Source organism: Rissa tridactyla, chromosome 14, assembly GCF_028500815.1.
Source record: "Rissa tridactyla isolate bRisTri1 chromosome 14, bRisTri1.patW.cur.20221130, whole genome shotgun sequence".
NCBI lineage: Eukaryota > Metazoa > Chordata > Aves > Charadriiformes > Laridae > Rissa > Rissa tridactyla.
In genome coordinates, this window is record NC_071479.1 from 3,026,449 (window position 1) to 3,271,347 (window position 244,899).

At 49.4% G+C, this 244,899-nt stretch overlaps 9 protein-coding genes and 1 long non-coding RNA gene across 31 annotated transcripts; 8 read left to right on the forward strand and 2 right to left on the reverse strand.

Annotated features, from left to right (window-relative positions):
• The first annotated feature begins 7,051 nt into the window (after positions 1-7,051).
• NOTCH1 (notch receptor 1) lies at positions 7,052-51,915 on the forward strand. Of its 2 annotated transcripts, none has more exons than XM_054220767.1 (34): positions 7,052-7,278; positions 9,014-9,095; positions 26,755-27,017; positions 27,393-27,731; positions 31,177-31,299; positions 31,473-31,706; positions 31,849-32,004; positions 32,107-32,292; positions 32,738-32,851; positions 33,445-33,558; positions 34,550-34,783; positions 35,115-35,225; positions 35,988-36,180; positions 36,438-36,583; positions 36,910-37,023; positions 38,009-38,128; positions 38,482-38,634; positions 39,048-39,276; positions 39,440-39,641; positions 39,787-39,940; positions 40,196-40,380; positions 40,578-40,710; positions 41,025-41,282; positions 41,389-41,501; positions 42,029-42,600; positions 43,324-43,752; positions 44,552-44,700; positions 45,326-45,542; positions 45,888-45,978; positions 46,253-46,418; positions 47,160-47,455; positions 47,788-47,935; positions 48,048-48,145; positions 48,589-51,915. In XM_054220767.1, exons 1-34 carry the CDS (start codon positions 7,221-7,223, stop codon positions 50,056-50,058), a joined length of 7,650 nt encoding a protein of 2,549 aa, XP_054076742.1. In that variant the 5' UTR covers positions 7,052-7,220; the 3' UTR covers positions 50,059-51,915. The 2 variants fall into 2 exon arrangements, with proteins under 2 accessions (XP_054076742.1, XP_054076743.1); XM_054220768.1 differs by having other exon boundaries at positions 41,163-41,282.
• A 4,420-nt stretch (positions 51,916-56,335) lies between these two features.
• Positions 56,336-87,014, forward strand: SEC16A (SEC16 homolog A, endoplasmic reticulum export factor). Of its 5 annotated transcripts, XM_054221142.1 has the most exons (33): positions 56,342-56,613; positions 60,691-63,273; positions 64,042-64,572; positions 65,142-65,287; positions 68,299-68,384; positions 69,314-69,449; positions 70,206-70,404; positions 71,530-71,707; positions 72,480-72,622; positions 73,383-73,444; positions 73,675-73,813; positions 74,065-74,307; positions 74,635-74,732; positions 75,531-75,612; positions 75,795-75,912; positions 76,155-76,266; positions 76,550-76,655; positions 77,103-77,243; positions 77,354-77,467; positions 78,072-78,276; positions 78,484-78,732; positions 78,990-79,078; positions 80,024-80,071; positions 80,246-80,404; positions 80,644-80,721; positions 80,971-81,027; positions 81,721-81,832; positions 82,170-82,307; positions 82,815-82,915; positions 83,352-83,420; positions 84,038-84,097; positions 85,026-85,100; positions 85,343-87,014. In XM_054221142.1, the coding sequence occupies exons 2-33, from the start codon at positions 60,766-60,768 to the stop codon at positions 85,409-85,411; spliced, it is 6,651 nt and encodes a 2,216-aa protein (XP_054077117.1). In that variant the 5' UTR covers positions 56,342-56,613; positions 60,691-60,765; the 3' UTR covers positions 85,412-87,014. The 5 variants fall into 5 exon arrangements, with proteins under 5 accessions (XP_054077113.1, XP_054077116.1, XP_054077115.1 ...); XM_054221138.1 differs by having other exon boundaries at positions 56,336-56,613; positions 60,691-64,572; XM_054221141.1 differs by having other exon boundaries at positions 56,336-56,613; positions 60,691-64,572; positions 71,590-71,707.
• Positions 87,015-87,357: 343 nt separating this feature from the next.
• INPP5E (inositol polyphosphate-5-phosphatase E) lies at positions 87,358-98,174 on the forward strand. 6 transcript variants are annotated; one of them, XR_008469336.1, is made up of 12 exons: positions 87,361-87,548; positions 88,389-89,444; positions 91,228-91,351; positions 91,695-91,792; positions 92,479-92,603; positions 92,758-92,877; positions 93,256-93,363; positions 94,275-94,436; positions 94,998-95,113; positions 95,567-95,703; positions 96,769-97,267; positions 97,851-98,174. XR_008469336.1 is itself a non-coding variant. In XM_054221145.1 (11 exons), exons 2-11 carry the CDS (start codon positions 88,600-88,602, stop codon positions 96,899-96,901), a joined length of 1,968 nt encoding a protein of 655 aa, XP_054077120.1. In that variant the 5' UTR covers positions 87,361-87,548; positions 88,389-88,599; the 3' UTR covers positions 96,902-98,174. The 6 variants fall into 6 exon arrangements, 3 of the variants coding, with proteins under 3 accessions (XP_054077121.1, XP_054077118.1, XP_054077120.1); XR_008469334.1 differs by lacking the exon at positions 96,769-97,267 and having other exon boundaries at positions 87,359-87,548; positions 95,567-96,427; XR_008469335.1 differs by lacking the exon at positions 97,851-98,174 and having other exon boundaries at positions 87,359-87,548; positions 95,567-96,427; positions 96,769-96,836.
• Positions 98,175-98,388: 214 nt separating this feature from the next.
• PMPCA (peptidase, mitochondrial processing subunit alpha) lies at positions 98,389-104,432 on the reverse strand. The gene is made up of 13 exons (XM_054221147.1): positions 104,322-104,432; positions 104,012-104,214; positions 103,746-103,825; positions 103,326-103,408; positions 102,935-103,029; positions 102,675-102,775; positions 102,020-102,283; positions 101,694-101,786; positions 101,344-101,462; positions 100,763-100,853; positions 100,578-100,640; positions 100,197-100,341; positions 98,389-99,924 (listed from the first exon to the last, which is right to left on the reverse strand). Exons 1-13 carry the CDS (start codon positions 104,372-104,374, stop codon positions 99,755-99,757), a joined length of 1,560 nt encoding a protein of 519 aa, XP_054077122.1. The 5' UTR covers positions 104,375-104,432; the 3' UTR covers positions 98,389-99,754.
• Positions 104,433-104,595: 163 nt separating this feature from the next.
• ENTR1 (endosome associated trafficking regulator 1) lies at positions 104,596-108,783 on the forward strand. Its single transcript, XM_054220149.1, has 7 exons — positions 104,596-104,766; positions 104,846-105,133; positions 105,714-105,787; positions 106,557-106,668; positions 107,271-107,333; positions 108,040-108,179; positions 108,612-108,783. The coding sequence occupies exons 1-7, from the start codon at positions 104,653-104,655 to the stop codon at positions 108,703-108,705; spliced, it is 885 nt and encodes a 294-aa protein (XP_054076124.1). The 5' UTR covers positions 104,596-104,652; the 3' UTR covers positions 108,706-108,783.
• Positions 108,784-108,799: 16 nt separating this feature from the next.
• On the forward strand, positions 108,800-128,299 carry SNAPC4 (small nuclear RNA activating complex polypeptide 4). Of its 4 annotated transcripts, none has more exons than XM_054220137.1 (23): positions 108,800-108,887; positions 110,226-110,266; positions 111,319-111,477; positions 112,028-112,153; positions 113,017-113,095; positions 113,735-113,816; positions 114,699-114,803; positions 115,394-115,466; positions 115,785-115,949; positions 116,182-116,329; positions 117,336-117,442; positions 117,712-117,806; positions 118,513-118,607; positions 119,238-119,323; positions 120,037-120,447; positions 121,285-121,374; positions 121,596-121,836; positions 121,941-122,011; positions 122,371-122,469; positions 122,723-122,750; positions 123,308-125,412; positions 126,768-126,901; positions 127,783-128,299. In XM_054220137.1, the coding sequence occupies exons 2-22, from the start codon at positions 110,264-110,266 to the stop codon at positions 126,885-126,887; spliced, it is 4,488 nt and encodes a 1,495-aa protein (XP_054076112.1). In that variant the 5' UTR covers positions 108,800-108,887; positions 110,226-110,263; the 3' UTR covers positions 126,888-126,901; positions 127,783-128,299. The 4 variants fall into 4 exon arrangements, with proteins under 4 accessions (XP_054076112.1, XP_054076109.1, XP_054076110.1 ...); XM_054220134.1 differs by lacking the exon at positions 108,800-108,887 and adding an exon at positions 108,927-109,205; XM_054220135.1 differs by lacking the exon at positions 108,800-108,887 and adding an exon at positions 108,927-109,205 and having other exon boundaries at positions 126,768-126,897; positions 127,773-128,299.
• An 89-nt stretch (positions 128,300-128,388) lies between these two features.
• On the forward strand, positions 128,389-140,541 carry CARD9 (caspase recruitment domain family member 9). Of its 4 annotated transcripts, XM_054220148.1 has the most exons (15): positions 128,389-128,675; positions 130,120-130,263; positions 130,358-130,429; positions 131,828-132,047; positions 133,121-133,258; positions 133,706-134,031; positions 134,433-134,612; positions 134,801-134,950; positions 135,435-135,560; positions 135,683-135,874; positions 136,437-136,478; positions 137,085-137,130; positions 138,371-138,441; positions 139,194-139,276; positions 140,162-140,540. In XM_054220148.1, exons 4-15 carry the CDS (start codon positions 131,864-131,866, stop codon positions 140,256-140,258), a joined length of 1,635 nt encoding a protein of 544 aa, XP_054076123.1. In that variant the 5' UTR covers positions 128,389-128,675; positions 130,120-130,263; positions 130,358-130,429; positions 131,828-131,863; the 3' UTR covers positions 140,259-140,540. The 4 variants fall into 4 exon arrangements, with proteins under 4 accessions (XP_054076123.1, XP_054076121.1, XP_054076120.1 ...); XM_054220146.1 differs by lacking the exon at positions 130,358-130,429 and having other exon boundaries at positions 134,798-134,950; positions 140,162-140,541; XM_054220145.1 differs by lacking the exon at positions 130,358-130,429 and having other exon boundaries at positions 131,824-132,047; positions 134,798-134,950.
• Positions 140,542-140,598: 57 nt separating this feature from the next.
• Positions 140,599-142,350, forward strand: DNLZ (DNL-type zinc finger). Its single transcript, XM_054220150.1, has 3 exons — positions 140,599-141,024; positions 141,318-141,457; positions 142,071-142,350. Exons 1-3 carry the CDS (start codon positions 140,614-140,616, stop codon positions 142,240-142,242), a joined length of 723 nt encoding a protein of 240 aa, XP_054076125.1. The 5' UTR covers positions 140,599-140,613; the 3' UTR covers positions 142,243-142,350.
• A 3,233-nt stretch (positions 142,351-145,583) lies between these two features.
• On the forward strand, positions 145,584-149,311 carry LOC128917334 (uncharacterized). Its single transcript, XR_008469257.1, has 3 exons — positions 145,584-146,305; positions 146,570-146,646; positions 148,215-149,311. It is a non-coding gene; the product is annotated as an uncharacterized LOC128917334 (long non-coding RNA).
• Positions 149,312-149,454: 143 nt separating this feature from the next.
• On the reverse strand, positions 149,455-229,063 carry GPSM1 (G protein signaling modulator 1). Of its 6 annotated transcripts, XM_054220144.1 has the most exons (15): positions 228,938-229,063; positions 203,341-203,562; positions 202,674-202,809; positions 202,237-202,379; positions 200,581-200,704; positions 199,271-199,386; positions 198,836-198,991; positions 196,951-197,059; positions 193,826-193,952; positions 179,401-179,471; positions 175,955-176,134; positions 156,369-156,446; positions 153,701-153,860; positions 150,271-150,479; positions 149,455-149,861 (listed from the first exon to the last, which is right to left on the reverse strand). In XM_054220144.1, the coding sequence occupies exons 1-15, from the start codon at positions 228,994-228,996 to the stop codon at positions 149,673-149,675; spliced, it is 2,079 nt and encodes a 692-aa protein (XP_054076119.1). In that variant the 5' UTR covers positions 228,997-229,063; the 3' UTR covers positions 149,455-149,672. The 6 variants fall into 6 exon arrangements, with proteins under 6 accessions (XP_054076119.1, XP_054076114.1, XP_054076116.1 ...); XM_054220139.1 differs by lacking the exon at positions 156,369-156,446; XM_054220141.1 differs by lacking the exons at positions 156,369-156,446; positions 228,938-229,063 and adding an exon at positions 226,488-226,505.
• Between the last annotated feature and the right edge of the window lie 15,836 nt (positions 229,064-244,899).

Below are 244,899 nucleotides of genomic sequence, written 5' to 3' on the forward strand. Positions count from 1 at the left end.
CCGGCAGCTCCAAGGAGGCAGCCGGTGCCCCGCAGCCTCTCCCCTCCGAGAGGAAACGGCATCTTGCGGCCGATTTCTCCTGGTTCCCGTCTTCGTGTGCCTGGCTTTGATTCACGGCCGAGCCCTGTGATAATGTGGCTGCCTGGGAAGGAAGGGAGTAGAAGGAACGGGCTATTATGCTTGGCCCCTCTCCAGGAGGTGTTTTTGCTGGGAGGCACCAAGGTCAGAGCTGGGTGGGAAGCGTTCCCCGACAGCAGCCCTCGCACATGTGCCCGGACATGGCGGGGGGGACGCAGGAGCCCCCACACCACCCCGGCAGCAGGGCTGCCATCCCGGCTGCCCACAGCCCGACTCAGCTTGCGTCGGCGCAGAAGATGCGTGGTCCCCTCTGCATGTGTTGGGGTTTTTTTTTGGGGGGGGGGGGCAGGCGGGAAGAGCTGCTTTGCAGCTGCTCTGTGAAATTTAACATCTCCAAATCTTCCTGTTTCCACGCGGAAGGAAAGAGGGGGCGGTGGGTGGGAGCGCCCGTGAACAGAGACAGCAGCAAGGGCTGGGATGCAGAAAGCGCTTTTTCGCCCTCTTTTTGTAATCACTTAAGAATTTCAGCTGGCTTCAGCCTGGCACAGGAGCTCCCAAGTCCCGAATCCCATTGCTGTGAGAACAGAGCTGGCACTGAAGCACCCCTGAAACTCCCTGCCGGCACCAGTGGCTCCCCCGGACCCTGCAAACCAGCCCCCCCGGGGGCCAGCGCAGCGAGAAAGGGCATGCCCGAGTATCCGGGAGCGACGACTCCCAAAAAAAACCTGCCCAAAAATCTGCAAGGGGCGAGTGTCCATGCGGCATGACATCTTTCTTGAGCGCTTGCCCTGGGAGAGGCGAATCCCAGCGGCGCGCAGCCGGGTGAAACTGCGGGGATGCCAGCCTAACTCAGATGTGCTTGGCATCGCGCGGCGGTCCAGAAATCCAGTATCAGGTTCATGCCCGGGCTTGTGTGCAGAGTATCACGCTTGGGTTTTCACTGCTGCGAGCGATGGTTTTCAATTATTTAACGTAAATATCAGAGGAGGCCCGATCCTGGCCCCTCCACACACTCCGGTGAGCAATTTCTTTGCGGAGATGATGAAAAGTTCCATTTGCCTCAGCAGGAAAACGAAGAACGGAAGAAAAAGCAAAGAAATGGACATTCTTGAAAGAAGATGCTCGTGAAACGCAGGGTGCAAACGCGTCCCACACGTCCCCAGGGCTGGGGACAAGGCTGGGCTGGGGTCTGCGCTTTGAGAGAGCAGGGTCAGAGCCCACCTACCCCGGGCAGGGCCACCCCCCACCCCATGTTGGGTGCCCACGATGCTCCCAGAGTCATTGCCCCGACGAGGGAGGGGAGGGGACGGGGACACGCAGGTTTGCAGCCCCCGGGTGGAGGCGAGGGCACAAGCAAGCCTGGAGGGGACAAGGACACCCACCGAGGGACCAGAGGGACATGCATCCCAAGCCAGCCCATGCGGGTCGGTGCACCCACGTCCCGGCACCCGCAAGGGAGCAGCGCGGGGATGGGACAGGCTTGGGGACAGGCACATTGTCACCCGCAGCTCCATAAACCCCGTCGGCCTCTGTTTACACAACAGCAAATATTTCGGTTGGTTTATGGAGGCGGATAAGAGCAGCGCGGGGGCCGGCGAGGCCGGGGCCGGGCAGAGAGACGCCTGCCCAGCACCTGCTCTCCCTCCACAGCCCATAAAGGTGTTTTATTTTAAACGTGACACATTTTATAGAGCAATAGCGCAGCAGCACCTTTCACCCCAGTACAAACAGTGTGGGGAAATCTGCTCCTCCGGGACATCTCCTGTCGCTAATCCCGTGGGTGAGAGTTACTAAACTGACTTTACACGCCGAGAAATGATGGCCAGAAGCAACCTTGCAATTAAAACCAGTTTCAGCAGCCTGCGAGGAGGAAAACCCCGCGGGCGCCGAGCCCGGGCGCAGCAGCCGTGGCAGGGCAGGGACAGGCATGGCATCGACCTGTGCCCATGGCGGGGCTGGCTGTCCTCTGTGCCATCCCGACCCCGGACACCCTGGTGGGACCGATCCCCACAGCGCTGCGGGGAGGAAAGTCACCCTCCATGGGCACGTGCTGCCGGAGGCGCTGCCGTCACCGCCGTGCCAGAGGGATGGCGCGATCGCTGTGATTTATCCTATGGCCGCCCATTCACAACCCTCCACTCAGCTATTTAAGAAAAAAAAAAAAAAAAGAAGAAAAAAGTCAGGATTTAGACCATTCTTGCAAATCCAGCCTCATTTCTCCGGTGCCCCAGGGAATCGCAGTTTAATCCCATTATGGGGCAGCTTTGGCTGGGATAGTTTTACATCGCAGGCTCCCCGACCAGCTGTATTTTTATCTGCTCAGACTTTCCAGGATGCTCTGCCCACTTTGCTTTACGCTCAATTACTAAAAATTGCTTTTTTTGAGAGCGCGAGCAAAGGTGCGGGTGCGTGTACCCGTGCAAGGAGGGCTCAGCCCGCGAGCTGCTCCGAAAACCAGCCGGCAGAGCGATGCCAAGCCAAGCACGGTGGGGAGAGCAGGAGAAATCCAGTTTGATGTCTGCCTTATCGGTCCTATTTTTATTGCACTGAATGTATAAGAGCAAAATATTGATTGTGATGATAAAGAGATGAAAGTGTCAAGAAGGAATAGGCACACTAGTTACTCAAGCGATTGGAAGCCGCGTTGGTTGTATTTAACAGGCATTTGCCATTAAAAAAACGCCTGTTTTTATTTAAATAGCCTAGGGCAAATTTCTCACTAAACCAACTTTCCCACGCCAGCCCAGTGCTCTAACTCTGGTTTTTGGCAAATTTTTTCCTGAGCTGTCAAGGCAAAATATATATAAGAATGCTGGTCTCACTTAGGTTTTTTTCCAGCCCCTGGAGACATGAAAATAATTTACAGATGTGCATTACCTGTTTATATTTGTATTAAGTTTTGCTTAACGGACATAATTTTCTTAGCTTGCAGTAACAAAAAAATATTCCCAGAGTTTCACTCATTTAATTTTAACTTATTAAAACTTTTAAACATGTGTGGAGGTTTCATGTTTTTAAATCACTAATCACATGGACAGTTGCCAAGGTTTCTATTAAAGCCTTTTATGAACGCTATTTTTAAGAGTACCTAAAATCCCATTATTTTTAACCCCTGAAGACCACTCAAAATAAAAATTTTCTTTGGATTTATGTCATATTCACCTCCTATTGCAAAAGGATTTATGCTGAACGCTGGCTTTTCCCTTCCTCCCTTTTTTTTTACCTTTTGCTGGTGGGAGTCTCTGGGGGAGGCGTTTGGAAGAAGGAAACTCGAGGAGGTTCCCTGCGAGGATCTTGCACCAGATCCCCCCTGTACCAGGGGAGGGATGGCACCAGGTGAAAGCGGGGCATCCCACGGCAGCGCCTGGCTGGAGGAGTCATCCTCACGCTGATGCTCGTGCCCCCGTCCTGCCCATGGGAAACCACAGCGGAGCCTTTTACCTCCCTCGTGGCAAAGCCCTCCCCGGTGCAGAGCCGCCCGGCTGCCGCAGGGTGATGGCAATAAATAGATGTATTTGACCTTTCGTGTTCGGGGGGGTGAGGCAGCATGGCTGCGTGGCCGCACGCATGGGTGTGTTTGCATTTATCGGCAGCCTTGCCCCCGGCCGCCACGGGCAGACCCTCCCCACCGCCGAGGAAGGACGGGGCCAGGGCACGCACGTGGCTTCCCATGGGCTCTTTTGGCCCCGGGCTTATGGGTGTCCAGCACCCGAGAGCAGCCGGTGCCAGGGACACCCGGTTGCCCAGCAGTGCCGGGGCAGCAGGCAGGCCTGGGTGTCCCCAACCGCCCGCTCCTGCCACCGCATCCTGCCACGCCGTGCATCACCACCCCTCCGTCCCCAGTCGGTGCGGGCACAGCGGGTACCCCAATGGCCCCGTGTACCCCAGCACGGCCACGATGGTCTGGCGGGGCTGGGGGGGCTCTCTCCAGTTTCGGGGAGCAAGCCCCCGAGCACAGCTAAGCTGAACGCGTGGTGCTTTTCTGCACGTGGAGAACAAGCCCGGGCAAAGCTACAGCCGGTATTTCCAGGCAGGTAGAGCCGAGATGCTCCCTGCTCGCTGGGCGCCGACAGGGAGGGAGAAGGGGGGAAGATGGAGAGGAAGAGAGCTGAAGGCTCCGTCTCCAAGAAAGCCCGAGCAGTGGAAACCTCCAGCCGCCCTCACGGCTGCCTCGTCTGTGGCCAAGGCTGAAGGTGGTGGCAACATCGTGGTGGCACAGGGACACCACTCAGCCAGGGCAGCGGCAGGGGACGCATCCCACTGCCTAGCTGCTGCCATCTTCCTCCTGCCTGCAGGGAGGAGAAACGGGGGCAGCACCCACTTCCCTACCAAGGGCCAAAATGAGGGTGAGGAGCCATTGCAGCCTCGCGTCCTTTGGCATCTGTTATTTGCTCTTGAAACGGGCTGGTGGCCCGGCCTTGCCCCTGCTCTGCCGTGATGGAGCGAGGCAAGTGGCACCTTCCCGGGGTGATTTAAGGTTTCAGAGGGGGCTCAAGCTCCCAGTGGCACCCGAACCTGAGCGGCACCGTGCTCTGCCCAGAGCCCTGACCCCCCCAGCCGGACCAGGGCACCGCTTTAGAGCCCAAAGTGCCGAATGCAGGAGGAGCAGGGAAGGAGGGGAGAGCGCGGGAGCGAGGTACCGCTGCAGGGCTCGCTCCTTTGATCTGACGAGCAGACTCTGCCCTTCGGTTTGTTTAATTGTTTCACACTTGCTCTGGAAATAATTTACAACAGGAAGCAGTGGGATAACACTGGGCCTGGCATGGCACGGGATGAGTCCGGGGGCTGCCGAAGAGGTGCCCAGTGATGAGAGACACAGATGACAGTGTCACCTCCTTCCCATTAACCCGTTGCCTACCCCCGCTCCTCTTCCTCTTTCCCAAGCTTTCAGCCAAAGGCCGTCAGCTGGCCCCTCACGTCCCCATATTTGAGAGTTGTAAAAGAGCCATCCGATGGCCTCCAACAGCCACAGCTCTGAGGGGTCCGGGGGGAGACCCAGGAGCCTGATGGAATTTAGGTGCCCCTCATCCCCAAGGCAGTTGGTACCCCAAATTCTCTGTGCCCTGAGCTTTTGCCCCCCCAGTTTGGAGGCATGGTGGCACAGTGCTGCAGTGGCAGACCCCAGGCTGGCCTGGTGTGAAGCAGAGTTACCGGTGTGGCGATGAGCCTGGCTGAGCAGGGCTGGCCCCCACAGCCCCGCGAGGAAGCATCCATCACTCATTAGCACCCTCGCACGGGCTGTTTTGGGCGGCGGTGCTCTGTGGGTACAGCCGCTGAGCACACCTCTGCAGGCACAGCCCTGGAGTGACACCAGCAAACACCAGTTTGAGTGCTTAAGCCCATCCTCATCCTCGGTCTCAAGGCCTGGCTGGGTTTCAGGTGGGACATCCCCACACTCCCATCCCATGGGCTCTGGGGCCGGGCTGGACTGCGGCACATCGATGGCCGGGGGCTGGAGTGGGGCTCTGGGGACACAGGGATGACGGCGTGGGGACCCACAGGCAGCGCTGCACACACGGGAAGCCTGCACGCATCTGGGGGTTGTCGGGCTGCAGCCTCCCGGGTTTGGCTTCCCTCCTTCTCCTAATTTATTTGTTTATTTGTTGATGCGGCGCATGGGGCTGGCCGGGGCTCTGCCTGCAAGTTCATTAGTTCACAGCACAAAACAAACAACATCCGACCCCGGCTCCACGGCAGCTGCGTGCACCTATGGCGAAGGCGGGGAGGAAAGGGCTCGCCGTACCTGCGCGCCTGCCTGCGCGCACCCGCGTCCTGGCGCAGGGCACAGGGTGAATCCCAGCCCCGTGCCCCCAAGCGCACCCTGCGCCCAGCTGTCCTCAGACCCTCAGGGGTTGCTCAGTCCAAGCCCTGGTCCCTCCGTGCAACCGGCCACACACACCCCTGTGTGTCCCTACGGTTTTTGTGCCCAGGGCCCCCTCCAGACACGCTGTGGGTCAGGCTGGGGGCTGGGGTCCTCCTATGGTCCGTGACCAGGGGCTGCAACCCACAGGGGCTGTGTCTCCCGGGCTGTGCAGGGGCTGGGGCGGGCTGCACTGGGGGGGCTGTGCAGGGCTGAGGGTGGTTAAGAGGGCTGCACCAGAGCTGGGAGGGGGTTGTGCTGGTGCTGCACTGGGACGATGGGGGGAACTGCACTGGGATTATGCAGGGTGTGCATGGGGGGGCTGCACCAAGGCTGAAGTGGGGGGCTGAACTAGAGGTGTCCAGGGATGTCCAGGGGTTGCACTGGGACAAGGTGGGGGCTGCTTGGCCGGAGGAGGTGGGGGGGTGCATGGAGGTGTCAGGGGTTGCACTGGGGCTGTTTGGGAGGGCTGCACTGGAGCTGCACCGGGGACGGGGGGGCTGCACTTTAGAGTTGTGGGGACTGCATGGAGGGGGGCTGCATTGGGAGTGTCTGGGGGCTGCATGGGGAAGCTTCACTGGGGTGTCCAAGGCTGCACCGGGGGTGTTTGGTGGCTGCAGGGGGGGAGACTGCACTGGTGGTGTCCAGTGGCTGCATGGGGGGGTCTGCACTGGGGGTGTCCGGCGACTGCAGGGGAGGGGGCTGCACTGGGGGTGTCCGGTGGCGGCACGGTGGGGGGCTGCACTGGGGGTGTCCGGTGGCTGCGGGGGAGGGGGGGAACTCGGTGTGTCCAGTGGCTGCATGTGGGGGGGCTGCGCTGGGGGTGTCCGGTGGCTGAGGAGGGGAGGGGGGAAACTCGGGGTGTCCGGTGGCTGCATGTGGGGGGGCTGCGCTGGGGGTGCCCGTGGGGGCCGCGCGGAGCCCGCAGCCCCACTCCGTCCCCACGCAGGGACCCTCTGTGGCGGGAAGGGGGATCCCAGCGGCAGCCCCCCGGGCTGGGCAGGGAGGAGCGTCCCGTCCCGTCCCGTCCCATCCCGTGCCGCGCCGTCCCGCCCCGCACCGTCCCGCCCCCCCCCCGCCCTCCCGCCCGGCCCGGCCCGGCCCGCCGGGGCTGAGCAGCCGCGGGAGGCGCCGGCGCTGGGAGTCGCTGCGTTCGGCGCTGGGTCGCGGTGTGTCTGGGGGGGGGCTCCCGGCGGGGCAGCGCGGAGCGGCACCGGCTCGGCTGGGCTCGGCCGAGCCCCCGCGGATCTATGCGGCTGTGAGCGGCGGGAGCAGAGCGGGGATGGAGCGGCTCCTGGCGCCCGGCTTCCTGGTGCTCCTGCTGCCCGCCCTGACGCGAGGTGAGGGCCGCCGCGACGGGACCCGGGACCGGCAGGAAGTTTGCTGAGAGCGGGGCCGGGCGCGGTGTGTGCCTCGCTCCCGGCCGGGCACCGCGGGGCACCGCGGGCGCCGGAGCCGCGGAACCGTCGAGGGGAAGCGGGTGGTTTGGGATGCGGGGTCCTCGTGGGAACCGGGACTCGGTGCCGCGGGATGCCGGGGGACCGGACTCGGCTCTTGCGGCGGGGACCGGAGCTCGGGGCCGGAACCGTGGAGGGGGAGCGGAGCTCGGCACCGCGGGGGGGCCGGGGCTCGGTGCCCGCGGAGAAAGTGGCGGGGGAACGGCCCTCGGGGCCGCCGGGAACCGGAGCTCGGTCCCGGGGGGTGCTGCGGGGAGCCGCGCTCGCTGCCGTCGCGGGGAGCGGCGCTCGGTACGGGGGGCGGGCGGAGCGGGGCGCGGGGGGAGCCGGAGCTGGGGACGGGCTCGGTCCGGCGGAGGTGCGCGCAGGGCGGCCGCGCTCCTGCCTGTTGTTCTGCGAGAGCTTTTGACCGTTTTGCAAATTTTTCTCGGTTTCCTGTTTCTTGAAAGTCAGCCGGGGCCCCTCCGCGCCCCCCCCCCCCTCCCCCGCCCCTGCCCCGGGGCGGGTCTCAGCGCTTCGCCGCAAAGCGCTGGGCGACCGTCGGGGGCGGCCGGTCGGGGCCGGGGTAAAGAGCCCTAAAAGTGACCGGAGATGCGGAGCGGAACGGGGAGCTGCCCGCCCCGGGGGGGCCGGGACCCTGCGATGTCCCCGCGGCCCTGCGATGCCCACCTCTCCCGTCCTGGGGCCGGGCGAGCAGCCTCCTCCGTCGCGATAACGTCCTGGGTGGATTTTGGGAAGGGGAGGCAGAGGGGCTGCCGTCATCCTGCTCCACACCGGGCTGAGAGCCATGCCTGGGCCCTGGCTCCTCGGAGCCAAAGTTTGTAGAAAGTTGTGCCCGGCCAGAGTGGTCCCCAGCACCCCACTCCATCCCCCGTTGGGACACACGGGGCTGGGGACAGAGCCCCGAGGGCAGCAGGGGGTCCCCGGGCAGGGGGCAGAGCCCCGAGGGCAGCGGGGTATCCCCGAGGGCTCAGCAGCCGTCCAGGGGGAGAAGTTTGGTTCTGGCGGTGGCGGTGCGAAGCTGTAGTCGCTCAATGTGAAACTGCTCTGGCTGCACACGCGTGTCGCAGAACCGGTTACCGTGAAGAGCGAGCGGGGCAGAGAAGGGGAAGAGCGAGCCGTGGTGGAAATCGGAAGCGATTCTGGTACTTTCAGCGAGTTGCTGTGGTAACTGTGCAGAATTTGGCTCTGAGGGCCAGACAATGAAACCTCTACTCATAGCAAGTTGTGTCGGACGACTCATTTCGTTACTGAGTTAATGGCAACTAATGGGCCCTCGGGCAGATGGTTTTTCCCAAATGGCATTTGTCACTCAGGGGCCTGATCTGGGGTTTCTCTCTGTCAGTCCTCCCGCTGGAGGAGAAGGCAGAGCCTACCCTTAAGCCCACCCTGAGTTTATTTTTAGGTGAGCCTCTCAGCGCTGGGGCCATGCGGTCCCTGCCTGCCTCCGTCAGCCCGCGGGTGGGGGCCGCCGGGTGCTGCAGCCCCCATCTTCCCAGGCTTCCAGGGGTAGGGTGCTCTGGGGATCTCTGCGAGCCTGTCCCCGGCCCAGGTGACGCTAGGGGATGCCGCCCCCCCGCCACTCGCGCTGTGGCTAACTCTCTCCTTCTGTTTGCAGGTTTACGGTGCACACAGCTTGCTGAATCCTGCCTCAACGGGGGCAAGTGTGAAACTTTTCTCAATGGGACGGAGGTGTGCCAGTAAGTATGGAGGAGGCAGAGGATTTTCATCTCCCCCGACCAAAGTATTGACATGCATGTTGACTTTGCTTTGAAGGCCCTGGATTTAATAGGGCAAGATGCGTTTTCTTTCCTTGAGTGGCAAGAATAACCTGCTTGTGTAGGAGTCGCTGCGAGTCTGGCAGGATCGGGCTTTGTTCCTAGCTGGGTGGAAAAACATGGGCAAAGGGCCATGTTTTACTGGTGTTAACCTATGCAGACTGTCCTGCTGATGGAGCAGGAGGTAGGGCCAGCCCGCGGCGCTTGTTGGACCGTCGGGCGGGGAGGGAGGCTGTCTGTCTGTCTGTCTGTCTTCCAGCGACTCCCTCCAGGCCCCGAAGCGTTGCCTTTCAGTCCCTCGCACCCTGGCAGTTCCTGCTGCAGTGTCCAGTACACGTCTGATAAATGTTCAAGAGAGGTTTCATGGTGTGGCTCTGGCTGCTGGAGATGCCCCACTGGCGTCTGTGGGTCTGCAGGACATCACCCGGGGCAGGCAGGGGAGCAGGGCCACCTCCTCCCCGCAGCCCTGCTGGCACCGGTGCCAAGCTGCGGTCCAGCTCGGCATTCCTGGTGGGACCTGGCACCCGGGCAGGAGCTTTCTCCAAGCCGATTGTGGGGGAAACGGATGTGTAAAGCGTTGGGACTCTTTGAAGGACCCAGCGACCCACCGCAGCGATGGCCGATTCACTCCAGGCTCCCAGGGAACAATAACCAAGAGAAATGAATAAGACTCCAGCTCCCTTTTTAAAACTATTCCATAAAAGAAATGTGAATGGGCAAGGCTCTGTTTTCCGGCCAGATTTCCCCTCTGCCTGTTGAACGTGGCCTGAGCCGAGAGCAGGCGGGGAGACGTTCCCACCCACCCCAAATTTCCAAATAGGAAGTCCTCGGCGGAGGAACCTGAAGGCATTTCCAATCCCAACCTGTTGAATGGCAGTTTCCCTTGACAATGTGTGTTGCTTTTTGCAAATCCGCCTGGGTGCCGTTACTCTGCCCAGTAGCTGGGCACCTCCCGCCCCCTTCTCCAAGCTGAGCCCCCCAACTCTTTGGTGCAAATAAATCAGCAAATCAATCAGGCACATGAGCAATTTAATGGACAAAGGCTGGGTCCCTTTGTGAGCCACTAATGAATGCACGCCACTTTTTTTTGCACAGAAGCCCTTACCAACGCTTGACGCTCTAAATCTTGTTTTCTTTCATTCAAAGAGCGACAGCTGGGATTCGGTCGAAATTCGGCAGCTATTGTTAAGGGAGGCAGATTAATGCTGTGTGACTAATCATGTATGGCTTCCCAGAATGCCCAACCCTCCACCCCCTCCCCAACCTTACACCCCTCCTTTTCCTTGTGGTCATTCTTCCCTTTTTTTCTTAAGTCTCTGCAACTCCTGATTTACATTTCGTGTGCAGATGGTGATGGAATCTAATTAGATCTGATGTGTGCGAGCTCTATTTGGAGGAGAAGCCTCCAAAGTAGGCTCGGGGTGGGTTTTTTTTAAGAGAAAAAGTTAACTTTAAAGAACTTCATTGTTGCTAGCTGTGAATAACCGTCTCTCTCTTGGCGGCAGCCGCCGGGATGGCTTCGCGAGTGTGTGCGAGTTATTTTTTTGCAGGAAAGCACAGTGTGGTGTGCTCACAGTGTGTTACAGTGCTTGTCCCGTGCGGGGTGCGCTCCGTGAGCGATGGGGGCAGATATTAGAGGCACTGCCAGACTGGAGGAGGTGCAACTTTCCAAGGTATCTGATAGCAGCTCGCAAAATCCTGGTTTTTCACTTGTTTGAATATCTCTTTACGAGGAGTTTTGCTTCCAAGCTTCTTAAACAAAGCAGAGCCAAGAACACAGATACCAGACGCAGAAAAGCTTGGCACTGCCCTTTGGCGCCTGCGTGAAATGCACCATTTTGGCTGCTGGCCACATCTCCGCTCGGCCTGGCACTTAACAAAGTTTGGCCATAAAGCCCCATTGTGCTGCCCCCACAAATCCAATTAGAAAGTGGAGTGAAATAAATAGCGTACGAGGGAGACGCTACTCCAGCAGACAAGTGTCCCGGCGTTTGTGGCGGGAGAGAGTTAGTTGGGTTACGTGAAGACGGCTCTGATAACACCAAAACCGAGTTATCAGCCCTGTTACGGAAAGGGAATCGCCGGTGCGAGACGAGGAGCTTTCTCCGCCTTTATTATTTTACAGCGATAGTTTGTAAAACTCCAGGTGCCTTATCTTGCTTGTCCCTTTGCCAGGCAGTCCGGGGCATGCAGGGCTTTAATTGAATGGAGGGGACGGAGCATTTGATCGGCCGGAGGGCTCGCGACAGAAGCGGCCTAATTAAGCCGCCTTTGGAGCTGCTTTCCATCTTGGCAGGGGCGGTTGGGTCTTTCAGTGCTGGAAGAGCAGCGGCGGAGTTCGGTGCATCGTGCCCAGACTCCAGCCGAAGGCGCGGGGTGTTTCCGTCCCACGCATGACACTCGCACCGGATCCGGAGCTTTAGAAGGTCCGGGCTGCGGAGGGCTCGGAGCAGCAGGCGACGGCTGCTGCGGTGTTTGACGTGTGGTTTCACGGCGCTGGGGAGCTGCGGCTTTCCAGAAAAGGCACTCGCTTTTGACTGAAGCATTTTCCCAGGCAAAATGAGAAGGTTTTCCAAAAGGTCGTTTTGATTTCTAGGGATAGCTCCTAATTAGACGGTTGGATAACCATAGTTTTGCCTGGCATCCCTGCAAATGAGTGGGGCTGATTTTAGATCGCTGTGCCATGTGACGGTTATTCCCAGGACCTCCCTTGCTCCGCTAGTTAAAAGCAGATGGCATGAAAGAGGGCTGAGTTTCAAACCCCGCTCCACCAGCCTTTCACCATTAGAGTCAGAGGAGCTGCGCCTGGGTTGTCATACTCTTGCCCGGAGAAGCCAAAGAGACGGCAAAGGAAAAGAATAAGTTAAATTAATCACTAGGCTTGCGCTGAAAAGGGGGAAAAGTCGGTTTGCTAAAGTACTTCCTCTGTTTACGAATCAGCGCGGCGTTGTAGTTCAGCTGGGGCGATGGCTCCTGAGCTGGTGCCCATTGCCACCACCAGCTTCCACGGGCAGCGGGCCAGAAACCTTAGAAGAAACATTCAGAGGGGAGACCGTAGCGGGACGAGATGATTATTTTAGCTCAAAACTCTTTCAGGAGACAACCAGGAAGACAGAGGAGTGACCTGAGCCCTCCAGCTCTCTGCGCCCTTCGAGTTATTCAACTGCTCAGTCATTGTTATCTCATTGTAAAGGGCGGAAGTTTCCTTCTGGTTTGCTTTTTCTCATGTGCTTTAACCCAGCGTTATTTCCATGAAATAATAACAAAGAAAAAATGCAGTCTCCGTGCTGGAGAGGAAGAGGGTGGAGTGTTGAACAATCAACCAGAGGAAGCTCTTAAAGAAGTAGCCGAGCGGTGATTCAGCCATGTTGAGAACTCTTGATGGCTCTTTCGAGTCTGATCTCATTCTCGGAAAGAACAAGGTGGAAATGGGTAAGAGGGTAGATTAAAAATACAAAAGCGTCACCTGTTGCGGATTCCAGTGGAAGAGAAACTTAGCTGAGAAGCCCAGCTGGTGAGGTCACTAGGACAGCAGTGGGATTTTTTGGCTCTTTTCTAGAAGAATCTCTGTTTACATCTCTCCTCTCTGCAAGGCGTCGTGATGGTCATCCGTTGTCTCAGGTGGTCCCACTGACTCCCGCTAACTTGCCTTGGGATTTTATTGGTTGGGCTGAGGGTTTTTTTGCTTGATTTTTCTCCTGGCTTGGTACTTGCGATGGCCAGAGGGTTGCACCGCGTTTGGGCAGGGGCCAGTGCGGGTCATGCTCAGGAGGAGATATCTCAGCAGGTCCCTCAGCAGTGCCTGCGGTACGGAGATGAGCAGGAGAGGTGGGGTGATGCCTGCTGAGATGAATTTGCTCAGGGGCTCCCCAGGATGCGGAGGGGATGAGGTATTCGTGGTGGCCATCACCTGAGATGAGAGGGGCTATTCCCCGCCAGGTACTTGCAGCTGTTAAACGCGTGATCCCGCGGTGTGGTGCAGTGCACGGGGCTCTGCTCCATGGGCAGCTTCTGGAGGTGGCTTGCTTCATCACACAGGGTATGTTTTATTCCACCGAAACCTCTGACTTGCTGTCTTCCTACATGCTGGAAGCCACAATACATCCTTTTGTATCTGCACGCCCTGGTCTCACCTCCAAGGCTGTTATGGTTTATTGTATGTAGCATGAGGCAGACATGCTTGGTCCTTGCAAGGCCAAGCTATTCACCAATTAAGGGCTTGGATAACATAATCAGCAGGCAGTTAGCAAGTTTTAAAATAACATTGTTTGGAAATTAACCTGCTCTTTCCAGGCCTGGAGGTGTGCTGACCCTCGTTTTGCTCGTGTTGGTAGGTGTCCCGAATGGTAACGGCATGTGTACATGAGTGGAATGTGAAATTTATAGAGCATCGGTGTGTTTAACGAGGGAGTAGCCTCGGGGTGCAGTTACCGAGAGCTGGTAAGCTCTGGATGGAGACTTCTCCACAGTTAACGTGTTGCCAAACTCCAGGTGAAGGTTTTAGATAATGTATTGGGGCTGCGGCGTGGAAGAGCCTCTGGGATACAACTTAACGCCCCTTAGGAACGCAGATCTGCAATGGGGTCTCGGTTGAGTCCCGCCTCCGTCCCAGGGGCCAAAAAGGTGGTTGGGGTCTGTCTGCGTCACTGCAGGTGCGTGGCTTTGTGTCCAGCAGGTTCCTGCTGCTGCCGAGGATGGGGCAGCACCGCAGGACACTTGTGCTGCATGTTCACCACTGCCCAGGTCAGCCTGGGGCTGACCTCCTGCAGCCCTTCGCTTTGGGGGCCAGGGTTAGAGAGACCATCAGGCTGGAGAGGTGAAGGTTTGGGGTGATTCCAGATACTTTCCAAATGGTCTTTTCATCTCATGGCATGCCGTTGGCATAAAGCACCGAGCCCCAGTGCCTGGAAGTGGCTGTGCCAAAATTCTGCAGGTCCCTGACATCACCCCGCTGCACAGGGCCCTTGTGAGCCTGGATTTGCTGTGGGGAAGAGGCATCCCAGCTTCCGCAGTCCATCCATGCATGGAAGGGCTCCATCCTTGGGGTTGGCCTTGATGGGAATTGGCAGTGGCAGGTCAGTGTTACCACCATCCCGAGGGCTGCTGGCCATGGGCGTTGTGTTGGGCACTCACCAGCCCGGGGCTGTGCTCGCACTTGGGTCTGGGGTGAAGCTGCAGCTACTCACGCTGGCCAAAGATGTGGAATGAGCAGTAGAAATGCTGCTCTGGTGTTGAGGGGGGGGTGTTGCATTTTTGTTTCTTGGATATCTGAGCTCAGAGGCATCCAGGAGCAGAGACGTGAGAGTCAGGGCTTTGGCACCGCCGGCGTCAGTGGGGTCTGATAAGGGGCACGGAGCTGGGGCTCTGAAGGGCTGAGGAAGCCCTGCTTGGACTTCATAGCACAACTCTCTTGGCACATCAAGGCCAGGCTGGATGGGGCTTTGAGCAACCTGGTCTAGTGGGAGGTGTCCCTGCCTGTGGCAGGAGGGTTGGAGCTAGGTGATCTTTAAGGTCCCTTCCAACCCAAAGCCTTCTGTGATTCTATCGTGTGTGATGTTGGGAAGCCTTCACAACACTCCACTAGGTCTTAGTGGCACCAGATCGTGGCAGCTCACATCTGCCTGCTTGGAGAGCCCAGGGACAATTAGAGATGCCCACCTGGGGACACCCCAGTCTTTACTTTGAAATCTGAGTCTTGCTGGTAGAGCAGCTCGGCGCTGCTTCCAAGTGGCCATCTAGCCAAGGTGTGACGGTGCCCGTTCAGACTTGTGTGCCCTTGTGTGGACTCTGCCTTCCCCGGTGCAGGGCAGCGCCTGGACCCATTGCAGTGCCTCCCTCTACAGCTCTACCATGTGTCTGGTGGAGCTGTCTGGTGGATCTCGTCTCACCTCCCCGTGTTGGCGAGTGCCCCATGGCAGGGGTTTGCAGTACAGGATGGTGTCAGGGTTTCCATGTACATCAAGTGAGGTCTGCTCAGTGCCTCGGTTTCCCTCCACGTGCTGCTGCTTATCTGAACATCAAAACCTGTCTTGGTGTGAGCTGGAGCAGCACGACCTGCCAGGCGCATCCCGGCTCACGGAGGTCAATTAGGTGATGGAGGTGCCTGTCGGTAAACGCCGTGCTCGGCGTGAGAGGTGCAGGAGCAGGACCACGACTCAATCCTACACACGGGCTTTAGGGGGAAGGATCCGTCTGGGTCCTGCGGGGAGCCCTGCCCCAGGACGGAGCAGCATCCTCCCCACACGCAGTGGGGTTCATCCCTGCTCGTGGCCGGCGATGTCCCACCTCTGTCTGCGGAGGGCCGTTGGGAGCAGGTGAGCGGTGCGAGGGCTGGGTGTGCTCCCCTCGCACAGCAGTGATTAAGTCCGCTTCAAGCTTTCACCCATCACGTCCTCCCCTCCCCCCACGGCAGCCTGGAGTTAATATTGGAAAAGTCAGTTAAACAGTTAATGTTTAGGCCCTGGTTATTAGGCTCTTGCACATTTCCAGCAAAGGGAGCGGAGTTGCATTTTAATGGGAAACTTTCACGCTCAGTCAAGTTGCAAAAATTTATTTGTGCAGAAGTCATTTTCTTTTAACAAGTTTTCACCCTAATTCCCTTCCCCAAAATCTGAATTTAATGGTATTTATATGGGAAATGGATTTATTAAGTTTTAATGATGCCATAACTTTGCCCTTATTTAATAGAAGGGGCACCCTGCAGGCAAGCGGGGGTGGTGGTGGGCTGGGAGGGCTGGGTGCCGGCAGCACTGATGGGCTGGGGAACCTGGTGCTTTGGGCTTGGTCTGAAGTGAGATGGAGGTGCCAGGTGAGAGCGGCGGTGCCAGGCTTTGCTTGGACCTCCAGGGCTGGTCAGGATCAGTCCCAGGCTGTCGCAAGGGCTGCAGGGCTGAGCCTTGCCTCCTGATTCCTCGTCATCCTCCTGGCGTGATGTGACACCACTTGTGGCCACCACGACTGTCCCCAAGTGGAGCAACCAAAAGAGGGTCTTCACTTTGTCAACTGCCCTGTCCCGCGTCCCTGTAGCCGACAGCACCTGCGTCAGCGGGGCGATGGGGACCCCAAGGACCACATGTTCCCCGCTGGCATCGCTGCCTGGGGGGGGTGAGTGTTTGTGAGCGTGCAGTGATTTATTTTAAGACGGAAACAGTCTGCTGTTGATGGGCAGCCGTGGAGGAGAGCATGTCCCCAGCACTCCCGCCCCACGGGTGCATCCTTGCTCAAGGGGATCAGGAAAAGAGCCTCCCAAACGCTCTGACGGCCGCTTAACCCATGGAATAGCTCCTCTCGGGGCAGGTGGAGGAATGTGGCTGTCGACAGCGGGATGTGCAGCACCGCCGGCTCCCGCCTCGCACCCGCTGCCCGTCGAGCCCCTGGCTTCGGGGCGGGCTGGGAGACTGACCCTGCGGGGGAGCACCCGGGAGAAGGGGGGGCCTCTCCCCGGCCCCCAGCCCCTATTAAAATGTTAGACACAGACCTCCAAGTCAAAAGGCAGGGCGACAGACGGCCCTTTCACAGGGCCTGCTGCTCCCCACAAAAGGGGGGTTTCCAGGGGAGGGGGGCAGGAATGCGGGCTGCGGCCGGAGGGCAGAGCCGCCACCATTGTCCCCGCTCCCTCGGCGAGGGCGTCATGTTGACACAGGGATTTCTGCCGGCAAAAGGTGTCGGAGGCAGAGTCTTCCCTCCCTCCCTTGCCGTTTCCTTGGTTAAACTCAGCAGCAACAGAAATCCCAGGATACAGATCCCGGGAGCAGATACCCGTCTGCTCGGAGGTGCTTTACGTCCCTCGGGCCGTAGTTTCCAAGGGGGCGAGGTTTTTTGTTGTTAATAACTATTTTCGTTGCTAATAACTATTTTTGGGAGCTTTGCTTTGCTTGCAAAGAGAAACCAGCAGCTTTGTGGCTCTGAGGAGCTGGGTCCGTCGCTGTTTGGCCGTTGCCATCTTTGCCCGCTCACCGTCTCACCGAGACGTCCCCGGCGCGATTTGCTCTGCCTTTGGGGAGGGTTTGTGCCGCGGGGGCACCCGTGTGCTCTGCAAAACCCCCTCTCCTCCCGTTTATAAATATCAGGGCTAAATATAGCTTGTTTAAACTCTCGGTGGCTGTTCAGATCCTAATCTCAAGTTTAATGTTCAGGATTAGAAGAGTGGGATGGTGGGGTCACGCGTGTCCCTGGTGGGAGTTTTCCATATTTGGCTCTCGGGCAGCGCGGTGTTTAGCCAAAACTTGGTTTGAGGGGAAAAAGGGGAAAAAAAAAAAAATAGTTCATCATTGCTTAGTGAGACGGTGACACCGGCACTGCATGTGTGCCAGAGCTCCCGGGAGCACGGCAGCGGGAATTCGCCCTGCACAGGCAGCAAGAGTGGGCAGAGTGGGAGAAAATGGGCATTTACCCCAAAAAAGGGGTGGGGAAGGGAGAGCGGCCTCGGGCAGCAGCAGTGCTGGGCTGGCGGGTGGCTCGGGGAGGTGGGAATTCCTCATCTCCCCCACATTCCAACTTTTCCCTCTGCTGGCTTAAAAAAATAAAACATTTTTAAAGGGAACATGTTTCCAAATGAAAAATTGAAGCATGGAGCAGTTGCAGCGGGTGCTCTGGAATGCCGCAGCCGCTGGAAAAGAAGAGCTGAGTAACTTAATGGTGTCTAACAGGGACACCCGTCTCCCCTGTGGGCGCTTGCTTGAGGGCCTGCCCAGGGGTGTTCGCCCCTGCTCCGTGGGTGGGCGGTGGGACCATTTGCCGGCCTCAGCACAGGTTATTCCCTGGGGATCCTCCGCTGGGAGCGCATCCTTCCTGGTCACCCCATCACGAGACTCCTCCAAGAGAAGGAGCAGGGAGCGGGGCGGAGCGGGGAGAGCCGCGCAGGGCAGCCCGCTCCCACAGACAATGGGGCCGTGCGGATCCGCACCGGCAGAGGATATAAAAAACATCAACTGGGGCGGGGGGAGGGAGAAAAAAAATATTTCATAGCAGCCATTGTTGAGGGTGGGAATGAGGCAAGTTTTGTCTTGGTCTCTTCCTTCGACATCTTTCATGTTTATTGTGAATGAAGCTCCATTGAAAGGCAGCTCCTTCCCAGGTAGCCATTACCAGCCGGTGAATAGCCTGGCCACTTTGCTTAGTAATGGGATTATATTGTTTTTCATTACAATGGGAACTTTGATTCCCAAACTGTCCTGACTAATGTCTGCTTAAGAAACAAAGCCATTTTTTTTTCCCCCTCTCTGCTTCACGCTGGAGAAGGAGTTTTTCCTCACTCCTGTCCATGAGTATATCCAGCTTTGGGAATTCCTTTAGTTTCTCTCCAGATGAAAGTCTGGGTCTTAAAATCTCAATTAGATGGCTTGGGCTAGGTCAAAAATGAAGTGGAACAAAAAAAACACATCAAAGACTTCGGATTGCAGTTTGCTTTTTTTAATTAAACAAGACTGGAGATCTGCTCTTGCTTTATTAACCTGGTGTCACTCGAAGTAACCTGCTGCTTTGCCAACCACCCTCCTTGTGTGAAACTCTGTTTTTTTCCCAGGCTGGAGTCCTGGAGTGTTTAATAAAGCAGGACCTGGATGGGACTTCATAAAAAACCACGGTTTTGGTCTAGCGCTGGGTTTTGGTGCTGGAAGCGGCGTTGCGGCTGCCGGCGGTGTTTGTGGGGCCGTGCTGGCGCCGGGGGAGTGCAGCAGGGCCGGCAGGAGCTTTGGGGTGCATCGCCCGGTCGGGGTGCCCCGTGTGGGCGAGGGGGAGCTGGGCAGCTCTGCCTTGGCTCTCCTGGGAGCCGTGGCGAAGCCTTTGGTTTCCTAACGAATGCATGTGCCAGAAGCCACAGAGCGAAGCTGCAGGTGGGGCGCGGGGAGCCCGGCCGTGCCCGCTGCCGGGAGGGGGCTCGAGCGGCCCCCGCCAGCCCCTGGCTGCCAGGGCAGGAGGGAGCATCCACAGCCCCGTGTGCCCCAGGGAGCTCAGGGCAGCGTCCAAAAGTGTTCCTTGTCTCCCTGCACCCATCTTCCTTCTGCTGGCCGCAGGGGTGCCGTGTCACCCCGAGCAGGGTGACGATGCCAGAGCAGGAGATGGGAGCAGAGCGCAGGGTGCTGAGCTCTGCTTTCCCAGCAGGACCGTTTTCCAGGGCTCTCTGCCTGCCTTCCCCTGGCTCCGGAGAGTGCTCCCACACTCAGCAGGGTGTTCCTGAGGTGGGATGACGCCGCTGGGAAGCCATCCCATAGACAGTCATGTGCACCTGCGATCTCCAATGATCACAGAATCACAGACTGGTTTGGGTTGAAGGGACCTTAAAGCCCACCCAGTGCCACCCCTGCCCTGGGCAGGGACACCTCCCACCAGCCCAGGTTGCTCCGAGCCCCGTCCAACCTGGCCTTGAACCCCTCCAGGGATGGGGCAGCCACAGCTTCTCTGGGCACCCTGGGCCAGGGGCTCACCGTGCAGGAACACGGGAGGGGCTCATGGGGAGGTGGTGGAATAGGGATGAATGGAATAGATGGAATGGGAAGATGGAGCAAGAAACAGATCTCTTCCCTCAGTGACACCGAGACGTATCCCTGAGCACTGGCCCTTTCTCTGGTCGATTGGAGCTGGAGGAGATCAGGATCCGCCGGGCTGGCACCGAGGAAACGCGTTCTTAGAGGGAAGGGTGTAACTTCAGGAGAAAGTTGGGGTGTTGCTTCCCGGCTGTGCCAGGCAGGGAGACGCTGGCACAACTGGAAAAGTGACTCTTGTGCGTGGATGGCTGATGGAAAGCGAGCTTAACGCCCGGGGTCGGCAGCTGCTGGGGTTGCGCGGGGGAAGGTGTGAAAGCAGGCGGTTGTGGTTCCCGTTTGTGAGCCCGAGGGTGAGAGTTACCCCGGGAGGTGTGGGGACGATGGGGTAGGGTCGTGTCACCACTCTGCGGCTGTGAGCAGCCTGCAGTGGCTGTGGTCTGCGTGCAGGTGAGGGAGATTCTCCTGCTGGGTATTTCTCCTTCCCTCAGCTGTTGCCAGCAAACACGTGAAATCTGAGTGTCCCGCTCACGTTTGGCCACTTGCTTCGCTCTGCGGGGTCCGGACCGTGCTGGCACAGCTCAGTCGTGCAGCGTGTTTGCTGGTACACAGGGCTCTGCGGGTGTGATGGTCTGTCGGTGGGGACCCTCTGCACCACGCAAGGTCACGGTCCTGGTTTCTGAACGACCTCTGCGCTGGGGGGGCTCTGCCGGAGACTCTGGGGCACCAGGAGGGTGGCTCATCTGGGGTGGCTGCTCCGGGCCACGGGTACCACGGAGCAGAGAGCAGCATCCCGCACAGCCCAGCCTGCGCCAGGGGACGGGTGTCAGGGTGGGCGATGCTCCCCCCGGCGGGGGAGACCGTTCGCTGCTGCCGCAGAGGCAGCGGGGACCCTCCTGGCCCCATTAGGCTCAAGTACCCTCAAAATGGGGCTGGAGTAAAGAGCTGAGCCTCCCCTCCTCGGCTTTCCCACGGTGCTCGTACCTTGGGGAAAACAACCGCGGCCGTTTATGCTTCCAGCAGATGAGGGTGAGGAAGAGGTTATGAGATAGCAGCGCAGATAAGAGGCAGCCTGGACGCGGGGCTGGCGGCTGGGATGGGGCTCCTCGCCAGCCCCCCGTCCCCTCCTGCCCCCCTGACCTGCCCCTCCATGGGATGGGGACAGGGGGCAGCCCCTGCATGTCTGGTGGCAGTGCTTCAGCCGACACCTGGTTTTCATTTTGCTTGTTGGTTTAGTTTGTGAGTTTTAAGCCCAAAGTGGGTTTTAGCTCCAGCCCTGACACAGTCTCAGCCCTTGGGAGGACGCCCTGGGGCCGGGCAGGAAGGCAGTGGGTGGCGTGAGCGTGGCCGTTCTCAGCTGCGGGGCGGTGCACACTGAGCCCTCCCCATCCAGGGCATCCCCCATGCACCCAGCACCTCTGAAACACCCCCCCGGCCCCCAGGCTGTGCTTGTGCAGGGCTGACGCATCCCAAATTTGAACAAAGCCCCTGTGCTGCCATGCGGGAGCCGTGCCGGGGAGGGCTGGGCGGCGGGAGCGCCTGGGTGTCATCTGTGCCGGCTATGGCAGATGGCAGCTTAGCGCAGAAAGGAAAACATTAGTCTTGGGTCAGAGGTCGGAGAAACATCTGCCTTGGGATGCTTTCAGTGCCCGCATTGCTGCAGAGGGACAAAACCTGTTGCTGGTGGGTTGGAGGAAAAGCCTTGTGCGCTGCGAGCGGGGAGGAGCGAACAAAGGGCCGGCGGAGCCGCGCGCACCGGAGCACCCGGCGTGGTGGCCACGGGCTAGCAGGGGGCCAGGATGGGCACCCTGACTCTGCCGGTGCCGCTCGTGGGGGTGCTGGAAGCTGCAGCACCCCGGCAAGCACGTGCGTAATGCGAAGCCGGGGCAGCGGCGTGGCAGCAGGGCTCTGATATTGGCACTCTGATATTTCTGCGGCTCGTTCATGCTTTTGATTACACGATCCGCCGAGCTTTTCCTGGAGCCTTGCTGAAATCACTGCAGCGTTGGGCCCTTGTTTGCAACTCGTTAAGGATGTGCAGCAGACACAACAAATGCACGTGCCCACGCTGAGCAGATCCAGATTTGGCCTGGGCTCGGCGCTGGGAGCCAGGGTGGGAATTTGGGGCCGCTGTTCCCGTTCCCAGGCCGTCCCCCGGGACTCGCTGTCTGACCTTGGACAAGGCCTTCTCCATCACCCTTCACATCGCCCGTGAATCGTGCCAGAGATTTATGGGTTGGGAGCGCAGCGCATTATTAATTGTGCCTCCCCCCTCGCAGCAGTTTGCGCTCCGGGTGCGGGTGCTCGCTTGGGGCCGGCGTGGAGGGGGAAGACGCGTCGCAGCCCGGTGTTGTGGGAATCCAGCCCCCAGCCTCTGCCTGACCCCCCGAAACAAAAAGCCACCGGGATGGACAAGAGCCCCAAACGCTCGCGGGGGGTGTAAATCAGTGTGTTCGCACCTGCAAGGAGCACACGCAGCATCCCCGTCCCCGGGGATGGGGACCAGCTGCTGCATCCCTGTTCCCTGTCCTGCCCGGTGCTTTGGTGACAGGTCCCTTGGTTAAGTCATATAGAAAATATCCTAGAAGTGAAGAGCTGTGACTGTCCGCCCTGTCTGCTCCGTGTGCCAGCACGGTGCTGGGAGAGGGAGCATCGTGCATTGGAGCAGGGCTCGGCCGTCACCAGGGTCGGGATGCCGTCACCTTCTGTCACCGTCTAAAACGGCAGGGTGGGTCGCGCCTGGAGCGTTTGGTGCCTCTTCAGCAGGTTAGTGAGTCAACGGAAACGTTTCTCAGCTGCGTGCTCAGGGGAGGGAGAGACACCGGTATTTTTAGCCGTTCCTGCCTGGGTCGGGAATGGGGCGTGCGTCATGCATGGGACCGGGAGCATGGCCATGCTGGCCACTCCGGGCATCTCACAGGGGCTCCTCAGGACCCTGGGGAGCTTGGCCACCTTTCACCTCCTCGGAGCTGGTTTCTAATGGCTCTTCTGAGCTGTTTTGATCTTGGAGCACCCGCCCTGTCCTCTGCCAGCGCATATATCTATAATTAAAGCATAGCTTTAATGTCTCTTCTGCTAATTTCCATAAGCTGCTTGGGGTTTGGTTTGGGTAGCCCTCGCTTGGGAAATGCCAAAGGAAAAACCACAGGGTGATCTTCACCTGGCTGAGCCTGCAGCGACGTCGCATCCTCCATGTCTGCTCACCTGGGAGACCTGATGTCACCACCCACTGGTATCTTTTTTACAGAAAATAAAGCTTTGCTCCCTGGGCTGAGCTTCAGGAGTGGTTTTAAGCCTCTGGAGAAGTAGGTGGGATGTATGATGAGGTTGCAACGTGGCTGGGAGCTGAACCGGGCTCTGCTGAATCCAGCCTTTCCAGACCTAGGAGAGATGAAAAATAGCTACGTCTTGGGCTGGCCTTATTCTTCACCTGGTTTTTGATCTCTTGCTTTGCATGCGAGGCTCGTCTCCAGGCTTTCCTCCGCAGCCGGGACTCTGAAGCTGTTGCGGTCGTCAGGCTTTTAAATGCAGCTCGAGAGTCTCTGGCTGTGAGTGAGCTCTGGGAGCTGCGCAGGGAGGAAACAGCAGGGGATGATCCCATGGCTTCGTCAGCAGCCATGCTCTTCTCTGCCACGTCTCAGACTCGCAGCGTGGGCAGGAACAGCATCGTTTCTGTGCAGAAGTATCTATAGATGATGCAGGAGTGGTGTCGAAGCCGCCGGGTGCGAGGCTGCCCGTGGGCACATCCCGGGCGCTGCCGTGTGCGAGCAGAGGAGCGTCTGGTGTCCTCGTTTCGTGCTCTTGCACTTTTGTGGTAGTGATATCCCTGCCGTCAGAGACCTTTTGCTCTGAAACCTTGAAAAGAAACCGAGATGACTTAGGAACCGTGGAAAGAGGTTGAGAGGGCTCCCCGAGCTGGGAGCTGGCGCGGTGTGTGGGTACGTGGGGGCTGTCCCCGTCCCTGCTGCGGTTGTGACCCGGGAATCGCCAGGCATCCGCAGCAGGTCTGTGCTGCACAGACGCAAACTCTACGCGATGCAAACTCCTTCGTGGGTTGCAGGAGGGACTACTGGATTTTAAGGGTGCCTTTGTTGTATTGCTTTTTTTCCGAAGAGTTGCTTCACCAGTACTTCTCAGTGGCTGGAAATACCCCTCCTGCAGGGAGGAGAAATGTGACGCGTGAGCGTACCCTGGTCCCGCCTGCCCGCGAGCGCCCATCGCTCCGCTCAGCCCCTCCAGCCAGGGCAGACCCCTGCCAAGCCCTTCCCCGGCATCTGCAGCACCCTCCTCGCTGCTTGAGCTGATTGCGGCCATAAACCAGCTCTTAGAACAAACGCATAGAAAGCCACTTAAAAAAAATCTGCAAACTCCATGAAACTTGAGGGGTTTCCTGAAGCAAAAGCCTGGAAAGCACCCGGGCAGCCCAGCCTGGGCACTGCCAGCGGCCCCAAACCCCCCGGTGCCTTCAGGCATGGGCTCCCCTGTTCCCCAGGGGAGTTCCTCCAATCACTAATTAACCTCCTGGCTAATAACCGTGCCCATGCTTGGGCTGGGCTCTGCTCTGGCTTCCCATCCATGAGCTCAAACCACCGTTTGCCTTCACTGAAATTGGAAACGGTCTGAAAACTAATTGGGTGGGAGGGCTTTCGGCTCCGCGCCCCTCGCCCCGGCCTCGCTGAAGCCCCGTGATATGGGAACCCCGATCCCAGTGGATCCCCCCGGGATGCAGAGCACCCCCTCCTGGTCCCGGCTGCCCATGGCTAAAGCCCACTCTTTGGCCGTTCCCGCGCACTCGGTGTTTCCCGCGCTGCCCTTGGGGCTCTTTGTCCAGCATCGAATAATTTTTTTTTTTCTTACTCCCTTTTTTTTTTTTTTTTTCCTGCCTTTTTCTCCCATTGGAGCATCTCGTGACGCTTCCCTGTCCACCAGCCGCCGCCAGAGCCCGGAGGATTGTTTTAAGAAAAAAAGCGTGTGTGGTGCGGGGAGGCAGGGGGGGCGAAGAGCGGTGCTTTTAACAGATGACTGCACACTTGAGCGGTTTGCCGGCGGCGTGCCTTCGCCGGCCGCCCGGCCGCGCACAATGGCCCCTCTCAGCCCTCGCATTCCCCCACGCGGGGCCACGGCGCAGCCACCCAGAAGCGCCGTCGCCCCACGGCCGCGGCGCCCCGGGCTCGGAGCCGGGCATGGACCGCGGGCGCCGGCAGCTGCTCTGCCTCATTAGGATGCACACCTGCTCCCCGCCGCCCTTTGTGTGCCGAGCAGATGCCCTGATTTATTATTATACACATTTTCTTTTTCATTTGGCCTGGATAATGCCGTCTCATTAACTCAAAATGTCTCCGAATCCTGACAAATTCTCACACAATCCCCAACAATGAAATCAGAATTGGGTTAAAAAAAAAAAAAAAAAAAAAAAAGAAGTAGGGGAAGAAGAGAAGGGGGGAGCAGGGCTGAAATGTGGTGCCGGCGTGGCGTGGCAAAGCACGGTGGCTCCGGGTTGGGGCCGGCTGAGGGTGGGGGTTTGCTGCTGTGCTTCACCGGAGGAGCCCCACGTTCTCGTTTTGGGGTTCGCAGGCTGGTGGGGGTTGTGGGTGGGTGCTCTGCTCTGCGTTCCCTGCAACCCTCCCTGCTCACCCCAGGGGGGTTGTGTGCTGCAGGAGCCTTGGAGGCCATGCACAAGGCTCGGTCCCACCAGCTGAGGTGGCGACGGGTGCGAGCACATGGGGGATGCCCCAAACCCCACCCTGCCAAAGCACAACGGGGAGCACGGTCCCCCAGTGCCCGGGTGCTGTCGTCTTCCCCAGCCATCACCTCCGGCGGTGGCTGGCGTACCCCGAGCTCACGACAATGCATGCAGCCACCCCCAAATTTATTTCTGCTCCCGAGGCCTCTGATAGCCACCCGGCGTGAGCAGAGCGCAGCGTGCCCTGCTCTGCTGCAGTGGCATTGCCATCGCGGTGTGGGACAGCAGCGTGCCGGCTGCATCTCACTCCTCCCATGCCCAACTCGCGACGGCTGCTCGGCGCAGCCCAGCCAGGGTGGAAAATCCCCCTTTGGAAGCGGCATAATGTGAGCAGAGCTGGTTGGGGACAAAACGCGTGGCATCTCACGTTGCAGACGTGATACAAGAGATGCTGTGCTGGGAGGGTTTGCGCTGAAGGGCCTCATCCCCGGCATCTTTTGATGTCAGGTTCCCTCAGTCTCTCTGTGCACAGCTTTGCTCCGTCCTCCCTTTCCTGGGGGGCAGCTCCCCCCTCTGCAGGATTCTTCGCCAGCTCTGCATCCTCGACAGGATTTACCCTTGTGGCCCGTCCCCGTCGCCAGTCCCGGTCCTGCAGCAGGCAGTTGGTCCAGCCCCGTCAGCCAATGGTGACAGATGGTAGAGCTGGTGGCCGCGTCGGGTGGGCCTTTTCTCAGGGCCCCCATGCAGAGGGACGCGGCAGCCAGGGCCGCTCGTCCCTCCTTGTGCAGGGTTCGTCTTCGGGGAAGATGTCAGCAGGCTGTGAGGAGCAGGAGCGTGTCCTGCCTGCTACCAGCCAACACTGAGCCCGTGTTTGATCATGTTCGAGTGATTTCGTATGATGGAGGGAAGATAAAAACCACTCTGGTGGAGCAGGGACTGTGGTGCAAGCAGGGACAGGCAGGGGTGTAGGATTGTCCCCGTGCTGCTTGGCCCCACGGGCCACGGGGGGGTTTCCTCTCCCTCGGGATCTGTAGGTGCCCTGGGTTGGGTGCAGGTATGGGGTTGCCCCTCCTGGCTCCACCACGTCCCCCCTTGTGCCTTGGTTTCCTCTTCAGCAAGTGGGGTGGCAAAAAAAGCCCGTTGCGATGAGAAGCAGGACGTCAGCGCTGGAGGCTGCGGTTCTGCAAGTCGGTGCAGGCCCCTGGATGGGGGACGCCTTTGTTCTCGGCGCCTCTTTCATCTTCCTCTTCTCAGCCCAGCGCGGCCAGGGCAGAGCCTTGCAATTGCCAAACCCGACGTGCCGGGATGCAGTGCGGGGTCAGTCTGGAGAGGCGTTGCCGGATCCAGTCCCTGGGGTGGCCGGGTGCCCCGCAGCCATCACATCCCATCCCGCTGACGGCGTGTCTCGTCCCTCCAGGTGTAGCGGTGCCTACGTGGGCGAGCGGTGCCAGTTGCCCAACCCCTGCCTCAGCTCCCCCTGCAAGAACGCCGGCACCTGCACCCCGGTGGTGCGCGGCAGCACCGTGGACTACACCTGCGCCTGCCGCCTGGGCTTCACCGACGAGCTCTGCCTGACGCCCCGCGACAACGTCTGCCTCAGCAACCCCTGCCGCAACGGGGGCACCTGCGACCTGCTGACGCTCAGCGAGTACAAGTGCCGCTGCCCACCGGGCTGGTCAGGTGAGGCGGTGCTGTGGGGACACAGTGACACGGTGACGCGGCCAGCGGGGAGGGGGACAGCCGGTGACAGGGGTTGCTCCTGGAAAAACCCCATGGATGGAGAAGGGTGCTGCCTCTGATTTTGGCTTCCTCCAACACTGGGGGAAAGGAGGGGAGCCTGCACACCTGAGGAGGGGTTAGGGAGGGTCCGGGCTGGGTGAGCTGCAAGCCTCCTGCATGGGTGAGGGTTTTTGGGGGAGCAGAGGTGGGGGGAATTAGTTGCACCCCTTGTGAACACAGTCCCAGAGCCGGGTCTGCGCCCCAGCACAAAGCTCACTCTCACTAAGAGCCTGAGCTGTGGTTTGCATCCTCATCCTCCCTCCCTGCCCTCCCCAGGCAAAACCTGCCAGCAGGCCGACCCCTGTGCCTCCAACCCCTGCGCCAACGGCGGCCAGTGCGTCCCCTTCGAAGCCCACTACATCTGCCGGTGCACCGCCGGCTTCCACGGGGCCAACTGCAAGCAGGACGTGAACGAATGCAACATCTCACCCTCCGTCTGCAAGAACGGCGGGAGCTGCACCAACGAGGTGGGCACCTACCAGTGCTCCTGCAAGCCGGCGTACACCGGGCAGAACTGCGAGCACCTCTACGTGCCCTGCAACCCCTCGCCCTGCCAGAACGGGGGGACGTGCCGCCAGATTGGAGACACCACCTACGACTGCACCTGCCTGCCAGGTAGGGGCTGCCTCCGATGGGGGGATACGGGGACCAGGGACCCTCTTGCAGTCGCTTTGCCCCCCCTAAACAAGTAGTGCCCAGTCTTCTCTTCCCCTCAGTTATGGCTCTGAGAGGGACAAAAACGAGGGGCCGTGGGCTCACTGTGCCGCCTGCGTTTGGGAAGACGTTGGGCAGCGATGCCCGAAGAGAAGAGGTCACCCGGGGGCTTTTTATATTTGGTGATTCACCAAAATAGCTCTTCCAAAACAACTGTTGCAGCAGAGGCCCCTGTGCGGATGCTCATATTCCAGAATAAGAGTGCCTTTTTCCGCTTTAGCTTAATCCACTTCCAGAATGGAATAATTAGCCCGGAATAGCTATTTTGGAAAGTTTCCGAGTGCAAATGGAGTTGGGGAAGGGAGACCCTCTCTGTGCTCACTGCTGCTCCCTCCGGCAAGCGCCAGAGCAGCCCAGCCGATTTACAGCCTCTGGAATGAAGGGCTCTTGTGGGAGGGGGGCCGGTGGGGGCTGTCCTGGGGCTCAGCACCCTGTACAGGAGCTCAGCACCCTGCGGGGGAGCTCAGCACCCTGCGTGCCAGAGGAAAGAGAAGCGGCTGTGAATGGGCTCCCTGACCCCGGCAAGCCCTTTCGCTTCTGCCCTCGGCAGCGGTCTGCAGGGAGCGGAAGGGGCTGCGTGCAGCCCCACGTTGCCCCCGACCCCGTGACAATGAGAGAAATGAAATAGCGGAGTTTCCTGCCGGCGGGTGGCACAGCCCCGAGCCAGGCTACCGCCCGGTGCAGCCCCATGCTTAGACCAGGCTGTGTTTGCCAGGGGGCGAGTGCCATTTCTCGCCCAAGCCAGCCGCGCTGGCCGGCTGCGGCAGATGCGGAGGGGATGCATCCGCCCTCTCCCTTGGAAGGAAGCTGCGGGCAGTGTTAGGCCGCCTGAGAAGCCCCTCGTGGGCTTGCTTTTGTCTCCTCTGGTCGCCCGTAGCCCCACAGGGGCTGGGGCAGGATGAGGGGTAGGCGGCTTCTCTGCTCTGCTCCCCAGGCAGTGCTTGGCATTGCTGGGGGGAGCTCCAGCCTCCCCCAGCCATAGCTCCTGCCCCACCACCACTGGGGACATGGCATCAGGGTGGGGATGGGGTCCCCCAGCCAGCACAGACGTACCCGCATCCTGCTGGCAGCCCAGGAAGATGCATGATCCCCGTGGGGTAGCATGGGGGATCTCATCTTGATCTCTGGCACAGGCTCAGGGGTTCAGTCCCCTTCCCAAAGCTTTTGGCTGCAAAAATTCAGGAGACCCAGTGGTGAAACCCTGGCCCAGGTTGCCCAGAGAGGTGATAGGTGCTCCATCGCTGGAAACATTCAAAGTCAAGTTGGATGGGGCTCTGAGCAACCTGATCTAGTTGTCCCTGCTCCTTGCAGGGGGGTTGGACTAGATGGTCTTTAAAGGTCCCTTCCAACCCCAACTATTCTATGGTTAACCATCGAAAATATGCAGGGCCCTGCAGGATCTCCTGCGTCTCCTCCATGCCTGCTCACCCAGGCTGGAGCAAAGCTCCTGTCCTTCAGGGCAGCAAGGTGCTGAGGCTGACGGCACGAGCGGTGCCGGGGAAGGAAGCCTTTCCTTCCAGGATAAGCGGGTGCAGCCGAGAGCTCCCAGGGGCGATGCTCTGTGGGAGCAGCCCAGAGCCCTGGCCCGGCCGCGCAGTGTTGCCGCCGGGACGGGCAGGAGGAGCAGCGCTGGCCCTGCCCTGCCGTTCCGCTGACGAGGCACTTTCCCCAGAGCAGCCTGAGCATGGGGCAGGTCGGGGTGAGGTTTGGCCCTGAGGGAGCATCCCTGCTGCAGGGGGGGCGGAAAACGGCGCTTTCACACCCAGCTGCGGCTTCGTGGGCCGCTTCCAGGAGCTTTGCATGCTGCACGAGCTGGTTTGTCTCCCGTGGGGTGGCACGGCCCCCGCTCCGGGGGGGACAAGGGGAGGGTCCCTCGGCACCGCCGCCATCCAGCATGGCTCGCTGCAGAAGCTGCATCGGCTTTGGGCAGTGGCAGGAGGGACAGGGGGCTGTTTCTCATGATAAGAGGGTGATTGATACGCTGGTATGCAGCGCAGCAGACCTGAAACAATGTCCCCTTTTCATTCCCGGAGAGGCCTGGCCGTACCGGGTTTCTTCAAGTTAAACTAATCTTGGCTGTTTTATCATGCCATCGCTGTAGAATGTAACCCTGAGTTTAAAGTAATTGCAGTACTAATTACTCATTCGGATGGTTCAAAATGAGTTAATCCTGGTATCTAGGACATTGCCAGTTATTGCTGTTCAGTCTCAGCCCAGCTGCTTAAAAATGAGGCGCAAATCAATGTTATCTGCTTTGGACTCCTACCAGCAATCGTAAATAGCTGTTGCTGCTCCTCGTGTGATGGGGCTGAGGCTACGGGGGAGGGGAAAATATGGCCCTTCGGAGAGAGTAGGGGGAAAAGCCCCAGCTGGGACAGGGTCTGGGGTCCCACAGAGGCTGAGCCTGGACACCCGGTCCCTTCCCCGTGGAGGCGGAGGTGACGCAGTGAGCTGCCTGCGCCGGGGAGCAGCCTGGTCCGGACCTGCAGAACACCTTGGGGAGTTTGGGGGAGCTGCAGGTGCACGCTGGCACCGCTGGCATTGCCAACCCGACCCCGAGCGCCGGGGGGGGCTTGGAAGGCAGACACCCAACGAGGGGCTGGGTGGGGAGCTGCGCTGCCCTTACAGCAAACACAGCTCTTAACCCACGTTGCAGTTTGGGGGGGACGGGGTGGCTTGGCAGATGCCCTGCGAAGGGCTTGGTTATTTTATTTCTGCTGCAGACAGCGCAGGGAGAGGCCGGGGGCGGCATGGTTTCCATGCCTGCTGCACGCTCAGGTGGAGGCGATAAAACAAACCCGAGCGGCCAGGCTGGGATTAGCCCCGCGCCGCGCAGGGCGGTGGTTCACCCTGCCAGGGACTCGGATCCCCCTCCGGGGGAAGCGCTGCTGATGAGGCTCTTTACATGTGAAATTAAAAGCCGGTGATTCAGCACCGGGTGCCGCAAGCCTTCGTGGGAGCAGCCCCGGTTCATCCCGGCTTGCTGTGGAGCCGGATCCTCCGCTGCTCGGGGCGAGCGTCTCCGCAGCCGGGGGCTTTGGCAGACGAGCCCCGCGCCGGGGACGCCCTGTCTGCCCTGCGTGGAGGAAGCCGCCGCTGCTTGCCAGGCTCCGGTGATGGCGGCCTGGCAGGGAAACCTGCATGGCAGAACCGAGCCCCAGCAGAGGCGGGACGGGGCTGGGGATGAAACCGGGCGGCTGGCTTCAAAGCCGGGCTGGGAGCGCCTGGCGCACGCTCAGCACCCAATAACCGGCAACCTGCCATCGGCGGGGGGGTGGAGGGGGACTGAGGCAGTGGCACGGCCGGTTGGTCGGTCGGCATCACAGCAGACATCTCCTCTGCACAGGGTTCACGGGTCAGAACTGTGAGGAGAACATCAATGACTGTCCGGGCAACAACTGCAAGAATGGGGGCACCTGCGTGGACGGTGTCAACACCTACAACTGCCAATGTCCGCCTGAGTGGACAGGTAACGCCGCCACTGGCAGCGAGGGTGGCACAGGGCTGGGTGGGAGGACAGGTCCTGTCCCAAGGGATGCCGGGGACCGGGCGGGGAGAGCCGTCCTGCTTCGCAGCGATGCTTGGGGAACCTGCAGGAGCTGGGCAGCGCCAGCCTCATGCGGGTGCCCTGTCCCCTGGCAGGTCAGTACTGCACCGAGGACGTGGACGAGTGCCAGCTGATGCCCAACGCCTGCCAGAACGGGGGCACCTGCCACAACAACCATGGCGGCTACAACTGCGTCTGCGTCAATGGCTGGACGGGTGAGGACTGCAGCGAGAACATTGATGACTGTGCCATGGCCGCCTGCTTCCATGGGGCCACCTGCCACGACCGGGTGGCCTCTTTCTACTGCGAGTGCCCCCACGGCCGCACAGGTGAGGCCCTGTCCCATCTTCCCCCTGCTCACGGAGTGGGATGGCAGCTCCTGGTGTGTCCCCTGCCTCCTAGCTGAGGTCTCGGTGTGCGATGACTTGTGTGCCCATCACCCTTGACATGTGCGTGCCTTTTGCTGCCCAGGTTTGCTGTGCCACCTTGATGACGCCTGCATCAGCAACCCCTGCAACGAGGGCTCCAACTGCGACACCAACCCCGTTAACGGCAAAGCCATCTGCACGTGTCCTTCGGGGTACATGGGGCCCGCCTGCAACCAGGACGTGGACGAGTGCTCGCTGGGTGAGCGCCGGGGCTGGGCTCATACAAGCGGCCAAGGAGCAGCTTGGGAAAGCACCGGTGCAGCCGGGAGCGTGTCCTTTAAGCCATGCTTGTGTTTTGCAGGAGCCAACCCTTGTGAGCACGCAGGGAAGTGCATCAACACCCAGGGGTCCTTCCAGTGCCAGTGCCTGCAGGGCTATTCGGGCCCTCGCTGCGAGATCGATGTCAACGAGTGTCTCTCCAACCCCTGCCAGAACGATGCCACCTGCCTGGACCAGATCGGGGAGTTCCAGTGCATCTGCATGCCCGGTGGGTGGGCAGCCCTGCAGACCCCTGCCCCTGTGCTGGGTCCGGGCGGCGGGAGGGCTCCGGGTGCCCCTGAGCTTCAGCTTGGTGTTGGTTTGGGTGAGAAGCCATGGGAGGTGCCTGGGGACAGCAATGAAAAGAAAGAGCTTGGTAAAGATTGCACGTTCTCCCGCAGCAGTGGCGGGACGGGAGGCGAGAGTTGGGCACCATCATCCCTGCTCTGCACTCCTCCTCTTGCCGAGCTCGGTGGCTTGGATCAGGCCAAAGGCAGGGAGATCTGGGATGGACAACCATGGAGCAGCTTGTGCGTCAGGTCCCACCACCTGTAGCACCGCTCCTGAGCTGCCTTTGTAAAGACAGAGGGACCAAATACACCCTGGTGTAACCTGCCCGTCCTGCGCGTTGTGCCAGCCCCGTGCCGCGGCGCTGACGCTGGGTCTCTCTGCAGGTTACGAGGGGGTTTACTGCGAGATCAACACGGACGAGTGTGCCAGCAGCCCCTGCCTGCACAACGGCAACTGCCTCGACAAGATCAACGAGTTCCACTGCGAGTGCCCCACTGGTACGCGGCATCCATCCCGCTGCCATCGCGGTGGAAACAAAGCCATGGTGCATCCCGGCTCGAGCTGGGAAGGAGCAGAAAATGAGCTCCTTAAATTTCGGAGACCCCCAAAATGGGGAGAGGGCACTGAGCACCTCTTGGTGCTTTTGGTGGGGGGGTTCACCCGTAATGGTGAGGGGCTGAGCCCCATGTGGGCGATGGTCCAGCCCATGGGAGAGGGGAAGGAGGATTAAACTCCGTGGCTTTGCACTTGAAAAGGCCCCTCTTTGGGAAGGAGGGCCGGGGGCCGGGGGGGGGCTGCGCCAGCGGCTTTGAATGTGGTGTCAAAGTCACGGGGTGGAGCGGAGAATGGGGAGACGGTTAATCTGTGAAAGGAGGTTTTGAAGTTCAGAGACTTTGCTCCTCTAGAGATGTAAATAAGATGCTCTCAATGGCGGGTCGCAGCCCCACATTCAGGGCCCCCAGCAGCCATCCCCATGGAAACCCGGCGCCCCGGCCGGGACGCGGGGGGCCCGGCGGGATCTGCCCAGCGGCGGGGGGAGGCCGGCGGGTCCGGCTGCTGCACGGGGACGTGACTTCTCCCTCCGTTCCAGGCTTCAACGGGCACCTGTGCCAGTTCGACATCGACGAGTGCGCCAGCACCCCCTGCAAGAACGGCGCCAAGTGCGTGGACGGCCCCAACACCTACAGCTGCGAGTGCACCGAAGGTGAGGGGTCCGGGGGGCTCGGGGGAACAAGCCACCTTTCTGCCCCATGGTGTGCTGCAAAACCACATCGCTGAATTATTAACACGTGCCCACCTCCCCAAACACCTGCCGTGGGACATCCCCGAACCCCCTGGCAGTGGGGTCGCTCCCTGCTGCCATGACTCCCGTGGGACAGGACTGTCCCTTTTCCCACACGATGGAGCGAGCGGAGCCCTGCTGCCCGCCAGCCCCGCAGCCGGGTGTAACGTGCCCAGCGCTCGTTAGGTGTGGCCCCGCAGCAGCCGTCCCGCCGTGCTCCCCGCCTCGGCGGCGGGCGGCAGCGAGGGGGAAGGCAGGAAGGAAGGAATAAAGCTGCCTCTATGGGGACGCAAGGTGCAGGGCTGCGGGGGCTCGCCGACCGAAACCCAAGGAGCGGTTGCACAAAATGATGACTTGAGCCCTGGTGGCAAACAGTGGCTCTTTTGTGGAGCAGCTCCCGCCAGAAATCTTCCAGCTGAATGGCCTCTAATTAGTGTCTTGCTAATGCCAAGCCCCGATGAAAAGCTGCTATGTGGGCTTGGCGGGGTCTAGTCAAAGCTGTACTTTGTCCTCAGCTCTCCACCCCCAGCCCGGCGGGGAGGGAGCCGGCCAGGAGAATAGGATCTGTCGGGGGGGTTATTATTCGGGGGTGCCTGTGGCCGACCCCCCCGTGCGCTCCGGGACGAGCCGCAGGCGAGCGCGGGGCCCCGCTCCTGAGCCGAGGCGGCTTTAATGCAGGTCATTGTGCACCCCGGGACAAAGCCCGCGAGCCGGGGTCTGACCAGCCCCGCCGCCAGGGTACTCCCCTGCCTGCACCCTACTCCCGGGGGTCCCGAGGCTCATCACAGGGAGGGTGGGCAGGCCAAGCCATCCCGATGTACTGCCCCACGCCTGGCCAGGGCGAGAAGGAGTGTCCCCCCACCCTGACCCCGCATCCCACATCCTGACCCCGTGTCCCTCCCGCGGGTGGCAGGTTTCTCGGGCGCTCACTGCGAGATCGACATCGATGAGTGCAACCCTGACCCGTGCCACTATGGGACCTGCAAGGACAGCATCGCCGCCTTCACCTGCCTCTGCCAGCCCGGCTACACAGGCCACCGCTGCGACATCAACATCAACGAGTGCCAGAGCCAGCCCTGCAAAAACGGGGGGACCTGCCAGGACAGGAACAACGCCTACAACTGCCTCTGCCTCAAAGGGACCACAGGTGAGCGGGAGGGACCCCCCGGGGGCTCCACGCGGGTCGGCCGTGCTGCACGGCACCTCGGTCCCATCCCCATCCCCGGGCGGGTTGGCCCTGGGCCACCGCCAGCAGCCGCCCTGGTGGCGGGGCCAGCCTGGGGCGTCCTCGGTGAGGGCGAGTTCTCCCGGTTTGGTGCCCGGCTCTCGCAGGAACCGCGCCCCAGCCGGGGGCCGGGGAGCTGCTGGTGGCAGAGGTGCTTTGTTGTGGAGTGGCGGCGGCGGTCGGTGCCGGCGGGCTTCGTTTTGCCTCGTCAGCGGGGCCACGGACCCCCTAATGGCACCGCTCTCCTCCCCAGGGCCCAACTGCGAGATCAACCTGGACGACTGCGCCAGCAGCCCCTGCGACTACGGCAAGTGCATCGACAAGATCAACGGCTACGAGTGCACCTGCGAGCCGGGGTACACAGGTGAGAGCAGTGCGTGGTGGCCATCACGGCACCCTGGGACCTGATCTGGATGCAGCCTTTCGACAGGAACCCCTGTCCCTGCAGCAGTTCAAGGATGCCCGCAGCTGGTGGTGCTCCACACAGCTGGGGCAAGGGTGCAGCCAGGAGGGGAGATGCTGCCATCCCACTTGCCGGAGGTTTTGCACCCTCCAGCGCTCCTGTTTGTTCAGGAGGGTGACCCTGGCTTAGGCCGAAATCAAAGGGGTGTCTGGTGCCGCGAATTTGACTCCCGCTGCGCCCACTCCCATGGGTATCGGGTTGCCGCCTTGTCCGACTGGTTTGTTTGATCGCTGCTGGAAATGGCGGAGGGCTTTGATGGCAGCAGCCCCCGCCTCTCCCCGCTCCCGCAGCCCCTTGTCCTTCTGCCCGCCGGGAGCCGCAATAAAGCCTGGCTTTGTCAGCCGCGGCAGGTAGGGTTACAGGCTGAAACCGACTCCCTTCGTTAGTCCCTCCTGGACCAAACGAGCCCAGGGCATGGCCTCTTCCCAGTCACATTTAATTAAGCCAGGCAGGCGATGCAGGGGTGTGAAGTCACCCTACCCAGAGGGAGCCCGCTCCTATGTGTCCAGCACACGTGTGCCCAGAGATCTGAGCCTCTGGCAGATGTTCCCTGGGTGGCTGGAGGGGGGGACCTGCCCGATGGGTGCCTCCCCGGAGGCAGTGCGCGCCCACTGTGCCGTGCATCCTACGGGGTAACATTTCCTCACACCCCCCCTTTCCCAGGGCGAATGTGCAACATCAACATCGATGAGTGCTCCAGCAACCCTTGCCACAATGGGGGCACGTGCAAGGATGGCATCAATGGCTTCACCTGCCTCTGCCCCGAGGGCTTCCACGACCCCAAGTGCCTGTCTGAAGTGAACGAGTGCAACAGCAACCCCTGCATCCACGGGAAATGCCACGACGGGCTCAACGGGTAGGCTGGAGGGCACGGGGGCTGCTGGGGGGGCCGCAGGGACCAAAGGGCCACCCAGAAAAGTCAAGGTTAGAGGCAGGGTGAGCAGCCATCCCCCGTGCTGGAGCTCATCCGTGCTCCGTGCTGGTGGTGAGGGATGTTTCGCTGCAGGGCCACGATTATGAGCCGGGGTTTGCTGGGTAAAAGATGGCTGGTGTAGCCAGGAGGAACCAGGTCAGACCAGATCCCGTGCTTTATGCCCCAATTTTTCCCCAAAGCTATAGGTGTGACTGCGACCCAGGCTGGAGTGGGACAAACTGCGACATTAACAATAACGAGTGTGAATCCAATCCCTGCATGAACGGTGGCACCTGCAAGGACATGACCAGCGGCTACATCTGCACCTGCAGGGAGGGCTTCAGCGGTAAGGGTGCAGGCGGGGACACTGCCCCGTCCCCCCCACGGTGGGGCCTGGGTGGGGGCAGTGGGTGGGTGCCCCATGATGCCAGATGAGCTGGAGGCTTCGCTGTGGGGCTGGTGGAGACCCCAGGTCTGGCTGGGAGATGTGGCAGTGCAGCCTGGGGACCTTCAGCAGAGTTCAGGCGCCCATGGCTGGAGCTGAGAGCAGAAGGCTGTTCCAGGGCGATGGGTGGGCCATTGCCATTGTCACCACGTCCCCACTGTACCCCCAGCCCCCTCCCACCAGCACACCTCCATCACAGCTGCTTTTATCTGTTTTTCCTAACGCAGGACCCAACTGCCAGACCAATATCAACGAATGCGCTTCCAACCCCTGCCTGAACCAGGGCACCTGCATCGACGATGTCGCTGGCTACACCTGCAACTGTCTCCTGCCCTACACAGGTGAGGGGGAGCCCCCCCGTGTCCCCCGGGCCGTCAGCGGGGCTCTGCAGGGCTGTTGCTTTGGGTGTGACAGCAAATCGGTCCCTCTGCACATGCAATGAGCCACCACCAGCGCAGAGGCTTCCCTCGCACTGCCCTGCCGTGGGGCTGCCCATGGCCACAGCTCCACCTCCCTGTACCATGGTACAGCTGGAGGAAACTTGGAAGAACTTTGGGAAGCAGCCAGCCGAGAGCTTCCTCCCTCTTCCTCCTCCTCCTCCTGGAGGGCACCGAGGTGGTGGCTCAGCCACAGCCTGCACCAGGCGGGCGCCCCCCTCCCACCCCACCGCCCTGGGGGGTCGGCGCTGCCGGTGGCCCCTTTCTCCTGCCATGACGCTCACGCTGGAAAAAGCGAGCTGAGACCGAGGGCTTGGGGGGATTCTGCTGAGCCAATTCCTGTTTGCCGGCCTCCCGCTTCCGCTCGCGCAGAGCGGCAGCCGGTGCACAATTGCAGGAAGCCGTGAGCCGTTTCCTGCCCTCGGCAGTGGCCATAGAAACCCCTGGGGGGACGGGGACGGGGCAGGCGGGGAGGGGAAGGCTCTGGAAAATAGCAAAGGCCAGTTCAGGAGATACTGGCTGACAGGGAAGATAAGGGTTCGGAGGGAACGTGTCCCTCAGCTGGACGTAAACAGGAAAAGCGGCTGAGAGGGACTGGGGGGAGCGCAAGGGGGAAAAGACACCCCGAGCGGTGGTTCCCTGCCAAAGGAAGTGTGCGGCGCTTTAATGCAGCCCAGATTGCCAGGGCTTAAAGGCTTCGTGGGGGGCCTGGGGTCATGGGGGACCAGGAATGGAGCAGACGGCCCCAACTGTGCTGCCCTGGGGCGATGGGGAAGCCCAGAGCCTCCCCAGGGCTGGCAGCGGCCCAGGGCCAGGGGATGGGGGTAGCCGGGTCTTGGGCCACCCGTGGTTTCGGAGCGGGTGTCAGTGGGTGCTTGTGCCTGTGCAGGAGCCACCTGTGAGGATGTGCTGGCCCCCTGCGCTGGCAGCCCCTGCAAGAACGGTGGCGAGTGCCAGGAGTCAGAAGACTACGAGAGCTTCTCCTGCAGTTGCCCCTCTGGCTGGCAAGGTAGGGGCATGGCCTGTCTCGGGGATCAGCACACCCTGCTCTCCTCAGCTGCTCAGGGAGTGGAAGGTGGAGGGGAGGGAGCATGGCTGGGGAGCAGCGGGCAGGTGATTGCCCCCATGCCCTGCCAGACGGGAGCAGCCCTGCACGGTGCCTGGCCTCGGGGAGGGTCCTGACCTGCCCCACGGCTTAGCTGGGTGGACGGGACGTTGCCATCACCCTCACCCCTTGGCGAGGGCAGTTTGCTGTGAGGGCTCCCACCCTGGTGCGAGAGGTGTCCAAGACGTCATCGTCATCCCCGGGGCCTTCGCCAGCACCTCCAGCCCACATGGTCCCTGTCCCGCTCTGTCCCGCAGGTCAGACCTGCGAGATTGACATCAACGAGTGCGTGAAGAGCCCCTGCCGCAATGGGGCCACGTGCCAGAACACCAATGGGAGCTACCGCTGCGCCTGCAGAACCGGCTTCACCGGCCGCAACTGCGACACCGACATCGATGACTGCAAGCCCAGTAAGAGTGGGGGCCGTTCCGCAGACCATGCTCAGCCTGCACCCAGCCATCAGCTCCATTACCCTTTCTGGGGCTGGGGTCCTCCTCCCCGTGCATGGTCTGGGCCATGCTGCAAGCCCTTCTTGGGCTTTTGGGCCACCTCGAGCCCGTCCTGGTTGAGCTGCATCAATCCAAGGCCAGACAGGAGCTGGCTGGGGGGTATAATGACGTGCAGGCGGTGAGCAAGTGTGTCCCATGTGCCCTCCTTGTGCCCAGTCACCTGGTGGGGCTGGCCCAGCTTCTGCCTGGTCCATGGGCTCTGTCCCATCCCTCCATGTGGCCAGGGGACACGTGTGGGGACAATTCTGCGGGGCAGGGCTGCTGCACCAGGGCTTGACCCATTGCATCTTCACATGCACATCCCTCCTCTCCAGATCCATGCCACAATGGTGGCTCCTGCTCCGATGGCGTCGGCACGTTCTTCTGCGAGTGCCTGGCCGGTTTCCGTGGGCCCAAGTGCGAGGAGGACATCAATGAGTGTGCCAGCAACCCCTGCAAGAATGGCGCCAACTGCACCGACTGTGTCAACAGCTACACCTGCACTTGCCCCTCTGGCTTCAGCGGCATCCACTGCGAGAACAACACGCCTGACTGCACCGAGAGGTACAGCCCGGCACTGCTCCTGCCACGGGCACAGCCCTTGTCAGGGCTGGAGCAAGGGACTGAGGTCCCTGCACTGCCCCGTAGCCCTGGGCCAGTTTGTGGGGGCTTCGGCACAGAGCACGACCAGCAGTGACTCACCGGGACATGATGTCTGTGTTCCCAGCTCCTGCTTCAACGGTGGGACCTGCGTGGATGGCATCAACACCTTCACCTGCGTCTGCCCGCCCGGCTTCACGGGCAGCTACTGCGAGCATGACATCAACGAGTGTGACTCCAAGCCATGCCTGAACGGGGGCACGTGTCAGGACAGCTACGGGACATACAAGTGCACTTGTCCCCAGGGATACACCGGGCTCAACTGCCAGGTAGAAGACCCTTGGGCTGTCGGACGCTGACCCCGGTGTCCATCTGTGCATGCTTGGTGTGGGGATTTGGGGTGTCTCTGCAGTCTCCACTCCTGCAGGAGCTCTGCTGGATCCTGACACCCATCTCTTGCTCTGCTCCCCCCAGAACCTGGTGCGTTGGTGCGACTCCTCTCCCTGCAAAAACGGAGGCAAGTGCTGGCAGACCAACAACCTGTACCGCTGCGAGTGCAACAGCGGGTGGACAGGGCTCTACTGCGATGTCCCCAGTGTCTCCTGCGAGGTGGCTGCTAAGCAGCAAGGTAAGTCCCTGCCATGTGTATGGGCTCACAGGGCCAGGGTGGGGTCCCGTGGTGCCCCCCGTGCTGGGCTGTGAGCAGGGAAGTGCTCAGTTGTCTTGGTGGGGATCTTTGGCATGACCAGAGCGATCTCAAGGATGGCTCTCAGGTGCCCCCACCAAGGCTGCAGTCCTGGCTTCGATTCCTGGTGGCCAGGACAGGGCCCTGTGGTGTGCGGGTGTCACCAAGGTCCCCGTGTCTTTCTGCTCTCCCTGGCAGGTATCGATGTAGCACATCTCTGCAGGAATTCAGGGCTGTGTGTGGACACTGGCAACACTCACTTCTGCCGCTGCCAGGCCGGTTATACCGGCAGCTACTGCGAGGAGCAGGTGGATGAGTGTTCTCCCAACCCCTGCCAGAATGGAGCCACCTGCACAGACTACCTGGGAGGCTACTCCTGCGAGGTGGGTGCCGTGGGGGACAGAGATGCGTGGGGAGAAAGCACCAGTTCCTGCCTTCCTGCTGCCCAAGGAGCTGCCCCAGCCTCGGGCTGGCTCGGTGCCCCTCTACCGAGTTGAAGGCTGGGGTGCTGGCTGTGCTCCTGCAGCCGTGTGGGAACTGAGCGAACCTCTCTGATAGTTCCCCTCTTCCCTCCTTGTAGTGTGTGGCTGGTTATCATGGAGTTAACTGCTCAGAGGAGATCAATGAGTGCTTGTCCCACCCATGCCAGAATGGAGGAACCTGCATCGATCTCATCAATACCTACAAATGCTCCTGCCCCAGAGGAACTCAAGGTAAATTACTTCCCCAGGCTGGGGCATTAGTGGGCTGAGTGCAGATATCCTCGGTATCTGCTCATTAGCTGCTCGGGCTAGCAGAAGCAAATGCAGCGGTAGAGGTTTGTGGTTGCTCGCGAGCTTAGCTATCAAGGCCACGCAACCTTGGATGCAAGCTGCGCGGTGCTGCGTGCCTCCTGCCAGAGCAGCAGCTCAGACGGCCATTGAGTTGGCCAGGCTCAGCCCATTCGCAGGGAAGGCTGACACAAGGGACAGCCCGGCACCCCGATACTGTTTGATGAGCTGTGTGGGTTGTTCCCCCATTTCTCTAGGGGTGCACTGTGAGATCAATGTGGATGACTGCAGCCCTTTCTTTGATCCTGTCACCCTGGGGCCCAAGTGCTTTAACAATGGCAAGTGCACGGATCGGGTAGGTGGCTACAGCTGCATCTGCCCCCCTGGCTTTGTAGGGGAGCGCTGCGAGGGAGACGTCAACGAGTGCCTGTCCAACCCCTGCGATGCCCGCGGCACCCAGAACTGCGTGCAGCGGGTCAATGACTACAAATGCGAGTGCCGACCGGGCTATGCAGGTGAGCGCTGCATTCCCCCTGCCCCCAGCCCTGCAGCCCCCCCCAGCCACCCCAAGCATTCTCGCACCCCTTCCTCTGCTCCTCACACGCTCCTCTCCCTCGGCAGGCCGTCGCTGCGACACCGTGGTGGATGGCTGTAAAGGCAAACCCTGCAGGAACGGTGGAACGTGCGCGGTTGCCAGCAACACTGGCCGTGGCTTCATCTGCAAATGTCCCCCGGTAGGTACCTGCTCCGCTCCAGCTCTGAGCATGGGATGTTGCATGGGCCCTGAAAGTCAAGGGGCCAGTTTAGCCCCTGAGGCTTCCCCAGCTGGGGTAGCCAGGGGTAGGCATGGAGGGGAAGATGTTTTGCTGTGGGTGCTCACTGGAGGGAGGTGTATCCGTATTTACGTACCCTCCTCACTTGCAAGGAGACTGGGTTGGGTAGGGAGAAGGAGGTGGCTCAGCCCTGCAGGTACGACGCACAGCTCTGTAGGACACACTCTTGCCTGGTTGACCATTATCTGCACCGCGTAAAGGTGGAGCAGGCAGCTATGGAGAAGAGCTCCCTTCATTCTGAGGGGGATGCCCTAACGGGGTTTATTTCTAGATTATTCTCGCCCATCACTACTTTCAGAGGACGTGCCAGAGCCATGCCCTAGGTACACGGATCTGATTCACTGCGTTTGTGCTGAGTTTCCCAGAATACACACGTGTATAGGACAGCGTCAGTGATTCTGACTGCCTCCTTGCTGTCACCTCCCCAGGGTTTTGTGGGTGCCACCTGCGAGAACGACTCCCGCACCTGTGGGAACCTCCACTGCCTGAACGGTGGCACCTGCATCTCCATCCACAAGAGTTCCAAGTGCATGTGCGCGCCGGCCTTCACGGGTCCCGAGTGCCAGTACCCAGCCAGCAGCCCCTGCACATCCACCCCCTGCTACAACGGGGGCACCTGCGAGTTCTTCAGCGATGCCTCCCCCTACTACCGCTGCAACTGCCCTGCCAACTTCAACGGCCTCAACTGCCACATCCTTGACTTCGATTTCCAAGGTGGGATCGGGCAGGATATCATCCCCCCCAAAATTGAGGAGAAGTGCGAGATTGCCGTTTGCGCGGGGTACGCCGGCAACAAGATCTGCGATGCGAAATGCAACAACCATGCCTGTGGCTGGGACGGGGGCGACTGCTCCCTCAATTTCAATGACCCCTGGAAGAACTGCTCCCAGTCTCTGCAGTGCTGGAAATACTTCAACGATGGCAAGTGCGACTCTCAGTGCAATAACGCCGGCTGCCTGTACGATGGATTTGACTGCCAGAAATACGAAGGGCAGTGCAAGTAAGTGACTTGCTCATTGGCCCTCTTGTTTTAAAGCCGTCACCTCTGTTCTGATCATCTGGGGGCATTTTCTGCTAGGCATCCTAAGTGCAGACACGTTATTCACTCTCTACGTTCTGTTCTGCTGTCTATGGGGCTGCAACTCAAGCAACCGTACTTCCCTGTGGTCTTACTGAGTTTATATACACTTGGAAGCTCTCTGGGTTTGGCTCATTCCAGACGGCTTCCCCGTCCTTGCTTGCATCACGCCACAGAAGTGAATTCTCCAACTCAGAGTAGTAACACAGTGAGTTTCAGTGTAGGGAGACCCCAGATGGAGGAGCAGACAGAAAACATGATGATGTTAACATCCAGGCATCTACCAAGCATTGTCTTTGGCAACAGCAGGAACTTAATCCCAGATTCCTGGATGAACTCTGGTCTGAGTAACTATTCTGTATCCCCACATCTTCTCTGACTCACAGTAATTTGTCCCTTTTCCTGGCATCTAAATTGCAACTTATAATTTAACAGCTGTTATCTTTCACCTGCAGAGGTGAAGGCTTCACAGCGCTGCATGGAACAGTTGCCTTCTATGTAAACTGGCTTAGTGTCTATCAGGATGAAGAATATTTATATAAAAGAGAGGTCCTTGTGGACCACCGCTTATTTTCTCAGCAGACGGGTAATATGCGCAGTACTTGGTCTAATTCATTTTTCTGCCTTTCTTTTTCTTCTGCCCAGCCCTCTGTATGACCAGTACTGCAAAGATCACTTCTCAGATGGTCACTGTGACCAGGGCTGCAATAATTTTGAGTGCGAATGGGATGGTCTGGACTGTGCAAACAACATGCCGGAGAAGCTTGCGGACGGCACGCTGGTGGTGGTGGTCCTCATCACTCCCGAGAACCTGAAGAACAACTCCTTCAACTTCCTGCGGGAGCTGAGCCGCGTGCTGCACACCAACGTGGTCTTCAAGAAGAACCCCAAGGGGGAGTATATGATCTTTCCATACTACGGCAATGAGGAGGAGCTGAAAAAGCATTACATCAAGAGGTCAACAGAGGACTGGTCAGATATGTCTAGTGCTGTCATCAACAAAGTGAAGAGCAGCCTCTACTCCAGGGCTGGCAGAAGGCAGAAGAGAGAGCTCGATCAGATGGACATCAGAGGGTAAGGGGGACCACTGGGCTCCTTTTTCACTGAGCAGCATTTGTTTTCTGTCTTGATAATAGTAACAGGCTATAAAGGGAAGGATGTAGGCCAGATAATTGTATTTAGATGTTGCTTTCTGTGTGAACAGAAACCGGATTTTGCTCTCGTGTGGGAAAAGCGAGTGATCGCTCAGGAATCCCTGATACAATGCCGCGCCGACTCTCACGATTGAAGGAGTCCTGTGTATTGTTGGGAGCCGGGGCTGGGCTGGGTGGGACCTGGAAGCAGAGGTTGGCCTGACCGACTGTCTGACTTCAGGAAGTCATTAAGTTAAGCCTCAGTTTCTCCCTGGGAAATGCTTTCTAGAGCTTTGTTGTAAAACTCAATTACTGCAAACTGTGTTTGGAGATCTTTGATATAAACATATAGATCTAACCTCCTCCCTCTCTGTGGGCTCAATCAAAAGCCACCAAAAGCAAAGGAGTTAGAGCAGCGAAACTGATGTGAAAAGATCTGAAGGCTCCCAAACAGCATGATTTAAGATACCGTAGTGTCTGGGTAATTTTAAAATATTGTGAAGCAGAGACTCCCTTCCGTTCCTGTAGATAAGGAGTTAGATTTCACAGTATTCATTGAGGCAAATCCAATAGACCATGAGCGTGAGCTGCAGGGCTTGGGCCACGGGGAAGCGAGGAGATGGGGTCCCACCTTCTGATTCCCACTGGCGGGGGGTTAAGGAGGGAAGGGAGACAGGGCTCGTCTGTCACCTCAGCGTGGGCATCGCTCCCTGTGTCTCATTGACTCTTCTCTCGCACAGATCCATCGTCTACTTGGAAATCGATAACCGCCAGTGCATCCAGTCGTCTTCCCAGTGCTTCCAGAGCGCAACCGATGTGGCGGCGTTCCTGGGGGCCTTGGCCTCCCTCGGCAACCTGAACATACCCTACAAAATAGAAGCCGTTAAAAGTAAGTACAGCTGGTCGGCTGGGGAGGAGACAGCTAAAACTTTCCCACCTTATCCATGTTTAGTTATCTGTGAGCTGGCTGCATTTGAGCACAGTCTGGTTTTAATAACCTTGCATCCTTTTTTTTTTTTGTCTTTAAGTCTGTTCTTAAAAAAAATTGCAAAACCAGTTTATTATTTTTGCTTATTCCAGGTTTATTTCAAAATCATTATCACTATAAAAGTTATTAAAAAAAAAAAAAGAAAAGAAAAGAAAAAGAAAACCCAAGGAGCTCCAATCAATCAGTGACATGCGAGGAGTTGAAGTTTGTAGCTTGAAAATCCCCCCTAAATCCTTTTGTCTTAACAGCTCAATGCAAGCGCAATGATTTGAAGTTTGCTAATCCTTTTCCTTAAAGGAGAAAAAAGTGAAGCTGTCTCCTGATGCACACTGGCTTGTGCAGCCGAGAATTTGCCGATAGTTTGCAATTCTGATTAATAGCGTATAAAATGACCTTATTTTGGGGGGGCTGATTTAGATCAGACTTAGGTACCTCTATTAACTAATTTTCCTTCATTTCCACTCTGTCACTGGTTTGCTATGCAGCTTAATGTCTCAGCATCTCTTTGTGCCCCACTGTTTTGTAGGTGAAACAGCTGAGCCCACGAAGAACTCCCAGCTGTATCCTATGTACGTGGTGGTGGCTGTGCTGGTCTTGCTTGTTTTCATTGGAGTGGGAGTACTGGTGTCTCGTAAGCGGCGCAGGGAGCATGGGCAGCTTTGGTTCCCAGAAGGCTTCAAAGTGACAGAGTCGAGCAAGAAGAAGCGACGAGAACCACTTGGGGAGGATTCTGTTGGACTGAAGTGAGTAATTTGCTTGCTAACCCGTTAAACACAGCGCAGCGGGGCTGCTCGGGGCTCTTCTGAAAGAACCCATCGGAGTTCTGTTCTCTAGTGCATCATATTGGCGCAGCGGGGAGGAGAAAAATCAGGTTTCTTAAAGTTCTGCATGGGGGAGACAGTGTTTCCTTCTGGAGGAGGTTTTTAAATGCTTTGTGGTCCGTTTGTACTTGGTAAAAAATGAAAGGCAACCTGAGGGGAAATTGCCTTGTCGATTCTCCGTTCAGGTTGTGCATGTAGATAAACACAGTCCGTCACAGACTGGTTCCTGCAGAGGAGCTAATTTTTTGTATGGTTTTATTTTTAAAGACCCCTCAAAAATGCTTCAGACGGCACGCTGATGGATGACAACCAAAATGAGTGGGGTGATGAGGAGACCTTGGACACCAAGAAGTTCAGGGTAAGCTCACTGCCACATCCCCTTTCTGTGCTGCGAGTCGTCGCTCGCTGGGTTTTGTCGTGGAAGGAGCAGAGCGCTGTGAAAGCAGCAGAGCGCAGGGACCTCAGGCGTCTGGTCTGCGCTGCGCATCGCTGCTGCCGGCTCCTTGGCTAACCTGCGTGTGACAAACGCGCCTCTGAGACTTGCAGAGCCTCCCACGCGAGAGCTCAGCCCCCTGCTCCCACCCCGACTCGTGCGCTTTGCTTGGTGCTCATTTCCCGCTGTCGTTCCTCAGTTCGAGGAGCAGGCGATGCTGCCCGACACGGACGATCAGACGGACCACAGGCAGTGGACCCAGCAGCACCTGGATGCCGCTGACCTGCGCATATCCTCCATGGCGCCCACCCCACCGCAGGGGGAAATCGATGCAGACTGTATGGATGTCAACGTCAGAGGTCCCGGTAAGGTGGATTCCTTTCATTTCTGTGCTGCTCGTCAGCTAATCTAAAATCCTCCCTTACCCCTCGCAGATGAGCAGCCCCAGGCAGCCCGACCTGTCTCCATTTCTAATAGAGTCGCTGCTAACCCTTCTGCATCCCATCGGTGCCGGTGTCTGTGATTTAGACATAGACCCTGTCACATTTTGCTTTCCATGAGATCTCTTTCGTTTAATCACTGAGATGGAAACTAGAGAATACAGAAGAAGTACCTATTAAATCATCCAGTTTTTATCTCTCTGCCACTCCTAGAGTCCTCTCCTCCCACCAAACCGCACATTTCCCAATCCTCTTTTCAGGGTTTTAACTGTAATAATAGTTAGTAGGTTTTTAAATTATTACAAACATTTGGTCTTCCCCACATCTGTGAAATTGTCCCCTGAAATAAGAAAAATATTTAAGGCTGCGCTGTACCGTACTCAAGTTTGCTTTGAGCAACCTTCCTTATAAATTGTACCTTACATGTTAGTGTGCGAGCTAGCAGATGAAATAGGAAAAGCAGTGAGTGGTGAGATACCACTAAGGAATTTCAGATCTATATCAGAGGAAGGATATTCGTGTTTGATGTTTAGAACCAGCCAGGAACTCAGTCTTGATGCACCCATGAGAATAAGCATCTATCGCAGGCAGAGCATCTTGCTGAGCCGCCTGCATTACAGAGGGGTAAAAAGCCTTTTTTTCACCGAGTTCCCCTGTGCTTTTCAGATGGCTTCACCCCCCTCATGATCGCCTCGTGCAGCGGAGGAGGGCTGGAGACCGGCAATAGCGAAGAAGAAGACGATGCTCCTGCCGTCATCTCCGATTTCATTTACCAAGGCGCCAGCTTACACAACCAGACTGACCGCACCGGCGAGACGGCGCTTCACCTGGCGGCCAGGTACTCCCGCTCGGACGCTGCCAAGCGTCTGCTGGAAGCCAGTGCTGATGCAAACATCCAGGATAACATGGGCAGGACACCCCTCCACGCCGCCGTCTCTGCCGATGCCCAAGGAGTCTTCCAGGTAATCGATCCTTTTGCCGCCAGTCTCAGGGTTTTCTGGGGAACGTACTGGTGCTACATGTGGAGCCGATCACACAACTGAGCTTGTCACAGGATCTCCAGCTTGTCATGGTGAGGTGTGGGGTGAAAGTCTCACAGGCTGAAGCCCCTCTTGTCTCAGGGCAGCGCACAGCAAAGTAGCTGCCCTCGGATGTGCACCTCCGGACTGGTAGCGGGGACTGGAGGGACTGGCATCCAGAAAGGGGTTTGCAGGTCCTGAGACCTGGGTACCTGGCATGCCGGCTGTCTGTCCCTCCTAACGTTTGTGTTTCCTGCCCTTTTGCCTTGTGGCAGATCCTCATTAGGAACAGGGCAACCGATCTCGACGCCCGGATGCATGATGGGACCACTCCTCTGATCCTGGCCGCTCGCTTGGCTGTGGAGGGCATGCTGGACGATCTCATCAACTGCCATGCAGACGTCAATGCCGTGGATGATCTAGGTACTGCAGGCAACCAAAACACAGGCTCCCTCCGGGGTGGAAGGAAGGGGCTGCTTGCTGTTACTCTTACCCCTCACTAACGCCTCTTCTATTTCATGGTCTTCCTCTGTAGGCAAGTCAGCACTGCACTGGGCAGCTGCTGTGAATAATGTTGAAGCCGCAGTAGTCCTCCTGAAGAATGGTGCCAATAAGGATATGCAGAACAATAAGGTAAGGGTCTCCTGGGCTGACGTGGGCAAGGAAAGAACCATTTTGGGAGTCCGTTAAAGGGTAAATTTTGCCTAAAATACAACACACTCTGGCACTGAGACTCTGATTTGATTGTTCTGCTGTGAATGAAGCTGTTGGATTTAGCTCAAAGGAGCATTTTGGGATTTGGTCCTACGGGTGATGTTGAGGGGCCATGCAGTGCTTGGTGAGCAGTGTGATACAGTGTTCGTGTGGCCATCTCCTCACATGTTCTGGGTCACTTGTAGGGTTCCTGGTTTGATATGGCTCAGCAGGGTAGGAAAAAGCAGCAGCAAAACCTCACCAGAGGAGAGACAATTACTGTCTGTGCCACCCAACTGCATGGTGTTGGGCGTGGAGCTCGGGATGGTGTTAGCCAGGAGAATCGGTGAACTTAAGCCTAACCATCTTTGCTGGCTTTCCAGGAGGAAACCCCACTGTTCCTCGCAGCCAGAGAAGGGAGCTACGAAACTGCCAAGGTCCTGCTGGACCATTTTGCCAACCGCGACATCACAGACCACATGGACCGGCTCCCCCGGGACATCGCCCAGGAGCGCATGCACCACGACATCGTGAGGCTGCTGGACGAGTACAACCTGGTGCGGAGCCCACCGCTGCACAACGGCCCGCTGGGGGCACCCACGCTGTCCCCACCGCTCTGCTCTCCCAACAGCTACATCGGCAACCTGAAACCTGCCGTCCAGGGCAAGAAGGCCAGGAAACCGAGTACCAAGGGCCTGAGCTGCAACGGCAAAGATGCCAAAGACCTCAAAGCCCGCAGGAAAAAATCGCAAGATGGAAAAGGATGTCTGCTTGACAACTCCAGCGTGTTGTCTCCAGTGGACTCCCTGGAGTCACCCCACGGGTACCTGTCAGATGTCGCCTCTCCTCCGCTGATGACCTCGCCGTTTCAGCAGTCCCCTTCCATGCCTCTGAATCATCTGCCAGGCATGCCTGATGCCCACATGAGCATCAACCACCTCAACATGGCGGGGAAGCAGGATATGGCCATGGGAAACTCCAGCAGGATGGCCTTCGATTCGGTGCCGCCGCGTCTCTCTCACCTCCCCGTCTCCAGCCCCAGCACAGTGATGAGCAATGCCCCGATGAATTTCTCTGTCGGTGGAGCGGCCGGTCTGAACGGGCAGTGTGACTGGCTCACCAGGCTGCAGAACGGCATGGTCCAGAACCAGTACAACCCGATGAGAGGCAACATGCAACCAGGAGCGCATCAGCAGACGCAAAACCTTCAGCACGGCATGATGACCTCCCTGCACAACGGCTTGCCCACCACAAGCTTGTCGCAGATGATGAGCTACCAAGCCATGCCCAACACCCGGCTGGCTTCCCAGCCTCACCTGATGCAGAGCCAGCAGCTCCAGCAGATGCAGCAGCAGCAGCTCCAGCAGCAAAACATGCAGCCACAGCAGCAGCCGCAGCAGCAGCAGCCGCAGCCGCAGCAGCAGCAGCCGCAGCAGCATCACAACCCCAGCTCCAACGCGAGCGGCCACATCGGCCAAAATTTCCTCGGTACGGAGCTGAGCCAGCCCGACATGCAGCCAGTGAGCAGCAATACCATGGCGGTCCACACCATCCTGCCTCAAGATTCCCAGATGCTGCCCACCTCTCTGCCATCCTCCCTCGCCCAGCCCATGACCACCACGCAGTTTCTAACTCCACCTTCCCAGCACAGTTACTCCTCCCCCTTGGACAACACCCCCAGCCACCAGCTCCAGGTGCCCGACCACCCTTTCCTAACACCGTCTCCGGAGTCGCCGGACCAGTGGTCCAGCTCATCTCCTCACTCCAACGTGTCCGACTGGTCCGAGGGCATCTCCAGCCCTCCCACCAGCATGCAGTCACAGATGGGACACATCCCCGAAGCCTTCAAGTAAAACGACGGTGTTTCAGAGACGCTGGCGCTCAGTGGGAGTTAGAAGCTTGAGGGAGATTTTTTTTTAAAAGGACATTGGATGCTTTTATTAAAGGATCCTTTTTAAATATGTTTTTATAAAAAAAAAAAAGACAAATTAATTCCTCTTTTTTTTAGTATTTATTTATGTGCTTTTTATTTTACATGAAAACACTGCCTTTTTATTTATATGTTCTATTGTTAAGAACTCAATGTGGGACACCAGTTGTGTTTCAAGAAATCAAAAAATTAGGTTTTTATAGGACATTCTCTTTTGTTTAGGGGGTTCATTGTGTTTGATTTGAGAGGAAATGTATATGTAAAGCTATAAGCCGCAATTTGTGATTCTGAAATGCCATTAATTTATTTTTTTCTCTTTCAACTCAGAAAGAGAGGTGAGAAAGAAAAGGGGAAGGAAAAATCGACTAAAAATACCACTCCTTGGGGGGAGAGGGGGAAATTAAGTAAGGATGGATTTTTGAAATGTACTTTAAAATGTTTTCTTTGCTGTTGTATCTGAGAGGACATTTTATGGTACCAGTCATAAATCTTTGTTTAAATTTCAGTATTATATAGTTGTACATTTGCCTTGATAATAGAAATTTTTGTTCTCTCTTGTTTTTATATATATAAGAATATATATATTTAAATGATTTTTATGATCTAAAAAAAAAAAATCAGGATTATAGACCTGTAAGAACAGGTTCTAAGCTAAAAAAAAAAAACCCCTACAAAACATGAATACTGTCCCCCACCAAAAAGAAGTGTGTTTGCCAAACTTCTAAGAGAGCAAGCCCATGACTACGGAGTATATACCAAACCCATAACTGTGGAGTTTATACACAAAGGAGACTTAATTTTACTTCGAGTATCTTTACTGTTTTGTTTTTTTTTTTGTTCTCGTGTTTGCATTTGAGTAACTGTTTAAGAAGTAAATGCCAATATAAACTTGTAAACCACATCCTTATTTTAAGGATGGCCTGCCTGTTTTAAAGAAGGCGTGTCTATTAATGCAGAGAACCTGAGTGAGATTGCAAAGCATTATAACACTGCCACCGCCGAGCGCTCACCCGCATCCAGCTCCTCTGGCAGCGCGATTGCTGGGTGCTCAGCGGAAAGCGCTGCCGGGTTTGGTGGGATGCTGGACCGGCTAAACAGGAGGGCGAAGGCCAGCACAGCCGAGTCTGTGCTGGGAAACGTTAACATTTTGTTCTTGTTAGTCTGGAGTGATGCATCTTTTTTTATATTGATGTACACTCTTTCTGTGTATCATGTAAAATATAGTATAAGCCTGTGGCAGATTTAATGTTTGTAAATATGTTTTGGGTTTTTTTTTATAAGAAAAGGTGGATTTTGTTTCAAAAATCTAAATGAGCAAGTCTTAAATATATCATAAATATATCACCTTATAGAGGTGTTGGAATATCACTCACTCGGGTGCAAAGGCAAGCAGACACCCTCAGACTAGATATGTGTATGGGACAGGCAGATAGAGAGCAGTTAATCAAGAAAACCTAAGAAAACGGTTTCTTTTCCTCATTCCCTTTTATTAGAACACCAAATAAAATGGATATTTCTCAAGGCACAGCACCTTGCCGAGCACTCATCTTAGTTAATGTTTCAGACCATTGTTATTGTGATATGCCTAATATGAGTGATAAAAACATCACGTGGTGTTGAATCTTCCTATGTTTTATAAACTAGAGTGTAGTTTAAGAAAAGATATCTTCTGTAATAAAGTTATCTACATGCAAAGTTGTAGTTTGCAAAAATGATGTATTTTTTTTGGTTAACTGATTTGCAATAAATGATGCTTCTGGGCATCTAGATTTTACTAAAACTGGAACTTAGTGTTTTTGTTACGGATTGGTTGAAATCTGGGCTTGATACCCCCTGTCCTTCAATACTGCTGGGCTGCCTTTCGGCACCGACACTTTCCTAACGTCTTGTTTTCTGTTAAAGTTCAGAGCAGGGCTTTGGACAATGAAACCTTCTCCTTAACTTGTGCAAAACTCTCACCGACTTGAGCTGTCTGGTTTGAGCAAGGCAGGAGGGGCTCTGCCCGGGTAGCCCCTGTGGATGCTCTGATGTCCCCTCAGGCCTCTGCCGTTAGGTCAGGATCTAAAAGGGGAAACATCGAAAAGTTGTTTTAAAGACCAGCACTCACACGCATTCAAAGTACTGTATTCTGTTACTTTAAAACTTTGCCTTCTCATCAGTTTTTTAGGAGCATTCTCTCGCTGATGAGACAGCCAAGGGTAAAAAACAGCCACGTGCTTTTAATTACATAGTGCCTATGGAAACAGAGCCCTCTGCAAGTGGTGTTAAGAGTTGTGTGTAGTGTTTCCGACTTCGCACACAGTGCTGAGCATGTGGCTGGGCACTCAGATGCAGCGGCTTGCAGACATAGGAACTGGGAAGCCATCCGATGACACCGCTGAGGGGCAGCAGCACCCGAGGGAGTTTCACTAATGCCACTCCGGGCACAAACAGCACAGAAACATTTGCTGTTCTTGCTGCACTCAAGCTTTTTAAGGTAATTTAATTTAATTTATTTATTTCTCTTCCCCATGGGGACTCTGTAGTCCAAATGCAGCTGCAAAGTCCCCAAATAACTAGACATAAATAGCCAAGCCGTGGACCTCCTCCCAAATCAGATAAGCCTGATAACTCCTGGAATGCTGGTATTTTCCACCCCACGGCTGGGGAAGGGAGTGGGCATGTGTGTACCTGTACCTGGTATCCAGCCCCAGACGGATTCGGGGCCACCAGACATTTGCTCTACGACCGGTCAGAAGCTGGTGCTGTAGCAGTGGCATTTCATGTGCCGCCCAGCAGCAGTGAAACTCAGCACCGTCAGAGGTCAGGGAGGCGATGTGCCGGCATGCACTCCCTGTAGGCTCTGTGGAAAAGGGTGTTTTAACTGAGGACAAATCCCTCTTCCCCCTGCAAAATGTGGTTCACCAGTGAGGATCTCATTGCTCCAAGGGACTCCCTGGAGCTGGGCTTCCTGAGACGTGCTCTTCCCCCAAGTTGTGTCTTGCTGCATCCCATCTGGGGTACGCGAGATGAAGTGTGTCTGCCTTCCCTGCGATTCGCACATGTGCTGGCCATGAATCACGTCTGGGAACATCCAGCCACGTTCCCACGCAGTCCATCCTTCCAGGCTTCTCCCACACGTACACATCCCAGCGCTCATGCCCACGGCTGGCTGCCAGCATGGCCTCCAGGCTGCTGGTGAGACCGGGAGATGCTCATGTCGACATGAGGCATTAGTAAGGCGCTCTCCTGTCCGCGTGCAACACTCTGGTCCTCATCAAAGCATGAATTTAGCCTGGAATGGGTTAAAAAAAGGGGGGTTTGAGGATGCGCAAAACAATGTGACGTTGCAAGAGGCAACCCAACACATTTAAGATGAGTAGGGCTGCAAAGCATGTAATTTTCCATGCGGATGGGACAGAGGGGGCTAAATACCAGGGAAAGAGGCAAAACAGAAAAGGTCTGCACTGGCACATGAATAGATACTAATAAATTTGCCCCAAGGTAATTCAAACTAAACGTCAGTAAAAGGCTTTCTAAGCAGTAGAGGAGTAAGGATGCACAGTTTTTAAGTGTTTAGCCCCCAATGACTCTTGCATTTATGAAGGCATCTGGTGACCCAAAAACTCATAGAGGTTCCTTGTTCCTGCTTTCCTGAGCAGGTACATGAGGTGATCGTGGGGTCACGGATCCCCAGGTGGGATCAAGGCAAAGTGAAATGAGAAATACGGCCCGTTTCAAACCCTCTCTCCACATATACGGCTTTCCCACCAGCTCTCTATCCAGAAGGATTTGACTTCCCCCAGCCCCCTCCAACCAACCCACGGTTTGCAACCACAAGCCCATCTTTACCTCATGTTGGTGAGGATGCTGGGAGCTGAATTTCAAGCTCTCATGTCAACAGAAGATGCTGAGGGATGAATGGGTCACAGCTGGTTTAGCATTCCAGGTGAAAAAGGCTGAGAAGCACTAAAATTGCATCCCATGCCAAGGGAAGGGTTCAGAAATGTTTGCGTGAAACAAGATTAGCACCGAGTTATTCCGATGGCAAGTATGTTGATGCTATGAAGAATCGGTGCATCTGAACTATTTGTTTACATGCTGGAGGGCTTGGTTTTTTTATTCTTTGTTTTCATTATTCCTGCTCAATTAGATGGGACATTTAGAAATTGCTACTCTGTATTGCTTTTACCTCCAGGCTATCCCTGTTTGCTCAGAAAGTTGCTACCAGCTGCTTGAACCCTGATTGCCAAACTGTTACTGCAGCTGGAATCACCCCCTTAAGAATGTACAAAAGGAGCCAAATTCATCTCAGGTGAAGCCTCTCCCAAATTACACAAGGGTTAACGTGGCTGGGGTAGTCTGAATAATCACGACAACTAAATGAGTAAATAAATAAAGCTCAGCCTGTCGGAGTTGGCTAACCTGATACAGGATACAGATACTCATAAGTGAAACTCTCCTTTAGCCATTTTCCCTGTTTCCAAACCCAGAGAATTATCTTTTTAATAGCGTGTTCCTGGGGCAGGGCTGTGTTTATGGCTGCCTGCAACCTGAAGGCTGAGTTCTGGATTTGGGAGTGACCCATTACAAATAAAAGCCTTTTATTTGTAATGGGTCACTCCCAAATCCAGAACTGGCTGCACTTGTTGAGTTCAGCAAATCAGTTAGAAACTTCAGGGTAAAAAGGGATCGATTGTCTTAACATGATAATTCTTTAGGATCACGTACTTATCAGAAGATCAGCAAAGGTGAGATCCCATCATTAGTGTTCGCGTTGTCTATGTATAAGTGTATATGAAAAGTGTTAGATACATAACGTAAATACAAAGCTATAAGCTGTTGATAGTATTTACAGAATACATATGTATTTTTTAAAAGCCAATCAGGCTAATTAAAATCATGTTTCCACAGATTACACCTGTTGGGGGAAATATCAAAGGAGGACCAGAGCTTTATCTACAATGGTGCACGTCTGTGCAGGGAAATTGTATTTGACAAGCTGGTTTATAAGAATGTTCCTACACAAGAGGGAGATGAAAAGCACTTTAAAAATCACAGCGCTGCCTCTGGTTCCCACACCAGCATCAATGTGCTGCTTCCCGTGCTCGGGCTGGGCTTTGAGGACATTAATGACCAAGTGTGCAGACTGCGCTGATAATGACCCTTGATTAAGATGTTTGTTTAGGTCATTTGTATTTTCCCGTCCAAGGCTTGTTGTTGGGTGCAGAGCGTGACAACATCGGCACGGCCACCGCCTGGGTACAAACCCCGGTAAGCGAGACACCTCCTCCTCGCATTTGGGCATCAATTCTCCTTAAAAGCTTCATGTTTGTGTGAAAGAGACCCTCAAAGCAGAGCCGGAACACAGAGCAGTGGGGGAAAACCTTGAGACTTGCACGTAACTGTTTGATATGCTGTGATCTTGTCTAAAAAAAAACCACCCAAAACAAACAACCACAGGAACACATGCTTCTCTGGAGAAGTGATTTTATAAGCCTTGGATTTAATGCATCCCAGGGACAGCTGCGTGCGGAGGGCTGAACCCAGGCTGCAGCTTTTGGACGCTTGTATGCCAGCGTTCCACACGTTCGCGTGATTAACATCCCTTCACACAATTAATATCCCTTCACATGATTCAAATCCTTTCACAAACTAAGCCCTCACGGACCGGCGGGACGGGAACCCCGCGGCGGGGTCCGGTCGAGGGGTGCCCGGCCCCTCTGCCCTCAGCTCCCGCCATGACAGAAACAGGCCCAAGGCGAGGCCGGCCGGGGGCCCGCGGCCCTCTGTCCCGCCCTGGCGGCCGCTTTCGCCACTGCACCCGCTCCGCCAAACCCGGGGGCTCGGAACTGCCGGTAAGAAGCACGGCGGTTGCCCGAGGGGAACGGGTACCGCCCGAGGGGAACGGGTACCCCCCGAGGCCGCGCTCCACCAAACCCCGGCCGGTCGGAGCGAGGCCCGTGGCGGACAGGGCCCTAAAACCGTAGGTGCCCCCCAGGGAGAAGGGTCCCCCTCGGCAGGCCCGCACCCGAGGGGGCAGCCGGCGGGTCGTGAAGACCGGCCGCGCCTGGAACTGCCTCAGCCGGGACTCGAACCGGCGGGAGCCCCCGAAGCCGCAGCCGCCCAAGCCGGGACTCGAACCAGCGACGCCTAAGGCTGCAGCCGTACTGCGCCTGCGCTACACTGTGGCGCTGCCAGCCCCGCACTGTCGAGGCCGCTTCCGCCCTTAGTGGTTGTTTTTTTTTACCCTCCGACACTTCTGCCTTCCCCCTTTTCCCTTTAAAGGAAGGCGGAAGGGCGGGGGGACCCGGCGGGAGAGAAACACAAACAAGCGCGCGCGGCCGTGGCGTCATCGCGCGGCGCGGCGTGACACGTCGGCGGCGGCGGCGGAACTCCCAGCCGGATGTTCCAAGATGGCGGTGGCCGGTGCTGCGGCCGTGAGGGGAGGCGGCGCCCGCTGCTGAGGGACCTCCGTCTGCCCGGGAGGGGCTGCCAGGTACCGTGAGGGGTGGCTGAGGGAAGCGGGACTCTGGGCCGGGGACAGTCAGAAGGCTGGGGGATCGCGGGTGGAGTGCTGGGGCCTGGGCTGTGGGCCCTGGGGCTGGCGCTGCCCCGGCGCCGCCGTGCCTCAGCGCGGGTGGGCCGCGGGGCAGGGAGGCGGCGGGTCGCTGGCCGGCCCGCGAGGTGACCCCTGCCACCGGTTGGGCTGAGTGGTGGAAGGGCTCCGCGGCCGGTGGGGCGGTGCTGCCGGGACGGCTTCTCCGGTGGGGCTTGGGCTGTTCTGGGTCGGCTGCGGTGCGGCGGGGGGCTGGGCGCGCACGCTGCGGGTGTTGTCAGTAAGATTTCGTGCGGTGGGGAGGGCGGGGCGGGGGGGAGAGAAAAAGAGATCCTGTGGTCAAAAGTATCGCCTGGCGTTTCGGTATCGTGTATTTCCTTTGACGAGACACAATACTTCTCGCCAGTCAGGGTTGGTTTTTTCGAGTTGTCAGGTGTCATAGGTCTGTGCTTTATTGGAGCAGCAACTGGTGCTGACTCAGGAGTACGGTGAAAGTGTTCAGGACCTGCTGGTGCGATGGCCTGTTGGTCAGTCTCTTTAGCAAAACAAGTAGGAATGTTTTATGCTGCCCCTGTCTATAAGTCATATTAAACTCTGTGCTTTTGATTTGTAAAGAGCTCTTTTTGCTGAATAACATTTGTAACTATAGTTGCCATTTATGAGAGAGCCGGTAGGAAGCTATCGGCAGTACTAAAGATGTGGAGTGTGTTCAGTCTGATTGTCATCCACGTGTGTGCGGATATGCAGCTGTCTACATAGAAAAAAAAAATCTGAAAAACTTGTGTCCCAAATACTGGTTTTCAAAGCTGCAAACCTTATTTTCCAGCTGTTCTTGTCTTTGGGATTGCAGTGGGGTTTTTTTATTCACTTTGTTCTCGTCGTTAGGAATCTATGTATGTGAACATGTTATTTATTTTTTGGTACATGCACAGGTGTGTGCAAATGTGTGTGTATATATATGTAGATGCACATGAGTATTAATATTAGTATTCTGTAACGTGGGCATACTTATTCTTGTTTAAGAGTAATTTACTTAGCTTATGTCCCTTGGAGATAGGATTAAATTAATTCCCCCCAAATAAATTATTCCTTCATGCAGATAAATTTTCAGAGAGGAGTTTAAAACTAATCATGCTTATAGAGCTCGTCAGGTGAAATTTATTGCTGGTCTTGTCTAGAGGGTAGTTTTAATCTTCCCCCCCCCCCCCCTTTAGTAACATTTTCTTGGCATGTCTGGGAACACCTTCTGCAATTGTTATTTCTGGTGACTAATGTTTAGCAGGCTGCTCTGCATTATCTACTAATAAACCTGCTGAAAGTTAAGAATTTCCAAACTAGATAAAGCAGAGATGGATTGCTCTCAACTTACATAGTTATTTCTCATGTATAAATTTCTTAAAATCAGCGTTTCTGTTAATACTGGATTGGGGGCAGGGAAGTTCAGTATCACCAAGTTGATATCTTCTGTTTAAATTACCTGACATGGGCACATTCATTTTATTTGGACTTAATTCTTCAAATCTTGCATGCGTTTTACTACTGTGTGCGGTCTGTTAATATTAACTTTCCTTCTGTAAGGAATCTGATACCCTCGTATTGAACTTCTGTAATACAGCATTAGAGATCTTTTTATAGGAATGGCAAGCCAGCACTTTAAGGTAGAACTCTACACTTATTTTAATTAGGTAATTACTGGTACTGGTTGTGACAAAAATGTAGTAAAGTAATAGGATTTTTTTCTTTGTGTACATCTGATAAGAGACTTGAAAGAGTGAAGTCCACATTAGAAGTTTGGAAGTGGGTATTTAAGTTGTAAAAGCAAAAGTTGGCTTTTGTGCTCAGAAACAACTTTTCTATTAAGAACAGAACTCTGAGATAGATATCAATGTTTTGTTCACTTAAGTTAGTGCTTTCCAGGAGGTAACTGTCTTGGCAGATGATTTAATTAGCTTTCTTCCTCCCTGTTTCACAGTATGTTGCATAAAAACACTAGTTTATTTGGAGAGAAGAGAGGAGTTTTTGCATTTAGGTTAATCCAGTAAAGAACATGATGAAAAATAAATGGGGATGCCCAGAACAGCATGGGGTTTCTTAAGCATGTAGAAACTGAGGTGGGTGTTAAGGCAGGGTTTCCTGGTAACATGGCTGGCAGTAAGCCTGGCCAGCTGGAAAACCTTCACCTTGGTATCATATTAGGAGAAAAGATTGCCAAGCACTAAAAGCTTTTTTTTAAGTATTCCTTGATAGGAATTCAACAGGCAGCTGTGTTTTTAAAAAGAATGTTGAAGACAAATTCAAGTAATGCATGAAACTAATGAAGCGTTCTATGTAATGCTTTTCTGTTGAATTTAATTTCTGGTCGTCTTTCCTGTTTTAACAAAACACAAATTTTTACAAATTTACAAAATCTTAACTTAAGATATGGGTAGGAAATATATGGGCATGGGGGAAAAAATTGTGAAATTGTCTCTCTTACCTGGTACTTTAGGCCCTGTGAAAGAGGGACCTGGATTATACATAGGACTGTTGGGTTCTGCAGGGATGAGTAGAAGAGACTTTTCCGTAGGGTAAATTGTACTGATGTCCGATAAAGTCTGTATAGATCATGCTGTGGTATCAGTCAGTATGCTTTTTTTGGATTTTTTTATTTATAAATCTTTATGAAATGCATGTAGTTACACAGCGTTCACTCAATATGTATTTTTGTTAACCAGAAGTGTTATGCATTTGAACTTCCCTATAATTATTAAAATTTTGGCTTTATTACAAACATCTGACTTTTCTGGCTTCCCTTTTTATTACTCTTACTGAGAAGATGCTGAGTCTTAAAAAACAAAACAAAAACCCAAGCAACTAAAAATTGCACAGCTTTTGTCTGTCTTCTATAAACAGAAGCGCATCTGGTATGAAACAATTGCTGTGGGTACTTCACTTTACGTGATATAAACCGTATTTGTTGTGTACTGTTAGAAAACAAGACTATCAACGTGTTGCTAAAGCTTCACTGAGCTGAACTGGACAAGTACTGAAGAAGTCTAGTTTTGTCAGCTTCCCTCCTCCCCAGATTAATTTACTGAACTTCCTCTATACCAAATTCCTAACTGGAATTGTTTGGAATTCTTGCTGGCAATGTTGGAATACTTCTGTGATTACTGTTTCCCCCCTGAAATACAGCTTGTCTGTATTTCTGTCTGATAGTGTGCCAGTGTCCCACTAGTGTTAAAGTGAGAACATTGATTAATAGGTGGATGGAGTTGGTTTGTCATTTATATTCTTACATGCAGTTTTACTATTATGCAGCATTCATCTAGAAGAGAGAATATTTGTGATGAAAACCTAGTTGCCTTTCTCTAAATAACACTACTGTCCTACACAGTGTTTTCTTTATTAAAACAAAAATGGACTGCATTCTGTTGAGGGGAATAACATCTGATGAGTTCTTTCTTGAGATGCTCGCTTCTCATCTTACCTGTAAAAGGCTCCATTCACATTGAGGAACAGTGCAACGGAGCTGAAGATCATCTCTAACTGAATTAGAGTTAGATAATAATTTCTTGACTCTTTACAATTGAGTTGAGCTTGCCATAGTGCTTGCAGGTTCTGTATAGGCTGGCTGCTGCTGTGTCTTGTCTGTGATGCATACTTCTGCTTAAAACAAATGTTGGGAAATGTAGCAGTGTGCTGAGCTAGATGTAACAGTGTGCAGCCATGGGTGCTTTAACAGTCTGAGATTTTAACATTTGTACAGGACTGAACTGTGTTCAGTTATTCTTACTTGAAACTATTTGTTAATACAGTTAAATAATGTGCATTGTTACCACACAGCATTATGCTTCATTAATACTGGACTTGGATTTAGAAATACAATGTTATATGCAAATTTCTTATGCATTCTGGAGAACAGACATTTTCCACTTCAAGTTCTTTGAGTAATTTTGTTTGTAAAATAAAAATTGCTTAGGTACTGCATGTATCATGAGAAAGGAAATTGACTTGCCGTCTTTTTTGCCTTATCAGGGTGGAAGAAGGAATCCATCTACAGCATCCACTACTAGTTTTTCATCTGGCATCTGACCCTGCTAGAAGGCCATCATGCAGCAGCCTCCACAGACTCTTCCAGCAGGAGCAGCAGCTCCACCTCCTGCAGGCATTGCTCGGAATGCATACTGGAGAAACAGCTCGCTCAGTAAGCGAGCAAATGCAACAGCTGCCCCGGTGCAGCCTGTGACAGACCCTTTTGCATTTGGCAGACAGACTCCACAGGGTTCTCCTTTAGATAATCCATCCAAGGGCAATGCATTGGTTATGCAAAGCTCTTCCCCAGCGGTGTTTCCACAGCCAGCTGTTATGCATACTTCACCGTCACGTGCAGGGGACAGTCCTCATGGACTGCATACGTCTTTATCAGCTCCTGTATCTCAACCAGGAATAAATACCAGTACATTTTCTAATGTTCCAGTTCCTTCACTGTCCCCAGGTTATGTTATAAATAGTACTGCAGAAGTGAATCCGAATGCAGACCTTGGACTCCGTGGGCCTGCAGTACCATTGCATTATAATACAGGAGCAGCAGTTGAAAATTCTTTCAGTGCGCATCCTGGAATGGTGTCTGCATCAAACAAACCTGGAGGTAGACAAGATGTTAGTAGAGATCCAAATGATGTTTCTTCAGGACCCACTGCAACAACACTCTTCCCTCCACCTCCTCAGCAGCCTGTGTCTCAGTGGAGGCCTGTTCAAGGTAACCTGCAGTCTCCAGTTCGAAATTTTGTGCCCTATCCTGAGCCATCTTCTCAGCTTGACGTTCATAACATTTCTCAGTCTTCTGTTAGTTCTTCTCATCCTCCTCCACAGGCAAATTTACAGCAGGGTCCTGTACACCAAGGTATTCCACAAAATATCATGCAAGCGCCTTTAGCTGTTGGTTGTGAAAAGAATGGGAAAAATGGCTCTGCAAATAGCAGTCATCATGTGAACAGCATCCAGCCTGGAAATGTGTTTAGGCAGAATACAGAAATGCCTAATACTTGGTTAAATCAGCCATACCAGGAACAGTTTTACTCACAGCCACCATTGCAAGACTCCAGTTTCATCGTTCCCACAGCTCAGGAAAATAACCCCAAAAAACAGTCTCCAGATATGTCTGAAACATCAAATAGACCTATTCCCACAGATAGAGATTCAGGAACTCTCTCCATGTTTTTCAAAGGGGATGAGACAGAAAATGAAGAAATACTGTCATCTGAAAAAAATTACATAGTTGAGAAAACAGAGTTTGATGCTTATCAGCCAAATTCGGCATCCTCGTATCCCCAGCCAGTGCATCCTCAGCGAGTTGCAGCTAATGTTCTCTCTCAGGCACAGTTTGGTACAGGTTCAGCCAATGAGATGGTACAAAAAGGAATGGACGTCCAGTACTTTCCTAAAATTGTAAGTCAGCAGGAGCCACAGGCTGCTAAGCACTCTATGTTTGTTAGTGATGACAAGGCACATATAGGTGACACGTCTGGGAATGGTGGGTCACAGTATGAAAATGTTGAGAACCTGGAGTGCATTCAAAATCAAGAAGTTCTGCCGAGTGAACCACAGAACATCAACGCTTCATCCCCTGCTGCTGGTCCTGATTTGTACAGATATGGATCCTTTCCAGGTCAGATGCTTCCAAAGAATGCTCTTGTGAGCCATGCTGAAGGAGGACCAAATTTGGAGGCACCTGATTCATTACCTCATCCCGTCCGACCAGATAGTGTATCTTCAAACTATAGCAACATTAGCCATAGGAGCGCTTCTAGCTCAGCAAGACCTCAAGAGCAAGTTGGTACGTTTATTCAGCAAGAAAGTGGGAAGCCTGAAGAAGAATCTTCTGCTAGCTTCTTTAAACAGATTGACTCCTCTCCTTTGGGGGGCGATTCAAGTGAGCTAAACCTGGGCAAGAACTACCATGGTAATCTGTCCCAACCTCCAACTCCAAGTCCTCCTAAGCCCACAGGAGTATTTCAGACAAGTGCAAATAGTTCTTTTGAACCTGTGAGGTCCCATGGAGTTGGTATAAAACCTGCAGAGATTGACCAAGCAAAGATGGTGGTTGAATTAAGAGAGAACCACTCAAACCAAAAGAATATCAAGAATACAACTGTACCGGCTGCTTCTCCAGGCAATCTTGAACAGCCGCCAGATAATCTGGAAACTATTTTCATGCCTCAGGTACACCCACTGCCTCTTGCAGTAACTGGTGAAGCTGGAAATATGTTGCACTCTGGACCTCTTATGGAAAACATACAATCAGTATCTGAGAGAAGGTCCTCAACAAGAGCTCAGGGAGCAGTTAAGAAGTGTGATAGCCCAGCAACAACTCTGTGGGCGCATAATGAGTTACCTAATTTTGGGGGAAATGTTCTTCTGGCTCCTGCTGCTCCTGCAGTGTATGTACCTGCCAAACAAACTGTAGAAGTCATTCAGCCACCAGAAGAAGGCCTGTCTAATCAGCAGCCAAGTAAACCAGGGACTATTGCTGTGCATCTTTCCCAAGATGGAAATATATCTTCTGAAAATCTTGAGAATCCTCCCAAAATGGGAGAAGAGGAGGCACTTCAGTCTCAGGCAAGTTCTGGTTATGCAAGTTTGTTGTCTTCTCCACCTACAGAGTCTTTGCAAAATCAGCCTATCCTGATTGCTCAGCCTAATCAAAGCTATAACTTGGCTCAGCCAATTAATTTTTCTATTTCTCTGTCTAATCAGCTAAGCAGCAATGAAAACAATCAGCCAATGAAGGACTCTGGGGTTGGGGACAAGCCTGCAATGGGTCCCCATACTTCACATGCTGGTGGGATCATTTCTGGGGAAAACATGCCATTACCTGTGATGCAAGTTGGATCTCTGTTAGTTAATGCACTTCCAAATACTAATCTGTTAAAACATAATTCATTACAAAGCCCTGTTAATTCCTCTGATACTGCTTCTAATCAGCCTGCAAACTTGCTTATGAAAACTCCGCTTAATTTGGCCCCAGAAGGGCAAAAGAATGTTAATATGGAAAGTTTTGTGCCTGAATTTGCTAGCAAGCCAGGGTCTAACTCATCCGTTTCTCCTGGGATGAATCTCCCCAGTGGAAGTGCAAGTGCACTGGTACCCCCTGTTAATTCTGTAGTACAGGCTAATAATTCTACAAATCATTCAAATAGCAAAGAAGAAGCTGCTGGAGTGCTTGACTTTACAGTATCACGGATGTTGGAGAAAAGCAGTGCAAGTAATTCTGTACAGGTGCATAATCAGTCACTTTCTGGTGGTCCAGTATATCCTCAACAGTCAGCTGGTAGTGCTGGTCAGGTGGGTCCTGAGGTGCATGACGAACAACATTTCTATCAACAGGTGACAAAAGATGTACAGCATCAGGCTGTCTCAGACAGGGCTGTACAGGGAGCATTGCCACCTCAACCACAAATACAAGCAGCTCAAATGCAGCAACCAACATCATCTGGGCAGTCCTCAGTTCCTTCAAACTACCAGATTGCCACAGGGACTAAAGCCATGCAGGCATCACAGCAGCATGAGAAGCAGGTGCTGAGTAACCATCCTCCACCTGTGGGTCCCCAAGAGGCAAGTTCAGTGCAGTTGACAGCAAGGTACGATCAGACGAGTCCTGATAAGCAGCCAGTGTCTGGACAGCCATCGGGTGCTTCAACTTCCACAGCCCCTTCTACTGCCACCAGTCAGTCAGTCACGCCAAATGTGCAACAAGACCTGCAGCGTCCGTCCTTGCCTCAGACTCCTCAGGATGCCTTTGGTCCACCCCAGAACCCTTACTACTACTATAGACATCCTTACGATGCTTACCAGCCTCCATATCCTCCACCTTATCCTCCTGCAGACCCCAGAACAGCAGCACATCTTTATTACATGGTAAGTTTTTATTTTCCCCTTCCTCTACCCTCAGAATGTGTTAGTAATTTTCACCTTTGAATTAGGAGTTTAAACAGTTGTCATGATCAACGTTCATTATAGCATTCATGTTAAGTATTTAATTGTAGGGAAAATCCAGATAGGAGTAACAAAACTTACAAAGATTATTAAAGCTTAAAGTAGCTGCTGATACCAGTTCCAGTTGGCAGAGGTATCAGCTGATAGGAATTTATTTGCTTCTTTGGAAAAAGTTGGCAGTTACAACTGTTTTAGCTGTCCAGGTCTTCAAATTTGGTTCCCATCTGCTGCCTGAATTATTGACAGTTCAGCAGAGTGGCCAGAATAGTGGTTGAACTGCCCTTAGTCCAGATGTAATCTTTTTTCTTAAGTTTAGGATATTAATGGACTTGAATATAACTTGCCATAACAGATATTGAAAGCTGTACCGTAGTCTATTGATCTGTATCTCTCCAGGTATCACAGTTGTGCGTATGGTGATTTGTTTGGTTTTAAAGGTTTATTCTTAGAGGTGGGAAGCCTCTTACCTTACATGTCAATCTCTTTTCTAGGAGGATAGCTACGGACAGTATGACCCACGGTACAGACACTATGATAGCACCGGCACTGCTTATATGGAGCCTGGGAGCTATCGGTATTCTGAGCCTGAACGTCCTAGTTCCAGAGCTAGTCACTGCTCTGACAGGCCTTCTTCTAGGTATGCAATTCCTAAATTGAGTAAAGATCTGGTACATCCCGAAACAATGAGTGTAATGATGCCTGTTGAAGTTTTATAGCATAAGCTGCAGTGAGGAAGTTCAAAAACTCATTGTGTGCTGCCATAGGAACAGATGGTATCAAATGTAATGTCTGAAAAGGATACAATTCCGCAGTCTTTTCTGTTAACAAAGCTTTATTACTCCTTTCATTCAGTTCTCTGGGTGGTTGTTGGCATTTCTGCCAGGCAGGATGTCACTGCGATGGAGTCGGTGCTGAGGTTAGCTCTTTTTCACGTGTGCTGTGAAAGAGCAGGCCGTGGGTTTGTTAATCAATAGTAGTTTCGTTTCTGTCTAGCACTGAAGCAGTGGCCCCTAGTTCTCTTAATTAATGGTGCTTTTGCACATTGGTCAGGGATTTGGCTTGCAAGCGTAGCAATACGTGTGGCCTATTGATAGACGATGTTTCAGATGTTCAGAAGGCAGAGATGGTGAATCAAGTGAGCACGTCCTTGTTCTGTGTCAGTATTCATCTGTCTGATGATTACTTCAGCTGTGTGGATAAGCTTTCTCACAAAACTCCAAAACTGTGATCTGTGGTGCTATGTGGGCACATTTCACCTGCTGACTTCACAACAGGTTTTGATGCAGGTAGCACATGATTAGGAAAACTTGAAAGCCTTGGTCTTTCTGATTATATGAAATTAAAAAATTTGAGAGAGGGAAACAATGTGTTCAGGTGCTACTTGCAAATATTAAATAAAAAGCAGAAATGAAATCTCTATTATCTCTCAAGCAAGAAGCAGCAAATTACCTTCCAGTGATGACTGCTTTTTGATGGTTATTGCATAGTGATTTGTTTGAACTTCAAATTAATGACAAAATGTTACTGTTGCATTATCTGGTGGGTGGGTTTGCAGGTTTCCGAGAGAGAATAACAAGTTATCTGTCTGGAAATGATGAAACCCTTTGCAGTATTTGTCTGGTTTTGTTGGTAGTTCGCTCGTGGAGCAGTCTTCAAATTAAAAACATAACATTTTGCTTACCACCTCTAGAAGATTATAGGAGGTGTATATTGGCCTGGAGGAGTACAAAACAATGGCTGTAGGTGCATGTGATAACTTTTATCATCATCTTAAATGAATCTAAGTGAGATCACTGTGAGATCTTGTGATGAGATAACAACCTCTAGTAGCACTTCTTGGTGTGTACTCTTCTTAGGTACTATTTTCATAAGAGGTTGAAATTCCTATAGGTGGCATTGGGCAGATCAAAACCTGTTACGAGTAGCTGTGGCAGTGCAGTTGGATGTAGGCTGAGGTACGGTACTGCAGGGCAGCAGAGCATGAGAGTAGCAAAGTCAGTGTGATAGCATGTCTGAAATTCCCTCGATGTACCAGTGTTGATGATGCAGCTTTGTAAACTCTGTTTGGGGAGGGGAATATTTTTCTGAAGGAGACTGAGAAGACTGGTTGGGTGGATAAACCTGATCTGATAAGATCAAATCTCCTCCTCTGCAGAGGTAGGTGCTGTGTTAGCAAACTTCCCACACGTTCCAGGGAGGAGCATCGCTTGACTTGCTTGGCCACTTTGGAGTTTGCACGATCAGTTGTAGAGGAACATGAAAGTTCCCATTATTCCACATTGGCATTAAATGTCTTTACCTCCTGTGCGTGTATGTATGCATATGTGTGTTTGTGAGTTTTATACACATGTGTAGATATAAACACATGTATATACATATATGTGTACATACATATATGTAGACACTACCTTTTTAATCTAGCATTCATCTTCTAGCTTTTTTTCAGAAATTGAGGGCTGGTGTCCTAAAAATGGCATATAATAAAGGTTCATGATTTCTTCAAGTAATGGCCAGATCTTTCTTTTTCCATCAAAAGTATTCTAATTATCTTTTGTATATATATGCACTGACTCTTACTTTGATGTGTTGGTTTTAGTTAGGTTCTCTTGCTTGTTCTGTTCATTTGGACAATCGGTATTCTAACACGGGGTCTGTAAATGAGTTTTTTCTTCTATTTGGGCTTCTCTATTTGCTGTAATGAAAAACAAGCCTTTCCTACATGCTGCTGTCCATCCAAGCCTGTTGAGAAGGCTAATAACCTAGAAGATGCCTCAAATTAGTTGAGTAGTGATGTGCTGTGTTACAATTGCATCTCAATGCTATTTCATTTATTCACTGAAGTATTAAATGTAAGGATGTGCTAACACTCAAAACATTGCTGCATCTACTGAAAAACTGATATTGAGAAACAGCCTGAGTGCAGAAAGGGAAAAAAAAAAAAAGGCATTGAGATTAGGGTAGTGCTGGCCCTACAATGTTAGTATTCTGTGCGCTTGCCAGCAACATGCTGGCATCAGCTCCAAGTTGAACAAGGTGATACAGTATTGAGTTCTTTGGCCAGGTACCCAAAGAAAGGTGTAGTGCACTTTGGTTTTGTTTCTTTTCTGGCTATATTTAACACTGGTGACAGACGCCGTAATGGCAGCCCCGGAGGCTGAAACATTCTGTTCAGAACTAACTAGGAGAGTGCTAGTTCATGTCCTGACCCGTTTTCATGACCTCTTCTCCAGACCATAGTCCTCTTTTCATCACCATAAGATGTATAACAAAACACCATTAAAGTAGAGGGAGCAATTATTTCATTACTTGTTAAGTTACTGACTTCTCAGTTGAGACAGCTCAAAGGATGCTAATTATAGCAGTAGTTTTTGTGATAAATCGTCTATAAGTAATTAAGCTTATCACTGATGCAGTTTACAAAAATCACTAAATTGTTGTAAAGTAAGGGCTGTCAGCTTTCTATGGCACACAGCAACTTAATGATACATTGGTTTGTAGAGTCTTAATTTTACAATTCCTTGATTTCCTGTAAATGCATTATTTTAAATATGAAACTCTACCTTGTGGCATATCGTTCTTCATATCTCGTGCTGACTTTAGAAGAAGTCAAAGGAGGAATAATAACTATACCTGCATGCTTTCTTTCAGGCAAGGGTATACTGAAGATTATTATACAAAAAGTGGATGGAGTGATTATTATCCAGGCTATTACCCAAACTCATATGATTATGGAGGTAAGGTGTCAAAACAAACTCTTGAGTTTTTCTGTAGAAAATTGCAGGTTTAAACAAAGATTTATGTGGAAGAGGAACTTCAAGATCAGAGAATTACTATATTTTTCCATATTAATAACATTGATATCCTTTCCACAACCAGCAAGAATAAAGTTATACTTGATGAAAATTGATCTTTGGGCCTACTTCAGTTCTTAATACCATGCCATCCTTCCTGTATGTTTTTTATTCAGTAGAAGTAGTAAATAGAAAAGAAACTGGTTTTTTTCCTCACTCCCAGCCTTCAATTTGCCTTTCCATTGTGAAAGCACACCCTTGTAAGTCTACAGAATAGTTTTCTTCAATGTGTTGCGAGCCTGTCAGTCACTGGGGTGTATCCTTGGTGGGTAACATGCAGACAGGCTTCTAAAGTAAATTTTAGGTGGGTATAAACAGAAATTGACTCAGGACTAGAATTTGGTTTTGTCCATAATTATCTGAATGCTCACAGAGACGTACTGGTGGTGGTAATCTGAAGATAATTGCTTGTATAGTTCCTGGTGGGATTTTAAGCAACGTCTGTCCACATCCTGAGACATCTAGCATGATGCTCTGAAGACTGATCACAAAGATTCTGTTAATATTTGTTATTATCATGTTGTGATCAAGTTTTAAAGTTGTTAGAAAAGATCTGTCTGTCTGATGGTAAACACTATCCCTTCAAGAGTATCTAGCTAACTATAATACTCTGAAAGGTGTGAAAGTGATTTGGTTTTTGTTTGGTTTTTTTAAAGTCAAAATAAGTAGGTGTATTTATGTAGTTTTAAGTACATTTTTTTTTTGCTGTATGCTTCAGGACCAAATCAGCCTGTAATTAAAAAGAAAGGAGTAGAAAAAGGTTATAGATAGCGGCTTCCAATACCTACACCATTTCTTTTTATTTTCCAAAGATCCAAGTCGCTGGGAACGTTACTCATCAGCATATGACCCCAGATACAGAGATCCTAGAAGTTATGATCAGAGGTATTGGTATGATGGTGAACACAACCCTTACCAGAAGAGAGAAGCATATCCATATGGCAACAGGTTTGTCCATTTGACCCGTGTCCTCTCAGTGCTCTTTCCAGATCTAGGCCAGCATGGGACCTGGATGCTGGTGACTATCAGAGAACGGGTGTGTGTCTGAGTGAAGGTGGAGAATCTGGTATTGGTTTCTACAGGGCTGAGCCCCCCATAGCCAGAAAATCAAGTTATGGCAGTGAGTGTTAAGACAAAGGCTGAAGCTTTGCTTGTGCACTAACAGAAATACTATTTGCCTGAAGATCTGCCCCAAAGCCTTCAAAATTTATGAACTGTTGTGGTAGTTGTATCAGGCATCAGAATTTCAGGGTGTCCTGCAGCTTTCTAAGTAAAATCCTCTCAATGTTCTTTAGGAAAGCAGATGCATCCTGTAACAGACCATTAAAATGCAGGATTACACATGGATGTTGCTGGTCCTTTCTGTGGCTTTAACATAGGTCGTTGAGGAAAAACAGATGAGCTGTCACGTCACCCTTAAGAAAAGGATTTAGGCAGTATGACTTGTTTTCAAATCAGGTGAACATTCTGTGGTTTTTCCTGGAACAGACAGAGTATGATGTTGGTTTTGATCTTGATACTCTGGATGAACTTCTTGAAGAAATGTCAGTTTGTTTACTGTAATAAAAACCTCAACCTAGGAAATAATCCAAAAGCCATTCTGAAGTTAGGTGCAGTTTTTTTCTTGACAGGTATGCAGTGAAGTCACTTCCCTCAAGGATATGGGTGGCTTTGTTCATTTTTGCTTGTATGTTTCTTCTTCAGACATGACCGATACGAAGATAACTGGAGATATGATCCTCGTTTTACTGGAAGTTTTGATGATGAATCTGAACCCCATAGAGATCCTTATGGTGATGAATTTGATAGACGCAGTGTCCACAGTGAACATTCTGGTCATAGTCTCCGTAGCTCCCGCAGTGTTCACAGTCACCAAAGTAGTTTCAGCTCTCGCTCTCAACAAGTGAGTTTCAAATGGTCACATCAAGGATTCTTTCAGCTGAGTTGGGTCTTTATGTTGGGGTGGGTGAAATATGGAAATATTTCTGGGTTTAGCTTGGGGAATACGTGTTTTGAAAACTTCTATTCTGTAAGTTAAGGCTGTTTTGTAATATAGTTTTGAACTTAATATTTATCACAGTTGTTGAGAACTTTAACCAAAATCATCACTCAGCTGTGCAAGTTGCCAGACACACAGAAATGGAAAATTTCCTCTACTGAATCCATTTGCTGTTTGTGAGAACTTTGCCCTTATTGTGCTTCGCTGTATTTGATAATGTGTCTGGCTTTCAGTGCTAGGTCATTTTTCTCATCACAAGCATGAATGCTATTACTGAACTTGGGATCTCTTAAAAGACTAACTCCATATTTGTATGATGCTATTTTGATTTTAAAAGCAAAACACGAATCTAACTGACTAGTCATCTACTTATGCCATAAGTACAAATACCTGAAAAATACAGAATATTTGGGTAATTTTTGAGGTACAGTCTTTGCTAGTGGAATGTGTCATTTTAGCTGCAGTCTCACGTGTTGGTTCATCATATTTCTTGGAAGTTTAGGTGGTTTTCCGGTCTGAACTCCCAATTCATTTAGGAATATTGCAAGTAGTATTGGAGATCATTTAGGCATTAATCTTTAGGCACCTGAAATCATTTAGGCATTCATCAGGTTTAATCAGTTGAGATTTTCTGTCAAAGCATTACAGCAGAGGTGAGCGCTGGTTCTGATCCATAGTTGCAGGTACAGCAACACTTGAACCTGTAACTCATTTTATAATGTTATTCTTCACACAAGCATATAGACGTTCTGTCATGAGAGAACTGAACATATTTGGATGTGAACAGATCAAATGGTAGTAAAAACACTGAGGGAGAACATTAAAATATATTAATTATCTTCTGTAGCCTATTGCTGCAGGTGCCTTGCAGGGTAGCTTTCTCAAATGCAATGATGCAGTAAGCCTGGTTTACAAGCAGCATAAAGAATCAAAGCTGGGGGTAATGCTTACTGTCTTGAGTCATGCTTGCAGTCTTGCTTTGTGTAACTTCATGCTCTCTGCTAACAATTACTAATATGATCTATTTAGAGCCAGCTGTATAGAAGTAATCATGATCTAACGGCTAATGTGTATGAAACTACTGCGCAGGCAGTGTCGCTCCACGCAGATTATCCATATGGCGGATATGCTCCTAACTTTGATGGACAACAGCCTTTTACAGATTATGGCTACCCGACTGAAACTGGATGGTCAGCTGTAGAACAAGGTATTGGCAGCACTGGGGAAGGAGGAGGGAAGGCGCTGTGCTTGTGAGGTTGTCTACCAGTAGTAGTTTGCACTTCTGTTAGTATTTGTAGTATATGGGATGCCTTTCATGTATTCATTGAGCCTCTTGAAAGGAAAAAAAATAGGCTGTTTTACAGTGTATGTACACACAAAGTTTTGTTTCCTTTTCAAGGATAACTTGCTTACTGAAAACTGGGTATATCACAGAACAGTAGTAGCTAGGGAGTGTTTGCTATTAAATACTGCATACTTACATTTCTAAATGTCTTTTTGGATAGATTTTAACTGCACTGCTTGTGCTTCGTGGGGAATGGTTAAAGTTTAACTTGAACTTCAGATTTTTCCATAAATTTTTCTTACCCTTTTGGTGTGGAACAAAACACTGTTTCTCTGGAAAAGCTTTTCCAGAGTATGTTGAAGTATATCATTAGCTCTTTGAAGATGCGTCATATATTTGTACAGAGATCACAGAAATGTGTCCAATACAAACAATCCAAACCCCTAAATTGAAAAAATGAGTGGATTTTGAAGTTCTATAGTCTAGTTTTGTTCTTGTTGTTGCAAATCTTCAGAAGATCTTTGGGACTATAATGGAACTGATTAATTGTTGCTTATAAAGTTTAGCTAAATTGAATGGCAGGGTTTTCTCCACTAGTACTGCGGGATTACTGAATTGGATAAATACATCAGCAAGTTTATTTAGTTGCAAGACAGGCTGCTTGTTCTTATTTTATCTTTTCTTCCCATTTCAGCACCTTTAAGGCCCTCAACGCCTGAGAAATTTTCAGTGCCTCATATCTGTGCTAGGTTTGGTCCTGGGGGCTTCTTAATAAAAGTGCTGCCAAACCTGCCTTCAGAAGGACAGCCAGCTCTGGTTGAAATACACAGTATGGAGGTAAAGTTTGAAAGAAAAGGAGTAGGTAGAATTACAGGCCCTTCTTTTGGAAGGGGAGTAGAGAACTTGGATGTATATCTTCCTAGGTTTGGGGTTTTTTTAGTATGTCAATGCATATATCTTTATCTGTAAGTACAACAGTAACCTTAAAAATTCTTTTCCTCTGAGAGGTGATGTAGTCATGACCAGATCATCCAGCTCCTTCTAATTTTGTTCAGGTAAAATCCTTAAATCCTAGAACGGCTGAAATTGTGTTGGTTTGTTTCTAATGTATTGCCATTCATAGAGACAACATTGTCCTTGTACATTCTCTGCAGGGCTAAGAACTGCTTGCCGTCTAGGTGGACTGGGGATTAAATATCATGGAGATATTTTCGTTCTTCTTGTGCTTCTACAAAGAAATGCAGTACTCTAGTAATGGAAAATACATGGAAGGACAGGCTTACATGATGAGAGTAGAATTCATTGGTAAAATGTCACTAGAAGAAAGTAGAATTGTATGCAAGTACTAGAACAGCATTGGGGAAGTTACTAAGGAGACATGAGGCAGATTTTTCTATTATGCTACAGAATGCCTTCGCATGTGAAGTAGATTTTGTCACTTCTTATCCTTGTGCAGATTGCAAGTCACTGTGTGTATTTAGTTTAAGAGCGATAGGCTTAATTACACTAGAGGCTATGTTTAAGTCTGGGGGTTTTATTATTAAAAAGCATAATTCATAGTTATAAGAGTTTCTTATGGTTTATATTTGTGTTTTAGACTATGTTACAACATTCTCCAGAGCAAGAAGAGATGAGAGCATTTCCTGGTCCTCTTGCTAAGTATGTTCTTACAGATTTCAAAAATAACTTTCATGCATTCAGTTTCATTTCTTCATCAAACTCTTACTTGTCTGCAAATTATGGGATTTAAACTGACTCAAAATATTTATGGCTTTTCACCTGCTTTAAATAATACGTGAGCTTTAGATGTATTCCTCATACTAATGACAATAATAATCTGCATGTTTACATTTATCTCACTAAAAACGTCTTAATTTTTTTTATTTCAGGGATGACACCCATAAAGTGGATGTTATTAATTTTGCACAAAATAAAGCTACACAGTGCTTTAAGAATGAAAATTTAATCGACAAAGAATCTGCAAGTCTGCTTTGGGACTTCATTGTACTGTTGTGCAGGCAGAATGGGGTACGTCTCACTGCTTGAGTTTTTGTCTATCCTAAAATATTTTAGACACAAAATGGTATTTATGTAAAAGACAGTAATGTGCTTGTAGTGGCTTATCTTGGAATAGTCCACAGATTCACAGAACAGGTAAACTGGTTACCTGTCCTCAGATGCTCAGAGGTGCTGATATTCATAGGTTGTATTGAAGCGACAAATAAAATGAAGGCAATGTTGAAATAACAGATTTTTATTTTTTCTCTCCACCTCTGTAGACTGTTGTGGGAACAGACCTGGCTGAACTTTTGCTCCGAGATCATAAAACGGTGTGGCTTCCTGGGAAGTCCCCTAATGAGGCAAATCTGATTGATTTCACTAATGAGGCTTTGGAACAAGTGGAAGAGGAATCTGGCGAAGCCCAGCTCTCATTTCTCACTGACAGTCTTGTAACTGCAATTGACAGTCTTGAGAAAGAGACAGAGAGATTCAGAGAGTTGCTGCTTTATGGCCGCAAGAAGGTGAATGCTTATACTGTTGTTCTAAATACTACAGGTGTTCTTATTTTGTTTACTTATTTTTCACAAATCTTAAGGCTCTACACAGCAGTTAAAATCATTTTTGCAACTTGCAGTGCCTGTAATACTTCATGGCACTCTACTGCACTGTACGGAAAAATGTTGTGCCCTACAGGTGATAATATAAAACAAAATTGTAGTCATGTGTTTAGTATTTGATCTAAACAATCATTTTTTCATTCAGTCGCGAAGTACCACTGTAAAACAGTCACTGTTTATCTGAGTAGTATGTTAAGCTATCCCCAGGAAACTAATTTCTGTATTAATTAGGATGCTTTGGAGTCTGCCATGAAGCATGGTTTATGGGGTCATGCTCTGCTACTTGCCAGCAAAATGGACAACAGAACACATGCAAGAGTTATGACCAGGTACTGATTTGCTTGTTGCTTAGTACATACAATGTGACTGTCTGTTCTGCTAATGAGGTAGGGACTTGGTGCTCAGAAATCTTAACGTCAAAATCAGGAGTTATCCTTAGCAGCTCATGCAAGAATTATGCTTTAATTTCACCTGTATGTTCAGTTGTCATCTGTTACTCTTTTTTTCTGGGGTTTTCCGGCTGCAAACTTAAACCTGAGAGGCTTTTCTATGCCACTTGTTCCATTTGAGGGCATTTGAACAGTGTCATCCTTGGGTTTGTTTGAAAGGCGCTGTTAGTCAGGCTTTGAAAACACTGCAGAAAACCATCTGTCGGCTTGGTTAAAGCCAAGAAACTCTGTGGTACCCTTCGTGGTACCCTTCGTGGTACCCTTCGTGGTACCCTTCGTGGTACCCTTCGTGGTACCCTTCGTGGTACCCTTCGTGGTACCCTTCATTCTCCTTGCCTGAACGAAGCAGATGTGTTCATGCGTGCTTTGTCTATAGACGGGAAAACTTTCTCTCAGCTTCCCTGAGCTACTGAAACCATGTACTGAGTCTAGTCAGCTGGCATGGGGGGAACCCTGAGGTTTTTCCCAGCTTGGACTGACCTGTGTCAGAGTAGCAGATCCAGTTAATGTTTTGCTTTTGAACATTATCCACTGGACAATTGCTTATTCAGTGTAGTATTTTCAAATAGCATTTCCTTCTCTTCAACTAAGCTAGATTAACTGCCGCTGACTGTTCAAGTATATTTTAACTGCTTACCCCATGTTTGTGTTTTGTTTTTCTGTATAATGTCTCTGTAGATTTGCCAACAGTCTCCCAATTAATGACCCTCTGCAGACTGTTTACCAGCTCATGTCTGGAAGGATGCCAGCTGCATCCACGGTAAGATTCAAGTGTGAGCTGCGCTTGAGACATAACTGCAGTGAGCAGTGTAGTTCACAATAGCAGTCTTTCCATGTGCTTTTCCTAGAATGTCAGATAAATTTTGGTCCTTTTTAGGTTGAAACACTTACCCATGCAGAGCTCCAGTCACTGATTTGACTAAGTAATTCTTCTAATTTTAGTGCTGTGGAGATGAGAAATGGGGAGACTGGAGGCCTCATCTAGCAATGGTGTTATCCAACTTGACCAATAATGTGGACTTGGAATCCAGGACCATTGCTACCATGGGAGACACTCTTGGTAACTCTTGGGGAATAAACAGGGTGATGACTGAAGGAGAAGCTTTCTGAAAGCTTTAATTACTCAGCTTATTTTTTTGAAAACAAGCAATTGCTGTGTAAAATGTAAAGAGGAATAGTTTTATGTGGCTGTGTCTCTATTGTGAACGTATTTGAATTCAAAGCCAAAACAATATGGGACACTGAATTACAACGTGCCACTGCAAGGAAATATCCAGAGTTCTATTGCATATTTCTCCACAGCTTCCAAAGGCCTGCTGGATGCTGCTCATTTTTGTTACCTTATGGCCCAAGTTGGTTTTGGAGTTTACACAAGGAAGACAACAAAGCTTGTCCTAATTGGATCAAATCACAGGTCTGGCTTTCCTTTTCTTTTTTTTAAACACAACTTTTAAGATGCAAAAATGAAAGCTTAGTGGCTTGAGAGACTGAATTGCACTGCTTCCCTTATCATCACTAGCCGCAGCTGGTTTTGAGATAACTGTTTGATGACCTGTCCTTGTTTGAGGAGTAGGAGTTATTGATACTGTGTCTAACAGACCAATGTTTTTGGCTATATTTCTGATTTACAGATCTATATTGTCAGCGTATGTAATCTCAATGTTAAATAGTATTTTTCCTCTCCTATTCCTGAATAGCTTGCCGTTCTTGAAGTTTGCCACCAATGAAGCCATTCAAAGAACAGAAGCCTATGAATATGCACAGTCACTAGGAACTCAGCCTGGCTGCTTGCCCAATTTCCAGGTGAAGAGCTGTTTCATCTTTTCTTATTTTGGCAAGGTTTATGCAAGGTTTTCATCTCTCGTGCTGTATTCAGCATAGCAAACACTTTACCCATTGTAACATGAAATATTCATGGACAACATAGGACAAGATAGGTTTTCTCCTGTTGTCAATTAAATCTCCTTTTTGCATTTTTCATCTATGCATTCTGAACTTCTGAATTTTAAATTTTGTTGTTATTTTAACTCTGTATTCCAAAAGAAAAATCCAGAATTTGTTAGCAGTAGCTGTAGACAAACAGATAACTTCCATTGGATAAGAGAATTGAATGCTTTTTCCCTAACCTTTTTTTTTCCTGACTAGTATAGATGTGATAATGGGATATCTGAAATAAGAGACTGCCTTTCATTTGATACTTTTAGGAATGTTCTGTTCATTTGGTTTATTTCACCTGTTTGCGTTCCATAGGTTTTCAAATTCATCTATGCTTGCCGACTAGCTGAAATGGGGCTTGCTGCTCAGGCTTTCCATTATTGTGAAGTGATTTCCAGAACTGTCCTTAAAGATCCACATTACTATTCACCTGTACTTATTGGCCAGCTAATCCAGGTAACGTAAGGAAGAATAAAGTGTGTGTGGCTTTGTATTGTAGGTGGTAAGCTGTGGCTAATGTTGCCTTTTGTTGGATGGTTAAAATTTACAATGATTTCTTTCTCCAGATGTCATCACAGCTACGCCTGTTTGACCCACAGATAAAAGAAAAACCAGAACAGGAATCTTTTATTGAACCTTCATGGTTAGTAAGGCTTCGACATGTGGATGGACAGATCAAGGTACAGAATGTACTTTTTAACGTGAAGTATTCTCTTTTAAGGATTAGTGTAAATCCCATTTTTAAAGTGGTTTCGTTTATACTGCTAATTACAGAAACATAAAGAGTGACCTTATGATAAATTCATGTCGTAAAGTGCGAATGTTATGATTTAAACCAAGTGGATTTACCACACTTTAGTGCCCTAAGATTCAATACAGAATAGTTACAGGAGATCAGGCTTTTCTTAGTACTGTAATGCAAGGAGAATTGCAAGACTTGTTAGGTTGCAATAACTCCTGCTGTAAGCAGAGGATCTTGCTTGCCAGAAAAAAACAGTTGTGTGTGAATTAGTGTAGCTGGATTATAACAGAGTGGAAATAATTGCCATTTATTTAAAGAGATCTGTTAGAAATTTGAACCTTGAGCTAATTAACTAAGATTCCAATTTAAAAAAAAAAAGTTTTGGTTGAACTTGGCCCACAAATGTTTGACAACTCATTTTTTGACTAAGCACAAAAAAAATTGTGGGCTGTTTTTACCGTTAAGATTTCCTTTGCTATATATTCCCTTGGTTATGAACTTAATGTCTGGTACAGTTAATAAGTTCTTGCTTTTTTGTGCAGGAGGGTGCAATAGCTTATAACACAGACAGATCCACCCCACCACCGTATGCATGTAGTACACCAAGCTCTGAATTAGACCATGCTAGTCAATGTGATGGAGCAGGAGTTGGCCGTGACGTGGGTCCAGGTGCTGAAAATGCATTGTTAGCATCCTTATTACCCAATATGGCTCAACAGATGCAAAGTGTGCAGCTGATGCCTTCAGGTTAGTGTTTCATATCCTTCTTCGTGACAGAGAGAAACATTTCAGGTTTCTGGTATAAGAAACCACTTAAGAGGGTGGTAGAAAGTGAGATTTCACTTACGCGTTGTATCATTTTATTCATAGGGTAAAAGGTTCATACACTAGAATCTCTTGTTTAGTTATAACTTGATTTTCTTGGTTGTTTTTTTTTTTTGTCCTGTGCTGCAGTACCTCAGGCTGTCCTTGATGGGTCAGCTGCTATGATTCCTCCTGGTGACCAGGAAGCTGTCCGAAGTGTCCCTTTCTATTCAGTACCTTCTCAGCCTATTGGTCCAGGACCTGGCTTTGCACCTGCAGGATTTTCAAATCCGTATGGAACTGAACCATCACCAGTGTATTTAGGGTCAGGACTACCACCAGGAGGGCCACCACAAGAAACTGAACCACGGTCAGAAGAGCCAACAAACCTGGAAACAGGTCTGGGATCTTAGTAAATAGCTTTCCTTTCTTAAAAAGGGAATGAAGTATTTTTGGGAACAATGCAAAATGTCTCAATATTTAGAAAGTAGTAAGTCAAGGGTAATGAAAATTAAAACCACCACGTAATGGTACAGAAACATCTGTGGAAAGTTACAGTGTTCATCCTGCCTGTGGTGTTTGGGGGCTCTCTTTTTTTTGTTGTTATGTTCCTCTCGCTAACATAATCGAATTATTATTTATTTTTTTTTTTTAAGGAATGCAGAGAATTGCCCCAGAGACTCCTTCACAAAACTCCTTCCCTGAACAGAGAGAGGAGGATTTCTATGGCAGAATGGCTAGCATGGTATTTTTATTTCATACATCTCCATAGCAAGTGTCAGCTGCATTGCAAATCTTTGCAAGCACAATAGTGTACTGGAATAAATAATGAAGAACTAGTAGAAAATTTTACCCGTAATTTTCTTCTCTAAGAAGAATTAATTTCTTTTAGAAAGCGTGTGGAGGGGGGGATACCAGCTGTTGTCTGAAGAGTTTAATTTATCTTTATCTTCCCTGCCTTCCTCTCCCATCTCCCAGAATGATTCTTCATAGCCAGAAGAGCTTATAGCATACATCAGCAAGTGAGGCAAGCAGGCCCTAAAGAACAGTTCTGTGACTGAGTTCTAAAAGCGGAGCATTGACTACCGCTTGGTCATGACTGGAAACGTGGAAGGTGTTTATTAAAATCCAAAACCCCTTTTTAAAATATATAGTATTTTCAGTGTTTAAATATTACTGGACTTGGAAGTTAGTTTAGTCTCCTGAAGTGACAATTGTTTGAAAGAATTAATATAAACATTTTTAATAGCAATATATGTGGCAACTGATAAAGGATGGGGAGATTTTTTAACTAGAAATTGACCATACTGATAGACAGTGTATTTTTTTTTTTAATGCTTGAGATGCTATACGAATGTTAGAAGAACAACCTAATGTTGGAGGGGGAAAAAAAATGCAGTAACCACTTCTTGGTGCAGCATTTTTACATCTTTCCTCTTATGGGCTGGTTAGCCTGCACAGCAGTGCCCTGTTTTAATGCTTTTTAATGGACCAGTTACATGATAGCGCAATTACTTGGCCAGACTTCAGCTCTTTTTCTGCACCTCCTACATGTTGGAGGAGATAGAAGTACCCAAATAACCGTCTTGAATATCTTGAATTGTGTGGGAATTTTTGATAAAAAGTGGATGTCGTGTCAGATGTTTAGCTGCTTGCTTATTAAGCATGTCCTGGCTTTGTATCTAACCAGGCACCAGGACGAAGATCCAGATCTGCATCTCAGTCTTCAGCACATATGGTATGCCACGAGCAGGCTGTTTTGTTTGCTAAATTTTCATTCTTTATTTTTATGTGCTTTTGTATCTCTTACTATTCCTAACTTCTCAAAGAAGGATTTTGTTTAGCAAGATGAAATGTAATCCATCACTCTGGCAGTGACAACTTTGTACTTTCCTGTCTGTTCGTAATACAGGGCTATGGACGAAGATCACGAACGACTTCAGAGTCCTCTGCTCATTCTGTGGGACGCGAGAGATCCAACTCTGCAGCAAAACAGCCCTCTCCTTCTCCCTCTGTTCCTGTAGGGAAAGAGACTAAAAAAGAAATAAAAAAGGAGCCAGCACCTAAAAAGGTAAATTTTATGAGAAAAGTAGCTACAGCTAGAGGAGATTTGTTAGTATACATGGTAACTCCTGGTCCAGCGTACTGATTTAAGAGGTCCTGACTAAACTCTTTCTATTTATTGGGTGTAACTCTGGGCTCAGAGTTTAAGTCCCTAACAGAAACTGAATTGTTGCATGCATGTTTCTTTTAATCTGTCTGTAAAGACAGTGTTGAGAGAATTAACTGAATAGATTAATTTATTTTTAGACTGGTGCAAACTGGTTTCGCTGGCTGATGGGAAAAGGAAAGAATGAAGCTCACCTTCCAGATGACAAGAACAAATCAGTAAGGCCCCTAAATCACAAAAACCTTTATACATTTTAAAGTGTTCAAAATGTTCATCTGTCATCCAGGAAAACATTGTTTTTACAAGTAAACAAACGTGTGTAAAAGTTTTAAGATTATGCTTATTCCAAGACTGGCTTCTCAAAAAGAAAAAAAATGCTACTTTTTTTTGTTGATGTGTTTTTGGGGTTTTTTTTTCCTTAACAGCTGTGTTTGAACTCCTAATCTTTGACTGTGATTTCCTTGTAGATTGTTTGGGATGAACAGAAGCAACGCTGGGTTAATCTGGATGAACCAGAAGAAGAGGTAAAAGTCTGAGGACTCATTATTTCCCCAAGTGGAAAACTGAAATCTGTGCTGACACACAATTTTCTTTATTCTGTTATTGGCTTTTAAGAGCTGCCTTTTACTGAATTTGGGTTAAGATGTGCAACATCTTGACACTAATTAAACAGGTTACATGTTCTTACAGTCTTGCATCTTTCTGGAACTATTTGTATCTGTAATTGCTGGCATGGATCCAGTAATTGCGATTGAATTTACAAGGGAATTTGCTGTAAACCTAGTCCAGTGTATCTCTTTATAGAGGTTGGCGTCATGTAGACAATTTTTTGTAATTGATTTGCTGCAAGCAGAATATAGGGGGGGAAAAAAAGTGGTAAGAGTCAATTCAATAGTTTTCAAAATGTAATGCATCATATAGCAAAGAAAATCACGCATCCTGTCCATCCTTGTCATTTAAGGATCTGTCTTAAAACACAAACAAATGGTAAGAACCACTGTTAGAAATGTTTCCTTTTAGAGTGAGCATAGATGGGTTGTAGAAATGCCTTGACGTTAGTTATCATACGGAATATTGGTCCATATTACAAGATATGCGTCCGTATACCCAATTTTATGTGTTCTATAATAGGTAAGGAAAGTAAGTTAGATGGATACTTGGTTTAAAACTCTCAGTCAATCATGTGATTGGATATTTTCTTTTTGTTCTCCCTGCAGAGTAAGCCTCCACCGCCACCTCCAACAGGATTTCCTAAAGTTCCTCAGGCTGCACCACCTGGAGCTGGAGGCCCACCTGGTGCCCCTGTCAACATGTTCTCCAGAAGAGCAGGTAACAGACAACATTGACGCTTGAAGTATGGAATACTTCAGATTTTCTCTTGCATAAAATGTGGAGGTAGAAGTCTTGGCTTCTCTGGGGTTGTTTGGGAACAGTTGGCAGCTCAGTGATATCATGGAGCTGTGGCTGTTGCTGGCCTTGCTTGTGCTGAACTTCTGCACTGTGATTGCTGTCACAACTGTATCGTGACTTGTGTATTATTGTTTGTATCCCTGGAGCATTATTTTCTGATTCGGAAAGATGGCTAAACCTCTTGACTGTTCAAAATAGACATGGGGATGACTAACACAAGGCTTATTTCTGTTACTTCTGTATTTTTCTGTTTTAGCTGGAAGCAGAGCCCGTTATGTTGATGTCCTGAATCCAGGTGGAACCAAGTCAAGCGGTGCTGCTCCTGCACCATCAGACCTATTTGCCCCTTTGGCACCAATGCCAATTCCTGCTAATGTATTTGTTCCAAACTCAGGTGTGTCACGAGTGGATAAAATTGTAAGGAGGTTGTATGATTATTTATGGTTATATGGTCATCTGCCACTTTTGCCAGTGTGTGTATTATGTAGCCTTTAATGAATGTTTAAGAATGTTCATTCTCATTAACTGCAGTTTGGTTTAGAAGTAGAATTAGTCTGGGAACTGCAGTAAAACAAATGGGTTAGTAAAGCTCAGCTCTGCATGCTGCAAACAAAGGTCTTACCTGCACACTTGCTTACCATCTTCCCCCCCACACCCTGCTTTCGCTGCTTGCTGTGTTGCACCAAGATTATCTGTATGAACTGTATGCACTCCTGCTCTTGCAGACTTCTAACAAGACTTGGGGCATCTAGAGACGTTGACATTGCCCTTTTTAAATTACCTTTTTCCTGGGAGAAGATTGGTATTGTAGAAAAACTGTTCTGCTGATGTCCCTGCTTCTCACTCTGTGAAATCAAATATCCTGGTATGGTGTGTTGGCTAAATCCCATTTCCTTTGCAGTTCCAGGGGAACCCCAGCCAATGGAAGGGAGCGGTGCAGCAGAGCATGCACCAGCTGCAAATCAGACCAACACAGATCCTGCTGCAGCTGTTGAACCAGAGGTGGGTTAGAAAGAATGTCTTTTTTATATATATATATTTTTTATATATATATATAAAAATTCAAACTTCTTATTAAAAAAAATCCCCATGATTCTGAATAGTAGTTTCATAGCCATGGTATGTACAAATCATGTTGTTGTTGTAGGAATTACGTTTGTGTATAACACTTTAGTTAAAGAACTGGAGAAGGGAAATGCAAGTGAAAATGGAAGTGGGAAGCCCATGAGAAGTTGCATTTCCTAATTTGGCAAGGCTGCAGGCCTATGGGTGCAGTATGTGTCAGGAAAGGGACCAAGAACATAGTAAGAGCCATACACTGCATGTTTCACCTGACTTGAGTTATTGCAACATCTTGCTTCAGTGGGATCAATATAGCAGAAATATGAAATAGCATCATAATAACAAAGATAAACAAAAGTGTATTGTTTCTTCTTAGTATTTAAACCCTACGATCCTTCCTCCTGGATCTGGACTTCCTAACACTGATGGCTCCCAATCAGGCGAGGTAAGGCTTGATGCAAAGTAGTTAGCTAATGACTTTTGCAAGATATTTTAACCATTAATTTGTAGTGGGCCATCTAAAACAAGAAGTAACTGATTTCAGTTGCTGATGACTAGCCAAGATGGAATCGTATGACTGCCTCCAGAATTGTACAAAAAAGACCTTAAGCCCACACAAGAAGTTCAGGCTCCGTGTCCTACATTCTGTGATGTGATCTCCTTTTTCTATATAAGTAGACTTTTCACAAGCCTTTTTCAGAGTGAAATGTCAGTAGCAGTTTGAGGATCTCTTGTTGCCTCCATGCATGCATATAATTTCACTAATATTAAGTGCAAGACACAACAAGAATAGATTGCTGTGTGCCAGGCAGAGTAACGTTACCTTTGTTCCTACTAAATGTTTTCTATACCTACATAATTTTGTGCTTTAAGAAGTCCTTTTGATTTAAACTAACTTCTGGCTTTACATTTTATTTTGTTTTAACTTGAAGTTGGTTTAACCTTTGGCAGTGAGACTTTTAAAATTAAATAAAACAACTGAAAGCTTGGGGCAGTGACATGCATGACGACTTTTTTTATTTGTGTTTTTTTTTGTATTTGTGTGTTCTTGCTGTTTTGTAGCTTTCGCGCTCTAGTTCAATGAGTTCATTATCACGTGAAGTAAGCCAGCATTTTAATCAGGTACATGTGGCTGGCCATTCTCATTTATGTTAACTTATTTACTTTTCCCTTCCTTTATTTTGCATTTGCTCAAGTACTTACTAATGCTGCTTTTAGTCATTTCCCCCTCTTCTCATTTCACATAAATAACATTAAAAGTAACTAATGATGTAGTGTTCCTTTTAACACCCGAACAGGGTCTTCAGAGTTTTTTTTGTATTTATGAGAATGCATGTAATCCAGGCATGCTTTTTGTTTATGTTCATGTTCCGAAGAGATTCACTTGATAATTTTGATCAGCTCTTTCCTGGGATACAAAGAAGTCAATTGTGTTTAAAGGAAAAAAAAAAAAAAAAAAAAAAAAAAAAAGCAAACCCAATAAAAAAAAAAACCTCCGAAAAAGACTCACACAAGCAAAATGTCATTCTTCTACTGCCAGTCTCCAATTGGTAATAATACCGTTGCCTCTTCCATCTGTAAAAGCCCCTGTAGGAATTAAAGGAATGCTTCATCTCTGCTGTAAGTTCAGTACTGGGGGGTCACCATAAAGGGGTGACACGAACTCTTTCTGATATTTCTTAGTAAAGCAAAACTTGACATAGAATGTTTATTTTGGGTCAAGTCCTAAGGTCTACTAACAAAAGCAGAAGGTACTAATTCAGTGAAGTCGCACTGGTGTCTTGTTTTGGTTTTGCATGCTTTGGATTTTTCAGAGCTATTTACAGTTTGTGCATGTGACATTGTTTTGCCAATTCCTACATTAAGCAAGTAATATTAAAGATGTGGATGCAAACTGTACCAGCACTTTTTGCAGTTGTTACAATATGCTGCGCTGTCCATATTGTTGGCATTTTTAATGTGAATATTTGTTCTGTAAGGCTAAGCAAACCCCATTGGAGAGGCAGTGAAGCTCTGCTCTTCTGTAACTTCAGTGTTATCTACTTTCTAGCCTGCAGCTGTACCGCCTTCGGGGGGGCCCTCAGCAGGAACGGTACCGTTCTACAATCCCTCTCAATTTGCACAAGTGAGTAAAGGCCTCCTCTTTACTTTCAACAAAACTATTAAACAAAACCATGATTTTATGTTTTGCTAACTTAATCTGGACTGTTGCATGTAGACTGTTAAATGTGCACATAGACCAGTCTAGCACCTGTTCAACTTAAACAGGTTTGTGTTCAAAACTTAATTGCTGACTCTTTGTATTTTGTCTCTAGTATGACACTTTTACAGAACATTTTCTTTTTTATTCCTCTTCTCCTTTTCCAGTCTCCTGCAGTCACTGGAAGTTCAAGACTGGGAAGAATTGGACAGAGGAAGTATCCGACATTGAAGTAGAGTACGATGGCTTTGTATTTGGAATTCTCACTTGTGTTCCGAGTATACAAAGAACTACTCAATCTTACAGCACATGGTATCAGTACTACCTGCAGTTGAGATGACAGAAATTTAATGATGGGTGATTTTTTTTTCATGGGTCTCCCTACTTGCACCTCATCTACGCAAATCATTACCAAACATGAAATATATGTAACTTTTCCTTTTAAAAATACCTGGCTAGAAATAGCTTTGCTGTGATAAAGAATAGACACAAGGGAGGAAACAGTTGCTGTCTGTTACAAAAACTATTTGTAAATTGCATAGGCAATTTATTCCTTAAGTTTATTTTAAACCTACTAGTGTGACCTTGGAAGGCATAGTTTCAGGGATTCCTTAATTTCTGAAGGATGCTCCCCTCCCAGCGGAGGGAAAGGAAAAGGTTGTCCACATTGTAACATACTGCTCTGTGGCCTTAAGAGGACCATGCGCAATTGTGATGCTCATCAAAGAGGACTTGGTTTGTCAGTGTATGAAGCCAGAGATGTTTGTTCCTCTGGGAAATGCCTTGTGCTGGTGTGGTTTTGGAAGGAGGGAGGGGGCCACAGCTCATCCAAATAAGTTGACCTATATTGAATGAAAACTGTGACTGTAATCTAATACTAATTTGATTTGGATCTTACATAGTATGTATGTAGTTTGTGGTTTAGACTACTTGTAAAGCAAATTGTATAGTCTGAAAGAAGCTCTCTGTATAATAGCCCATGCTGTACTATTTGACGAGTGAGTGTTCTTTTAAGTGCAATACGGTTACTCGCTTTCTCTCGAACTGCTGGCACTGTACATTACGGTGGTAACAGCTGGACAGTTGTTGAAGTTTTTTCCTGTTGAGTGCCAGAATCAGCATAGTACTCTATTCTTGAATTTCCATTACTAAAACAAACCAAGGTCTTAAATAGCTAACAGCTGAATTTCAAACATACTAAATGTAGACGGATTAGACCTCTACCGATGGACTTTAAAATCTTTAGGCTTAATATAAGAAATCTTGAAAACCATGATATGCAACATTCATATTCACTGAAGAATCTGAATTATCTGCAAAGAGAGAAATAAACTTTAAATATTTATTAAATCATTAGGCCATATTTTATTTAGAACTTGCCACCAAACTATTTTATTTTACTTGAATTTCTGCCCATGAGTAGAAATAACGTGAACGTGAAATTGACAGTTTTGGTCCCTGATTGTTTCTTCTTTTCCTGCATAACGCTACCTTTCCGAGATCTCGATAGCCTTACGTATGTCCTAAAAGGTTTGTATGTAACAGAGGTAAAATGCTGTTTGGGGGATTAGAAACCTTTGCATAATGGTCCATACTCAATTCCAGACGTGGTCAGCAGCAGTCGGCATTGTTTACTTTTCTATAATTGAAACCCCGTCAGACACTTGGCTTTTCCTCCAGTTCGCCAGGCTGCTGCTGATTTTCTCCTTTCAGTAGAGACTGCCAGACAACTTAATTCAAGAAGGCTTCCTTTGAGCTGGGAGCGGCTATCTTTCCTAAGTGTAAGATTTGACACTGTAAATTCTTAAATAAAATATTTTGCGCTCTGGAGCACTTTCACATTTTACTACTTCTTGTGGTTATTGCTTTTAGCAAGCAGGGGGAAGGCACCTCTCCTCGGGGTTTGGAAGTGCTCTGCTTAAAGCAAGGGAGCTGGAGCTACCTGTGCGTAGAGCTTCACTGCCGTGGTCGAAATTGAAGGTGTAGAAGTGTAAAATGCTTCGGTTTAAACTGCTTATTTTAAAGGGCTTTAAGGACTGATTGATTTATTTAATTATCGCCCTCCCACCCCCTGGCGGGGGCCGGCGGCGCGGTCCTCCGGCCCCCAGGGGGCGCTGTCGCCGCTCGCGGGGCGGGCCCAGCCCGGCGTCGCCACCGCCGTTGCTACGGGCGGGGCTGGGGCGGCCTCCACCGCCGCCCGCTCGGCCCGTCCGCCGCCGGGCCCGGGCCGCCGCCCGCCCCGCTCTGAGGGGCCGCGGGGAGAAGGGGGGCTGGGCCGCCCCCGGGTGCAGCCGGCGGGGCCCGGCCCGCTGAAGTACCGCCGAGGCCAGCGCAGCGGAGCCGGCCTCCGCCGGGGCGGCAGCGGGCCCGGAGGTCAGTGGTCTCTCTGAGGCGGCCGGTGCCCGCGGCCGTGGGGAGGGGTCGCGTCCGTCGTGTCGTCCCTTCTCAGGGCTGGGGCCGTGGTGGCGGAGCGGGGCCGTGTGAGGGGCTGGCGGAGCTCTCCCTCCGCTCCGGGCAGCGCAGAGGGCGGGCGGTCTCGCCTCGGGCGCAGAACTAGCGCTTTACGGGATTCGGCGTTTCCAGTACGGAGCTACGGAGTGTGTCTCTGCAGCTGGGAAGTTTGGGTCGCATAACTGCAGAAAAAGGAGGTGCTTTCCCCCCCGAGTTTACCTTACCCCCCCTAAGGAGTTTACCTTGAACCCTGATTCTGTATCCCTAGAACTGCTCCTCGGATATTTTCTCAGTTCCAGTGGTGGTGGCTGGAGCTTGGCACAAAGCAAGCAAAGGTGTCAGTGAGCTCCCCGCTGTGAGATCACGGTAGAAGCTGAGATCACTGGAAATTTCCTGGCCTCTGGCACCCAGTGCTCTGGGCAGCCTGAAGGCTGGTTGTACTGGTGACTCATGGTACAGCAAGGGGGACAAGCTGTGATTTATGTGCAGTTTTAATTTCCTTTCATGCTAACAGTATACACAAGCTTTTCTTAAAGAGGTCTGTACGCAGCCGTGATGCCCACAGCAGCGAGGAAGTCAGTTCGCTGCTTTGCCTTTGAAAAAAAAAAAAAAAGAAAATAACATTGATCTTCTGACAAGGTCATGTTAAGGTTTGAGTTGTTCTAGAGGGAGGTGCTGTGAGGAGCTTGCTTTCTGACTAAGGAGCAGAATTCGCAGCTCAATAACTTTTCATTCTTACATGTTTCTCTTGGCGAAATCCAGGTATCCCACCTCTTGAAATTGTGCAGACAATGCATCGGCCTACACATAACCCTGCCCTTCATTCTCAACTGAAGACTGAGCTGTCTCCGATTTCCGTGTCTTTCTGGCTTGGTTGAAGCCCTGTGAGTCTCTGGGCTAAGCAAGGGAAGGAAACTATGCAGTGAGGAACTTTTCATAGGGAGCAGTGTCCGTAGCTGGTACCCAGGGGAGAATGAGTACTCCAAATGGATTTCCGCAGCACTCAGGGGCATGTGTTACTCGGAGCACGGAGGGTGGAGCAGTACAGGACCTGCACGCTAAAAAAGCTGGCAAAGCAGCCAAGAAGGAGGCTGGTGGCGATGGGGTGCTTACCTTTGAAGATCCTCCAAGTGTAGGCACCTCTTTAAATGAAACCCTAAAGCTTCTACCAGATGAACTCAAAGCTCATATGAAAATTAAATCGATCACTCCAAGACCTCCTCGGAAACCCCGGCTGGAGCGTGCTGCATCTTTGGATGAGAAAAGCTGGAGGAGGTGGAGGCGGTTTAGAACGAGTCAGGAAAGTCTGACTGATCCCAACGAGACAAGTTCCTCAAATGGTTCTCTGCAGGAAGCGTCTCTCAGCCCTCCTGTCAGGGGTAGGGCAAGCCCCTGCCAGCAGAACTCCTTGCACAGTTCACCAGACGCCTCAGAAGCTGGTCCCATGGGGAAGAGCAGAGGAGGCACCTCCGACCTGGGGAAACGAGCCTCCGAGATCTCCAGTGCCTTTGGCGGGCTTCTGCGGGGGAAAGCATTTGCAGGCGGCAAACCCCGGCTGTCCCAAATAATGCCGGCTCGACCTCTGCCGCCCATGGAGTTCAATGTAGCCTCTCACACACTGAGGACAGCTAATAGGATTGACTCAGATTGTATGGATTATCGACATTATTCTCAGCACAAGTTTGGGAGGGTAAGCAGCAGCCTGAGCGATAGCAGGCTACATGGCAACGGGATGGTCTGTGATAATTGCTCCACAGACTCCATGAAATCTACGTTCAGCCTGCTCACTCCCATTCGCTCCAAGGATGTTCGAAGCAGGTACGTCCCCCAGCTTCTCCTGGCAAGGTTTGGGGGATGTTAGCAGGGAGCCAGCTGCCCTGCAGAATCCTGCCGGGCAGAGGCAGGGAGCTTCAGACCAATCGGGAGAGCACAGAAGTTGTTCTGTGTTGTTTATCCCGCTGTGGAGACTGGAAACAGTTAGAAGATGAAGAGATTAGTACAAATACCGTATATTTGCTCCTTTCAGCTGGGTATAGTTTGATGTAACTGTAAGTTTGATTTGCTGTCAGCTTGCTTGTAATATTTAAGTAATCTGTTTTGAAAATTAAGAAACGGTAGCTGTGCATGCTAACAGTTGGGAAAAACTAATATTTTTTTAAAATCTAAAAGTACATTCAGCTCGAACTGAAGTGTATAATGGCAGGAGAAAACCCGAATATTTTAGCTTGAAACTATCATGCAGTACAATTCTGTAAAGTGCTGAGAGTCCTCTGCAGATGTTGAGCTTCTGGCAGGATCAAATCATGTGCTGTGAACTGCGTCAGTGTCCCACGGGAGCTCCTCTGCCCCAGCTTTTCCAGGAATCTCTTGAGTCTGATTCCAGACAGATCTCAGCACTTTCTCCTAGCATGGCCCTGGCCACTTGCTCTGGTTGCTCATTTGTCTCCATTCTTAGCTAAATATAGGTTATTGATCGGAGGGAACTGGGGTGGGTGTATTACTCTGCTTGCTGGTGTATCGAATCCTCTTCTTGTGTTGGCTGCAGAACCACTATTCGTGAAGACCTGGCAGCACACAGCACAAACGCTGCAGCGGGTATTATTGGTAATGCTGCAGGTCAGGAAACGTGTTAAATGGTAAAGGATATCAAATACTTGGCTAAAGGCGGTATGTTACAGACACACAACAGTCTGCAAGACCTTGAGGGATAAATCTGATCATTGATCCAAAGAGTGGGAGTCAGTGGTACAGGGGAAAATAATTCTGAGATAAAGTGTTACTAACTGGTAAAAAAGCCCCAAAGGTAGATCGTTCCTTGTTTGCCGTGAGGGGTTTTCTTTCACTTGCCTCTGCAAGGCTTGGAGTCAGGTGGGCGGCTGGGCAGAGCAGTGGGTTGCGCAGCGTTCCCTGGCGTCATGCTGTCATCGTTATTTGTAGAGCTTAAGCAAGATTAAAAGTGCTTATTCACCTTGTAGTCCTTTTGCCAATACCCCTTGCTTTTGTAAGCAGCGTGTTCTTTGGAGAGGCAGGTGCTGTGGGGCAGATCTGTCCTTTTCAAAGGTGATGTTCTTTTAGACCTCAGACTCAAGAAATTATTTACTTGAAAGCTAATTTGATGAGCTGAATTGAAGGAAGAATGTGAGTTTGAATCCTTGATTAGGAGCAATTTGGTGCCAGAACACTGGGAATGGTGGAGCTCTTTTCATGTTTTAAGTATGCTGACCTGCTTCAAGACACTCAAGTATCAAACCAATCTCTTCAATTTGTGTCTGCGGTAAGTTCTAGGGGGATGGAAAACTTTGGATGGCTTCAGTCTTCTCATCATGGAACCTGTGCAGCATCAGGCTCACCATCATACTCGTGTCCTGGCTTGGAAAAGGACAGTTTATGACAATAGTTTTGTTTTCTTGCATGTGATCCATGAACTCTCTATAAGGGTTGGAACTTTATAAGGAACTTCAGGCAAGCGGAACACTATATAAATACTAAATGCCATTTTCTTAAGCTGAAGATATGTTCTTGATTAACTCAAGATTCAAACGTTACAAATCATTATTCCAACATTTCCTTAGATGCTCTTTTATGCGTCTTCTCTTCACAGAAGCTATTTGGAAGGCAGCCTTCTGGCAACTGGTGCCTTACTGGGAGCAGAAGAACTTAGCAGATATTTCCCTGATCGAAATATTGGCATTTTTGTGGCCACCTGGAACATGCAGGGTCAGAAGGTATGTGCACGTAAGTCTCCACAGGTCTTTTGGCAGTGGTAAAGTTACCCTGACTTTACTGCAAAGACTGGTGCAATGGTTTTTTTCTGTTCGTGACTATGTTCCTTGTCAACCTGAGTTTATTGTCTTTATAAAATTATAAGGCCTTCTCATGCACGTTCACCTTAGCGAGAATTCTTAGTATTATCACTTAACCTATTGTTTGAAGTGTGAATTGTTGGTATATGCTGTGGAACTTGTAGCTTAGCCTGGACTTTTCTGACTTTTCTAGTAAATCTTCACGTAACTAATGCTGCTCGTTTGGGGTTTTTTTTTGTGTGTTTTTTTTTTTTTTAAATAATAGGAACTTCCTGTGAATCTGGATGATTTCTTATTACCAACAGATCCTGACTACGCCCAGGACATGTATGTCATTGGGGTTCAAGAAGGCTGTCCAGACAGGTAGCAAAAACAATGTAATGAACCATCCTCTTTTATTGTTAACTAATTACTTTGGTTTTAATTAGTCTCCAGATAGTCTCCATCATATTAATATTTTCAATAAACCCATTTAATAAGACTCTGAATTCCAGTGCATGAGAACCAGGGGAAATGAGTTTTAGAGATAAATGTCACAAAAATCTGTAGATACAGAGCTTGGTCCTGTTGTCAGGGCAGCTAATAGCCAAACTCCTGTCTGATTTCTGTGGGCATCCTACCATGGATCTGAGCTGGCCCAGGGGCTGGCCGTTAGCGTTAGCAAGAACGTGCTCATTAGTAGCACATTGCTGCAAATTTCTAGTCCGTCTGAGATTGACCAACCCTAGAAGAGCAGGTTGAAGCCTCATGTCAGACTCTGCTTTTTTAGGGTATCTTCCCAGTGGGACTCCCTTTTCCCCAGGTTTGCAAGCTGCTTGGTACAGCAGCTGTAATACTCTCACCGACACACAGAGCCCCTGCGTGGCATGTGTGGAGTTACACGTCAAACTGACCAGCCTTCCCTGCAGCATGGCTGTGGCAGTGGAGGTTTTGCTTACGCTTACTCGACCTTGGCAAAGGGATTGCTCTGTTTTCGCAGTGCTGATTTCCTTTCCTGGTTATTGTCTCTTGTACTGTCCTTCTGATCCAGCTGTTGTTCTTTCCTGCAGAAGAGAGTGGGAGATCCGCCTGCAAGAGACACTAGGCCCCCACTACGTCATGCTCTACTCAGCTGCGCATGGGGTGCTGTACATGTCGGTCTTCATTCGCAGGGACCTCATCTGGTTCTGCTCAGGTGTGTGGTCCAGTAAGAGCTGGAGAGTGGGGAAGGGAAAGGACTGCTGCCATCGGGCGTCTTGTCCTTCCTCCAAGGCCATCCCTTGCCTAACTTTCCTGCTCGCTACCTCTAGAGGCTTTTCGGTAACAGCAGCTTCTTTTTCTCTTTCCAGAGGTGGAGTATGCCACGGTGACGACTCGAATCGTATCTCAGATCAAAACCAAGGGAGCTCTGGGAATCTGCTTCACGTTTTTTGGGACCTCCTTTCTCTTCATCACCTCACACTTCACATGTGAGACATTTACGGTCTTGTTAGAAGCGTCCTGATTGAGGGAGGAGGGGGGTTGCTTTATAAAAGTAAAAAAATCTGCAGGGGGTAGAGGAGCAGGGCAGACTGAAGTTAAAGCTCAGGATTGCTGAGCTGAGAATAGTAAGGGAGGAGGATTTTTTTTGTAGCAAACTTACCAAAGAACAGTGTTTAGAAAAACAAAAATTAACTCTGCACATTTGTATCCCTTTTTCCACACTTTCTGTCATTATTTTTCAGTCTGTATGCTCCCTGGGTCAGTGTGTTACATTTTACATGTCCAATGCCCTTTGGAAGCTGCCGTTGTAACCAAAAATGGTAATTGAATTGAAACGATGCATTGGTGGGATTTCTGTCTTTCAGCTGGGGACAGCAAGGTGAATGAGAGGAAACTGGACTACAATAAAACCATTCAAGCCCTTACACTTCCCAAGAATGTTCCGGACACAAACCCATATCGATCTAGTTCTAGTAAGTGTGAAACCATGGTTGTTTGGGAGCCCACATGAACAGAGTTTGTGCATTGTCAGTCTACACTCAGGAAGAGAGAATGAGAGTGCTAATTTGAGATAGTATAAACAGAGACCACGAGTCTTTTTGTCTGAGGATGGTTACTGTTCACGTAATTTCTTTTTTTAGGTGGGGCGTAATTTTGGGGGGAATTTGAGAGAAAAAGTTGAAATGGAGGGGGAGAGAGGAAATTTGAAGAGAATTTTCATGTGATGTATTTTTTCTCAGAACAGCAATAAGGTAATTTTGGTGTAATTTTTATCAGTATTATGGATGTGTTTCATTTTCCAAGTGTTTTCTAGAACAACTAGAAATTATTTTGAAACTTAAGGGGAGGAACATATTTCAATTTGCATGTCAATTTGCAGGTCAGCGTATTGTTTGCCAAATTCCATTATTGTTTCTTAATACTGTGCTGTTAACATGAAGTGTAGGTATATAATAGCTAAGTCCTTTTTCTAGAAAGATGAATTTACTCTTAATCTGCTGTGTAGCGTTAAGTTTTTGTGTTCGTAATATTTTTAGGTTCTATAGATAGTTTGGTCTCTTTCAGCTTTTTTTATGTTTTTTTAAAATTTCGCTTCAGTTTTCTACTGGTTTTTTTATTACCACGTTCTGTGATGGTCACGGGCAGAAAGCATACTCAAGTATTATATCTCCTGGTAGTAAAAAGAAAGAATTTATGCCTGTTGCTTGAACATATCTAGCCGTGCATCATACAGCTGTAGCGTGTAGCTACATCATATACTTTGATTTTCCTCAAAAGTCAAAAGGAGATTTAGAGAAGAAAGGTTTGGGATTTTTTTTTTTTTGCTTTCCGAATTTTTCCGGATGTTTACCTTTATACTGACGCTTCTGGCTTGAATTTGCAGATGATGTCACAACTCGGTTTGATGAAGTTTTCTGGTTTGGTGACTTCAATTTCCGACTAAATAAGGATCGTGAGACCGTGGATTCCATCTTGAACCAGAACCCAGAAACAGACGTGTCCAAGCTACTGGCATATGACCAACTTACTAGTGAAATGAGTAGGGGTGAGGGACAGCTGTTTTTCTTCTGAGTCTCCAGGAACAGAAATAATTACAGCCAAATCTCTATTTCCTAGAGACCTTTCCTGCTTTCTCTTATTAAGTTCCATAAAAAAGGAAGGCAGCAGTTGTCAAATACAGGGACAATCTGTACAAGGGACTTTTTGCGATAGCATTTTGCTGTATATAGTGTAATCTCCCAAGCCATTTTCTGCTCTGTTTCATCTGACACCTCTACAAACTGGACATCATTCCGTCTGAGTGTCTGGGGCATTTAGGTTTGAATAGCCAGCATTTGCGAAGCAGCATGAGCTTTCAGTGGAAGGGGAAGTGCATACACGAAGTGTTCGTTGTTTAAATAGCCACTGGCTATTTTTTATCCTCAGTGTAAGAACTTGAGCCTGCTCCCTTTCTGGAGACCAAGCCCAGGTTTTTCTAGTCCTGTACGTACACGGCTGTTGTTTCTCGCCAGCATCAGTTAAGCAGTGTTGAGTAAATGCAAAAAGTGTGCCAGGTTCTTAGGAAGGAGGAATTTGTTATTCATGCTGTTCTCCCCTTCCCTTACAGGGTCTATTTTCAAAGGATTCCAAGAGGCTGACATTAATTTCCGTCCTTCCTACAAGTTTGACATAGGAAAGGACAGCTATGACACCACTTCCAAACAAAGGACTCCTTCCTACACGGTAAGGGTGATTTCAGAGCAGCGTGCTCGGAAGGGCTGCTCAGCCTCACATCCACCTCCAAAGGGGATTCTCGCCTGCGAGAAAAAGCTGCCTTCCACAGTTGGGCTGCATGAGATACAGTCCTGCTGAGGTTTGTTGCTTAAGGGCAACAGGGCATGTGGAACTGGTTTGAATCTGTGAGCAGAGGGAGAGTTTGGCACGGGCTGCTAATTTCATTTTCCCTGCCTTACATCCTGTTCCAGTGCATTCTCCCCTGTGCTCAGAGCTGGGCACAGAACCGCTGTTGGGATCAGACACACTTTCTTCATGAATGTGTCCCTGCCCAAGACACTTAATTTCACTGAGCGGAGTGTGATAAATGAATAGATTTGTCTCTTGTGAACCAGTGCGTTTTTGCAGGGGGTGTGTGTAAAGGGAGCTACCATCAGTCTCCCCTTTCTCTCTGCCTCCCAGGATCGAGTTGTATACCGCAGTCGGTACAGAGACGACATCCATGCTGTCAAGTACTCATCTTGTCCTGTGATCAAAACTTCAGACCATCGGCCTGTATTTGCCTTGTTTCGTGTGAAAGTGAGACCTGGCAGAGACAAGTTAGTACCTCCTCAACCATTCTGTATGATTGCACATGGCTCCGGTGATCCTGAGGATATGCTCCTGTTCAGAGTTTGTCCTCTCAGGAAAGTTCCTGAAATAGAGTTTATCCCATGTAGCGCTCCACAGCTTCTTTGTTTTTTACCCAATATACGCGCTCAGTGGTCAGAGCAATAAGAGTGCTTAAGCCTTGCACTGACAACTGAAATCCCGGCTGCCAGGTCCCTTAATCCTCCTGAGGGAGATAAACGGAGTGCATTGCTGTTGACTATAAATCTGTGTTTTATCTGAGATACAGCTCTCTTCTTTCTGTCAGCATGGACAACTTCCCTCTTCTGTTCTTCTTTCCCTCTTCGGGATCAGTGCTGTTTTCTCTCCTCGGTGGCTGCATTTCAACGTAGCTCTATGTCAGTGAAATATTTTGAGATCTTCCAAGTTTCTTAATGCCCCGCTGTGGACTGCCATACTAGTAGAACTCCATAGAAAATTTGGTTAAGTCACTGAAATTTAGTTAGTTTCTTTCCTGGGAGTAGCACACTTGGGGATTTCAAGACCCAGGTAGCAAGAAAATGGCCATTTTTCAAAGCACTTGATCAGCAGTGCAATTAGAATTGGGATTTTATTTTGTTTATGGGTATTAAATACCCATTAAACAGAAGTATTGCGGAGTCTGTGAAGCTGGGCTGCCAGGGTTTCCTTCTGGCCTCTCTAGAGCAGACCAAGGTAAGAACTGTTGTGCATGAACAATACCAGCGAATACACAGAGTTAACAGTAAGCTAGTTTAGCTTTTGAAATGAGTATTTTTTGGTTTAGGGTCATAAAGAATGTCCTCTATGTATGCACCTTATGAATACAGGCATGCTCATGCTTAAATTGAAAGTACATTTGCCTTTTACAACCAATATTTTCTTAATTTAAAGGTATTGTGAAAAACCTTACCGAATGCCTTAAGGAAGTAAAAATTAGGTTTCTGGCCTTTGTTGTATGAACTAGTTGGGAAATGTTGGGTAAACAAGAAGAATGTATTTGTGCCCTGATCTAATTGCTTGTGTTTATATTGTAGCATTCCACTTGCTGCAGGGCAGTTTGACAGAGAACTCTATTTAATCGGAATAAAGAGGCGGATTACAAGGGAACTTCAGAAACGGCAAGAGCAAAAGGACCAAAAATCCAGCAGCATATGTAGCGTTTCCTGAGCTGAGGACTCTGCAATGCTTGTGTTAGAGGTGCCCGGAAAGAGGATTTCAGGCCATGGCAAACTCTGCAGGGAATTGTCTGCCTAAGCACCTCTGGCAGTTGCTGTGGCTTGTGAAGAATGTCTTAAACCTCATCCTCCATTTGCATGAGCTAATCCATGTAGCTCAAGTGCTTTTGCGCAAGAAAATGGAGTCACTTATTTAGGACATCCATCCCAACAGATGTAATTGATTTATTTTTAACCGTACTATCTTTGGAAGCAACCGGGTACAGTCTCTTGGTTCTAAGATGAGTCCACGCAGGGAGCACAGCTTCTGGAATTGGCGTGACCAGGGGCAGGGGACCTAAGAAAAGCCTGCAGAAAGGTGAACATTTGTGTTTGTCTGTTTGATTTGATCTGGTTTACATACATACGATGTGGGGTTGTGTTTTTTTCTCCTTATCTATCTGTAGCCAAGCGTATGGTATCTGTAAAACATGTAACAGGGACCACTTAGGGGACTTGGGCAGTTTTGTGTAAGGATGGTGCTCCTGCATTGGGCTTTTTTGGTCCTCTACAGCAAGATCTGTGTGAATGTACTACTGTACATTTGAAGTGTAGAAACATTGCCTTTCAGCAATTATTCTCTAGGCCTTCTGTTACTAAGGGGGTAAATATCAGTCTCTCACACCATATATTTGGCTGTTGAGACTGCTTGAACCAATCCCTTTCTTAACTCACTTGCCCTCCCCAGGGGTGATAAAACACTACCTGCCTTCAGCAGCAGGACACTCGAGTTGAAAATAATGGCCTAAGTACAGCTGCTGTGTAATGCTTCACCAAAGTGATTATGATGTCAAGGGAGGGTACTAGGGAAGCACGCAGAGAAACTGCAGCAAGTCGGATGAGCGCAGTTCCATTACCTCTGATTACAGTTAATTCCTTTTGTTTTTATGTTTCCAATTCAGTGAACTGTGAATAACTTGCTGTTTTTGAAGTAGTGTTGTCTTAAGGCTAAACATACTACATGGACCAGTCAGTATGGCACTGGTAAAACGTTACGTACAGCTAATACTTCATGGGCACAGATCGGCTGGATCATTAATCACCTTAGTACATAAAACAGCGTGCAAACAACTTGAAGGAAGTGCTGCTAACTATGCAACCTGTCCAAGACAGAGCTTCTGTTCTGCGGTACAAACATTTATGGCACTGACCTGTCTGTAGCCATCAGGTATTTGAATTTCCTTTCTTTTTAAAGGAATAAAAATAAATTAATGCAATACCTTAAATGAGATGCAGCTCTTACTGCAGGGCTGTCAGACCTAGCGTTCTTTGTGTGATGCATGCTAACCATTCGGGTCACCTGAGCCAGTTGTTTTCAGCTGGAAAAGTGGGACAGATTCCTTTGGGATTGTTTGCATTTAACAAACAAAGCACATTTCACCTGCCAGTTCAAGAAACCCAGCCCATTAGCCGATGAATTTCAGAACTCTTACTACTTGCTCCAGTCATTTAGAGATCTCTTTATTTTCTTACAAACATACACAACAACTGAATAGGACTTTCATACTGTGGGTTCCCCAAGAAGCAATGCAACATGTTTTCTTCTAGTTGCACGAGAAAGGAGTGGGGGTAAAGCAGGTAATAGCTGCCTCACAGTGTTGTGCTCCCAGTTTGATTGCTCCTTACAATGCACATCGAGCCAGTGAAGTGCTGCAATGCAGCTGTCCACATTTTTAAGCCCGTATGTTAGGGGATTAGGTAAATCGGATGTTTAATTTCCTCTCTATTGGGTCTTCTTCAGTATATCAAATGCGTGGCACTTACTTAGCTTCGTGTCACTTTAAAGATCGTGAGCTTTCTGAAAGTCATTTTGTTGATCTGGACTCCTAGCTGAGCTCCATCTCTGTTCTGAGACTGACCATTGTGTCTTTTTGCAAAGCCTTAAGTTCATCTGTGTGACAATTTGAAGGAAGGAGGGTGCAGCAGCAACTCCTTTAATAACTTCCTATTTGGGTACCAACTCTGGAGTAAAAGAACTTTTGTTCTTTAGCATAGTTCACTTCCAAGTGAAAAAACTAAAGAATGGGATTGCTTTAATTCTACAATAAGTGTGCATGTAGCATTATGCACAGTATCTCTGTAGATGAACTCCACAGAAACTTATTTATGCCATAGGTCTACTTTCCTCTGAGCTCTAGCAAAATGATGAAGTTACTTCCAGATGTGACTTCTAGTAGTACTAGAGATGGTAAACTACACTGGTGAAATGGATCCATGATGCTTGTAACAAAACCTGGACTGCAGGAAACTTGTTGCCTAACTTCACATGGATAATAACTGGTTATTTTCCTCATTCAGTTTGACTAAGTCTTTGTTCACCTTGGTAACAGCTATAAATATTCTTTGAATTCAGATACATAAGCCCAGCTCTTTAACAGCCACCACATCCCACCAGAAGGGCACACACAGGGCCTTCAGCGTGACAGCCCCACCTCTGCTGGCGATGTGACTAAGTGGTAACACAGCAGTGACTTACTTCTCAGATACATGCTTTCAGTTGTAGTGATGAATATTTTGGCTTGCTATGTTCTCCCTGATGCCAACAGAAGGCTGTATACACCCATCTTCTCTTGTAACCTACTCAGAGGGTCAAAGCAGTCATCCGGCGTCAGGGTGGGCATTTAAGCCCAACATAACGAGCTCTTCACAGTCCAGTGTTGTGAAGCAGCTTTGTTCGGCTGTAGCATAGCTCCATGTTTGCACAGTATGCCTGGAAAGATTGGGGGAGAGGGCTTGCAGCAATATTATAATCTCAAAATCATATTAAAAAAGAAGCAAGTCTGTCAGAGGTGCGGGATGCACTGCTTTATCGAAAGAGACGGTACATCCGAGGGAGTCGCCCATCCTTGCTGGAAAGCGCTGTCTGGATGTGTTCGTAAGTGGGCAAATCTGTTAAGTCACCCAGGGCAGCCACAGCTGGTTTTTTATGAAGCATCTTAGTGACCACTCTCTTGATATCAGCAGATTTCACTTGGCCTGCAGGAAAAAAAAAAGCCAGAATTGTGACAATCATCACTAACTCTAGACTTTCTCTACCATGCTTCTGTTTTTTCCTTCCTTGTGACAAAAATAAGCATTGTGGTAGCTTGCAAGCAATTGAGAAGATCGGTTTGAAATACAGATCTGTAGTATTTATGCCCCCATGCTAAGGCAATTTATCTGTACTATAAGAATATGTTGTAAGTTGCTCCCCCCACCCAATTGTACCTACAATTCAGTCAAGGCAAGGAAAAGCATTGTGTACTCACTGATCAGGGCACAGAGCTCATGAGGTAGCTTCCTTGTGTTTGTGGCCAACACTTGCCTTCCCACATCTTCAAAGATAACTGGCCGAGACTCAAGGTTCATCATGAGCATGGACTTCAGCTGCGTCTTCGCTCGCTCAAGTTCTACCTGTATATGAGCAGCAAATACAAGGAGATGTTTAAAAAAGTCTGGCCACTGCTCTCTAATACAAGATACCATGTAAGAGTTCTGGGAACACCTCCCTCTTTGTGAACATGGTGCTAAAATTACTGTATTTTTTTTACAGAAATACTTGTCTACAGAAATTCATTCTAGCACGGTCAGTGCAATGCAGTATTTCAGCTCAAAGGCCATCTGCATAGTCTGTACGTTAGGGTGCTGACCTCTCCTACTGCTCCTGCCATTAGAATGAATTCCCTTGTGATGATTTCCACCATCTCTCGAACCTAGGAAAAAACAGATAATTGAAAGAAGATTAGAACAATGCTTATTTTATTAACATTACTGTCTGGTAATGAGATGTGATTGCTTTTTAAGGACAGCTGTCTTTGAATACCAGACTATATACCTGTTTTGGATCTGCACTGGCATGTATACACAGGAGACCTGTATCCTCATAACTGTGGTGGTAAGAGGTTGCATTATACATCCAGTGGTGCCTGTGGGTATACAAACAGTATTTAAAAATTTAAAAAACAGAATTTAAATGTAAAAATGAAACAAATATGGACAGCAAGTTCCCTCCTGGTGCACTTTCAGGATTCTCAGCAGTGCCAATGAGAACTGTCAGTTCCTGCCTCTGACGTAACTTCTGCATGTGCCATCTACTTCCTTCTCTCCACTTGCTTCCCCGAGACCAAACCCAGAACAACACAGAGCAGCATTACTCGTGCCTACTGCCAATTCTTCTGTTACCGTCCCCTGATTAAAGGATGGAGTGGTCTGGTGGAGGAAGACGGGGTTCCTGGTCACTTCTGACCTTTACTTTCACCCTCTCAAAATGCCCACTGACAAATCAATCACGCGTGTTTCAAGCAGAATAAGCCAATGTAAAACCTGGGGGTGTTGGCTTTCAGAACATGAAGCCATCCATGAGAACCTGCTAGAGAAGACTGCCCTGCCATCCCTTAAACAGAAAGGCAAACACACCTGTTGAGCACATTGAGATACAGTCGGGTGAACATGCCCTTGCCAGGCCCTCCAGCTGAAAAAGAGCCACCGCCTCCCATCATCATGTTTAACACCGCAAAGGGAATGAAATCTTCCTCCTGAATTGCAGCAAGAAATTCACTCAGTTAACAGCAGAGCTCTCAAGGGTCCGTGATGAGTAAAGAGGGAGAAAAAGAGCCAGAAAGAAACATGGCACAAGAAGAGCATAAAGGTCAGTGCCTTTATCAAACTGTCAGTGAAAAAGCTGCTTGTCTGTATGTGCAGCAAGAGGGCCAATGTTTCTTCAAGAACAGGGCACGCAAAACAAATGATTTGAGGTTGATACTTACTAAAAATGAGCAGCTTTCTAACCCAATCATGATGTGTGTAAGCTCTGGGATGGGAGTAGGGCCCAAACTCACATCTGACATATCTTTTTCAACCTGTGGGAAGGGCAGATAAATTATTAGAGCAGATTTTCACCTCTCTTGTATCCAGCTTCATGCATTCCCAGTAATTAACCTGTCATGCAGATAATGGCTGTCATGGCCAGTTTTGTCTCTCATTCATGAACAGTATGTAATGTTAGAAAAGCAAAGCCTATGGAGAAATCAGCTGAAGTACAAATCTGCACCTCCAACCGACAGGCACGATGCCACCTCCCCCTTCCTTTTACCTTCACAATGCCTCCTGTGTACTGAGCCACAGATCTGTCCACGTCCTTGGTCTGCCCGCTGCCCCACACCGGCTCCACTCCAAGCAGGTGTTTCCTCGCACACTCCACTAACTGCTCGTGCTCGATTCCCACCCCGGCAAGCACCATCCTGTCTGGCGTATAGTAGTTGCGCAGGTACGAATGCAGGACTTCTCGATCAATTTTGTCAGTATTTTCCACTGGGCAGAACCTGTTCAGTCCAACTGTATTGTCTCTGTAGGCTGCCTAAAAGGAAACAGATACATTAAAGTAACATGTTACTTCATCTAAACCTTCTCCTTTTTTAGAATTATGCCTACCTGTTTGAGATATGCAACAGAGGAAAGGCTGAGCATTATTTCACTAATGTCAGTGTTACTCAACAACATGCTGTCATCCAGGTCAACAAAGATAAGTTATAGATAGTTTTAACTTAGGTTAAAATCTTTCACGTGTGTAGAATGTAGGATTTCAAAGTGGAGGGACAGCAAAATTCTCCCTCTCGCCATTGAAATCTAATTGAATAACAGAAAAATCTGTTTTCAGAATAGTCTAAAATAAACCCTTAGTTGAGGGAGAGAATGCAGCATGTCACATACAGGGGACTGCACGCAAGGTAGATTTTTCAGTGTTTTACCGCATGGATCATTTCTGTGAGGAGAGGCTCTGGATCAGGTCTCATATTCAAGTCTTCAAGCTCAAAGCGTATAGCTGTTCGAGTCATCTCAATTTCTTCATCTGTAACAAGAGAGAAAGCAAGAGATAACAACCACCATGCAAAATACCCAACTGCTACATAACTTCTTGACGAGCACGATCTAACAAAGAATTCTGAAATCTAATAGCAAGTCATGGATTGTGGGTCTTTTTTTGAGACAGAGACTTATGTTCCCAGACCTGATAACCTGGGCTGTAGCGCTACATCAGCCAGCAAGTTGACCACTGTGTCCAGGCCTTTGGCATCAGCAGAAACAGCGTACATTATGGTGTCCCTGCAACACAAGCAGACGGTTCGGCACTGAGAAGTCACATCTATGATCATTCAATAAGTGTGCATCAGGAAATCACAAATAAAAGTGCTCAACCATTATTAAATGCTTTCAAAAGGAAACAGAACTGACTTTTATAAGCCTTTCAGGTTCACTTTTGTATCTTCTTAGCAGTCGGCAGAAATGGATTTCTGGTGCTTAGAAGCAAAAAGTGGCTTTTACTGTCACACACCAGAAAAAGCAACTCAAACCACTGTCAGTGTTACAGCCACTCAGGTAACAGAGAAAGAGCATCATACCTGGATGCCTGGCAGTCACAAATGCCTCCGTGCTTTTCTAAGGTGAGGAGAATTTCATCTTTGCTGCCAAACTGAGCTGTGGACTAAGAATGAAGACACCAATGTCACGAACTGGTAAAATGATAACGTTATAATCCTTCAGTGTGACCCAGAACAAGCATCATCTTCTACATTCTTTAAGTCAAAAGCTGGCTAAATACTCACTGATCTTGCAAGTAAAAGCACAACAGACTTTCAAAATATAATTATGGTCATAACAACCAGGAATACCATCACCATCTACTTAAACAGATCAAACCCACGGTGCCGCTGTGAGGAGCGGGCCACTCTCTCTCGCTTCCCCTGGTCGCTCAGTGCTGTGCAAATTTAAGGTGTTTTTCACAAATTCTGGGACACCGTCAGGACAAGAATGGTACTCACGGAGAAAGCCAGCTTTTCCAAGAAGTGAGAGATCCCACTGAGGTATTTCGCTTCGTGTCTTGATCCCGAATTTATAAGAACTACAGTTAAGAAGAGAAAAAGCGTGACTTTTACCCCCACACCCGTCCTTACGCACAGCCCAGGCTCCCGGGGGAGATGAAGTGTCACTGCCGCGGCCACGGCCAGGCCTGCGGGCAGGCCCAGTGCGGCTGTCCCCAGCTCAGCCCAGTGCCCGGGCCCGGTGTCCCCCCGGTGCCGGTACTCACGGCCCACGGTGCAGAACTGCCCAAACTTCTTCTGGGAGGCGACTCGCAGCCCGTTCTCCAGCACCGTCACCCGCGTCTCGAACCGCTCCCGGCCCTCGGCCGCCGCGAAGACCGCCTTGGGCACGCCGGGCAGCGGGCAGGTCAGCGACACGCTGGGGTAGGCGCCGCCGCCGCTGTAGCTCCGGCCGGCCGCCAGCCCGCACCTGCGGGATAGAGGAAGTTCCGTGAGGGAGGCCGGGCCCGGCGGCACCTCCCTGCGGCCGATACCGGGCGCTGCATGCCCCCGGTTTCCCCGCGGCCCTCTCCTCACCGCCGGACCGGGCCCCAAGCGCCCCGCCGCAGCCACGCCATGGCGGCCGCCATCTTGCCGTCACCCGGCAGCCTCGCTGCCGCCGGCTGCGGGGGGAGGCGGCACTGCGCAGGCGCGCTGACCCCGGGGATGTGCTCAGCCCCGCCCCTTTTCCCGCCCACCCACTCCCCGGGGAGGTGGGACTCGGAGGAAGCCGCGATTGGGTGAGGGTGTGGTGGCCACTCGCTGATTGGTTCGTTCTGAGGGAGGGGCGGGGCCTCGCCTCAGAGTGGACCCCGCCCCGCGCTCGGTGGCCGCCCCGCCTCGGCCCGCTCCGCCACCGGGGGTGGCTATGGCGGCGGGGGGGCTGCCGGCGGCGGGATCGGCTGAGCCCAACCCTTTCTCCTTCCACGAGTTCGTCCGCAGCAAGGCCCGGAGCGGCGAGGAGGCGGGCGACGCTCGACAGGTAGGCCCCGGGCAGGGCCCCGCCGCGATGAGGCGCCCGTCCCGCGCTCACCTCAGCCTTTCTGCTCTGCTCTCTGCAGGCGGCGCGGCCCGGCCCAAGCCTCGGCCCTCTCTTGTTCCCAGATCCGGCGCCGCTTGGAGAGGAGGAGGAGGAGGAGGAGGAGGAGGAGGAGGAATGGAGCGGGAGCTACCGGCCCTTGGCCGTGGAGCAGGCCCACCTCGCCCCTCTGGGCCCTGCCTCGCCCTCCACCGACTCCTTCTTCTGCGAGGGCACGGGGCTGGCGGGCAGCGAGGACCCGAGCGTGGCCTCCCTCGGAGCCCCCCCGGGACCGGGCTTCTACTCCCTGCGGCAGCCCAGTTACGAGGAGGTAAGGATCTCGACTGCTCGCCTGGCACCTTTCTCAGGGCGGACACAAACGTCGCCTGTGGGCTCGGTCTTCTGTCAAGCGAGTTCTGAGCTCCTGTGTCGGGTTGTTACAGAAACTTGGTGTCAGCCTCCAGCGTTATTAAAGCGTGCTGTCAGCAAGGGCTGCGCAATACGTCGTAGCTTGTTGGAGACGCTTACGGAAAGGAATTAGCTCTGAAAAACTCTGTAGCATGAGTCAGATCCCATACCTTGTCTGTCCTACTGCTTTTGGCGTGACCCAGGTGCCTTCCTCATGCTCTTGCCTCTTGAGGTCATATTAATTTAGAATTAACAGCATTTGATTAGTCATATTGACACTGGTTGCTTGGTGCCACATTTCTGTGCCCCGCAGGGTTAGTAAAGTAAAATGGTTTTGAGAGGGGAAAACTAGGTGTGAAAGTAAGCTTGAATGTAACAGAAAGTGCAAGACTTTCCAGCACTGAAGTTAAAGCTGAATATTTCTTCTGGTACTGGTCTTGGAGTGTTAGTAGCATTGTGAAACGACACCCTCATTTCTTCTAATGAGAATTTTTATTTTTTAGCTAAAAGAAGAGAATGCCAGTTTGAGAAGCAAGATCAATAAGCTTCAGATTTTCTCTGAAACTCAAGCAGACAAGTGCGTAAGCAACAGTACGGGGAAAAGTAACCACATAAGCAAGGAGTTATCTTAGAAGAGATGCTCACTGGAAACAGTTGAAGTCTTTTAAGAATAAAAATGTAGTCGAAATCTATGCTATTTGTTAAGAAGCTTTAAGAAACCTGGTTTTCTTATTGAAAAAGGCTTGGAAAGTAAGTGGAAGCTGACATCTGATGAGTGTGCCTATGTGCTTACGCTTCATGCAGTTTAGCTGGTTAGGAAATGAGGGTAGGGCTTGACAGGATGCATTTCATAACGATTCAGACTAACAAAATAATGAATCTTAGTCTCTTTTCCTGGAAGCAAGAAAAGCATTTTTATTTTGCTGGTGAGCACCTTGATATTGGGGGAGTTGAATTTCCTGAGGCTAAACAACCCGGTGACTGATCCAGGGTGGCAATTTCTGAAGTTCCTCTGCACTGTGCTGCTCCTTGCAGTGAGGCAGCTGGTACTTCCATGGTGATGGGGTAACCGTTTGTTTCACAATTATCCTTATCTAGGCTGATTGTGAACAGCCGTGTTTTCGTGTTTTCTGTACGGCGTTTCTGCAGTCAGCTGTATAGTTCCCTTTAACGCTAATGGATGTTGAACAAAGAAGTCCCCTGAGCCACAACCTAGAACTGTACTACTGTGGGAAGACTTCATTTTTCTTATAACATGAATGAGTTTCTTGATCCTTCTCTAGAATTTTCTTACTAAGGTATTTAATGCTACAAGTCTTACTGAGCATTGTCTCTTGTTTCTTAAGGATGAGGAAGCTTGAAAGAAAGCTTGAGGAAAATAAAATTAAAGAAGAAAAAGAAGCGCAGGATTTGGAAGCAATGGTGCAGCACGTGGAACAAAATCTCCAGCTGATGACTGTAAGTGTTGGCGTTTGCCGTAGTAGCAGAAGCTTGTGTGGAAACTGTGTAGCTCTGTTTCTTTTCCTTCCTCCCCCAGGAGTGAGGGAAGCTGAAGTGATTCCGTCACCTATGTGAGCACTAAACAGCTCTGACATGGGTTTGAACTTTTCCCTTATAACAAGACTGCATCCCAGTCCAGAACTCCTTTTCTTACCTACAGTAAGGGAGGTCTTTGCAGAAATACTATTTTCAGATTCATCAACACCTTCAATTGCTTTTTTGCAGTCTTCTGTAAGCACCTCCTATATGAACTAAGAGCTGTTTTTCCGGCTTGCTTATTTATACTGAGTACCTTTTCCTCTTGTCTGTGAAAAAAATTTAATGGCTAGAGGTGATGGACAGCACCTGAAGATATCAGAAAGGAAAAATGGGGAGGGGAGGAGAGGAGACAGCTGATCAGACATGGTTGGGGGCACCATTCCCATCTCGTAAAGCATTCAGAACACAAGGGGCTGTAACACAAACCATATCATGCTGGAATCATGCACTCCTGCGTAGCTCAAACTGCCTGGTATGTCCTAAGCGCTGCTATGGTATCAATAACCTTTATTCTATTTCAGAAACGGGCTGTTAAAGCAGAAAACAATGCCACAAAACTGAAACAGGAGAATGCACTACTTCAGGTACGAAGCAGTATATTTAAGGCCTTGCCGAATGTACTGGGACCAAAAGCGTACACCTTGAAATTGAGCCTATAAAAAAGATACTGAAAAATTTTAATGACGCCTCACTTTTCCTAGCAAATGTTATAGAAGATGTTCTAGACTAGAACATTTCAGCTCTGCGCAGACTGTTAACTTCATCTCTGCCACGTGTGGTACTTCACTGACAGTTTGCTGAAGTTTCATGTGATGTTCAAATGCCATTCGATATTTGGGACCTGTGAACGCTGTAACACAACAGGGCAAAGGGGGGGTTCAGCTGCAGGAACACGCCTGACAGAAGGGAGAGAAGCTTGAGAAGTACTTAATAGAGAGAGTTCAGCCACGCCTGCGGAGTGTTAGGTGATAGCATCGGGGGCAGAGAACAGCCTCCTCCCTGCCGTCACAGTCAGAATATGCCACTCCAGCGCTGGATGGTTCTGTGAAACAAGCAGAGCAGGCTGGCATGAAAATGCGCAGATGTTTTCTGCTTTAGTAAAGGCTTTTTAGCTGTAGTTTCGTGTCTGAGAGCAGAAAGTCTGCTCCCCAGAGCTGGGAAGACATTCTCTCTAGGCAGTCTGGTTATGGGATCTGCTCGTTGGTTGCTGTACCCTGCTCAAAATTGTGAAGGATCTGCTGGAGTTCTGTAGTTATTTTCATATCAAGTTTTTGGCCGTTTCCTTCCTAGGTTCAGCTGAAAAATTACAAGATGGAGAATGAAGCCCTGAGGTCGGGGCAGTCGGCGAGCCTGGCCGCAGTGAAGCAGAACGCAGACCTCGCCTTGCAGAACCTCCTCACCATCATAACGAACTCCCGGTCGTCCATAAAGTGAGTTGTTTTAAGATGACTCTCCTGATGCTGTCCCACGTTTGTCTAAATACCGAGGTCACAACTAAATGTCCCCAGTGGGTTTTTTAGGATTGAAACTCGAGTTCTTGTATTCTGTATGCCAGATCAGCACATCCATGTTCTTACTTACCTGCTGGGTATTTTTCCTCCAAGTTTAGGGAATAAAAATAACTAGAATGTGTCTTATTTTTTAACTTAATGTGAAACCATTAGACTCTCTAAGCCTCTCAGACTTTATTTCTCTATGACTTTTCCGCTTCACTCCAAGCAGTGAAGTCTTCAGTCTAGATAAATGGCTTCTTGAAAAACCACTGTTTAAAAATTTTTTTTAAAAAATAACAGCACCAAGACGCTGCCTGTCTGCCTTGTCCTTCCCTCCTACCCCTGACACTGCCCTTCTCCCCGTTGCAGGCAGCTGGTGTCTGGAGCTGAATCCCTGCAGCTGATCGCCGACCTCCTGAGGTCCATAGACCGGATCGCTGAGGTGCCAGAGGACGGACAGTGACTCAAACCAAACGGACTCAAACCCAGAACTTCGCTTTCACTCCGAAATCATTACTTAAAAACTAATTTCTGATATTCAGCCTGGTTGCGGCCTCCGGACGCGGTCTGTAGTGCCGGTGCCGTTAACGGCGGGGAGCTGGGACCCGGGGGAGCCTTTTCGCCAGCCCCGCCCCGATTGGCTAGGTAGCGTCACGTGCGGAGGGTCTCAGCTGACCGCGGTGCCCAACAGTGATTGGGCGGAGGGCTAGGGGGCGGGCTCTGCGGCAGGGTGGAGCGGCCTAGGCCCGGGAGGCTGCCGCGCCGCCATGTCCCGCTGGATGGGCCCGGCCGGGGCTTGCTGCCCCCCCGGTCCTGGGCCCGCGCTGTCCCCCGCGGCTCTCGACCTGAACGTGGAGCGGGAGAAGATCCGCCGGGAGATCGAGGAGCTGGAGCGGAGCCTGGGGCCCGGCGGCGCCAGCATCGAGGTGGCCGTGTCCGACTCTAGCCTCAGCTCCGGCACGGGTACGGCGGGGCGCGGGCTCGCCCCTCTCCAACCGCCCCCGGTGCTTTTGCTGAGGCATTAAGTTACTGTTCTGGCTCTTGAGACGCGTCCCTGGCCTGACGGGAGGAAGGGTCGTCTCGTGTTTGTGTTAGCCCCACCATTTCTGCTCGGCGCTCTGGACAGATGGTGCTGGGAACGAGGACTTGAGGCGAGGCGTCTCCTCAAGGCTTTCCTTAGCCAGCGTCCTTGCAGGATAAGCCTCTTGCACCGGTGTTTTGCGTATTTTCTTATGAAACCCACGGCAAGCGAGGGGGGGGAAGGTTGAGAGAGCCATCATGCCTCCTGATGGAGGTCTCTAGTCAGGGCGGGTGGTGATGAGCTGACTCATGAAACGCAACAGCCCACCAAGTACTGTAAATAGTTAAACCGAAGCCGTTTCCACACCATCTGAATGGACAACACAAACTCTCCTGTGTGAGCCGCTCTGTTTTGCAGCCTGCCTGTGCCTCCTAAAATTAATTTTTCAAAGCAAGGGTGGGGTGGTAATAGTTCTGTGTCTATATGGTGGCTGTCACAGTTGTTTCATCCACCTGTGTTTTGATCATGTGAGCCCAAATAATGTATGTCAGAACTCTGCAGCCACACTCAATGTAAACCCAAAGATTGCTGAAGAGTGTGGAAGGGCTGTTAGGTGATTACAGAGTTTATGGGTTTTATTGGGTTGGAATGTTCACTTGGCTGCATACTCTGGAGCCTTTATTTTACTAAGATGTGTAGGACTAAGGTGGAGCTTGATTATTGCTGTAGTTATCAGAAGCCGCTCTTTTCTCCTACTGTAGAACAAAAAAAGTGCATATATGGAGTATAATTAAATATAATTTTTACTTGACAATATTGGCAGTACCTGAAACCGCTAATGGTCGCATCTGAGATACTATGCGGTGCTTTATTCTGTATGCTTTAATTGAAAAGTCTTTGGTTTTGAAGCTTTCCTTTTTTCCCACTGTAGTCAGCCTTTTTTAATTTTTGTTGTCTAACAGATGACGGTGAAGATGATGACTCAGATTCTCCTGCTGAAATGGTAACAATTTCCTCCTTAAGCATATTTTTCCATCTGTCTATTGAAGGGAGCAGGAGGAAGGGGAATTTCACTCTGCAGCGGGGAAATCTAGGCAGCTGGCTTGACTCTGTAGCTTTGGAAGAATTAATAATAGACCTGGAAGTTTAGTTATTCCTGCCCAGGACTCTGTTATTCATGTGTAATAGCCTTCGTGTGAAAACAAATGACAGGGATCAGAGGCCTTGCTGCTCTAGTGCTTGCTGATCCCTGTCACACATGATGTTCTGTGGAGGTTGCAGAGCAATTGCACAGGAGAAAGCCATCATCAGCTTGTGATCAAGAAATCTTTTAGTTCTTTGTACCTGAAGAATGCTTGTGCATGAGGGGAAAATTACTTATAAAACTTTTTACAAGTCTGTTTACCTTTGGTGTTGTTTCAAACGTAATATTTTCTCAGACTTCATATAAAAATGTTTAAGCAGAGAAATATCTTAAGACCTGTGTAGCACAGGAAAGGAGAAGCTAGTTTGTAAAGACACATCTGCTGGTACAGATTGGACCCAGGTGCAGAGCAGTTTCATGAAACAGTCAGAGCCCTGCTTTGTATCCGAAGCATGTGGTAATGAATTGTGTAAGGGAAGAATTGCTTCAGTAGAAGCACAAATGAGCTGGAAATTTGAAGGGGTCGTTTTGAAGTACAGACTTAGCAGGTCAGAGAGCGCCAATATGAAGTACTTCTATTTTGCAGTTTACTTACAGTTTTACAGCTGATGGCACAAGACCAGGCATTAGCAAAGTTTGGAGTCGGACTTTGGTTCAAATAGCAGCAGGCTGAACTAATGAGCAGGGCGAAGGGGAGCTAGGCAAGGCTGGTAACTGCCTCTGGGAGCATTCAGAACAACTGCCAGGGACAGACAAACAGTTATGTCCCTCCAGTTCTCTTGAAAATCAGTTTTGTAAGATAATAGAAGTATTAATTCATAAAAATAGTTATGTTACATACCCGCTTTTAAAGCAAGCATTTTTCTCTCTTCTTTCCCCCTCCCCTGCCCCCATGCGTTATTTGCTTCAAGGAAATGGAAAGAGAGGATGACAGTAGTGATGATGATATTGAAAGTAGTCTGCCACAGGATCCAGAAACGTGTCTGCAGATGAACCATGTGTACCAAGAGGTTATCCAGGAAAAGATTGATGAAGTCGAGCTTCTCATTGCGCAAAACAAAGAACAGCAGGTGAGCAAAACAGGAGTAAAACATTAATTCCTTTTCCTTTCTGGGTTGCCATTTGCCATCTTCCCCTGCCCATCAAGCCCAGTAAAACTTTTCAGGACATTCCTAGTCCATCACAGGTACTGGTGGAATCAGCTGCAGCATAGTCCCTTATTCACATGCTAGTGCAGGGCTCGGCTTGCTTGCCCAGGAACCAGGTTGATTTTCTTCATGGCAGTTCAAACCAATGTCACTTGAGCAGCCTTTCGAATGGCTTATTTGACTGATGTTTTTGTGCTTTCTTATCACCAAAAATGCTAAAGCTACTAGGGTATTTTGTATCTTATATTTTAGCTTCTTGTAGCAAGTTAGTGGGGTTTTTTTTAATCATCTGCAGTGAACTATACAAACTTAGGAAGCTGCAAATCCTGTCATTAACACGTACACTGATTTACAGTCTGGTGCTGCAAATTTGAACCCTGCCTGGGATGTTTGTGACGGCTCAGCCACTGCTCTCTGAAACTAGGAATTTGAAGGAGACACTGACACTGTTTAATTAATTCTTGTTTTGCAGAAGGAAATCATGTGCGAGCTTGGTGGTCCAAAAATAGCAAAGGCAGGAGATGGTAGAAATCTACCAGCAAATATATTTTTGGGTCATTTTATGAAGCCATACTTTAAGGATAAAACAACAGGAATTGTAAGTAAATATAACTAGGTTACGTACTCATATGTTTTTCAATGATAGATTTAAATTCTAACTGTGTTAGAGTTGTGTTATGTTTCAGTGGAGTAACTGTGAATGTTACTCCTCAGTTTGAAACCTTCCCCCCCCCCCGCTCACTTCTTGTTTACTTACCCTCTTTCAGAAATGTTTATTCAACCCATGTTGGTCTGTGGTGCCTGAAAGTGAGTTCTGAGGAGTGGCATTCTAGCCATGGGACACTTGAACATTCTTGTTTTCAATTTTGTTTGTCTTCATCTCCACGATCCAATTCCATCCTGTTGTTTAAAGTACTCGTTGAAATCTGATTGTCTTTGAAAATGAGTTTTCTGAGGCAAATGTCACCACTTTTTTCATGTGTTTTTAAAGGGTCACTGGCAAAAAGAGATCCTGACTTTTTGTTGTAGCTAAGGTGTTAACGGTCACCATATGTATATTAATATAATATTCAAGCAATGGCTGGTAATTTTTCTGTTAAATCCTGTCCAAGTTGGTAGTCCATCTTAAGTAGGGACGAACACGCGTAATATGTGTCCCCGCGTTCAAATGCTACTTCAGACAACTGTCAGCTCAGAGCCAGCAGGCCTGGCTCTGAGCCAAGGATGTGCTATGTAACTGTGGGCAAACTTACTTGCTTGAAGCAGCTATTTGTATTTGTTTTCTTATGATGCATCTGTGAGCTAGTGCTAATAAAGGTAACTTAGAAGTTTGAATATGACAGTTTGCTCAAGTTTGAGTTGCCAGTTTTTTTTTTTTTCAGCAGTTCATGCTAGAGTTCTAAGAAGAAAGGACAATTTTTCTGTGTATCTGACTCTTCCAATGTATCTCATCTTCATTAGGGCCCTCCTTCCAATGAAGATGCAAAGGAAAAGGCAGCTCAGGGCATAAAATCCTTTGAACAACTGATTTCAACAAAATGTAAGAAACTCTGTGTGCTGTTCAGTGTTCTATAAGAGCTATAACAAATGTGTATATTCATATTGTTGGTTCCCTCCCACCATTTGCAGTTAAACATCAACACTTCTGATGTTTCATACTTGCTCCACAAAAAAAGTAGTTAAAAGTAAATGGGATGCTCTGTAAATTGTTTCATTGAGTGATTAGTGGCTCGCTTCTTTCATTTGCATTTGTTCTGATGCATCACAGAACAACTCCTGTGAGCACTCCAAAACCAAATGAGATTGTGCAAGGGGTAGTGCTCAGATGAGAGAAGTTCAAGGGACACTTTACAGCTCTGGATAGTTACAAACACCTGGGTGATGATCTTTATTGAGGTCTCTTCGGAACTAAAACCAAGCAAGAGGCTGCAGTTTGCCCAAGTCAGACATGACATTAGTCATCTTGGTGGAGAACGGAATCAATTTACCTAGTCTCTGGTAGCCACTTTGCCCAACAAAACTGCAAAATTGTGTAGCTAATAGAGATGAACTGTTACAGAAGACCTGAGGGATACTTTAATAGTGATATTGAAAGCAGTGGATACCTTTTTTTCTTCTTCTCTTCTTGGCAGTGGGATTGCACTAATGTCTGAATGCTCGATTACCTTGTTTTGTCTAGGGAAAAGCAGAGAGAAGACGTTATTGCAGAAATCGGTAGTAAGTGACCGCTTGCAGCGCCTGCTTCAGCCAAAGTTACTGAAGTAAGTATTGTGCAAAAATCTTCTTTCTCCTGATGAGAACATTACTTATGGAGGGAGAAAAGGATATATTTGAAGATTCCACCTTCCTTACATTGTTGTGTTATCTGTTTGCAATTTGGTAATGTTACAAAACACAGCAGGGATACTTTGTCTGCCACTGTTGGGCCTGGGAGAGCTGCTGTGTGAATTACAGCAGTGGTCCTCAAACTCCCCTGTCCTGTGGGTGTCAGTGCAAAGGACAACACTGTTGTAGGTGACAGCATCTTTCATTCTTTGTTGACATCTATATTATCTGGGTGTGCATGTGGTACCGAAGGGTCTTGGACTGCAATGTGCTGGCTGTAAGCAAGAGGTTACAGCATTCAGGTTGCGTTGTAAACGCTTGATAATTGTTTTGTGGGTATCTGGCAGGTGGAGAGGTTTTGTTTGGAGGTATTGTCATTTTGTGGCCATTTATTTCTTCCCATTCACACAGTGGTATAACTTAAAGTAGTCTACAGGGCTTGAAACTGAAATTGTGATAGGCAGTGAGTCGTAATGGGGTGTCCAGCGAGAGATCTCTGTGCCGGGAGCTGGTACAGTCTGTCTTTGTTGCTGTTGCAACAACTGTTGGTTCTCTCTGTAAATACTAAAATGATTAATCTGAGACCTATTCTGGGTCAATGATTTGCATTGAAGGGGCAAAAATAGGACAATGAGTGTGCAGTGTGGGAAAACCTAGAAGAACAAGTTTTGTGTAGTGTGGAAATAAACTTGAAGGGAAGAATGATGGACTTGAATGAAAGACTGCTGGGGAAACGATCTTAGCCATATGTCTTCTGATACTGTTGACCTCACTCCCACCTAGTCATATTAAGTAATGATAAAAATGTTTTTGAACAGGATGAATTATTGGAATCAGAAACTGGAAAAAGTCAAGACTGAAACGGAGAAACAGATGTTGGAAAAACAAATCAAAGAACTGGAGCAAGAAATAGAGGCAATTAAGTGAGAAGTCATCTTCTTATTTTCTTGGTGAAAATCAAAGTCTGTTCTCGGAGTTTACCTCTTAAAATTTCCCTCCTTCCTCAAGTAGTTCTAAATAGGACATTTGGAGAAAACTTCAGTGTTCACTTGCAAAAAAACTAAGTGCAAAAAATTCAAACTCAGAGGAACTCTCATCTCCACAGTTCTTTACTAAGAACTGTGGTTTGGATCTTGATATACAAATGTAGTATCTATATCCAATATACAGGTGCTGTTTCAAATAGTTCTTGATTTAGCAATAAGGAAGCAGAGAGCTCAACAGTTCTGAGCTTTTGCTCATTAACATGCCTGGAGCAATGTATTTTGATATTGCTTTAATAATTTTTCCTGCTAAGCCAACATCATCTTGTAGGGGACTTTTAAAGAAGAAAGATTGTTTTGGGCAAAGTTGCTATGTTAAAGAGCCGATGCTTTGAGATAGGGGGTGTTCAGTTCTTGTGGAAATCAGTAACAGGTGGGGAGGAGTAAGATGAAGCAAGATCAGGAAGACAAAGTGACTGTTGAATTAACCATTTAATCTGGTTCTTTTTCTCTTGTACCTTCTGCTTTAGCCAACTCCCAGAAGGTGACTTGTTAGGAAACAGATTTGATGAGCATGACTGGGAGAAAATTTCAAACATCCACGTAAGTTGGGAGATCAGCTGTTTTATTACTCCTGATATCTGTGTCCCTTCTCTTGAGAATTACCTGACTTGGTCTAGTCTGCACCCGCTGTTTCCATCATGCATTTCTCAAAGTTGACTGTTCGGTGGTCTCAACTTGGCAGGTACAGAAGCACTGAAAATTTGATGTTATTGGTTAAATTTGATCTTTTAATTCTGGAAAATTTAGCTATAAGACATATCTAGAATGCAAAATATGTTCCTTGTGTCAGTGTTCCTGTCTGTCCAGGTGTTTCAGTCCCAGCTACAATACAAAACAGATTTTTGCGCTTTCTTTTAGTTTGATGGACAACGTAGTTCAGAAGAACTGAGGAAGTTTTGGCAAAATTGCGAGCATCCAAGCATCAACAAAAAGGAATGGACTGAGGAGGAAATAGAGAAACTAAAGAAGATAGCTGCTAAACACGGTCATCTGGACTGGGAGACTATAGCCCAGGAGTTGGGGGTAAGGTCTTCTGAGCTCAGAAACACGTGACAAGTCAGTTAATTCTGACTTAACTGTGTCTCGTGTCAATTTTTAGAAAATGATGGTAATGTTAATTCATTGTTAATTAATGCTTTTCTGAGATACATTCAAGAACAATACCAAAAAAGTTTGGTACTTTAGCCTTTCCCTCTTGTTTTTTGTCCTCGTAAGTAACCAGGTATGTGCATATTTCTGTTTTCATTGTGTCAAGACCAACAGGACACCTTTCCAGTGCTTGCAGAAGTATCAAGTCTATAACAAAGATTTGAAAAGGAAAGAATGGACCAAAAGTGAAGACCAGATGCTTTTAGAGCTTGTTCAAGAGATGAGAGTAGGAAGTCATATCCCATACAAGAAAAGTAAGTGACCTACAAATTAAAATGCTTTCCATTCACCTGTAACTTTCTTTTGTTCTCCTAGGCTTATGTCTGTTAATGTTTCTGCATACTAGAGCACCCAGACTGCTCTGATTCAAGGAATTAATAAAGCTTTATTTCCTATGAGTGTTTCCACTTCCAGGATAGTTGCAGTTCTGTTTTCACCTTCCTGTTCTAGCCTGTGACCTAGACAGGGCACAACAGTGCTGTGTCTCATCTGAAACTACAGGTGTACTGATTTCTAAAAACCCCTTGTTGGGGAGATGAATGAAAGAGAAGGGCTGAGTTTTCCTCTCTCTCCTTGATGGGAGCGGGGATATATGCCTTTCCTGTACCTACCTTGAAGTTCCATTATATCAGCAAGAACTTAGTATCTCTTGGAACCTTTATCCATCTTTGAAATTTGGTTGAAACTGGCAGAGTTATTAACAAGTACTGGTGATTGTGTGAGCTTTGGTTTTTGTAGCAAAATCATCAGAGTTCTTCCCTGGAAAGGCAGCATTCATTCATTCATGGCCAGCTGTTTTAGCAGTTTTTGGTGCTGTGCCCGGAATCCTTTTCTAGGGGCTCAGTACTGCTGCTTCTGTTCCATAGAAGTGTGGGAGGCAGTATGACTGCTGAGGAGTAGAGCTGAGATTAGTAACCAAGTATCTGGGGTCCTAAATCCAAGCCTGTGAGTATAACACCTGGGGTCTTGAACCTGTCTGATATATATTGGAGCTGAAACCTTTCTTAGCAGTTCTCTGTTGTTGCAGGATGGATTGTTGGGCCATCATATGCCTAGTATGGATAATGCCATTATAAATAGTAACATTTTGTGTATGCCATGCTCTTTCAATTCTTGTTGTGTACCATTGTTTAAGTATTTAAGGTGCGATTTAAATGCTTCTAATGGAGATCCACTGTTTGAAAATATCCCAGTTACAATGTAAGTAAAGGAAGAAACACTGTTTGCAACAGACTTTAAAATGCACTTTTGCATTTCTAGTTGCTTATTACATGGAAGGAAGAGATTCTGCTCAGCTGATTTACCGATGGACAAAGAGTGTGGACCCCAGTTTGAAGAAAGGACCCTGGACACCAGAGGAAGATGCTGTAAGCTCCATTCTCTGAGGCCTAGAATCGCAGGGTGCAAAAAGTGGAGAGGTTAGACTGTTGAGGTGTTGCATGGCTGTATACATCTGAGCTTTAACAGAGGCACAAAGGAATGTAAAATGGACTAAGGTGGCAATTTGCAAGTCAAGAGGGCTTAGTTCTGTTCAGAGATTTAGAACACAGTGGAAACAAATGCAACTGTTTCTCTCGGGTCTGTTAGGATTATTACTGATGAGAATTTCAACTCTTGCTTTGTCTGATTAACATAGATGCTGTTGGCTGCAGTTAAGAAGTATGGAGAGCGTGACTGGTATAAAATTCGGACAGAAGTGCCAGGGCGGAGTGATGCTCAGTGCAGAGATCGGTAAGTACTAAATGTAGCAACTGTGCTTTCAAGTTTATTACATAGAGCCAAGATGAAACTTATATTACAAATATGTCTCTTTTACTTACACCAGTGTCACCTTAAAGAGTGTTTTGTAAAAAGTGGTTATGGTCTAAATATAGTTGCTAACATTGTCTCTGCATAACTGCATTCGCAGTTGGAAGTCAAAAAATGGAAATTGAGTTTAACAGAGAACAGTGCATCATTGCCTGTGGCGTGCTGCTTCCTAGTGTAGTTGCCTGTGGATTAGCAGAAGTTGGGAAGGATGTTGCCCGAACTAAAGCAAAGGGGTCATTGAATGTGCATGAGTGAATATAGGGAGGGAAGGTTGTCATCCACGGATTGCCTGCATCTGAAAATGATCTAGTCAGTGACTTCTTGTAACTGAACACCAATAATGAGGTGCTGAGCAATTTTCAGCCTTGGAACTTCAGAAGATTCAGAGTACAGTATGTCCTAATTTCAGTGACCCATTTTGCCAGCTGCTTGTTGTAATTCTTAATTATGTGGCCTGATATTTTTGAGAATAAAGAGATTGTAGCTGTGCTGTATCAAGGGAGTAGGGATGGGACCCCTTAGACAAAGGAAAGATCTGATAAGGAATGCATACTCGGAGCATGGAGTAATGATCAGAACTGTACAAGCAGGATTGAATGTTCCTTACTTTAATGTTTTAATTTTGAAGGTACTTAAAAGCATTGCACTGTGATGTAAAGAAAGGCAAGTGGAGTTTAGAGGAAGAGGAGCAGCTAATTGAACTGGTTCAAAAGCATGGCCTGGGTAAGTGTTTCTGTGGCTTAATCTTTAGAAGTTTAGAGAAGTAAGTATTATTACGGAATTTATCATTTAAGTTTTCTCCCCTTTTATTTTAAGCCCTGCAGCTGATGCTAGCAGGCTGTGTTTCTTATTGATGATTGTAACCTTCCTTTCATTGTGTAGTCTGTTGCTGGAAATTGAGTTATTGAGGGATTGTGCAGTAAAGAGTTCTATAGCTGTGTTAGCAAGGTATCAGAGCAGTGACAGTTTAGAGGGGTGAGTTTTTCTCTAAACAGCATGTGAAAGAATTCTCTCATTTTCCGTAACACAGCTTTCCTTACAAATAGCTTTTCAGCATTCTGTTTAAGCTTTCCTCTAAGCGCTCTTATTACTGCTGCAAGGGAGCGTGTAGTTCTGCCAGGGTTTTCATCACTGGTTCATTTGTTGTATTTTCTAGCTTTTGCTGAGTGTATAGTAGCACAAAGTCTGACTGAAGAATGCAAATGAGTATTAAGGTTTTGAGATCCATTAATATAGTAACTCTTGTCTTTTATACGAGGAAACGTATAATACGTGTATGAAGTTCTGCACTGCAAAGGCCTGTTGCTCACTTCATTCCATTAATAGGTATGCTCTGCTCTGTACCCTTTTTAGGTCACTGGAGTAAAATAGCTTCTGAATTGCCACATCGGACTGGTTCCCAATGTCTGAGCAAGTGGAAACTCATGATTGGGTCTAAGGTATTGTACAAAATTCTGCTGTGTCACAGTTCTGTCTCTTTAAGATTTTCTAAACTAAAAGTAAAATCCTATGAAATCAATGCAAAATTGACATTGATTTCACACAACCAAGATGTTGTCATGGATGCTCATGGTCTTAATTTTTTGATGTCTTAAAGCAGCCTTTGTTCTGAAGGTCTGAAGTTAATTTGCTGCATATTTGTATATTATCCAGAATTTCTTTATTGCCTTGAAGTGCCTGTAAGGATGGGATATACCTAGGTGTTCATGTGTGTATCTCATGAGTTGCCAGTTTTGGTACCAGGCACTCCAGAAATTCTGGCTGATTCAGACCATGTTAGAGAGTGTCTTGTTTCCATTGGCAAAGCGCCTGCCTGAGAGAAGGGTTCATGGAAACCCGAATGTGTCGAGATGGAGCACTGTACTTAGTTTGTACTTCCACATGCACCAGTTCTTAACACAGACTTGTCTCTATCTGTAGCTTTTCTTTGCATACAAGAATATAAACCAATAAAAATCTGCATCTAAAGGCAATTGTCAATTGTACTGGATTTAGTTAATCTTAGCAGAAATAAAGCAGAACTATCCCTTTGCAAGTCACACCTTACTGATAGGATACTGCCTCAAAACATTTTAGTTTACTGATTTGAGAGATTTGCAAGACAAGGGTGAACGCTGGCTAAAACTTGTCTGTGCTTTTTTTGACTGAGAAGAAAAGATCTAGGCCAACAAAACGCCAACACGTGCAAGAGAGTTCCAGCTCTTCAGAGAGCAGCAGTGAAGACATAGAACTGGACTTACCAGACAGTTCAGAGGAGGAGATGACAAGTGAGGGGGAGACGACAAGCAAGGAGGAGCGTGCATTTCCCAGCATTGATTTGTGGATACCAACACGGACAAATACACAGGAGTCAAACCAAGGAAGATACCAAACTCCATCCCTTTTCTTGCCTGCAAGTGCTGATGCAAAGACCAGTAGCAGTGAAGATCCAAGTGCAATGTGTGATGGAGACAAGGACAGAGTTGCCGATAAATCAACAGAGTTGAACACTCTCCTGAGAGGCATCGCACGTCCACATTCAACGGATATCATTGTGAAGAATCCAGTAGAAGTAATGAACAAGGTGAATCCTGGGATTCTCATTCTGTTCTTGATGGGACTGGAGCTTAGATCAGAAAGGACCAGGAAGCGTAGTTGCTACAGTAAAAAGAGTATGTGATGAGTTAAAAGTCAAAATGGCTTTTGCGCCTCTGGTTGGCTGCTTTCTCACTATGCCATTGGGGGGTGCTGTTGGAAATGGAGCTGTGGGATTAAACAGAAATTTCTAGCACTGCCTCCCCATGCATTTCCTAGAATCTATCTGTGTTTGCCTACGTGTAGTGTCACTGAAACAAAACTTTTCTTAGATCTTCATAACACAGAATTGTCCAGTGAATTGTGGTGTCTCTGTACCCTGGTGGCTAGGGCATATTGTTTTAGAGTGTGGAAGAATTAACTTACTTACACATCTGTATCTAATTCTGAGCTAGGTTCTCACCCCAGGTCAGGTACTGAGACAGTACGGAGCCTTCTAGCACATTTTTGCAGGAAGATACTCCTTAGAAAAATATTAAATGTCTAATGTCTATTAAATGTCTGTGCTATTTAAGTTCACGTAAGCAAAATTGTTCTGACTTAAAAAAATGCGAAGAGAATCAGCCAATAAATTCTGACCCTCAGTGTGGGTTTTTGTAGATACGTTACACAAAGGCTTTTATGAAATAGACATTTGGTATTGTGATAACGCACAAGGACTAAAAGATAAGGTAAACGTCTGTACTTCAGGGCTGATTTCATTTAATAAGATACTTTCAACAGTAGGAATGTTGAAAACTTTTGTACCTTCTGTGTATATTCAGTGCAAGTAATTTTCTGTGAGATGCTTTCCCATTTATCTTTTCCTGTATGCTTTCATTTTAAGGCTTCCAGGTGTGGAAAGCAAGTGCTGCGGGTTAGCCTGGAGAATGTGAGAAGGGTATTAAGATACAACACGTGCTTTCAGAGGAAACTTGTAAGTGGCTCTTCCGTCTTGTTTGCTCTTGTGATATGAGCACTGCCAGACTGTATTTAGTGGGAAATTTTTTTTTTTGATAGAATCACATACCTACTGTATTCCCAAGAGGAGAAGCTCATGATTATTTTTCATAATTGCCCTGTGAATAGTTTGTCCTAGGACAATTATGGTAGTACCTTCACAATTGGAACTCTAATTATGTATTTGTTCATGTACAGCAATCAAAGATACTAAAACCTTCTGCTGCTGTTTTAACAAAAACATCTGGAGTTAGTACGTCTGGTCAGAAGCTTCAGGGGTTGCAGAACATCACGGAGAAAACTTATCGTCAAGAGAGAGAGCGTCTGAGAAGAATGAACCTTGACAGAAAGCTTCTAATGGCAGTGACACCTTGGGTGGGCAATGTGCTACTACCTTGCACCTTGCAAACCGGGAAGATGGCTTTTCATCAGACAAAAGGTACTGGTGACCCATCGGGGATAGTATTCTCCTACTTTTTGTTGCACTTTCTTACATCTTGTAAGTGAATGCCCAGCTGATTTTGATGTTGGACTCTTTTGTAGCTGATTCTATTCAAGAGAAGATTAAATCGATCAGTCTCGCGAGCACTCCACTGTTCACACTTTTCATTCAGGTAGGTTTTACTGTCTTAGTAGCACTATTCAGTTAGCTTTTACTGTCTTAGTAGCATTATCTGCTTTTCAAGCAGTGGTAATCTCTATTTCTGTATTTGATGCTTTAGTAAATGGCTTATCTTTGTTCCTTAAACTAATCATCTAATTACTGGATTAGTCTGACCTCATGGTTTGCATATGATGTTTCTTAAATAAATTCTGCATCCAAAATCTAGTACTGTCAGGATTTTTTCTTTAAGTGTAAAAATGTCCCCAGTATCTTGCATGTGAAGCCTCTCCCATCCATCTTGTATTGTCACTGGCTCTATCAGAATATTTTTGTTCTCAATCAAATTTTAATGAAATTCTCATCTTGCAGCTCTTTCAGATTGATACCAATGGCTGTATGAAGATTATTCGTGAGAGAAGGCTAAGGCAGTCAGAGCTTCTTAGGGCTAGTGCAAGAAGGCCTCAGCAGGTATTGCATGGGGTCTGTTTCTAAGGTTTTCCCACTGAAGTCTTGACTTAAGTAGAGATTTTTCATTGTGTGTGGCCAGTGGCACTGTTTGTGTGCATGTTACCAGTTCCTTTTGGTTCAGAAGCATAATAAGATGCTGGCTGTGCACCCGCTTGTATCAGATGTTGGCAGATGTGTGTTTGATTCACATCTGTGCTGTTTTAATGATCTTTAGATATCTCAGAAATATAATTTAATATAATTTTTTTGGCAGGCTTCCCAAAATATGGAGACTTCTTCAGGTACCTACCAGAACATTTATTTTTATGATGTGCAAGAACTTTCACTTAATTCATCACCATTACATTAATGACCAATTTAACTGAAGGAGAACTTTTGGAACGAAACTACATTGTCATGCTCATTTTTGCTAGCTCTTGGATCTTTCAGTTATTGCCTAAATGTTACCCTTTGGTAAGGACTGGAAAAAATGCCGAAGGGCTGGGGGACCAGTGGCACTGGGCCACCAGTTCTGTAGATAATTGCTGTTATGCTCTTCTCCAGCAAGGTGCTGGCTATAATGAATGTGCTGTCACTGACCAAAGTCCCAGTTTGTTGTTTTCATCCTGACTGGTGTGAAGTGCCTGTGTAGTACTGACTGGTACAGGTCCTCGTGTGCGGTGTTAAGGTGTGTTCCTAGCCCATCTGTGATTTCTGGGGAAAATTATGTCATTATTGAACAAGTGGTAAGCTACTGCATCAGAATTGTCTGAAGGATGTCATGGTGGGGCTTGATTAAATGAAGACTGTCGTGTGTAGGGACTCTTAATTTTTTTATTTTACTCCCCCTCCTCTATAGGCAATTCGTCACAACCTTGTACTCAGAGGAACTTGCAAAGGGGCATACCAAGGAATGCTGTCAGGAGACCTGTTGCCTTAAAAGCACGGGAGACTTCTGTCTTCGAGAGCAGCACCCCTGCCATACAGGCAGCTCTTCCAGCCCAAGGGCAAAGGCAGAAGCCCAAAACTGTCTCAGAATTGCTGAGAGAGAAGCGGCTAAGGGAATCCCGGGCTAAGAAAGCTATGCAGAGGACAGTATTTGTTGCCCCGCAGATGCTGGTTTCAGGGCCTCTGATAATCCAGCATCCACCACAGCAAATCATTCCTTCTGCACAAGCAGGGAGCAGACCTGCAGCAGCTGGTTGTCCAAATAGCCAAGTACAGTGTGCACCAGCTCCATTGCCAGCATTCACCTCTGTTGCAGGTTCAACTTCTACTGCTATTGTGCTTGAAAACCATTCCTCATCAGTGCCAGAAACTGGGGAAATCCCTGGTGCCTCACAAGGGACGGAACTACAATCCAATAGGGAACTAAAAGAGCAGTCTTTGGAAAGTAGCTCTGAAGGAGGGGGTATTCCAGGCGTGAATCCAGCTGCAGCAGAGAAAGCCCTAAATCAGGGAGGGTGCAATGGTCAGGTCCTAGCTGGTAGCTCAGCTTCAGTAGTGTTGCAAAACCAAGCTTTTGTGCCACATCAGATTACAGTGATGCCTGTTGGCATTGAGTCTGGCACCACCAGCTTGTCTCTTCCCACACCGGTTACCTGTGAGCTGAATAATAACGGACCACAACAGGGGCCAGTCAATCTATTGCCTGCTCTTGTAGCTCCACAAGCTGGTTCGCATTTAATTCCCAACGGTATACTGCCTTTCACGTGGGTCGTAACACCACAGGCTTTGCTCCCCACCACTGTACAAACTGTGGTGGGTGTCCCCCAAGGACTGCCAGCTGCTGCTGTGAGAAGTCAATGTCAGACAACTGTAGCTTCCAATGGCAATGTCTCTAGCTTAGGAGTGCCTCCTGTACCAGCTGGAGCACGTATGCCTCAGCCTAGCTGTGCAGAGACAAAAGCACCAAATGCCCAGTCAGCAGAAGGAGCACCTTTGGGAAAGACAGCTAACCATTCCATGATTCTCTTACCTGTGACCTCAGCGAGTCCTGGGTGCACCACATCCAGCATTTCTTCTGCAACGCCTGCATGTTCAGATGGCTTCTCCAAGGCTTCTGACTCCTCTGCAGCTCAGACTGCTCTTCCAGCTGATGGCCCAACTCTGTGTGCTGTGCTGCTGCCCCAAACACAGCTACCTGCAAGCACTCAGGGATCTGATTCCCAGTGTGTGTCAAGTCTCACCGGCTTGGGAAAGAGCCATGACTCCATTACAACAAATGGATCAACTTCCAATCCAAGCATCATCACAAAAGGGCTTGTGCTCCAGCCGGAAGATCCAGTTCCCCATAACAATGTCCCAAGGAACTCTGGTTGCTTTGCTGCACAAGCATTGAAAAATAGACCTATTGCCTCCAAACCTCCAACTATGCAGCCTGCTGAGAGTCCACCCCAGCCAACCGCTTCCAGTGCAGAAAAGAATCTACTTGACTTTAGCCTAATTTCTCTTGAAGATGAGGGGGTAGTGAAGGAGTGGCTGAATGGGAAACAAGGTGTCCAAGTACCATCACTGCAAACTAGGTTGCCTTATTTGCCACCTTTTCTGTGCAACTTAAAAACCCTCTCGAAGCTACTTCTGCAGAAAGCAGCTTTAGAAGAGCAAGCAGCGTGTCTTCTGCCTCCTGATGCCAGTCGGGATGAGGGCACTGGGGTTGATTTGCACGCTATCAAAGAACTGGTGCAGCAGAAACTCGGCGATAACCCTGCTTACCTCCTACTGAAAGCCAGATTCCTAGCAGCCTTCACACTCCCAGCTGTACTAGCAACTCTGCCTCCTCCAAAAGTGACAACAACTCTGTCAGCCAGCAGGAAGCAATATGAAGAGAGTGATGAAGAGGAGTGGCAGAGTGAGAAGGAAGTGTCTGAGGAAGAAAGTTGTAGGAATGAACTAACAGGTGTACAGTTGGATGGGACAGTTGGTGATGAGCCTGGAGACAAAGATGCTGATTTACTAAATCAGGTAAAACAGAGGTGCCAGGGACTAAAAGCAGAAAGTTACTGCCAGCTAAATATTGCTCCCACTGGAATCCAGGGTGAAACCCCCACTGTTCTTACGTGTAGCAGAAACTTGGTCCTTTTGAATGAGCATAGTTTTGCAGCTGATAAAAAGCTCTCTGGCTCAACTGGGAGCCCTTAGTCCTCACAAATGTAAAAGCCTGTGTTTTGTGTAGCACGTTAAACTAGACATGATAGTTTCCAGAAGTGGGTATCAAAATGCTCTTCCTCTAATAATCTGCTGCACTGACTCCCGTATGTTTGAAATCAGGCCCTTGTTTTTCATTGTGTGTGTGTCCTTTAAACCCCAGTAATATCAGGGGAATTGTGTATGTTTGCTCCTATTACCATTTGAGGTCTTCATCCCAAATTGTTTTATATGACTAGAGATTATTAGAGTATACAGATCTACGGAAACCATAATGTTAACCTAAAATCTGTCTCTGATTTTAAGCTAAATCCATTACTGCCCAGCACTGTTTCTTACAGAATATGCCAGGAAGTTGTGTAGCTCAAACTTGCATTTCAATTCATTGTGGCTCCAAAATAAACAAACAACTAATGAAGATGAATAAACAAGGTAACTGAGTCTTTCTATAGAAGGATGGCTCAGCTGCCTAAGAATCAGAGCATTCCCGTACTAAAAGCCAGCATTTATCTCTCTCTTCTGGCTCTGACTTTTGGGTCTGGGCCACGTTCAGTGTAGTTTGAACTATGAGCAGTTGGTCCAAAAGTCAACAGCAGTTCTTCACCTGATAGCCTTACTGCCAACGTCTATCCTGTGCCATCTTCCACAAGGCTCCATCCCACTGCTTTTATTAATGCTATAGCCACATTGTTCTCCTGGTGCTTTTCAGTGAAAAGTCTGTGGTAGGGGTGTGCTTCATGAGAAATCCAGTTTGTGTTGACCTGTGTTGTCTGGGGCATTGTCTGGCTCCAGCAGTGCAAGCTAAAGCATCAATTGAGGCAGACATGGATGCAACCTCTCTAATGAAAGGTTATGCCACAATCGTTCTGTAACGAACAGTCCTGCCCAGACAGAAGCTACAACGGGAATTGCTCTAGTTTGGTAGCAGCAGTAGAAGCATACGCTGCAGGAAGAAATGCCAGTGTTGGCTAAAGGTCTTACTCTGAAAAGTTTGCGTTTGGGATGTTTTGTGCTTGCTAATAGAATGTTGTTGTCCCATGCTTAATTTTGAAGGTAAATGGAAGATTGTTTTGGAAATCTTGCTGAGCTCCCTAAAATAAAAAGATGGCTGAAAGGGTTCTTGCAATTATGCCGGCTCTCATGATATTGCATGTCTTCTGCTTATGTTGCAGGGCATGGGAGCTGAAGAGATTGCTGCACAATCTGTCTTGGACTCCTGCATCAATGTGTCTGATGCCAGTGCTCCTCAAATCAGGAGAAGTACCCGCTTCAGGAAAAGGAAGAGGATGTGAGAAGGAAAGTGTTAGTAGCTACTCAGTGAATCTTTTATTTCTTGCCTGAGAAGAGAATGTGAAACGCTTCTGTCTGTGGTACAGCTTAGACACTGAATCGTGACCCTAGGAGAGGGCTGAAGTTACTTCGACTTTTGTTCTGTTAGGACACAGAGTTCTACAATCACCTATTAATCATAGGCTAATACTTTGACTTTCAGGGGGAGGGAAAATTGATGTCTGTGTGATGGAATTATATACAAAAGTCAGGAAGTTCAAACATCTGGCAGCCTACTGGTATTCTACCAAGTTGGTAGCAGTCTACAGGCTTGGCTGCTAAAATGAGACTAGTTTAATAATAAAGGGTTGTAATTTGTGGGACCGGAAAGCCTGGGCAGCTGCTGCTGAAGGAGAAGGTTTGTGTGTGTGAGTGCTAAACACTTGGAGCAGAAGCCGAAGTAAATCCTTGGAGCAGGTTCCAGCAAGCTGGTGGAAACTTGTCCTTGCTCTGGATTGTCAGGCAATCTTCTGCAGCGGCAGCTCTGTGTAGTTTGCCCTCTGTAACCTGGCTTGTGAGTCTCAAAGAATAGTATTAAAAGCTGGTGGGAAGCTGGGACTTAAGACTAGTGGGTACTTCTTTGGAGTTTGTCATCTTTGAACAACTTTGTGGTGGTGTGTTTTTCCCCCTCTGTGGCTTCATTTCTGTACATGTATAACAGGACAGCTTCTGTAGGGCACAATTATGTCATGTCTTAATATATGTCAAGGGTTTTGGTGAAATAGGCCAAAGGAACATAGTCGGTGTTGGATTCACATAGTTGTCAGATGGGTTGGTTTTTTTTAAAATTGGCTTTAGAAGCTCCAAAAATGCTGTGACTAATAGGAGTTGTTTGTGCTTTGTTACAGGAGTCACTAGAATGAGGTCTGCCTTCCTGCATGGCAGTAGCAGATACTCTTTGCACTAGTCACTTCTAACACTTCCAACAAATTGACTATACAGACCTGGGGAAGAGAGGACAATGTCCGGACTGGTTTTCCCATTGCCTAACAAAGTCCTGCGTCTTCAGACAAGTTGCAAAAAATGAAACAAAATGGCTGGAGGGAAGTCTTTCAGGCATAGACCAATCCTGTTCTCTGTCAAACTAGTACCTGCCATAGATGCTGGGGGAAAAATTGCTGGAGATCTGGGGAGACCAGCAATGATGCTTATTTATTTCCTTTTTGTGTTAGCCCCTATTTATGTGAATGTTTATCCATGTTCAGAACATGTTGTTCATTGGCTGTTTTTTTTGTTTTAGTGCTGTGACAGTGGTTTTGCTTGATAGCTAACTGACTTGAGTCCTGCTGAATAAGCAGCAGATTAATTTTGTATCAAAATGAGTCTTGAGTATTTGTTGAAATACAGATGTTTTATTTTTCTCACTTAAAAATTACTGATGTATTCTGTGTGAGTTTTTTTTCTGGTAAATAGTGCTTTTAATAATGTGTGGATGAGTGTGATTGCTAATGAGAAAAATGAAGCTTGCAAGCTGCGTGAAAACCAGGGAGAGTGTGGAAGATGAATATGCATGTGGCTAAAACTGCAAGACTGAATTAGGTTTGGATTCTTTCTTGATTCTTCCACAGCCTGCCCCATACAGACATTAGCAAATCACTCAACAAAAACTTGTTTCTTCATTCATAAAACAGCCATTTCTGTCTTACAGAGAGGTGCAAAGCTAGCAGAGTCAAAGCTGATAAAATCTAGTGGGAAAGTGCTGCAGAAAGGTTCATTCCCCTGCCCTGGCCGAGCTTCCCGAGAGCGTAGTGGTGAGTTTAGAGCACTGTGAATTGCAACTCTTCTACAAGGGCCCCTTAGGCAGAGCTGAGGTCAGGGGGACAGCGGGTACCAATGTTGCTGTAATCGGGTGTCAAGACATTATGGAACAAAAGGAATGATTTTGACATGGCTTTCGTCTCGCAGTTCACTCTGTTTTCCATAAGCCAGTATAGATAACATTTTTCCAAGACATTCAGATGTGGCAGAAGTACTGCCATATAGATCTGGGTGTGATTCACCACAGGCTGTTACTGTGAGGAACTGGGAGTAAATGTGATCTGTGCTAGAGCTCACACTTGATTTTTGTGTGAGCTTTGCAAATGTTACTCAAGAGATGCTCTTGTAAATCTTACTGCTTGTGGAAAAACTTTGTATAACTACAAGAAGAAGCTGTCTTTGTTCTGTTTCAGGATTAATCTGTTAATATAGAACAAAAATTCCTGGGGCTAGATTGGCCAGTCAGCAGACATTCTGATTACCTTCAGCAAGGGCATAGCTAGTAGAGGTACTGCATCTTTTTTTAGCGTAAAGCTAATTTAATGCCTAATAAGAAGCACAGGCTTAAAGAATCTCTGAGCATCTCTGCCCCACTCTTAATGATAACATGGAGAAACTCTCCATAAACTTAGAAAGCAGAACAAAGAGTAGAGTGGGAAGCTAATGGGAAGATGTGTCATGCTGCCATGGTATCAGAGCGTGTATGTTCTCCAGACTTTTTTAAAACAGCCAGTTAGTGAGTTCTTGTTGCAGCTACAGTTCTAGGGCTGTGGGAAGGCGGGCAGGCAGTCAGAGGTATGATGTTGATGCTTAACATCATCACAATGCTGCTTGCTGTGCTGCTCCTTTAATTACCGTTAGAGCCACAGCCTGTAATTTGGGAATCGTGGGTTATGTTCCTTGCTTTGCCAAGACTTGACTCTCTTTCCCTCAGAATACTGAGTTGTCATAATTATGCTTGAAGCCTAAGGACATCCAAAATTAGAGGCATCATTATAGAAATAATCCTTTTCAGATGAACTCTAAACCAAGACAGTTCTTGCTGACAACTGCTTTTCTGTATAAAGATGTTAACAGCTGAAAGGCCGTTTGAAGAGCCTCTTTCTTCTACCTCTGTCTTGTTTTGTCCCCTGAAATCAGCTGGAGAGACCTATGCCTGTGACCTTCACTCTTTTTAGTCTTTCTCACCACTACACAAAGAAACTTTCTGGACTCTAGCTGGTACTAGGTTTGAAAACAAAGCCAAAATGAGTCTAAAATCAGACCGTATGTAATGCTGCTGACTCACAATGTGACTAATGTTTTTCTCCTCCCCCATCACCCATTCTGGCTTCCCCCTTTTTTTTTTTTTTTTTTTTTTTTTCAGTCTTCCCCCCACTCCCCTTCCTTTTCCCGTCTGAGTGTAGCTGAGAAGTTTCCCCTTTTTTCTCAAACCAGTTTTGCTCCTGGAATGATCTTTACTCTAGCCAGAACATAAAGGGAAGCTGCATCCAAGACAAGTTTTCTCACAGACAGGACACAGACGAGTGTTGCTAGACCAGGAGAGAGGAAACCAGGAGGCTTTTGACTGCGCAGGCTCAGGTTGGTCCATGTAATGCAGAATGGCTTGTATTAACAGGGGAAAAAAAAAAAGTATTTTACAGCTCTGAGGGAAGGATGTGGTGTTTATCAACAGGTGAATGCATTTCTTGTAACTTGCTGGGGCTGGTTTGATGTCAGACAGAGCAGAGCATTTTCTCCACGATAAGTAATGACTAGTTCTATGTCAGTCCAGCTCATTAAAGTTAACTGACAACATAGTGTGTACCAATTATGTGCTGAAGATGTTTGGAGCCTCTCTGTGCTGGAACAGAAAAACAATGAAGGTTTGAGATGACCTTAGAGAGAGATGCAGTAAGATGGGTGTGAAATCCCAGCCCCTGTATAGCTGCTGAGGGTCAGAGCTCTGTTCCCACCCTCCCAGCCCCCAAACAAAACGACTGAAAACGTGAACACTGAGGTTTCTGTCAGCCTTCCTGAGCCACTGCAAATGGCAACGGCTACTGCAGTCAACTCATACGCGTGATATAAGCATAGTAATTAATGACTGGGGTTTCGGAAGGTACTCATTATGGAACAATCTGACCACAAAGGGGCAAACAAAAATAATGCTAGTTTCTTACTCAAAAGGCAAAGAAGCCTGGGTATGTAAGGGTTTTCTGCATCTGTTTACCTGCACGCTTTCAGGCTGAGAAGTAGTAGTTTTTCTGAGCCTGTGGTTAATAGCAGGCTCTTGTAGGGAAGCAGGTAACTAGTAACGTTGGAGTACAGCTGCTGCAGGGCAGCACTGCAGCAAGCTCCCACCAAACACACACACACAAGCACTTTTCATCAACGGGATTGCTTTTTTTTGTGGGTGTTACATTTAGTGTCTTTATGGTCAGAGAGAACACAGGGATCTCTTGAATGCTGGGAGGTGGAGGAGGAAGAGTGAATTGTTCGTAAAGCAGAGGCAACAGCTAATTAGGAGAGCTTTAAAGATGTTTTCACTTCTTCAGAGGATTCTTAGTTTCAAATGGGAAAGTTGTGGTTTGACCTCAGCTTATCCTGTGTTGTGTTCTACCCTTTCTGTATTTTTTATGGGGATTAAAGATTTAATTCTAAGCATAGCTGGGCATATGGAGAACCCGTAGTGCTGTCAGTGAGATCTGACAGCCCTTTTCTGGGGTATGCTGTTGGGAATCTAGAATTAGTTGGATTTTCCTCTATTTATGGGTCTTTCAATGACTTGCATATCACCGGTGGACCTGTTGCTAAATAGTTACACTTGCAGTGAGATCTGGGAGATGTTCAGCTGGTTGGAGGGAGGTCATCGAGTTTTGGTAACTTCTGTTTTCTCAGAATTTCATGCTAGCTCTCCTTTGTGCACGTGTCAGCAGCATTGGCACTAGCCTCTGTTCTTTCAGGTATGACTGTAGTGTACCACCGTGTTCTGCAGCTGATTTGCAAGCGCTGAGTTAAAGACTGCATGGGAGACGTGTTCCTGTATCTAAGACACACTTCCATTCTCAGTCTGTTAACATACTTGGTTTTACCACCACTCCCCACTACTCTAGGAGGCTTAGAGTCTGCTTGATTGTTTTCCGGTTTTATTTTTTCAAGACAGGACAACACTGCTCACTAGTACTTCTCACTCACCAACATGTTGGAAGAAGATAATGATGAGACATGTTGGAATGACCTGGAGAACTTCCGGGTGAAACTGATCTCTGTGATAGATCCTTCCCGTATAACACCCTATCTTCGCCAGTGCAAAGTGATCAGCCATGATGATGAGGAACAAGTTCTTAATGACCCCAGCCTGGTCATGCGCAAACGGAAGGCAGGTGGGTGAAGTGCAGCCATCGGCTCCGTAGATGCTCCTGTGCTCTGTCAGCTCTTGGGAGCAGATTGGAAGAGAGTGCTAATGGACTGGGCTCGGAGGAGAGCATCGCCTCTGTGATACTATCTGCCTGTGTTTAAACACAAACGCTGTAGGCACTGCTATGCAACGCCTTTCCCAGCACGTCATTGTGGGGAGAGGAGGAATGGAGATGGCTCTATCAATGCATTCCCGAGCTGTGTAATGGGAGCACAGAGAGTGTGCGGCCTTTAGTGTTTTGGATGTCTAGATTAGCATAAGGGAGGGAGTTGCTTGGCTTTGACCCACAAGGCTATTCTTGTGCAATAATTTTGCAGGAGGTGGTTTCCAAGATTAATTCAGCATGCATTTGTCCCTTGTTCCTATCTTCTGGTGTTTGAGGGAACGCTGGCAGCGCATTCAGTAAGGTCTTCATGACTGTTCCTTACAGTCCTAGTCTTGTTCCAACCAGAGAGAATGACGGAATTCATTATGCTATTAGTGCATCTTTTGGATTGGATTAACTCTTATTGATAAATTAATGAGTGTCATTGAAAAAAAAAATTATTTTCCCTGCTTTTCAGACTGGGAATCTGCACAACACACCCTGTTTGGTACAGAGTATTTCTAGACAAAGTAGGGAACTGAGCTCAAAGTCAAAAGCCTTTGGGAATCCAGGTTCTCTTAGGCTTGTCCCTACTACCTCTCTAGTTATGCGCAGTCTTCTTACACTAGTGGGCCCTTTTTCCCATATTTGTCTCTGGTATTTGGAAGCGGAGCTTCAAGCACTGTTGTGGTGCTTTGTTTTAACTTACCTTTTCTGTAATTATCAGCAGGATAACATAAAGTGCTCTTCTGAGATCTGCACTGTACACCCACGATAGTAGGAGCTAGGTACAACTGTTAAGTTTGAACTGTTCCTTCACAGTTAAAATACTTCTGTATAGTAACTGGGCAATTGGCTTGGGATTGGCAAGAAAGTGGAGCAATTTTTTGTTATGTGAGAAATAGGTAAAGAGATAAATAAATGAATAGAATATCCTGTTGTTATTATTTCAGGTGTTCTTCTGGACATTCTTCAGCGGACGGGACACAAGGGCTTTGAGGCATTTCTGGAGAGTCTTGAGCTTTATTATCCACAACTGTATAAGAAAATAACTGGCAAGGAGCCCAGCAGGGTTTTCTCTATGATTATAGGTAAAGTTTGTGTTCTGAAAAAAACAGCTCTTCGTTTGCTGTTGCTGTGTGAATTAAGCGGGGATTTACCTGCGCTAATGCCTCTCCCCGGCTTCGAGGAGCAGCTGGGAGTGTTCCCTGGCTTGCTCCCTGTGTGCTTCAGGAGGGTTCTGGCAAGAATGGCCCTGCTGCCTGGCATCACAGCCTGGAGCTGGGAGAGTGGAGGAGGAAGCAGAAGGATCAATTCTTCCATCTGCCCGTTCTGTCAGTGACACTGTGGTGTAGAAAGGCACAGAGCAGGGGAGAAACAGCGGGAATAATTCGATCACACGTGCCGTCAGGGTTTGCATGCGTGTGCGTGGCATGTGATGGTCCCGAGCTGCAGTGATAAGTGGGTGGGAACCTGTGCTGTACGTGTGTTCGGGGAGCAGACAGGACAGCGATGGCTGATGCCTGCCCACCAAACAGACACCGCAGGGGAATCTGGCCTGAGCCAGCTCCTGATGAATGAGATCATGAAGCTGCAGAGCACCATGCAGGAGGAGAGGCGGAAGGCCCAGGAGCTCACCATGTGGCTGCACACCAAAGAGGACACGATCAAAGAGATGTGGGTGAGGGACAGCCTGCTCCGCAAGCACCAAGAGCGGGCGCAGAAGATGAAGGAGGAGAGGGACAGCCTGAGCAAGGAGCTGCGGAAGTGCAAGGACGAGAACTACAACCTGGCAATGAGCTATGCCAAACAGAGTGAGGAGAAGAGCGCTGCCCTCATGAAGAACCGGGACCTGATCCTAGAGGTCAGAGACACCCTTTTCTAAAGCTTCCTCCTCCTTACCTGATCCCTGGAAGGCTGTGCTGTGCACCAGGCTTGTCTTTGCCTGGGATGCTCTGGACCGGTTCAGCGTGAGGTTCTGTGGCATGTCCTGGTGATCCCTACCTCAGCCCAGTAGTATTACAAGTTATGCTGTGTAGAATTAACAGTCTTGCCCTAACTCAAGACTGGGCCCTCTCACAAGAGCGATGTGTTTTATCCATTTAGCACCCAGGCAGGACTCTGGTCCCCAGAGCACTGAGCATCCTGAGGAAAACAAAGCTGGGGAAGAGCCTGCCCCATGTTTCTCTCGGGAATGGCATGAGAACAGCTTTTGCAGGCCAGAGTTTTCTCTTTGTTATTGATGAGCTCTGAACCTTCTTGTAGATCGATCACTTGAAGCACAGGCTCATGAAGGCTGAGGATGACTGCAAACTGGAGCGTAAGCACACGATGAAACTGAAGCATGCAATAGAGCAGCGTCCAAGCCATGAGGTGATGTGGGAGATCCAGCAGGAGAAGGAGTTGCTCTTGGCCAAGAATCAGGAGCTGGAGAACACTCTCCAGGTTGGTGGGGTGGTTGAATATGGACTCCTGAGAGATGATTACTTGTAGCAGCCAGGGCAGCGATGGGGCTGCACTGAAGGTTGTGTGGGTTAGCTGTGGCCTGCTTCTCCTAAGTCAAATAGAGCACATAGGACTGTGGGAAGAGAGTACGGAGTTAGAGGAGTGCTGTACCTTTTTTTGTCCAGCAGGTTGCCAGGGAACAGAATTTGGAGAAGAGCCTCTCCAATGAGACTCTGGAGAATGACTGTAGCCAGATACTAGAAGAGCGCCGGGAGCTGATGAACACCATTTACAGCCTTCGCAAGGAGCTGCGGCAAGCTGTGGCGCTCCAAGAAAGAGTACGTGATGCATTGCAAATTCCTGCTGAGGGTCAGTGGGTAAGACAGGCAGATGAAGCACCTGCAACATCTTGCCTATGGAGCAGAGGAGCTGCTCGGCAGCAATCCTTGCGGCTCCTACTCTAGTGTCTGTGTTATAGTTTGTTAAAAAAAGGCACACCAATATATTAGCATTCTGTGTCTGTGGCATTAACTGTTACCTGTTAATGCCTATGTTAATTAACACTCCCTGCTTCGGCCTGGAGGGTAATGGGAGCTTTTATCATGATTGGCGGCTCAGGTACACATAAATCCATCATGTTAGCAGTGCTCCTAGTCATGTTGACCAACCTTTTGGTTGGCCTTGCTCCAGCTGGACAGTCTGGCTGAACTTTGACGTTGCATGGCGGTCTGGCCATAGCAATCTGTGGCACAGAGCAGAAGTGGTGAGAGCCTAGCTCAGGCTCTGCCCACAAGTAGGGTGCTTTTGACCTTGTCTCAACAGTATGCAGAGGAAAAAGAGATGCTTGAACTACAATGCACGTCTCTGAGGAAGGACTCCCAGATGTATAAAAAACGGATTGAAGCTGTGTTGCAACAGATGGAGGAAGTGGCTTCAGAAAGAGACCAGGTGATGAAACATTCCTCTTGGAGCTGCCGCTAATCCCCGCTTCACTGCTTGAAGTGGGCAGATACTGTAACCCTGAATGAACTGTTGTGTGACATGCCACAACATGTTGTCCCTTATGCCAGGCACTCCTGACCCGAGAACAGTTCTATACGCAGTACTCCAAGAGCCTGGTTGAGAGGGACGCTTACCGCAAGCAGATTCGGGAACTGGGGGAGCGATGTGATGAAATGCAACTGCAGCTCTTCCAAAAGGAGAGTCAGTTACTGGCTACTGAAGCCAAGCTGAAAAGGTTGGAGCTGGAGCTACCCACACCGGTATGTCTGTGGGGTTGTCATCTGTGCTGGGTTGGGAAGCTGAGTATAGGGCAGAGTGTGGCTGTTCGAGGCCGTTGCACCTAACCAGTTTGAATCCAGCAGGCCATGGCCATCTGCGTGGGTAACTATTTCCATGCAAATGCTGAATTTAGAAAAATGAGACACGTTATGGTTCCCGTTACCTCACCCTGGTTCCAGGCATGGATAAGCTGCACTGATGCAAGCTGAGGCCTTCTGTGTTTGTGTTTGGAGCATTTCCAAAGATGACAAGGGGATCCTCAACCACCAAAGAGTGATCTCTATTTAGAGACCATATATAAGCCATTTGGATGAAATAGGAGCAAAGTGTAAGGGTGCTAAGGTTTCTGGAATGAAATTAGATATACAAGGGCAATTTTAATTAATGTGGAATCTTCTTTTGTTCCTCCAAGTGATCAGAGAGGCGTGTAGGAGGGAGGAAGACCACACTTCTCTGTTTTATGTAGCTTTGTCTCTTGTATATTCACTTACTACCACTTCCCTGTTTACGAGAAATGATTAATTTATGCTGGTTTTATTTCAGACCTCTGACCTGGACGATACCTCCTCCAGAGATTCCCAGGAAGTGAGTAGGGTGCCTCGTTTACCCTTTACCGTCTTCTGGGATGGTTTCAAATTCCTCACTTGTGCTCAGTTCCCTAAGTAATAGCAATTTTCAATCCATGGCTCAGGCTCATTTCAGTGATATCAAAAAGTACAGAGGCAGCAAAACAGGCCAGTGACGGAATCTCCCCGTGTCCTGAGATTTCTAAGTTATGGTGTTAGTCAGCAAGATTTGCTGAGTCTAAGAAAATCAGGGGAATTGAATTATTTTGAGTTGCTTCTGATTGTCTGTCTTGTGGGAAAACAGGCAAAAATAAGTCTTACCCCAGGGATATCTGTAGTAAAGTTTTCACTTAGTTCATAACTTCAGTGTGGAAGTGAATGTCACATTGTCTGAAGGCTAAAAGTATAAATGAGACCAAAGCAAATGGATCTACTAATGGGGGATAAATCCATGAGTAGATCTGTAACTTCTGGCTCAGTCTCCCATTTTGCTGACAGCAAGATGCACTAAGGAAAAGTCGGTTCTACACGTCCTGTTTCTTATATTCCTCCATCTGATCCCAGCTACTGTGTGAGACAGAATAATGGTCAGTTCTCATGTTCTTGCTTTGTTTCTGTCCCATAGCTTACTCTTCATGGTCATCTAGATGAAGATACACAGCCGGCTAAAAGTAAGGCTTTTCTTGAGAGCACAGTCCAGTGTTTCAAAGGGACCAGAAAAGACATTCCTGAGTTTTAGTGAAAAATAGGTCGTCTGACTGGGGACTCAGTTCGTGAGAGATGCTTCTCAGTGAGGTGTGCTTGGCACTATGAGTAAAGACCTCTTTGAGATGACTCAGAATAGGTACCCATAAATCAAGGCTTTCTGACATACCACCATCCTTCTCACCTATAAAAAGGAGAACATGTCCCCAGATGCTGGGAACAGTGAATGCTTGTAAAGCTTTTTTGAGAGAAAAAGCTCCACGTGCTTTCTTTTTACTATATGGTCTCTGAAAGGGTCTTTCATACAGCTGAATGATTTGGGAAAAGTGGTATCATTAGACCATACTAGTACCTCGAGTCTTTTTTAGGCAATCTGTCTACTGAATTTGTCCAGGAAAAACCACCTGGTACCTGGTGCCTTTGAGAAATAGCTCCTGGTGCCTTTCCCCCCCGTCACCTCTTGCATTTATGTCAGAGCTGAGAAAGGAACAAACATCCTTCCACTTCAGCTGGACCACGTGGCATTCTCCAGGGATTTTCCCCTCCCCTCTTCCCTTTTGTGTTGCAGGCTATTTTCACAAGAGCAGAACTATGTAGTTAACGCTGTCACTGGTTCTGTTTCTGTGGCATCCCCAGTGGAAATGATTCAGCAGTGTGGAAAGGAATTAATAGGCTCCTCTAAGAACTTGAAATTCTCTTTCAAAACCTGCTGAGAAAGGAAGGAAACTAGCACAGCAGAAGTAGTTTTCTGGTTTGATCTCCTAGAAGATCTAAATGATCTTTTCATTCATTGAGCTGGGTGATTTTTCACAAAAGCTAAGTATGATTAACATGATTTCTCATGGTGACGTCTAACACGGTTTTTTTTTTTTTTAATGACGCTAAGCAGAGGTGCCGCTTTGCAAATGTTCGTTTTGCTCCTGCATAAGCAGAAACTAAAAAGCTGCTGTATCTTTCTGAGCCTGGTGGGGAACTCCATCAGCCTCAGCAAGATTCAGGGTTCAAGTAAAATGGGAAGTGACTCGTGCATTGCTCACAGGACTGAATCCTGAACGTTTGGAGGCTTGGTTTCAGTTCTGCTGTTGGCTCTGTGTAGTGCTGGGCAGCTGTTACGCGACAGCTATTGCTGTTTGACAAACTGGTGGAGGGAGAAGTTACTTCGCAATGGCAACTATGACTAAAGCTGTGATTTTTTCCTTCTCTTAGAAGATTGCCCTGAAGGACAAAACGAGCAATTTAACCCTCAAGAGAGCAGTCTGCCTCCAAAGTCACCCAGTGTAAGAGAATCTCTGTGGGCTCTTCTTTACTATGACTGCGGTTTGTAACCTTTAATGTTCTTGTTAATGATGGATTTACCAGGTTTGAGAAGCATGTAAGCAGCTACTGCTTTTCCAAAATCTGAGCACTTTGTGCAAAATTCACCCTCCAAAAAGGGTAAGCTCTGAACAGCAGAACACTTATAGTGGTTATTTCTCCCATCTGTGCCTGGAAACTTTTTCTACTTACTTTCCGACCTTCGTGTCTGGGTATGGATGTTTTCCAGTTTAATTGTATGCAGTATTACTGTTGGTACAGGAAACAGAATCCCAGATTTACAAATAGGAGAGAATAAAGATGGTAAAACTGCGAAACAGATGTATTATCGTCCTGCACACGCAACAGTGGACAGCCCAGAAATGAACGTGCTGTACTTTGCTCTGCAGGCCCGAGCAGATGCAGGAAGCTGGCTGTGGACTGCTTTCCTGGAGGAGGGTTTTGATAGTAAACAGCTGTTCTGGTCATCTGAAGGCATAGGTTCCCATTTTTTTTCTCCTTCATTTAAATGAAAAATGATTCATTGCACAAACAGGTCTGAGAGGAGAAATGACCAAGCTTATCTGGGTGGTCTGCAGCCTTTTACCCTGCAGAGGCCAGATGCAGTACATCGGCCTCAAAACCCGCCTCCTTTGCAGAGCGGGTTTGCTCTGGTGCTAACATTGATCTGATCTTCAGAGGAATCCAGTTTGTATTTCTTTGGATTTTTTTCCAGTTCAAGGAATGTGGCTTAGCCAACGAGGAACTGGCAGAAAAGGAGCGGAGAAGGATGAAGGACTGCTTTGAGCGTTACCGAAGGTCAGGACTTCAGTAAGCAGGACTAATTTAGACATACCCGTGTGACTTAATTGATTAGCTTGTTGTATGTATTTCCTCTTTCCTGTCCATCCCCTGTCCCCAAGCTTGATTTATGGAGGGCATAAATTCATTACAGATCTTATCTTCAGAGGCTACGCTTGTAGCTGAACTGGTTGAGGCTCCTGCTTTAGTACCAGTGGTAGCCAAGTTAGCAGTGATCGCATTTGCTCTGGACCACGCAGATGGTTCTACAGCAGGGAGTGGAGGGCACTCTGAAAAATTGCTAGTTTAATAAATTTGATATATTTCTCCCATGCAAGTGAAATCTGTGTGACCTTCACTGTGTTTGACTGTACTGCTGACATTCAAGACCAAGCTCCCACGACTGTGAATGGGAGATTTCCACCCTCTGTCCTCTTCACATGCTCTTGTTTGAAGGCCTGTTTTCCAAATGCCTGGTGTCTTCACTGATCACTGCCTTTATGAGACCAATGAAAACCTTGTAAAGCAGGGACCTTAGTTCTAGCATTAGATAGAAGTGCTCCTAATGGCACTGTAAACTGTTATTCTGATTGTTGACAATACTATTTTTATTAAAGAAAGGACTTTGGGTAGTATTTTCTGGCATCTTCAACTGGAGCATCAACAATACACCACACTTCAAGAAATCTAAGAATGTCTTCATCAATTTAGACGAATTCTCTTTACCCTATGAGTGCTGCCAGTATCAGCTTTGTTGGGGGTGTGAGTAAACCGTCACCTTGAGTTAAACACGAAGTGGATGGATACATACTGAACCTCCCCACTGAACTCCCCAAAGTGTTCAAATGCCACTTGTTTGCAGAAAATGTCTTCTAAAAATGAAACGTCTAGTCTTGTTTTCAGAAAAAGAGCCATGCGGAGGGTACCGAAGGACCGGCACCACGAGGCGGACTGGGAGAACACCACCGGCAGTGACAACACCGACACCGAAGGCTCCTGAGAGCGCCAGCCACCTGCACGGGGAACACCAGCCCGGTCTGGGGGCTGCTGTGCGTGTTTCTCTCTTAATGGACTCCTGAGATTGTAAAATCTGTCCAAACAAACATTTATCAGAAGTTAACGTTTGTAATGGGGCTATTTTCCCCTCATCCATCTCTCTCTTTAGATGTCCATCTCTCTCCCCTGACGTCCCCTCATCCGTCTCTCTCAGAAATGCAGTGATGTGAGAGGGGCACAGTGCAGAAACGAAATAAACAGGATTTAAGGGCCCAACGCCCTGGGGCTCTGTGCGCAGCGCTCGCTCCCTGCCCAACGAGGCCCAAGCTGAGCTTCTCTTAAGGCAGGGCCCTGGTCCAATGCCCCTGCGGACGGGGAGGAGCTGCTCCTGCAGGGCTCCGGAGAACCCTCGGTCTGTGCAGGCAGGAGGCGGCCGGGTCCTATCGACCGACGGGCGGGAGGTGCGGCCCGGTTACCGGCCCCGGGCCTCCCGCGGCACGGTCGGCGGCTGCCCGCACCCGACATGGCCGCCGCCCTCACCTGACATGGCCGCCGCCGCCTCAGTGCCCGCCCCCCCACCGTGCGCCGTCGCCGTCGCCGTCGCCATGCAGCGCGCGGCGCGGCCGTTGCTGTGGGCCCTGCTCCGCGCCGCGCCTCCATGGCGGCCTCGCCGTCCCCCGCCCGTTCCGCCGCCCCGCCGCCCGCTCTGCACCGCCGCCGCCTCGGGGCAGCCGCAGGCCGCGCACTACCGCCTGGTGTACACCTGCAAGGTGGGCGCCGGGGGGCGATGGCGGGGCGGCGGGGGAGGGCCGCGGCGGCGGCGGGCTGAGGGGAACGGCGCTTCCCAGAGACAAGGCCCCTGTGCGGATGGGCCTCCGCCGGGGTCCGGACCGTGCGCCCGTTAGTGCGGAGCTACACGGCGTCGTAACGCGAGTGCAGTAGACAGAGGTGAGGGAGGGGGAAAGAAACCTTTTAATCGGGTAAATAATTATTTTTTTTTCTTTTAAAAAGTAGAGAAGCTGCAGTTGCCGCCATCATAAAATCCGTTTTGTTTGCTCTGTAGGTCTGCCAGACCCGGTCAGCAAAAACCATTTCCAAGGCGGCCTACCATAAGGGGGTGGTGATCGTGACATGTCCCGGCTGCGGCAGCCACCACGTCATGGCCGACAACTTGGGCTGGTTCTCGGATCTGCAGGGGAAGAGGTGGGTGTGCGGCAGCGCTCGCTGCCGAGCCGCAACGGCGTCCTCCTGCACCCATACGTTACTTCTTCGATGCTTTGAAAATGACGTTCAGAGAAAACCAGAGTATTTGCTGGGTATAAGTCCGTTTCGTCCACTGTCTTAAAGCACACAAAGCTTTATAATCGCCTGTAATTTGACCATTGCTACCCAGGATCCAAATAAAACGCTGTAAAGCTGTGTGACACACAGGCATCCTTGTTGGTGCCAGCCTGTGAATTACTGCCTGTGGGCTGCTTCTGTGCTCCCTCAGGCTTTATCACATCGCTGCTAGGTTTCCCTCCCCAAGCGTTTCAAACGTGCAGACCCATCCGATTTCTAACTTCTGACATACCTTTAAAAATTTCTGTTGAGCCATAATTGCTAAATCATTGATGCTAATGGATGAAAATAGTCCCAGAAGGTTTGGGTGGTTTTATCTGCTTTTCTTTATGGAGAAATACTGTGGTAATGCTCGTGTGTGATTCACTGCGTAGAGTTAATTCTGAGAGCAAAGTGCGAGGGAGCGAGCCTGCGCTTGATTCTTAGGTCTGGCCTTTGCTGTGGTGTCACTGTTGGTTTTCAAATCACTGTTAAGGAATATCGAGGAAATCCTGGCAGCCAAAGGGGAGAAGGTGAGACGTGTGGCTGGTGAGGAAGCCTTGGAACTGCTTCTGGAAAGCTCGGCAGATACCGGGTCTCAAGGTCAGCTCGCAGAGGGAGAAAGCGGGGAAGTCCCCCCTGAGACTGGCGGCAAGGGACAGACCTGACAAGTGGGATTTGTGTCGTTCTGCTGATGGCAAGAGAGACTCTTAACCTTTATTCCCTGATTTCAATGGGAAATTTCTCTGTTAAATAAACTCGGGCATTGGTCTTTCTCTGTTGTGTGTCTTTGTCTTGCATAATTTTGCCTTTGATCAAGCTAATGTTTTTAGAGATGGAGCGCCGATATTTTTCCTGCTACTTGTAGGCAAGTCTTGGTACTTCGGTAATGTCAGGAGCTTTGTTTTCTGCTGAGAGGGGAGCCAGTAGTTCTTTGTCCGTGTGCTTTGGAGTAGGGAGGTGCAGCTGCAGCTGGAGGTTTTAACGATGTCTCCTGGCCCAGGTGTAGCACAGCAGCAGTGGGTTCCAGGCCTGGTGGAGGTGTGTCCTGTGGGAGAGCAGCAATTGATACCACCTGAGGTGTGCCCCAACCCCCTGTGAGTTTGCAGAAGGGTCACATCACTACCTCTTACTGCAGTCACGTGCTGCTTTTTTCTTTCCCTTGCCATCTTCCAGAGTTTCACTCCTGTGCCGCTTCCATCAGGGCTGAAAGTCCTCTGTCTTGGTGAGTGATGGTGTGAGCTGCCCTGTGGGAGCATCAGCCCCTGCACTGGGGACGATGTGTCGGCGAGCGGTTCCCGGCGTTGGGGTTGTGCAGCTTCCTTGCTGGTGAGGGGGAGGCTGGGCGTGCAGGCAAAAGTAGTGTTTGTGAGGCGTGTTGGAGATAAGTAGGGCAGCTAGAAAGTTGTCTTGGAGTCACTTGACAGATATTGAGGTGCTTGTTAATGCCACTGCTGCACGTTAAGATAAGTTAGAAGAAAAATTAATTCAATACATTAAAAAGTAGGTATTTACCAGCATATTTACCAGTAATTTACCATTACCATACCACCAGGTAGTGATGAATCAGGCAGTGAGGTGATCGTATTGCACTTTGTCAGGGCTTACTTCCTCTGCCTGCATGAAAGTTTAACTTCTCTTGAGGTCCATTAGCCTGAAACACAGTGAAGTGTCTGCTTTCTTATGGTTTTAAATTTGCAATCAAAGAATAATTCAGGTTGGAAGAGACCTGTGGAGGTTTCTAGTTCAATGCTCTTGTTCAGAGGAGGATGCTCAGGGTCTTGTCTTGAGTATCTCTGAGGATGGAGATCCCACCTCTTTGGACCCTTGTTCTGGTATTTGACCAATCCCATAGTGAAAAAAACCCAACACCAAACTGAAATTTGCTGTGTTCCAGCTTGCACCCATTACCTGCTTTCCAAGCACTGCGCGCTTCTGAGGAGAGCCTGGCCCTCCGTGCTCCACACTCTCGTTAGCGAGCTACAGAAAGCACTTAGCCTTTGCGTCTCTGGCCTGAACAAACCCAGTTCTTTCAGCCAAGCATGTCCAGGTGATACGGTCCTTAATCAGCCAAGTATTCAAGGAGGGGATTGCATGTATTAATGAGCATTAATGAGTTTACTGTATTCATCTGAAGTGTTCATAGTAATTTTATACGTGTTGCAAGCATGGATCAGGGCGACAGGAAAGCAGTCATGTTTTCCTGTTGGTGTGTAAGTTCAGAGTGATGAAACAGCGTTGAGGGGCAGGAACTGCATCCGTCAGCCGACTTGTGCGTGTTCAGATCCTAGTGAAATACAGCTCTGAAACAACTAGATGCTAGAGTGATATGCGTATTTATTAATTAAGAAATTGCATCTCAGAGCATTGCTCTGTGCTCACCCTGTTGTGAGTTGCTGGCACATGTTATCACTCTGCTGGAAGAGTGGTTACTTTATTACCCTTTACCTGAAAATTAGCATTCGGCTTCCATTGTGCTAATGCCTTTGATGGAGTGGAACAGAGCAGCTGTTGCAGCATCTGTGTTGCCTTGGAAACAGTTCATTTACAACCTGACTTTTTTATACAGTTTCCTTACCTTTCTTACCTTTTACTGTGCCCCAGCTACAGAAAGGGGGTGATTGATAGTTTTTCCTGCGTTACAGTAAAAACTGTAGCAAAGTCTGTCAGTGCTGGCTTTCATAGATTTTGGTGTTTGCTCAGTCCAGTGTCCTCTGCCACGAGGTGCTCTGGATGCAGGACAGCGTGCCTGCCTCTGCAGCACCCAGAGCGGAGGCTGGAGGGTGGTGTGGTTTTTGCTGCTGCTTTGAAGGTTCAGGCCAACATCATGGACAGAACAGGAGGCAGTGGATTACAGGGGGTGGGCAAATCCTCAGGCTCAGGCGCTGGTGTGGAGCACAGAGGCTGCAGTACCCAACAGTGCAGGAAATCGGTGCTTCTCGTGACAAAACATTGTGGGGCTTTCAGCTGGAAGGGTAGAGGGTTGCAGTTATGTGAGGGAATTTGCATGTAATGTGGAAGGTTTTGCTGATGCTTTGCAGGTGAAAAAGAATTTTGTGCTCCCTTTTGAAGGGCTTTTTCTTGAAAAATGTTGTGTCACAGGGAAGTGTGTCTGTTCTTGAAAAAGGAGAGTGGTGAGCACGCTTTGTCTAGGAGGAGCCCAGCAGACGGTGTTTGAGCCAAAGACAAAGGAGCGGGAAGAAGAGAAGCAGCCTTTCTCCTGAACTGGAGGTGTGGCAAGATGGGGAAGAAGGTGCGGTGAAGGCCTGGTGCAGCAGAGCAGAGGAGAGCCACTGAAAGTGCAGCTGACCGGGGTCCGGCCTTTGCGGCACAGAGGAGCAGTTGCAATTTCAAGAGGCGGGGGGGGGGCAAAGCAGGATGGGTGGCAAACATAAAGCTGTTTGCATGTTCCTTAAAGCATTTCACTGTGGCTGTTAAGGGAGGGATCCTGTTTCTGAATCCTGGCCCATGAGAGCTTTTCTGCAAAATGGCAAATACTTTGCCACTTGTTTTCTGCCTCTTTGAGCAAATCCTCCTCTTGTAGTGCAGCCAAATGCCGGTGTTGCTCTGGCCGGTGTGGGACTCTGATGGGTCACGTCTGTCAGCTGCAGGGTTACTGGTGTTCTGGCCCGTGCTCAGCAGGAAGGCAGCGGGGTTTGGTGCGGGTGGGTGAGAGGGGGGACCCTGAGGGGCTGGGAAGCGAGCGGTGATGGGACTCGCTGAGGGCAGGCCTTTGCGCAGGCCCACACAAGAGGCAGGCTGGGATGCAGAGGGCCATTTGCTGGGGCCACCTGACATAACACCTGCTGCTTTTTTGCCACCAACATGCATGAATGTGTTGTGTGTGCTGTGCAGGGCTGTGCTTCCTGCTGCCTTACACAGAGACAGCAGTTCTAAACCCCACCGTGCCTGGATGTGCTGTGGAGGGCTCAGCTGTACCGAGGATCCACTTGGGAGCCTCTCCGGGGGATTTGCCTGCGGCACTGAAGTGGCCATTGGACAGGTATGTTTCTTTTCTTGTCGCATCGGTGCAGGCAGTGAGGAGGGGCACAGGGATCTGTGAAATGAATCACCACTTATTTGTGCTCCTTGCATAGGGTCTAACATAGGTGGGTTCTGGGCCTCCAGGTCCTACTGCAGGGTAGGCAGCGCGGCACAGTGAGCCCGCCACTCAAAACCCTGCACGCATCTGTCGCCACTGTGTCCCTGGGCTGGGCTGTTCAGTGCGGGGGTGGGCCTGCCTTACTGCAAAGCTGTGCAGGAGTTAACTTAGCCCACAGCTGTGTCCTGGCCTAGCAGGGTCCCTGGAGATTGCTATGGAGAGAGCTGCCCAAAGCTGTCCAACTCCAGGCTGAAATTTACAGTGCCTGGGTGCTCCGGGCCAGCGTATCCCTCCTGCAGGCTGAGAGCCTCTCTGGCCAGATGAAGATCAATGATGGCTGGAGCAGTAACAGCACGAGGCTCTGGGGAGGGGTGAGGTAAGTGCGGAGACTCAGCCCTGACGTGACTTGGCAGATGAGCAATACAAAAAGCCCCGTGGGCCTGACATCAGCCCTGCCTCCCGAGTGCCTCTCAGGGCACGTGTACAGCTGAGTAGGAGAGAGCAGTGCCTTGTGTTTCTGCTGGTTTTGTAGAGTTCCTCGTCACCTCCAGCCCTGCACTGGGGACAGCACCTTGCTCTGCGGCAACTCTGCACTTCACAGCTGCTGCAGCAGCGCTCCGTGCCAAACAGTAAGCAGGTCCATTAGTTCTACGCAGGCCCTGGCAATCCCGCGTCTATCCGGCGGGTGTCAGCATCAGAGAGCACATCGCTACGTGAGATGAAGCTCTGTGGGCCCGGGCGCCTTGGGAGCGGGGAGGACTGGCCTTGGACAGCCTGGCCAGCACACTGCTGTCTCGGCTGCTGCAGGGTACAGGGGAGCAGCAGCCATTGCAGGCTGTGAGTTGGTTTGGCGATTCCCTCCTGCTCACAGGGGCTCTTTTTCTGTTTGGTAGGTGCCCTGAGCGAGAGAACATTTACTGGACAGCGTGTGCTCCCTTCTCCAGCTGCTAAGGACAGCGAGAGACCACGGGTGAGACCCCTCTCATGCACTCACAGTGATTTCACCTGTTCCTGGGAATACAAGGCCCTATCCTTTGCACACCTGGGGGCACGGTTCTGTCCCCAAATCACACAGAGGCTTCTAGCACAGGGCTTCTTGTGTTCAGGCACCAAGAGGCATGAGAATGCCTGATGAGAACAAGCTGGTGGCTCTTCATTAGTCTTTGATCTTTGACTGGCAGTGGCCAGCACAAGTTAGCCAGGCGTGGGAAGACCAGCTGTGACTTGGCTTTATTCTCACACAGCTTAGGATCCAAAATCTGCTACTCTCAGGCCCACTTTCTAGCAAAGTCTAAGGGCCTGCTCACGCCTGCTGTGTTGGAATGAGCTAGGGCTGCTGCCTGCTGCTTTGTGAGTGTCTTTGCTAAGGGCTGATGCCAGGGCTTTGAACAGCACTCGCTGCCCTTTTCCTCTGGTAGCTGCTGCCAGGGAAACAAGACACAGCTTTTGGGCCAGGCGCCGAGAAGGCACTGAGACAGGGCTGAGCCGGAGTCCCAGGCCTGAAAGGAAAGGCTCGGCCATATTCCTAGAGGAGGGCTCACACCGACTGAGAAGAGCCAGTCCTTTCTCTGCCACTGCAGGGCTGTGTCTGCCCTGTCGTCCTGGTGACTTCGGGGCTTGGGACAATGCTCTGGACAGGGAATGCTCAGGGCTTTGTGTCTCCCGCCACAGCCGCACAGTCAGATTGATGCTGTGCGTTCAAGGCAGACAGGGCTGGGGATGGTGCTGCTGCCTAAGAGACCAGTGTGCTCTTAATGTAAAGGGATGTATAGGGGAGTGCATACACCCTTTTCTTAACACACACAGCAGTGTCTGTCACAAGAGCCCACCACCCACCCCCAACCCCATTCCAAAGGGCCAGCATTAGCTCTGCTGTCAGCAAAGCAGCCAAGCTGGCCAAGAAATAATGGAAATGAATTTTTGTCACTGAAGCTTAGACACAAATATTTATTAAGCACAACCCCCCCTCTTCCCCTTGAGCTGTATTCATTTCTAATATATTAATTCATTTGGCAGATTATTTTTTAGAAAAAAAAGTACCTGTGGGTTGGAAAGTCCCCATTAAAATGACATTAGCAAATGCACATGTAAAAAATAAATAAGCTCATACATTCAAGTATATGGCAAATAATTAACACCTTTGAAAGCTTAACGGTCAGATTCCAGTTCACCACCTGGCTGAGAGCTGCACAGGCCCGAGCCTGCAGCTGGTCAAGTCGTCATCATCTTCAATGTTTTCCTCCTCTTTAAAAATGCAAGGTGGGTCGGTATGCGGGTGGCTGGGCAGGTCTCCTCTCCCTTCTCTAGAGCCCTGGGCAGCCCCAGGGAGGACCGAGCCTCGGCCGAGCCATCCATGCAGCAGCGTAGCCGGTGAGTGCTCCCTGGTAGCAGGTGAAATGCAGCTACCCCTCCACATGGTCAGTGCAGGCAGGTTAAATGCCCGATGAGCAGCATCACTGGTCTAAAACTCTTACTGCTGGTTGGAAATGTTTCCATCAAATGTACGTCAAATAGAAAGTGCCGATTTGTTCTCTACAGGAACATACCTGCTTTGGCAGAACTCATTACTGGAGTTTCTGAAGTCCAAGGTAGCCCGTCTGGTCAAGCAAATTAAAAATACTCCACCTCCTGAAGTTAGATGCCTGCTCCCCTCTTCCCTGGGCTTGCTTTTCCAGCTGTTCCAAAAGGGTAAGGAATGGAAGTAAACGTAGACCCTTGCGCTTGCGTGGGGGGTGGAACTGACTTCCCAGCCAGCACCTCAGCGTGCAGCTCTCGTGAGGCTCCATTTATTGAAGACAGATTGTGGAAAACCAGAGGGCCTTGCCGAGAGCAGCTCTGCCGGGGCCCGCAGGGACGGGGAGAAGCTCGGCACTGATTTGGGGAGGAACAAGGGAAGGCAAGGGCTACTGGACACAAAAGGTTGCTCTCCTGACAAGCCGTGGACAGAACACTTTGCTGTCCCTGGAAGCAGGTCATTGCCAAATGAAGGCTTCTGCCTCGCGGCACACTCACCCCACACAGGACAATCCTGCAAGAGACTTCTGGCTCAGCGGCACCGGAGGCGATGAGTTGCCCACGTTGTGCTGAAACAGACGGGCAGAGATTTCCTTCCTCCCTTCCCAGGCACAGGCCCCTGTCTCGGGGCTGCAGTTCAGGCTGCACAGCTGGCAGCTGCCTTTCAGGCTTTGTCCCAGGCTGAAGCTGCTCTTTGCTGGATGGCTGTTCTCCAGAGGTAACCGAATTCCACTAAAGCTCGGGACGAGCGGGGCCTTGCTCCTGCTCAGAAGGTCCCAGTACAGCTCTGCACAGGACTGCGGCTGGAGAAGCAGAGGGGGTGTCGCGGGGCTCACTGCAGAGTCCTCAGCAAACCTAAAATAAACTTACGGGTGTGTGGGACCATGACTGCAGCTGGGGCAGGGGTGAGGTCTGAAAGGACCGGTGCAGCCTCTGATTTGGGCTCACTTCCTCCTGTAGAAAGAACAAAGCTGAGCAAGATGTTCCAGAGAAGGACCCAGAGGAATTTGTGTCACCTCGTCAGGCAGGCAAGACAGGAGGACTTCAAAATGGAAAAGGTGCTCTCTTCCCTTCCCTCATTAATTAAAAGTGTTGTGGAAATAAAAGACATCAAGGCTGGAGTTAATTACCCACTCTGGGCTTCTCCTTTGGCTGACAGGATTCTTCCTGTTCCTGGACTGTTCCTGGATTTTTAGGTGATAAGCAAAGGGGCTGCCAAAGTCTTCTTCCCTCGTGCTGTGTCCAGTGTTACAGTGGCCATGTGTCCTAAGAAACCCCCTTGTTTAAAAACCATCACCCATCTCGTGGGCCTTCCTGTAACGCTGCCTCTGCAGCGCAGCCGGGTGCGACACAGCGGAGGGGCAGTTCCTGGGAGAAGTCTGTGGTAGCGCAGGAGCGCTCGGGTTTGAAACCACCTACACTTTTTTCTTCTTAAAAAACAAAATGAAACCAAAACAACCCCCCCAAACCAAACCCCAGTTCTTAGCTGGAACCAGGCTTCTGCTGCTCCTCTGCTGCCTCCTCCTGGGCTGAGGCCAAATCTACTCGCTGCTCGTCCATGCGTTTGGCCTGGACGCGCTGGATGAGGCTGAAAAAGTCTTCGTCTGGCATCGTAGGGCCACGGGGAATGGAGTCTGGTGGTGCACAGCGCTGGTCGTCTATTCTGGAGGACTGCCCAGGGAGGAGAACAGGCATTAGGGCTGGGAGCAGCGCCCAGGAGGTGTCCACTCTGCCTGTCCCGGGGTGCAGGGCTGTGGGACCAGCAATGCTGCACCCTGCTGTGGGCTCCAGCGTAAGGGAAGAGCAGTGACCCAGCCCAGGGGGTAGGCACCGCGTGGAAGGTGGCTGCTCCAGCCACCTGCTCACAGCCCTCAGTACAGGGTAAAAAGAAGGACCTGGAGGCAAAGGCAAGTACCTGCCTGGGTGCCCAGGGCGGCGGGGGGGTGGCTGCTGGCCACAGCCCCTCCCAGCAGGGCAGGTGGGATGAGGAGACGGCATTTGCCTGTTGGGGAGAAACTAATCCCCCACACAGCACAGTCCCCCCTCCAGCTCAGCAGCCCACCCAGCCCCACTCCGGTACCTGACACTTCATGAGCATGTTGAAGAACTCATCCCCGGGCTCCTGGGCGTCCCCCTCCACACGCAGGTGCCCCAGGTTGTTGTGTGTTATCCGGAGGCCTGGCAGGTTGCCCACGTTGGCCCGCTGGTCATCCAGCCGTCTGCTCTGGGAGCTGGCGATGAGATCGAAGAACTCCTCCGTCTGCGGAGATGCCATTAGGGAGGACTGTGCTGTGAGTGGGGAGAGGGGCACACGCCAGGGTCACAGCTCTGCCTTCTCATGCCTGAGCTGCAGCTCCGCTGCGTGCAGAAAACCCAAATCCTCGTCACCAAACTGCTGTTCAACCACCCGGGCTGCAGCCGAGCCTTACACAGTCCCCTGAGGGACAGGGGCTGAGGTAGGATGCTGCCTTCTTATGTGACCGACAGCATCTCCTGCCACCCTGCACGGGGGAGCAGGAACAACGTGAAACCAACAAGTGTTAAGGGGAGCAAAACCCACTGCCCCATCTCGCAACCACTCGCTCCCTTTTCTGAAGGCCGGTGCTATCGCACAGCCCTTGGTACCCGCCTCCCAAAAAGGCCTTGGGCTGCATCCCTGGAGCTGCCCTGCACGAAGGGCGAGCAGGGCCGGCTGCGAGGAGCCTGCCTGCACACAGCTCCCAGCCCAGCAGCCTTTAGCAGGACCCTCTGCGCTGCCTTCCCTAGGGGAAGCAGAAAAGCTCCGGTTCAGCAGAGCTGCGGTTTCCATGTCCAGGTGTCCCCCCAAGGGCTGTCCCCGCTGCCTCCAGCACGCTCCCTGGCCAAAAACTTCTCAAATGAACACATCCAATTTATGGGGCTGGGCTGTGAAAACAGCGCGGTACAGTACACTCCCGAGCTCGCCTCCCGCAACCAGCCTGCACGAACCTGTCAGGCAGCAAAGGGGGAAAGGAGGTGCCTTGGCAGGGTAAAGAGCCTCATGTATGCATCTCCCGCTGCTGGAGCTCCCACGAGGGGTCCCTGCTATTCACTGCGCTTCAGTCAGCTCCTGGAGGACACCAAAGCTGCCGCCTCGGCCCAGAAGATCCACTTCCCCGACATTAATCGCTGCCCGTGAGTGATCCCTGTTGTTTCCAGCACAACTACAGGCAGCTTCCACTGCTGCTTCCACTCTGGTTTCCACCTCGAGCCAAGAGGTGCCACTGCACAAGGGCCAACCCGCACCGTGCTCAGGGCACAGCGCTGGGCACACACCGGTGATTGCAGGTGAGCACAGAGTTCCTGAGCACGTGTTTGGCTCGGTGACGGGCACCCTGCACAGTCCCAAGGGCCGGGTATAATTACAGGCAGGAAATCAGCCTGGCAGCGCCACGCATCTGGTGGCACACCCTTCCCCAGCCCCCCAAAAGCCCGGCCTGTTTGGGCCAGCTCAAGCAGAGGCACTGCCGGGGAGAGCCCTGCAGACGCTCCGGCCGTCAGGAGCTGCAGGACCTGCGTCACAGCACGCGCGGCAAAAACACTCGTGGGCTCTGGTTCTTCTCATCCCGCGGAGCGGAGCCAGCCCGGGCTCACTCTGCCGGGAGAGAGCTGGCACGAACTGGCAGCAGGGGGTCCCACTCCAGAACCTATACATATAATCTATGCTAACCTATACATACCATCTACGCTCTGTAAACCCTTGGGGGGAGTATCCTGCCCAGACACCCAACATGCCTGGTGCTTTCTAGCTACGGGGGAGCACTGGAGGAGCCCTTGGGCCCTGTACAGCCGGAGCACAGCTGTGCACAGGCGGTGTCCCCAGCCTTGGCATGCCTGCTCCGGGTGGCACCACGTTGGCTGGCACGGGACAAAGGGAGGATTGTCAGACACAGCACACGAGCAATGCCGGGACCTCGGCAAAGCGAGCGAGTCACCCCCCAGCCCTGGAAACGCCTCTCAGGCAGCGCTCAATGGAAAGAGCCTCTTGGCTCCTGGCAGCTGCCGGGCAGTGAAACGCTCCCAAACAACAGACACTGCGCTTAGGACAGGGACAAGCAAAAGAAAACCATAAGAAATCCGGCCCAGTTGGTGTTACTGTCCCAGTGAACACAAAGCACTTGAGCAGAGGGTGCCCCGAGGCTCCCAACACGACGTGCTCTTTTTAGAGCCCCAGCTCATGCGTTTCTGCAACTCCACAAAAATCTCAGCACTGACACAAAGACGAGTTTCTTCCACTTCAGCTCACAACGAAACCTTGAAAATAACGTCTGAAAGGCTCAGAGACCAAACGAGAGCTGAACAGAACGTGTGCCTACTTGTACATTCTTTATAAAGCTTCGTATTTTAAACCCAGTCTCCTAAATTACACAGTTGTTACAGCCAAATGCACTTCTGTATCAGAAACGTGTACCGTGAAAAAGTGATGCTCATTTCCACCCTATTTTTAGAAGATAAAAACCTGCTCGTGTCACAGCCAACCTGCCTTCCTGCCACAGCCTGACCTTCTCCGTGCGGCTTTGCTCTCGCTGCCACTTCATCCCCTGCTCCTGGCACCTACTTCTCCGAGCAGTCTTGTGCTGCGGCTCTTGCCGCACTCGGAGGGATGTCAGCGGTCTCCTCCCCTCCTGTTTGTACTTCATTCATTTGGAAAGCGATAAACAAACCCATCCGTTCAAATGAAGTGTTTGGAGCCCTTTGTGATGGTGCTTAAGTGTGAAAGTGTGATCTGCACATTTTAGTGCTTCTCTCCAGCTTGGTTTAAACAAAGGACCTCAACGTTGTATCATAAAAAAAGACATGAAACTGTAGTATAAACACAGACCTGACCTGCCTTTCCTGTCCCGTCTATTTGTCAGACAGCTTCCTCGATTTATCCCTGTTCCTCCTACGGGTGAGCTGTCAGCCTGCTGGACCTTCCTAGTGTTTATCCATCCTTCTGGCTTCTCTGCTTTTCCACATCACCTATCGCCACAGCATCCAACAACTGTACAAGATCCAGAAGTTTTTCCTCCATGGCAACGCTATGAGAAAAACTGTCAATACTTCAACTTGCCTGTGAAACCCACCCCAGGCCTCCGCGTGCCCCCGCTCTCCAGGCTCTCACAAGGCTCCCTCAGTAACAACCATCAGCATCTTCCTCCTGGAGATGCTGCCAGAGACAGAACTCCTCGTGCCAACCTCACTGTTCAGAAACCAAGACCTTCTAAAGATCCATACTGAAAAAATCCAAGTATATTTTGCATTTCTCTTGCTAATTTACTCTCTAAGCCTCAGTTCACATTCTCCAGCCTTTCCCTCAGCAACCATTAACATAAGAATGTTTCTTCCTTTCTTAAATAATGACAGAGATTGCCAAAGAACTGCTGAATTCAGAGAACTGAGGCTTGGGGAAAACATCACAAGGTTCCCAGTAAAAGCACAACAGCTGGCCACACCACGGGAGCAGCATCACTCCCATAGTAACACTGACTTATAAACGCGTCGGTGCTTACATATCCGTTCTTCCAAGGCAGGGACCGGCGTGGCAGCTGCCTCTGCAGCCTCCGATGGGCATTCTTCCAAGGGGCAGCGCTGATCATCCATCCGGTTGCTCTGGAACTTGCTCAGCAGGTCAAAGAAGCATTCCTCATCCGAAGGGGTCCGGTTGATTTTCTGGAAAGACAGTGAAATACAGAAGAGAGTCAGAACACCCCAAATAGCTCTGGCGTGGCCTCGGCAATGCGTCTCCCGGTCTGTTCGGAGGCCGGCTCCTGGCTGTGCTCACAGCTTGCCAAGCTCCGCAGCCTGCCAGGGGTCACTGCTACTTGGTCCCTCTGTCCTCCTGGCTCTGAAATAACCTCTCCCTTTTTCCCTTGCCGCCCTTCGGTGAGGACAATCTACCGCCACCCTCTCAGAGAGGGCCACAGGCAGAGCATCCTGAAGGTCCCCTCTCCCTCTGGGACCCCTGCGTGGGAGCGGGGTGAAGAGCTGCTCTGCGGAACGGGGCATCCATGGAGAGCTGTGGCCCCTGCAAGGGGTCACTTGTGCTGTGGCTGTCCCCAGAGGCTCTGGGCACTTCTGCAGCCCAAACCAAAGCCAGGCTCCTACCAGCGAGCGGACGAGCCCCAGGCAGAGCAGCCTCCGTTGCTGCAGTGTCTTGAGCACCCAGAACAAACTGGAGGCAGAAGAGGAAAGAGGGGAGGAAAGGGGACAGCATTCACCCTGGCACAGCTCCGCGGGGAAGAGGAGCTTTGGGCTGGCAAAGGGGTGGGTTCAGAGAGGGACCGTGGTCAGGAGTGCAAGGGACAAAGGGGAACCGTACGGAGACCCTGGCTGAAGCTCGACTCAGGCACGCCAGCATTCAGCTGTCCTTTAGAACCAGCTAATTTTAACCTTTGCGGGCCACTGCCCCCTGCACTCCCAATGCTGCTTCCTTTTGGTGCTCCTGGATCCTCAGCACATCACTGCTCGTAACAGTCACCGAGCTGCAAATGCCACAAAATTATAGTTTTTCAGGGAAACGGTTCTTGCATGAGGGCCCCAAATAAGCACCTTGCACTAGACAGTGATATATTTATGTCGTGCTGCAGAAGGGTTTGCGTCTGAGGAAGCCTTTCAAAAGCGCTGTGCTTTGTCCAGTTCCAGCGCAGAGAGGGGCTGCGTGTCCTGCTCTGGAGCAACCAGCACGGTAGGAACAGCCAATCTTCCCGAGGAGCCACTCGGAGCGGGATATAAAATTAGACAGCGATAAGAGGGGCATCTGCCAGGCGCAGGAAGCCGGCGCGCTGAGCTGGTCCCACCAGATGCTGGAAAAAATACCACAACAGAAACCAACCAAAAACTCCTACAACTGGGTCTGCCTGTGCTGAGCTATTTTCCAGCAAGGGTTTGGGGAAGGCCAGTCCAGGAAGGGGCACTGGGTCCCTCCTGGGGAGCCGCACACCCGGCCGGAGAGAGCGCAGGGAGAGCCGGCCCGGAGCGCCAGGCCTCTCAGCGGAGAAAGGGATCTCTCCTTGGCTGTGCATGAAGCAAAGCCCCTCTCCCAGCTCTGCCACTGGCCATCCTGGGCGGACTGCGAGCCCTCCCTCTCCTACCACGCATGGTGCCATTCCCAGCAGAGAGCTCTTCGCCGGGACAGAGGCACCCCAAGCACTTCAAGGGAGTTCTGGGCTGGGGAGAGCCTTGTGCTGACAGGGTTAAAGCCACAAGTTGGATTCAGTGACTGAAGGGAAACAATTTTCCCGTATGCTAAGCGAAGCAGATGAGATGCACTCAGCTTCTATTTAGGGCAGCGTCAAAATTAGCAGCAGGCCAGAGAGGAACATTAGCAACGTGGGAGCTGATCGGGGAGGGGAAAAACCCCTCTCACCTCTTTCCACGTGCCGACCTGCTAATGAAACAGCGGCTCAGGTGGACCCTCTGAACCATCAACAGTTGCACCTTGGAAATCAAGGCTTGCTTGGGCTGGAACCGAGGATGAACTACATCTCTCACAGCTCTGCTATGTCAGCTTGCGTGACCCAAATTTCAGGCTAGAGGAGGAAGCCGGCTCATTCACACCAAACCTCCCTCTAGCTTCCCCGCAACCACATGGAGTAAATCAGAGCAGTCACAGGTCCGCAGGAGAAGTTTTGAATTGCAGGGAGCAGCCGGGCAGCGCGTTGGCCAGAGCCCCCAGCTCAGGGCTTCCCCCCAGCAGAGACCAGATTCCCCCCGGGGCGCACCCTGCCAGGGAACCTGCAATTCTCCGCATCAGGATCTCTGCTCAAAACGTGCCTGGGAGAGAAAAGGATGCTCCGAATCAGTACGAAGAGCAGCCCGTGCATGCGAAGTGCGGGACAGGGCTGGCTGCATGCCTGGCTACCTCCCGGTACAGCGGCACACCCAGAGGGGCAGGCGGCCGGTGCCTGCGGGCCAGCGTTAGGGCTAGCACGTGCTTTGCCAGGCTGGGACGTGGGTGCCGCAGGGCCCGCTGACGCCAGGCTCCCTCCAGTGCTGCCCCGGCCAAACCGTGCCCCAGGTCTGCACCTCTCTAATTAAAATGCCCAAATACGACAAGGTGCGGAGCGCTCGGCTCCCTCCACTCACAGTCTGCTCCTGGCCCCAAGGATGGAGCTATGAGGGCAGATGGATGTGCAATCACACCCTGGGGCCCACCATCTGCTGCCAAGCTGTGCTTGCCCAGGGCTTGGCACATCCAGGATGGTCAGGAGGCTTCCTGAGAGCCAGGGCATCCCCTAACGGGGCTGAGCGACAGTCCTGCGATAGCACAGACACACAACAACCGGTCACCACCGGCCCAAGACCCAGAGCCCTAAGTGGTTCCTGGGCAGCAGCTTTGGTTTCCAGCCCCGAGACCACTTCTCACCCCACGGCTGGGGTCCCTGCCTGGCCTCGTCCCACATCCTCTGCCTCTAGCACCGTAACTGCCCAAATTCTGCCAACTGTTGTTTTCCCCTGGTCAGACAGTCCCCATCGTGGGCAAATCCACCCCATTTGCACTGGGCAGAGGGACCCGGGGCTGGCACCCACAGCCTGGGGGCTGCTGGTACTGCAGAGATCACCCCCGGGCAGCTTTGGCTGCAAACACGCTGCCCCTCGGCACGGGCACAGAGACACATGCGCCTCTCCCCACACAGGGACAAGGACAAGCAAGGAGCCTCTGCTCCTGCTCCCTGACCTCGGCAGGACAGGGATGGCCGTTGTCTCAGGCGGGCAGAGGTCCCGTACATGGCAGGGGTCAGAGCCTTGTTCCCATTCTCTGTGAGTGGTATTTCCCCCCGGACACTGCCAGCTGAGCAACCTGGCTAAGGACAGGCCGGGAGCGCGAGTCGCTCACCTGAGACAGGTCTCCCTCCCTGGGAAGCATCCAGACTTCCACAGACATTTATTTGCTGGTGGATGAGCAGGCTGTTTAACCTGCCAGGTTGGATCCGGGATGCGTAAAGCACAGCTGAGGTGTTGGAAAGGCAGCGAAGAGCAGCTGCGGGGGGAGACGGGGTGCCTGCTGCCGTTCTCCCTCCCCCTGCAGCGATGTCCCCCCGGGGACCCCCTCAGCTTGGCCAGGACCGAGGTCCCTGGTGCTGGGGCTGCCCCAAGCCCCTGCCTCTCCCAGGCTGCAGGTCGCTGCCCTGCGGAGCACAAATGCATCCTTATTTCCTCTCTGATAAACTCTCACTCATGCTAAATAAAACCTTTCACAACCTCTGGCCGAGGAGGTCCTGGGCTGCCCAGCTCTGCGCCCCACGCAGGGCCCAGACCAGCATCTCATGGAGAAATCCCTCGGACTGGCTGCTCGGGGCACGCAGGCGAGGCCAAGGCTGAAGCCATCCCTGTCAAAGCAAAACAAAGTCAGAACAGACTCCTGGGCCTACACCCCCTTGGCCATTTTCACTCGGATGCAGGAAAGCCATTAAACAAATGTAGAAGGACTTAATTGCGAGAACTAAATCACTTTCCAGCTCCCAACACCCGAAGCCACAGCCCACAAATACCCCGCGGGGTTTCCACCCTTGGATGCCGCTGCCCACCGGGGGCTCTGCGGAGAAGAGCCCTTCTCTGACATGTTCCCGAGCCCCATCTTGGGATCGGCAGAGGACATTTTAATTATTTCTGTGCTAGTTTCACATGGTGTTCCCATGCCTGAGGTCTCCGAGGGCCCTGTGGAGCAGGACACGGCACCCCTTGGCAGGCAGAGAAGGGGGGGTCCTCATGCCCAGCCCCACACTCCCATCCCAGGCCAGAAGCAGTTAAGTCTTTGTTTGGAGCAGGGCAATGCCATCGGCACAGTGGCTTGGGCTTTCTGCTCCATGACGCTGCTCCAGCTCCCGGGCAGCACCCTGTCCCCAGTCCCGTTTCGCACCCGAGCAGCCCATACCCACCGCCAGCCCCGGCTGTGCTCTCCCACCGGACACCAGCGCCTGCTGTTGGAAATACCCTCAACCCAAAGGCTCTGGTGACGGTGGTTTCTCCCACAGCTTCCTGCTGCCCCCACAGGTTTAAAGTCAGCGCGGGCAGAGCTGGAGGGCTCCCCGGGGAGCAGCGTCAGCCAGAGCGGGATGCAGCTCTCCCTGCACCTGCTGCTGAGCCCCACCAAAAGCCTGCCCGATCGTGGCTGCACGACAACACGCTCCCAGGTTGCTCAGGGACAGGGCTCCAGAGGCCCCCAAGGACCACGGCAGACGATCTCTGTGCTGGCAGAGCCATGGCACATCCCCCAGCGATTCCTGCCGCTGCCACGTACTGAAAGCACCTGCTGTACCATGCATGCGTGAGCAATCCCCTTCGAAGGGAGCGCTGCCCAGCAGACCAAACTGCAGATGCTCTCATGAGCTACCCAAAGGGCCAAACCTTGTTCCTCTGTCAGATCAGCTCCTCTTTTTGTTCCTCTCCTCTTTGGTCCCCCTCCTCTCCTCCAGGCTCAACATCCCGCAGACCTGCCTCAATGCAGCAAGGGCTTGTCACACTCAAGGACTGCTCACTCCGGCTTCACCCAGCCCTGCGAGGGGGCTGGCGCTGCCCTACCTGTGGGCAGAACCTGCTGCCCAGCGGCTGATGGACCCCAGCGGGTCTGGCACAGTGGATCCAGCTCAGGAGCTGCTGCTCGAAGGCGGTCTGGTCCTGCCGTGGGGGCCAGGTCAGGGACGAGGTGAGGACAGCAGTAGGTTCAGGGATAACACAGCAGTTTTCACCGTTACTCCCACAGCATCCTCTCAGAGAGCACTGCCTTGGCATTTATGTGTCCACCGCCAATCCCTCCTTCTCACCTTATTTAGGTAAGACGACAACCTGGAGGTGAAGTGACTTGACCGTGGCCTGCAGTGACGCAGTGGCAGAGCTGGGACAGGACCCAGCAATCTGTCCCCAGGAACAAGCTCTTGACTGCAAACAGTTCTTGGAAAAATTGCACCCCTTGTTTTAGCAGGGAGTTATCTGCCCAGGGCCTGGCAGATATTCATCCCAACACATCTATGCCCGCGTGCCATACCTTATCTGTCTCTCCCTCTATAAACCAGATGCATCACAACTGCTCACCTACTTTTTTCAAGGCAGTTGACTCCAAAATCACCAGGCAGGAGCGGGGCTGGGGTGGTGCTGGTGATTGCCAGTGCTGGGAGCACTTTATCCTGTGCTGCCCCGCTGCCTGCCAGTCCCCCGCACGCAGCTTTGCTTTATCCCTGCATCACCACAACACCTTGTCTCGGAGGAAACCGTCACGGAGGCCAGCACCGCTGGCACGGCCACGACCCCAAACCCTCTCACCTTGCGGGTGCATCACGCACTGACCTGAACCCCTGCCTCATCGCTTCACCTGGTGAAAGGCACCGGAGGGGAGGTTTGGAAAGAACCTCCCAGAAGGTGAGTGGAGGCTGGAGGAGAGGAGTGGAAGGAAACCCCTGGCCAAAAGCCTCGGTCTGTTTTACCGAGAAGTGAAATGTCTGGAGCATCATCCCTGAACTCAGGGCTCTCCCAGTCGCCGGCTGCCAACGGCTCGGTGCTGGCTGGATTCTCCACTCCTTGACGAGACCATCATCTTCAGAGTCAGAAAAGCTGTTGAACTTGTCCAGTCTTTGCTGAGGACAGCACTTCCCTTTCAATGCCAATCCTTGCGCACTGCTGCCACGCTCCCTCCCGACCGGCCGGGCTGGCCGGCAGACACCCCGTCCTCCCCCAGTGAGTACTGACGTACGGGTATGGAGAACCACCAACCGCACTTGCCACGCTCTGCTGCAAGACATCGGCAGACACCCGAGCAGCCTGTGCATTGCTTGAATCTATTTCCCATAAATTTGCAAAAATATTAGTACTAAAAAGTTCAAATGGAGGCTACCTGAAAACTTTAAAAAAACCACACCTACACAGGCAGTATCCAAGCCCTGGCCCGAGTAAATCTCTCTCCTGTTTCTCTGTATCTACCTCCCTTCTCTTACTCCTGATCTGGCCTCTCATTTCAGAGGATAGAAGGGAAACAAAAACAAAACCCGAGTTTTACTTACTGACCCCAGCAGCCAGCTCTTCCCCAGGCTCCAGCTTTTACATGTCCACGGGCAGGAAGGTCCTCACCTCGCAGGGCAGAGCCGGGCGATACGGGGCTGCCGCTTTGATGCTCGTTAGCTGCCGCTAGCAGCCAGGGAGAGCTCTCCCCAGCTCCGCTCCGGCTGCCGGAGCAGAGATTTATGCGGAGCGCGCAGCCATGTGAAGAACGTCGCCAGCACCAATGACCCGCTGGGTGCGAGATGCAGCTTAAAGCGACAGCCCTGCTCGCCACGCTCCTCCCGGAGTCACTCCTGTGCCCTCGCACCGGGGGGTGGGCTCCAGCGAAGCTCCTCTCTGCCTCACCTCGCTGCCACGATCCCAGCGTTATTAGATGATGCTCTTAAACACACAGCGGAGCTATGTGAATATTTAGCTTTCCTTCCACCTCCTCACCTCCTACCCACCACACACACTTTACCTTAAAAATAGATTGGGATCAATTTTCCTAAACTACATCTGCAAACACACTCAGCTCTACAGGCACACGCACCACGACGGTAAATGTGCTGTGCACATACAGACACAATACGATCACTCAGATTTAAAGCACCAAAATATTGAAGGACCATTTTTAGCTCCTGATAGTCCTCCTGCTCCTCATATTATTAGATAAGTGATATTTTTTTTTTGTCCTATTGCAAGAGCCAAAGATGCTCAGCCATAAACATCTCTTAATTTAAACATACCACTGTTTAACAGAGGGAAATTTCTAATTGCAACAAGGTTCTAAACATGGAAAGATAGAAATGCTACACAACAGCCAAAGAGCTGTTCTGACCTCCCGTTTGTGAAATGTGAATGTGAAATGGGAAATTCTGACAGTGAAATGGGTCACTGGAAAGAAAAGCAGCTTGCCAAAGGCTGCTTTGGCACAGGGCAATGGCAAAAAGGAGAGAGAGTCCCATCGGCACCTTTGGCTCCCTGTCCACACTGTCTTACGCTTTATTCTCATTTTTCATTGCAGAAGTAGGAAATTTCTTTACCCTGAACAAATGCAGCTTTGGGGGACTGCCTGTGCCTCTCCATAGCAGTAAATTTATTTCCAGGAGTCACACAGTAATTGGAAACGTGGGAACTATGTGGGGTCTGAGATCAGGACTCCTGGCTCCGTACCTGGCCACTGCCAGGCTGTGCACGGGGCACATCGGGTCCCAGCCCCCTCCTGTGCCCAAGTGGGGCTGTGAAGCCTCAGGGGGCTTGGCAACGATCCTGGGCCCAAGGGCAAGGCATCGGGGACGCATAAAGCATCTCCAGAAGGAGAGCAGCAGGGCTGGGGCAGCCGTGAACCGTGAATCCATGGGTGCCCAGGAGGCTGACAGGGGAGGGGGCCAGGCTGTGCAAACACAAGCACTGGAGCAACAAGTGATAAAACCCCCTGTGCTGATGAGGCACGGGTGGAACTGCCGCGGTGGGGATGCTGCAGGCATGAAAGATGGACAACCCCGGAGCAGCAGCGATGCTGGCCAGGATCTGTCCTGTGGGGCAGCCCCATCTGCCGTGTGCCAGGAAAAGCCAACTCTCCGCCACTCAGGACCTTGCAAAATCCCCGTATCAGGACAGCGCGGGCAAAAGGCAATTACTCTGCATCTATTTCATTCTGGTGCCACAGGCTATGGAAGGTAAGAGACCATTGGGAATTGGCCTCAAACTAAGCTGCTGCCTGGGGAGCTCACGTACTAAACTTCAATTTAGTTTGTGATTTAATTTTTAAAAGTGCTACAGCAACCGAGGAGGGAAAGAAGGGGCAAGGAAAGGCAAGGGGCACCCTGCTGTGTCACTGCTGCAGGGCTGAGCCAAAGGAATACTTCGGTGGGAAGGGGGAAGAAGGGAATGAACTGGAACAGAGACTCTGTCCCTTATGCGAAGAGCTGAGTTGACTTGGGAGAGCTATGAAAGAGCTGAAGCTGGTATTGAGGGTGAAATGCAGAAGACAGCTATAATCACAGAACGGTAGGGTTGGAAGGGACCTCTGGAGACCATCTAGTCCAACCCCCTGCCAGAGCAGGGTCACCCAGAGCAGGCAGCACAGGAACGTGTCCAGGTGGGTTGGAATGTCTCCAGAGACGGAGACTCCCCCACCTCTCTGGGCAGCCTGTGCCAGGGCTCTGCCACCCTCACAGGAAAGAAGTTCCTCCTCATGTTGAGATGGAACCTCCTATGTTCAGGTTTGTGCCCGTTACCTCTTGTCTTGGAACAGAGCCCCCGCATAAGAGGTCAGTGCTTGGAACAGCAAGAAGAAGCGACTTTCTGCATCTGGGTTTAAGATGCAGCAAAGGAGAGCGAGTGAGACGTCCCTGATCTGCAACTTCAGACTCCAGCTCTCACATCAGGGAGCTGCGAGCGCGTGTCCGAGTGCGCCCGTGGCACCCATGTGCTCTTCGGGGGGTTTTGCGAGCTGCACAGCCCCAGTGCCTGGCACAGACCATACACACCCCGCACAGACACAGGAGGTGCACACAGCGCTTCCCTTGTAGGATGAAATTATCACCCTTACTTGGACTGTTTTCAAAGATTTTTTTTTTTCCTTTAAACAACTCGCCCACTCATCCCTATAAACGCCGGTGCTAAAAGCTGCTTCTGTTGTTAAGATTTCAAATAACTTGGGTTTTATTGTTTCAAACAAAATCAAAATAACTCACCCACGCTCCCTCCTTCCCTAATACACTAACTGCTGACCTGTTGGGAGCATGCCCTACTGCCACACGTGGCTTAAATCCGCGCCTTCGGATCAGTAGCAGGTGACAATACCGTTTTTGCTTTTTTTTGAGACAGAGCGTGGCGTGTCTGCGTGGGTGTCTGGCTGAAGTGTTACTGACACCTCTGCTACGTGCGGCGCTGATCCGACTGCCTGAAAGCTAATGCAAATGTGCTCAGATTTGGCTACTTTGTGCAACAACCTTATTAATTCTGGATTTACACTTTTTCCCCAGCTATGCTGTCATCTACCCTGCAATCACAGGTGCAGGTAGCCAGCCCTCGCTGCCGAGACCAGTGCATCCATAGTGTGGAAATTACTTCTGGTTTCTCTTTGGGAGGGAATATGTTAGTCAGCGTATTCAGACAGTCCTCAAAGAGCTACATCAATGCCCTGTAGTTAATGTAGCAACTTTTCCACATAGGTTTTGCCAGCATTTACCAGGCCAGGCTGGCTTTCCCCGCCACCATTTAATAGAAACACACAAGCCTAGGTTTAGCACCTAAAGCTTGAATTACGAACCAAGGAGACAGGTTAGAAGCATTGTCATTCCGTGTCAGTCTCTCCAGTCCATGGGAGATGATGGGAAGCTCCAGAGCCCAATTTGGCTGATCAAAACCTTGGAGGTCCCTTAGATACCAGAAGTGGTAGTGAACCTGAACTACTTGCTCGAAACAATTCAGGTTACAGGCAGACGGCAGCAAGCAGTAAATTCTGGGAGCGTAACCGATGCTCAGCCTCAGACAGAGCTGCGGTACCCGGCCGTGCTCACCGCAACACACCCCAGCAGCAAAGCAGGGTGTTTTAGCTGACGCTGGTCGCAGGGATTTACCTTGCAGTTGGAGGGGGGTGGAACTAGGACCCCGCTCAGCTGTTGAGTCTCAGCTGAGCAGCAGTAATTTGCTAAACTGAAATAACTCCATTGCTTTAAATGGTATAACCCATATTCTTGATTAATTAGCACAGAAGCCAAGGTTAATATAAAGTGCTCCACTCCCAGTCACCTCCTCTATCCACCGGACCGCGACACCTCCCCACTTCCAGCCCTACCGAGGAGCGATGGAGGAGACAGGTGCCTGTGAGCCCGCTGCCGGCGAAGGACACGCTCCTCTCCAGCGATGGAAATGATCCAACGCTCCCCCAGCAGCAGCAATGCCCTCCTCCCCGCCATACACTGCGCTCGGTGCATCTGAAATGGGAACCGACTGACAATTTGCTTTGAAAACGCTCTGCAAAAGAGCCTACTTGTCTCCAGATTGCCAAAATTGTGCTGCTTTCTTGAAATGTACTTTTATTTAGACACCTACTTGCTCTTAGCACAGCGCTGTGTTAAAAAGCAGCTGAGCAGAGGCAGCACCTTTACCAGGGGCGGTGACGATCGGGTGAAGTTAGTCGGTGGAAGCCGCACACACCCATCTACATTTGCACCCATAATGCACACCTAACCTTCACATAAACACCCTTCACTGCAGCAAACGCCCAAATCTTAATTATTATTTACCCTATCCCAGTACTGCCTGAAGGTCGCGCTCAAGATCAAGGCCTTGTTACGCAAGGCACCCCACAAAACATGAAATCCTGGCCCTGCCGGGGCAGGGAGGATCCTGGGGCCGGTACCCCTGGGTTTACCATTTCAGCGATGGTCAGACACAGCCCTCCTCAGAAGAGCTTAAACAGGTAAGACAAAAATCACATGCAAACACAGGAACAGCTTCTCCTATCAGCCAAAAGCAGCTCTTGCTCTGGTATGTGCTGTTTGAAAGGGCAAGATGAAACTACGCCCCGTTTGGGGAAGGCAAAGATGGGGAGGCTGATTTGCTCCATGTGACAGTGCCCAGAGAATACCAGGATGCAAATGGCTTTGGATACAGGCAAAAAATCCTCCAGGGACTTTTCTGCACATCTCAGGGGACGTGCACCTCTTGCACCCAAGCATATTCAGTGGTTTTACTCTGCTGCACCGACAGTTCCCCTCAACTCCAGCTTAACAAGCACTGCAGGGAACTGCAACTCTCTCTGTGGCACAGACACCACAATCCAGGATGGAAAAGTTGGATCCACAGCATCATTAGGAGCCCTTCCCTAATTGCACATCTCCCCAAGGAGCTTCCCCAGCAGTCCCTGCACACGAAGCACGTCACTGGGCTCAGCTCCCTGCCAGGTTCGGGCTGCAGCCTTCTGGGGCCGCATGGGGCACAGGAAGGAGCCAGGGGCTCTGAAAAACCATTATTTAGGCTTTTTTAGATTAATTGGTGTTAATTGCTTTGGGAGGCTCAAAATAGCACTGCTAATGGGAAACGTGGACGCAGGCTGAAGGTGAGGTGTGAGCAGAGACTCGTGATCGCCACATTAACCCGGACGCAGGTTGTGCCCTTCCCAGCGGGCAGCGACTGCCAAGAGCAGGGAGACCTTCTCCTGGTCTTCTGCCTGTCCTGGTCTTCTCCCTGTCCAGCTGGGATTTGCCTGCTGGCACCCCTAACCCTGACACCCCCTCGACAGCCGCATTCACACTCATACAGGGGCAGAGGGAGCCTTTGGGCTGCCACAAGAGTTTTTGTATCATGAAATCTCAAAGAAACAGCACTTGGACCTTCCTTATTTCAGGCTCCTTTGATTTATGGATTCACACCCTTCTCCTCAATCCCGCAACTGTGGAGGACCCTCAGCCAGCTCCCAGGGAGCCCCAGTTTCCTGCACCTAGTCCAAGCACCGACACAAGGACAACTCAGAGAGACCCAAAACCTTCGCTCACCCCAAGGCCATCCTAAATGCAGAAGAGAGGATTGGCATTAGATGGGACCGCGTCTATCCATAAGTGGGGGGTTAAAAAGCAACCAGAGGAGGCTACTGCCCGTCGCCTGGGTGGCTGAACTCTCCTGCCTGACCAGAAACGAACGCTGGGGATGGAGCTGTGCTGGTGACGAAGGAAGGCAGCGGGGTGGCCTCCGGGCAGGATGCCCAAGCGACTACATGGGACAAGCTGCCCGCAGGCTGTGATCTGGCCTCCCCAAAGCTGGGCAGTAACAGGCAGAAGCCAAACTTGCCCCAAGGCCGTGCTGTGTTTGTGTCTGCTGGGAGAGCCTCCAGCGCCATAGCCCTGTCCTGCAGCGGGTAACAGCCGTTACCAGCGACAAAGTACAGACAAAACTGCTCTGATTATACAGGCTCCTGCACTGCTACAGGTCTGTCCCTAAATGAAACCCAAACCCCATATTATCAGGGTGCGTTTCCCCATTTTTAAGTATAATTCATATAAAGAGAAACTCAAGTTACCGGTACAGAAAAGATGATCTACATAAACCCACCAAGCAACAGAAAAGCCGACAGCACGGCTCCAGCAAGCTCAGCCAGACCACGCTCCCTTCCCAGCCTCAGTCCACGCACAGAGACAGGCTGGGTCCATCAGGTGCTCCCTTACATCCCAGATGCCACCAGTCACAGCTGGGAGCTCCGCCCCCGGCGCTGGCATGGAGAGAGGGCACTGCTGGCGCCCCAGCGAAGCACAGGCACAGCCACGCTGCCTCTTGCGCTCGCGTTTGCCTGAGCAAGAGATATTCATGCAAGAAAACCAAACAAAATCCCTGGTCAGGGATTTTGGGTCAGGGGCCTCCCAAGTCACTGGAGGCCTCTGTGTCATCTGGTGTCATTATAGCTCCATTGATTTAAGCAGAGTTATGCTGATTTACATCCAAAGAGAACCTGGACTATGATATTTTTTTTTAAGCTCTTCTGGCATGTGTAGTTTATTAAACGCGAGAGGCCGGAACTGTGAACGTACAAAGTGCCCCAGGCACAGCAGAGACCCTAGAAATGAATGAAGAGTTCCAGATTTTGAGAGAAGTCAAACATTTGGAGTTTTATTGCTCTGGGTCTGGCTTTGATTCATCCCCCTTTTTAGTATTGTTCTCTTTAAAGTGACAGCTTCTAGGAAATGGTGAGTGTACATCTCTCTTACTGTCTCTTGATGGCTGACAATTTGCCGGGAGAAAGGCAAGGCAAGGAGCTTCAAAGTGCCAATAACTGAAAACTCAGTTACAGTGAGTCAGGGGAAAAAGAATGTATTTCAGTAGCTTGGTTAGTCAGCTCCAGCCTGGCCCACTGGACTGGCCGGTCTGCAGACCTTCTGTTGTAACCTCCAACACAGGCCTGCTGGGAGACCTTGGACAACCAGTTCAGTTTTTACCTCCTTCCTAGGGCAGGTTCCTCTGGTAAGAGGATCTTTCTTACAGTTTTCTACCTCCAAAACTGGCCTCCAATGCTTAGCCAGTTATGGATGGAATATGGGGTTCTCAGATGGGCCTTCATACATTCCCCTGCTTCTCAGCGCAAAGCATCCTTGAGCCATTATGTTCCTTTTTTACGCATGCAGTTGATGCACAAGCCCAGGCTTGTGTTAAATCCTGCCTCCTATCTCCCTTCCACAGCACAGCTTTGATTCACAACCTGACCTCAGTCTGGGAGGAGGAGAAGCAAGGGACAGGAGTAGTGGGAAGAAGCAGAAACAGGGTGTACCAGTAGCAAGAATATCGTGAGGACAGGAAGATAAGGAATTCAGCTTTATCTCTGGGACCTTAAGCAGTGAAGTATCTCACCAAGGACAAGGTCTAGGGGCTGACGCCAAGGCACGGAGGCAGCGATACCTCTGCCTTGCTTCTCTTCAGAGCAAAAAGTGGGCAGGACACTGCAAGGACCAGCCCTGAGCAAGCAATCCTCAACTCATTGCTGCCCCAGATGAAGGATACCGATTGAGCCGCTGCCCGTACAGATACCGTCATCCTGTCCCACAGAACGTGTGGGTGTTATCTGCCTCTTAAGTGGTGACAGGTTCTCTTTTCTACGTAGCTTTTGCCCTCCATATCATCTGCAGGACAAAGGGAGAGAATAGTTAACACTTGTCCTGTGATGCACAGCGCACTTTGTAGGGGTCATTTCTCCTGCTTCAGCACCCAAAAGGGTCAAATATTCATAGGTGACCCAGAGATCACAGTCTGACCTTTTTCTGGCTTAAATTAAGAAGTGTCAAAACCATTCACTGCACCTCGAGGGGCTCTGTAGCAGAGCAGTCACTTTTCCACAATGAAAACAGCATCAGCTGAGTCTCCTGCGTGCTGAAAAGCCCACTGCTCTGGGCAGAGACCCCCCTGGGACCCGGCTGCACGGGGTGGTTAAAGCAGCCAGTGTCCATATCCTTCTCATAAGCAAAAGCTGTGGGTAGGAGACATGATCGCTGCTTCCTAATCAGGCCAGGCAGCCATCTACATTGCACCCAAGGCATCTAAGGCAGAGTCTCTGGACTCCCATGTTTGGACTCTGCAGGGCAGAAGCCTCTCTGGCCACCCAGACAAGCAAGGCAGAGGATGCAAAGGAAAAGCCTTGGACTGGCACAACATGGACTGTTGTGCAGAGCACAGGGGACTGCGCACAGCTCCTTGAGGACAGCTGGTCTCTCACAAACCCAAACCTCAAGTCACAGAGCTGCCCAAAATGCAGGTGCCATCCCCAAGCGAGGAAGGGTTTGCCGGCAGAGGCACAAGCACAGCATTCAGCCCCAGCGCTCTGGAGGACCAGGACGGCTCCTGCCTCACCTCTCCCTGCCGGGGACACTGCTCCCTCCCGACCACGCCTCGCCAGGACCAGCTTCTCCTCCCCAGGTTGCCAAGGAGCCTGGCAGGTAATTCTGGCTTTTACCCCAACTACAGATACTAGCCTACCTCCCAGACCTGCCCCTCTGCAGGAGAAAAAGTAACTTAATGAAGGACCGTAAAACCATAAGCCCCATGTAGCTGCTTGTGCAGCCCCAGCCCCACACGCTGGCGCAGTCCCCCAGGCACGACACTTGCCTGCAGCAGAGCCTGCCATGCCTCCCTCTCGCTCACACGCTCTCATTGGATAATTACAGAGAAAACCAAGGCAAATCCCAATTTTAGTGCCATTATAAAACAGAGAGGGGGAATTCATTACCTGGCAGCTGTTAATATTTAAGGAGGAAACTGATAATTTACCTCTGAGGCAATGAACGCGGCAAAGGCAGTGCAAGCCAGAAAATGCTATTACCTCCCCCCACCATCTCTGTGCAGTTACTTTGCAGAGATTTTCTATCTACCCGTTTATTTCCCTGCCTCCCATGCCAGCACTAAAGTCCCAGCGAGAACAGCGTGTGCCAGGGCTCTGCACTGCAAAACTCACGAGAGTCTTGGCTCTGGCTCTGCTGTCCCTGCTGCACCTCTAGATTTGGGAGAGCATTTTTTAAATCCCTCCTGGGTCACGCAGCATCTGTGCAAGCAGCCCACCTGAGTCAGACAAGAGGAGCTAAAGAAAAGAAGTGCCCTAGAGCTTAACAAAGAGACTCGTATGGATATATGGAAGGAAAGGTCAGACAGTTTAAGATGACACTGGGGAGGCAACCACGTCACTGGCTGCCTCTCCGAACAGCCCAAATCCCTGGAAGTCTCCCGATACCTGCCAGACTCAAGCCCTGCAGGAAGTTTCCCGGCGTGTCCTGCCTCCAGCTAGGAAATATCTCAGCCTCAGCCTGTCTCCCAGGTCTGCGTCTGCACGAAGCACTACAGAAGGTCCCACAAACTGAACAGGAAGATAAAAGCATTACGAGAACGAGCCACGGCTCAGTGTTTACCTGCTCAGTTCCAACAGGACTGACACCAGCCCAGCAGCCTCCAGGTGTCATAGGAACAGTCTTAAATTTATCTCCCTGACTCTGGCTTCTCTCTTCCTCTCCATCCCCCTCACTCTTGGATTCTTGGAGCACGTTTACACCAGAAAGCCTGACCAACGATAATGGCGTAATTATATCCATGCAGTTAAACAAAATATAAAGACTGTGGGATGAAGGAGGGCGTGCATTTGCACTGCCCTTGCATTGCGGTCGTTTACACATCAGTAAGACAAAGAGGCTAGCACTTCATCTTAAAAGAGAGGTAAGATGCACAGCCAGCCGCCACAGAGCAGCAAAGGCTGCCTGGTGCAAACCCCACGTTCAGGCTCCAGAGGGACTGCAAGGAAGCATCAGTTTAATCTTCTCCCAAACAACACAAGACAACCAGGGAAAGAAGCTTCGGGGCCAGAGTGCAAGTGTCTGGGGGGATGCCGTGAGGCTGTATTTATCCTTGCACCCGAGCACCCATCTGGCCAATTCTGCAGTCCATGGTGAAGTCACAGGGGACAGATGGGAGCACCTGACAGCCTGGACAACACATGATTCGGCAGGGACAGGCAGGACCTCCCTGCCCAGCTCCGCCACAGACCCCACGTTGCCCTCCAGTTCTGCTCCCCTCCCAGTGACAGCAGGCACTGAACTCTCACACTTGGAGGCCAGGCAGAGCGTCAACCATGGGCACCCGCTCTGCACATCGCTCCTGCGACCTGACACACCACTAGAAAACCACGAGAGAGAAAAACCATCAAAAGAGCTCTGGCAACCTGCCTTTGGGGCGGGGGGATATGAACTAGAAAATTTTCCCTTCTTTTACGGTTGCTTCTCACCGTAATCATAAAAATGGTCTTATAAAAACATTTGTCCCAGGGAATGCTTGGCGATGCAGCGTACTTGCAAATCGTTCAGAGTCTAAATACATAAGCAACCCATCTCTGCAAGTCATCACTGCAATCAAACACGGCTCCTCTTTCTCTTGACTATAAATGGTCTTTGCTGAGGACAGGATGGATGACAGGTTTGAAGAGCAAGGAAGCATTCCCTCGAGCTGATGCACTCCCCTGGGAAGATGAGAGTCCAGATGAACAGGATCATTTGTAGAGCATGGATCCCCAAGGAAGGGAGAGGACTGGGTTCGATCCTTACCTCTCTCCATGGTTTTTGTTCCAGCTGTTGGACCTTGACCCAATAAAGTGCTTTACCCCTTGCACATGCACAGTCCCATGACTTCAGAGATTTTAGCTCGGTGCTGACCTCAAACACAAGGCCCAGAATTGGTGCAGGTCCCCAGCCTCTCCCCAGACAGTCTTTTCAGAAATACAGAGACCCTTTCTTCCATGGGCCCCCTCCTTTTTCCACAGTGGCTGCTCTCAGAGAGGGGGGTGAGGGACACACAACCTCTGTTATTTCTGAAGTGTTAGAAAAATCACATCCTTCTAGTAGCCCTCTAAAATACAGCTGTTACCAAGTCAATCAAGAGCTGGCGCGTTATGACCTTCTCTGCAGAGGGGTTAAATTTATGAGCAAGCCTTTGATGTCTGCAAGCCTCATGTGGTACAAAACCTTCTGCTTTGATGTTAGTTTTAAAAGGGGGGAAACTCCGAAAGTGTGTGGTGCATGAATCCCAGGGAGCACTCAGATCCGGCCGCCCGTGACTGCAGGCACAGGGACCAAGCTCTAATGTGGCTACTTTTGCTCAAGGCTCCGCTGTGACGGACAGAAAACGCAAACAAACGCATCTCCCCCTCCCCAGCTTCTACCAGCCCAAACCCAGCTTTGCTCTGCCTGTGGAGAACCAGGCACTCACTGCCCTGAATCTTCCCGCAGGAGCTCCAGATCTGACCTCAAAGGAGAAGAGGACCCTGCCTTTGCGTGTCCCGCAGACCCAGGCAGTCCTGGTCCCTCTCCTCCCAGCGACCACCAGCCATGGCTGGGAAATTCCCCACCTTCACGGGACCACGGGAGGGGTAAGGAAACACGTTTCTCTGCCCCACCACCGATACAACCCTCCTGCACAAGCTCTCCATCGCGTGCAACACCAGCATCTTGCACCGCCGTGGCAGGAAGGTCTAAGCCGCAGGGAGGGACCTGCCGCAGGCCCTGGCACGCTCTCCTACCTTACGCAGCACCTGGGCCATGGCTTCTCCTATCCATCCCAGCATCCCCACGGCTTTGCTAACAGGCTGAGCCCTTCTCCCAGGGCCCGACAGAGCTGCCAGCAGGGACAGGCTCCTCTCCATCCCCGAGCTCACTTCGCCTCCCTTCCCTTTTTCCTGCCTCCCCTCCCCTCTCCCGCCTCCTCCCATGGGGAGTTTCCCAGCAGTTCAGTAATTAGCATCATCATCACCAATGCTAATAACACCACCACAGCTCCTGCCATCCACAGCTCAAACAACTTTACAGCCATCATCACGCCTCTGTAACCTCCCCAGGGTAGGCAGGGAAGCAGCATTACCCCATCACGCAGATGGGGAAGAGGGAGGGAAACACGAGGCAGAGATGGGCAGCGAAGCCGGGAGCTCTGACTCAGGCACTGCACCCGCGGGACCTGCCTGTCCCAGGGACCTCCCCGCTGCAGGGAGGCCCCTTCGGGAGGAGGCCAGTGGCCGTGTTGACAGCAGGACTTAACCAGAGATTTCATCACTCAGCTTGGGGCCTGGGAGTCCTGGGACAAGGTTTGTTCCGGGGCACCCCTGTGCACAGCCTTGGTTCCCCTCTGCAAAACGACTGTGGGAGAGCAGTACACAGGACTGCGTGCGTAGGCTGGGTGCACGCCTCCCGATGGGACGGCGGGTATCGTGGCATCCCATAAAAGCACCTTAAATCAACCATCAGAGCTCACCTCTAATTAAGGACTTGCTCTTTACTGATGGATTAAAGATGATTTTTGCTTTGAACATTCACAAAATGAGGAATCAGGGAAGATTCTTGTCTGAACAGCCTTACCAGGGAAAGCTTCTCTCCCATCTTGGGGGGGGTTTACTACATTTGATTTAAAGAATTTAAAAAGAATTACAGCTTTTCAAAAAAGCCCACCCACACTCCCCATACAACAGACTGACGTGGCCCTGGCAGCCCTCTGACAGACGGGGACAAACACAGAACACAAGGCAATGGGTTGCTTTGCTTTTGGCAAGTACCTGCAAGGTGACACCGACTTTAAGTGTTCTGAGGTCTGGTCTATGCTACGAAGTCAGGCTGGCGTAACTGTCAGCTGGGAGCACCAACACAAAACAAAATTCACCTGAAGTGACCCAGCCTCATCCACCAGAACGTACTGCAGAGACGTTCCCCTGGCAAAAGAGCCCTTTCTGGAGGGTATGTCATGTGTGGCAGGGCATGGTCTGAAGACAACCAGCTGGTGTAAGCCACGTGCCAGCGAGGCTCCTGCCTGCCTGCAACAGAGATGACAGACCATTTACTCCTATGCCTGGGCAAACAGCACATGCAGCATCACCAGGCACCAGAATTTCAAACACCTCCTGAGCCTCTCCAGCTCTGGTTTCTGAGGAGCTCCTGGATTTCTGAGGGTGTTTCAGAAAACTTCAGGAAAGGGGATATAAATACACCTGCCTTCACTTTGTGGGTGCACAGGCAGGGGCAAAACCGAGTTGGGAGCTCCGGTCTCCTTGGCAAGGAAGGATGGCAGGATGCCCCACCGCCAGCAACACTGGGAGGTTTTGTATCCCACCTGCATTTTGCCAGACTCCCCTCTGCCATTCAGGGCATCTGCCTACAAAGACTGCAACCCTGATCATGCTACATAACTCTGTATAGCTACTGGCCTGAAGAAAAAACAAATAAAACACTTGTCATTGTCACTTTTATGGTCTATGGTCCATTAGATACCAAATAAGGGGCATTCTTTAAAGCGTAAGACAGGCAGTCTCCCTTCTCCTCCAGCCACAAGCACTGCTGAGAGCATTGACCAACTCTCTCTTGGGATAAAATGGGAGACGTTTAGTGTCTGAAAGGAGGAAGATACCATCTTTTTTCCACGCATTGCTGCTCTGCATATCCTGTTGAATTCACTCAATGCTATTTCACTACCACGTGCTCCAGGCGTGCCTGGGAACTGAGCTGAAAATGGACTCTTGGAGCTCAGCTCACAGGCACTCAGGGAGCTGACACACACACGCACACACTGCAACGTCAGGGCACACAGGGAAGAGGCCTTGGGAGAGCAGATGGTGAAAGAATGGGACTGCAGCAGGCAGGGAGAGCCTGAGCCACCCTCTGCAAGAGCAAACCCTGGGCTTTGCATCCCTGCTGCGCATCCTTTGCATTCAGGAAGGGTGGGAGGAGCAGCGTGTCCTTCGCCTGCTCACACATTCCGTCAGTCCGGAGCCAGGATGTACCCCACGTGTCCGAAAGGCACCTCCTGTGGCTGGAATGTGTATCTCTACACTTGCTTTTTCATGGACATTCACCAAAACCCCATGTGCACCGTCACAAGGTCACTGGTGGTTGGCAATGTCCCACGGGGCCTTTTCTTAGACAGTCTATGTACTCACAACCACACTCCTGAGGAATGCTTTTTGCCTTGCTTTTGATGGAGCATGACTTGTGTTTGGTTTCTGGCTGAACATCTGAGTTATTTTTATACATGGCTATTTCTGGCAGAAGTGAGGTTTTTTTCTGCCTTTGTCTTGTCTTGGATGCCCCCGTGCTGCTGTCTCCTTTCTGGCTCAGATGAGCTTCGTTTTCCTTCTCAATGATCATGTTTGCACCGGTGAGCAGTAGGAAATGCTTTTGCTATTAGAACATTTCCATGAGCACTGTTGGGAATGAAGAATGAGCTCAGAGAAGTCTAAAAAAAACTGAGTTGGTGTAAAGATCCTGTCTCCAGTAGTCAGAGAACTGAAAATCAGGAATGTCTGTGGTCAAAAAGGGATGCGTATGTGCGCACATGCACGCAGGTACAGCAGGATTTGTTCTCCCCATGACCCGCAGACCAGGAACAAACGGCTCAGTGCTAGAAACACTTTCAAGCGCCCTCCCTGTACAGACAGGCTTCATCCCAAGCTCTGCAGCTCAGACTGTTTGTTACCCAGCACAAAAATATTTTATTTTGCTTTTCTTAAATGGCAAGAAAAAATAGGTCTATCTTTCCTGGCTTAGATTTTATTCCATCTGGAATCACTGCATGATCACAGGATTGTGATAGTGTGTGTTACAGCCTCAGCAGAAAGCAAGAGCCCAAATACTTTCAAAAATCCGTGCAATCGTTAAATCTTTGCTGTTACGTTCTATCTCCTGGCAACAACAAGCTGAGGACTTGAGGCTTCTCACTCGAGATCACTGAGTTCAAGTATCACCGAGCCCCCTCCCACGATCCAGAAACATGCCATCGTTTGTGGGTGTGATCCCTGCCTCCAGGACTGAGAACAAAACCACTACAGCTGCAGGAAGCCTCCCCAGGACATTGTATTTGCCACATGTCACAACAAACATGAACATAACTGGAAGATAACGGCCTAACAAACAGCTCAATTGTTCAAGCTAAAGACATCAAAAAGGCATGTGGAGAGCTTTCCAGGGCACAGGTCCCCACCACCTTCTGGGGAGGCAAGCACAGACTGAGTCAGAGCTCTTCAACACCCAACACAGGACTTGCTGCGTGCCAGTAACCCATAAATCACTCACATCATGGCCAGCTCCTCTTGCCAGCTTCTGCTCTTTAGGAAGCATGCTCTGCCTAACTTGCTTCCAAAGAGAAGCTCTTCGACAATGATTTTCTATCATCTGTGCCTAATGACTGATGAATTTGGAGACCACTCTGCGGATTGCCACTCTGGAGACCATCAACGTGATCAGGAGATGAGAGCGGACAGGACCTAAGGTCCCACATTTGGCAAAGGCAACCACCATTTTTGGCTGCTCATCAAAAACCTGAAAAGGGCTCTGTTTCTTGAAGGCAACAAGCCCACTCCTTATGAACTGAGGGAGGCTGATGAAGTCGGGCTGCGCAAAGCAAAGGGTCCAAATTGCTGTGTTGTTATGGAATTCAAAGCACCACATCCTGACAGTCATAAACTCAGGAAACTTCAAGTCTAGACTCCCGTCCCTCAAGAGAAGATTAGAAATACCACCACTAAATACCAAGCTCTCATAAACGAGTTCATGATGGAGGGTGGTACCATTGTTCTGTTAAATGGATGAGGCTCAGGCTGAGGCTGAGGCTCAAAAAGGCAAAATGATCTGCCTACAGTTGCCCAAACAGTCAAGAGAGGAGCCAGATGCAGGCTCTGTTTTCCAGCCAACAGGCCACACTGCCACCCACACACAAGGTTAGAAATGAGGTAAGAACAAACATGCTACAAGAAACCCCCAGATCAGTACTGTAAGAAAAAATCATCTTCCTACCGACTGTGACACCTGGACTCGGACTTCGCTGGTATCCAGTGGTGACGTACTTGACCCCTGGGACTTCCTCTCTGAACTGGATTGGTGCTCCCGGTATTTCTTGGACCTCGCAGGTAACGACAAGAACTCTTTTCCTGAGATCTTCAGGTCTCCCACATGATGGCTGTCCCCATTCTGGTCCTTGGGAGAGCAAGAAACAGTCATCACACAAATGGCCCATCTCCGGTTTACATGGAGATCTGTTGGCAAGTATCCACAGAACAGGAGACGCAAAGAAGCAAGAAGTTAATGTGGAGTTTAGATGGTGTGAGTTGCCACTTGTCATGTGCAGGGTTGAATGAGGACATTCTGTCTATCTCTACAGCATGTGATTTTAATGAGTGGAGAGTAAGCATCACCCAAACAACACACAGCAGTCAACTTCTCCACAGGGTGAGTCAGGGAAAAGTAGCATCCTCTTAAAAAAACCCAGGTATGCCGGTAGAAGTATGGCTGGACCATTGCCTGCCTTAGTGTCTCCCACTGTCTTCAGCAAGAAGAGCCCTTACCCAACGGTTTCCTCAAAGACAGGTTGACATGAACGGTTCAGGTCTCTTGACAACCCTCATGCTACCAGAGGCATGTGGGGACTGCAGGGTAACACGACCAACTACACCAGATGGTTATGAGCAGTCCTCTGTTCTCTCACTGCTGTCCTCTTTCGCTCTCTTAAATCCTTGTGCTCAGTGCTCCCATAGACATATAAAATACAGGGTTATCACCCCCATGTAATGCACGGGGAAACTGAGGTGACAAGAGGTTACACACCTCTTGAAGTTTTTGTCCCTTCTCACTGCAGCTCCTCACTTTTCCAGGCCCTGCCCCACGCCTGGCTCCTCCATTCTCACCCCCTTCCTGTAAGACGCACACGACTCTATCCCTTCTCTGTCAGAAGACTCAAGTTAATGGCCCTGCCTGTATTACCATAACAGCCTGGTTACTGCTGCCACACAGATGAGGCCCTCGTATAGAAGCACAAGCAGGAGTATTCAGTGTTTAGCTCCAAAGACTTATTAAAGGCACCAGGCACTTTACGCGTAACTGGTGGGAACTGAGTGCCTAAAGCTGCTTGGATGCTTTTGGGCATCAGTGTTTCCGGTGGCAAATCACCTCTTTATCATACATGAAGCACTGAGGGGACTCCCCAGGGTGTCCTCACTGCAGCAACCACAGGCAGGTGAATGAAGCTCGAGCATGGCTCAGGAGATGACCCAAGGGCCCACAAGATTAGGATTTAAGTGCCCATAGACTGAAAAGCTGAGGATAGTGCACAGGATCTGAAGTCACAGCACACCAACAGCACAGTAGGATGCTGTAGCCAAAATGACTTTTCCATTCCTTGCAATACAAACAGGAACCGTGAGAACAAGCAAGGAGAGATTCATTTCCCTAGATGCTATTGATGGGGCCAACTGCAGCCAGGCTGGTGTCCACATTTTGAAAAGCAGCCACAAAAATGGATTTCAGAACTGGAGGGAAACTGCCTTACCATGCCTTATTGCCTTAGTTAGAGCCCTCAAACTGTTTAGTCCATGACAAAAAGAATAGATGACTCAATTACAGCACATAAGCACCTTCAGGGTAAAAACCAGCATGCGATAAAAAGATTTTTAGTCTGGTAGAGAGAGGAATAAACAAGAACCAATGGCTAGGAGCTAAAAACAGAGTAGCTCAAAACAAGGAATGAGGCACAGGTTGGAGAGATCAGGATGATCAGGGAAGTAGTGCTCCTGCTATCTGCAGGGACATTCAGAGCCGACATTGGTGTTTCCTGGCAGATACGCTCTACCCAGACACGCGACTGCGTGCAGAGGGAAGGGGCAAGAGTTCCTGGCCTGTGCGGTAACAGGGTCCCTGCTGACTTTGAAGGCTCTCTGGCAGAGACAATGGGCAGACAGGGTGAGACAGTAATGAGAGGATGCTGGAGAGATCACACTTCACTCCACTGATTTATTCTTTACAATCTTATCACACTCACCATAGCAAGCCTGAAGGAAACAACCCTCTCCCATGACTGTAATCACCTCTCCCTAGGAGCTGCAGCAGGAGAGACGAAGGGGAATGGTATCCAAAACGCCCACAAGGAGAGGCGAACTCACACACCCCCCACGGGACCACTGCAGGGGAAACGGGACTATTCACGTCTGACTCCACAACTAGACTACCCACAGCTCCTGTTTACTCCATCCTCCCTGGAAATTCCTGAAATCCCATAACCACACCTGAACTGTTGAATGAGGTTCAGCGTTTACAGCAAAGAGTAGGAAACCAACAGCATTAGCAGCAAATCACACATCAGCAAAACTCTCCCTCCTGCCAGTCCTCTGGGCCACGCTGCTCCGATGAGGATACACAGCCGAACGTCTCCCTCACACGGGGCAGTGCTATCCCTGCTATCAACACGCCAGAGTTGGAGTCACACTGGTGAAAGCAGGTAGGAGACAAAATGGCCAGCGGGCATTTGGGAGAATGAATATGTGTGTTTAGCATTTAACTCCCCAAAAGGGTTAATTCCAGGAAGAGCTTTTGTCTGGTCCTCCCAGTTCTTACTGGGATGTTTAGGCACTCAAATGGTTTTGCAAGCCTGAGGTTGTTCGCCATTGTCCGTCTGCACCTACCTTGCACCTTGGATGAGTGTTTTCTCTCTGTAACACTTCTGTAAAAGGGGAAACGCCCCCTGGGATGCTCAGGATAGCTGTGCCTAGAAAGTGCTGGACGAACGTAAATTATTTGTGCCAAAGGCATTCCAAAAAGGCAGAGCCCAGCTGCCTGCATGGCCACCTTCGCTAGGAATGGGCATGACTGAGCCCCATGGCTGCACCAGACCCAGCGATCCTGCGTGGGATTTCCTGAGAAACTTAAGTGATCCCTGTAGGTGGAAAGGCTCAGTGCCTCCCAGCTGACTGTAGAAACAGACTTTGCGCTGGGGAGACTGAGAAAACGCTGATCTACTCGGATCTGACATTTCCAGCAGTGAACCAGAGCAGAGACAATCCTTAGAGCCCCTTGGAACAAAACCCTCTGCCTCCTGCAACGCACCATCCCCTGCTTCTGCCCTCTCCTTCCCTACTTGTGCTGCATGCAGCGCTCCGCTGGGCTAATAAGGCACTGAGATTTGCCACCAGCCACTAAAGGGGCTAAAATGCCAGCGATTATCCTCTCAATAAAGGGCTGGGTTTTTTTCAAAAAGGCATAGAAGTGGCTTTTTCAGCTTTCAGTTGTTAAGTGCCTTTTCAGGCAGGCCAGCTGTTCCTCTCCTCCAAGCTCTCTAGAAACCCTCTTTGGTTAATCCCATTGACTCCAATGATATCTGCTAATTGCATACTTCCCTGTAAATGAAGCCAGTCAACAAGCCATTACAGATTCCTACTGATATTTAATCTTTGAGACCAGACATCTTTGCTTACCTTTTCAGAAGGGAACTTCAGGAGGTCTAAGCTGTCCATGCTGTTCCTTTGGAGTCTCTTTGGCCTGGCTCCTGCAAAACAGTGCACTCTCGCATCAGGAGGGTGTCACTCACTGACAGCACTAATGTCACACAGATAAAACTCAAACCAGGCCAGACCTTCCGCTCCTGTTAACTACAAAGTCAAAAGGACGGGATGCTGCAGCTGTGCTGTCCTTGAGGTTCAAACGTTTTTTTTTTTCCCTCTATTGTTTTGGGTCTTTTTCAAGACACTATCACAGCACAGTCAGCAACAGCTATGGCTGCGTGAAGCTTTTGCTAGCGAACCAGTGGCCGGGTCACACTACGACCTTGATCTCAACTGAGGTCTCTGGAATTCAGGAGTTACCAACCCCACTCTAAACAACAAAAGTCAGGGGACTGACATGGAGAAAAATCATAACAAAAATATAATTTAATAGATGCCTGGATTTGTTACTTTATCTTCATGTTTTTATCTTAAAGAATGTAATCTGGGACACAGCTTTGAGCTTTTCTCTACAGTCACAAGGGCTGGAAAACTAAGCGAAGGAGCAAGTATTTTCTAACTATCTTAGGCCCAGCCTTAAGGGGAGCAAAACCTTGCCCTGAAGCTCACAGAGACATCAGAATATTTGACAGCGTTCATTACATTTATTTGAGATTTCATGAAATTCCTTTTAATGTAGTATTCTAGCAATAACAGAGTGGGTGACACACAGTTCAGCTCCTGCTTTCCAAACTCGCTTTACTTCCATGTCTTCTCCATCCAACCTGCCACCAGCATCTGTTGCCTTGCTCACTAACACAGCCAGGATTTACAAAACGGCCCTGGGACGCCTTCACCACATCTGGGAAAGCTTCTGCCCTTTCACTCTCCTGCTCCCCTTCCCTGAAGGTCCAGTTTAGCTGGGCACCACATGACATCCCACACCAGCAACACCAAACAGGGCAGAGATGAAAGCTTTGGACGCACAGTCCCATGACAACTTCCAAGCTCCAGGGGAAATCCTCAGGGAGGGTGGATGAATGCATGTGAATTGAAACCCATCCCGGCGCTGAGCCCTGAGAACGGAAACCACTGAGCTTTGTGTGGTTCCTGCAACAGCAAACTCACCAAACCTAAAGATTCCCCAGTTTCCCACCGCTACCTAACAGCACCGTTGCTTCTGTTACAGCATAATTATGTTTACAACAGCCCCCACGGGCCCTGTTCAAATCCAGGGCGCCACTGAGCCGCTCACAGGACAAATTTAACGAGAGAGAAGGCAAAAAAAAAAATCATGAACCAATTCAAGACTGACTGTAAGCAGAATACGCTCATTAAATGGAAAGAGCCACCAGGCAGGGGATACTCCTGCTTTACCACACGTCCAGCTCTACCAGGGCTCCAGATGCGACCAAAGTTGTCTCTAAACTGCAGCAACTCCAAAGACACTGCTGCTTTCAAAAGTTCAAGCTCACTCAGCTTTGTGAGACACGAGACAAGCTCAGATCAGCTGGGACTTCGCTAAGGGTCGTGCACATTTATCACATCTTAGTTATAAACGACCTAAAGTTAATTTCACTGCCCCTCACTAGCCTAAAGCGATTTACTTCTTGCAGCCATAAAGACTCAAATCAGCGAAATACTTCTACACGTTTCTGTCTCTCTATTCCAAAAAGCACATTAGCACCAGCTTCATTTTAAGGTGGCTTCGTTACTAGGCTTTGAGTCGAGAAGGGACTGACATCACGGTTGGTGAATAGGTGCAGAATAAATATTGATGCGAACACGCAGAGTGCAAGGAAAACACATAATGACAAGCAGTTGTCACTTCTACCAGCCTCTACTCTCTCCCGCACCGCACAGCCAGTCGCTGCCTTGGCAGCAGCTCACTCACAACAGGATTTCATCCCGGAAGGTCAGCAATCGCTGCTGCCACCAGCCAAGGCTCAGACACGGGGCTGCCCTCCCTTTGGAGTGGGCAGGAAAAAAGGACTTTGCTGCCCTCAATAAAGCAGGCACAACTCTTTGATTTTACCATTTTTATTCCAGTCTTTGTTTATGTTTACTAAGGTATCTTATGTTTGCTAACATATCTTAAGCACCTCCCGCAAGCAGTTGGGAAAGGCTCCCACTGTTGGATACCAACAAAACGATGCAGTTATTTGGTAGCTGAACACATCTATTATCACGGGCTGGATGTGCACTCAGCCATGAAGACAGGTGAAAAGATCAAGTGCGAGCCCTCTCCCACCATAAAATGGAGAGAGCCGCACTCTCGGTGGGAAGGCACAACCCACCACCCTGCCAGAGACACCAGTTCACTCCATACAGGACTCCCCTTCTGTGTGCTAAATGCTGCCCAAGCTCACGCTCCCCCAGGGCATCAGCGGTACCAGTTTTCAGCTGAGAGGACCCAGAGCTCTAAAACAAAGCTGAGGTCCTGTACCAACCCAGTGGGAGACACGAGACGCCCCATACCCAGCTCCCATCGCTCCACCACACTCCCACCAGCAACCTGGGGGCATCAGCACAGAGGAGGTAGCTATGCAGCAGCCGGGTGGCTACTGCTGGCCCCAGGTCTCCTCCCACACTGCCAAATGAGCAAAGGGCTTTTGGCTGCTGCCACGTCGGTCAGGCAGGAGCTCAGCGAGGGGAAGGCAGTGGTGGGTTGTGCCCGGTGGCAATGACGTTCTGGACATTGCTATAGCTGCTCATGGCGCTCAGCTTCCCTCAGAATAACCTACAGTCTTATGTGTGGAGCAGCAAGGTGGGTCTGGAATAAAATAAACCTACAAACACTTAATCAGATGGTATATTTGGGTTTCAAAGCAATGCCCAAGAGGCAAGGCCAGCATCTGGAAGTGAGCGTGCGTCACAGTGGCTTTTAACAGCCACTTCCAGGAAAGCAAGAAAGAAGCGAAGTGTGTCTGATTAGATAAACACACATCATTTCCAACAGTCTAAAGAGTCGTTAATTATACACCTCCGTCCTCAGGTGCTTTTGTACATTTGCAATAGCATTAAACTGCTGGCCAGAAACCATTAATCTCTGATCTGAGAAAACCTGCCTTCCCCTTTGTTAATTTAATATACGTAGTCAGCTGAGACTACCCCAGCAATTAGGGCACGCAGAACAATTTGTCTTTTTCAGTTGTTTTGATGCTGGTGGTCCTCTGTTACCATGCGGGTTTCACACTCTGTTGAGCTAAGAGAGGAAGAAGTTAAGAGATACAAACTCAACTTCAGAGTCAAACTCAGCTACTTTCTTACAGAAAAGTAAGGAAGCTTTGGGGCCAAACATTGGCCTCAAAAAAGCCCGTGGTTCCACCACCCCCATTCACCGTGAGCTGTTCCACCGGTGGAGCAAGCAGCACCATTAAAACAAGCAGCTAGAAGAATTAAGAGGCTACCTATCGGTCAGGGCTACCGTAAACCAGGTCGGCACAGGCAGCAATTCCCATCACGTGTGTGGGAGCTTCTCCCCTTCACTCCACAGCAGACAGGCTGGGTAGCCTGCACATGCCCATCTTCCAGCAAGAGCAGAGAGATTTCCATACTCACAAGCACCCCACGACAGAAGGAGTCACATTAGCTTCCTTTCTCTGACCAGGACATTCCCTCAGATGGCTCCAGACGTAACTTTCAGTCTCCTCCAAGTAATTTTTCCCAGAAATACCTGCAGCACCACCTAATACTCAGCAAAAGTTCAACTCTGCCTCTTTCTTCCCAATGCTGATCAACAGTGGCGGCGGCAGCAGCCGTGGATGCAAAAGATCGAGCAGCTGAAAACCTGTGTCTGTTCCTCTGGAAGGTTTTTTCCTCTCTCTCCAGTATTTATTGGCATGTTTACCAAGCCTACTGCAGAGTAACGGAAAACCTCAGGGGCATTTCTAAATGCTCTCTCTGTCTTCAAGGTTTACTGAGGTCTCTATTAGAGCAAGTTGAAACCTTCTTGTGAACATCAGCTGAGCAACGCTACTGACTGGCTGTATTCATACCTTGTTTTCCTGGAGCTCCTCGGATGTTATTCTTTTCACTGCTCAGGCTCAGGGCTGTTGTTTCTTTTTTAAATATTTTTTTTCAAAATCTCCCCCTCCCCCCCACCATGATCTCAACACCACCATGAACCAAGGAGATTTTTTTTTTTTTTTTTTTTAATTTTGCTTTTGCAATTTGGTTCCTGAGACGAGTTTAACGGTTTTCACATTCTTGTATTTTAAAACTCAATGAAGGAATCACCTCCCTCCCTGGAAGGGGGCAATGGACTCCGCGGAAGGGAAAGTTCACTGCAACAGAGCAGAAGGTGATGCTTGTGTGCTTGCCTGCATGCACGTGAGAATCCTTGCCTCCCCCAGCTCCTTCATATCCCCCCATCTCACAAATACTCCCTATTCTTCTGTCTTTGGGACACTAACACAATATATCCTCGTGTCAGATACCCACTTAGACCCATCTTTTTTCTGTCTCACATCCCCACCCTGCAGAGATGGGGACAGCCCTTCAGCACATCCTTGTGCTACCTGTGATGATATGGATACAGGAACCTTTATCTACAATCTCTACAGTCAGAAGTTTGGTGGCACGTGGTCCCTACTTTCCTTGGGCTTTTTAAGCTGATCGGTGTAGAGCTACACTGGGCTCCGCATGTCTGATGGAAAGGCTAAACCAGAGAGCTGACGTGGTGCACACAGCAAACACAGCATCTTACCCCCCCATTCTTCTCCTGTCCCCTTGCTATCTGTCACCGGCTCCATACTGCCTGGAAGGGCAGGATCAGTATGGTCTCTGGAGGGAAGGACTCTATTCCAGGTCCTCCAACAGGCAAGTCCTCAGTTTTCAGGATGCAATTAGAGGAAAGATGCTCACGTAGCAGAGATTCTCTAGCAACACCTTGCTACAAAGTGAGACGTAGCCACAGAAAACAGAAGGAAGTGTTTTATCATAGGATGGTGATGGGATCATCCCATGTAAATTTGCAGTAGGGCAAAGGCGGGTAGACAGCGTGGGCAGAGTTTTGTTCCTCTATGGACAGTCTCCATATCCAGCTGGTGCTCCTGAGATTTCAGAGTTGACAAGATCGAGCAGAACGCGTGTAGCAGCGATTCAGGGAGCCCTGCCAGGAGCTCTCATCAAGTTGACATGCGCTTTGATAACTCCTAGGCTCTCCCCCATCTGCAGCAGCCTGGAGAGCTGCCTACTCCATACCTCTTTGAGACGAAGCGAACCCCCCCAACACAGATCAAGCGACAGTTCTATTTGCAGGCCAGGAACATGCTGCAGCCCTCTGGGGTGGCTGTACCAGAGGAAGCAGAATTAAATCTGACAGCAGACTCCACAGAAGACCAACAGGGAAAGGTTGTACGGCCAACATCGTTCCCCCTCTGTCTCCAGCGCTCCCGGCTGAGCAGCACACACAGCTCAGCGGTGGCAGTTGCCCCACGGAGCACAAGCTTTGCACCCCAGAGAACACGGCAAATCTTGGCATAAGCACTTACTGTATTTTCATGAAAAGGTCATTTCTCTCTGTACCTGTATTAACTAAGATACTGACTTGTCTTCTGGGTGAGTTCTTGCAGCCCAGGACAGTGTCTCCCCCAATTTGTACAGACCCCAGCATTTCAGAACCTTGATTTTGGCAGACAATCCTAAATATTTTTCAATATGATTAAATTAGACCAGACAGTTGTTTGGGATGGGAAGACTGGTCTATAAACCCTACCAAGCTCAGAAGTGACCATGGAGATACGATCTAGCAATCCAAATGCTCACAGAGCATCTCAAATCGTATGCCACTGACATCTAATCAGGAAAGCTCTGTCAATCTACTGCTCCATTATTTCAGCAAGCTCCTCAAAGAGAAAAGGCAGGGGGGTGGGGAGGAAGCAAGTACAGCAGCAAGAAAAGAAAGGAGGGGAAAAAAAAAAAAGGCAAAAAAAGCAGCCTCCAGTAGGACAAGCATCTCATTTAAAGCTTTAATTAGTCTTCAAACACATAATGGGTTCTGGCAGTATAAATCCACTTGACCTCTATCATTGCCAGCATGTGAATGATAAACGCTAGTATTTGTTTTCCCGGTTGTTACTGGGATAGAACAATACTTTTCTCTAAATAGAGAAACCAAATAATATCAGTTATTTACGGTGACTGCCATAAAATGCTGGCACCAAGCTGCGGTGTGTCAATCCATGGGAAGGACCATCTGCTTACCCCCAATCCTTTAGGACAGGAAAGGACAAGAGGAATCCTGACAGCTCTGGCCCCTTCTGCGTCTGAAGATATGGCTACATGGGCAAAACAATGTTTTTCTCTCTATCAGTTATTTGAGGGCTTTTCCGCCTGCACAGCGTGGACAAAAGCCAAGAGCAGGTATGGCTTACAACAGAAAGGATAGTACACATGAAAATAATAAAGTCAACCCGTAGGCTAAGGGCCAGGGAAAGCCGTGGAAAGGCTGTTTTCAATGTGGTGTCACATCAGACTTCCTCAGGAATGCTTTGGTCTCGTGCAAGGCCTCCATCCTCAGCTCTCCACTGTCAGAACTGGGAGCCAAAAGGAGAGGAATGAAACCCCTTCTGCTGGGAAGATCGGGCTCCAGCATGTTTGCTCTGACATGCTGTATTCATTGGCACACAGACAGCACACAGCTGAGCAAATATCAACCTTCCAGACAGATCCTGAGCACTACAAAAACCTTCTCCAGAATAACAATTTTGCAGATTTTTTCCTCCATGGTAAAACTGTTTCTTTAAAAAAAAAGTATATACAAAATGCAGTAATAAAGAGAAGTTAGTTTTGAATCAAGATGCTCATTTGCCTGGTTTGGCAGAAGATGCTTTGCGTATACGTCACCTGAGTTTTGCATCCTCTAGAATCCAGTCTGACAGCTGAACAACTGGCTGAAAATAGCAGCAATGTTGCACATCTGCACGGCACCCCGGAGCCCCTTGACATTTGCCCGATGGCACTCAGGGTGAGCAGTGAGTACCGAGGCTTCTCAGAGAGGGAGAGGGAATAAGGAGACACTCTGGACCACATGCCAGACAAGCCTTCTCATTCACATGGAAGAGAAGACTTGGAGCAAAAGTCCTCCTTGGAGATGGCACAAGTGAGCTACTGTCCCCTAGTGGGGGCAAAACCAGCGTAGCTCAGGACAGCTGCAATCTTTGAGTGAGAAGGGGATCCTACATCTTGTGGCCATACAAACTATTACCAATTGCCATGACATCAGGCACATCTTTGATTCCGCTTTTCCCCCCACGTGTGCAATGGGCATTAGCTTTTCTCTAATTGAGCAAAGGTGGAATAAGGCTTATTTGCAAAAAAGTATTGGTAATTCAGGCCAAAGAATGAAATATTTCAGTATGTGTTTGCAGGATCTAGAAGACGCAGAGTGCCCAATCAAGCAACACCTAACAGATAGTCAAATACAAGCCTTGGAGCTTGTGGGAAGCTCCAAGAGGAGAGGAGGCCTCCTATAACCGTAACTTTCTCCAGGTGATGGTCTGCTTAATAGATTAACAGTTGTGGGGACAGGAGGATTTTCTGGGAGATAAACTGAACTGGGTGGAGCAGGCTGAGAAGAGGCATGTAACCTCAGGGCTAATTTAAGAACAGCCATGAAAGGCTTGGAAGGAACACCTGGCTTTCTTCTAAGAGCAGGATTTTCTCTGCCAGTATATAGCAGAGCCTCATGACATCCCATTTTCCATTATCAGCTTGTGTTGAACAAGCAGAGATCAAAAAGAAACCCAGTTTCAGCTAGAAAGTGACACACGGTGATTAACACAGGCAACATCTCCAGCAGCTAGACAAGCCCAATTACAGCAGCTGTGTCCTAAACACTGACTCAGGGAGGGCAAGGCAAAGAGCAACACGCCTGTCAGAGCCTTGCAGTGATCAATCATGCACAGCAAAATCCTCTAAGAGGAGGGGCAATGTACTTGATCCCCCCTCCTGGATGCTGTTGTGAATCAGACACCAGCTTGCAGCAGCCAGGCACTTTCCAGCTACCGAACATAGCTGGTCACCCTGGGCTTTGAATCCACGAGGTCTGTCTCTACAAGCTGCCGGGTCTCTTTGATAAGCAAAGGTCTGCCGCCTTGGTGCTCATCCCTGCCAGGCTAGGGGCCAGCCTGGCTGCTGAGTGAAGGAGTATGGGTCCTGAGGTCAGTCAAGAGATAATGGTGACTCATGCTGAGGGTTTGGCCTTGCTCAGTGAAGTGCCAAAGACGACCATGATCATCCATACAAAAGCCTTTGAGAGATAAAAAGTCTTTCTATCTGGGTGAGAAAGAGAACTTTCTTCTTCTTGGTCCCTTTCTTGCTCTGTGCTGCGAGGAAACACAGTAAGCAGAGGCATCTTGTTCCTATTAGTAATACTGTACTGTTAGACAAAAGATCACCGTAGCCATAGGCATTTCCCACACCTTGGCTACCAAAGGAAACTGTCTGTGGAAAGTGCATTCAGGAAGGGGGCAGCACCCACCAGAGCTGGGACGGCTGCAGGAGCCTGGAACAGCAGCCAAGGGGAACTTCAGGCTTCCCAGCCTGGAGCAGGAGTTTGCGTTAGGAACTGACAATTGCCAAAGAGTTAGCTCTCCCCACAAGAAGAGATCCCTTGATTTAATGGATGGCTTTGCCAAAAGCCACGTTGTGCCTTCTCTGCCACAGGCTTCAAGAACTGGCCTCTTCCTCATCCTCCTTTCCAGCACTTACAGCCTCCCCTGGCATCAAGGTAAAACAAGCACCCGAGTTTCCTTAGCACAACATCCTCTCCTCCAGTCCTGGGGCATCTCCTCTGCTGTGAGCTGAGAAGTCTTGTGTACTTTACATTGGTGCTGGGAAGGAGACCCGTGTACAGAGCAAGATGAGAGAAGAACATTAAATCCTTCTTAACACTTTGAGAAGAATGTTTTAAAACTTTATAAAGCCGATACTGGGGCAGTCTGAACTGAGTGCTAAATTACTTGGTTTAAATCCAAATGACTCAGAGGTTCATCCCCCCCATCAGAGCTGCTGGAATGATTTAACAGCTGTAATAGCACAGGTTACTCAGATTTGGAAAAGACTCATTACAAAGATAATGAAGAGGCATCATTTAGAAGTCCTAAATCTTCCCCCATGCAAGCAGCACTCCTGTCCTTCCTGCCCTGCTCCCTTAAGCATCACAGCAAGGACCACCACAGACTCAGGTCTTTTTGGACACCTTCCTGCAGGTGCCTTACTGGGAGGCACGTGGGAATATTTGCGCTAGCACTCCTCTGAGCTCAGAAGCTAAAGCTCCACTGAGCATCTGTTAGAGCACAGTAACATGACCAGACCACTCTGCATTCTACCTTCCACTTGGCCAAAAGCTACTCTGCTTCAGTCAACAACCTCATCCATCAAAACCCTGCATAAGCAGGTACAATTAACCAGCACGGCCTCGGGCATTCATTTTCACAATGAAAAAAGACCGAGCTGCAGCACATCAGCTCTTGGGAAAAATCAAATATAGTTGAGGATACTTAATATTAAGCAATTTCAATTGCTACTATGCTTACTTGGTCTGGCCAATAAGAACAGGGCAGGATCCATGCTGAAGCCGCTAGCGATGTGACCCCCTGTAGTCATCTGTTGAGCGGAAGGCAAGTCCTACATAGACACCAAAATCACAGTTGCAGTGAGCAGGGTTGTTCCACTGTCAGGACACTGGTCTCGGAGGGACATATCTCTCAGCCATCACCCAGCACAGTCCTTTGCAGAAGGGTTGAGGAAACCATGGAGAAGGAACATCCCTGTCCCTGGGCAACATCCCAGCACAGGCTGGCATGGGTTAGCAGCACTGCCGCCTCCCTGCTTTGTGTCAATAGAGGGCTGGTCAATCCAGCATATTTCAGCAGCCCTAAACACTTCTTAAATACTTCAAAGATATTTAAAGCAAGCAAACAAACAAAAACAAACAGGCTGGGAAACATAAAAGCAGGTTTCTTCTATCCCTGTCTAATTGATCCAAGGGTTCAAAAGATTCCTGTGAAGAAGGCAGGCTCAAAACTGCATTGAAGATGCAAAGACCCACACTCAAAGCCACACAGAGCTGATTACTGCTCAGGAAGAGGGGTTTCATGCCCACCCAGGCTCAGCTGCCCACTTCACCACCTGAGAATACAACCTGAGGCATGGCTGTCGCTCACGCACAGATGAGCAGGACCCAGCACGGAGGCTCCTGAACACCAAAGCAACGGACTCGCCTTGTGCCTACCCTTTTGCAGCAGACGATGTGCAGAGAGCAGGGGAAGTCAGGCTCACAGCCGAATCCTTTCCTGCCCTCAGAGCTTGTTAAGCACAGCTGGGCAGCAGTGTCTGCGTACTGCAAACAGCACAGAAACCACGCCAGGAACCAGCTTGCAATGCTCTGAAAGCATCTACATGCCAACCCCTTCTGGAACATCTGCATCCCTCCCCACCTACACCCAGCTGCCAGGAGAGGTGTTGCTCAGTGTCTCCTAACAGTACAGATGCTATCAGAGATGGCGGCTGAGGCTGACACGCTGCTGAGAGTGGAAGAAAAGCAGCCCAGAGTCAGTTTTCACTTTGAAGAGCTGACAAGGAGGAACTGAAGAGGAGAAAGCTGCAAGGCAGCATCTGTTCAGTGTACATCGGAGACCCGTGGACGGCCCAGGCAGGAGCTGCCACCAGGCTCGGTCTAGGAAGGGCTCAGCTCTGTGCTCCTGATTCACTGCTACCCCCGAGCACTCGACACAGCCAACCCCTTGCTGAGCAGATGCTGAAACCTCAGCCCAAACCTATTGATCTAGAAAAGGGCAGCCAGCGAGGCTGGCACTGGCAGCCAGCGCTCCCAGCCCATGGCCAGCAGCTGTGCCGAGGGCAGAGCTGGCCGTTTGCACCGTGGGACACCTCCCGGCACCAGGCAGCGCTTCTTGTTGTTCACAATTACCTTCACCGCTACAAAACAACCCCCTTATAGGCACAGCAAGTTCCCTGACTTCTCTCCAAAGGTAAAAGCCTACCAGTACAATACGCTTGCAGCGTGTGAAAGAGGGCGAGACCAGTTTTCAGGGCCACATTTTTGTGTGTTTGGAGAAACAGACACAACCTCTGTTTATTTGCTTCATGTTTTAGCTACTCTCCAGCTTCTTTCAGTTTGTTTCTTCAAGCTCTCTGTTGTTTGCATTTCTTGACAAGGTCGTTGCTTTCACAAGACTTTTGCAGCACTGTCCCACTTCCCTGGCCTCCAGCTTTGTCTTCTGACATCCAATTGCTCTCAGAATATTAATTGAAGTCACAAAGAGCTCAGGAAGAGGAGCCAGAACAGCAGAGGAAAACATCAGACACTCCTTCCTCCCCCAGGCCCCCGGCAGAGGGCAATGCCCAAGACTTAGTAGCAAAAGTAACCTGTGAAGGACATTTTTCATAGTCTTATGGTCTGGCTCAGGGTTTCTCAGCCAACAGTACAGATTTTCCCAGAACTCAAGTTTGCTATGAAGCTTTATTCTACTTGCTTGATGAAATTAACGTGTTTTATAACATGCATGCCCCATCAGATGATTTTAGCATCCTTATGAATATGCAGACATTTTATAACCTTAAGCAGAGCAAATAATCTGAGCGGAAAAAAATCCGAAAGCTCTCCTCACCACGAGATTTGTTGACATCAAAAGGCATGGCTGGTTCAGAAGTCAACTTGAATCTCAACTCTCTCACCTGCTTCCTATTACAGAAGCAGATGTTCCTCTTGCTGTAAATTGCTGCTATTAATAATATAAATAATTATGCTTTTCTAATCATTTAATAGGTGCACAGGAGGGTACTAAAGTTCCTGGCAGTCATTAAATACACCTCCCTTCTTTTCAAGGGCTGAGAAACAAGTCGGTGGCCTCTCTTATCCTCCACTGCAGTTCAGAACAAGAGAGCTGAAGCCAGAATAAAAGCTAAGGAGAAATCAAGGGAGGCAGGCTCCTCTGCAGACGCATCCTCTCTGCAAATCTCTCCATGGGCAGCACCTTTCCCACCTGAGATTCATGCATCAGAGCCCGCACGTGATTAAGCACTGCGCCACTTATGCTCCCTTCCTCACATGAGACACTGCTGCACAGCCCCAGCTGATTTTTACCTCCCCAGCGAGTTCCCAGGACCCGTTGAGGGGCAGCACCCGCCACGTCCCGCCAGCTGCAGAAGCCCCACTCTGCAAGGGAACCTGCCCCGGTCCCTCCCTCCCTGCACTGCAAACCTCAGTCATTTGCTGGTTTTCCTCCAGAGAACGCTTTATCCTTCTGTTGACAACAGCCCCAGCCTTGGGAACATGAGCAATGACACCGCAGATTAACGAGGTCACTGCAACCTCCAGCGAACACTGCCCTTGACCATGGCTGCTCAGCCCCTCTCTTCCCACCCTCCAGCCATCACACACACAGACTGGCATGGTTCTGGCTCTGTCAGATGAGAGAAAAATCACTATGGCTCCAGATATTACCACAGCACAGGCACATCTGGATCACTGGAGGGCAGTGAGCAGCCTGTGGGCCACACGCTGGCTCTGCCTTGCCCTGCCTCACCTTCAGAGTTAAGCCCAGTGACCAACCAGGCTCACCACGTGCCTTAACCAAAAACTCCAACTCTTCAGTGCCACGCGCTCTCCACGTATCGTGCTGCAAGATGCCATCAGTGGGGCCGTGCCAGGGAGACAGAGGGGCTGTGTCACCCCCCAGGGCGTTCTCCCCTCAGCTCTCCCCAAGAAGGGCTCTGCTCAGACCAAGACCCTCCCTGACCCCCAAGGCACACTGTCGTGCCTGCAAGTGGGACACCAGACCAATCCATAGCAGGTTGTGTTCAAGCTAAGATTCAACAGAGAGCGTGTTATGAGAGCAGAGATTCCCTTACTTTACTTTTTTTTTTTTAATTCTTTCCAGCTAAGAACAGGCTGTGCACTCCTGATTATGCAGTCAGAGCTGCAGAGCCCCTCTTCCAGATAAATATGGCCTGACTTCTTCCTGCTGTGGCTCTTCCACGCAACATGCTCACGCATTCAGTCAAGCATGTCTCGGCATGCAGTGCTCGCGTGCCCAGGCAGTCCTTTGGGCCCCCCTGCGCCCCTCCGTTCCCCAGCCCGAGGGACCTGGCGCCCCACCAGCTCGTTTCCTCCACACTTCACTGTCCCAGGAGCAGCAGTAACATCAAGGTTAATTTCCTGTTCCCCTTTCAGAGCAAAACAATTGGCCAAAAGGAAGCCCCTAACGAGGTGCCAGGAATGAACAGAAGGCCCTAGCCAATAAGTTTCCCAGCAGTTATAAAGACGGACCTGACGTGCAAAAGGGAGGCTGGGGCAGCCGCTGTGGCCCACACACCGTTTGAGGAGACAGCTCAGTTCCAGTGCAGCTCCTGATGGGGCACAGCCGGGTACGCTGGCTCTCTCGCCCACAGCTCAACTGCTCAGGAAGAGATTTAGCACTGACGTAGCAGGCTACACCTTCAAGATCAACACAGAGAGCAGAGGCGCACAGCCAGCCTTTCTCCCTCCCAGAACACTGCGCCTCAACCCAAGCGTCATCTTCTCTACGCCAGTTCTACCAAGAGGAAAGAGAACACACCACCTGAGAAAACATGGTTGCATTAACCAAGGTCATATTTAATCAGCCGGCACCTCCCGGAATGCAGTTTCGTCTGTGTGAATTAATAAGTCTGTCCACAACGACAGAGCAACCAGCTGGAAGTGCCCCATGCCAGGCACCCACAAATGTCTGCAGTGGGCAGTTCGAGGACAGGCAGACGGTTCCCGAGCTGGGGACACACGTCAGGCTGTCCATGCTGTGGCAAGGACTCAGTTGTGCTCTCCTGCTCACTGGCGAGCAGAGGCAGAATGACCCAGTGCGGCAAGTAAAGCCATTTTGTCTGCTGTGACCAAGTCTTGCCACATCTTTGTTTCCAAGTTGGGTGTCACTGCAGGTGTTCCAGGGGTGAGACAGCACCCAGCCTGCTGATGCCCACAACCTGCCTTCAGTCCTTGCTGTAGGCTTGTTCCTTGGGTGCTAATCAGAACGAGAGCAGCCAAAATTCCCTGCCAGTCACCTTTTGAAAGCTTGCTTTATCAGTCAAATCAGTTAAAAGGGCCCTGCAGAGCTTTAAGAGAGACAAAAACTGATTTGCTGCTTGGCACATGGAATTTCATTCCCAATGCAGATTAATTCCGTTAACTCGTTCTGTGCCCCTTTTTTGGGGCGGATCCTTCCCTGCCCTTGCAGCTCTGGAAAGCACAGAGCAAACAGACCACAGTCTCCTTTCTGGTAAAGGCACTAGAGAGCTCATCTTCCTCCGACATTCATATGCCCTCCCACGTTGCCCACTAGCAAACACCTCCCCTCCCCACGCACCATACCACATCCTTCACGAGAACTTTCAATGCCAGGAAAAGCTCAAAACTCACCTTGTGCTTCATAGCCAGAATAGTGGTGAGCTGTACCCGTGTCCTCATCCCCGGGGCCCAAGCCAAGGGCTGACTTAAGCTGGGCCATGTTCACCTGTGCTGTCAGCTCTCCGTTCCGGTCCCCGATCTACAGGGTGAAAACCAAGAGGGCAGCTGGTTAAAAGGCAACAAGCTCTAAGCAAACAGCCCCTAGCAAAGGGTTTGCCAGTCGCATATCAAAGCAAACACAGCCAGCCAGAAGACAGCTTGGAGACACCCTGAGAGACCATACGGCTCAGCTTTCAACACTAAAGCAACTCTCCAAAACCATTCCTCAGTGGTAATTTGGGAGAGGGGCCACGCATGCCGTGCTGCATACTGGTGGCATCTCAAAATGCATTTCGGCAAAGTTCAGTACAGGCAACTGAGGGGGCACAGCTCACCCACTGCTACAGAACTGGGACAGAGGTAAATGTGCACATCTGGGTCTGTCCTGGAGCTGCACATGGCTTGTCACATCGCCCCAAAACTCTCAAACCCCTTCCTCAAGTATTTCCATAGTTACCGAGCACCAGGGAGCCATGCTACTATCAGCCACGTGGGCAATGTCACACTTAGGGCTTGGATGCTCTGAGAGCCCTTCTCTCCCGGCTCAGGCCCATACAGCTTTGAGTTGTGCTAGTGATCTACCCACAAAAGACTCCAAAATCTTTTGGGAGTCCAAGTTTTTCCAAATTCCTATCTCTCACTGGCCTGAGGAAGATGATGTTACTACTGTTCCTGAAGAAGAGATCTTTTCCAGTGGCTCCTGCTACTTAAAATGGGGAGTTATAAGACATGCTGCTGGGCCCTCCTCAAATTTTAACCAAAGAAGAAAATTACTGTGCTGCATATCACCAGCAAACACAGAGAGATCACTCAGAAATAGTCTCTAATCCTTAGAGGAACAGCAGCCTCTGTTACAGAGGAAGACCTTGGCTCTTCCCTTGGAGGGCCTGACTCCCTATTAAATGCCTTGCAACAGCTCTTTTGTGGTCCTTCGAGATAGACTGCGGGGTGAGTCGTCCTAGAACAAAATCATAAATCCCCACATTATTTATGACAAAGCCCCAAGCACTAGTAAAGGAAGGCAGATCAAACGGCTTATCAGGCATAAATCCCCTGCCAATTACAAGAGATTTGCTGTTGACATCATCTCCCGTGAAATTACTATGTCCTGGTGAGGTCTCACAGTCCTTGATGCTGTTCAATGCTTCCCTGACTTCCACTCATTCCAGATCCTCTCCAAGGCCCTATTAACATCAGAGGAACAGACTGGCAGGACAATGATCCAAGGCAGGACCTTCCACACACACCATAGCAGAGCCCTGTCTTCTGCCCTCAGCTCGGATGTCTCCGTTTCCCAGGAGCCCCCTGCCACATGCAGAAAAGGCAAAGGTACTCCAGAGCAGTGTCAGAGCTGGGGCAGCTTCCAAGGTTTTTAGGTACACATCCTTCACTCCAGCTGTTTCAGAAGAAATTTTTCAGTAACCTCTGATTAGCCTGCAGCAGCTTCCAACGTGCTTACCCTGAGCAGATTTAATTTGGATTCAAATATAACCACGAGATTTATGCTAGGGTGGAAGGGGGAAAGGGTGATGGGAAGTGAGCCGAATGCGTTAGTGTGCAAAGGTTTAACTTCACATTTTTCCTGGACAAAATGCTCGTGCTTGCCACAACAGCACAAGCAGCTCACTTGGCTCCCAAGGCTAAAATAAAACATCACCTTTAGAACAGAATCACTAACCGCTAGCAGCTAATGCAGGCTCTCCTCACAAGCGGACAGTCTCTGCACTGCTCCATAATTAACGACATGGGGGAGTTTATTAGCCACCTGCCACGAGTAACCTACTCCTGACATGCCCTGTAATCACAGCCATCACCCCAGAACGAGAACACCACTGTGAACCCCCACCCCGCTGGGTTTCCCCTCCACCCCCAGAAGCCACCAGGACCCAACTCCTGCTCCTGTCCTCCCCTCGCCCCTCATCTGCACCCCACATTGCCGACCTGCCATCTGGCTCTGAGTAATCAGCCCCGCGCTGCAACAGTCCTAGCAGACTAAAGCTGGAAAAGTTAATTTGTCCTAAAACGTACAGGGCCAGAGAACAGTATTTCTTCTGCATGTCTGATAAGTATAATTAAATACATAATAAGGCTGGTATGCCAGCCCTACCTCAAGACTTAGCCAACCTAATAGACAGGCAGGAGAACACACAAAGCACTTACATATGGTGATTTCAGTTAGTGCTTCAATAGGGCAATTTCTTCATCTGGGGAGGACTAAAGAGGCCACGGCTGATTTCCTCATAACACACTGGAAAGAGCAAACAATGGCATTCTTGCTTTCTGTACTTCTAAGCCACGTAAAAATGCCATATGTTTTTGCACCAGGAAAGCTGCAGCTCGCTGGACAAGGACATCTGTGGAAACCAGAGTAGCTGGACGCCTGAAACCCCAAATGGTGCGGGAGCAGTACAGGGCTTCTGGCTGCACTCATCCAGCATCAGCCGTCGATTGCGTTAGGAGAATGCGAGAGTTTACCACCTCACAGCTTCACTGAGAGGAAATAAGTTGTCACACGTTCACTCTGTTGCAGTGCAGAATACAGCAGGTTTAGAGCACCCAGCCACCAGGTAGAAGCCGGCCCTGTTTTCTCCAGGTAATTAACTTGCCAGCAAATCGGGTCAGACCACAGGGAGAATCACAAGGTCCATCTCAGCCAGGATCTCTCAAGCCTTGTGCTCAGGAAAAGGGGGTTTTACTAAACAGACTGTTCACACCCGCTGCGTGCACACCACCTTGGCCAGCAGACCAGGCAAAACTAGTCCCCGGGTCCTTTCTCACCCAGGAACATCAGTTAAGAGCAAGGTACAGCGAATGTATTAGCGGTAATTAAGAGGAAGGCTGGGAGCCTCCCATAAAAAGAATATTTTCCAGGCAGGCTCTGCAGTTCCTAAAGACACCATTGAAACTGCACATAGACAAGGGCTTTCCAGAGTAGTCACAGCAAGAGAAGAACTATATTAATATAACTTATTGGCATAACATAAAGTCTCTCATCAGGGAGGACTGGGTCCCCTCTGATCCGAAGCAGCTTCTCTTACCTCTTGGGAGATTTCAAGATGTTTCCTTGCAAAGTGCAAAGCTTGTTCATGGTTCCCCAGGGAGACATAGGCATTTCCGAGACTCCAGCAGGCTCTTCCTTCTCCCACCCTGCAAAACAGGAAACTGTCAACCACAGAAATGCTGGGCAGAACCCAGCAGCACAGCAGCTCTTTCAGGGCCTCCTCGAGAGCACCAACAGCCAGGCCTCCTAGCAATGCTTTCAGCTACAGAGTGTTCTACAAAGGAAAGTTAAATGCACCGTACATCTTAAACTCTTCTTATGCTGAGATCAGTAAGATGAGGGAATGAGCAATAGCCTCAGAAGTAGACCTGCACCCACAGTGGCGAAAAGCTAAGCAGTGTAGCAATGGCCCAAAATGGTTCAGCTTCATTTGTGAGCACCAGCCTGAGGGCAGAAGCCAGAGCTCCTGTCCAGCTTCCACCCTCACACCGCAAAGATTCCTCTCCAGAGATGCACAGTGCATCAAGAAGATGTGTAACATCCAGCCCTTCAGTCCAAGAACAGCCCAGAGATAAATTAGCAAGAACGTGGCAAGGAGAGAACATCGCGGGCATGCAACGTTCTCCTGCTAAACACCAGCACGGCATCGCCCGGAACGCATGTACAAACTGAAACTGCATGCAACAGCCAAGCAAACATTGACCTATTTCCACAAGGTCTCCAGGGCGCTGCTTCTGGTTTTCAGAAGCCAGAGAAAGCGGGTGAGCGTGAAACCTGCCCGAGGCAGCCCTTGTCCCCTGTCCCCGACTGCAGCCCACCCAAACCAGACACCCAAGTATCTCTGGAGCGGGTTTCAGCACTTGTTTGCACGAGCAGGCAGGGACCTACTGCTCATCAGAGCCTGCTCAGCTCTGCAAGCAAGCAGATGTGGGGGGTGATGGGATAAAAAAAGCACATGGGGGCGCAGGGGGAGGTTCAGCGTGACTGCAACTCCCTTTTCAGAGGTTTGGGCGGGTTGATCAGCATTTAAACATTTTTCTTGTCACCCTGTTCAATACCTTCTGCTCATAGGGTGTGTTCCCAGAAATGCAGGAGCCCACAGGCCTGCACCCCCACAGCATGATTCACCCTTGGGTGGGATTATACCTTCTCTGAGCAGATCCTGCCCGGATAGTGCCACAGAGCTTCCATTTTAATGTCTCTGCTCCATCTAGTGGAGGACACCCAGCTTCCCAAGAGTCATCAGCAGTAACACTGCACAAGGTGGCTGCAAAGTCACTTAAGCTGGAAGAAGGGTCCAGGATCACAGAGAGTGTATCCAGGAGAAAGGAACCAACCTTTCTTAAAAAAAAAAAAAAAATTTTTTTTAAATTTAAAAATTATGCCAAGCCTCCTGAAGAAGAAGGAATGAGGCCAAGAAGCAAAACATATCAACTCCACAGGATCTATGTAACATCATTTGTTTCTACACGGAAGTTTCCAGCATCATCTCAGAGCAACAGGACAAAGCATCATGTATGTATGTACGCCCTAACCACACATGTTCTGAGGAGGACACAATTTTTGTGAACTTGAAGGAGACTTAGAGAGGCCCTTGGGTAAACCAGCAGCAGCCTAACGGCAAAGCGCTGAATACAATGCATTTTCTTGAAGTACCTCTTATTAGAAATCTCACTCAGCCCACACAGGCATAGCTTTAAGGGCACCATCTCCAGCTTTAAATGACACGATAAATGTGTCAATCATGTCACATTTTTGACAGATGACTGGACTAAGGCTGCGTTCTGAGAGATTTCTAAAGACTTCCAAGAATACATGCCATTGCTGTTTAGCCACAGCAGTAGAGAACAATAAATCTACAGGGAAGGGTCAGTGCTGAGCCCACCGGCACAGAAACACCATCTCCTGAGGCAGTCCCTTACCTGTCTCCCAGCTCCTGTGCTATCACCAGGTGTTTTAGATGGTACTCGATTGCTCTTTCATAGTCTTGAAGCAATGTGTATGTGTTTCCAAGACTGTAGCAAGCCTGGGCTTCCACTGCTTGGTCTTTGAGCTGTCTGGAGAGCTGGAGTGTTTTCCTACATGGAAGAGGTGGAAAGGAAGAGACCTGGTCACCACAGGGCACCCCTGCAAGGCGACAGGGAAGTCACCGCTTCAGCATGTGCTGCGTTGAAGTTGATGCCTGTGACACACTGCGGGCTGTCAGGTGCCTGCATTACTCGCCACTGCGGAGCACCAGACATGCAACTGGCCTCCAGGTCCCTTGTCACATCCCACTGAGCCTATGAATTCACCACAATAGGCCAAGATTTCCAGGGAACACATACCCTGAGTCTGCCTTAGCCCCTGGCACTTACTTGTAGTACTCAGCAGAGATGTCAAACCTCCCAAGGAAGATGTGTGCATTGCCCAGGTTGCTGTACGCTCTCCGCTCGGCTGCCTTGTCCCCAAACTCCTTAGCAATAGCAAGGCGCTGCAGCAGACACATATTAGTGAGTACAGGCTGGCCATTGCCAGGTTTCTGTTACAGAGCAACTTTTCTGAGAGGTTAACTTCTGGGTTTGCAAAGCTCCTGCCCAGCAAGGTAGCGTATTGGGGTTGGATGCAGCAGGAAATCTCTCCCTCCTTTGCAATTCAGGATCAGGAAAGGCCTTTGGAAAAGTGGAAGTCATGTCACATCTTCCTCTAACTCCTACTGCAGCACGGTCAGTACACATCTCTTCAGCTAAAGTGCTAAAGGAGTTATGCAAATAGTTCAACAGCTGAATAAAGTGGTGAACGGAGAGCTGTAGGTCAGGCTGGGAAGGGATGTGGTTGATCAGCAGACTAACATGCAGAACACGGCTGTCACCGTGTGCGGTGCTGTGGCACAGAATGAACGTGGAGGAGTGTGCACTCCATCTCACCATCTGCGCTGCCACTGCTCCCCAGGCCTCTGCCCTTACCTTGCACCTCAGTCCTGCCTCTCCTCTTGCCGTCCCCCTTTCCCCACCTCTCACTCTCCACCTCGCAGCACCTGCTCCTGGTCCCAAATACAGCACAGAGTTTTCTTGCCCTTTTTCAAGCCCCTTCTCCCAAAGCATTGCTGGCTGCTGTCCTCCGGCACTTAAAAACCAGAAGAGCTGTGACAGGGCTGACTTTTCAAGGTGCCAAGCACCTTCCACTGCACGGAAACTGATTATACTCTGAACTAGAAGCTGAATTGCCTTTGAATGGGGGCAGGGACTGTGTCACCTCACTCCTCTGTGAAACTTTACAGAAAGGCATTATGTTCTACAAGCAACATTTATGCCTGATCAACAGCTCTTTCAGCAGCTTAATTAAATTCATAGCTTGCATTTATTAAAATCTAGACTGATATAAATTAAGAGCAGAAAAGCTTTGCTAGGCCCAGCTGCAATTTGCACTTAGATATCACCTTCATTTTCCAAGCCAACAGTACCCTTCCCTCAAACCACTCATTAGGTGCTGATGGGGACTGGAGTACGACATTGCTCAGCATGAGGTAGTACGACAGGGCCAGACGCTGACATACGCACGGGAGAGAGAAAAACAGCTGAGGGCAAACACCTCCCTGTACTTGCTGCGCTGCGGCGAGAAGAAAGGCTGCTCCCCAACAGCCAGTGCCAGCCCCTGGCCCCAGGAAGAAGGCACAGCGGTTTCCTACCTCCTTGTGGAAGGCTATAGCTTCACTGAAGTTGCCAAGTAAGTACTGGGTGTTGCCAAGGTTGCCATAAGCACGGCCCTGTGCAGCTCTGTCCCCCAGCTCCTTCACCAGGGACAGGTTCCTCCTGAAAGAAGTCAGAGCAGTACATCTGGTGAGACACAGCCAACACTCTCTGCAGGAGACACAGCAAAGAGACTTGTACCGTAAAGACAGGAGAGGCATTTCCCCTCCCCAGCCACCTGTCCCCACGGCAGGCGAAGGGCTAGTGATCCATGCTAGCTCAGCTCTGGGAGATCATGCAGACCCGGTGGTATAAGTCCCTGTTGCTCTCTCCACCTCCAGCAATCTACAGCTGCGTACAGGAACTGCTCACACACCGATGGTCTGACAGGATCCCACGTAAATAAGAAACAGCCACCTCACTGTATAGGCGAGAACCACGAGCACAGGAGAAAGGAAATTACCTACAGCAGGACAGGGACAAACGGAGGAAAGGGACAATATCCACAGTCCCATGCCAGGACTCTGCTCATGGAGCTTCCTAGCATTTCTTTATGTTGTTTTTTTGCCCCCCTTTATACATACAGCACACATAGGGAAGCGTAGAGCTCCCAGCTGGCACAAATTTACCCACTGGCTATGCTACACATACCATTCTTTGGAAAAAGGATGGCGAGCTATATATAGGCACTATCACATCCTCAGATATGAGAAGACCGATATAAGATCTTGTCACTGTCTTCGTTTAAAAAGGCTACTTTAAAAAACCTGTATTATCAAAGCAAAACTCTGAAGTACAAGGAGAAAAACGTTAGCCTGAAAGTCTAGTGACAACCTTCCTGTGTGGGACATCAGAGTGATCTTTGAAACTATTTAGGAAAGGGAAGGATGTTACAAGAAAGATAAACTACAGATCCACGAGAAGGACAACCGGGACTTCAAGTGAAAGCCTCCTCCCTGGAGTGAAGGAGAGTCTCTGTTCATGGCCCCAGCAACTGAGACACACAGGGATCCTTCCCATCAAGGCCAGCAGAGAGCAGCAGGGGCTACAGAAGCTACTAGTTTAGCTTCCAAATACAGCTCTCAGAAGGAGCAGACTATTGAACTTAATTGCACGATCATACTTCAAACGACACTGAGTTTTACCAAGGCAATGCCAGGATGAATTTTAGCTCTGAGTTTATAAAAGCTCGCAGTCCTTCTCTCGCCTTCCTTGAGATTAATTTGGCATGATAACTCAGCATCTCTAGGGAATATTCCTAATTCATCACAACATGCAAAGTCTCACTCAGTGGCCTGATTTTCAACAATGTTGAGCCCACAGTCTCATTCTTTGCAACAAACATCTCCCAGAGCTCCCATAGCCTCAACGGCCCAGGAAACAAATCCCCCCCTATGAGAAATGCTTCCAAGAGGACTGAGCAAAAACTGTTGACTTGCACCCCATGCAGCTATCATTAGCCTATCAGTTATCAGAGCTCAGCCTAACCTGCAGACCGTGAAAGCTATCAGCAGAACAGGAACGCCACAAATACAGATTATGATCTAAGCAGGATAAGCTCAAAGGTGTACCTGTGTGCATTTTAGTAATCACTAAATTGCCTGACCAGCCCTCTTCCCTGCAGGAAGAGGCATCGGCCAAGCTTGAGTACTTACTCATAATATTCTGAAGCTTTCTGTAGCGTCTCCTTGACTTCTTGAGACAGGTAGCCTGGGTCTTGGGCCATGTTCCAAGATAAGTGCTTTCCCTTTGCATGGTAAACATTTCCTATATTATAGAGTGCTCTGGCTTCACCTACCTAAAGGCAGGAAGAAAAGGGAACAGCAAGGTATTATACTTCTCATCCCAATATGGACCTTTCCGTTGCTGGGCAGAGATGGCCAAAGCCAGGAGGCCCACATTTTCCTTTCCTATCTTCACTAGCATGGCAGCTGTTACCGTCAGCAGCACACGACCTGTGATGCAGTCAGAAGGGAGAGCTTTACCCACCTCCTTCCAAAGCCCACCTTCACCAAATCACATTTAATGACTTGCAAACAGATTCTTTTTAAAGCTAGGAAATATCTCCTGTTGGATGCCATGAACCAATTACCTTGTCTCCCTGCTCCTGAGAAATGTCCAAGTGTCTCTGGCAACAAACGACAGCTTCGTCAAACTGCCCAAGTATTTTCAACGTATTCCCGAGGTTGCCACTTGCCTTGGCTTCTCCAATGCGGTCCCCAATGGTTCTACAAGACGGCCGGAGGAAGGAAGAGAGGTGTTAAAGAGCTCACAGACTTTTATTCACCAGCTGTCAGAGGCAGAATTTGAGCTGCAGCGAGCACAGGATGGTACGGGCACCACACCCAGCAGTTCCCAGCACACACGCCTGACTGGAGTGCTTCGTACAAGCCCTCTCAATTTTGAACACAGATTCTTGCCTTTTGCTGTCTCAGGTGAGCTACTCTAATGACTTTAGGAGTACTTACAATGAATACCTGGGGAGAGGAGAACTGGACACTGCCCTGCTCTTGCTCCAAACACCCTCCTCACATCTATATCCCTTTCTCCACCTCCCTGCTCTGAAGGTGGCTGGCCCGTTCTTGTTGCCTCCTGAGTTCCCCACAGGACACTCACTCCATGCCTCAGGGCTAGATTTGAATGCTTATTTCTGGGTCAGATTCCCTCAGGCTGCTGGGGTCAGACCCCGCAGAACTTGTCTTCATTCAAGCCCCGGCAGGCTGTCTCCGATTAGGACAAAGCACTGCTGACATGCTTACCTGGCCAGGGTAAGGTCATGCTTATGGTATTCCAGGGCCTTGGAGTACTCCTTTAGGTAGAAATAGGCATTGCCCAGCTGACTGTAGATGGCACTAAGAGTCTTCAGGTCCTCTGTCCCCACCTGCACCGCTGCTTCGAAGAAGGCTGCCCCAGCTTTGAAGTCCCCAGCCTTGCACAAGCGCTCTCCTTCCAGGGCCAGTTCCAGGCAGGATGCCTCCATTCTGCCAAAAGCAAGACCATCATTACTAGAGGAGTTAAAAATGCAGTGCACCCACGCTGCTATGCGGTGGTTAAAAAGTTTACTTCATTGTGCACCTTTACTTACTCACTGCACCAGAAGAAAACTACAAAAACCCCTGGAGGTAGGCACCCTCCAGGCAGCAGCTGCCTCTCTGCGTTCAGCGCCAGCTCAAACACTGTTTGGGCAATAACTCTGGGACACACAGCTGGCACACCTCAGCAGTGTGGACACCAGCTTTCAGTGGACATGGTTGGCACTTAGCCCCTCAGAGAAACCAGCCTCCTAGGCATGAGATACAGGAGCATCCGGATTTACAGACCGCGTGGGCAAGTGGCCAAAGGCAGCCCCTGAGTTCCTGGTAGGAATTTGGACAAGAAACTTGGGGCTCCTGGCTCTCAAAACACACATTCACATCACAAGAGTAACATGCCATCTGTTTTTCTTCCAGGTGGTGCACAGCGCAGGAGCTACATACACAGGCTATTCACGCCTGCACCACTTTCACTGGGGTAACAGAGAGGGTAGCCAAATTGTAACACGTTTTTATTGGATACAAGAGAAAACTCTGGAGTGTGCAGAATTTCTTGGCTGAGCAGCTTCCAGTTCTCGGTGTCTGCTTTTCATTAACTCTCCTGCTGTCACTTTTTCCACAGGCGCTCTGCACGTTAGCCTCCAAGCTAGCTTTCTCCCCTTGCATTTCTTGACACCTTTGGCAATGGCACATGCCATGCTGTCAGTGCGAGCACTTCATGAGCCAGCGGAGAGGAACAAGACCAGCAATACTGCTTCAAGAGAAAGGAAAGGTGCTCCTTTGAGTGCCCCACCAAGTCCTCTCTAAGTTACAGCTGTCCCTGTTAGACCATGTGCATCCGAAGTTCTCAGAAGGGACAGAGCAGGCGTTTGAAAGTTCACATTTGGAAGTGTCTTGCCTGCCGCAATGTCATCCCCGCTGCAATGTCATCCCCTTCACGAGGCAGATGAACACAGCATGTTCCTGGTCCTCTATTCAGACGCTTTTCTTTGCTCTTTTCGGCTTTTTCATTTCTGCTCAATGTATTTTTAAAAGTCAAAACTATCTAGGGTCAAAGGTGGACATCTACTCAGAAAAAAAAAAAACATAGCTCACCTGTCCAGCATCAGAAAAACAAGGGTCAGACAAAAGCTACTACATGCCCAAAGGCAGTTTCTATTCTGTTCTCAGGGGAAGAGCACTTGCCAGAAGTTTGACTGTGGTACCCAGACCAAGAGAACAACTTGCTCATCATCACTGCAAGAGCAGCCCCCCAGCTGACACTTCTGGCAGCAGTTCCCCTGAAGCCACCCTTGTGGTGAGCCAAGGCCTGGCCCCTGCAACCCGGGTCATGGCAGACCAAGGCTGAGGTTGTGCTGGACAAACTGGGGCACTCTGAGCTGCTATGGCTTCTCTCCCTGAGGACACCACCTGCCAGCACGCACCCACACGTGCCCCATGCACACCGACTTCAGGACAGAGTTCCTCCTGCTCGGGGTCTGCGCTCCAGTATCTTCTGCCCAAGTCTGCACACAGAACTCGCCTCCCCCTGCCGCGAAGGGGCACAGGGAGATGCACATACGAAATACCAATCCTGATATGTTTTTCCTATAAACAGGCAGAATAGCGTTCTCTCAGCTGCCAGGAAATAAAGCCAGCTCCTCTACGAGCAGTGCATAAACCGTCTAAAATCCAACACGATTTGCTGGCAATCTCCCTGCTGAGTCGGCTCCGTATGGCTCCAAACACCCAACGCTTGGCAGTCCAACAGCATATTGTCCAAAGCAGGACAACCCACAAGGATGGTCCAAACAACAACAGAAGGGGAAAGAGCTGGTTTCAGACTCCATCCAAACACACTTGTGACCTCTCCTGTCTCACTGTTCATTTGTCCCCAAAGCCACCGAGTTACAAGAGGGAGAACGGGATTGTGAAGCAGCTCATTTGAGCTCCCACCTCAAACTACCACACAAATATTTGATTTCAGGCTCACTGCAAAGCCCACATTTGAGTGGCTATTTTACTTGCACAAGAAGGCTGCTTGCGGTGCCAGTGCAGCATCAGTCCCTGCCTCAACTTCTGTTTGATAGGAGAAATAAAAATATTAAGACTGTTAATACTAAAAATGTTCAACTTTTCTCCACTGATCATCTTGTTAGACCATATGAAAATTATGAGAATGAGCTTCTGCTACGACATGTTGAATTAGAGGGACACATCTGGGGACGATACCAAACTTCCGTCAGTCCCAAGGCACATTCATGGTTTGTGGATCACTAGAGGGGTTACCTAGTGTCATCATCAGGTACTGGCAAGTCTCTGCCAGCACCTCCCAAACAGTTGAAAGAAAGCGCGAGACTGAAGACAGACAAGGAACACCTTATACTCAAATCAGCAAGATTAAATTCAGGCAGCTTAGAGATGGGTCTTGAGAGGACTTGAAATGCAGGAACAAGCCACTATTCACAGGATTTAACGCTGGGTTCTTGTTAGAAGATGGGAGAGACACAAGCAAATTCCAAAATAGTTTCAGTTCAAATTTCAACACAAACAAAACTCTTCCCAATACCCAGGTTTCCTTTAATAAACTGCGCTCACCAATTGTAAGCAATCTAAAAACTGAGCTGGAGACCAATTTCCCTAATTCATGGCATTGCAGTCCAGCTCTGATCAAACTTGTGTGATTTGAATAGCTTGAAGCGAGGCATCCCATACCCGGAACACAGAAAGCCCTACAGCAACAGAACCCAACTACATGCTCCAAGGGTGGCAGCTCGCTCAGGCCGTATTTGCCAGTGGAAACATAACCAGAAGTGAAATTTGTGCCTGGGGGCCTGCATTCTGATACACTCGCACACACGCTTGCACACGCTCACGGTCTCTGTGTGCTTTCCTGGTGTTCCCATAGTAACTATTCAGGCACAATGCAGTGACATGACCTGCCAGCACACACAGCCTTTAATTAAAATCTGTTTGTCCTTGAACAGGCTGCTTTGCAGAGTATCTGACTTATCTAATTAACATCACTGCTCAGTTTGGGACCTAAGCAAACAAGGGGGAAGGGAGAGGAGGCTTTTTCTCTGCATCACGCTCTGCCAAGCCTTTGCTGCCATGTAAAAAGGGACACGAGTCAAGTACAGCAATTATTAGAAACACAACCCACTTCTAAAACCCACATCCTCAGGGCCCCACAGCCAGACCTAGTTCTGGGAAGCAACTTTGCATGCAGCTCAGTCACCGCAGGCACAAAAGCGCTCAGAAACACAATGCCAAGGGCAGAGGAACCAACTAAAGGTCAACAAACAATCTCAAGCACACTAAAACACTACACATACAACAGCTTCCAAAGGCCACAGCTCAGTTGTCCATAAGAAAAGACCAGAAAGGAGATTCAGGCAGAAGAGAGAAACGTGCTGTTGAAGTGAGCCAACCTGACCATCTTGACACTGGCAAAGGAAAGGGAAAACATTGAACAAAGACAGACTCAAGTTACAGTCCCAGTTCCTCCCCACAGCACATGCCTGAGCCCTTCCATACCTCTTCTTCTGCAGGTTACGCATTTTGTGAACATAAACCCAGAGCTCCAAGCCCACTGGCAGAAGGAAGCAGCGGGGCTGAGGTCTACTTGGAACAATTTTGCAGACAGGTCTCTCTGTTAAGTTCACAGGTAGGATCTGGGGTTTTGAAGATGCTGATGGCATCTTCATGTCTGTACAACATGCACTGCTCTCCAGTTTTCACTCCATCTGCTTGGGAACCATTACCAGTAAGTTGCTGGAATCTTGAACTTTGTTTATATGGGACACTTCTTTTTCTCTCCGTAAGCTGCCCTTGAAAGGGAAGGTGTAAGGATTGCTTTTGCTTCCAGACACCTAGAGCAAGTAATGTCCTCTTTCTTCCAAGAAATATAATATCCTCCATCCACTGCTAGTTTCAGGTACCAGATAGGTGAGTTCAAAGCTGAAATCCAGGAACAAGAGAGTGTCTTTTCATTCACATACTTTCAGCGCTGCCCAAAGAAGAAATAGGGCCCTACAAGAGTGTGTGAGATGGCCAGAGTTGAAGGCAAGCGGCTCCCTCCTTTCCGAATTGGTCTCTTCCCAAAGCACTTTGCCTCTGTGGTTACATCATCTATTCCTGTTGGTGCCTGTTTGCTCCACGAGCAGAAGGACTTCTGCTGCTATGAACCTCTCTCCTTGTCAGGCGAGGAGCTCAGGGTTCCTCCAAAAGAGGGTCATCCTTGGGCAGAAGCACACATAAGTTTTACAGGCTCCAAAGAGGCCTCATCCAGCTGCTACCCAGGAAGCTTTGCAAGATCCAAAAATGATCCAAGCAGTTCCCAGACTGGGGAAAAGCAGGAGAAGGCAGATCCCACAGAGCACGTCCCTGGCCATTTAAATGGTTTCTAAAACATCCCCATCTGAGAAGACACAACCCTTTACTCCCCATCCCCCCACAATTAAGCTGCGCCACTGCTGACACACAGACAACATGCCTGGGCCTGTACTACCTCAGCAAGCACCTACTATTCATGTCTTAATACCAGAAAAGAAGATTCAGTCCCTCCTGAGCCAGCAAATTACTGCTGACAAGGTGAAGGTGCTGGGCTTGGCCATATGGTGCGGTTCAGAAGAAAGACACCGCAGAACATGAGCTGCTTTTCTTATTTCCACAGCTGAGATGCTAGAGCTTGTTAATGCAATTCCCCCACTGCTCGACCTTGTAGCTAACAGCATGGTATGTCCCTGCCTGTGGGTTTGAACAGACACAGGGACGGGGGGATGCTCGCTTGGAGTGGCCCCTGTTCGTAAGCCTTGCCCTAAATCTGCATAAACCACTCATACAGATTTGCGTGTTCCTCCAGATAGGCAGAATTCCCAAGCATTGGCCAAAGTCACATCCCAGACTCCAGGCCCACCACAAGCAGCCAGGAAGGTCTGACAACTGATGATGAAGTCCCAGATCAAACCAAGACGTATAGCACATATAGCAAAGCGTTCTCTTCCAAATGCATGGAGATGACAGACAGTGTCAAGTCTGGCCAGATAAGAATAAAGGTTTTGAAGACACCAGAATAAAGTTTTTTTTGTGTGTACAGCAGAGTCCCAGCATCAGCGTTAAGCAAGTCCCAGAGCTCCTCCACACCTTGGGCTATGGACACATCTGTAAAACAGCACTGAAGGTGGCTCCCAGAGCACTTTGAGATCCTTTTGCAAAAGGTACCTCAAAAAGGGCAATAAACGTGTGTAAGAAACAACAACAAAAAACCCAAGCTTTTTTTAAAAGCAGTAAGAGGCCAAATATAAACCCAATGTTTGGCCACAAATGAGTTAGGCAATCTGCACAGCATTCTGCCAGAAGAATGAGCGAGTGGTGTAATGCTGGCAGATCACTCAGCCCCCATCAATGCGAAAGCCGTGAATTTCAAACCCAGGAATCGATGTTGCTTCTGACACTCATATGAGGCAGAAAAGGGTGGCCTCCCACTGTGTGGTGACAGGGATGAGGAAGCCTCTCCCCTGCACAGGGCAGGGCCACCCTCCCTCCTCCTCGACTACTTCTTTAAAGGATAACTCATCTGAAGGCAGAAAGAGCCAAGAGGAACAGGAAGAGCAGATATTGCCTTTAACAAGAAGATTTCCCAAGGTCATCCATCACTGTCAGATAGCAGCTAATGATGATCTGTATCACAGATTGCCTTTTGGCGGCCTTGCCTTAAGAGCAAAAATGTTCCTTTATAAAAAGTGTACAGGCAAAATGCAAGGACTCTCACACATCAAATGTTTTCAAGCACCACAGCAATACGGAGAAGGCAGCGAGGGTCCCCGGAGTGCTGGGGATGCCGAGAACACTGCCAAGTAAGAAACAAAGTAAACAGCACAAGGTGTTATCAGTGCCATTAACTATGATCACCAAGACTGCTGTCAAAACAGCACTATAATTAGGACTTGGGTGACGATAGGTCCCCAGAGAGGGAACACTACTCATAACGTGTGTGCAGAAGCTTGGAGTTACAGTCAGACCTCCCAACTACCCACTGCCCCCCAAATCTTTGAGCCTCCCTTGCCAAATATGCTAAGAAAATAACACTGCATGGACAACATCACACTCGGCCCCCCTCTGCTAGGCTGGAGACCAACAGTGCAGAGTGCCTTTAGCCAAGAGCCATTCTGCAGGATCGTGGGCTAGGCACTGACCTGAAGCTGAGGGCTGCTGCAGCTCTTGGAGATACGGCCACAGAAGCCAGAGTAGGACACAGCGACATCCCACATCCCAGGTCTGCACCAGGCAAGCGGAAAAAGGAGACCATACAGTGTCCAGCAATTGGGCTTGAGTAATACAAGTTTAATCTTGTCTTACTCAAGCCCTCCCTTCCACACATCCAGGGCTGCCTTGGTGGGACTGCCTTGCTCACAGCACTAACCCTGCTGACAACAAATCCATCAAGCTACGCAGAAAATAATCACGTTGCAAGACAGAGCAAGCAGACAGTTGTCTGCTGCCTTAAATGCTGTAAATCTCACAGGACAAGAGAGCCTCTTCCTGCCTGCAAGGTGAAACTGCCTTTTAAAAAAAGAAAAAAAAAAAGATATTTATAGGTATTTGATTCATATTAGTGGGGGCGATTGCAAAACACATTCCCAATCAGAGCTGCTGTAGTTCTAAAGTCAGGAATGAAAACCAAGCCTTTAAGAAAGAGGTAAAGCAGAAAAAAACCCCATCGAAAACATCGACAGTAGTAAAAAAACCTTTTAGTATATCTATTGATATGAACTAATGAAGCAACAGGTTTCAGCATCTTATTTGCAATCTGATTGAATTTTATACAAAAATAAGCATAATTTCAGAGCACTGATGACAGGGGCAATTAAACATTTTTTCCCAATCAAAAAGGAATCAAGTTTATCAGGTGCACTGGCTTAACTAACTAAATATGCATTTAAATAATTAACTGGCAGCACATCCTTAAAGAAAGTAATCAAGCTGGGAATTATTCCCCTTTAGTAATTTCCTTTTCCAGTCTTCGCACAGCTCCTGTATGCGAAAAGCACCAGAAAACACAGCCAGGTAGGAGCTGCTCGAACTCCCCAGCGACGGTTCCCCTTCACTGCCTGGGGACACGATGGAGGGAGCTCTCATCCCACGCGAACCAGCTCACGCTTCTCCTGTGCCAAACAAAGCCCATGCTGCGCTCGATGAAGGGTCTAAACTATTTTCACGGGCTTCCCTACACGAGGAAAGCTATCCCACATCCTCCTGACGCACAGCCCAAATTTATTCATGGTGACTTTCTACCTGTTTAGCTTTGAGCCAGCACTGCGAGCTGGACTAGACTGCTCTTCTCTGCCTGGAGCACTCTCAAAATATGTTTTGGGCAGTTTCTCTCTGGCTACTCTGCCCCAGGCTGGGTTCTCGCTCCTCATCAAGCAACACTTTCCTCACAACTGGCTGGGGGCTCACATCATCGTATCAGTGGCACATACACAGCTGTCTGTCTCTCATTGCCCCCACATGATGAGCTCCCATCTCCGAGTAGAAAATCTTATTACTAGCTCCTAAGTACATGCGCTTGCAACTTCATACCATTATCCGTCAGCACATTGCCATGACACCAGACCTATCAATCACTCCGTTCCTCCTATTCAATACTCATCCTCCCCTGCACTGCTCGTACCTCCGTATCATCAACACACCCATTAGCAACCTGCTCTGTTTTGCAGGGAGGGCACTAATAAAATAGTCAATTAGCTCACTCCCAAGGCCAGTTCTTGTGCAATACGGCTAATGAAGCCTCTCCACCCTGCCAACAGCTCTCCTTGCAGCACAGCCCCTTGCTTCCCACCCACGTCACAACCCAGGCACTAATCCCCTCCTGACAAGCAGCTTCCCCACAAGGCACCGTAACAAGCACTGGCTGGTGGGGAAGGGTGACAAACCAACTAAGATATATATGAAATTAGCCTCATTCAAACTACTTTTGGTAGTTTGAAAACAACACATGGAAGCTGGTTTCCCTCTAGTCAATGGAGGGCAGAACCTCTGAGGCACTTTGACCCACACATCACCTTATTAGTGAGAGGAAGAAAACAAAACCTCTTGTTTTGTTTGGAGAGGAAAGGCCAAAGATGAAGCAATAAATGCTGCATCCTTTCCTTCCCAGCTCCTGAATGGGTTTCAAGTGTCTGGGCCAGTTTCCTTCACATCTCGTGAGGCACATGAGGTGCTGCAGAGGTAGCTCTGTGCCATCGGCACATCTGGAAGGGAGAAGGTTTCCACTCCACACAGTTTCACTCTCAGTGACCCACAAACTGAAAATAATAAAATAATATATACACACACCCATTTACTGCTGCTTGAGAAGTGTTCAAGCTGGAGCTCCAGGGAGCACCAAGATGAAGCAGTTTTCACTGCAGTCTTTTGATAGGGGCATGAAACAGAGAATCCAGAGGGGAAAACTACCATGAGTTCTGGAAGCCACTGGGTCTGTGTGCTGGCTCCAGATTTCCTCTTCCACTCACTGATGGCAGCATCAGTACTCAACAGTAGTCATTTCAGTTAATTGCTATCTACCATTAGCTGCAGAGTACTTACAAGGGATTCAATTCCACTGCATATTTGCTAATAAATACCAAATGACAGCGAGGAAGACAGCTGTATTTAGTTGCATTTACCCTCTTATTAGCAGAGCTGAATAAGACCCCATTTCAATTCATAATGGCTCCAACAAGCTGCGTCATTGTCAGAAATTCAAATTCAAACTTCCCATCGCCCGCTTGAAAGCAAAAGTCATCCAGCACTCCCCTGCTTACCCAACTCCCCTGTGGCTGCACACAACTCTCCATTTGACCAAGGGGCACGCAGAACAATTACCTCTGTGGCTTCGATCCATGGGGATGGTAAGAACCGAGAGCAGACAGAAGTTATTTGCTGTTTTAGCAGCATTTTGTGAAGCAACTTATGATGCTGAACTGGTACGCGTAGAGACTTTACAACTTAAGGACTGCAATATATTTTGCAAAGGTGGAAAGGTAGCAATTGTCCCATTTTGCAAAAAGGAAGCTAGGATACAGCAAGACAAAACTTGCCTACGGTGAGTCAGCTGTAGAGAATGGAAAGGAACCCAGTAGCTCTGGCTTCCAGCACCTCTGCAAGTCCTGCCTGGAAAGCACCAAATGAACCACTCAAACGAGACCTGCTCTGTTGGGGGCTGAGGGGCAGCATTTTCCACCCAGGCAAGGATGCTCGCACAGCTGGTGCCACCAGCTCTACATGATGCAAATCAATCACTGAAGTTCTAACCCTACCCAAAGAGATGCCCTCAACTCCAGGCGATTAAGATACTCACGACCTCTAGAAACCTGCCCTACACCTGGAAGGATTTGCCTCTCAAATTATACACTAGTAATAATTATCTTGAATTTATGTACCTTCCCACAAATACCACTTAATCCATAGCAAGAACAGAAAACATAATTAAATTTTTCTGTGTCATCTGAGCAGTGAAACCTCTAAAAGGCAATGAGCATAAATTTAAGCCTTTGTGCTCCAAAATTACTCAAGTATCAAAGGATCATGATGGGATGTAATTAACTTGCAGCATTTGAGAAAGCTCAGATGGGATTAAGGTGCAAATGTGAATTTCATCTCGCCCTGCGTAACAATTTCACTTGATGCCCCGTTTCAAAGCACTCAGATTATAAAATGCAAATACTTTCCAGGGTCTAAGGAAGTTATGATTAAGAAGATACCAAGTTGAAAATTAATTCATAAAAACATGTTCTGACTCCTAAATAAATAAAAAAAAAGTAAATCCAAACATATGAACCGATGAAGATGCCTCAGCAGAGGGACTGTGCCGGAGAATTCGCTTTCAAGAGTGAGATCAAAACCTTCTGAAGAGCCTGGAACATAATTCTCTTTGCTTGGCTCATCAGCAGGGTATAAACCCAACCACCACCACCACCTGCCATTTGAGCTAAAGGAAAATAAGCGTAGAGGCCAGCAGCACTAGCTTGCCAAATGCTAGTGGACTAACGATGCTCACGTCTGAGGATGCTCTTTCCTTCACAGGAGGAATGGATGCTCCATCTGTGCTGTCAGTAGCTTGTCTCACCCCTGTACCTGCAGACCACAGTCAAAGGTAACAGCTCTAACATCTGAATCCTGCCGTGCACAGTAGTAAGCAAGCCAGCCCTGCATCCAGATGAATTTTTAGGCATTCGGATTTTGTCACTGAGGATACTGCAAATGAACTCGGTGATTTCAGCACAACAAGGGAAACTTCCTGATTCTTCCAAGAGCATTTTGCTTTCTTGTACAATGCCAGTGCCTTCAGCGAAATTAATCCATCACACTGCAATGAAACAACACTCTTGGGATGATTTCACCAGAAGTGAAGTGCTATTTCCTTCAGTCACTTCCAGAAACCAGAGGGCAAGAGAGGACATGCAGTCTGAATGGCTTTTCATTATAGCATTACTTTGACAATTAGGTCAACACATCCTCTCACTAAAATATATGCTGTGATTTAAATCAGCATACTGCTCCTGCTACAAAATACATTGGGTTACAATTACAATACACATTAGAAAAAACAAAGTCAGCTTAACAGCTATACAATGGAAACAGTGGATTTATTTATTACCCACCAAAATACAGGGGTTCCTTAACACCAAACTTGTTACAGAAAATGGTCGGCTTCTGGTTTGGGGGATTATCTTTCCCAATTCATCACTATAAATGAGACAAGAGATGTTCAGAGCCAGACACCTCTTCTCCACAGCTGCCCCCCACAGATACCCAGCAGGGGCTCAACAGGCAGCTCCCATGGGGACAGCCTGGACCCCCCCAGCTGCTCTCCCCCCTGTCCCTGCCTGAGCCCTCCTGCCTTCTTCATCAGAGCCAGGGACAAGCCCTCATGGACCATAGTGGAGCTACAGCACAACAAAGCAAGCGTGCAGCCTAGGGCTCAAGCTACGAGACAGCTTTGATCTCAAGGCATCACAGCCTCCCCCCTAATTCCTGCCCCAGGATCCTGCCACCCTCCCAGCTGCCGGCGGGGTCAAGGCTCAGCTCCACAAATGCCACCCAATTGTTCCAGTTGTGCTGTGTAATTGCACAGGGGCCTTAAGAGATTTCCTTTCCTGCACCCTCAGACTACTTTTCTGAAGCCAAGTGAAAGCAAGTCTTGTCTTCCCAGAAATAGAGAGGCCACAGGCCCAAGTCTTTTCTTGGTTCAAGCTGCCTGGAAACCCCCCTCCAACTGCAGCCCCCCCTTCTCCTTCCTCTCTCACCCTGCCAACTGCTCCTGCCTCGGAGCACGGGCTTGAAGCAGGAAAACAACTGCACATTGAAAAGATGCTGCCAAGTCCCAGCAACGCTAAGGACAATATAATGCTTAACCCCGGCCAAATGAAGCCCCCTCTGCCTGTCCCATGCCCCCCATCCCAAACCTCCCCTGCATCTGCCCAGCGGCAGCAGTTGGAGAGGCTGCACACACTCCCTGCACGCTGCTTCCTTCCTGCCCACATAAACCACCCATCACCGCTCAGGGCATGGCAAACAGCCTCTCGTCGTGGTGAGGGGTAAAAGGCAACGATGACAAAGTTCACACCACAGTTTTACCACTGACTCCTTGGCAACCCATAGCCAATTTGGTTCTGTTCCCTTCTTCTCTCATCTGCTTCCCTTCAGCCCCAGGCCAAGTGTTTAAAGCCAAGAGAGAGGCCTTTGGGATCCGTCTGAAAACACACACCCCAGATCTCTTGCTCCTGGGCCATCCAGGCTTTCAGCCAGGAAGATGCTGAGCGATTGCAGCTCACCAAGAGACTGCTTGGGACACTCTGCACCAACACTCACTCTTGAAAGGGATTTGGATGTGATTTTAGCGAGAGAAGCAGCATGAACCTGGCCCTCCTCTACTTTCTGCAGAAGTCATTGAAAAGCAATTAGCAGAAACAAAGCGATCAAATCCAGCAAATCCAAACAAGCGGCAACTCCTTTTTCAAATTTCCACTTGGTAAAGCCAGTAAAGCGGGTGACATCAAGCCAAAGCACACCAGCGAGAGCCGGGATGGTTCCTGCCTCAGTGATTACAGTCCTCTGTGCCCAAACCAGAGAAAGCCACAAAGGAAGAGCATTGTTAAATGCAATGTTAAAAGCATTGTCATGCTCTGAAAATTTCAGGGGTGCTAAAAATCAGAAACCAGCCCAGGAACACACATGCATTTAAAAAGTTGCTTTGGCAAACACTGCGAGAGCTCAGGTGCGCGACAGTGCTGTTCCCCCTGGCTGCTGCACAGCCACAGGGCACCCCTCTGGATTTTATGAAGATAACATTCCACATCTGTCTGAAAAAACAGGAAACAGAGACTCCCCAAGAGCTCAGATGTCAGCCAGGGCTCCTCAGCCCCTCTAGATACGGTTTCTGCAGCCCCTCTGTGCAAACCCAGACTCAGCAGTACAACAGCAAGAGTGCTTTTGGGTTCTTCATGGCATTATGGAAAAATCTATGGGTGCCATCAGATTGATCTGAAAGCCTATAAATCAGAGCATGGCAGGATTCCCAGAAGGCCAGGCCATCGCCTCACAGCAACGCAGCTCACATGCAAGGTGAGAATTACACTCGGCTTTGCTCATGCGAGGAGAGCAGACCCACCGTCTAGCACTGCACAGCAGTCTGTAGCGGGCGTCTGCTGCCTCTGCGGGGAACCCTGGAGCTCCAGCATCCTGCAAGCTGCTTTCGCTTCTTCCAGAGGATCGTGTGGCTTAGTCCTCCACCGCATTTCCCCAGATTTTTAGCACTTCTGTTCTAGTATAGCTCCACGGATAACATCTACCCTGGAAACGCTTGGCACCACCGCGCTGAGTGTCTATATGAATCGAGTGCACAAAGGCAAGTCCTCGCTCCTCCCCAACACAGCGCCACATCGGGTTGTGCTCCCACACTGTGGTATTCGTGTAATTCAAACGTGTGTAAATACCAGGCAAGCATATATCACGACATGAGTTTGTCACATAGATCAAAAGCACGGTACATCTTTGCATCTGCTAAATGGACTCTGGTCCTGTTCCTCCATCGGAGGAATCTGTAAAAACATCAAATTTCTTGGAAAATCTTCCTGGATACAGCAAGAACACTAATGGTCTCCCTAATAATTGTCTCATTGCTATCACAAAATCATAAGTTAGTCCATATAATGATTTGCTTTTTAAGCAAATTGCGAAACTTATTATTAAAAAAATAACAAAGTTATGTTTTATATGTTTCTTGGAATTGAGCCTTTGTTAAGGGGAATAAAAGGGTGAAGCATCAGGTTTTTATGCAGCTCTATGCCAAAAAGTCTTGTCTGTTCCTCACAAAACAGGGTAAAGGCCTGCAGCACATCCTACTCGAGCAAAATATCCTAGGCTCCCTCCAAACCTCTGCACTCCCCTCTCCTGTCTGACACAACAGCCCCTGTCATGCCACAGCAGACACTCTCCCACACCTAGGAGACCAGCTGAGGTTTCTAGTCCAGCTGAGAGCAGGAGCAGATCCTCAGCTTACCGGGATGTTCCACCTTCGCTGTACACAGCAGCAACCAGGCAGGCGGCTGGACCACACCTAGAGCCATGTCTGCAGGCTAGAGGCAGAACCCAGTACCCTTTGGAATGGGGACATCCTTTCCAAATCAAGCTTCCTAAGGCCATGCCTTCCATGGCTTTAAATTCCGATTCCCTCTTTCCCCCCCGCCCCCATATTTCTTTCTCACCCTCACCTGCTCTGCTGCTGCACAGTCCCCTGTGGCACAGCAAGTATTTGTAACTGTGCACGTAGAAAGGAGGAAGCCAGAAGTTTAATGTTGTATCATGTATTACCTGCCTAATGGAAGCACACAGTTAAGGAGACAGAACAAGCAGGAATGGATAGCGGAGACCTCTCCACAGACCTATTTTAGGTTTCGGTTAGCTCCTTGTTACAACCTCAGGTATTGCGATGCCTTTATACAGAACACAGGCTGCTCTGTAACACTGGAAGAATTCACTGCTCCCCTCCTCCCTTACGCTGGTGAAAGAAGGGAGGATACAGCGTCAGGGTTACCCACCCACCCAAATCAAGGGAATTCATTTATCCTGGCTACTGAATAATGCATGTCTTCAGAAAAAAAAAAAATCTCCGTTCCTTCATAGAGACATCATCATCTAGCAGTGAAAGAAAGACGTGGCACAACACCAGGCTGCACGGAGAAACGCACCTCAGGAGCGCGGGCAGCAGCGACAGGGAGGATAAGACAGGCGACAAGAGAGCTCCTTACCTTAACCTGTATGGGTGGTGGGCTGTGGAAGCTGCTGCCATGCAGGATCGACACTGCTTCCACATGGATTTCGTGTGCTGGAGAAGCCTGCCTGTTTTAATCCAGGGCATTATGGAATGGCTGCATTTGTGCTGTACAAACAGCCTCTACAAGCCTTTCAGGAGCACTTACATCCTCCAACACACATGGCTTTAATTGGGAATTCTTTTTTTTTTTAATTTTAATTCCAGTCACATGTTTTGAGCTGTTACTTTTCTCTCCTCCGTGTGTGTATATAGATAGACAGATTTTTACGTCTCCTGTCTGTGTGCCATGTTAGCCTCAGGCAACCAGCTCTGGGAGAGAGTCGTCAGCCTTGACAAATGACTCAGTTCTTGTCTGGAGTCAGGTCTGTACAGCATCTCCCTCCTTCCCTTCCCAAGGCTGCTGTTAGCACAGCCACCCTGGCTCTGGACAGGGGAGCGCTGCCCTCTGCACAGGGGCTTGGAGCTTCACTGAGCACAGCTGGAGTCTGATCCTGCTTCAGCAAACCTGAAAGGACTCCCTGAAATCACACTGGTCAGACCCTCACCCAGGGTCCTTCAGAAACAGAGAGATTTCCACCTCAGCAGAACATCGTTTTGTTCAGAATTGGGGAGGGGGGGGGGCAGGTACGACACAGGTGGGTCACACAACAGCTTTCTCTGCTCACTCCTCATCCTTATGTCACTGCGTGTTTGGCTTTAAAACAGTGACAGGGAGAATCCTGGATGCTGGGGCCAGGACCCGTCCAGCCAGAGATCACAGACCATGTAACAGAGGACCCCCGCTCACTGGTGAGCCGAGACGCTCACAGGCCACGCGGCAGGACAGAGACACAGCACACAGCCCTGGCGCTCCTTCCTGCCCACACACGGCACGACAGGACACCTCCGTTGGAGGCCAGTGTCAGGCACCCACACGGCTTTCATGGGCTTTCTTTTTCTGCTGCTGATCTCTCACGCACCTCCCTGCAAAACGCTAAGTGGCATGACTGATGACATCTTTCTGCTGAAACCACTGATGCCAAAGAATGGCTTTACTGAAGGAAACGTACATTTTGCAGTGCGAATTTTCATTTTCTTACAGAACAGCAGAGGAAGAAGTGGGTATTTTTAACCATTTCATTAACTCCTTAGACACCCAAACGTGTTGTCAAAGACAATGTCCTCCCAGAGCCTGTGGTATTTGCTGGCACACTTTTGCTGTTTGCACTCCCAGTGGTGCATATGAAGGAATGAACGCAGATATCACAACAGCCTCCCCTTCTCCAGTGCCTTTACCCAGGAAAGCACCAAACCACAGACTTCAATCAACCAAGCAGCTCACGCTTGCAGTTCCCTGGATTACAGCCCTGATGGAAGCAATTGATACAAGAGCTGGCCAAGGGCTGCAGCCTTAAAATTCTGGGCACGTCGCTGTGAACTCGTATGTTTTATTTAGACCAGTGGAGAAGCACAGACACTCAGCTGAACTCAGAGGTCAGGAAACGCCAAGGCACACGTGGAGTCTCATGATTCCAGAAGGTTCATCTGCATTTATGTATACAAGTCCCTGTTCACTCACCATGAGATATTGGACCATGGGTTTCCCAAGCGAGCTACTTCTCACTGAAATCAGAAAAGCTTACTGTCAGAAAGGAAAGAAACACATGTTGCTTATGATGCTAGTATTTCCATTTGTTAGTCACTGGTGGTTTATATTCCTGCCTTCACGCTGCAGAAAGCTTGGCCAGTAAACAAGTCAGATCTGATGGCCTCTGTGGTTTGCAGCAAGATACAATCCCCAATGCCATTTTCTCAATACAAATCTCTGAAGGCAGTTGCTAAAAGAGGAGCTGTTTTCTGAAGCAGCATCAGCAGTGATACAACAACTTTACAGGAGCACAGCTGGAATACAGTAAGGGCAGGATCCTCCCCAAAGCACTGGCATCCACTGCCCATCACAAAAGCTTCCAAAAGCCCGACTGCAAGAACCGAGATGTGTTTTTCTCTCTCCATGTTTCACCGTACCCCAAAGACTCACCCACCCCTCAAGGCACGGCACCCAGGAATTCCACTCGGTTCTTACGTGACTGAACTTGCAGGCGATTTTCTGACAGGAAACATTTTTCTCTGTGTCCCTCTCTCCCTTTTTAAATGAACTGCTCTCTTCTCAAAACCTGAGAGACAGGTAACTATGTAGAGTCACAAGTGCATGAGCTCTCTAACAACACGGGACTATTCTCCTGCTTTCTTCGAGCCAATACCTGGAGTTGGGCTCTTCACAGCGACCAGACCCCATGGCCACCCAGGCTGCTCCTTTTCCTCTCCCAGGGCCTGTGGTTTGCAGCATTCCCACCACATTTGCAAGGCACACCTTGCAATGGGCAGAGCCTGCTGTTTAATTCACCAGCTGGTAACTCCCTTCTAAACAACCTTTTGCTCCCTCCCATATTAAGCAGAACAGCAGAACCATTGTAATATGGTGCAATGCAAGTGCTGCAGCTGCCCTGCACGCTTCAGTAAAAGACGAAGCCAAGGTCTCCTCTTCAATTCACAATTAATCTCACTGTGACGTGGGTAAGGAAGTGCTGAAGGGAAGGAGTGGGAGTCAGGACATTCAGCTCCCAGCTTTGCCACCTATATTCTCTTTCACCCTGAAAACTATACAATTTCTCACACTTGAAAACAGGAACAATATTTCCCAGAAAGGCTGCAATAAAATACTGATGTTTACCAAGCACTCTGAAACCCTGGAATGGATATAACCCTTCCAGGATCCACTCAGTCTGGCACAGCACTGTGGGACGCTAGGCAGTACTGTAATACAAACCACGAATAGCAGTAATTAGCAAATAGCCCCAGAGAGATGAATATTAATCAGCACTTCCCAGCTCTCCTCGGGCATGAATGGATACTCCACAGATGGAGCACACAAAGAACAACATCAACTCTGCAGCGTGGATCAGAGGAGAAACCTGCCCTGCAGCTAATTTGCACTCGAGCTGCTCCAAGCCAGAGCACAGGAAATCCTAACAATTTACACCAAAGTACCCAGGGAGGTACCACCAGCCAAGCCCCTGCTTGCTGGATGGGGTGAATGCTCAGAAAAGGCACCTGCTGGGACAACCACCAAAGAGCAAATACAGCCTGGTGGGCTGCAAAAATCACAGGACCATTAAGAAAATCATGGAAGCATATAACCTGGCAAAGCCATTTGGTACAACGAACCATCCATTCTACCTGTAAATATGCACAACTTTTTTAAATCAAGACATGGAGAAACTGCACCGCACGTGGACCACCTGCCTGCCCCAGCAGCATGCTGGAGCTTCCCCTCGGGAACTCAACACAACTATGAATTATTTGTAAGCCCCATGGCAACGCTGGTCTCACTGTGCCGAGTTACTGCAGTCCCACAGCAGAAGTTGCCCCTCCATGGGCTAGATGGGGCAGACAAGCACAAGCGAGGCTGCAAATCAAATAACTTGCCCCAGGTCTCATCACGGGTCAGCAGCTGGACTCGCGTCCACAGCAAACTCTGCACAGTGTCCAGGAAAGGGGCTCAGAGGGGCGATGCTTTGCTGTCACATCAGCCATCCCTGTCTGCTCCCTGGCAGCCAGAGCGTGGGAGGGAAACGGAGCTGGATCCCCAGGGCAGGAAAGGAGCCCTGCCGCGCAACGCGTGTTCAAAGCTGCTTCCCAGGAGCATCACGCAGCCGTCATTTTCCACAGCTGAGAGAGCAAACTGCATATATCAATTGACGGCACTAAGTTTTAGCCATACATTTTTAAAAGCAGCTTCCAAGACAAAACATCTGCTCTCGGGTGGAGCCAGTGCTCAACATGTAATGGCTTCTACACTGAGCTATGTATTAGTATAACATAGATGTTTACCCCATTTCAAATCCATTTTCTTATTCTTTCTCCTGCAGCATCTGGAGGAAAGATGCATTAGCCCAAAAATTCTCAGGGAACTGCCCCTCTGGCTGCTCCAGAGGGTGTAAATGCAAAGGGTAACAGAAAAGCATGAGGGGAGACACGACAATCCAATATTCTTAATTCAAAATTCCTTCAGGTTTTGCAGCTGCACAGAGCTACTGACTCACCGCAGAAGATGAAGCTTCTTTAGATCGATCACTTCCAATCTCAGAGTCAGAAAGGCCTGACATCCGTGGGCAAAAGCCTCTTGCTGAAAGGAAACTGGAAACAGCAGAAGACTTTAAATATTTACTTCTACCCTGAAAGTAGTGACAGATAGTAGCACTGCCTTCCAAGTAATTCATTCAGGGCTTGTGTTGCTGCTCCAATGTCTAGGGCCTTGCAGAGGCATCTTTTTATTGCTTCCGCTGAAATAAGGAAAAGCAATCAGGTATCAGTGAGATGCTTCAGCACGTGCTTGCTCCCCCTTTCCCAGGATTCCAAGGACAGGGATCAGTCAGGCACTTGCAGGATCAGGCCATTACACTGGTTTGGGGTTTGGCTGCCCACCCTGAGGGCTCTCAGCCCAACACCTCAGATTCAGTTCTAAAAAGAGCCTGTATTTGCTCCGCTCCTGGTGGGAACAGAGGGCACAGCTACTGCCCTTTACCAGCCCTGTCATTTTACCCCAGAGAAGGTAGTTAAGTCAGTTAAGTACAGGGTTGTGCTGCAAATTGCTCATTTAATATTGCCCTTGAAACTGCATTGTAATAATTTTCACTTCCTTCCCATGGCAGTTGCATAACATTGCTGGGCATTGTTTAGAGAGCTGCTGCACTCCAAGCCACAGGCAGCTGGTGTCCCCGTCCCCTTCACCTCACCCAGCGCCAGCAGGACTGTTACCGACTGTTGTAGGTTTTTTTAACTCACTGTCAGCTTACTACATTAAACAACAGATAGTCGTGACTCTGAATGCAAGTAGCCTTCCAACAAGATTATTCCTACTTTCTTCAGCTTTCAGCAAGGAAAAAAAATAATCCCATTTATACCAGTCAAATCTAAGCCAGTTAGAAAGTCATATCTGTCAAATAACATTTAATTAAAAGTATCTTAAGGGAGGGAGCAGCTCAGTCAATGCAGAGCTTTCCCACTGACAATATAAATAGCCCAGGCCCAGAACTCAACAGCCTCACTTTGTGGTCAGGCTACGCAGCCCGCGTGCCCAGACGCAGGAGGAATTTCTGTTTCATGGCTTTGGTCGGCGTGTTTTTTTATAACAGGAAAGTGGCTTTGAATTCTGGAGGCTGGACTGGCTGAGCAAAGCTATACAGAGCCGAAGTGGGAGGGAAGGCAAAATCGGGTATACTTGAACAGCAATTTGGAGATAAAATTGCTTTTAAAGCAGGACAGCATCAAGAGTTAAATAAGATGCATCCCTCCACTTCAGGAGGCTTACTGCTTGTGGCTTCTTGCAGCATAAAACCTGGCGGAATTCAAACTTGTTCTTCAAGCAAGGCTGAATGCAAGTTTGGACATCACCTAAAATGCAAAAATACAAGACAACAAAAAAAGCATTCACACAAGCACAAAACCCCCAGTTTATAGTCTCTGGTGACAGAAGGCCTGATCTGTTGGAGAGGAGACAAGGTAAGAGGTCCTGTTACCACTACAAACCCCAAGGACTTTCTCCATCCTTAACACTGCCCCAGGCAGGCCCCCACCAATCTCCTGGTTATAAGAATCCTTTCCAGTGTCTCCCTTGCTGCCACGAGCTCTTTCAGCTACTTTCCCAGGAGGGATGCATCTGATGACTAATGCAACAGCCAGCAAAAGGCACCTCAGCGCTAACCATGGAGCACCGGCTAGCACAGCTCACTCCTGCTTCACAGACAGTGTCCCAGCCGGCAAGGGTCAAGGGCTCCCTCAGCGCCAGACCCAGCTCTCCATTCAGTTAGACCAACCGAAGAGAGCACTAATGTTCATCTCATGGGGAGCTGGCTTCAAGGGGTGCCCTCAGGCCACACAAGTATGAGTCACATAAGCTTATTTGACTTCAGCTGACACAGGAGCAAACAGCATAACCCATGAACATGTGGCCAAGTCACAAAGTTCTCTTCTAGTCTGCTTGGCACAAATGCCTCACACAATGCAAATTATTTCAGGATAAAGAATCCAGAGGGACAGCTCTCACCCCAGAAGCACGAGGCACAACAAGCAGGAGACCTGGCACAACTTGAGTCAGTGAAGTGCAAGTCAGCACATGGAAAAAAAAACAAGCCACAGTGTATCATCACAACTTGATCTACACGTGCACATACAAGTCAAATTAACACCCTGAAGACAACAATTGTTTGCACTGCAGCAGCACCTAGAGGTCAGAAGTAAGATGAAGATCACGCTGTGCTGGGCACTGTACAGGTACAGGGCACATCCTCTACCCATTTAGCATCAGAGACCAAAGGGAGAAGAAAAAGAGAGCTTCTCTCCCCGCATCCCACAAGGTGAAACACAGCAGAATCAAAAAGGATGCCCAACGTCCTGGGGAAACCTGCAGCAAATCCAGATGCTGATTCCCAGTCCAAGGCCTGACCAGCAAAGGGTTCCCCCTCTCCCTGCTGTGGTGGAGACTGAATGTTCTGCTTGGCTCCACTTTGGGATGACCACATTACTCACAAATGCTGAAACTACGAGCAAGTTGTTCAAAGCGTCCCAAAACAGATGTCAAAAAAACCAATACTGTGTGCTAAGCTATCATATATTTTTTGCTTAGGCCACCTATTACGCAGCACAGCTATTTTAGAAGTGTTCGTCCTGTTTTTTGCATTCCTCTGCCTAACAGAGACCGAGTACCTAGGCCTACAAAAGAAAAATTGTACTCTTTCAGGAACCTCTAAAACAGCATTCTCAAGTGTAATAATCAAGCAATTTCAAGTTTGATCTATGGAGTAAAGAGACAAAAAAGAGTAATTTCCAGCTTTCTGGTGGTGCAAAGCACCATGTTTTCACCATGATACCAACTAGTCCCCACTTCACAAACCTGCCCATCCAGGACAGACCACCTTCAGTCACAGCACTCGCAACACTGTCATTTTCAGTGGGAAAATCCTCACCTGAGGACAAGAAGAGGGTAGTTTTGGCAATTTGGAACATCAGAATAGTGAGACAAGGGAAATCTGCCAAGAAGTCAAAGACACAAACAGCAGGTAAAATAGCCTGCAAGCTCAAACAGGTTAAAAATCACATAAACATTGTATTATCTATGTAAGTCCTACTTGCATAAGAGATTTCATCTGTACCAAGTATTTTTATAAGGCAAAGACATACAAGTCGTTAATTCCCCATCCATCCACCCATCAAGAGCTACCCAAGGCATCAGCACCTGGTCCTGCCAGCTCCTTGCTGGCACTGCCACCCGCTCAGCCTGGCCGCTGGGCGCATGGCGAAGCCTTGCTTGCTCAGATCCCTGCACAGACAGCCCCACAGCGGAGCAGCCCCCGGGACGCACACTCACGGCGTGGCGGCAGCAGCCGGAAAAGGTGAGCTCCCTTCTCCTGAACTCTGCCACCAGAGTCTGCAACAGCTGCTACTTCAGTAGTTCAGAGGTATCTTTAGCAAGTTCAAAGGGATCCCTTCAGCCAAGCCCCTTCCCAGTCCCACAGAACAAACTAATCATGCTCTTCCTCCTGTGAGCCAACAACTCTCCAACCCTCAGGCTCAGGGGATTTGTAGCAAGGCACAAAGCTCTTTGTCACCACACTGCTGCTCAAATCCATCCCAAGTTAATACAGAGCCAGCAGTTGTCACCAGAAGACTTATTCACTTGAGCATTCAGTAAAATTCCTAATGAACACCAAAACTAGCACTGCTGGTGGTGCTAATTTTCACCTCTGATGCATTTATCTTCTTCCTAAGAGGTGATATTTCATTGTATCTTGGAAGACAGCAATATGTAACTTTTTTCCCCTCTTCCTTTTGAACGAACAAAAGGCAACACTGCTTTTAGCATTTTATGAAGTCCAGACTTAAAAAGTTTTGAAAGCTTACAAGTACTAGCAGCTGTAAAGTGAACAGAATATTTCATGGTGGTGTGATCCCTTGGATATATGCAAAATGAACAGGAGCCATCCCAGAGGGAGGTCCACCCCAAAGGTGTACTTTCTTCCCAATTTGCTTTGGAAACACCAGTTTATTCTGCCTTAATTCCCATGCTGAGTTATGCTGCCTGTCACTGCCTTGCAAGTCAGAAGGCCAACAATTCTTTCATCTCAGTTTTTCCATCAGAATAGGAGAAAGTTGCCTTCTCCAGAAAGATCCTTGGTGCTCCGAGAGAGCGTTCTAATTGCCCAATGCGCATTCAGGTCAGGTACCCACTGTAGTGACATTAATGAGCGATATGGAGACTGTTTATGACACAATCAAGAGAAGTTAGTAAACATTACAAAAGCCAACAGCTCTGCTGAAAATATGTAGCACTGCGAGAGAAAACAGAGCAAGGGAAGGGAAAGGGAGGCCCAGAAGGGAGGAACGAGACGTGCTATTATCTGAATTTTCATGTCAGATTTATACATTTCTGGCCCAACTGCAGCATTATCTAATGTTCCTGCTGTGTGGGATCGATAATGTTAATGATGTCAATGCAGTACAGCGATAGTTTCCCCAGAACATGCCCATGCCTCACCCCAGCCTTGGAAATCTCCAGAGCAGCCTCTTAAAAGCAAAGAGCCAAATCCAATGGAGCTCTCTGAAGACCTAGTCCCCAGCACAAGCTTGACACACACTCAGGAACCATGGTCCAGGAGGATCATTTGGTGGGCTTGGTGCTTCCTACGTGTTCAAGGTCAGCCAGCCAGCGCAAAAAGGTGAGACTGTACCTGCAGCAGCAGAGAAGTGAAGGGCATCTGCTGCAAGTGGGTATTTCACAGCTCCCACAGCACGGATTCTGTCCAACAAAAGTCCTCAGAGGTTACACACAGCTGAATTAGATGCACTTAAATTAGTACCGGAGCAAAACCCCATGGAAGGTAAAGCATTAGCTCAGGCTCATGTAACACTTGCTCCATTCAAGTTTGCAGAGCACTGTAACAGAGCTCGATGTTTCCAACAAGCCCCACCAGAGATCCTACATTCAATACCGGGAGCTGGCCACCATGGACGCGCCGGCCCTGTACAGAGTCACAGCTGCTCAACTGCTTCCAAAGGCCTGGACTTCCAACAAGTTGCCCTCAAGACTAACAGTCCTGCTGTAGCAACAGCAATGAAATAAATGCAGTCAGAAAGGTTAGCAAGAGCTGACAAAGAGAGCTGCACAGGACCCCTTTTCCAAAAATGCAAACGGTGTATTATTGCTGTAGCAGAGATACTTCCAACTTCGGTCTCTCTAAATAGAAGAGTTTGGCCCAGTCAGCACACAGAATGCCTGCTGCAAGCACAACGACGGAACAGATGCCTTTGTTTAGGATGGGCTGAATTTAGGGAAATACCAAGGGATGTAGCAAAATGATCAAACACTTTACTTTCTTTGTGGCACACTTCCTTCCACCCCATCCCTCTTCCTAGAAGGAATTTACCTCCCTCAGCCCCCCCAGGTAAGGGGTCTGGCACTCCCTGCCTGCACAGGCACCTTCTGCCGTTCTTACACCTGAGTTACTGCTCCCAGGCCAAACAACACAGAGAAAGACTTTGATACCCATCATTATGGCTTTACCACCTGAACTGTTACCAGAGATTCTACCCATCACCCCAGATACACCAACTGGATGGAGTTTAGAGTCATTTACTTCAAGTTAGAAGTTTCTACACTGTGACACAAGTGAAGTCAAGGAAGAAACTCTAAGTTACAACTCCAGTTAACAGTGCAGTAAAGAGAGAGACGTGTACTGTCAAGGCCTGCAAAGCAAGCCTGATGAGCACTGCAGGAACTTTTAACACCACCCGTTCTGCCAGAGCCACCCTAAGCCACAGGAGAACTGCTTCCCATTTCTTTTTATTCTCTCTTCACTAAAGAGCTGGTAGCAGCGTTCACTGTGTTGCACAGGCATATTAGTAGTACACAGCCCCCCACTAGGATTTCCTTACCAAAAATGACCAAAGTCTATTCCCAAAAAGTTTTCAAGAAAAACAAAAGAGAAAGAAAGAAAAAGATTCAGTCTGATTAAAAGCCACTGTGCTTCTCTTCTCCAGCTCCACCAGGATAGGCAGGTCAATGGTTTTAACTCTGAATTCTCTTTTCATTTTCCCAGGAGTTGCTATACAATACAATGAAAACAAGAAACACCTGCTGTCGTAATGAACCAATACCCCTTAAACTAGACAACCCACTAGCTGCTATGCTAATTATTGCAAAGCATGCAAAGAGAATTAATGGAAAGCTACTATATTGCATATACTTCGAGCATTCTTTTTTTTTTTTTTGTGTCCTCTAGTCCAGATACAGCATTACATTCACTTCTGACTGCTGGAGGAGAAGTAAAACACAATGAGGATGAACAGCATAAACAACAATGCTCCAAGCAATGCCGTAAGGCCCCAAATTGACTCCAGTTCACTTTTTAATTTTTGATCTAAATGAAAAGAATGGGCAAGATATGGTATTTTCATGAATGCCAGTCAGCCTGAAGCTATTTTTTTCCCCAGCCTTATGTGAATTTCAGTAACGCTCAATTTTAAAGCTGAGACTTAAAGTCTCTGCAGTGCGACCAAGAGCCTCCCATGCAAACGCCCAGCACAGACAAGGTTTCAGCATCAGCCTCCTTAACAGAAGGAGCCGATCGCTCCGGGCTAGTGCCAAGGAAAACCACAGTTTCCCTCTCAGCAACCTCAACACCCACCATCCCATACACGAAGCAAGAGCTGCCCCGGAGAGGAAACACCACGTCCTTCCCCTGCGTCTTCTCTCGCTGTACTCTTGCTGGGTCCCCAGGCGTGCAACAGCCTCTCACTTCCCACGGATGAGCGCTCCCTCCCCGCAAAAACGGCGGCCGCCAGCTCCCCGCTCCCTCCCTCCCGGCGAGGGGCCGCGGGGCTCCGCGGGTCTCGCTGCCCGCGGCGGCGGGCGCAGCTCCGGGGTCGGCCGGGAGGGTCTGGAGCCGGGTTCCCCCGCGGCCGAGCTCCCGCCCCAGCCCCGCTCACCTCGAGTAGAGCCTGCGGGCGGCAGAGCGGGGGCTGTCCCCGCCGGGCAGGCACGCCATGGGCGCCGGCCCCGCCGAGCCCAGCCGCCCGCCGCGGCGGAGGCAGGCGCGGCTGCAGCCCGGCACCGGGCAGCGGAGTATGGCAGCGGCGGGAAGTGATGCACCGAGCAAAGAAACTCGCGGGCAGGCCCCTCCTCCGGCTGATGTCAGCCCCGCGGCGGGCAGCGGCCCTTCCTCCTCCTCCTCCTCCCGGCCCGCCGCGGTCGGCCCTGCCGCCCGCCCCGGGGGCCGCGGTGGGACGGCGGGAGAGCGGGGCTGAGCACCCGGGCGGAGCACCCTGCTTCCCCGGGCTGCCATCCCCCCTCCACCCGAGACACGGCGCAGGGGAGCAGCACGGCAGGGTGGGCCACAGGTCGTGCGTGTCCCCTGTAATTAACATCACATTGCAGCGCCTCAACACTCACCTTCTTCAGAGCCACCACAGCAGGGAAGGACAGAGCCACAGCGGTCCCACGCACACACCAGGGTGCAGGCACCACACCTGCATGCTAACACAAAAGGAGGGTTACATAGCATTACTGACTTCTGACCCACACTATATGCAGCCACTTAATTCCACACTAAGAGATCTCTGGTTTTGCTTAGCCTTAGCCCTTTTCTCCTAGAAAGTAAATGCCCACACCTGGAGGCAGTTCAGACGAGCAGCGGGGAGCAGGACCCGGCACAGCTGTGTCTGCCTTAGGCAGGTCAGGAGGAGTGTGTGCCACAGGGGCCCTGTCCCAGTAAGTCTGCGCAAGCAGACTTGGCCACAAAGAGAAGTCCGGATACTATCTTTGGTAGTGAGGAATTCGCCAGGTAAAGGGATGTTTCCCTCCGGTCCTCAGCAGCTTGCTTTCTGTGTTAACTCTGTTCTGTTGGGGCCCTTACTGTCTATTGTCAACCAAATGTCTCGAGGTGAATGCAGGTCATTGTCAAACGCTCCATTCAGCTCCCTCTGTTTTCCAAGGCTCAAAGCGCTCCTGTAAAAGTTAGTGAGCTGGCCATTCAGCAGAAGCCTGTCTGTAAATTAGTGTCACTTATCCAGCAACACCAAATTAAACATCATTATCATCACAGACATCCCAAAGAAGCTCAGGTATAAATTGTGGCTTTTAGTGGGCTCCAGAGCTAGCTCTGCAGACAGGAGAACCCTGTGGTCAAAGGGAATCCAGAGCCATACCCTACTTGATGGACTGTTTCCCCCTGGGGACCTGCACGAAAGCCCCTCTCAAGAAGAAGCAGAGCTCCTGCTCAGGAAAAAACATCATCAATAACACCCCACTAGCAAACCACAGAAACCTCTTTCCTCAGAGCTAATTGATTGGGCATTTAAATAAAAAAAAAACAACCAAACAACCATAAACAAACCTGTATCTGTGTCTTGGCTTAGGAAGAGTCTCAATTCTGTAGATAAAACCACAGAAGAGAAAGCTGAAACCACCCTGCTGAGAGCTGCCTCCTTGCCCAGGGAGGTGCACTGGTGTCCTGGGTACGTACCATACCACTCAACAAAAAGGGAGCCCCTCTGCACTCCCAAGCAACCAGCTGGAGGGACTGCAGGCAAACCGTGGGCCAGGCTGGGACACTGTGCCTCACACCAGCTAGTTTTTATCCAGGTTTGTGGTTTCACTGGAAACAACAAACATCCTGGCACAAACAGCTGTTCACAAGCGTGTGGAAAGAAGTAACAGCCCGAAGAGATGTTGGTATTTCAGGGGGTGCGTTTGTCCATGCCTCCGCCCAGACCCTCTTCAAGTCAAGAATACTAGTGCAAAAGTTGAAAAGCAGCTGCTGTTGCTGCTGGCTGCAGCCCTTCCTCAACCGCAGGAGACAGAGGGTGCTTTGCTGTGCTGGGCCCACATTTAATGAATGTGGGCAGATAGAGTAATTGCCCTTTGGAGAAACAATGCTGGAAAGGGGAGCAAAAGAAAAAGAGGGTGGAGGCCAGCTTCCAGTTTGGGCTCCGGCCAGATATATGGTATTCCACAGAGCTCCGTGCAAACGGGTCACCCACACGTTAATGACACAGGAATCACTGGGTCAAATTCCACGGCCTGGGTTATGCAGGGGGTCAGACTAAGATGAGCATAATGGCCCCCTTAGGCCTTAAAATTCATGAATTTGCAACAGATAATTTATCGTCTGACAAACTCAGCTTCTTTTTCTTCTTGCAGAAGTGGCAAACAGGTCACAATAGATTTGAATTCATTAGATGAAATAATTCAATTACTTTGCTGTGGGTTGGGTTTGGTTAACCCTACATATTCATGCCAAGAAGCTCCCTGCAAGTACTTGGACCTAAGCCACAACTGAGATCCATTGCTTAGCTGCAAGGAAACAGGCAAATTACAAGAGTACAGGTCAAAAGAAAGCACAATACTTTTAAAATGCCACTAATTCATCTGGTGAATTGTGTCCACATTGTGTCATGTGTTGGGAAGGACATGGAGCAATTAGAAAGACTCCAGATGAATGTGACAAGTGTGACCTATGAGAAAAAGGTAAAATAAATTGATTCGTTCAGTTCAGATAAGATCAAGAGGAAGTGGAGTAGTAATCTTTAACCATGAAAAGGGCTGCTGCAAAGCGTTGCAAAAGGGAGAGATGGATCATGAAAAAGGGAGCAGGATACAAAATACTCAGGCTAGAATCCTTCCCAGGAGATGCAGGGGTCATGTTAGATAGTCAGACATTATGTGCCTTTGCACCCCCAACAGCATTTTGTTCCTGCAATCTTAAGGCACCGCTGAGTCCTAGCAAAGAGCTAGGCTTACCAAATTACCTGCATCATCTTGTTCCTCCCAGTTACCAAATGTCTCTATGTCTTCACTTATAAACAAAGGCAAAATCACAACGCTAATCAATAGCATTACAGGATCCTTAGAACTTCTTGAGCAGTTCTTAGTGTTTCTTTTAAAAACTGCTCTCCAAAGCTATCACAACACAACATGAAAGAGCTCCAACTATTGTCACATTTCCCATCACTTGGACGAGACAACCCATAAAAGCAACAAGCCACAGAAAGCTGAGGGGGAGACAGCAATACAGAATTGTGATACAGTAGTCAACCAGTAAATTTTGCCAATCATTTAAGGATTGCTAGGACATAGGAACATTCCTCCATTGCCTCGGTATCTTCATCATCCAAACACACTAAGGAGTCAGGCACTCCCTCCAAAACACAAAGATCTCTTTTAATTAGCGTGGAAGCTTTCCTACAGCTCATGAAATGGATTGCTGGTGGCCTCTGCTGGGGTTTATGTGCAAAAAGAGCACTGTAATTCATATTCCTGAAGCTGACAAACCCCAGCTGAAACCACTACTGAACTAGCACTGTAATTGTCAACTCTTACTGGCAACAGCTGTAATTAAACACCATCACCTTGCACTGTCTTTTTTTTTCAAACTGGCAGGTTCTGAAAGCACCTTGCTATTGTCCTGCATACTGGAAAAAGTTTGCCATTTTCTAAATTCCTTCAAAGGTAGCCTGCAAGGAAAAGCAGGCTATGGTCTCTGTTTCTGTGGATGTAGAACTGAATGTTTTTTCTTGTGCTCTTTTTAGTGTGAAAATGATCCTTGTCTATGGGCAGGTGCATCCAATTTCTGCCTCTTCTCCACTGACAGTCATTTAAGTCCTAACTCTCTTTCAGAAGTTTAGCAGAAAGACAAGGGTTTTGAAGACAGATGGTCTCTATGAGGTTCTGGAAAATATTAGGATGAGGAGGCCTGTTACTGTCCTAGCCAAGAACAGGCGGTAATGATAACTCAGATGGTGTTATGTGGCTGAAGATGTTCGCAGGCAGGTAGAAGAACAGGGTTTCTTTTAGAGTTCATACTTAACTAAGAATCCCATGACAAGAGACAAATCCACAGGAAAGCAGGTTTTTCAGCAGCAGCACTTGCAAAAAGATAAACCAGAATAGTGTGGGGATGGTAATAATTTCTCTGCCCCCTTCCTTCCCATTTTAGGCAGCTCAATGACCTTAGTCTGCAGACAGAATAGTACTGGTTTAGATCAGTCTAAAAAGAATCACACAGTGAAACTCAGGAAACTTTGTCTTGGCTTACATCAGATGGTTTTTACAGCTGTGAATTTAGATGGAGATAAACATATCTTTGAGGAAGTTTGCACCTTTTTAATATCAAAGAATCCCAGTGGATGTAACTTCCTTTTGTGTGCAGGCTTGTAAATGCTAGCTCGAGTTGCAGGAAGTGTAGAGAGGGGGGATAGATGCAAATTTATAATTAGCAGAATTCCTTTAAAACCAACAATGGTAGTTTACAGTGAGTAGAGGTGAATAAGCAAGCAAGCAAAAATGGCTGTCAAAAGCATTTCTATGGTAAACGCGAAAACCTGTAGAGACAGGATAAATCTGGCTGGGGCGCATGCTTTTTCTTTCCAGAAAAATTCTAATATGCATGTATTGTTGTTTGTATTTTAACTTGAAATATAAAGTAAAAAATCCATAGATGTCAAAAAACCTTGACATAACGAACAAGCGAGTTTCCTTGTTCCAAGCACAGATTTATATCTACATCACCTCGGCTCCTCTCAGTCACTGAGCAAGACTGTGCCACCAGGCAGGTCATTTAACCTTTCAAACTTTGTTTAGATCTGGCTAAGCCAGTGAAGCTTCTTCTGTTCCTCCTAGCCCGTCCCCGTGGTTCTTGAGCACTGGTCCAGCACAAAGTGTTCTTGTGGCCACACACTGAACTGAATCAGAGAACTAGTCCGAGGGAAAAGTGAGCCGGTGAACGCTCCACACGTGTATCCACAGTGGGTGTTTTTCAGCTAGATCCATTTCTTCCCCACTTTGTTGGGCAGGTGTCTGCACAGATGCAGGCAGCAGACAAAGAACTCAGGACTGGAAGGGAGGGGACGATGGCAGCACAGCCTTGGCCAGGGCTGCTTTCCTGTGAAACATCCCTGTTTGTGCTGCCGTACGCTAGTTTGTAAAGTGGAGATAACAAAATAACTTCTACCTATCCCTCCTGGGGAAGGAATAAGAATTAATGTCTGAAGATCTTAAATGTATTACTGAGTTGCGAGCAAAGTAGTTTCAATAAGCCTGAAACAGCATGAAGGTAAGTAAGAGAAGGCTTAGCCTTGTTAAAGAAAAAGGGAATAATAGAAATGCACCTGGAGGGTGTGAAGGCTGGCGTGCAAATTGGGGCCACACACAGCCTGTCTGAACCAGGAACATTTCCTTTGGTTTAGGGATTTTCATAAAACATAATTACATGGGTTGGAGCAACAAGTCTCCTCAGAACAGCCCAGGGCCATGCAGGAAACTCGTGAGGGGACAGGGATGGGTTTCAGCAGGAGCACTTAGCCATTCCTGTTATTTAAAACAACATATTAAGAACAAGGTTCAATATCTTTCTTTGGGGAACAGAACCCTGCATGCATCTGGAAGATTTAACAGGTCTAAATAAAATTGCTGTGCTGCACAGGTTTTTTTCAGGACTTGTAAAGAAATGACAATTTTCAAGGGCTTTTGCAATCCTTCTTTCCACTGAATCTTTCCACTGAAAGGCAACAAAACTCCGCTGTTCAGAGGGTGGGACTCAGTGAGGAACCATTATTTCCTCTCCAAAATAGAAGCACAAAAGGTTATCACAATCTCCAGATAACCTGTAATAGAGACTCACAGCCAGGAATATTATTCATACCTGAAATAAGGAGGACCATCTGAGAGGGCAGAGTTGCTTTGCTGACTGTGGTTGTCTCTTTTAAAACCTCTGGAGCACAGAGAACCCGGGAAAAGCTCTGAGTAACGAGCTTCTCTGAATAATTTAGCTGTGTGCACGAATGCCTGAAATGGCCACAACTGCTGAGCAGAGAGACTCTCTCTGGGGCTCACGTTCACAGCCAGAGCTATGCTGCCCAGGCTCGCCTGCGGTGAGGTGGGTGAGATGCCTCTTGGGCAGTAAAGCTGGATGCATCCCCCTTCCCAGGACCTGGTAGTACCACAGCAAGCGCACTTTTAGCTTGCTTCCCCCACCCCAGGACAAGGCCCTCATGCCCACACCTCTCTTCTTCTAGTACAGCACGAAAACACACATCAAGCCCTTAACAGTTTTCACAAGTTACATTCCTTTATATTTGGGCGCATGCAGCAGTTGAAGATTTGGCCTTTCCAGCTTTGTGCATATTTATACATCTTCTGTCTCTGATGTCCCTGAATTTCCTTTTCAATTAATACTTCTCTCGGCCTCGGAAGAGGCAAACAAAGAGGCAGAACTCGTCCACTTCCTTTAGGTTTCAAGCTGGACTGAAAATAAACAGCAAGAGACCCTTAAAACTCCCTCGTCCTCAACCTTGTTGCTTGTTTGATGCAATCAAACCCTGTGGCCTGGCATTGGCCTGCTTGGGAGATGGGGATTTTTTAGGCAAGGCCAGAGAGGACTACCTCAACTTCTTTGTGCTAATGTCATGTATGCCTTGTATCCAAAAAGCCAGCACCTCCTTTTCAGCCAAAATCTTACTCTTTACCTCAGAGCAGAATGACTTTTTGTACAGGGTTCCTGGGAAGGCTTTTGCGTTCAGCAGGTTTCAACCACAAGCAACCGATGCATGTTGTAACAGTGTTCTCCCTCACGCCATCCTCCTCCTCTGCCCTGGCATTGCTCGCTCTGGACGCAGCTCGCCAAGGGGAGACTGGCCCAGCCTGCCCTGGCACCGCAGCCTCAGCGCTGCTCTGGCCCCAGCGTGGGGTGCTGGGGGGTCTCTGCAGACCCATGCATCTTCCTTCATGCCTGGAATTAAAACTGGGGTGGTCTGCATTTCAGCTCGGCTTTGCCATGGCCATGAATTCCCTGAGACCCAGCCTGACTAATGAGGAAAGCTGGAGCTGACTGCAATGTCCAAGATGAATGATACTTCATAACCAGCTGGGGGGGGTGTGAACAGCCTTAGCATTATTAATTGCCTCTCATACGTGCCCCCAGGCATCTCAGTGGTGTTTGCAGCAAGCTGGACATGCTCAAGCAACACATGAATTTTGCTTCCTTTCCGTCTCTTGGTAAATTCACATCACTTCTCACTGCTTGGGGGCATGGTCCCTGCCCTCTCACTGTTCCTGCAGGAGAATTTAACAGCCTGCAAGGTGCCTACTTCAAGAGGTCTTCTTAGGACTTCACCCAAAACCCCAAAACTTCCTGGGCTTGGAAGACTGGAATGGCAGTAACAGGGAGCTTTTCTCGAAGGCACTTTATCAAAGCTTTATTGCTCAGGCAAACACCCCAGAGCTCCCCAGCATGATCAGTCCCTATTTACAATAATACCAATGGGTTTGTTTAACCAACTGCAGTTTCCAATAGTCAACAGACAAAAACCCAATTTCTCCTGCTGGAAGTCTAGGAAAACCTCCTGTTAGCATTAACTGAAATAAAAAGTAATCTTCTGTTATATTTGAAACCCCAGGGGGAAAATACACATTTTCACCTTTGAAGGGGGCTTTATTTCCTTTTTCAATTGTAACTGTTGGTAATGACATCAATTACAACAAGCATGTTTGGGTTTGTTTTTAAAACAGATTGCCAATAGATACACTTTCATTGCGTTGTTCAGTCAAGCTTCTGCAAGTGCTTTCCAAGCACCGTGCAACGGGCAGGGTTTATTTCTATTTAACTAACCAACAACTCGGAGAATCAGAAGGAGCAGAAGGAGCGGGTGAAGTGACTCTGTCACCAACCACAGCGCAAGGTCACGGAGGCTCCTGCAGTAGCACCAGACGGCGTCTCCCCTCGTGTCCCCAGACCAGCTCTTTGTGACAGGAAGCACATTCTGGTTATAACCAAAGCTGCAGCCTAACCACACGGGCTCGCGTCTAAACCCATCCATTTCTTAATCAGCAATGAAAGCCAATGCAAAAAATACCACCATTTACAGCTCAACTCTGCTAAGTATTTATGGCAGGATATACAATTTTTTTTTTCTACGTTTTGTTCCACTTGAAGATAAGTCTGTTCTTATCATTCTAACAGAATATTAGGACGATATTATAGCAACATTACACAGCATTTTCTAAAAGCAAAAATTCTCATTTTAGGACTGATAACTGGCACAGAGCACACTCTCTGCTGATTTTTGAGCAAATAACAGAACATAAGGAAAGTTTCAAAGGTCTGAGAAGAGACTAATAGTGAAATGAAATATTTTAGAAACGTAAGTGTGGTGACTCAAGTAATTTCAGCCTCATTAGTCCAGTACTGTTGCCATGCTAATACAGGACACATTGAAAAGGGTCGTGGAATGTCAATCCCTTGCACCGGAAAACTGCTCATCAAACAAGCAATCTTTCTTTTGAGGAGATTATAAATTCAGTTAATAAAGGTAATTCTGCTGACATAATAGATGTCTGCAAAGCAGTTGACTTAATCTTGCGTGACATTCTATTAAAAATAGTACTCAACAAAATCAATGTAGCTTATATTAAATGGATGAAAAATTTGGTAACGTGCATCTAAAAGTAATTATCTGATGGAGGAATTTCTGATGTGTCCAAAGGGATTTGCTCTTGGTACAGTGTTATCCAACATTTTTATCAATGATCTGGAGAATAAGTTTAAAGAGATTACTGGTAAAATTCGTGTTAAAAAATGAAATTTAGAACAACAGTAGCAATTAATGGGAGAGGTGGGATTGGTTTGTTTGGTAGGGGGGAATGCTTTGGAGCTTGGATTTCGGCACAGCCAAACATCACTGCGTCTGCAGTGCTGATGGCAAGAAGAAGATGAAAATGCACATGCGGAAACGAAGGGGCTGGGAAGAGGCTATGGGGGTGCTGGGAGCTAACAAACGCAGTGTAAGACCACAAAGCAACGCTGTAGCAAAGACCGTGAATAACAGGATGGGTTTTTTGCATCACAGGAGTGATGCAAAATCAGCAGGTCAATTAATTTAGGTTGCTTAAGTGAATTTTAAGGTGTGACTTAATCTTAGGTGACAGTTAACTTTATAGACAAGAAAATTTCTGTGAATAGAAAACTTTTAGTCTAGTAGAAAGTGGCACATGCAGAACTTGCAGCTAGGCAAATTCAGACTGGAAATAAGATGTGATGTTTAAACGTAGGTAATTAAACAGTGGAACAACTAACTTCTTAGGAACCGAGTGCACCCTCCATTAGCTGTTATCTGTAAGAATGGTGTTTAAATATGCTGCAGTTCAAACACAAGTTGTGGGTCTGATGCAGCATTCGCTGAGTGAGAGTGTTTGCGTTATGTCAGAACTCTAATTAGACAATCTGCTCTGTTATCTGTAAAACCACTCTTCTTGTTTTACCTATTGATCAGTTTTATCTACTGATATTTGATATTTTCCCTGAGTTGGCAAATCTCAACATTATGGTTGACAGGCAAGTCGTGTTTTTAGTGTAACATGTACTGCAGTATTGATCATACTATGTGATTAACAGCCTGCATTGCCTAAGGGACAAAATGAATATTAACATTTGCTCAGGTTGTCTGTTGAGATCAAATATTTGTGTCCTTTGTTGATTGCAGCCTGAAGGCTGCATTGGCCTCTTGGAAAAGAACAGAGCCCTGATTCTGAATGGAGGGTTTGGGAGTGGCAAAGCACAGTGTTAGTCTACGTTTACAATTCCACCCCCTCACTTTTGCTTGGGAAAGCAAAGGGAGTGAAGATAGTGGCTTGGCTCCTCCGAACAGTGTGTCTGCCTCCTGGCTGCTGCTTTTGACTTTCACTTGAGAGCTGCTAAATTATGTTGTCATAGAAACATAAAAGGGGCATCTGGGAACCCTCCCAGTCTGGGCTATGCACAGGACAGCACACTTCACTCATGTTGTATCTAGGTCTCCACAAACTTATTACCTTTCTACCAGACAGCCCAAATAACCAAGTCCAGATTTTCTTAGCAAATTCTTGTGTAGTGGTGGTACTCCGTGCTTATAGGGGCTCAGCCCCTAAATAACCATCATTTCCAGGTGTCCGGGATCTGTTCTTTCTCTCAGTGAAGTAACACTCCCACCAACTTTGCTGCAAGCAAACAGAAATTCCTCAGGCTCAGCTTCTCTACTTACATAAACTGGGACAGCTCTATTTACCGGCACAGGGCTACACCACTTTACATCAGCAGAGAATTTAGCCTTCAAACATATGCTATGTTTATTTTCCATTGGAGATGGGTATGCAGCCAGTATCTATTTTCCTTTGCACTTAGCTTCATATAGATTAATTTTGTCAATAATGAGGCAATATTTTTGCTGGTTTACATTATTATCTGAAGAGACGGGGAAAAAAAAAAAGCCCAGACAAACAAATTCCAGTCACAGTCATAAATGATCTGGGGTTAAATGACTGTGCTGTCTAGCATCCCAGGAGAGACAGCAATGAAACTCTGGCAAATCTGAGGGCAACCTGACTTGACAGAGCGTAACAAGGCAAAAGGCAGTCTGTTGTGTTAGCTTACCCTGCTACTTCTCCATTGACAATATTTTGGATTGGCACTTAGTGGTAAAGCAAATATAATCAAGGGGAAACTGGGTGAATTTACGAGCAGAGGGTCGATGGCCCCAGGGACTGTTCTTAGTAAGTGGGATATATAAAGCTCTTCTGCTCTTGTTACCTCTTCTATTTGCCCATACTGGTGTCCCAACCGGGACTGAGCAGATCAGCTCCGATGCAAGACAGATGTTGTGCATCAGAGATGGGCTGTCACGGTGCGTCTGTACACACCGCAATGTACTAGCCTGCCCGAGAGGTTTTACCGAGGTAATTAGATAAGCTTCTCACTATGTCATTTGCAAATGATGCAGGTCTGGTACTAGCGGCCTGCAAATTGATGAGTGGAGATAAAGAACTGAAAGGTGGCAGGAGGGATTTGGAAAGCCACTGAAGGTCCAAGGAAAGCACTACAGAGAGGAAAACATGCAAAAGGGAAGTGGAAGCTCAGGCTGGCAGCATCTGCTGCGTGGGCAGGACTCGACAGCAAAGAAACAGGCAGCAGCAGAGGAAGGACAGGAGTCCTCTGTCCTGGATTTTGATTACAGTATTTGGATTTTGAACATAAAACTCTTCTTGAAGGAAAAGGGTGAAATCATGCCATTCTTGGTAGCTGTTTGATGCTTTATTGAAAGGTTGAAGCAGCACAAAGTAACATTTGAAGAAAAAGCTGTGGACCACAGTAAAACACGCTCACAGAGTGTACAGAGCTTTGAGTCTGCTGCCAAGGACACTGTATTCTCCAGCTCAAAAGGAATTTTCTTTCTTATATTTAACCTCACAAATATACCCAGGTGTGTACTAAACTGCATATTTAAATCCAGTCACACTAAGCCCAGGACACATGGTAAGTCAGGAGATTTTGAGCTCCGTTACTAGATATGACAACAAGGCAAGTTACTTAAGCGCATGAGGTTCTGCAGGAGCTAATGACCACACTGGCCCCATGGTGGTTCCATGTAAGTTAGATTTAACCATTGCCCTTAGCTGGGAGCAGGATCAGACAGGCGTGCAGTGTCTGATCCAGGAGAAGATTATGTGGCACTGTCACTCAGGTCTTGGTAATGTATGGTGATGAAGGCAGCACTGCAAAAATAATGTTGTTGCTGTCTCATACCACTCCATATATCACTGTGCTTGAATGTCAATAAATGGGAGAATCTGAAAACAGTAAATCATTCCCCACCATCTGATCCCCTGTTACAGAAGCACCGTTTGTGGCTTATAGCACACTTTGTCTCACTTGTAGGTGTAACAAGCTGGTTTGGGGGGTCTTTAACAGATGCACTCTTTCCCAGCTCCAAACCAGAAGCACAAACCGGGCAGCGTTCCTGAGCTGCGGGCTCTACCATCTGCAGGCTTGTGCAAGCAGGGAACAGACTCTGCTTCTCCTCTCTGAGTTTGTTGGGCACAGGTATGGTGCATCCTTGTGCCTTCTGCTCTGTTTTGGTGCACAGGGAACATATCCCTGCTCGCTGCATGCCTGGTCCAGCCCCGACCAAAACCCACAAGAATCTTTGCATCAGCTTCTGCGGGTTTTAGGTCAGGCTTTAAGACACCTCATAACTTCATACTGCTGTAATTCTCCCCACCCACCTACCCTGCCTTTTTCATTTTACCGTGCACAGAGACAATGTGCAAGGAAATGATGTGCCAATTTACCTGTAGATTGTTGATTTAAATTGCCTAGTCCCAGCTTGGTGCTATAAATCCTCTCATGCAGCTGGAGAGCCCCATTTACTATAGCGGGTTTCCATGGCAATCCTGCACTCTCCCACGTTCAGCTGCATAGTGCAGGCAGCCCCCAACCCTCCCACCCTTCTTCACTTCAGATTCCATTCACACAGTCTCCTATTGATAGGAAAAAAACTCAAATGGACCATGGTGGGCCATGGATAGCGATTTCCTATCTTAACACACTTTCCCCCAATAACTGGATGATATATGTATCTTATACGTATCTTAGCACATAAAGATAACACTCGGCCTTTTCCAGACATCATTTGGCATGCAGAATAGCAGCCAGATATTCTGAAGGTCTGGTTCTTTCCTGACACACATTACTCTTGTTATTTTAGGACGTCGATAGGAAAATACAAGCTTAATATTTCCTTGTGTTTCTGGCTGCAATCACTGCATCAAATCCCTCCCTAGGCTTGGGGCAGCTTGATGGTAGCCTCCCACCTGCATTTGAGCAGTTCTCTGTACAGCACTCAGTACAACTCAGTAACTCAGTGTACGGCACAGCCCATGGGAAAAATATCTGCGTATTCCTAACAACATGGGAAACAGCACGAGCTGCTAGGAATAAAGGAAAAAAGAAATGAGATCAGTGGTTCCAGCAAAAATTCTGCAGCCAGGGTCACTCTTCCTTCTGTATCTCTGAGTGTTTTACATGAATATTGCTGTTTTACAACATTACCTGCAGAGGAAGAAATTTGTGTCTTATCTCAGGAACCGTTTATCTCAGTCTTATTATGCTGCTGATTTGAGAGATAAGTACCCTTAAGGATTACTTCAATATGTAGTGGTCAACCCTAAGCTCTTTGCACGTTCAAATCAAACCCCGATTTATTAAGTGTCTTCATCTTTGTCCCTTTTAACTTCAGCTTGTGTTTTGTCACAGATTTCAGTGGGTGCAGTACTGGCCCTTGGCTGTCAGACTTCAGATCAGTAGACTTTTTTTTTATCAGCTGTCTCTTCCCACCATATGCTTACTACAAAATTCATGTCACATCCAGCTTGCAATCGAAGTCTAGATTTGTGCTTTGATTGTTTGCTAACTGAGAATTGCTGTGAAAAGTGGTTTACAATGTAAAATTCTTAGTCAGGCACTGTAAAAAACCCAACAAACAAGTACCATTTCCTTTCCTTTTAGCTGGACATATTTCCCAAAAGTGAGGGGACTCCCAACACTCTCACAAAGCATGGCATACAGAGCAAACCATCAAGAGAAAAAAAGCAGTGTGCCCACCAGAGCTGCGAACTATTGCTAATAAGATCCTTGGAGTATATCTGGTGGGCACAAAAATATTGCTGCACCATATGCAGCTGTTTGAAAACACAGAGACTTGGGAGGAATTTCTGGTGTTTGTTCACATACATGTGCACTTCCTGAATTTTGCTAGGTCTTGTGGGTTGTTGGTTTAAATATTTCCTAAACAGTGACAGTGCACAACAGTGCACAACTGAAGCCTCTGGGAGGTGAGCCTGCAGCCTGAACCATGTCAAACAAACCTCCAGACCCCAAACAGCCTTGAGTGGGGTTGAGCAATTACCAAACCCGCTTGCCTTTGCCTTGCAAAACCACCAGAAAAACACGCTGAAGCTCAGAGTGCCACAGTGTGGCAGAGCTGGGCACTTCTTGTCCCACTTCATCATTGCGCATACAAGTATAACAGTAGCAGAAACTGCTGGTTGGGGAAAAGCAGAGACTCGTATCTGGACAATATGCTCTTCGTGGGATGATCCCACGCGATGGGCTAGCAGCATCTCTCTTGGCAGATTCTTAGCTGCAAGAAATTTTGTAATATCCTTTCCAGAAAAAGCCTAAAATGGCTTTATGTAAATCCTCCGCTGGGTATGCCTGTAGTCTAATTTGCTAAAACTCGTAGGAGGCAGCATGAGTACCTCTGTAGGGGAAATTCAATGTTTGAGGGCTGATGCATCATAAATGCCATATGAGTGAAAACACGGGGCCTGATTCTTAGTTCCATGTGACAGGAGCTGTGGAGTCAGCAGCCCAGAACCGTACGTGACTGGCTCAGTTTGCTCACACAGACCTAAAATACAAACCCAAATGGATTCTCTCCTATCTGCCTCGGCTCACACTTGTCTCCCTGATTTGGGAGTTTCACACACTGCAGAAGTGGGATTTGGCCCAATGATAGGTTTCACTTCATCTCTCAGCAGATTTGTGGTCTAACACTCCAAGATGTGCAGGATAACACGCTGGCAATCTGTCACTCTCCTGGCTCTTGTTAGCTCCAACAGCTTGGTGAGAAAAAACGGTGCCAAAATAGATGCCAGTCCGACCTGAGGGACTTGAGAAGCGTTGCCTGAGGCATGCAGCCGAAAGCTCTGCCTGTCACAGCACGTGCATCCCTGCTCCACTTGGCTCCTCCACCAACCCGGCAGGCTGGGACCAGCCCTGGGCTTTCCTCGTTACTGTCGCAGTTTCCCATCTTACCAAATCTTCACTGAAAGTCGCCCTCCCAGTGCTGAGGTCTCACATTACTGTTCTCTCTTCTCTTCGGTGGACCAGTTCACTTGGCACAGCGGCTGCCTGTGAACCCGAAGACTGCAATTAGGGCTCTTATCATTTGCATACCCTGAATAGCTGTGGCTCCCCTCTTGAACAAGCTCGGCATTCCTAGCACTGAAACCTCTAATCAGGCCAAAACGTTGGCTTGGAGCAGCTTAAAATGGGAACTTGGCGACTCCAGTCTGCAGCTCAGGAATTCCTTGTTTGGTTAGACTTGAAAAGCTGAAATGCTGGGGATATGTGAGCACAGACTGCAGTGACATTTATTAGATTAGCAGTCTGAGGCTGTTTCTTCAAGAGAACTTCGCTAGAGACCACAGGGATCCATGAACATGAAAGGGTGTGGTGTCGGTATCTTGCCTCACCATCTGAGTACTTTCCAGTAATAACGGACGCTTACAATACTGACATTGCTGCTGAAAGCAAATCTGTAGAATTATAAAGCATGAACAAATAATTGAGGGCATAAACCAGAAAAAAGAGCCAGATTCAATATAAACCAAAATGCTGGTGAAACAGCACATTAGTCTGCTTTGCAGTGAGGTGGGACCTAGAAGAGGATACAAAGCCTCTTCTCAGGGTACTTACTGAAATTCAACCCATGACAGCGGTAAGTGATGGCCGCTGCTGTAGGGTAACAAGAAATGAGTTTTATCCCTATTTGTTTGTCTTTATCGTATTCACATGCTTTCCATGAATATCTGAGCCAATGGCAACTATAGCCTTGGAACCTGCAGGATTTCAGCATATACGAGAGGATATTTGTGGGAAGCAAATTTACAATTCAGAAATGGAAAAATTTCACAGGAAACCAATGTCCAAGGACCATCCAGCCAAGGAAGAGAAGGAGCATTGAATGATCAGTCTAAGGCTTGGCCATTACCTGTCGATTGTAGTAGTTTTGGTTGTTAACCACAGATGCAGAAATTAGCTGTGAGTAACTCTGGGGCAAAGTAGCTGCAGAAACAAGGTCTCCCAAAGCAATACAAGGGCAGCATGCAAACAGACGGCAAATTCACCAACTGAGAAATGCCTTAAGGGATGCTTAGCTGTTTGCAGCCATAGTCTCAGGAGGGTTTAAGAAATGCACTGTCAGGCCTCAGTCCAGGATGTCACTACCCATTGAAGCCCATCAGAAGGATGCTCTGTGAAAAGGCTGAGTATGAAAACGAAGAGGGGCGTGAATCACTGCTA

Coding starts and splice junctions, on each gene's coding strand:
- NOTCH1 (XM_054220767.1), top strand. CDS start 7,221: ATGGAGCGGCTCCTGGCGCCCGGCTTCCTGGTGCTCCTGCTGCCCGCC. Junction 39,941..40,195: donor GGTGGCTGCTAAGCAGCAAG/GTAAGTCCCTGC, acceptor TCTCCCTGGCAG/GTATCGATGTAGCACATCTC. Junction 42,601..43,323: donor AAATACGAAGGGCAGTGCAA/GTAAGTGACTTG, acceptor TCTTCTGCCCAG/CCCTCTGTATGACCAGTACT.
- INPP5E (XM_054221143.1), top strand. CDS start 88,600: ATGAGTACTCCAAATGGATTTCCGCAGCACTCAGGGGCATGTGTTACT. Junction 89,445..91,227: donor TCCAAGGATGTTCGAAGCAG/GTACGTCCCCCA, acceptor TTCTCTTCACAG/AAGCTATTTGGAAGGCAGCC. Junction 92,878..93,255: donor CATCACCTCACACTTCACAT/GTGAGACATTTA, acceptor TCTGTCTTTCAG/CTGGGGACAGCAAGGTGAAT.
- PMPCA (XM_054221147.1), bottom strand. CDS start 104,374: ATGGCGGCCGCCATGGCGTGGCTGCGGCGGGGCGCTTGGGGCCCGGTC. Junction 104,215..104,321: donor GCTTGGGGCCCGGTCCGGCG/GTGAGGAGAGGG, acceptor TCTATCCCGCAG/GTGCGGGCTGGCGGCCGGCC. Junction 103,409..103,745: donor TGGAAAAGCTGGCTTTCTCC/GTGAGTACCATT, acceptor CTTCATTCTTAG/TCCACAGCTCAGTTTGGCAG.
- ENTR1 (XM_054220149.1), top strand. CDS start 104,653: ATGGCGGCGGGGGGGCTGCCGGCGGCGGGATCGGCTGAGCCCAACCCT. Junction 107,334..108,039: donor AGGAGAATGCACTACTTCAG/GTACGAAGCAGT, acceptor TTTCCTTCCTAG/GTTCAGCTGAAAAATTACAA. Junction 108,180..108,611: donor AACTCCCGGTCGTCCATAAA/GTGAGTTGTTTT, acceptor TCCCCGTTGCAG/GCAGCTGGTGTCTGGAGCTG.
- SEC16A (XM_054221138.1), top strand. CDS start 60,766: ATGCAGCAGCCTCCACAGACTCTTCCAGCAGGAGCAGCAGCTCCACCT. Junction 75,913..76,154: donor TACCATGGGAGACACTCTTG/GTAACTCTTGGG, acceptor ATTTCTCCACAG/CTTCCAAAGGCCTGCTGGAT. Junction 82,308..82,814: donor TGTATTTGTTCCAAACTCAG/GTGTGTCACGAG, acceptor TTTCCTTTGCAG/TTCCAGGGGAACCCCAGCCA.
- GPSM1 (XM_054220144.1), bottom strand. CDS start 228,996: ATGGCGTGCCTGCCCGGCGGGGACAGCCCCCGCTCTGCCGCCCGCAGG. Junction 198,992..199,270: donor ATCTCTGCTGAGTACTACAA/GTAAGTGCCAGG, acceptor TCTTCCATGTAG/GAAAACACTCCAGCTCTCCA. Junction 153,861..156,368: donor CTGGATGTGCCAAGCCCTGG/GCAAGCACAGCT, acceptor CTGTCTTTCCAG/AAAATCAACCGGACCCCTTC.
- CARD9 (XM_054220146.1), top strand. CDS start 131,864: ATGTTGGAAGAAGATAATGATGAGACATGTTGGAATGACCTGGAGAAC. Junction 134,032..134,432: donor ACCGGGACCTGATCCTAGAG/GTCAGAGACACC, acceptor ACCTTCTTGTAG/ATCGATCACTTGAAGCACAG. Junction 134,951..135,434: donor CTGTGGCGCTCCAAGAAAGA/GTACGTGATGCA, acceptor TTGTCTCAACAG/TATGCAGAGGAAAAAGAGAT.
- SNAPC4 (XM_054220134.1), top strand. CDS start 109,010: ATGTCCCGCTGGATGGGCCCGGCCGGGGCTTGCTGCCCCCCCGGTCCT. Junction 113,096..113,734: donor ACAACTGATTTCAACAAAAT/GTAAGAAACTCT, acceptor TGTTTTGTCTAG/GGAAAAGCAGAGAGAAGACG. Junction 117,807..118,512: donor GATGCTCAGTGCAGAGATCG/GTAAGTACTAAA, acceptor TTAATTTTGAAG/GTACTTAAAAGCATTGCACT.
- DNLZ (XM_054220150.1), top strand. CDS start 140,614: ATGCCCCTGCGGACGGGGAGGAGCTGCTCCTGCAGGGCTCCGGAGAAC. Junction 141,025..141,317: donor GCCTGGTGTACACCTGCAAG/GTGGGCGCCGGG, acceptor TTTGCTCTGTAG/GTCTGCCAGACCCGGTCAGC. Junction 141,458..142,070: donor TCGGATCTGCAGGGGAAGAG/GTGGGTGTGCGG, acceptor ATCACTGTTAAG/GAATATCGAGGAAATCCTGG.